Source organism: Dipteris shenzhenensis, chromosome 16 (assembly GCF_047967505.1).
Source record: "Dipteris shenzhenensis isolate YYH24624 ecotype China chromosome 16, Dip_SZ_1.0, whole genome shotgun sequence".
In the NCBI taxonomy this organism is placed as follows: domain Eukaryota; kingdom Viridiplantae; phylum Streptophyta; class Polypodiopsida; order Gleicheniales; family Dipteridaceae; genus Dipteris; species Dipteris shenzhenensis.
In genome coordinates this window covers 7,983,138-8,230,748 of record NC_141611.1, presented here as the reverse complement: position 1 = coordinate 8,230,748, position 247,611 = coordinate 7,983,138, and the positions used below count along the sequence as shown (strand labels likewise).

Sequence of the window (247,611 nt, the reverse complement as noted above, 5' to 3'; positions counted from 1 at the left end):
GGTGGCGGACTATACATCCAATGAATACCTCTCGTGATTAAAAATGCATGCAGCCCAAGCCTCGCAGAACACTCTTGCCTTTAAGCGGTCGCTCTAGAATTTGGAGTCCCACACTCTTAGATGGTGCGTAGGGTGTAAATAATATCTTGCTAGATGGTGACAAGAGTGGCTGTCGGGAAACCTAATGTCCTCCCATCACCAAATTGCAGCAGCCAACCCAAATGTTCCAAGCAGTGATGCAGGACATCGTCTCCCATGCACTATCCTCTCGTAAAGGCGCACGGTGTAAATGGGAGGAAGACATTGCATCTCAATCATAACCACATGATGGCTCTAGTTCCAATAGCTAGGGAGGCCAGATTAATCGAGAAAGCATGCCCCCCCTTTGTAAGCCACTTGACCATCCCCCATTTGAAATCTTGTTTGGATCCATTGCGTTCTGGTCACAATCTTGAAAGCTGTTGACCAAATCATTTGCGCTACTTTGGGACAGTGGGGTATTGTCTCTAGCACTCATTTTGTGCAGCTGCCATCCAAATGAATCTTCTCCAAAGAAGGGCTGATGGCAAGCCCGTCCTGAGCCACTGTCCATAAGAATTATGAGATCTTCCGTTGTCTCAAGCTAGTCCAAAGATGCAACCAAGAGAGAGAGAACCTCATAGGGGACCTCTTGCTCAACTGAATGACGCTCCCTCGAGGGCCAATGCGGGTTGTACAGGAGAAGAAGGGCACCTCCTCCACTCTGTCTATGTGCCCACACTCGATAGGCCAGAACCACTCACTAGGGTCCGGTCATCCCTCCCATAACCAAAGGCACCACCCTGCTCCCCCCTACTTTGATAGGACTATGTTTGGGTCAATTGTCCAAACATTGCCCAAGCGGCCCATTGTCCTGATCCTCTGCCACACTAGCCCATCCAAGACCTCCTCATCCCAACTGTCCCTCTCTGTCTCAGCCTGTAAGAGGCCCCCTCCCAATTGCACCCTATAGTATTTTCATAGCAAATAACCCCGTGACTACTGAAGGAACTGAATCCTAAGATGCACTCCTATCCTTGAGAATTGTCCAGACCAATGATGGGGGGTCTAGATGGTGGTGCTCAATCCCTCCCACCATGAGTTGGAAATCGCTGCGTCAATCTCTGCCATCCGTATGCCTGCCCCCCCTCAGATGTGAGAGTGTCTACATCCTTCCTCTGCATCCAGAGGGAGCCTCTCCAAATCCAAAGGACCTCGCTGGGCCATTGTCCCATTGTGCCTAGCCAATATGTGATTGTTGTCCTAGTACACTCGTTTCAGATCCTAAACCTCGAGATTCCAAATGATTGGTTGCTGCTCAAACTCCTCAGTGCATGTGGACCAGCCTAGATACATCCCCCAGACAAATGCTTCCAAACTCTAAAAAGGCTCCTCATTAGGGGGAGCCCTTCTCTGAGGGGGGCCTTCAAAAACATCCATCTATGAGACTCCTGTCACTTGGCCACCTGTACTACGAGGGGTATTCTTGAGAAGCCCTTACTGAAGCAAGAGCTTCTAGGGCTCAGAGACTGCATACCACTAACTCTGCTTTGCATCTCTGTCTCAATGATCCCAAGGCCTCCCTAGTGCTGTGGTAGAATCACCATCTGCCAAGCCACTTTGTCTCTAGTGTTCCATGTTCCATCCGATCCTGACCATAAGATGTGCACCAATTGCCTAAGCTAACCCATGCAACCCCTATGAAAGCACCAACACAAGCAGTGTACCAAGCTATGGCAAGGAGGAACTGGTTGGCCCCACTAAAGCCCTGCCTACTAAGGAGAGTTTGCCAGTAAAGAAGTTTGTGCCGCATACTCTCTAGTACCGAGGCAATCTATTGCTCTGTTGATACATCCATGCCCATCTAGCACCCAAGGTATCTCACTGTCTACCCCCACAAAATTCATTAAAACCAAGGGCAAACCCCCAATCTCGGACCTCCTCATTCGTTTTGTAAGAAAGCCAATTGATTTGGTCCATTTAATCCTAGCACCGGAGCCCTTGCAATATGTGGCTAGAGCCTCCCTGACCACCTCAAGGCTCTCTGCAGAACCCTCCCTCCACATAAAGTGCCACATCATCTACGAACTCTGAATCTAGCAACTCCTCTTGCTATCGGATTGGGACCCTCATCGTTGTGAGGCCCGTGGCCTGAGAACGCAAGAAGTATCCCAATGCCTTCACTATAGAAAGGAAGAGAAAGGGGAGCGAGGGGGCAGCCCTGCCGAATGAGAGAGAAGGCCTCGCCTATATATGACCACCAATAAGCATCTGACTAGAGCTCTCTGCATACGAGGCCGAGACCCATCCATCTATCTGCAAAGTCAAATCTCTACATGGTGTCTTGCAAGAAAGACCACTCCACCCTATCGTAAGCCTTCTCAAGATCCAAGAGAAGGACAGTGAGATGTTGGGACTCCTCATGGGCCCAATCTAGTGCCTCACAAAAGGTGAAGAGGTTGTCCAGGATGCTGCATCCCTAAACAAACCGTGTCTGCGTGTCATGAACGATATCCACTCAATGAGGCCAAGACAGCAAACTCAAGACCTTGTAGAGTAATCAGTCTCCATTACTATCGACCCACCTTAAAACCCCCCCTTCAGGATCAAACAAATCCACCATGACTCAGAAATGGTGGGAGAGATCCTAAGCGAGAATCTCCTGGAAAGCTAATCGAAGGAGAGTGTGGATGTGCTCCCAAAAGCACCTAAAGAAAGACAGTGTCAATACGTCCTCTCCAAGGCACTTCTACGATGGGAGGGTCTTGGGGGCCTCCAAAATCTCCTCATCCGTATGAAAGGCTCCTCTTACTACCTGCTCATGCTCTGAGATACCACTGCTCAGATGTGGGCTCAAACAAACTCCCAGGATGCATGTACGAGGGGGGACTCCTCCTTGAACTAAAACAAACTCTGATAGAATCTGTAATCCATAGAATCTCCTAAGAGTGTGAGTGCATATGACCACTCGCATCTCTCAGTCTCTGCAACTATCCCCCCTTATTGAGGCCCCGTGGTCTTCATTGTTCCCATAGACTTATGTCACGTTTAGCTTTGACATATTTGACGCACCAGCACACTCACACAATTATCCATGTAGTCATCTTTTGCTTGGCCAATCTTTGATCCAAGCGGACTTAATTATTTTTGTCATGCTTCTATCATCCCTTGGCCTATCCTTTAGGTTTTGCTCCCAAATTCAAAGAATAAACTATAGCTCAAGAGGTGGAAATAAATATCATGTATAGGATGTTATAAGTTGTATTAATCTGATTTTTTTGATTTTTGTTTCTCAGTTTGGTCACTATCATATGCACCAAACAAAATTCAAAAAAGATCTTGTACATTCACCCTCTACCTACCCAATGCAATTTAAAATGGGGTGTTAAGGATTATGTAAATAGCACCATACCATACAAGGAATAGGATCAATCCCTAAACCTAATCCTAAGGGGTTCATGTGTATATTCATGATTTATGTCAATAAATGTAGTGTATAGTGACCTACCTTGTGCACTCCACTCCCTGCCCCAATCCTCTAACATAAAATGGAGCATAACATGTCCTTGGACTCTGTTTCCACTAGCAAACTAGGTTACTAGATCACTCATCGAGGCACTACAACATTGATTCAGTTGTACCACATTGTATCACACTTGCATTCAATGATTACCACAACCTCTTATGATCAGCAAACTATTCCTCAACATGAGATCATTTGTGCATTAGTACAATCCTTCCCTAGTGTGGTGGAGATTATCAAATTTGGCTAGAGAGCAACCTAGGAAACCTCAATGTTTGAGCATGCAATTATGGTTGTAGTATATAGTCATAGATGCAAATTAGTGGTTATATCTAAGAATTACAAATTTTCCCAACAATAGCATTCGGTAGCCCACGTTCCTTAGGGACATCTAATGTTTTTGCAGTTATATTTCAAGCTTCTAGAACTTCTTATTATTAGCTCCTCCTTGATGAGACTACAATACAAGATGGCTCAGCATATAGGTTTGGCAAGCTACCATACTTGTTGATTTTTTGGGCCCCTTTAATAGAGCATAGTATCATCCTTTTGCACCTTCATCCATAGCTTTTATGGAGCTTTGGATCACTCTATCCATAGCAACTATATGGTCTTCTACAAACATGCATCATATGCTAGAGATACTCTACTATAGCATACCTCAGATAGTGCTATCAAATCTTTGGGTTGGTGACACTTTGTTTGTCACAACCTACAAATTATTTCTTCACAAAGTAGCTTCACATCTAGATTCTTGTACAGAGCAATTTTAGAATTTGTAGTGACTTATGACTTTGAAACATGCAAATATATATGCTTGCAAGTTGAAATTTAAGACAAAACTTCCAAGGTTTCAATTTTGCTTTCAATGAAATGGTTTCATTGTTACTATGGTTTTGTATCACATAGCTTGGCTTACTTTATTTGCATACAATCTTCCTTTAAGTGTCTTCATCAAAATAATAACTCCATTAACCATTCAAGTTGCAAACTTGCAAACTTGCAAAATTGCAAATGCTAATACAAGGAACATATGGCTTAAAGTTTAACCTTCCAAGATCTAAAACCACTAGCAAGACACCCATAGAAAGGATGGAAAAGCAATCACTACGAGAAAGACACCAAGTCATGCTTTACCTAGTCATTCCTATTCTACTTTGAACAAAATTAAAAATAGAAAAGTTTTTTTACCAGAGACCTTATGCATGTAGTATGAAATCAATATGAGCAATGTAAGAGTTGTTAAAATAAGTCAAAAAATAGGATGCTATTATTACTGTGAAAAGAATTAGAACCTCAAATTAAGTTATTCAAAGATGCTGCTCTTTAAGGGAGTTGGCTAGGGTGGGCCATGTGGATCACGTATGGCGAGAAGGGAAATTGTGAACTAACTATTTCCCTGGACATGCCTAGCATGGGTAGATTGTTGATTGGCCTGAAAATGGATGGTGCCCTTCCCTAGGCCTCTTCATAAGGCGCTTATTCGACCTTGTAGGCATCGGCTACTACTCGTTTGGGAGTAGCATACCACATGCTGTTACTTAGGTCCACAAGTTTGGTGTGGTAGAACTAATATCGCTCTTAAGGCGTTGTGTAGATTGGGACTACTCACCGTCGAAACCATTGGCCAAGGTGGGATGCTAAGAGCATTAGTTTGCATGACTATGGCTCTAGGAAGCTTTGTTCTCCTCCTCTCAACCCTCCCCATGAGCCAAATAGTATTGACTTGGAATATGCATGATTTTCACAGTCAAGTGTGTCAATAGCCCTAATGGTGGATCTTGAGAAGAGAGGATTTGCAACATACCCTTGTTGAATGCACCTTAGATGTTTTGATGTTCTCGAAGCAAATGTTCTTGTAGTAGCGGACATCAAGAAAGAAATCCCCTTGTTATTAGCATGCAGTCTTGAAATTTGGTCCCTAATAGTAGGACACAATGGCGGAGTATGGATCTCTAAGGGCCAGGCCCTGGTTTCAAACATTTTTTACTAGGGAGAACTGATAGGGGGCAACGTGATGTGAATGGGCATCTAGGTCAAGGATCTCGATACTGTGGTCCTCAATGTTTACGCACTGACGTGCCACTAGCAAAGGGGTCCTTTTTGTAAGCCTCATGGATTGTCTTCTTGAGGTGGACCTCTGGATTGTTGAAGAAGACAATCTAGAGTTTGAAGAGGACAAGCAACGTGGGGCTTCTTCTTTATCATGCCATGTGGCAACAATATATTTTCTCCATCGGTGGTTGAGATGCTTCGCAAGAGCTTGAGCTTACCTGGCTCCCAGATAAACTCTCTTCCTTTGGTCGGAGACATTGAGATGGTCTGCTGGAGCGAATGGACAAATTCTACATTGGAGGGTGGGCTATACATAGAGGAGGATCTATAGGCATCTTGGTGAGCATGATCATCTCCCACCATTCTCCCATTGTCATGCATTTGGAGCAGCCACCACGACCATATTTCCCCCAACATTAAGTGAGGATTCTAGATGTGCTCTTTAGGAGGAGGAGATTTGAGATGTCACAGCTCAAATTTGGATTATAGATGAGGCCAGTTTGTAGGAGTACTAAACCTGACTAAGGCCATTCAAAGGATCATTAAAGATATGCAAACCTAGGCTTTGAGGTGCAGACATGCTCTACACGTGTGTGAGAGGGCTCTTAGGAGACGCCTGGTATCCATATAGAGGTTGATGGATGAGTAGCCATAGTCCCCTTGGTTGGGTGATAGATATGAGAGCGCTTGATTGTCCCTCTAGGAGGCCGAGGTTAGATGAGTGGAGTATTTGTACCATTCCTTGTGTGAGCTCATTGGGTACAATGAAGGGATAGGATGACGGGCTGATTTTTTTAGACGGTGTTCAATCTAAGCAAAACTTCACTCAAATAGCCAGAAGATCATAGAGCTTTCCATCGCTTTCTATAGCTAGCATTTCAAGGCAAAGGACAAGACCCCATGGATGTGGGCCGTGAGGAGGACGTGTAAGTCTACATCCTTCAATGATCTTCTCCGTCTGTGAGGACGTAGTTGGAGACCCCCTCACAGATGAGGAGTGTTTGGAGGCCCTCAAGGCCATCCCAATATGGAAGTACCCAAGGGAAGATGGCCTCTACCCATCTTCTTCTATACCTTTTAGGAGCATGTGGACACCCATTGCAATTGGAATTTCAACATGGATTTGTCTGATCTTGAAGGAAGGTGAATGGGCCGATATTCTATAGTGGCCCCAGATTAATCTTCTAAACAACACATATAAGATCGATATTCTATGGTGGCCCTAGATTGCGGTTATGCCTACACCTCCTGGATATCATTCACAACATGTAGATAGGTTTTGTCCAAGAGGGGAGTCTTCAAAACATCATGTTCTAGGAAGCCACAGAGTGGGCGTGTCAAAGAGACTTTAAGAAGGCTTGCGAAAGGGTGGATTGGGCCTTTTTGGAGGGAACCATAAGGAGATGAGGCTTCTCAAAGTAGTCAGTATAGGGGGTCTTTGCCGTGTATGCAAATGGCTCCAGCTAGATGCTGACTGCTTGTCAAGCGAGGAAGGCTTTTTCCTTTTCCCATTGAGTGAGGCAAGGCTACCCTTTGGCTGCTTTATTGTTCTTATTTGTGGTGGATGCCTTGAGATATCTTTTGAAATGACACGAGTATGGAATGTGTTCATTGATCCATCAGAATGAGGAGCTCTCAGACTCAAAGTTCACAAACTACAAGGTCTGGTAGGTGGAGGGAATGGGTAATAGCCTAGAGAGAGTGGCATGTGACCTCCTAGAGGTCTATTGCAAGGCTTCAGGGGCCAAGTTCAAAAGGAATAAATGGGTGGGCTTCCTTATAGCATCCAAAGTAGCGCTCACTTGGGAGGTTGATCTTGGCTTCATATGGATACCCCATGGCCACAAGACATGCCATCCAGGATGCTAGATAGGATAGTCACCATCTTCCTACAAAGGTGAGCCGAGGTAGTGTTGGGCCACAAGACATGCTATCTAGGATGCTAGATAGGATTGGATGTTTCAATGGAGTAGCAAAATCCCTAGTTCTAAAAAGTGTGTAGGAAGCTACTATATTGGAGCTCCATCATCAAGCTTTCCCTTATAGGCAAGCTTTCCCTTATAGGCCGAGCAATTTTATTGAACTGGATTCTTTTGGCCATAGCCTAGTACGTTGCATGGCACTGAGCTTCCACAGGGGTTGTATGGGGCAACTTAGGAGGTTGGTTCGAAACTCCCTCTAGACAGGCTTGGATGGCACACAAACTATTAAGCATGAGTTGCCTAGTAGATGGCGATCCTCCAAGCATATCTGTACCCCTGATCGGTGCGCTCTTCAGGAGATATTCAACTTAGGATTGCTCCCACTATCCCTGAGTAGAAGACACCAAAGGGGGGTGATGGATCAAACTTGCGTCAGTGGAGGCTGATCAACTTGTTGGACACAACCTACAAGATCTTGGCCAAGCTCTTAAGGTTGCGTCTTGGGCCACATCTGGTGGACATCATTCACGACACTCAGAGAAGGTTTGTCCAAGAACCTAGCATGTTGGAGGGACAACATTTTCACTTTTGGGGAGGCTCTTGATTGGGTCCAGGAGGACTCCTAGCCTCTCGCTATCCTACTCTTGGATTTTGAGAAGGCATACGACATAATGGAGTGGCCCATTCTGAAGGGCACTATGCAACGGCTAGGTTTCTCAAACAGGTGGTTCAGAGGCATCTCGGCCTTGCATGCAGGCAACTCTAGCCAAATGCTTATTGGTGGTTACACAGGCGATGCCTTCTCTCTCTCCCGATCAGTGCGATAGGGCTACCCCCTTCCTTTTCCTTTGTGTGGTAGAGGGCTTGGGTTACTTTCTACGCTTGAAGGCGGGGGGCCTCATAGGAATGAGACTTCCAATCCGACAACATGAGGAGCTACTAGATTTGGAGTTTGCAGACGACACAACACTTTATGTGAGACCTTGGTAGAGAGCCTGGAGGTGTTCAAGAGGGCTCTAGTGACATATTGTTGCACGGCCTCGGGTGCTAGGATCAACTGGGCTAAATCCTAAATCAGTGGGCTTCCTTACTATCATTGAGGAGGCTCAGGAGATTTGAGCATGGGGGGCAACCCTGAGTTTTTGATGGATCCTAAGGGGTCAGACGGTGCTCTATCTCGAGTGCCAGGTGGGCATATATATTTTAGTGGAACAACAAATAGCCCCTGTCTTTGAGAGTGTGCAATGCAAGCTTCTGTATTGGAGCTTGGCCAAAATCTCTCTAGCAAGCAGGACTCTAGTGGTGAACTAGGTACTCCTTGCCACAGCCTGATGGTATATAGCTTCCTAAGGGTGCTTTCACAAGGGCTACATGGAGAAGGCACCTAGTGCGTAATTTCCTTTGGCAGGTTTGGACGGCACCCAAAATGCTTGAGCCAGAGTGGTGAGGCAAAAATGATTATGTCACAATCCCAAGGGGGCCTCGGCATCTTAAACCCTGAGATGCAGAGCCGAGCCCTCCCGGGCAAGCTGATAGTGCGAGGCTCACCCCAAGCCATGAGCCCTGGAAGCTCTTGATGCAGCGCGAGCCTCAGGAACACCCCCTGCACGAGTGGATACTGATAGTCATCATTCCGATAGATCTCACTTACGCCTCACAGGGAAGGGCTTCCCTTTGACAAGAAGTCTTTTTTGTGTTTGGAAGCGGTTGTCGCTTGGTCTTATTTGTGCCTACCTCACTTGTAGGGAGGAGTTTGACAAGCAGCCTTTGATGTGGCACCCAAAGGTTCGTGATCTTGAGGGGTGCATGCTTGGCTAGGGGACGCATTGTTGAAAGATTCATGGTTTAGAAACACTACCTAAGGTGAAAGGTGAGTGTATGCACATGGTTCACATGTAAAGGGTCACATGGAAGGTCATGGGCCTCATTGATGGTGTCACATGGAGCATGCCTATTGTACTATGTGGTGTTGGATGTAAACAACTATATGGAGGAGGATGTACACAAGTGTGTGGTATATAACCCAAATTGGGTGGAGCTCTTGGTCCTATTTGAAGGGACCCAAGAAAGTCTATCTTATGGACTGAAATACAAGGGGCCTAAACTTTGTATAGCTATAGTCTCATCACATGTGGTCTTTCTCTTTCATTTTCTCCATGCTCAAGTCTTCATAGTTCTCTCTCATGCTTTAGCTTCAATAGTTCTCCACATTCACTCTCTTTCTTAGAGCTCATAGATCCTAAAATCTTGACATGGTATGAGAGCCGATAGTGTAGCTCATTCTATTTTAGACTTTTGAGTGTGAGGTTTCTCCACAATACTTGTAAGGCTTGCTGAGTGTTTAAAAGGGTTGCGAATGGAGGTTTGTTTAGTTGTGGGTTGGAAAGAGTGCAAGCTTCGATAAAGAGCTTGTGTGAAGCCCAGCCTCTTCATAAAAGAAACTCAAAGAGTAGAGTTGGATGCCACAAGGCTTGGAGAAGCTTAGAAGAAAAGCTTGAGTGGCAAATAAAGGAGAAGCTGCCTGAGAGGTTCAACATAGAGAAGGTCCAGTTGCAGCAAGGATACGAGCTATATCAGCCAAAGATGCAGCCTAAGATAGCAAGGTCCATGGTGCTCTCTTGGATAAGAAGGCAGAATTTAGATGGAAGACTTGGAGACAGATAGGAGAGATTGTTGTCTCTCCAGCATTGATCACGAACTGATTAGCCAGAGTTGTGGAAAGCTCACCTGAATAAATGGAAAGGAGGACGCAGTTCAATATTCATCAATTGGAAGGGCAGGGAGAAGATGTTGCCAACTCTCGCTTTGAGCCCATTAATAAGGAGGTCATTGATACTCTCAATGCTAGATGGAGAAAGAAAGAGAGTCCTCGGTCCTTTGAATTTCAGACCATGTAGAGCAAAGAAATTTTAGAAAACTCGTGTGCTTCTTTGAATTTCAGACCATGTGGAACAAAGAAATTTTAGAAAAGATGGGTGTCCTTTGGTATGCTTACCATCGGGATCTATCAAAGAGTCCTCCCGTGTGGTCCTTTGAATTTCAGACCATGTGGAGCAAGGAGATTTCAAACCTTGTGGAGCAAGAAAATTTTAGAAAACATGGGCGTCCTTTGGATGCTTACCATCAGGATCTATCAACCAATGCAAGAGGTATGAAAATTGGATTGTCAGATGGTTGTTTCAAGTATTGCTCTAATAAAGGGAGGAAAATGTTTGAATCTCAATGATTGACAATTCAATTGAAGGGCACAGAGAAGCTGTTGTCAATTCCCATTTTGAGCCCAGTAGCAAGGAGGTGGAGAAAGAAAAAGAGTCCTCGTGTGTGGTCTTTTAAATTTCAGTCCAGGATTTTAGAAAACATGGGTGACCTTTAGCACGCTTATCATCAGGGTTTATCGACTAACGAGAGAGGTAGGAAAAAAAAGTTACAAGGTTGTTGCAAGCATTGCCCTAATAAAAGGAGAATTATTATCCTTCCCTCTTCGGTACCAAATCTCCATATGGAATCCCTGCATGCCCACCTCACTTGGCAGCCAATCAAGCTGCTTATAAAAATATTTCAGAGTAAAGATATGCATGTGGAATAGCGATTTATTGAGAGATTATATGTGTCACATGGAGATGAAAAAAGTAGTTGTTCAAATAATTGTGGAAAATTCTGTAGAGAAGATGCCACATAAGAAATCAATGCATGGAGAGCAAGACACTCGAATGGTCATCCTTATATGTATAAGAAAGCGGGAATATTTCATGAGGTAAATGCTACATTGGAAGGGCTAAAATATAAGACCTTATCAAAGTCTACATTTAGGGAAGTTATCGAATATTTTCTTTAAGCAAGCCAGTCTCTCAAAATCCAATACTTTCTCTAAATATAACACACGTACTGCAATCAAGATGAAACTTGAATCTACAAAGGTGCAAAGTGAGAGAGAGCATAGGCTACTAAAATGAAGGGCACATAGTTTACAACAAATGTCTTGTAGAATCTTAGATCACGCATGGCACTTATTTTTGCCGCTAGATAGTACCCAAATTTTTTGTATCATACATGAAAAGATGTACCAAGTGAATACATGCATTCTAAGGTTGCAAGTCATACTAAAATGTTTGAACCATGTTATGCAATTTCTTGCGCCATCGTCAAGAATTTTGAGTCACGGGCATGGAGAATTAGTGTATGGAATCTGCATTAAAATCCTGGAAGAGTAATCCCAATTTTACAATAGTTCCACTTGCTTTCTGCTTATGCAATATTAAGAGAAAGGATACCCATAGGTACAACAAGCTCTCTCACCAAGTACCTAAATTGCAAACAATATTTTGATCCTTGTTGGATAGAGATACATTGAATTGTCACATGCTTAGCAAAAAAGATAACAAACATGTATGATATTATGTCTTCCACAATGACATCATCTTAAGAAAGAAGCTTGGTGCAAAATCCAAGTAGAAGATGCTACAGGCACTTTTGTACATTTTTCTTCTCCAAGTTGACAATTGTGGAGCAAAGAACAAGAAAAGATGTGTTTCCCTACTTATCATTGCTTGTTGGGAATGGGATTTTTCAAATAATGCAACAAGGTTTCTTGATGGTTGGTCATACACATGAGGACATTGATGCATTTTTTAGTCAATTCTCTAAGACACTCAGGATGAATTTTGTATTTACATTGCCTCATTTGTTGCAAGCTTGTAGTGAAAGTGAATTTAGTCGGCTTGTACCATTTTCTATAGAAGAAGTTCTTAACTTCAAGAGGTTCATTTACGGGTACCTACATGATGGTAGTGGGTCACTCTAAACCATTTAACTTTTGTCTCTACCGCAATGATGGGATTCCAAAGTTCCAAAATATGATGCATCTGAAGTTGGTTCAATGGCTTCCAATTGGTGGTATAGAAATATGGAAATATGGCCAAGATGGTAAGCCAATGTTCCCAATAGGACAACCAAAATATATTCCATTATGTAAGTACTTAAATAAAAAGGTTGTTTAGCATCTAGATTGGGGAAGCATGTGGAGTATTGGAGGTCTTGGATTGACAAGGATAACAATGAAAGAGTAGATAAGTCATATAAATCATGTATCATTTTAGTAATTAGTTATTGCTGTGAAAAAGTGATCTCTTGCCTAAAAAGTCCTATCAGACAAGAAGGATTCGCCATCCATTTTGGCCAAGAGTCCATTATAAAAATAGTAGGCTGAATAATGGATAGAGGCACGGGATAATGTTGATGTCTTGGGCCTTTATTATCTTGAAATTCATCAAGGGATGATGTTGATGCCTTGGTCCTTCATGACCTTGAGGTTTAGAATGTTGAACCACCTTGTGATAAGCCAAAAGAAGGACTTGAGCCTTTAAAAGATGTAAAGAAGAATTCTCTGTCTTAGTAAGGTCTTGTGATTATGTATACCCCGTTTGGATAGGCATCACAATGAAAAATGTAGTGGGAAAAATCTCATCAAGAAACTAGAAAAAAGCAATCATATATAGTAATGGCCTCCTACAAATAAAAGGGATGCAATGATCTAGTTAGATACAAGAATTGTTGGCTGAATCAATGGTGATGCAACAAGGAAATTGACCCAATAAGATGGGAAGATGTGGATCCAATACTTTGGAGTTGGAGCACATCCAAACACCCCATTGAGAAGTGCAAGGATAGAATACCACAAATAGCTTGTGAGGGAGAAAAAGTAATTCTTTGATTGGAAAAAAATGTAGAAGATGAGAATGACTATGTCAATATAATGGTATCCTATAGATTTGATCTTGTAATGTTACCATTGCAATGAATAAGAAGAAGCTTTGATTCTATCCACTTTCATTGTCTCACTATATATCAATCATATTTTGGAAATTATTTTTAATGTTTTTTAATTTAAATTTATTACCTGAAATTTAATTTGTAAATAATTATTTTTTTCTTTGGAAGAAATCTAAACTTACTGATTTTGCATTTTGTCATTCTATTTTGCCTTGCATATATATGCACACGCAAGAGTAAATAAATCCTACAACCAATATGGGGAAGATGGTGGAAAGTAGCTTCATGCATTTGCTCAATTGCAAAGTTTACCCACCAAGAAGGAACACTTAACTAATATAATATATTTGAATTTAAAAATCACACTAAGTTGTGGAAGAGTGAGAAAAGTGGTAATGAGGGATTCAAGATAAACAAGCCAATGAAGATGCAATCCGAGCAAGAAAATGATGAGAAAAGATGATCTTGAATACTAAAACCATTGTCAAATCGCGCACAAAACATTTAATTTTAAGACACATGTTAGAATGTGAGGAGACTTATTAGTTGGCATTGTAAATGCTAGATTACGAATTTGAAACACCAAAGACAAGTTAATGGTGGACCCTACCATCCTCTCCCAACAAGATTGCAAGCATATAAAAAGAAAATATTGTAAGTTTGTCATGCACATGTATCAATTTTGATCACAATTTCAAGTTTGATAGCCTCAAAATCACCAGATTATGGGTACGTAATATGGGTACAGTTTAGACTTGTAAAATCCATAACTCTCAATCCAAAGCTCCGACGAGCATAACACTGCAACCAACATTTTTCTAAATACCATGAAAGGAACCTATTCAATTTAGAAGTTAAAATTTCACATTAATCGTTAATCAACCTTAAGCTAAGTGCAATACTTAGCAGTTAGATTAATAACTCAACTAACCTACCTAAAGTGAACTGAACAAATTGAATTCAAGTAACATTGTACACCTACCGTTGTTGTCACCACCACTATTGTTGAGAAGCCATACTCTCCCATACTGCCTGCTTGCTTCACTCCCACTACCATATTGTTCCACACCGCCCGCTGGCCTCATACATCCCACTTGTCAACATCTAGTGTTTGCCCATGCTCACTGCCTCCCCCTTGGCTGTTGAAGACACAAATGTTTCCCACTGGTGCCTCTTCTCCCTCACCTGCACTTAGCATCTCCCTTCAATCCCTATACTTGGCAAAAACTAGCCTCAAACTTTTCAATCTCATCGTCAGTATGGCAGCTAACCAAAAAATAAGGCAAGATATTCATAGAGAGCTATAGAATTGAGTGCAACAACCCACCCAACTATACTCGCGTTGGTCGTCAAAGCATCTCAGCATAGAAATGCCTTACCTTCATCAGATTAGTTTCTTTCCTCACTAGTAAACGATCAACTGACAAAAAGGGTCTACTTGCTTTGTCTTGCTTGCTTGACAAAATAGCACCTCCGAACAACTTGCAAACCTCGGTGATTAATAGAGCTAATCATAGCAAACACCAAATGAGGCAAGCTACAACTTTCCCAGCTAATCCCTTGTTGTTGCCAAGTTGAATACTTTTACTTCACAAAGCCCTCCATAAGAATTATTGGTGTACCATTGGTTGGCATGTTGGCCTACCCACAGACTAGTTTTTGTCTTAGACCATGCACAATTTATATTGAGGCAACACACATTGTAAGTCGTCTTTTTCAATATTTTCTTTCAAAACCTCTTGATGTTGGTCTTCAACTGTCATTTTTTTTCATTTAAGAGTTCTCTTGCCACTTGGCTCCTAAGGTTTCTCTTCTCACTTGGCTCATTTTTTTTCATTTAAGAGTTCTCTTGCCACTTGGCTCCTAAGGTTTCTCCTTACCCACTTCTATAGTTCGAACTGGAGTAGGTCCTCTTTTTCAAATACTTTCATTCACAACCTCTTGAGGTTGCTCCTCAGCTTAGACTTTGTCTTATTGGTTTTAATCTAGATGTTCTCTTGCCACTTGGCTCCTAAGGCTTTTCCTTATCCTCTTTTGCAATTCTAACTAAAGTAACTTGCTCAATGTCAAGCCAAATCACCATCGGGTGTCCACATGATGATTGAAGTCACGTGGGAGGCCAAATTGAAACTATACATCAAAAACTCAAAACCAGCAATCTAATCTATAAAGGAATCTATCCCACAAGGAAAATAACCTTCAACCTAACCTAACCTAAAGAAAACCACAACATAGGAAATAAAGGAAAAGTACGGCTCTCTCCCTCTCTCTCTCTCAACTCAACCTCTAACCTCACTTTTAGCAAATCGTTTCCCATGCTAACCACACACAATGTGTGGGCATCATCATGGGGGGGTGCTCCCATCCCCTAACCACACAAGCTCTAGCCATGCAAGCATCTATGGAATGGGGTAAATCAAGTCACTAGGAGGGGAAATTTGAGGTATGTCATCCACATGTAGCGCCACACATGAAGAACCTCTAAGACAAGAAGAAAGGAATGCCACTCTAGTGATGACACGACACTCTTCTACTTTAACCCACACACAAAAACTTATTGCATCATGATAGGATCCTCAACCAAGATTTGATGCATGCAAGCAACCTCAACTCTCTCACACTCAAATAAACTCACATACACAAGACTAATAAGAAGATGGAGACCAAGCACTTAAGGAAACACACATGAGTGGATTCCAAACTAGGGCCAAAGGAATGATAACTCCTCCCACCAGTGCTCTCAATATATAGATAGAAGAGGCTAACCCCTACACCATGTGTCATACAATGAGAGGCTAAATGGATTGCAACCAATAGGACGTGGAGGTGATCTAATCCTCCTACCCTATGGTACAAATCATATGATATATGCACACCTAAATGTAATACAAGATAGTGCAAAATGTGCACATGGGATGGCCAATGTGTTAACCCTGTGAATGGGTTAACATGCCCTCACCTCTAAAGTACATTCCGTCCTTGGAATGTGAATCCAAAAAGTACATCAATGCAAGCGCAAAAGTATAGGGAATAGAAAAATATGGCTCAAAGGGGAAAATGCTAGCTGATGAGGATATGGCGATGAATTGCACGATCCATATCGATGATGACCAAGATGAGGGAGGCTCCCCACCTCTAAAGTGCACACCATAATAGCTAGGTCCCAAATGAAAAAAGGGAAGTCAAATCGCTCCCCAAGTGAAGATACATGAAACCAAGTGGTCGCTGAAGGTGGTGTCGATGAAGCTAGTGTCGATGAAGCACAAGACGAACCTCTAGGGTGCATGCCTATATACCACATGTAGATGCTAAGTACTGATGCTCTAGCAATGGCCAGTGATGAGCATAAATCAAAGAATAAAAAGCCTAGAAGTGGGGGAAATGGAGCTAACACCTCTAGATCTGAGAGTGCAGTGTCCATGGAATCAAGAAGAGGCTCTCCCTCAAATGATGTAGCATTGAGAGAGGGAGGATTCTCTAAGACATCGAACATCAAAGGGGTGCTCTATGAAAAATGCAAGATGTCGATCGATGAAGGAAGAGGCAACTCCTCAAAATGATGTGACAATGAGAGGGGAAGAGCATATGAAAGTGAAGTGGTACTTGATGATGAAGCCAGGGTGTCAATGATTGATGAAGCATCATATAGGCTCAGAGGGGTGCTTGATGGTGAGGATAAATCATGGTGTGACTCATGGGGTAGATCAAAAGAAGGATCAAGCTGCATGACATCTCCAGACGAAAAGGACAAGATGATCCCGTAACAGTAGCACGAAGCGAGTCACACTCCTAGAGTGCCATCACAAACAATGACCATCGAAAGATACACTCATGATGCACCATCCCCATGGATCCTGAAGTGTGTCTCCAAGCTCATCGTACATGTACATTAACTCAAGAAATGGTATCGATGCCCACAAATCATCATACCTATGGATACAAGTCATGTAGCTAATGAGTGCATCATTGTGTGATGGAGGTGGAATGCGAAGGAATAAATCAATGATGGGAGATGGAAGGCAAAGGATATCATGTGCAAGGTGGTCCATCTCCATGCTCTATATGTGTAAAACTATACGTGATCAAGGACTGTGAGCTCCTATGAAACATATCATCGATCGCGTGGTGCTCATGTGAATGCCGATGACGTAAAGTGGAGGAAAGAACGAAGAAAAAAGGTGGATAAACAGGGAAAGAGAGAAATAATAAAAAAGTTAAGGGGGGTAATGGGTTTAGGGGGTGAAAATAATAAAAAAGAGAGGGGAACAGGGAAAGAGAGGAGCCCCTCCCTCCCGCCCCCCTTCCTTTCCCTCTCCAACCCCCCCCTTCCCCCCTCGGGGTGGAGGTGGAGAACGTGATGGGATAAGGGGAGGATAAGGGTGAGGGAGGATGTGAAGTGGCCGTGGGTCAGGGGATTCTGTGGAGTGGGTACAGGTGGAGTGAGGGGATTATGGTTAGGTTAAGAAGCCCAAAGTGGATTAGGGTTAGGTTAAGAAGCCCAAAGTGTTACCCTCCTACAGGCCCGGTTCCTTGCCACCTCCTTGTCTACTCGGTAAATTGTCTCTTGTACATGGCAATGCCTCACTCTCCTGCTACGTTCCTTCCTTGCCCGAGCTATGGTGCTCCAAACCTTCGAACTTTCTTCTTCATATGCTTTTCTCTCGATGGAATAGCTTGAGAGCTAAGTTAGGCTTAATCAAGTCTTAGTGTTAGATTAATGTGTCTAATTAATGCAAATTATCAAGTTGCTGATTAAGTTAGTTTTTTGTCATGGCATTTTTTTACACAAAAATAGAAAAATGTTGGCTTCGATAGTGGAGCTCTCGATTGAGAGCTATGGATTTAAGAAGAAACTCAACGCTAGGGAATTAGCACTATGGATTTAAGAAGAAGAGAGTTAGCGAGAAAGTTTTGGACTTGGAATCAAACTCGGCTCTTCATAAAAAACATTTTTCTCAACAAATCACAAAACTTGGGGTTTCGAATTGTTGAAGGTTTTTCTTGAGAATTTGCAGATTTTTAATCTAAAATATAACCAAATTGCCTAAAACTTTGCAATTGAGAAAATATTTGAATGACTAACAACACTCATTCACTGTTTTCTAAGCAATAAACCGGACATTTGTAATTATTTGATGTTGCCCGCTTTCAGTTGGTGCAGTACAAATTGTACAATGGCAAATCGATGATGCAGCTTCATGGAGACAGTTGAGAAGCTATCAGAACTCTTCAAAAGCAGTTGTTTAATCTTTTTCATGGCATGGGAGAAATAGAAGTACCCAGATTAGGATCCGAACAGGCATCTAGCACACTGTTCTCAGCTCGAACGGGCATAACAGTGCATTTCCTCTCGGCGCAGGACGCCAATCTGTATGTCGACAGAAAATGTTCCTGCTACAGCTTTTTCTCCATTCCTTGATTGAATTTCGGAAATGTTCCTGCTACAGCTTTTTCTCCATTCCTTGATTGAATTTCGGACGCCGGCACGTTCTGAAAGGCCAAAGTTGCCGCTTTACTGGATGTTGTTTGTTCATTGCTGTGACATTCATTATGCATCGTCAGAATCTTCTATCATTGAGCACGTGAAAATCTTATGCGTTGTGTGTGTGTGTGTGTGTGTGTGTGTTAGTTGGGGTTGGGGGGGGATGGGGGAAGAGAGAGAGAGAGAGAGAGAGAGAGAGAGAGAGGATAATGAAGGGAAGGACTGCTTTCTTGCCGTTTCAAATTTGAACACTTGGGCTGGTTTATCTGGTTTGAGGATTGCTAGTGACCACGCATTCCCTTCCCCCTGCACGGACAGTGCTCTATCTCCAAGGTTTGGACTTACTTTCAACTTACAGAGCGTGAGATATTGCTCTATAATCACAGCTATTGCGCTTATAGTCAGACGAAAATGTCCTATTTCTGTTTTTTCATGTGTTTGGCCCTCTCTTGGGTATTACTATGATTAGTCCTTATAGGGTGTTTGATTTCTCTTACATTTGCTGTTGCAGAGGTCTCCAAGCGTGGAGGCGCTCCATCTCTTTCTTGTGTTTGGCTTTGTCTCCTGCTAGGCGATGCAGAATCCCTTGAAGTTGGAGGAAGCTCTTCTTGGGACATGCCGAGGCTTATTCTACTGCCCTTAGGTGCAGTCATTCGTACCTGCTCTGCTCCCCGAGGTGTGAGAGCCCCTACTGAAGATCGCCTCTCTTTGTTTAGTATTATCAATTCTCCATCTGCACCTTTCAGAGTAATGGGGCCATCAGTGGAGGACCCATCTCCATTTAGAAGACTCAAGCCTTGTAGATTAAGGGTAGCGTCAAAGTCTTGATAGGAACTTCTGGCCTGATTTGGTGCTGCAGCTGTAGGTGTACTCATTGATACTCGGCGGCTACTGGGTTGGGATGAGATTCTTTGAGATCCGTGATACGAGGAAACTGTTTCATCCTCTGCTCGCTGTCTACCCTGCGCTCTGTTTGTAGAATCATGGCCTCTAACCGGGATAGAATCAGCATTACCATCATAGATGGAACTCGGGCCTTGCATGGCAGCCTCTTCTTGGACCAAGTCATATTCATGTTCATCTTTATCCTCGTCTCTTCTGTTTATCCTTGAAAGTCTGCTTACAAGCTTTGGAATGTCAGTCGCCTGAAATGTAGATCCAACACCTGCCGATGATTGGCCTTGTGATGAAGCAGAAGACCCAGAATTTTCTAAAGGTATGGATTGTTCAAGTTCGTTTTGTCTTCCATACACTTGAGAAAAGCTAGGGTCCTTCTGTAATATTGCATTTCCTTGTGGACCTACCTGGCTTTGTTGTCTGTTCAACATTAGCTTGCTTCTTCTTGTCTCATAATTATCATCACCCCTGTTCGTTGATCTTCTCTCTTCACCTTGGTTAGGTGGTAATGTCATGAGTGTCCCATCTGGATACAAGGAGCTTAGCTGTGACTTTCTGCTGTCATAGGAATCTGTTTTGACTTGGAATGCTGCATCTGGATTTTGAGTGGTGTGAGTTGGTCTCCTTGTTGGCTGAGCTACAGCATTGGAATTCTGACCGTTTTTTGAGTTCTGCAGATTACTTTTCCTTGGCAATTGATTTGGTCCTTCTGCAATGTGGCTTGCCATAGCGTCTATGTGATTACCGTCAGATCCATGGTAATCAGATGAACTTCTTCCTGAACTCTGATTGGAGTGCTCATCAGAATGTTCTCTCTCCTGATACGGGGCCGCCTGGCTGCGCCGCATGCTTGGTGCATAAAAAGCAAGGTTAGAACCTTGGCTGGGACGCACATGTGATACTGGTGTGGGTTCTGGTCTTCCTCGGAAGGTTGTCGTTTCTCCTGTGTCTGTACTCCTGCTCTCTTCTCTAAGGATGCTTGATGAAGTGAAATTAGGATCCATCTCCCTCATATTAGTGTATTGCCTCATAGACTGACACGGCTCTGCTGAGTTTGTCAGCAGTACATGGGATTTTCTGGATGGTGGGTACGCATTTATTTGCTGATAAGAGTCTCTGCCAGAAAGTTGTTCTTCTACTTGGCTTTGCCGTCTGTTGGATGTAATTTGAGATTGGTTGAGGGAGAATTGTTCTAGTCCCAGTGTGCTTTTCTGCTCAATAGCCTCCCTGGGAGAAAGGTAATCTGCTGAGGAGTGTCTACTGAGTCTGCGAGGTTGCTGCTCAGAAGCACTGTAGTCATATACATTGGAATACTTTCTGTACGATCCTTCTTCCGTCTCCCTGGTGCTGCTCTCTGGAAGTAAATCAGATTGCTGGGTCTGAAACCCATCATTTGACTGGTATATTACATCTGCTTGAGGTGAAAGTGCAAATTTAGAAACCCGTGATGCTAGGCCAAGGGGTTTCATTGTACTTTTCCGAGAGGTTGTGTGGATCTGATATGACCCTGATTCATTCGTGCTTTGGCCATCGTCCAGATAATTGTTAAAATCTCCAGTCACTAATCGGGTTGTATCATGCCAGTTGCCAGAGTGCCTGACCTCCTCCGGAGATTCTTCTTCATCTGATGATGTGATGCCATATAGTTGTGTGTCCATGAAGGTTGATCTCGGTTGCTCTGACAGAGTTATGGTCTCTCTGCCAGTTTTGTGAGGTGCAGAAACATTGGGTGTGGACGGACCTTCTGTTGTGGTGTACCTCCTGCTGGTTTGCTTTTTTATTTCAGGTATACTGCTGAATCTTTTTGAAAGTCTTTCTGCTACAGGCTCAGAGTGGGAACTTGAGGAGGGTCGCAGCATGGTTGAAGGTCGTGTGGGCATAGCTTGCAGCCCTCCATCCATAGCAGAGTTGTTCCCTACCTCTGGGCTGCTATTTCTCCGTTTTTGAACTTGGTCCTCTGTGGAGATGGGCCCTAGGCTGTTTGTGTTGTTGCTTGGTCGTCTTATGCTATTCCTTGGCAAATCTGTACCTGTATCTGGGACAGATAAACCCTCCCTTGAACTTTTGGGATGAAGAGAGGCTATTGACTGTTCTTGTATTCTTGATGCAAACTTAGGGTCTCTTCGACTGTTGTCTGTATCTGTCATTCTCTGCCCTTGCCGATTTCCTTCCACTTGTCTTGCTTGCTCCATCCAGGTAGGTGCATGAGGTTCTGATCTGAGTTTTCTGCCTGGTCTTCGTGTATCAAAAGCAACATCCTCCCATCCTGGCCTACCTCCTCCCTTCCAACTCTGCCCCGCTCCTCTCCAATCCAAATCGCTGTAGGAGCTTGGAAATGCAGAATCTATTATTCCTTTCTTCTTCATGTCAGGATTGAACTTTCGAGAGGCTGTTGGCTTCCTTTCAGCCCTGATATTTCCAATCAATAGCTGCATTTCTTCAAGTGCATTTTCAAGGCAGATCATTGCTCTTGATTGCTTTTTGAAATCCCCTGTGGAAAAAAAACCTCCTCTTGTGTCTCTGCTCTCCCTTTCCTCCGCCATAGATGATTTACTTAGTGGCAGGGAGTAGAATGCATCCTGAGGGGGATGGTTGATTTCCCTATCTGTTTTCTCCTCGTCTGTGATTTCATGTTGTACCACAGTTGGCCTGAGTTCCAGGTTGGGTTGGGTCTCTCTGTTTTGTATGAGCTCCACTTGTGTGCTGGGATCTTCACGTCCACTGCTTGGAAGCTGTATATCCTGATTAAGGTCACCAGTATCCCATTGTAGTTTTTGCACCTTGCTAGCTCTGCTTTTACGTTTCTTTTTTGCTGCAGTAGTTGCAAAGTCTGAACCTCTTGCTGCTTGCTTTGTATATTCAATTGAAGATCCAAGTGCTTCTACCCACGAGTTGAGATCTTCCTGCAGAGACATGACATGGTGAACAGGGTGCATTAGAAAGGGTTTAAAATGTTTAGCTGCATGAATTGGACACGCACAAGTACTTTCATGGTGAAATTTCGTTGAGCCACAAGATATCACATACCGGATTTGCTGGAACGATGGACATTGTTTTAGAGCTAGGTGCTAGAACTTGGAACTCCTGTTCTTTGGACAGCATCTGCCAAGTTGATATCAAATTCCAACATTAGTGTCTCTTAAATTAATCTAAAATTCTCTATTTTTCCCAGCCGCCCTTGTGCTACACACTCTTTTATGGTCTCTTGCTCAGGCTACGACATTCTAAGGCTATAGCCTTGAAATGTCTCCAGTATCTAGTGGAGGCCTGTGACTTTCCCCTTGACAAGAAAAGGGAGAACATGTAACAACATAGGAGGATGCTGTGCACACAAGTTCCCGTGTCGTGCATGTTGATGTCCAGAGTTGCACAGAGGGAATTCCAGATGTCAAGAGTGTTAAGTGTGTACATAGAAGCAGTTGGGATTCAATTTTTGTGTGGACACTCTTGTATGCATGGCTTGCAATGGTAAGTTTGCTCATTTGTGCATCTTCATGCATCACAAAAGAAAATAAGACAAGTCAATCAACTTGATACTTACTCGTACAGTTGCTCCAAGCAAAGATGTGACATAACGAACGTGCTTTCCTATAATATCAGGGTTCTGCAGCATTGCAAGTACTCGTCACATAATTTGTACTCATTTAAGTTTAAAAACTTTCTTGTTGGTTTGTTGTGTCGTTATAGGAGGGATGATCATTAACTCACCTCACTATTGGCTGTGTGAAGTTTTTATGTTTTCCTTGGGTATGTTTAGTCTCGTGTATAGTAGATACTGCAATTTGTGTGTTTTTTGCCATTTGTGCTACAATTTTCTTACTCTGATGGAGCACTGCTTATTAATCTGGGTACAACAGTTATTGAACAAAATTTGATCAAGCATGATTCCAATTAAGCGAACCTTGAAGACAAATAGCTTTCCAGGTACAAGGATGAGATAACGCTCATCTAATCTTTTCTGATTCACAGCCTTCCGATGGACTTGTCCATGTTTGATTATGCTTTTCTCCTACCACAGGAGACATTGAGATGTTGGAGTTACAATGTTGTGTTAAGTTTTGTTTCAGATCCACTGTTGTCGATTAGGTAGGTGATGTCAGGGCTATAAATGCCGAAGGAAAAAGAATGTTTGAAAAGCTGTGCGTTGACTTCCAGTCTGATGCATCTTAAGAATTTATTTCTTAAACATTCATTCTGTCACTTTGCAGCTTCTCTTACTCATCGTTGTGATATAAGTGTGAAAGAAAAGAGTATGTAGGCAGTAAGGAGTCCTTACAAGTCCAATGACACCCTTCTCAATTCCAATTTGTACAACATCTTCAGTTGAAGTGCCTTTCGCAATGCACTACAAACCATGAAAGCAGAATTATGTGGTAGTTCAGACACTCATCCAGTTTTGGCAGCTAGATGATTAATAATTTTCAATAGCATTCTGTTCCCAGTATCTTGCCTTCAATCTCATTTTGGGATGTGGGTGAAGTGCATCACGGTTTTTTGGAGTTATGCTTATGCAATGGATGCCCGTAAATTAAACAGTGGGTGCAAGAATATTCTTAAGTGCACTAAAACTTGGCTCTACTTACAAGTTTATAATTCATCTAGTAAGCCTTTGAGTACTTCACACTAAGCAAATATTTTAAGGATCTAGGAACAAGTTATATCTCATACTATGCGCTGAAATTGTTAGCATCCATGAGGTGAAAACAAAACATGCATCAGGACAAGGTAGCTTTATGACTCAAAGCCCTTTTTCATATCTTGGTTCTTTAATACATATCATGGAGTGTTGGAAGTCTAAACGAAATCGAAGTTCTTACTCAAGGACATTTAAGTACTTGTAAGATTAAAATAACATTAGCAACAGCAATTTGGGACAGTTTGACGGGGTCTATCAATTCTTAGAGTAATCATGAAATGATGTTTCAAAGATGGCAAAGATAAAAGCATGGTGTCTGCCCAGTTGCACAATCAGGGCCCATGGATATGAGTTGGTGGGTGTGCGCCGTCGGTGTGAGAGTATGTGCATGCATGCACGAGAGAGCGAGAGAGAGAGAGAGAGAACACCATACTCTGTCCATGCAGAAGGATCAATTCTATAACTTCTAGCGACTGACATGATGTAATTTGAAATCAGTACCTCTAAAAGATGTTGAATGCATGTCTTCTCCCCGATATTTTGTGCAACAATCTCCCATTGATCAGATCTGTGAACATCAAGTTACGGCTTAGATGTGTGGTCATGCTTATTGGGTTTTTCAAGGGTCTAGTATCCTCTTACAATTTTTTCGCTTGAAACTTCCATGAAATTTTTAATTACATGATTCATGATTTTCTTTGTTTTGGTTATCGGAATTGGAAAGTACTCGAATGTGATTGACACACTACAATCATCTGAATAGTCCGTGTCCACATGCTTCCTCAACGCTGAAAATGCTTGTGACTGTAAGCACAAATTGCAATTCTTGTAAGCATGGTAATTAACATTTGCCATGAATATAAAACCATATCAAGATGCTGAAATCCAGATTCTATTTATCCATCCCTTTGAAACATGATGCAATGATAAATAAAAAGGAGACGCCATAAGACGGTGAGTTAAAGAGACACAATTAAACAAAACAGAGAAATAAGAAGTCAGTAGGAACTGCATGGATTACACATGCTTAATGTAAAGGCAAAGTAGGTCATGGCAAGACAATGAAAACAGACGAATTCCAGGTGTTCTTTTACAACGCAAAGTCTACAGGAAAAATCGTTTTGATGTACACGGAAATTTTATTGCTACAGTAGTAACTGCGAAGCATTTGTTGCTTCTCATGGTTCTTTTTTGTTTCATTTTTCCTTTCCTGTCTGATCGCACTTGGATTTTGTCTCATTTTTTGGTATATTTTCAATCTAATTTTGAGTTGCCATTGCTCTTTTAATGTTGAAGGTTCCGTAAGTTTGATTATATTTCACAATGTACAAATTTGCATCCTAGATATCTAATGAGCTCAGACGATTCAAGCTAATAATGCTTTAAATGAAGAGCTATTCGTCCTAATGTTAAATCAATAAGATGAAAAGTAATCAACGACGAAATGTGGAGCTATATGAATGATGAGGAGACTATTAATGTGCCTCGAATGTGTAAATAATTGACACTGAATAAAATATTTTGTCTTAAACAGGTAAATTTTCTTCTTCCTTGGGAAAGCAAGATGTTTCTACAACGTTAAGCCGTGTTAGGTCGGGCAGATTATGCTAATAAATAAGATGAAGAGATCCTATTAGCTCGCTTAAAGAATGGGAACAAAAGGGAGAGGAGGGTAACAAGCTTAGAGCAACGTCTGGATATTCGATTACCCACCAGGAAAATCCTATCCCTGTCCTGTAGGAAAAATGTCTCCATATGGAAATCCACTTCTAAAATGCCACGTCTCCATTCCCCTTTCTGCGTCCAAGAAAATGTAAATTGCAGCTTTGATGAGATTAGCAAGCTCAAATTGGAACAAGTTATTCATTCGAAAACCTCACTCAAGCATATCCAGACATTTCCTTGTGCTGGGAGTTAATAGGTTCTTGCAAATAGTGGAACATATATATGAGCCCAGCCCAAAATTCAGGACTTGCCTTTGACCCTTCCGGAGAAATGGAGTTACGATGGTCGGAATTGCTCGTATATGATACTTGAAAGGAGAAAAGTTGTGGATAACTTAGAGCAGGTGGTTCTGCCGGCGTCTCCATTATTCAGGGGTCTGCCTTCTTTACTTACGCAGTCGTCCCACGCTTGCTAAATCGAAATCAATGTAGTCATGTTCCTGGAGTTGAACTGCCCAATGAGCGTTCTCTGGATACAGTTTTTCCGGGCAGGCCATCTATGTGATGGTAGAGCCAGAAGTCAGTTCATCCGCTGCCCTAGATTCTTGCTTTGGAGGGTATTGTATAATAAAGCAATTCAGAAGGTAGCCTGCCATAAAACGATTGCCGGAGCATTCTCTGACCGTGCACACTTCAGAGATTTTATTTATTTTTTAATCGGCGAGGAGATTTTCCCAAATATTGCGACCAAAACATGAGAGTGTCCTAATGAAGATGAATCAAGCCCAGCTCGAGAACCACTATCCCTCGATCGCAGTCACATGATCAGAATTTCCCGGCAGGAGATATCCCGTGAGACTATGCTTGCTTAATGCTGGCGAGGCGGTATTCACGGCCCTTCATTTTGGCCATGCAGCAGGTGAGGAGCTGTTACACTGTAAATCGAACGACAAGTCCACAATAATGGAGCAAGGCGCTCTATCAAACTCGGATTTACTCATCGAATGAATCGTCTCACGGGACGTTTTCCATGAGGGAGGTAGTGCTGAAGTGGTGGGATGGAATCCACGATCCTATGCTGAGCATTGTTGTATCAATTAATGGGCGAGCTTGATGAGAGCGGAGATCAGGTCGTCGGCCTCCGTTGCAACGAACCCATCTTCCACAAAATGTCATCCAATCTTCGTTCATCTCCCTGCATCTACGTACAGCGAGAAAATCGATCGATTTAATGGTCCTCCATCTACGTACAGTGAGAAGATCGACCGATTTAATCTAACAAACGAAGACGACGATGACGACGATGACGAACAGAATTGAGGTGGCAAACGCAGCCATGCTCAAAACTCAGCCACCCTCACGCAGTGGCGTTTTGTATCTCTTTACCTTTCATTAATCGCGCCCCTAATCACCTCCCTACCTCGTTTCAAAATTCCTAACGTTACCTTTCACCTTGTAAATTTTAATTGACCAATTTGGGCCTGTTTCCTTTCGACAGAAATGCCCCCACATAGGACCGTTACACACCAGCTCCCACATGCGAAGTTCGAGAGATATAGTGGTGACAATCGTTACATTCGGGTGGCGTTTTGAGCATTTTGTGAAATGGTGGACTCAATGTCGCACCCGAAACTTTGTAATTTGAAAATGATGTGCAAAGCGTACAACACCTACTCGCTCTCAAATTTTCTAGCTCCTCTATTGCAGAGTTTGCATTCCAGCATCACACTTCAGTTTTGCCCGTAGCCCCAAATGTTGGTGGCAGTCTAGCCATTGGGCGCCCATCTAGGCATCGCACTCCCCACCCGTGGAAACAAGCCCTTTGAGAATGCTCTTCATGCCCTAAACTCTCTCCCTCACAATTCTATTGTGGTATTTATTTTGCCTAGCTAATCATGAGTTGCCCCCATCAATTCATTGCTTGTTAAGTTTGAAATTTCGATCATGGTGTCAATTATAACATCATCTAAGAATATTATTTTTTAAGTGTGTGCAAGGCCTTGTTGTCACCATTACGAGAATACCCAACAATATTATGCCATAAGCCCATAGATTTCAACCAAAACATCTCATTTTAAATCCCTAGTCTATGTTCGCTCCCGTATTGAGCCTCCCACTTAGTCCTAACATCCCCACCCAAGGGCACCTTCATGTGCCCTCCACATGCTCAAAGAGCCATATTACTATCTGTGCTAAATCTTTATTCGAGCCACCTTCCAAATAAGGCCATGTTCAAAAATAGAAGATTGAGATGCTTTGTTGTAAATTAAAAAGTGAACCTCAAGACACTCCCCAACTTAAAGTGGTAGTTTAGTGGCGTGCTTTTTTTGTCTTTACACCTACCTCTCCTCTTCTTGAAAGGCCCCAACAAGAAGTGTTTTAAAGCTCTACTAGTCAAGTAATTCCTCCTCTTTCTCAATTCTTCTCTTTTTAAACCCATAAGACCTTGTTGCTCAATATAAGTTATGCAGACCCACTTCTAAAATGTTAGCTTTAAGGAGCACTACAAAAGGGTCATTTAATCTTGCTTCACGCACACGCATGCATGAACATGTGTGCACGCATGTGTTAACATTGTAACTTCTCATGTTCATATATGCGATCTTTCCCTTGGCAAGTGGCAATCATATACTTGGAGTAGGCACAGTAAATGCAAATTTATCAATAGCATATACACCAACCTGAGCACTACAAAAGGGTCATTTAATCTTGCTTCACGCACACGCATGCATGAACATGTGTGCACGCATGTTTTAACATTGTAACTTCTCATGTTCATATATGCGATCTTTCCCTTGGCAAGTGGCAATCATATACTTGGAGCAGGCATAGTAAATGCAAATTTATCAATAGCATATACACCAACCTCTCCACACTTTGTCCTTTGAGTTCATTTAGCAAATGTTATTTTTGCAAGCATTTAATACCCCTATTTTATACCTTAGCAACATGCAAGAATATTTTAGACTTTTTTGGTATCCTCTAGTTGTTTTTTAACTCGTAGCTATGGTCCTTATTTATAATTTGCATGCTTTTTTATATATCCTTAAACTTAGAGATCCACCTTATGAATGAGACACATAGAAGGGATGTGATCCTTACATCACTTCGTAAGAAGCTTGCCTACCATTAAGAGAGATATGGGCTGAACAAAGGCCTCATAGGAAAACAAAGAAAATAGGTAAACTTCTAATGCCGTTGTAAAGATGGAGTCTCATAGTCTCATAGGAAACGAAAAAAATGGGTAAACTCCTTGAATGTAGGAAAAATGTCGGTGTAAATATGGATTCCCATAGTCTTCAATGAGGTCTAGGGACAATTACATGGCTCAACTTTAGAACTTTTTAAGCCAAGTACAAGCCGCTTTGGATGGACAAGATGCTCAAATCGATTAGCCTTTCATATTTTATGAGAACTATTAGACCCTTAGTGTTATCCAATCAATGGCCCATGAATCACACCAATTCTAGAGATTTCCTTTCAAGTTGCTTTAATGTAGTGCTTCTTTTGGACTATCATGGGACTATTGCATGATCCAAAGGATCCCAACTCAGAAGGTGTACTCAATCCATCTCTATGGTGCCATTGCCTTGACTTGATGTTAAATAAGCATTCTCAATGCATGCAAGATTTGTTTGAAGTAAGTTAGCAACACCATCATAGCCCTTACATCATGCAGTCATTATCCAATGGCTTTGATTATGGGCGTCTTGGTCCCTGGCATGTTATAAATACGTAATGGGTCTCGAAGAAGTAACCCTAGCAAAAGCCATGCTCCACCCCTCTTCACGAGCTTATCAATTGCATCTTATGGCTAATAAATATAAGCCATCTCCCCTCATTGATTGGACCATATGACGTTTTTGGCCTATGGTTAAGCCACTAAAGGAAGGAGGGAGTAAAATAGGTGGAGTAAGAAAGGGATAAAATGAGGAAACACCACCTCTCCACAAATGAGGTGGAGATTTTGTTGACAATACCCCCAAAAAATTTAATGCAAAAGTCCTCCCAATTAGTGGTTCTTGATACCTTAGTGGGCATTACAATTAATACTCAATTAAATATGCCATTTTTACTTTCAAGCCTCCCTTGGTGGATCATCCACAAATGAAAATCCACCTCAAGCCCACCAATGTTTTGTGACAGTGATGTGTCCCTAACTAAGATTTAAGTTTTGCTCAATGAGAGAAACGTAAATGCAGCTACTATGGAATACATGTGATTGAGGAAGTTAATGCATGATCTGCATCATTCACAAAATGGTACGACCTTTCCCACTTACTATGACAAGCAAAGTTGCAAAAAATCATATCTTTCATACTCATATGAAGCACATTGAAAGTCATCATTATTACATTTGGGGTTGTATTGAGGAGGATGTGGTAGACATCTTAACCAAAATCCCTCCATAGATATATTTGTATGAATTTAGGAGGCTTGGGGATAAAATATATACAAAAATTATCAAGGGTAATTGTAAGTTTGGAATTTATACTCTCATACGTTGTCATATCCCTAGAGCATGAATTTGTGCAACCATGATATTTTAGACATATTAGGTCCAGTTGGATGTTCTAGAGTACTTTAGCCATACCATTGAGGGGGATTGTAGGCAAATATGCAATGGTATATACTCCCATACGTTGCTATATTGCTAGAGCATGAATTGATATTTTAGGCATACTAGGTACTACTGGATGTTCTGGTGTACTTTAGCCATACGATTGAGGAGGAAATTATAGTAACAAATGCAATGGTATGGTTACGTAGAGTAGTCATATAGTGTAATTAGCCTAGTTTAATTTGTTTATGTTGTATGAGTTTTATATGTAGCCCATCCTTTGTACTTTCACTAGACCTTAATTGAGTTGTTGTGGAATGCACGTTCAATTCTTTGCATCTCTCCACCCACATGTATTATGCCTTGCAGCACTCCACCCACATGTATTGCATGTATAATTTTATTTTACAACAAGAATTCCTTTTGGTTCTCATGGCACTAGTTCAATCAAATTTCAAGTGCTAGAACATGTTATCTAGAATTTTATACATACCGAATAGGGGCTCCAAGATTTTGATCATTTGATCCAGGTACAAGATGCACTTTATCATCCAATTTTTGCATTCATGATTGTTTGATTGAAAAATCCTAGTTTTACTAGTCCAAGCAGAGATTTATTACCATGTTTTGAGTTTTAGAATTAGTCGGTGACAAAATATGAAGAGGGGAGAGGAGAAGAGTGGAGATGAGGAGACAGGGCACATCTAGAGAGCACACCACAAATGACTAATTGTACACTAGATTTAGTTGAAATTGTAGAATATGCCCTAACCCTTTTTCTTTATAGCACTCTGTGTGTTAGTGCTATGCACAATATTAAACATATGATGTTGAGATGGTTTCTCAACACCTTCCCTCAAGATCAACATCATGAAGTAGGCCTTTCCTCAAAATCATGATTCTGGGAAATCGAAGAAGGACTGGGCATTACATTTTGTCACACCCCTGTAATGGGAATGTCCCTCCTCTACATCAAACCAACAGCTTGTCGTACTTCTCAAAAAGTTCTTTGCCAATTGGTTTGGTAAAGATGTCTACAACATTGTCTTTGCTATCACAATGCTATAGTGTGATGTCACCAAGTAACACTCTTTCTTTGATGAAGTCTCTCTGACATCAATGTGCTTTGTCATGGAAAGATATACTGGATTCTTGGCCAATGCTTGAGCCGATTGATTATCATAGTATATTGTTGCTGGCTTTGATTCATCAAAGTAATCTGTTTCTAACAATAGTATTCTAAGCCATATAGCCTCACATGCACCTGTAGTAGTGAGTGCCCTATATTCTGCTTCAATTAAAGACAAAGAAACAGTGGGTTGTTTGTTTGACCACCATAATATAGCACCCTGACCAAGGAAAAATGCATTTCCCTGTGTGGATAAACTGGTCTCATGATCTCCGATAGTCACTATCACAGTATCCATGCAACCTTGGATGACTTCCTCTGTATTCTATTCTAAACTGTCTTGTACCTTTGATGTATCTCAAGACTTTTTTGGCTGCATTTCAGTGAGACTGTTTTGGATTTGCCATAAACTGTGCTATTGAACTTACTACATAACAAATATCTAGCCATGTGATAGTCAGATATATAAGAGATCCAATCAGCTGCCAATAGTACCCATCATTGACTATGGGCTTTTCTAAATCTTTCGTAAGTTTCAAACTATGTTCCATGGGAGTGGCTACAATCTTGCAATCTGCCATATGAAACTTCTTCATGAGAATGTCAACATACTTTAGCTGACTCATGAAGGTCCCGTCTCAATCTCTCAAGAACTCAATTCCAAGACAATAGTGCATAAGTCCAAGATATTTCATGTCAAACTCTGCAGATAAGTCTTCTTTTAGCTTTTTTATGAAGCTATCATTACTTCCGGTCACAATTAGATCATCTACATACAAAAGTGCAATAGTAATGTCTCCCCTTGAGCTTTGTAGCAGAGAGTATGATCTACATTGGATTTCATGTATCCTAGATTAGAAAAATACTTGTTGATTCTGTTGTACCAACTTCAAGGTGCTTGCTTCAAGCCGTAGAGACTTTTCTTGAGATGGCAAACCTTATTCTCTTTCCCTGGTTCAACATAACCTGCTGGTGGCATATAGACTTCCTCATCTAGATAACCATCAAGAAAAGCATTCTTGACATCGAGCTGGTACACATTCCATCTACTTAGTGTCGCTAGTTATATCAAGAACCATATGGAATCCATCTTTGCTATTGGAGCATAAGTCTCATCATAGTCTTGACCATATTACTATGCAAATCCTTTTGCAACTAGTCTGGCTTTGTATCTTTTAATGCTTCCATCTGGATTGTACTTCACTTTGTATACCCATTTGTTTGCTATGGCCTTCTTTCCTGGTGGAAGTTCGCATAATTCCCAAGTGTTTTTGTACAAAGCATCCATTTCTTCATTCATAGCAGTTTGCTATTCTATCTTGTAAACTGTCCTCAAAGTACACTGGCTCTTCTGTAGCCATGATGGTAGTCATAAGAGCATAATTGGTGCTTTCAACTTGAATTGCTTTGCCTTTCTGAGCATATGTCAATCTCACTAGTGGTCTACTTTCCCTAGTAGACCGTCTGAGTTGTTGCTCTTCTTGGGGTGCTTTTGGCAATTCTTGCTCTTCTTCATCAACTTTTTCTGTAGGTGACTGAGTAATCGATGTGTCTATCTCCTATGTATTTGATGTTTTCCATTTTGATTCCTCATCAAAGATTACATCTCTGGAGATAATGACTTGTTGGTTGATGGGATCATACAACTTATATGTTTGCTTTCTTCACTATAGCCAACCATGATGCACTTCACATCTAATTTTCTGTAATGATCATCATATATTTGGCCATATGCTATGCAACCAAATATGCGGAGATGCCCAATGCATGGCTTGTGTCCAGTGAATGCTTCATAAGGTGTCATACCCTGAATTGGTTTGGTCGAAATCCGATTAAGCAAGTAGTTTGTAGTGGCTATTGCATCTGCCCAATAAGGATTCGGAAGATGCTTCCCACTGAGCATTGCTCTAGCACTGTCTACTAAAGTACCATTCTTCCTTTCAGCTCTTGCATTCTGATGAGGAGTATTTACACATGTGAATTGTCTTCGAATGCCATTACTTTTGTAAAAGCTCAAGAATACTGAAGACATGCATTCACCTCCGTTGTCTGATCTCATGACTTTGATCTTTCTACCTATTTGGTTTTTAACCATGGCTTTGAATTTTTGAAATCTGGAAAAGACTTCAGATTTCTCTTTCAGAAAGTAGACCCAACCATATATGTTGTAGTCGTCGATCAAAGTCAAGTAGTAAAGTGAACCATTGACGTTGTGGGTCTGGGCATAATCCCATACACCTGTGTGAATCAAATCAATAATGCCTTGTGCTCGAGAGGTGCTTCTGCTACTGAAATTGGTTCACTTTTGTTTACCGAAGCAGCATGCTTTGCAAACTTTTCCATGAAACTAAAGTTTTGGAATTCAAATTGCCATATTTTGATTTCTGAGCTCTATCAAGATTTTGAAATTGACATGTCCATATCTCTTGTGCCATTTTGCAGAAATTGGCATCAGTTGCGGTTGCACTGACATAGCATGCAAATCTGGTATTGCACTGACATAGCATTTTGAATAAGTGTCCTTCCTTGACTGCTTTTCCTACTAGCTGATATCCTCTAGATTTGTCTCTGATCATGCATTCATCTCCATTAAAGATGACTCAATAGAGGTGTTCCATCATTTGACCAACTGATAAAAGGTTCTTGTTGAGTTTTGGAACATAGAGTACATCTTTCACCAACCCTTTTGTACCTGAAATTGTTCATAGGGACCCTTGAGCTGGATTCGGTGTATTATTTATAGTGTAGACAACGTTCTTCTGTCCTTCTAATGGTTTCATCTCTGTAAATCATTCTTGATGCTTTGGCATGTGAGATGATGTACCATTTTCGATGTACCAAGGATCTTGATCTGCTTGGCTTGATAACGGCATTCCCCTTTTGAATTGTAATCGATGTCTAGATAGACTGTTTCAATCTTCTGCATATCCTTGCTTGCAAGGAACATATTCTCAGGCTCATTGGCATAATGACTGTGACTTGAATGTCCACTGTGATGATTTCCTCTTCCTCGAAAATTCCCTCGATTGTTGTTGGATTGACCACCTTGGTCATACTGCTTCTTGCAGCAATGTCTTTCATAGTGTCCAAACTTATGACAGTAATTGCACTGAATGCTTGACACGTAGGTGGATGCATTCGCTCGTCCTTGGAATCTTCCTCTATTGGAATGATTTCCTCTTTGATGATTATGATGTTGCTGAGGATGATGCTAATGTTGCTTCTGACTTTGATGTTGACTTTGTTGTTGATGATGACCACTTCGCTGAAACGATCTGCCTCTGCCTCTGCCTAAAGCTATGAATGCTTGATCATTGGAATGACCTTTGCGTGCATGAATGACTTGCGTCCTGAGTCCTTCACTAAGTAAAACTAAATGGAGCTCTTCCAGTGTCAGAATTTGTCGTTGAATGGCAATACTTTGGACTAGATTCTCGTATCCCTCTCCTAGTCCATTCAGGATGACTTGAACCATTTTTGTTGGATTCATAGTCTCTCCTGCTACTACAAGTTGATTGTTGTAATCCTTGATTCTGAGTACGTAAGCATGACCAGTTTCATTGCTGTTGCGAAAGTTCTAGTTTATCTTGTTTCTTAGTGTGAGAATCCTGGAAGTGTTCTTAGACTCGTAAAGAGCTGCAAACATATCCCATGCTTCTTTTGATGTCTTCACTGTGCTGAGTTGTCCTAGCATGACATCTTGCACATTTTTCTTGATCAGCTAATATGCATACTTGTCTTTCTTGTCCCATTCTGCCTGTGATGCTCAGGCAATGGCAGGATCTACTACTACAGGTGCGGTCACTGTTGGTGTAGCTGTAGATCCCTCTGTAGATCCAGCTGCTAGTGTTGTGGCAACAAGTGGAGTAGAGCTACTGCTGGCTGGATCGTCCAATGGTCTAGGTGTAGACCCATCGACATACTCCCATTTGTCTTGAAGTACAAAAATGGTCTCCATTTGATATTTCCATGTCCCATAATTGGAGTTTTCTAGCTTAGCAGATGCCTCCAAATTGAGGTTGCTAGTCACTGACATGGTGCAAGAAATGTACTCAAAGTGTCTGTGAAATCACTACTGCAATACAGTGTCTATATGAAGTGCAATCTGAACTATCGGTGAAGCTAGAACTGCAATATATAATCCAATCTATTACAAGGCTTGTGGCAAATGATGCCGGGAATAGCCAAGAGTCTTTACAAGGCTTGAATAAAGTGCACAATGCCTTAAAATAGCCAAATAGGCTTTACAATGATGGCATGTGTGTGAAAAATCAAATCATGTGCTATCTTCCCTCTAGTCAATTGGTCAATACATCTGAATACTTTGAAGTCTGCTCTCTGAACTGTGGAACGTCAGGTTTCAGGTAATGTAATGATGTGAAACCGCATGTGAGCAAAAGTATTAACTCCGAGTAGGAACTATTTAGGAATTTTTAAGCATGGCTTCGATTGGCTGCTTTGGAGTTCTCTCCGCTATGTATGATCTAATCTACTCTGAACTACATCTAGACCAATCATCGAGCGATGAAAAAGCAGGATATTTCTTTTTTTGTTCGTTTTAGGTGCTAGGTCAGATGTATCGATGTAGACGCTGATGTGCGTACAAGAAGTGGATTTGTCACCGAGGCTCAAAAGTGTGTGATATTTGTGTCAAAATGTGCACATGATGTGACGGGCACATAGAGCACAAAAAATCGAGCGTTTTTCCTTTTTGGAGTGCCCTCAAATTCTTCTTGGAGCAAGAGATCAAGCTTGATCTAGGTGGAGGAGAAAAAAGGGTGCAAAAATGATGATGTGGCAGTGAGGGTCACATGTAGAAATAGTTGTGCCAACAAAGCACTGGTGAGGTGGCAGCCTGGTTCACTTTCAGTGCCTAGTAAGAGATTATTGTGCCTGTGGAGCGGCTCTGTGTGCCACGTGGCATTGAGGACAAGTGACATGGCAAGCTGACTGGGATGCTGACATGGCACAAGGGTCAACTATGTTAACGTGGCAAACTGGAGTGATGTGGGAAGTGGCTCATGTGGGACTGCCATGTGTCACGATAAGGTGACGTGGTAGATAGCGTATGTGATGTGGCAAGTCGATTGTGATGCCACATGTCGCCGCACTAACTAGACCCCTCGTGATAAGGTTGCGGTGACCTGTGACTATAACGTGGCAGATTCTCTAGAATCTCACGAATTCCGACAATTCACTGACGAGTCGTCTTCTCCGGCCGTCGCCTCTGTTGATTTTGGCAAGCTTGTGGTTGCTTAGTCAACAGAGCTCCTGGGTCGCCGTCTTGTTGGCCGTTTTGTTGTGTCGCCAGAAGAGGTTGTCAATGACTTGGCGGTGTTTGACGTAGTCTGGAGGCGTAGGGAGCCGGGCGAGTAGGAGCGGGTTATCTGGGAGTTGCCTGGTTATCTAGGAGTCACCTTCGCCTTGCAGGCTGTGTGAGAAGCTAGGAGTTGCAGGCGGCCTGCGGATGTGCTTGTTGAGAGCTCGTTATAGAGTTGAGGTAGGCTGATTCGTGAAGGAGGCGCAGAACGGTTTTAGACCCCGCTGGAGACCCGTATGGAGAGCCTGCATCTCGTGTAAGAAGTCATCAGGAGCGGGCACGCAGAGGTCGTAGTGCCACAGGAGGCATTGATGGCAGCCTGTGGTTTTGTTGCCGTGCGGGATTAGAGCCCGACCGTCGTTTCAGCACCTTGGAGTGGAGAGGCAGAAGGACGAGCTGCTGTGGTCGGCTCACTGGAGATTGCCTTTGCAACCTGTCGCTGTGTTGTCAGGATGTAGATGGCGTAGATGCAGATGAAGGCTTTATTGAGGCTGGAGATCCATTGTAGAAGGCTGGAGCATGGCGATAGTTGATGGAGGTGCAGCTGAAGCCAATATGAGTAGGGAGCCAGCCAGTCGTTGTTGTAGAGGCAGAGGTGTGAGCTGTAGAAGCGGCTCTACAACTATTGGTGTAGAAGGATCTATGAGCGGGTCGCGAAGGAGGGCTGTCGAACAAGACAACTTTGCAGGTCTCAGATGATTGGCCTCAGTTGTTGCTGAGTCGCCAGGGTTGATAGGGCTTGAAGTAGAAGCTTTAGATAGTCGTAGAAGCTCTCGTTTTGATAGGGTGCCTTGTTACCTCTATGTCTCCCTCTTGTTCTCAAAGCAATCAATCTTTCTCTCTTTGACACAATCACTCAAAGGATTTATCTCTCTCTTCAACACGCAAAGAGATGAACCTTTTTCTCTCACAACTACAAAACTCTCAATGACAGAATTGAATGGAAATAATAGATGGAGTTCTATTGAGCAAATGGAAATTCTCTCAGTGGAAGAGAATCCTCACGAAGAACACTCAAGAACTCTAAATCTCTCAATCACTCTCTCTCTCTCAGGGATGGCGCCTCATCGGAAGGTGCAACCATGCTCTGATAGCATGACAAAATATGAAGAGGGGAGAGGAGAAGAGTGGAGATGAGGAGAGAGGGCACACCTAGAGAGTACATCAAAAATGATTAATTGTACAGTTGAAATTATAGAATATATACAAACCCTTTTAGGGTTAGGGTTAGGGCATCTAACCCTTTCCTTTATAGCACTCTATGTGTTAGTGGTATGCACAATATTAAACATATGATGTTGAGATGGTTTCTCAACAATCGGCACATGGTTTTGATCCAGTCATTGAGTGTCTACCTGAGCATTTGGGTTACCCGGGGGTTACCATCCCAAATACGCTGGGTCTAGTAGCATCAATTCTCGATTCCAATGTGAATTGGACTGGATTCTTAATTCCTGGACTTGTAGCTACTCACATACAAGGTTTTGGGGTTTGAAATCATTTGTACCTTGGTTTTGAGATTCGCTTTCATTCAATTTTTGGGTTCTAGGGTTGGCAAGAACTTGGTAACTTTAGTTTGTAATCACTCTAGGATCAAGGCTATATGTCTACACGGGCTAGGATCCAAGAGGTTACTAGGTATCATCTAGTGGTTGGAATAGTACCAAATTGATTAGCCATGGACGTTGAATCCTAGTAAGTTTTTGGTTCTAGGGTTGGCAAGAACTGGATCACTTTAGTTTGAAACTGCTCTAGGATCAAGACTAACCAGGTCTGGGGATAATATGTTTATATTAGCTAGGATTTGAGAGGTAACTAGACATGATTTAGAAGTTGGAATAGCACCAAGCTGATTAGCCTTGGACAAAGCATGCAAGATTTGTGAATTGGGAACACAACCTTGCCTCTATACCAATAAATGTTAAAAAGAAACTTCACACATTGTAGTTTGTACTGAAGTGGCACTATTAGGAGTATTAAGCATATTAATCTGAGTACCATTCGCCACAATATTGTAAGCATTTAGAGACAAGTTATATGCTAATAGCTTCAAAATACTAACAAGGAGTGCATAAGGTCATGGGGAAATCCTCTATTGGGTACAAAAAGAGAGGAACAATTCCTACAATTTTATTTTATTATGTTGGCCAAAGCAGGGAGCAATTAGCAAGATCATTGGGCTCCTACTTAGCTAATTTATGGAGCTAGAGAACAAGGGATCTACTATTAGATGAATTCTGTCTCTGTAATTTATAACTGTATTCTTATAGGTTGATGTGCATAATTTTATGAATCTTGGGAGGATTAGCTGAAAGAACTTTACTAGTGTATTAATGATTCTATCAATTGTTTGTTAAAAGCTCATATTATAGATGAAATATTAAAGGAAGTATTGGGGAATGGAACACTTGTCCCAATTTATATGTAGGATGATGCCACTTGGGACAACTTTTTAGTTTAAAGTTTGAAATAAGTAATGCCTTAAATGAACGAGAGTTTATTGCAGGTGATGGTGCATACTATGAAGATTCCAAAAAAGATATTCCACAAATTGGAGAGGTGAAGAGCACCTCATAATCCATAGGAGATATGTTCATTAAGGTGTTAGATATCGATGCTCCACTCTCATGTAACTATGCGGGAACCAGCTAACTCTACTTGTAAGCCCCCCATATGAGGAGAAGGCATTTGAGTAGCTCGGTTATCCGGTAGGTCTTGGTTTGGACACCAGATGGGGGCCATGTGTGGCCTGATGGCTGGACGGCTTCAGATAGAGTTGGCACATTGCCAACTAGGCTACATGCAAGTGCGGGAAGGCATCCCATGACTGACCACACTAAGGGTAGACAGAGCATTTCCCAGGCTACATGCAAGTGTGGGAAGGCATCCCATGACTGACCACACTAAGGGTAGACAGAGCATTTCCCCGGGCAGCCCACCACTCTCGAGTTGCGGTGCCCGTTTGGAGCCCCAGATGATCCCAGATGGCTCTGGGCCGAACGAATACCATAGGTGAGTTGCTCTATTTTGCACCACAGTTCTATCGTGTGGTCCGTGGCACTTCGACCCCTAGTCGATCGTTTTGGGCGGACTGGGTCGGTCACCCAATTCGGTCTAACTGACTACGAGTGGTGACTATATAAGAGCAAGCCCGTGAAGCCCATCATTATCACTAGCTACAGCAACCCTAATTCCTTCGCATCCAGCCCCCGTCCTCTACTGTTTCCAACATGCCATCGAAGCTTCTCACACAGGAGCGCACGGCTGGGAGGTAGCGCCATCTATTGTATCAATTTTATAGTAATCAAATTTTTGATTCTCCATACTATCTGCTTTTCTCTCTTGCATACGAGATCCTGTTATCTGTTGAGCACAAACGTTGTATTGTTTTCTTACATGGTATCAGAGCTTGGGCTCTAGCAAGAAGATTTGGTAGTGTGTTTTTATTTGCAAGCAAATTGTGAGAGATGGCCCAGCCTGCAAGACTACGAATCCCTCCATTCAACGAAAGCGAAAAGTTGGACGGCACTAACTATCCACTCTGGAAGTTCAAGATGAAGACCATCCTAAGCACATACGAGCTTTGGGATACTGCTACTGGGGTGGACGTGAAGCCGGTTGCGAGACCAGATCCAGCCAATGCAAGACAACAGATAGTACCAACTGCAGATGAGATTCTCGCGTGGACAAGAAGAAATGCAGATGCGTTGTGTTCTATTGTCTACAGTGTAAGTGATTCTGTCATGGCATTAATTCAACATGTCACCACAACGGAGGAGGCATGGACGGTCTTGAAAAATCAGTACGAGACCACGAATCAGACGCGGATTCAGAATCTGGAGACTCAACTCGCGAACGAGAAATTGTCTGAGTCTGAACCAGCAGAGAAGTTCATCACCAAGGTGAAGAATCTGCGCGATCAGATGACTGCAATTGGCACCACCATCACCAGTGAGAATCTAGCACGAAGGTGCATATGGATTCTCCCACCAAAGTACGACGGTCTTGTTACGACGCTGAATACGCAGAACAGAAATCCACCCCTCAACTTTAAGGATTTCAGCACGATGCTTCTAGAGGAGGAGATGCGTCAAAAGATGAGGACTGGAGAAGATTCGGATTTCTATGCTGGATCAAAGAAAGGTAAGGGTAAGGACTGTTGTAACCCATCTTCTTCTGATGATAAAAAGAGAAAGAAGAAGATCAAGTGCTTCTATTGCAACAAGGCAGGGCACAAGCAGAATGAGTGCCGGAAGAAAATTGCAAATGAGAAGAACGGAGTAAAGAAAGAGTCCAGCAACAGCGCACAAGCAGTACCAGTAGAGTTGTTCATAGCAATTGAGGAGATTTGCATAGAGGCAGTTCATGTACCTGCGGATGAACCTTGGATTATTGATAGTGGTGCATCATGCCACATGACCAGTCGGAAGGATTGGTATACCTCTCTACATCCGGTAGGGAATGACATCCTGGTAGCAGTCGGCAATGATGCAAAATGTCCAGTGAAAGAAAAACGTACGATTGCTCTCAAGTCAGATGGAGTTGTAAAATAGTTGTCCGATGTTCTTTATGTGCCAGATATCAAGAGGAACTTGTTGTCCGTTTCTGCGATCATGGATCGGGACCTCAAAGTTCACTTCAATAAGAATGGCGCACAGATTTTGGATCTTCAAGGGAAGGTCGTTGGTAAAGGTACACAGCGCAACAACATCTATGAACTCTCAATTTTCAGTGTTCGAGCCGATGTGAACAACACTAAGCTGTGGCATGAGAGGTTTGGTCATCTAAACCTTAGTTCTTTAAAGGAGATGCATAAAAGTGGAATGATTGCAGACCTACCAAAAATTACAGATCTGCCCGATGTATGTGAAGCTTGCATGATGGGCAAGCAGCATGGGCAGCCCTTTCCTAAAGAGGCCAGCAGGGCAAAGGCTCCTCTAGAGCTCGTTCACACGGACCTCTGCGAAAAGATGAAGATGGAAGCTTTGGGTGGTTCCTACTACTTCATGACGCTGATCGACAACTACAGTAGAAGGATATGGATATACTTCCTGAAGACTAAAGATGAGGCTTTTAGTAAGTTCAAAGTATGGTATGTAATGGTCGAGAAAGAAACACGGAGGAAGGTGAAGAAGTTGAGATCAGACAGAGGTGGAGAGTTCACATCAAGTGAATTCGAAAGTTACTGCAAAAGTCACGGGATCAAGAGGCAGAAACCCCTGCAACATACACCATAGCAAAATGGAGTAGCAAAGCGCAAGATGCGCGTCATCTACGAAATGGGCAGAAGTATGATGAAAGGGAAAGATTTACCAAAGACTTTCTGGGCTGAAGCATGTAACACGGCAGTTTACATTCTGAATCGTAGCTACATAAAGGCTGTGAACGAGATGACTCCACTGCAGGCCTTTTCTGGTAAGAAACCTTCAGCTGCACATTTTAGAGTTTTTGGATGTGATTGTTTTGTGCATGTCCCTGATGCCAACAGGACCAAATGGGAACCGAAGAGCCAAAAGTGTATTTTCTTGGGCTATAGTGAAGAGGCGAAGGGTTATAGTCTCTATAATCCTATTACCAAGAAGGTAATAGTAAGTCATGATGTGGTATTCTCAGAACAGCTGCATCAATTGGAGGAGGATGCTTCCTTCCCAGACAACTAGGACCAAGATATCCATCCCGTACAACCACCAACAGCAGATCGAACTCCCCCAATGGTGCTTGGGAATATTCAAGATAAAGAAGAGGAAGAAGAGCCTACAGAACCACAACGGCAATGGCCATTCCCGAAGTGGGTAAAGCAGCTTTTGGACGGCAGAGAACCTCCAGCCATTGAGGAGGAACCATCCGAACACCGCCGGTCCAAGAGATTAAAGGAGCAAAGAAGGGCATAGGAACACTTGGTCAACTACACTTTGATGACAGAGGTGATCCATGCTGAAGAACCCAAGTGCCTTGAAGAGGCACAAGGTGATGATAGGTGGATGGAGGCTATGCAGTCGGAGTATGGCTCCATAATGAAGAACAACACTTGGGACCTTGTGGATCGACCACCAAAATGCAAGGTCATTGGAACCAAGTGGGTGTACAAGACCAAGTACAAGTCCGCGACGACACGTTGGATAAGTACAAGGCTCGGCTCATGGCAAAAGGATTCACAAAGATACATGGTTTTGATTATCAAGATACTTTTGCTCCCACAGCTCGACTAACCACAATCCGCAATGTTTTGGCTTTAGCAGCACAGGAAAGTTGGCCGGTGTTTCAGATGGATGTAAAATCCACCTTTCTGAATGGAGATCTCAAGGAGGAGGTATACGTGGAACAACCACCAGGTTTTGTGATCCCTAGTTTAGAAGGTAAAGTCTGTAAACTAAAGAAGGCACTTTACGGGCTGAAACAAGCCCCACGAGCATGGTACCAGTGGATTGATGCCTACTTTCTACAAAACGGGTTCAAGAGGAGCCCATCTGATGCAAATTTGCATATCTTCAAAGAAGGAGGTAGGTGTATGATCGTGGTCCTTTATGTGGATGACCTTGTCCTAACAGGGAACCATGAAGAGAAGATCTCGCAGACAAAGCATTTGCTAGGAAGAGAGTTTGAAATGACAGACCTCGGACTGATGCATTTCTATTTGGGGATTCAAGTTTGGCAAGAGCCAAAATAGATCTTCATCTCACAGCTAAAGTATGCTGCTGGAGAGATACTGAAGGCATTTGGCATGGCTAAATGCAAGACAGTTGGCACCCCTATGGAGGTTGACATGAAGCTCTCAAATGAGGATTCATCACCACTGGTGGACGAAGCAAAGTATAGAAGGCTTGTGGGCAATTTGATTTACTTGTGCAACACGCGGCCGGACATCAGCTTTGTGACTGGTGTACTAAGCAAGTTTTCCAATAAGCCCCAGGAGAACCATTGGAGGGCAGGGATGCGGGTGCTAAAATACATCAAAGGCACACTTGATTATGGCATCACCTATACCAAGGGCAACATCTGGACCGGATTCTATGACTCGAATTGGGCAAGAAACGTGGACAGTAGGAGATCAATGACAAGTTACTATTTCTCACTTGGATCTGGAGCTGTGTCATGGGTCAGCAAGAAGCAACCTACAGTTGCTCTTTCTTCTACCGAGGTTGAGTACAAATCAGCATGTTTTGCTTCTTGTGAGGCAGTGTGGTTGAGGAGGACTTTAGGGGACATGGGTGCAATGCAGAACAAGCCTACGTAGTTATCATGTGACAATCAGAGTTGCATGGCGATTGCAAAGAACCCTGTGTTCCACGCTCGCACAAAACACATTGAGATTCAATATCACTTTGTACGCGAGCTCATCATGGATGGAGAGGTCGACTTGGTGTATTGTTCGACTATAGAGAATGCTGCGGACATCTTCACAAAGGGTCTTGGAAGAGACTTGCTGGAGAGACATCTTCATCGACTTGGCATTGGGCCGAAAAAGTAAGTTCACTTGAGGGTGGACATTGAGGGGGGGTGTTAGATATCAATGCTCCACTCTCGTGTAACTACACGGGAACCAGCTAACTCTACTTGTAAGCCCTCCATATGAGAAGAAGTCATTTGAGTAGCTTGGTTATCTGGTAGGTCTTGGTTTGGACACCAGATGGGGGCCATGTGTGGCCTAATGGCTGGACGGCTTCAAATAGAGTTGGCACACTGCCAACTAGGCTACATGCAAGTGCGGGAAGGCTTCCCATGACTGACCGCACTAAGGGTAGATGCAGCATTTCCCGAGGCAACCCACTCTCGGGTTGCGGGGCTCGTTTGGAGCCTCAAATGATCCCGGATGGGCTCTGGGCCAAATGGCTATCGTAGGTGAGTTGCTCTATTTTGTGCCACAGTTCTATCGTGTGGTCGGTGGCCTATTTTGAGATCCACCCCCAGTCGGCCGTTTTGGGCAGACTGGGTCAGTGGTCACCCAATTGGGTCTAACCGACTATGAGTGGTGGCTATATAAGTGTAAGCCCGTGAAGCCCATCATTATCACTAGCTATAGCAACCCTAATTCCTTAGCATCTAGCCTCCGTCCTCTACTGTTTCTAGCATGCCATCGAAGCTTCTCACACAGGAGCGCACGACTGGGAGGTAGCACCATCTATTGTATCAGTTTTATAGTAATCAAATTTTTGATTCTTCATACTATTTGCTTTTCTCTCTTGCATACGAGATCCTATTATCTATTGAGCACAGACGTTGTATTGTTTTCTTACAAAGGTGATGATTAGAAATTAATTTAATCAATTCATTTCTTGATGAGTAGGGGATATTGACTATAGAAAAAATGCTTGGATGAATTGAGGATGAATTCTAGGAGTTCCTTGCCTTTCTCTAGTCCATAACCTCCAATATGATCACCCAAGCTATGTAACCTCTAATATGATCACTCAATGGATTGGTTTATGAGTAGGGGAATTGGTTGGATGAATTCTAGGAGTTCCTTGCCTTTCTCTGGTCTATAACCTCCAACATGATCGCTCAAACTTTGTAACCTATAATATGATCTCTCAATGGATTGGATGTCGATTGTAGGGAAATTGCTTGGATGAATTCTATGAGCTCCTTGACTTTGCCTAATCTATAGCCTTTAATATGATCATTGAAACTTTGTAGGGAAATTTCTTGGATGAATTCTAGGATTACCTTGCCTTTCTCTAGTCTATAACCTCTAATTTGAGCTTCTCAAGATCATAATTTGCAAAGATAGATATATATATTGTTGCAAAAACACCCTTTTTTTAGTCTATTAGGTCAACTAAAACTTTGCATGGAAATTTCTTGGATGAATTCTAGGATTTCCTTGCCTTTCTCTAGTCTATAACCTCTAATATGATCACTTTAACTTTATATTTCTATTAAATAAGCTTATTTAGCCTTTATTCTTCTGAGATTTTAAGATTTTGATAAAGTGGTTAACAATTATAGATCTAAATTGAAGCCTTTTTTTCCCCAAATGACACTAGAAGTTTTAACCCAAGGGATTACGGGATGGCTATAGGTGATTCAATCTACTAGATCATGAGGATGGCATGGGAAGATGAATGCTTGGGAAGCTAAAACTAATTTTAAGCTTAGGCCTTATCTTAGGAATTATCTAGAATTAGTTTTATATGAGGGTATAATATGTTACAACTAACAGGATTCGCGCACACACACATACACACTTACTCACTCCCTCACTCACTCTTTCCATTACTTTTACTCCCCTCGATGGGGCTTATCAAGTAGTTATATGTCATAACAATGTCCCCCTAGTAGTCCATATCATTGTATGTAAATCAAACCTGACTATATTGGACTTGAATCTGGGAATGGACCCTTTAGAAACTTTGAAGTATACCCTATAGATTTTCATCCTAAGATGGACCAATAAATATTTTGCCATTCCCCTTCACTTCTCTTTGACCTTCTTTAAAAGGAGGGTTTACTTTCTTATAGATCATATGAAGGGATTTTTAATAATCAAATCATATAATATGACTTTATAGATTGAATTCACAAGGATGTATAATTTATGTTAGAGTAAATGATAAGAACCGGTGAGATTATATAGTGGTGTATATAGGACAAGAACTTTAGGTTAATAAAAATATGTAACATAACATGCCAAGAACTTTAGGTTACACTTCATATGCATATGGGTTTATAGAATATACCATTTAAGATTGTGGCACTATGAAAGTATTGATTTTATCCAAGAGATAGGGGAAGAGCTTTTGATATGAAACTCTTTATTGGAACATGGATATATAGATATTTTGAGTTGCCTCCCCCAAACAAGGAATAGGTGACCTTAACCATTGAATTACCCCCCTAGAGATGAAGACTCTAGGTTTAATGGATATTCATGAAAAATCCTTTAGGGGAATGCTTAAAATGAGAAGGGCAATACATGGGAAGACAAGATATACTTTACTTATAGGGATTATTTAGGAAAAATCCATGAGGAGGTAATGGAAAGAGACCCCCCTAAACTATGGCCTATATAGAAGAAAACTAAGGTCCTAATAGACTTCCATGAGAAGAACATTAAGATAAGGATACCAAGAACCCATTGAAGTCCCATGGGTGCGTGCATGAACCTAGTAGGTAATGGAGAGGTAATCCATTATATTATCCTATGGGGATATTATATAAGAAGAGATAAGGACTTTATAATCCAAGGGTTGTATACCCATTGGGTATAACTATAGCTGGATTTGAATCGTAAGAAGACCCTTAATACTTTCATGTGACCCACAAGAGCCACTAAAGTAGTGGGGATAGTTGGATATGGGCAGTCCCGAGAAAGGATTCCCTACCATCCAAACATTAGGGGCTAACATAGGACTAAAGGGGTAATGATATGGTGGGAAATTGGGAACGTGGGAAAAAGTAATATTTCCCACCATTTCTAGACTTTCCTATGATGTGGACATCTTTTCATGTCATAAGGAGTCAGCCCTCACTCTTTTCCCACAAATACACCAAGGTCAAGTGTTGGGGGGGAAGGTGGGAAATTACCATACATGCATGCATACATACATACATATGTAGATGCATGCATACATATGTATCATACATATATACATATGTATGTAAGATCATAATGATCATGGGAGCATGGGGGAGGTGAGCTTGATATGGATGTGGACATAGACATTGGGCATTGCATTATGCATGGTGTGAATGAGTGGATTGAGGCTCAATTCTTGGAACTAAAGTCCACAAATTATAGAAGAGCTTGCAATAAGCTTGACAATAGTTCATAGACACATGACAAGAATGCTTGGTGAGGGGAGAGGCAACCAATGAAAAACTGTACCATTGATGGTAGTTGAAGAAAAAATGCAAAGAAGAATGTCAATGTTGGTATTGCCTTGGAAAGTATATCATACTTGTGAAAAAGTAATGTGGTTCTTGCTACGATCCTCTATAGTTTAACACCTCAAAGCTTGTAATTTTGTGACAACAAGTTTGCATGCAAGGACTGTTGTATAGCAACACATCTTTCCTTGCTCCATCAGACCTCCAAATTTGTCAAATATGATAATGCACTTTGCAATTACAGCCACATATCATTAAGATATTGTGCCCATAAGTCATTGGAATGATTTTTTACATCTTGACTCTTAAGTAGAATTGCTAATAGTGGTTTTGATTTCTCAATCAAAGCACATATGTTTTAAATAAATCAAAGTCTAGAGAGAAAATTTTCTCAAGGATTAGACATAAGGGGTGGATGCTTTGTCATGTGAAATGTTATAGCTCCTAGTATAAGTGCTTATCTAGGTCTAAGAATGGCTAGATCATTAGTTGGGCCATGGGTCTAGCCATAATAAGGCTACTCAACTTAGGTGGTCTAGCTAGCTAGCTACAAGTTCCTCTATCAACCCACTTGTTATGGAGGCCTTGCCATGTGGCCCATAATGATGATCCATTCACACCAGTGTTATGGTAGGTGCTGCTCCACAACATGATGAAGTGGGAGGTAAGAGAATTCCATCAATTTATTTCATTAGCCTAGCATTGGAGACTTCCCCCCTTTTTAGAAGTCACTACCTTGATTATAGGGGGTCTCATAGACTTACCATAATTGGAGGCCACCTACCTCCAAATCGCACCATCAGAAATGGATGCTTTCTTAAATTGAAATGAAGCCTGTATTTCATTCTACATCCTCACTAGAGGGATTTGGCAGATGGCTCATGGATCTTTTGGAATCCACCAAACTCAAACACCTACAATTGAGGATCTTGAAGAGCCCATATTAGTGATCTCTCACTAAATAGAGAGGTTTAGAGAGAGTCCTAACTTTCTACTATATTGGATGGTTTATATTGGTGTACACTCTTCTTCTTCCTTCAGCTAGTTGATGCCATGGTGATGTCCTAACTTATTTGAGGGATTGCCCCCTCCTTCTATCTTTCTTGAGTGATGCAAGTGTCTTGTCTGGTCCACTCAAGGTCTGCTCAATTGTTTTGAGTTTGAGAGAGCTCCTTTGAGTGAGGTGTGTGGTTGGGATTGACATCGGGTGTGTGTGCATGTGCATGAACATGCACAAAGGCACATGTATGTGTGGTCGATGGGCATGGGGTGGGGTGTCTACACACGCACACTTACATGTGTGTGTATCTCTTTTGATCATCTTCAAGTGTTGACCAATGTCAAATAAAGTTGTTAGGGCTAGGCAAGGACACTTAAAGAGGAATCCTATTTACTAGGAGAAACCATAAGATCTATGTTTAGCACCTTGGAATAGAGCCAAAGGTACAGATTTGATGTGGTTATTCTTTTTCAAAACAACTATCTTGCCCCTCTTCTCAAATAAGGTAGTAAAGCCTTGATCAACAAGGTGGCATTAGAGAGATCAACCATTAATGGTCAACATTTTTTATATGGTCATGTCGATAATGCACATAAGTTTAATTGCAATCCATAGTAAAGAATAATATATGTGGGAACCTAATCATGGTTGCTCCTAAAAGAACCATTGAATCTAAAAGAAATTAATCTTGATTTAAGTCTTCTTTCAAATGTGGAGATTGAGCTATTAGGTGTTATGTGATGATGCTTGGGGGAATTTGTAAAGGCCAAGGTTTGAAAATTCATGTTTGTTGTATGCTATCTTGACATTAATTCCAACCTTAAGGGTGGTGTGCATTTTCCTTCAAGATTGTAAATCCATTTTTGCTTCACCTCATGACCTAGAAATATGCACATTTGCCGTCAAGGTTGATATTTAGTGAAATAATTTTCTAGAATGGAGGATTGTGTGGCATTGTTTTGAAGAATGCCAGATATGAAAATTTTAAAAATTGTCATTTTTTTCCAACTAACATAACAAAATGATGTTTTTGTGTTACTCTATTGAGGATCTGCATTCAAGAAAATAGTCCCATGTTAGTGTTTGAATGAACAAGAATTTATAGAAAAGTCCAACACAATATTTAATATCAAAACATTAAGATATCTCACACTTGACCATAGGTATTGTTAGAGCCCTTGATAGAACGAATAGGTTATTGATAATACTCACCATTAGGAAATGGTATTTTGTACAAAATGTAATGCATTCACACCTGCCTGCATGTGCTCCCCCCTCCAAACACACACACACACACACACACACACACACACTTATTGCCCTAGGGACCCTTGTAATATTCGAGTGTATCCATAGCCCTTAGTCACACTTCCCATGACCAAACATTGGGTTATCATTGATCTATTATTATAGATTCGCATTTCTTGGGTGGATATTAAATTTGCATTATTATAGATTCATATTTCTTAGGTGGATGTTAGATTATGAAACTTGGACACCATGTCTAGACTATGAAAACAATTCTATCATGCAAGAGTCACTTTACTATGCGAGTGTATACACAGCAACTTGATCTTGCATCTGAGAGCTAACCTCAATCACCCATTGTGTTTTTCTATTTGTTATTTGAATGTTAGTCCATTTTTCATATCCCCATAGTAGATCATGTTGCATTGTTGCGTAAGCACTAGAGAGGGATGACACTACACATCCCACCAAATTCCCCAAAAAAATCCTTTCAACATATGGGAAATACAATTTCCCACGAAACCCCTCCCATGTCATAAGGCCTTAAGAGGGAACCCAATGGTGGTCGCATTGGAAGGAAAAGCAACCTTTTGGAGTGCACTTTTTTCCCCCAACTAATGAGTGAATGGAAGGGTACAGAAGAAGGGCTCGAGGCCCTTAGTGGCAGTGCGAACTATATCACTGTATCACGAGGCATCTGCAAGGCATGAAGGAGTATGCAAGCTCATGCACCAGAGAGACGGGATAGCCATTTACCATGCCCACAAGACAAGGGATGGAGATCCCATAGGTAGCCTAAGGACAATGTATATGGCTTGCTCCATAAGGTGCTGCTTGCTTGACTTCCTCACGAGTCCCCTCTCTTGCCCCACCGCTGCTTACATCTAATGGGGCATGTAGGTCTACGAGTTGGACTACTTCCTAGCTGATTCAGTTCCCAATTGAGCCACTCTAGAGTACGCAAGTATGCGAGGATCAATGCCACTACACCAGGAGCAAAAGAAAAGGCAACAGGTTCGAGTAGAAATCATGATAAGCATTAGATTATCACCGTAGCTAAGTTACAATAGCATGTCTTAGTAGATGTTTGGTAACCTTATGTAAACTTCTTTCTACTGCAATTCACTTACATCCCATATGTAAACTTCTTTGTACTGGATTTGTAGATGTTTGGTAACCATATGTAAACTTTCCACTATGACACACTTACATCCCATATGTAAACTTCTTTCTATTGGATCTACAAACTTCTTTCTACTATGGATCTCTCTTAATTAGAGGCTCTACACTCTTTTGATACGTCCTAATCTCAAAAAACACCTTCATCCAGATTTTCTGCGATGCCTTTGTTTAAGGACTCCTCCACCTCCACCGCCATCACACCTCATCGACCGCTGCCTTTGCCTTTGCCTTTTGCTATTCTCTTCAACTTTGGCAAAGTTTTTCCACCCTATCTTGATCGTGGAAAGTCCTTAGTGGCATTACACCATGCTGTTGTTCTTGGTTCTCCATTCGTTGCCTTGCTTGTTGAGCTAGTTGAATCCTTATATGCCTTGCATCTTCTTGCACTTTGTCCCATTCTTCCAATCTGCATCTTTTGCACTCTTGTTCTTTTGGTCTGTTTTCTAGCTATTGAGGTGCCTTGAGCTGGTTCACCTCTTGTTTCTCCACCTCTGGTTGTCCCTGAGGGTTTGATTGTTCCCCATCATCTCCTTCTTCGTCGTTTGAGTGTTAATCTTTTTCTAACCTCTCCTACTGCTCCTGTCTCCTCTTTCGTCTTTCTTCGATCATTGCATTGTAAACATGGACTGAGATTAGGAGTCTTGTTCTTGTATCAACTGGCATTCCAGTCTGCTTTACTCTTGCCATATCCGTGATGGTGGGGCTATGGGAGATGAAGGTAGGAAGGAATGTGCTGGTACGAGAGAATACTATGGTACTGAGATAATGAGGGTATTTGTATATACATTGAGATACATTTATTTTGCACATCATTATTAATAACCCCTCCCTTCCCCCGCGTTGCCCCCCCCCCCTCCTTCTTGTCGGCAACCCCCCCCCTTTGTCTCATTCTCGTTGGCTGCCCTCTCAAATCTCAAACTTAAGCTCCCTTGTGCTTGTAACAATTATTTCTTAAATGTATTACAATATAAAAATTATTGCTTGAATGTGTTGGAATGTAAAAATTAAGTGTTGGGTCCACAAGTACAAAATTTAATGCTTCTTTAAAAAGAAAAATGAGCTAATTAATCAAATTTCCACAAGAAAGATTGAAGTGCACTTTTGATTAACATCAATGTAGATTTGGTTTAGCAACCCAACGCTTTCCAACACGACTTTTGGTTGCTATCCAACTTTTATGTTCTTGGGAAGCTTGCGAAGGTATCCATGAATGCCTTCTTTTACTCTTTTGAGTTCAACAAATTGCTTGGGCTAACTCCGTTTGCAAAGTTTATTCCACAAACTATACGCAATCTTCATCTGAACTCAATCTAAGTACAATTGTAATTTTGAGGCAAGAATTCCAAGCATACTCAATCAAGTGAGAGGAGCAGACTAAAGGGAGAGGGTAGAGGGATATGGTGGAAAGAAGGTTCAGCTATGGTGATTAATTTGTCTCAATTAACCTTTCGGCTGCCTTTTGAAGAGCCTTTCTCCTTCCAGTCTCCCCTCTCTCTCCATTCTACTCCTCTCCCTCTCCCACTCCCTCTCCCTCGAGTGTGTTCTCTCCCTTTCCCTGCACTCAGCTTGCTCCACTCCCTCCCCTTCTCCCTCTGGTCTCTCTCTCTCTCCATTCTCCCTCCCACTCACCCTCCCTCTCTGCTTCCCTCTCTTTATAGTTGCTATGGCACCCTCTGGAACGTTCGCGAGTCTCCAGAATCTTCATGCATGATTTTTTGCCTATGGCTTACCTTAATCACCTGTAGTAGGGCAAAAAACCTTAGCTTAATCACAAATGGATGCTCAAACTACTAGTTAATAACACAATTAAAACTCATCGTGGGGATGAACTCGTGACCATGCCATCTGTACGAAAAAAGGTGTGTGTGTGATATAGTATGCTAGCCGCAAAGTTGGAATAACAAGGAGGTGTAGTTGTCTGTATTGACGGCATACTCACCATCCACATCAATTCCTAATTGAATGCATGAGTTCAAGGAACAAGAACTAATAGATCCACCCTTTCTTTATTTTCTATGCAGTAACGTATAGTCTACATCTAGTGGTATGGTCTCCGCACAAACTATGGAATGTGCAGACTCTCCTAAGAATCTCGTATTTGCTTACCTTTTCCATACTACCCAACTACATTCTCATCATGTTCTCATTACTAGTGTAGTGAGAAGGTGGGCTATACAAGTTGGCTCGTCGAGTGCACACGTAAAATCATACTTAGTTATCATCTATTATACATATGCAGTGAGAAGGTGGGCTATAGCAGTTGGCTCATCGAGTGCGCACATAGCTATCATCTATTATACATATGGTCTCCCATGCCACAAGGTATACTCATTGTATTGTTTCAAGAGAAGAGATTGCCTCGATGATGGCAGACAGACACACATAATAGTTGCTTGTAGGTTTAAAGCAATTCCACATACCCATGGCAACAGGGCACCATCATTATGGTCAGTTCCTGAACTAGCAAGGAATGGGGGGCGTTATGCACCCACAGTGAGTTTCAGACTATATGTGCAATAGAGACATGGATTTCTTTAGCACAATTTAGTTTGATAGCAGAAGACAAGTCAAGTGACTAAAAACTACGTGAACTTTGGGTGATGCTTGCCCTACTATAATATGGTACCCTCTATTAGCACATGTTGCAGAAACCCCCATCAGATTAATAGTAGGAAAACTAGTCTTTTTCCACTTTCTCATCACTCAAGCCCGCGGCATGTCATCAATAATATAGATTCTAGTAAAATGTCTTAGGGCCGAAGGACTTTGATGCACTCGTAGGGGATTCTGATTGAATGCATAAACAGTGCATTACTTTCCTTACTTTCAAATCTTTTGAAGTGAAACTTTCAAGCTACTTGGCTATAATCAAAATTTTCAAATACTTATGAGTGACATTTCCATTTGTTAGCCTAGATATATAATTAGTTTCTTCAAGTACTAACATGAATGGATGCTACCATGATATAAAAAGTTGAGTTCAATTGATAGATGTACAAAGTAAAGCAACTATATGTCTTAACCCTTTGAAAGAGAAGGTGATTTAAGAAAGGATACATGTATGTCTAGTCTTAAGAAAGGACACATATATGTCTAGTTTTTACGAAAGGAATATGACCAAGACAATATATCTATTAGCAATTTTTCATTTACAGAGACCTTTTTACGTTGGGATTAGACTAAGATGAAGAATGAATAACTCACAAAACTATAGAGATGACTATTAATCCAAATTTTAATTAGGTAATCCTTTTGGTTAAATGGAGATCTCCATATGCCTTTTGCGAGATTATTAGTGACTCTAGTCTAATGGAATATTCATGAATTGTAGGAATCAAAATCACATGATTACTTTAGTTCATTAAGCCTTTGGAAGGAAGAACTTAAGATATAAATATGGTATTATCTCCGTAAGCCAAAATGGAAAACTCCCTCTTGAGGTTTTGCTTTAACATTATTAGAATAACACATCTTAACACTTTTTTGATCATTATGGATGATAGATTTCTGATTTTTCCAAGGAATCTCTATCAATATAATTTGAAAAAGAATAGGGTCCTATTAAAAAGGATTGTACGTCAATGTCTCAGTAATTATTGAAAATGGAATGCCAAATTCTATTATTTATATTAATCTAAGGTGGGTGACAAGGATAGCAACTGTGCACTACCAATGAAGCCTGGTTTACAAAATAAAAATGAATTGTTCTAACTATCTCTTTGTTACAATAGTGTGAGGTGAGTTGGTATGGCACCTTCTAGAAAATTTTCAAAATACTTATGAGTGGCATTTCCATTTGTTAGCCTAGATATATAATTAGTGTCTTCAAGTATTGACATGAATGGATGCTACCATGATATTAAAAGTTGAGTTCAATTGATAGATGTACAAAGTAAAGCATGGATTACTATATGTCTTAACGCTTTGAAAGAGAAGGTGATTTAAGAAAGGATACATGTATGTCTAGTCTTTAAGAAAGGAATATGACTAAGAGAATATATCTATTTGCAATTTTTCATTTACAAAGAGCTTTTTACGTTGGGATTAGACTAAGTTGGGATTAGACTAAGATGAAGAATGAATAACTCACAAAAGTATAGAGATGACTATTAATTTGAATTTTAATTAGGTAATCCTTTTGGTTAAATGGAAATCTCCATATTCCTTTTGTGGGATTAATAGTGACTCTAGTCTGATGGAATATTCATGAATTGTAGGAATCTAAACCACATGATTACTTTAGTTCATTAAGCCTTTGGAAGGAAGAACTTAGGATATAAATATGGCATTATCTCGTTAGGCCAAAATGGAAAATTCCCTCTTGAGGTTCTAATTTGAAATTATTAGAATAACACATCTTAACACTTTTTTTATCATTATGGATGACAGATTTTTTATTTTTCCAAGGAATCTCTATCATTCTAATTTGAAAAAGAATAGGGTCCTATTAAAAAGGATTGTAAGTCAACGTGTCAGTAATTATTAAAAATGGAATGCCAAATTTTATTATTTATATTAATCTAAGGTGGGTGATAAGGATAGCAAGTGTGCACTACCAAAATGAAGCCTGGTTTACACAACAAAAATGAATTGTTCTAACTATCTTTGTGTTGCATTAGTGTGGGGTGAGTTGGTGAACTTCTCAGCCAGGTTTGCAAATTAATATCTTTGGCATTGTGATTTTGGTGGGATGATTAATGTTGGGAACTAGATCTATTAAAAAATAAGCCAATATATTACATTGTCCAATATTTTATTACCTAAATTGTAGTAGACTTTTAAGGGTCTTTAAAGAGTTTGAAGTCAACTATATAAAGAGCCATAGCTATGAACATTGTGCTCACCTCCTAAACAAAACTTCTCCTTGCTCTTATCATCTTTCACACAAACTTCCAATGGCCACACCCCGTGAGGCATACCATGACCTTGTCACTTCTATTCGTTATTCGAGTAGACAGTCGAAGTTGTATGAGATTTTTGATCACGAGATAGATGTCATTGGCATAGTCCACAAACACCTAGATCTTTTGAGAGATGTGGTAGATTACATCAGAGAGAAAATTAAGCCTTACATGATCCGGCTAGACATAGATAGAGTAGAATGGGTTCCCATCAATCTCCTCATTGAATGTCACTAGGCTGATAGTGTTTTTAGGCATATGTAGTAGAGAATTTGTAAATCCCTTAGTCCAAAAAATTTTGGAAGAATTTCAAAGGATCAAGAGTTAGATGTACAAACGGGTCCTATAGGAACCTGTTTTGTATCCCATGAATTCGTATGGAAATGGAGTGCACCTCCATTCATCAAGGTAGAGCAACCTCTTCTAAACAAGACGTTGAAGTTGATTTGCCCCAAAACAATTAAAAAAAAATGTTGAAGTTGAAGAGAATCTCAATGTTGTTGTAGAAGCCACCCTTGCTCTAGAGTAGTATAGTGCAACATTGGACAAGGGAAAGAACACAGTAGAAGTGCAGCACACGGCAAAGTTGGTCGTGGTGAGGGGCACTCTTCGCTTGGGAGAGTAGTACCAACTGAGGCTACCTAGAAGAGAGGTTGGATAGGTTCACAGATTTGGCACCTGTAAACACTTTAGAGCATCTGATATTGACTGTGTGGGATGAAATGCATGACTCTAGTAATGTAACAATTACAGAGACGAAGCTTCGTGAGGTCCAAGAAAGTTTGGAGGTTGAGAGGGAGTAGAAATGCTAGAGAGTTGAGACCCCTGTGATGGCCTCATCATCAGCACCACCTCTAATAATTGATGAGATCAAAAGCTCCATCAATATTTCTCAATCCGGATATGATGAAAAGATGTTGCCCACATTGTAATTGCATGATATTTTGTCAATATGAATGATTTTATGTTCTTAGTTTGAGATTAAAAAAGATTATTGATGTTATCACAACTTTCAAGATGTCATTGAAGTTGATACTTTTGTGACACGACGTGCGAGTCGAGTCGCGGTGACAACATCGGCATGGATTCAACATTAGGACACTACATGGGAATGTTCCATCGCCATAGCCTAGTGTGCTTCCATCCTTCATTCTCTCCTTATGGGAAGGAGGAGATGATAAGGTGCATGGCACTTTCAAACCTAGTCTTCGTTGTGCCTTTACCCCCATCTGCATTTTGGTAAGATGGAATTTGACACTTTTCACTTTTGGAGAGAGACTAGCAGGAAGACATATTGTAGCTACTGCTTTGGGTGCCTCGAGACAAGTGTTTACGATGCCACGTAGCTTGTAGAAACATTCACAAAACCCAATGTCTTGTCATCTCAGAGAAGAGCAGCAATATTAGCTCAAACAAAGCAAGAAAATCTTTTGTAAAAAGTGAATTAGTTGGAGTATACAAGAAATATTGTATATACATATCAAATTTTAAATTTAATGTATACTTTTCTTTTTTCCTAGATGTTGGGTATTTTGCAATACCATTGAATTTGATTATGTCAAATTTGTGTTCTCATTGTAAAAAAATTTTGTGCTTCCCCCATCTAGTCCAAAATTGTGCATATGCCCTCTTCTGGGATCTTTTTCTTTAAAAAAATTTGGGGGAAGCATCCCCCATGGTGTATTAGGTAGTAATACACCAGGTAACTTTGGAACTACTGAGAAAGGTGCTAACAACAAAGGTACCCTCAATGGCAATGAGAAACTAAAAGAAATGAGGCTCATGTGTTTAAAACTCCACTACGGTGATTCTAGGAAAAAGGGAGTATGGAGGACCCAAAGTAATAATAAAATGACACATTAAAATAAAGCCATAAGGTATCATACCTTACAGATTACGAAATAATAGAAAGTTGAAAGTGACAAAGATCGGGGAAGAAGACTATTGTTTTGAAACACCACCAATTTATTCATTCACCAAGTTAGGCACAAAATCATGAATCATCTCCACTAGGGATTGTCAATCATTCGGTATTAAGTGTCTTCCATTAGAGGTCACCAAATGAACCAGGAGCAAGACTAAATTGATAGTGGGTAGCCTGAATGGAGAGGAATTGGTAAGTGAAAGATATGGATGGGAATCACATAATAATGGCAAATTGTTTTGGCAAATTATTTTTTCCCAAAAAATGCCCTCGAAGGGGGCATGTGCATGCAGGCACAAATTTGGACCAGACGAGGGCCCCTGTCTAGCCCAAATTCATCCTTGTGCACACACGCCCCCTCTAGGGCATGTTTTTAGGGGAAGCATTCACCCATAGTGTATTAGGTAGTAATGGGGGATGCTTCCCCCAAAAAAAAATTTCAAAACATGCCTCCAAAGGGGGTATGTGCATGCATGCGTGACTTTGGGACCCCCATCTAGCCCAAAGTCGTTCATGTGCGCACATACCCCCTCTAGAGTCATTTTTTGAAAAACAAATTGGGGGGAAGCATCCCCCATGGTTCACAAGCCCTAAATAATTGAGAGTATGGATCTTTTCATGCAAATCTTCATGCCTTTGAATGGGTCCTTTTTTTTAACTTTCTTTCATGTGCAAGTCTTAATTTCATTAAGAACATACTAATTTGCCCAAAAATATTATTAACAAATTTTAAAAAATTAGAGCAAAGATTAACTTATTGCACAAACACTTTGCGTAGATCAAAAATTTCAAAAAGAATTACAATGTATTACTAGAAAATATTTACAACCATCTTTGCACAAAATTTCTTCTAACAACAAAAAAACACTAAATGATACATCAAACTATCTATGGCCTAAGTAGTGGGTCGCCGCCTTGCCACCTACATGTCTTTTGTCATGATCGTAACCCTCTTAGCATGGATTGTGCACAAGTTCATGTCCTTAAGAAGGGATACTAGAGCCATTTCTACAGCCTCTTGTAAGGTAGCCAGTCCGATTGATTGAAAATGATAATCGTTCATGTAGGATTGCAGAATCTCTTTGACCAATCAAGCAAACGGATCTCTCTTGATTAGAGGCTCTACGCTCTTTTGATACTTCCTGATCTCAAAAAGTGCCTTCATCCAAATTTTCTATGGTGCCTTCATCTAGGGACTCCTCCACCTCACGTCCACCTCCGCCACCATCATCTATTATTCTAGGGACTCCTTATGGTTGTAACAATTATTTCTTAAATGTGTTAGAATATAAAAATTATTACTTGAATGTGTTGGAATGTAAAAATTAAGTGTTGGGTCCACAAGTACAAAATTTAATGCTTCTTTAAAAAGAAAAATGAGCCAATTAATCAAATTTCCACAAGAAATATTGACGTGCACTTTTGATTAACATCAATGTACATTTGGTTTAGCAATCCAATGCTTTCCAACATGACTCTTCGTTGCTATCCAACTTCTATGTTTTTGGGAAGCTTGCAAAGGTATCCATGAATGCCTTCTTTTACTCATTTGAGTTCAACAAATTGCTTGGCTTAACTCCGTTTGCAAAGCTTTATTCCACAAACTACACGTAATCTTCATCTGGAGTCAATCTGACTACAATTGTAATTTTGAGACAAAAATTCCAAGCATACTCAATTAGGTGAGAGGAGCATACTGAAGGGAGAGGATAGAGGGCTATGGCATAAAGAAGGTTCAGCTATGGTGATTAATTCATCTCAATTACGCTTTCGGCCACCTTCTGAAGAGCCTCTCTCCTTCCACTCTCCCCTCTCTCTCCATTTTGCTCCTCTCCCTCTCCCACTCCCTCTACCTCGAGTGTGTTCTCTCCCTCTCCCTCTCCCTCTCCCTCTCCCTCTCCCTATCCCTGTGCTCAGCTTGCTCCCACTCCCTGCCCTTCTCCCTCTGGTCTCTCTCTCTCTCCATGCTCTCCCTCCCACTCATCCTCCCTCTCTCCTTCCCTCTCTTTATAGTTGCTATGGCACCCTCTAGAACATCCGCGAGTCACCAGAATCTTCATGCATGATTTTTTGCCTATGGCTCACTTATAGTAGGGCAAAAAACCTTAGCTTAGTCACCCATGGATGCTCAAGCTACTAGTTAATAACACGATTAAAACTCATCCTGGGGATGAACTCTGACAATGCCATCTGTACGAAAAAAGGTGCGTGTGTGATATAGTATGCTAACCGCAACATTGGAATAACAAGGAGGTGTAGTTGGTTGTATTGATAGCAGATTCACCATCCACATCAATTCCTAATTGAACGCATGAGTTCAAGCAACAAGAACTAGTAGATCCACCTTTTCTTTATTTTCTATGCAGTAACGTATAGTCTACATCTAGTGGTATGGTCTCCGCACAAACTATGGAATGTGTCAGACTCTCCTGAGTAGCTTCTGGGAGATGTGAAGGTAGGAAGGAATGTGTTGGTACGAGAGAGTACTATGGTACTGAGATAATGAAGGTATTTGTATTTACATAGAGGTACATTTATTTTGCACGTCATTAGTAATAACCCCTCCCTCCCCCTACGTTGCCCCCCCTGCCTTCTCGTCGTCACCCCCCCCCCCCCTTCGTCTCATTCTCATTGGTTGCCCTCTCAAATCTCAAACTTAAGCTCCCTTGTGCTTGTAACAATTATTTCTTAAATGTGTTAGAATATATAAATTATTGCTTGAATGTGTTGGAATGTAAAAATTAAGTGTTGGGTCCACAAGTACAAAATTTAACGCTTCTTTAAAAAGAAAAATGAGCCAATTAATCAAATTTCTACAATAAATATTGAGGTGCACTTTTGATTAACATCAATGTACATTTGGTTTAGCAATCCAACACTTTCCAACATGACTTTTGGTTGCTATCCAACTTCTATGTTTTTGGGAAGCTTGCGAAGGTATCCACCATGAATGCCTTTTTTTACTCATTTGAGTTCAATAAATTGCTTGGGCTAAACTCCATTTGCAAAGCTTTATTCCACAAATTACACGCAATCTTCATTTGGAGTCAATCTAAGTACAATTGTAATTTTGAGACAAAAATTTCAAGCATACTCAATCAGGTGAGAGGAGCAGACTGAAGGGAGAGGGTAGAGGGCTATGGCGGAAAGAAGGTGTAGCTATGGTGATTAATTCGTCTCAATTAACCTTTCGGCCACCCTCCAAAGAGACTCTCTCCTTACACTCTCCCGTCTCTCTCCATTTTGCTCCTCTCCCTCTCCCACTCCCTCTCCCTTGAGTGTGTTCTCTCCCTCTCCCTCTCCCTCCCCCTCTCCCTCTCCCTGCGCTCAGCTTGCTCCACTCCCTCCCCTTCTCCCTTTGCTCTCTCTCTCTCTCCACTCTCTCCCTCCCACTCACCTTCCCTCTCTGCTTCCCTCTCTTTATAGTTGCTATGGCACCCTCTAGAACGTTCGTGAGTCTCCAGAATCTTCATGCATGATTTTTTGCCTATGGCTTACCTTAATCACTTGTAGTAGGGCAAAAAAACTTAGCTTAGTCACCCATGGATGCTCAAGCTACTAGTTAATAACACGATTAAAACTCATCGTGGGGATGAAATCATGACCATGCCATTTGTACAAAAAAAGGTGCGTGTGTGATATAGTGTGCTAGCCACAACATTGGAATAACAAGGAGGTGTAGTTGGTTGTATTGACAGCATACTCACCATCCATGTCAATTCCTAATTGAACGCATGAGTTCAAGCAACAAGAACTAGTAGATCCACCCTTTCTTTATTTTCTATGCAGTAATTATAGTCTACATCTAGTGGTATGGTCTCCGCACAAACTATGGAATGTTCAAACTCTCCTTTTCCATACTACCCGGCTACATTCTCATCATGTTCTCATTACTAGTGTAGTGAGAAGGTGGGCTATAGTAGTTGGTTTGTCGAGTGCACACGTAAAATCATACTTAGTTATCATCTATTATACATATGCAGTGAGAAGGTGGGCTATAGCAGTTGCTCGTCGAGTGCATACGTAGTTATCATCTATTATACATATGGTCTCCCCTGCCACAAGGTATACTCATTGTATTGTTTCAAGAGAAGAGACTGCCTCGATGATGACAGACAGACACACATAATAGTTTCTTGCAGGTTTGAAGTGACTCCATGTACCCATGGCAACATGGCACTATCATTCTGGCCAATTCCTGAACTAGCAAGGAATGGGGGGAGTTATGTACCCAAAGCGAGTTCCAAACTATATGTGCAACAAAGACATGGATTTCTTCAGCATAGTTTAGTTTGATTGCAGAAGACACGTTGAGTGACTATAAAACTGCATGAACTCAGGGTGATGCTTGCCCTACTATAAGATGGTACCCTCTACTAGCACATGTTGCAGAAACCCCCGTTAGAGCAATAGTAGGAAAACTAGTCTTTTTCCACTTTCTCGTAAATCAGGCCTCTGACATGTCATCCATAATATAGATCCAGATTTTCAAAAAGAATTACAAGGTATTACTAGAAAATATTTATAACCATCTTTGCACAAAATTGCTTCTAACAACAAAAAATCACTAAATGATACACCAAACTATCTATGGCCTAAGTAGTGGGTCGCCTCTAATCTGCCTTGCCAGCTGCATGTCTTTAGTCATGATCATAACCCTCTCGGCATGGATTGTGCACAAGTTCATTAAGAAGGGATACCATAGCCCTTTTTGTAGCCTCTTGTAAGGTATCCAATCCGATTGATTGAAAATGATAATCGTCCATGTAGGATTGCAGAATCTCTTTGACCAATCAAGCAAACAGATCTCTCTTGATTAGAGGCTCTACGCTCTTTTGATATTTCTTGATCTCAAAAAGTGCCTTCATCCAAGCTTTCTGTGGTGCCTTCATCTAGGGACTCCTCCACCTCCACCTCCACCTCCACCTCCACCTCCGCCTCCACCTCCACCACCTCCACCTCCACCTCCACCTCCACCACCATCACCACCTCATCGATCATTGCCTTTGCCTTTTGCTGTTCTCTTCAATTTTGGCAAAGTTTTTCCACCCTATCTAGATCGTGGAAAGTCCTGAGTGGCATTGGGCCATGCTGGTTGTTCTTTGTTCTCCATTCATTGCCTTGCTTATTGAGCTAGTTAAATCCTTATACGCCTTGCATCTTCTTGCACTTTGGCCCATTCTTCCAATTTGCGTCTTTTGTGCTCTTGTTCTTCTGGTCTACTTTCTGGCTGTTGAGGTGCCTCGAGCTGGTTCACCTCTTGTTGCTCCAACTCTGGCTGTCTCTTAGGGTTTGATTGTTCCCTATCAGCTGCTCCTTCATCGTCTAAGCTTTCTAACCTCTCCTCCCGCTCTTGTCTCCTCTTTCGTCTTTTGTCAAAACTTTCCATTATTGTTTCTCGTTTTCCTAATTTATTCCTACTACACCTATTTTTCCCTCAATTTCCCCTTTGCTTTCCACTAAATGTTCCCTTTTATTTCTCTTTTTCCTTCCTTTTTTTAAAATAAACTACCTCACTCCTAAGTTCTAATTTTCCCTAATTACCTCTAATTTTTTCTAATTTTTTCCTACATTAGTCCTAATTTACTCATTATTTCGTTCTAAATTCCTCCTCAACCTTGTCCTTGATAATTTAACTACCTTGCCTGTCCCTAACGACATGTTTTTTTAAAACCTAACTAACCCACTTCCCGCCCCCCCCAACCCCCTCGCTTCCCTGACTATCTCACTCCCTCTTCTCATCAAGTTCTCTACGCCAACTCCCCACACCCCCAACCCCCCTCATCGACTATCTCACTTTCCCGACTGCTTGACTCCCTTGCTTATTTAAAGCCTCACCTCCTACCATTTACTTCCACCTCCAAACAATCTGCTGTAATGTACTCCATTCGGTTACGCTAAATTTGCCTCAGTCTTCTTCTTAGTTCAGCTATTCCCCCTTCTCGTTCTCCGCTCTTTGCGCCCAATGCATCATTGTCTTTGTTAGCCATGCCCGCTATAATGTCCAAACTATCCAAACTCATCTCCCAACTATCGCCTCTCCTCAATGAGCTCTTTTGATCTCGCCTCCCCAACTTTCCTCACTGCTGGCCGTCTTCTCCATTTGTGGGCGGTTGCTCCCATACTGGTTTCGACTCACGAGGTGTCTTTCCCTTCTCCTAGTTCATTGTCTGCCTCCACTGGCATGCCATGGATCTGCCTCAGCTGCTGCAATATCGTTCTCTTCTACCCTCTCTCTCACCTCCTTCCATACTCTCTTACTCCCTCGACTTCCACACAATACCCTCTGTTTTTAGTACTCTCTGGTTCCCCTTTGCATCTTCCCTTTCATGCTAGCTCGTGTTGACGCCTCCACCAATTATTATGTTAGCCACCACAAACACGGGCTCTTTGTACTCCCTTTCCACCTACACGTAGCATCAACATTAGCTTCTTTAAAGTTCCCCTTCGACTGTGCAAGCATGGATTTTAGAGGTCTTTGGGGACTTCTTTTTTATTAACTGTTTACCTCCTCTTTATCTCATATCCTTCAATATATACAACCCTCCCCGCCCCTTCCCCCTTTTTATTTTTACATGTCTCTGTTTACCCCCTCTTTATACATTTCTTTCCATTCCCCCACTTTAAAATATTTATCTCTTGTTTCTACATACTTTACTAATCTTATTGTAGTTATTGATTGCTCACATAGGTTTCTTTTTTCCACATTATTTCTTCATTACTCTATATGTTGTAAAGTTTATTTCTTCATTTTCATTATGAGTATTCTTTCTTTTATTCAATTCCTTTCTATATGTATATGTATTGCCCACATAGGCTCATTATTTTTTATTTCTCTACATGTCATAAAGAATTTTTTATTTTGTTATCATTATTCTTTCTTTTATTTAATTATTCGAAAAGATTGATTCTTGCACCCCTTGTCCCTTTGTAAACCCCCCCCCTCCCTTCTTTTCATTTTCTTTACCTAATATTTTTTAACCCCTCTTCTATCATTCCTTGTACAATCTTTGTACTCAAACTTTTTTATCTAGCTTAATAAGTCTATGGTTAAGGGTTTATTCTTATTGTGACCTCGATAACAAGGGAGGGGCATTTATGACACCTGTCTTCCCAACTAAGGTTTAACTGGTTCTCACCATGGTTATCTTGTTGGATGGTGGCAGGTATGCAGACTCCCCTCTTCAATAAAAGTGATGCTTGCTAGGACTTATCCAAGCTTTGCTTTTATGCAGTTGTGCAAAATCATTTTTACATAACAAGATTTTAAAAGGTCAAATCATATGAAAAGAACACTTAATAAGAGCTTTTAAACATAAACCTTCCATAGGAACTCATAAGGCTCATGTCCATTCTTAGTGGGGGAGGGTAAACATTTTACTCACCTATTAAAAAAGCATGCCTGACATTGACCTTAAAAGTCTTATATAATTTTCATGACTGAATTCTCCCACAACATTAAAGGCATATCTTTTTCTTTCAAGAGCAATAGCAAAGAGCCAATAATGCTACCAAACCCAGATACAAATATAGTAATGTAAAGGGTTGAGAGGGAATAATGGATAACGTGATGTTGTTTTTGTACTTGCTGTTGGTAGGCTACTTTCATACATGTGAAGTATGCTAGTGCCACTTAGCAGTAATGAATCATGTGCATGATAACGTATGAGAGTCTACATAAATATGATAAGAAGGAGCTCTAAAAGGAATACGTCTTTTGCAAGTGAGGTGTCTCTTCCATCCATTAATGTGCAATTGAGGTGCAAGTGATGTGTCTTTTCCACCCATTGAAAACCACACATAAATAGGATTCTGTCCCCCAAATGCTCGGGGAAAAAAAGGAGAGACAGTGGAGGATTTTATGGACTTAACCTCATGAGGTGGCTATGTCCTTGTTTATTGTTCATAGACATGTTCTAATAAAAGCAAAGTCTACTAGTGCAAGTGAGAAAAAAAGAAACCCATTATACAAACATTGTAGCGAAGAAGACATGAAGGAAATCATAAGTGACTATTGCCACACCAATAAATTAAAACAATGTTGTAAAATAGGGAATCGATTAATTAGTACTAGACCTTGGGGGGGATGATTGTTAGGCCATAAGGTGAAGCATATTTACTTGTTTTTTTAAAGGTATCTTTTGTTATGTTTATTTTTAGGTATCTTGCAATGGATCTTAGTTGAAATTAGGAGTCCTAATTTTCTTACAAAAAATGGTAAAGGAGTGTATCAACTAGGACACTCCAACTGAAAATTATATAAATGTATTTTTTATAAAGCAATGGGTCTCCTTCATTCATTGGCACCATGATATCTATTGAGATCCTATCTATTGGGATGTCAAACCTTAGCAAAGGTAGATATCATATCAAAGGGAGATAGATGAATAGATGGACACTACTACCCAAAAAGCAATAGAATTATGCATTTGAATCTCTCCTCTTTTCACTTTATTTTAATAATATATTCTTTTCATTTATTTTAATAATATATTCTTTTCATTTATATTCTTTGAAGCTTCGACTCCACGCGTATTAGAGTGTTAGATAATTCCACATGTGCATCAATGGAAACCAAATATTAAAACGCGAAACATATCTCACAACTTCTTCTCTATCAACCTCTCCACACGTTGCTAACTGATTACTTTTTTGGATTCCTCCAGACCTTGTAACTAATTACTTTTTTTCTCAAAATACTATACCTCCTAATTGTTAGCTCTCTTGGAGTATGTCAAGTAATTTTGCTTGCTTCTTTTCTTTACATATTTCACAATTTCTCATTGAAGTGTGAAATGTTAAACTATTATAAGGGAATAAATAATAATAAAATTTTGTTTGATTGGAGTGTATGAAGAATTTCAAACTGAAATGATTTGTAAATCTTTTTGTACCCAATATAGTTAGTTCGCCTCCTTTATACCTACTAGTGGAACATTATATTTGGGAGAGAAAAAATATCCATACTAGATTTCTCTTTTGTCTCCGAAAGAGTCCTTCTATTTAGTGTTGATATTGACCTTCATTAAGAGCTAGGAAAACATGATATGAAATGTACAACGTTGCACGGAATGGTTAAGCAAACGTATGGTAGACACTATTGTCAAGTAAAAAGTATGTCTATACTAGTCAACAAGCAACCGATCTAGAGGAGAGTAAGAGCAGGTGTGATGCAAATTGTACATGACCAAACCCGCTTTTGTATAGTTGCCAAGGAGATGAGTATGGTTTTTCAAAGCAATACACCATTGTGCAATGGGACACTCCAATGAGGGCATGGCTTCATGTCATGTGGCCATACATAATGCCAAGTCATGCTATGCAGAGTCAAAAGTGTCAAGTTCCGAAAAGCGAAGCAATTATTTTTATTTTGTTGATCTTCTAGAGGCACAAGTTTGGGCATTCGTGCACATGAGCGGCCGCGTTTCTCGGTTTGTGCGCATGGGCCGGCCGGTCCCTGGGGAAGACCGAGAGGTTGCCAAGTGTAATATTGTCACGTAGTGTTGGCAAGTAACAGAGAATAGGTTGCCAAATGTAAGGAAGAAACTGTTCATCTCACATTTAGCTCTGTTGCAGTATACGCATCAAGTTTCTTCTTGCAATTGCCGAGTATCATGGCAACGGAGGCTCCATTGTCGATCAAATGCAACCACACCACGACCCTCTCAGTTGCCGACGCTACCAGTGTTGTCCTGTCAGTTGCAAAGCAGTTGACTCCCATATCTTTACCCATACATGAAGCTTTAGGATTACTTTTGGCGGAAGACCTGGCCGCTCCTGATCCTCTCCCTCCGTATCCAGCATCCGTCAAGGTAGATACCTAGCAACTTTGCTCCTGCAGTGTATCCTCATCAGCATCACTTATTGTTTGGATAATATGGATGCCTTTAGGGATGGCCCCCCTCCCCTCCCTCCCCCACCCTCCCTCTTTTTTGCCCTGGGAACCCGCCATCACATCATATTGCGCTCGGGTAACAATGGAAGGCTGAATCTTGGTGTGATCTGTAAAAGATAATTATAAATGTGAGCATTGCAATAGGTAGATTACAGGGGTATACGAGAACAGTATGCAGAGGAACTCCTCTGCTTTAGAAAGAGTACATAGAAGGTGGCTGTGTAGCAGGATGCCTATAATGACGGAAATGATGGGAGCTGGGCGATGTAAATGTAGTTCAGTGACTGTGGAATATTTATATAGAAGTACCAGGACTAGCAATGGAATGATAATGCTTGCGCCCTGGATTATATGGTGCACGACCAAAACTCGTCAGGGGCTGGACTAGCACAGAGATGACTGAAATGACAGGGCAGCTTCGCTTCAGCCTTACTACTGTGAACGCATGCCACCTATGCATATGTGGGATCATCCACGCCCCAGAAGGTCAAGGCAAATCAATGGTACAAAGCCTGATATCAGCTAACATTGCCTGAATTACAGACTCTTGAAATGCTACTCTGCGTACTATTGTCTTACCATATGACCTTTTATTGCCATGCTAATTTTGCTTTGCTGGATAGCCTACATAGGTTTAATCAAGCTTATTGAAGGTCTAAATGGGCTGCTGCCACCACTGAAGAATTTTAGCACCCAAAACTCATTATTCTCTAGAGGTACTTCTGCTTCCAAGCCACCTTCTAGCTGATGTTCTGAATTATCATGACAAAGACACATTCCTGCTGCTGTGCTTATTCCGGTGAAAACATGGCAAAATCTGTGTCTGTCCGACACAGTTATCACCTGGCCTCTGATAGACCAAGGTTTAAAAAAAAGGGGTGCTTCGACCGGTCAGTCCAGCTGCATCTTCTGCTGGAGGCAGAAATCTTGACAAGATATGTACTCAAATAAATATATATTGTCACAGCAAAACTGAGCCGACTTCAATCTTGCATCCAACTTGGCTATCTCTGCTGCTAATTCTGAATCTTTCCTTGTATTGGGAACATGCATCAAAAGAGAGGAATGTTGTAAGAATTTAGATCGAGGGACAGCTCAGGGGGGCAGATAGAGGGGGAGAGAGGACTACAAACTCTATAAAGGTGGTAACACCAAAGGAGTGCTTGGCTTAAATGGTATTTCCAAGGTAAGCTGACCGAAGCTGACCGATAGTGGCTTTTGAGACGAGCTAGAGGAATGTCTCAAATTGATGAGAAGAGTGGTGGCACCCAATGGCAACGAAAGTAGATCCTTCTCCCGGTTCTTCACTGCACATGCTGCTCTGTGCCATGGTCAGCCTAGAAGTACAAGATAGGAAGGTTCGTTGTCTGTCATACCCATCATGACAAAGTTAGCCAAGAAAGTAACTCCCCTAATTAGCAACAATGTTGCAGAAGCTATGGCTTCCATATGCATGACACTCCTTAACCCTGCCATTCTCACTTTAAATTGTACAATGTAGTCATCTTTAGACATGTTTTCAACATCAACATGGTGGCCTCAAGCATCATATTGACTGCCAAGCTAGTTGGGAGGGGCACCATTGTGTTGTACTATTAACATCAACATGGTGGCCTCAAGCATCATATTGATTGCTACACCCATGCCCATAAAAGCAAGCTAATTGGGAGGGACACCATTGTTTTGTACTCAAAAGTGTGAGTGGCTTCTCTCGAAGCTTACTAGCAACATGGGCATTCCCAGCTTGTACTTTATCTTGGACACCTTTGAAGATTCATCTTCAAAATAAAGTCCCGTAAGAGAGTCATACAGGTTTGAATAGATCTCAGTGACGTAAAGTTGATTCACATCACCAATTTTGCTCAAGGCATCAGCTATCATGTTGATAGATCCTTTTCAATCATGTCTCAAAGTCAGATTCCTCCATTAACTCCGACCATCGGGCTTTTCTTCCTCTTAGATCAATGGAGTTGTAGAAATATTTCATAGAAGAGTTATCAACTTAGACTACACAAGTAGAGCCATACAAATAATCTTTCTGCTTTTTCAACGCATGAATAATAGCATAGAGCTTCTTTTCATACGTTGGCCACTTATACTGTGGCTCGGTTAGCTTTTTAGGCTAAAAAGCTATTGGTCTTGTTGGTTCATAGAGAAAGCAATGAGGCACAATGATTAAATCTTTGTTCTTGAGTGGTTACATATATAGGCAACTGCCTCCATGTTGGTAGATCCCAGATCCACAATCATCTCCATGATTATCTCAATCAGTCACCTCCTATGATCACTCACACATCACACCAACCTGACATACCTAACTGCCAAGTCACTAGAACCTTCTAGCACACCTACACTCATACACTCCTTGCATAGGACTCCAAGCCCATAGACACACACACACATACATCAATTTGCCCTTCATTCCCTCCCCACAAATTGATGACCTCATCCCTCAGCAGTAGTATATGGGATGCTCCATGGCTTGCTCACCATCATGTGGCAACACTTCTTGGTTTACAACTGGGAGATAGATAATGACTATGTATGGAAAGCCCAATGCGTCCAACAAGGAAAAATCTCAAAAGACTAACAATCATTTAAGGATGGACTATCCATGGCAGAGAACCATTATTGACCTCACACACATAACTTAGAAAACATATGGATCCTCACCCTTGTCAGAATTGACTTGGGTGTTGTAAGCAGTGAGAGCTTTAACATTCTCTGGTTCTTCTTCTTCTTTAGTCTCTGCCTCTTCAACAAGGTTGGCTGAACATCTCTTCTTTGCATAACATTCCTTTTCAAAGTGTCCAGGTTTGCCACAAAAGTTGCACTTCATTTTGCTCTTTCCCTTGAAGTTGCTTTTGGCCAAATATGCCCCTTCTTTGAAGTCACTTCTTTGTTTGATCTTCCTTTCCTTTCCCAAGAGGGATGCTTCAATTTCCACCAGACTTATCTCTCTGGTATATTGGTGAGTGTGGTTACAATAGTGCCATATTCTTCAGTTAGACTTCTAAGTAAGATGGCAATTACAATATCTTTATCAAGATTAAACTTGATGCCAGATAACTGTGTCAAAATGCTCTTCATTGAATTTAGATGTGAAGAGATGGATTCTCTTCCACCCCGAACAACTCCGTACACGTCTGGAGGGGCCAGAAGTGTGCCTGCTCCACCTTTGCCTCCATCGGCAATCTGATAACTCCCGTCGCTAAATCACACACCGGCTCCTCGCACGTGAAGCTCAGCTGAAAGTTAACCTCCGCACCATGGGTGTATCAAAGATCTAGTCCCTGTGGTCCCATCCACCCGTCCATCATGAGCATAAGCTGATTACCCAAAATAGCATCAAACACCTCAGAGGACCACTTCTCCAACCCTGTGGAGGCAAATGGAAATCTTAAAACGGGGTGTGTCTGAGATCCCACTACACTGATCAAACCCCCCTTTCGGGGCTGAAGGTAGAGGGTATGAGTCCGGAATCTCCAGATAGTTCCAGGGTCCTAACCTCTAGAAGTCCCGCGGTAAGGGACGCCCAAGCTGGAGGTTGGGAGCTGTTGGCCGGGAGGACGAGCCTCGTCCCTCAGGATCCCTCTCTGAGCAAACCTACTGCTGCGATGAGGAAGCAGAGGGGGCGTCATCGTTCCCTTGCCTGATGGCAGGGGTGTCGAAGCAGAAGAAGTTGCTATTGAAGTGGAGAGGGGAGCGGCGGGAGAGGGAGAGGTCGGGACGCGGGGGATAGAGGGAGGGGGGCGGGTGGTGAGAGTGACCATCGGAGGGGGGGCTGAGGGGGCGGGGGGAACCCTGGAGGGGGAGGGGGAAGTGAAGAGGAGGAGGGGGAGGGGTCGGGGGGGGAGGGGGAGGAGGAGGGAAAAGGGCGACCTCAGGCCCCCCCTGCTGATCAGGCTTACCAGGGCTCTGGATCGGCTCCTCCATGGCCCTCGTCGGGCTAGCGATTGCGGCTTCCGCCAACGCCGGCTCTAGAGCTCTTGGGTGCGGAGGTTGGACTTCTGAAGCTGGAGGATCGGCTGGATGAGGCCCCCACTGCTGGGGGAGGCTCCTGCTATTCCTCTTTCGAGGCCTCTCGGTCAACCATGTCCCTCTCCTTGCGGTTGGCCCTCTGCCTGCGGAGTTTGCGGGCCTGCTTGCTTGTTTTCTTTTTCTTTTTAACTTGTGTCGAGTTCCCTTCCAAGGGGGTAACCCATGGGGTCTGAGACTCCTGCTGCTCCTGCCTGAGAGGGCGCTGAACTCGGGCATGCTGACTTTGCCTACTCTGTGGAGGAGGGGGAGGAGGCGCACGAGGGAGGCCACGGGGGCAATCTCTGGCGAGGTGACCCATCTGTCTGCATCGAAGACACTAGCCTAGTAACCCGGAGATCTCCCCTCTCTGGCGAAGTGCACCCCCTTCTAGGGTCTCGAGAAGGATCAACTCTGGGAGGGACTCCAGGCTCTCCACCACCAGTCTGATCCTGGGGACTCCATCATCCGCTAGAACGGAGGCGGTCATCTCTGGCGGGGACTCAAGCACCGTGCCAAATGCCCGACCAATGGAAGGGAGGATGGCTCGATACTCCTTGGGGAGCCCTGGGAAACAGAGTGTAACCGGAAACTGTGGAACATGGTGTGTCGTGTCCATGTCCTCCACTGTGAACCCATGATACCAAGGAAAGAGGTAGACAAGGTGCGGGCGAAGGAGTATGGGGCTCTGCTCCACAAGTGTCGAGGCGGTGTCAGGGGAGCTCAGCTGGATGAGGAAAACGCCTCGTCCATAGATGGTGACCTCCTGGATGTGGTCGCCCTCTAATGTCAAGCTCGCCTGGATCCACTCTCGCATCTGTCTCCGTGTAGGCGTGAGGCCCACAATTCTGCCCACAAGCGCCTTGTCTTGGAGGGATTGAACTGCCTGCTGTACCTGTTGCTTGTCAGCTGGGGAAAGAAGAACCTTGACAGCTGTGGGAGTCGAGGGTGCTGCCATAGAGCCCCTCTAGCCAGACCAAAGGTCGCCACCAAGATTTTCTTTCACCGTAACAAACACGAATGCTCCCGCTGCAGGGAGGCAAATGAAAAAGGAAAAGAAAGAACGACGAGGCGAGGCGGAAAAGCGGAGGAGAGAGAAGGAGAGGGCGGCAGGGAAAGTAGAGGGGAGGAGAGGAAGGAGGGAGAGGAGGAGGAAGGAATGAAGAGGAGGAAGGAGGGCGGGAGAGGCAAGAGAAGAGGAGAAGAAGAGGGAGGGGGGAGGTGGAGTGGCGAGGGGGGTGCACGGGCGGGAGGGAAGAAGGGTGGGAGGATGTGCGGGGTGGCAAGGAGGGGAGTGGGAGGCAAGGAAGCGGAAGGAGGGGTGGAGTTGGGGAGAAGGCAAGGCGGGGGGCGGAGCAAGGGGAGGCGGCGCAGGGGAGAAGGTAGGGCAGGGGGCGGAGCAAGGGGAGGCGGCGTGGGGCGGGAGAAGGCAAGGTGGGGGCGGAGGTGGAGCGGGGAGGGCAGGGCAGAGCGGAGAGGGAGGAGGGGTGAGGCGGAGCGAGGGCGAGGACGAGGGTGAGGCAGGGAGGAGGGGCGACGAGGAGGGGCAGCGGGCGGAGCAAACAGGAGCCGCAGGCAGCAGTGGGGAGCTCACCGAGCAGCTCCTCCATGTTTCAATACCTGCATCTTTGTATCTCATTGCTGGAATTACTAAAATAGTGATGTCATCAAGTCTTATATAATTTCCAAAATGAAGCATTTTTGTCTTAGGGAATGCTTGAGCCTTTTAAAGGGTGAGTTCTTTCTAATTACAAGAGGCAAAATTTGGTATGCAGGATGGATTTGCTGTGATTGCTGCTGATGGACCAGGTGACTATCCCATAATTGCAGCGGCGAGAGCAGGGGATGATGCTGCAGATGTAGAGGTTACCTCTGGCAACGTGGCCTACATAACTACTGGAGGTAAACCAGATCTTGACTACTCGAAAAATGACACCTTTATTTGGGCATGACTTTGTGTTGCAGTTCTCCATTTTATCATTCGGTTAGCATTAAGAAGCGGAAGTATCTGCAGCTGAAATATTTCTAGGGCAACAATTCATGCCTCCGTTCTTTACTCTCAATAAATGATTCTGCACTCGGTCTGAGCCTCCATATTTTTCTTCACCACAATAGGGACAATCCCACTTTCGTGCTCCTCCTTTTGACTTGTCATAGATGCATCCAGGTGTCACCTCCTTCCACCACTCGGATTTGTGGTCTTGGTTGAGGCCACGGGGAGGAGCCATTGAGAAGAGGGGGGGCAGAGAGAAATGGGCTAAGAGAAGATGGAGAGAGTGGAGAGAATGGGGGGCTGAGATAGTAGAAGGGAGTGGAGGGATGGGGGTTGAGGGAGTCGAGAAAGGTAGGAGGAGGGAGAGATGGAGGGCTGAAGCAAGGAGGGAGGGTGGAGTAAGGAGGTCGTGGAGGCTAGAGCAGCAAAGGGGGGCAGCGGGAATGGCACGAGAAGATGAGACAGGAGGAAGAGCCGTCGCGTGGCGCCCGTCGGGACTTTTAGCTAGGTCAAAACCCGAAACGTCGGGATTAGGGCTGGAACGCCACTGGAACGGCGTTCCTTGGTAACATGTCCCCAAGGGACGTTCCGGATGTTCCCTGGGTTTCTCCTTTCAAGAACGGCGTTTCGGAGGCCAGAATGCCGCTCCCTGGTAACTATGATTCAAACAGCTTGTTCAGCATTGATAATATTTGATGTACTCAAACAGCTTTCCACGACTAATTCTTGGTGGTGGCACAGAGTTGACAAACTGTAGATGGGATATTGCGTGTCTAGTGCAATTTCGTGGCATTTTGACCTTGCATTCTGATTGATTGACATAATTTGACAGCATGTCCATCTTTGCACTTAACTCGCTGTTTGACATTATTTGATAAGGTCTTCACTGCAATTTGATTCCAGACAGTCTCTGCACTTCAGTCACTTGTTATAGGTTGCTTGCACATCATTGGACTAGGTCGTCGCACATCTTCGTGGGATTTTGGCGTGCCATTTGTAGTCGTTGGTGATCGCAGGTCTTCCAGCATCTTTGATGCAATTATTAAGAGCTGCATTGGCAGAGCTCTGGTGCGATTGGCACGGCAGTAGCAGCAACTACTGTTGTGGCTTGTCTACAAAGGTTTGGGGGCAGGGGGAGCAGAGACGGGATTGGGGGCAGGGGCGGAGTGAGGGGTCGGGGGTTGTGGGCTGACAGAGAGAGAGAGAGAGAGAGAGAGAGAGAGAGAGAGAGGGAGAGATGTATTATCGTCCGCGGGAGGCCTCGCGGGCCTATGGGACATAGTGCACAGAAAAAGCGAATGGAAACCCGTTCTATTACATTGATACGGTATATTTAACATCATGAGACCATGTTCCTAATTTACTTAGACATTTAATAAGATTAAGAAATAATATCATGACACATTTCATAACATCATGGGAACCTGTTCTATTGCATTGAAAGTGTTTTTTCATTGCCACCTACATACTTTATAAGGATCATTATATTTTTGTGCATCAGTTGTGAGAGTGGGCCAAAGCCGTGTCCCTCTTGGAAGAGGCAGGGGTATCGTCCACGAAATTTATTGTAGATTGGGCAGGTGCATAGAAAATGCTCCTCTATCTCGACCTCACCCCACGTGCATAGCCTGCAGAGCCGCTGCTCCCTGGGTATCCTTGCCACCCTCCCTGCCTCAATCTTCAGCTTGGTGTGACGAGACCAGTATCTGCCCAATGGCGATCCTCAGTGCATGTGAGACTCCTCTATCCTCGAGGTACTAGGGTCTGATGATGAGTCCATCCTCCGATACTCTCAAAAAGTGGTCGCGGTAGAATTGGATCTTGGTGGGGAACTCCCCAAGTGTGAGACGTATGGAGCTGGAGAGAGAGAGAGAGAGAGAGAGAGAGACACACACACACACACACACACACACACACTCTTTTTTGTGAAACCAGTAGCTATAAAATTAACATCAAAAGAGAGCCTAATGGAAGAACTCAAAAACATTGAGAAAACACTTCAAGGCTAGTAGCATCCAAGTCCCTCGCAGCATAACTATCATATAAGGATTGCTTGAGGGACATTCTGAAGAAACCATATGCCTGAGGAAACTGTTGTCCCATCCTAAAATGCAATCTCTGTGTCCAGATGGTCCATAGTACCCAAAAATGAACCCAGTGAAAGAAAAGGAGGAATGGAGACATCTGAGATGAGAAGCATCCAAACATCCGGAAAAGTTTCCCAAATCTAATAGAGGGAAAGCAAAGTCGCAGCAAATGAGAGACATGAGTGATCAGTATCCAAGAGTGCGGGCAGGACCATAACAAATGGGGAACTATCTCGCTGTGATGAGAGCAACGGGGGCAGGAAGAGGAAGCAATACGACTTCACCCCAATGGAAAAAGCTCCCACTATACATCTCCAAAAGAAAAGCCTCTGTTTCAATGGCATTTTTGCTTTCCAAATGTTCCTGAGTTTTGATTGCCACCAAGATAAAGGCCTATCCAAATTCCAAAGAGTGTTGGCATGCTTATCAATCCATGGCGGTGGAAGAAGAAGTTTGTAGACCATCGAGGATGTCAAATTATGCATTGAAAGTGAAGAGGTAGCAGGAGACAAGAGACACACACACACACATACACACACACACACTTTTTTGGGGGTGAAATCTTTGATTGATTATATTATATGAGTAGCAACCTCAAAAAAAGGTGCTACAATTACATCAACTGAAAATTTCAGTATATGCCAAAAAAGCCTCATGATCTATGCAGCGGGTCTGCAAGCAATCAATGAAAGATTGCTGCAGAGAACGCCTAAAAAAGCCAAACAGAGAGAAAGTAGGATCACCAAAGACTTTACAATTCCTATATGTCCATAAAGTCCATAGTGTCCAGTAGCGAACCCAAACGAAGAAAAGATGAAACTCCGGTTTGGATGGATGAAACCCAAATAGCCAGAAGAACTTCCCAAATGGAACAGATGGGAATCTCGCTCGCAGGTGCTGTCGAAGCAGATAAAAACACTCACGAGAGCACGGACAATGCTAAAACAAGTGAGGCACAGTCTCCGAAGAAGCAGAACATCTATGGCAAAGTGCAGGAGCAATGTGTCGATGAGCTAATAGTTGTCCAGATGGAAACACTCCCAAAAGAACTCGCTAAAAGAAAACCTGTTGCTGAAGCGGTACTTTATAGGCCCAAAGTTGTTGTCATCTTTTCCTCCACCACTTGGCTGGGCGATGCATTCGCCAGGTGAAACCCAAGGTTGAGGCAAAAGGATTTTATACAATGTAGGTATAGTAATTTGAGATAGCCTCAAAGGACAAGAAGAGGACCCTGAAGAAGTCAAAGTCCAATCTTCTAGTCGGCGGTCCTGGAGTTCCAAAGGAGGAATCAGAACAAAGGGCGAAAGCATAGAAGTAATTTGTCGCCACAAAGGACGATAATGAGAGCCCAATCCATATGTAGTGGCTGCTAGAGAAAAGGGGAGCACAGTACCAGCATCATCTATAACATCAGCAACCGAGGTGATGCCTTTAAACGAGACAAAGTAGGAACGTCGAGGTTCTTCTAAAGCCAAGGGAGGCTGAAAGACTTTCGACCAGTGAATTCTTTCAGCTCTCAAAGAATTCCCAAGCAAAGATTGCCGTTCATTCCATTCCAGATGAGAAAGAACATGCTTTCAGTCAAGAAGCAAGCGGGAGACAAAAGGGCATCCAGGCAAAGTGCCATGAGTGCAGCCAAAAAAGAAATCCCAATGATCGAGTTGCCAATGACCAAACGCAGAAATACTGATATGAGTGACCAGAGTCCTAATCCTAAGAGCCCAAGGCTGATCACCTTGCAGAAATTGCAGCAACATTTTCCCCCTGTGGGCGAGAATATGCACATGGATATCCGTGATGTTCAATCCACCATGCATCTTGGGAGAACAAATGTGATGCATCGAAAGCAGCTTGAGACTTTTTCTGCCATATTTGGATCGCCAGAAGAGTTCCATAAAGATAGACATGAAAGATGTAAGATCTGCCTTAGTGAGCATGATCAATGGCGAGTAAAATTGAATATATGCCACAAGGATGGACTGCACTATTCGAAGACGAACGTGGAAAGGCCAGGTTGCCAGTTTCCAATACTCAAGCTTTTTCCGAAGCTTAGCCAAAACCCAATCAGTTTGTTGTCGGCGAGTGAGTTCCCACCCCAAAGGGTAACCAAGATGATGAACAAACTGAGTGGGTGGAATGATATCTCCGGGCCATAATAGACTATGCCAGTCTTTGGAATGCAAAGGGAGCAGCTTAGACTTCTGAAAATTAACATGAAGACCAGTTGCCAAACCATAAATAGAGAGGGCCTGCATCAAGGCACCAAGATCATGGGGCGTATTCTTCGGGGTAAAGAAAGAATCATCAGCATAAGCTTGAGCAACCATGCTGCGATTAGCATCCAATTCCAAGCCATGAAGTGATCCTGTAGCCACAAGATGATCAATATATTGCAGCATAGGATGAGTAGCAATGGCATACAGTAAAGCGCTGAGGGGGCATCCCCGGCGGACCGAACAACGAAGAGTCCACTCATCAGAGATATCCCCAGAAATAATGTAAGCCGCATTGCTATCTCTGTAAAGCCAGTAAATAACCTGCTGCATTTTTTGTCCAAACCCCAAAGCTCGCATAGTTTGCGAGATGAAATCCCATTGAATTGTGTCAAAGGCTTTTGCAATATTTACCTGCAAGAGTAGAACATCCTGCTGCGTGTATTTGGCATATTCAATCCCAATATCAGCATTGGCAATGTTATCTGTGATATGGCGACGTGGAACAAAGCCATATTGGGAGGGATGCAACCCATCATGCAAATAACCTTTAATCCGATCAACCACCATTTTGGCAATGATCTTGTAAATGACTGGCATGAGCGTGATTGGCCTCCAATCACCCAGTGAATCACATAGCTGCTTTTTTGGAATCAGCTTGAGAAGACCCTTTTTCCATGACAAAGGCATCTACTGATTTTGCCATGCTGTATTTACCATTTGCGCCTCCAATCACCCAGTGAATCACATAGCTGCTTTTTTGGAATCAGCTTGAGAAGACTCTTTTTCCATGGCAAAGGCATCTGCTGATTTTGCCATGCTGTATTTACCATTTGCAGCAAGGTGAATTTAAGAAGATCCCAGAATGCAAGAAAAAATTCAGCAGTGAGACCATCCCATCCTAGAGATTTCCATTTGCCACAGGATCTCAGTGCATCAGACAATTCCCTTTCAGTGAAGGGATGTTCAAGTTCCAAAGCCTGGGCATTAGACAAAATTGGATGAATATGCTGCAAAAGAAGCTGACGTGCAGACACGACCCGAGGAGAAAGAGTATCCAGATGCCCAAAATGAGTGGAGAAGTGCTGCACACATAAATCAGCAAGCTCTGAACGAGATGTTGACCAAGAACCATCAGGCATTTGGGGCAGAGAGAGAGAGAGAGAGAGACACACACACACACACAGACACACACAGATGTATTAACGTCTTCCGAAGGCCTTGCAAGCCTATGAGACAGAGTACAATGAAAAAGAGTAACCCATACAAGTCATTGTCGGCCAAGGCAAAGGGCTCGCTAGGCCCTTGCTGAGTGCTATGCTAAGCTAAGAAGCTTACAAGCTCAAACTCAATACTTAAAATTAGTACTCAAAATACAAAACCATGTGTCATGGTGGCTTTCTGGTGAGCTGCAAAGATATCTCATATATGTGTCCATCGAGTTGTCTCTCGTTGTGGTGGGGGGGTGTAGTCTCTGTGATCTTTGTATCCGGTGAGCCATATCAAGAGTGACACCTCACCTCAGACGGTCCCCTCTGAGAAGAGATGAGATAGGCTGGACAACCTTCATCATGTGTGCTCTGGTCAGCCTCTATATTATGCGTGGTCTATGGCTACGCAGCTCTGCGCTATCTCTTCCCACTGATCCAGTTTGCCCTCATGTCGGCTAGCTCCTCCTCCTCCACTCCACTATGTCCTGGAGCTGACTTAAATGCGTAGAAGTTCGCAACCTGCCGCTGTGCTCGGTCTACCATTGTCTCTTGAAGGACTATCATCTACTGCTGCCTGATCTATCTCAATAGGGTCTCTTTGTTCTGTCGGATCTTAATCAGGTAGAGGCCAACATAGGCCTAGTCATGGAAGTAGATCAGCCGAGAGAGTGGTCCCTCCTGAGGCAATGGTATCGTCTCTGGATCTCATAATAGACTGGGTAGGTACATAGGAAATGCTCCTCTGTTTGGGGTGTTAGAGACAGCAAGAGGGCCCCCAGCTATTCACAGGCTACCATGGAGTTCCCAAAGGTGAATACCTTTGTTGCAACCCCTATCAATAAACCCTCCTACTCCGACATCGCAGCAACACCCAACCCATACACATTGCATTACAAGCGGAGGGTTAGCTCAGATCCACGGGAGCAGATATATTTTCTACAGCAGGAAGTAAGGGAGCTCAGACTTATGGTTGCAGCTCTCCGGAAGAAAGTGAAGGAGATGGATAACAATGGCAAGCAAGCCATCATATAGAAAGTACTACAGATACACAGGGAAGCAGAACCTGCACCACAGTTGGTAACCAAAGTCCAGGACATGGTCACCAATGAGGTCAAATCGATCAAAGAGAAAATCTCAGCAACAATGGACAACAAAATCAACAAAAGTGAAGTATATGGAGAGGTACAAGAGCGGGAAAAAAGGGCTGCTAATGCTCGATGTCTACACATAGGAGGACTACCTGAAGATTGGCATGAAGGGAGCCTGGCAGAAAAATTTGATAGTATCATAGCAGTAACCCCTCAGATTGAGTGGGACTTAAAGGACATAACCATTGTGGCTTCTACTGGGACACAAGCCAAAGTGGTGCTCAATGACAGGAAAGCAAGAACCAAGATTCTCATGCGAACAAATAAGTTGAGAGGTACGAAGTATGGATATCAGAGGAGCTCACCCCAATTCAGCTCAAGATGAAGTCCACAGAGTTGAACAAAGTGAAGGACGCTCGCAAAGAAGGGAAATGGGCTGTCTATAGAGATGGAAAAGCACTTATTAAAGATTTTAAATCCAAACCCAAGGACTCTCAGTCTTAAACTGATGTAACACAAGCTGACTACCTAGTACAATGTAGCTAATCTATAATAACTTTGGGAGTGGTATGTGCATTCCCAAGAGACTCTCAATATGTAACTGATGTTTGTGTGTACCCTTTTTGATGTGTGCGCTTTGTCTCATAGTCCCGCGAGGGCTTTTGAAGACGTTAATATATCTTTCTTTCTTTCTTTCTTTCTCCACCTCATCCAACGTGCATAGTCTACAGATCCGTTGCTCTCTGGGTGCCCCTGCATCTCTCCCTCCCTCAATCCTCAGCTGATGGGCCTCTCTATAGTAAACCCGAGTTGGAAGATGCTGAAGCACCATAAGTGAGCCATAAATCTTCCTGTGTGCCGAGGAATAAGGTTTGGTGTTTGTTTCAGCAACTCTTTTTACAGTTTCTTGTACAGTTTTCTCAGCTCACTCACAGCTCTTATCACTCAGTTCTCAGTTCACATCTCAGCTCTCTCTTAGCTTCCATTACTCTCAGATTTCCGTCTTCCCTTCATCTCTCACAGTCATGCAGCTCCACTGCATGCCTGGGGATAGCACAAGCCTCTTCAATAGCCTTGCATAGTGGTCTACATCTTCCTTGTGGGCAGCGTGGTCTTGGTCGAGATTTGGTTTGCTTCTCAAGCATTCGTGGGTCAACTCTCCATATCGAAGGGTCATCCTCAGAGTTCTCTCGAGCTGTTTGTGTTATGCTCTAGCTGAGATAGCATGACCTCGGAAAGATCGGTGGGCATTTTCCCTTAGATGACCGACTTTTGTAATATTTTATGTGCGTAAATAAAATGGTCAAGGGAAGTAACTGCCAAGGTCCTAGGTGAGGGTGTATTGGCATCGACTAGGTGGTTTTGAGTGCTTAGGCCTAGGTGCACCTAAATGTGTAAGAATGCCAAGGGGCAAATGTTTTAATTGTACCCCAAGAGAGGGGTAAATGGTGTACCAAGCTAAAGGTCTAAAATGATGACATGTGGCAGGAGGGAACCATCTAGGGAATTGAGGGCTTGTGGATAGGCATGAAGAATAAGAATTACGTATCTTGTGTGCATGCAATCCATGAGATAGGCTGGGAGGAAAATCGGATGCTATCACCTGTGATTCGACGAAAAGAACGAAAGATTTGTATTGAGCGTTTCATTTGGTATTTGAGCGTAGAATGTTTGGGATGTGTGACGACGGACAGTACGGAGGTGATGGCGCAGCTTGATAGTCACGGACGTTATCGCAGGCGCGGGATTTCTTGGAGGGAGGACCTGGCTTCTCGGTAGAATCCATATACTGTTCGTGGGCTCAACAAAGTTGGTCAGGACTGTGCTACCATACCTGGCTTAATTCGCAGAATCAAGGGAGCTTTTTACAAGGCTGTAATCGGGAGGCACACGACGGGAAGTCCGACCGATAAGCGGACGTCGTTACAGCTGTACCACGTGGTGTTTTTAGAATTCCTTGGCGTCGCGGGTGTGCAAGCTGTGTCATAGTTGGGTAGATTGATGAGCAGCGCCGAAGATGCGTGGAAGAGTTGCGCATCTGGGATGTGGTCACGCAAATAGCCCGTGAGCGAGGTGATCGTCTGAGCGTGGGTACGGTTACGTGCGCAGTGCCTTGGTTGGTGGCAGCGAATCCTGAAGCTACTTGCCTTGGTTGGTGGTGGCGAATCCTGAAGCTACTGTATGGTCACGGGACTTGCTTCGTGATATTCCGTCAACTGCATGGGAATGGGTTCAAATAACATCTAGGAAGTTTGAGAGACGGAGGAGTGGCGCAGATTTTCGAGGCTTGCAAAGGCTTTGGCAGAAGAAATAAGTTCGGGACATCTCCATTACGTGGAGCTTCTAGGGAGCATCTTTTTTTTCCCTTCTATACAAATTTTCACTTTGTAGTCTATTATTCCTATACAACAAAGTGGAATTTGAAGTGAAAAAATAAAATAAAATCTATTTTCCCTTTTGAAAGAATGGAGGTAGAGGGACAAGATTCCAGGGTAAATCGTGGTGAATCTAGAGCACGATCTACGCAACAAGTGTCCCATCACACAACACCTACTCTGGTGGGTAGGATTTCTGTACTAGAAGATGCCTTACAACAAATCATGAACCAGCAGCTCCAAGTGAACGCTGGTCAAAATGAAATTAGAGAGATGGTCCAAGCCTTGTCAGCTAGACCATCTAGAAATGAAAAGGGCAAAGCTCCAGCAGAGCCAGAGCCCAATATACACTCGTCAGAACGTGCGAAGGTCAAGGTACCTAATATTGCCAACTATAGACCGAAAAAGTATGCTGGTTGGATGACTGAGCGCAGTTCTGATGTGATTGAGGTTTGGTTACACAAGTGGGAAGAAGCTTTCGCCATTTGTGAAATCAGATCTGATCTAAAGAAAATTTGTGAGACCACTCACCTGTTTATTGAGGCAGTGGATAGGTGGTGGATAAAACAACAGAAAGACCAGGTTGCCCCTACCACCTGGGAAGGGTTTAAGGCTGAATTTAAGAAACACTTTCTTCCACCTGACGAAGAGTCCCGAGCTTGGGATGCTTACAGAAACCTTCGCCAGAGGAATTTGTCAGTGGCAGAGTACACTGACAAGTTCAGGGAATGTGTTATGAAAATAACAGACCCTCTCCCTATGTCGGTTCAGTTGAAAGACTATATCTATGGACTGAACGACAGGATTAAAATGGAAGTTCGGGCTAAATATGTGACTACATTAGATGAATCTATTGCAGTAGCCCTGAACTATGAGGATGCCAGAGGCAGACCTAGTGGGTTTGTGCAGGCAGGGACTCAGCATGAGTACCCGAGAAAAGGGGGATTTCAGAGGAAATGGAATTCAAAGGCAAGTGTCTCACAGCCAAGTGGCCAAACCAAGCAGGTGAAGCCAGTTGAGGGACAAGCAAAGACAAGTACCATCGTTGGGGTGAAAAGAAAAGTAACTCCAATGGCAGCCCGGGCTTTGGTCGAAGTCCTCGTTGACCCCAGAGCAAAAAGAAAAAGCTAGAAAAGAAGGATTGTGCTTCAGCTGCCTTCAGCAACATCAGTGGAAAGATTGTCCACTAAACAAAGACCGTCGCACGACCAATATGATAATATCTGAATGCGACGCAGAAATGCAGGAGAGTCCAATGCGAAACATATGCAGATGCAATTGACGGGACCTTCTCAGAGGTTAGTACCTGTGTTGTTAAGTGTGTCTGTTACTAAGTTAGTAAGCGGTGCACGCGATAACATCCTTTCAAAGCCCGCAGCAACGGGGTATACGGTTTTCGATGAGTTCGAGTTGATTAAAATGAAAGGACAAGTAGCCAATCATGATGTGATTGTATTGTTTGACTCAGCATCAACGCACAATGTAATTAACTCGAAGCTTATTAAGAGGCTCAAGTTGAAATCTAGTTCGTCTGACTATGCTTATATGGTCAGGATGGCGGACGGAAGTTCAACTGAAGTATGGGACCAGACGGTTACCCAGTTGGAACTTCGAATTCAGGACTATGTTGAGAAGCTGGACTTTGAGTTGACCAGGCTTGCTCATGCAGATATAGCCCTAGGCATGACTTGGCATTTTTGGAAAAATCCAGCCATTGATTGGAAAAAGCACATTTACCAGTTCAAGATGAACGGGGTGGAATATGTTTTGCGAGGTGAAAAGGATTTACCTCGAGGACCATTGATTTCAGCCATGGAAATTTGGAAGACTCCGAAAGAGTTTCTGTGTCTGTGTATAGCATCGGTAGAGTCGATTGATGATGCATCGGCTAGCACTGAGGCTACCCAAGATGGGAAAATGGCCGAGTTAGCTAAAGAGATATCAAAGAAGTTCTCTGATTGTTTTAGGGATGAGTTACCTTATGGGTTACCTCCAGAGCGGAATGTTCAGCATAAAATTGAGCTTATCCCGGGGGTAGAACCTGTAAATAGACCTCCCTATAGATTAAGCTTTACAGAAGAAGCTGAGGTGTGAAGACAACTGGAAGAATACCTCAAGCTGGGGCAGATTCAACCCAGTTTTTCACCTTTTGCTTCGCCAGTGATATTAATGAAGAAGAAAGATGATACTTTTTGTCTCTGTATAGATTACAGAGCATTGAATAATATCACTATTAAGCACAGGTATCCGATGGCTCGGATCGATGATTTGCTAGATGCATTACATGGGGCCGTAATTTCCAGTAAGATTGATCTTAAGTGTGGCTACCATCAGATTCGTATTAGAGCCGAGGATGTGCATAAAACCGCTTTTAGAAGCAGGTTTGGACATTATGAGTTTTTGGTAATGCCCTTTGGACTTACCAATGCTCCAGTTACATTCGTCATGCTTATGAACGATTTACTACGTCCGTATATTGGAAAGTTTATAGTACATTTTATTGACGATATTCTGGTATTCAGTAAAAGTATTACTGAGCATCACGAAGACTTAAGAATAGTGTTTAGTACTTTGAGGAAAGCCAGTATTTATGTAAATAAAAAGAAAACTATACTGTGTATGGTAAGACTTGAATATTTAGGATTCATAATTACTCCTGAGGGGGTAGAAATGGATCCAAAGAAAGTGGCTGCGATACTGACTTGGCCAATCCCTCAGAGTTTGACCGCTTTGCGATCATTCTTGGGATTTGTCCAATTTTATCGAAGGCATATCAAAGGATATTCCGAAATAGTATCGCCATTGACTGATCTGACCTCAGATAAAGTACCTTTTATATGGGGACAGAATCAAGAAGAAAGTTTCTAGAAGTCCTCTACATCCGGGACCATAGAATTTCCCTACATCTTCAACCATATGGCCACCAATGAATGTATAATAAACACCATAAAACAATCTATGGTCTCAAGACAGGTGTTAAAAATAGTTGATCCCCAGCAACCGTTTTTCCTTGAAACCGATGCAAGTGGCATTGCAGTTGGAGCAGTTATCCTCCAAGAGGGAAGGCCAATAGCCTTTGAAAGCAAGAAGCTTTCTCCCTCTCAACGAAATTGGCCAACTCATGAATTAGAGTTGTATGCTGTTGTCCATGCTTTGAAAACATGTAGACATTATTTGTATGCATCAGAGTTTTATGTGGATGTTGATCATGATACTTTGAAACATTTTTGTAAACAACCTGACTTGAGAGGCCACCAAGCTAGGTGGGCAGAACTCATGCAGGAGTTTAACTTGACGATTCGGTACCGAAGAGGGAAGGATAATAAAGTTGCTGATGCGTTGTCACGCATTATGCATAACATGAGTTTCACGGTGTTAGAGAGTGCTCTAATGGCCGAGATTAGAGAAACTCAAAAGGTGGACGAGTTTGTCCAGAGCCTATGGTCTAAGACTCATGTGTTAAAACCTGGGGAAAAGGATGACCTGGCATCCAGAAAAGGCCAAACTTATGCAAGATATGCCATAAGGGATGGCATGCTGAAAAGGGATGGCAAGGTAGTAGTACCTAATGAGAATGATCTCAGGCAGAGAGTCATTCAACAATGCCATGATAGCCCATGTGCGGGACATCGAGGAGTCGAGAAGACATATGATCTCGTGAGACGAGATTTCTTTTGGCCAAAGATGAAAAAGCATATTCATGAATATGTGACACATTGTTTTTCGTGTCAGGTAAGTAAGGCAGAGCGGGTGAAGCCACCTGGACTTTTACAGCCCTTGGAGATAGCACTAAGTAAGTGGGAGAGCAATTACATGAACTTTATTGTAGGTTTGCCTATGACACAAGGTGGATATGATTCTATCCTTGTGGTGGTTGATCGTCTTACCAAGATGGCTCACTTCATTCCAACTAGAGAATCCGTTAGTGCCCCGCAAGTGGCGGATTTGTTTATTAGACATATATTTCGTCTGCATGGATTACCCAAATCCATAGTGTCAGACAGAGATGTCAAATTTACCAGTCATTTTTGGACTGTGGTGAGACACTAAGGACTGAGTTGGGAATGAGGAGTGGGGATCATCCAGAAACGGATGGTCAGACGGAAAGAATCAACCAAATTTTAGAGGATATGCTTAGAGCATATGTGTCATTGAGGCAACATACATGGGACAAGTGGTTGCCATTGTTAGAGTTTGCCTACAATGATAGAAAACATTCCTCTACAGGGTTGAGTCCGTTTGAATAGAACTATGGTTATAGGCCAGGGAATCCAACTATAGTTGGAATATCTCAGAAAGTGCCTAGTGCCGCGAACTTTGTGGTTTAGATGCGGGAGATGCTAGCACTTGCGAGAGCTAACATTCGCCAAGCTATGGATAGAGCTAAGGCGTATGCGGATGAACCGATCCGCTAGAGAATTTAAGGAAGGAGAAAAAGTTTTTCTCAGAGTTCCTTCGCACTCTTAGTCTTTGACTGCAGGAGAGTGTGCTAAGTTATCACCTCGATATTGTGGGCCATGGTTAATTCTAAAAAGAATAGGCAAGGTAGCCTATAAATTAGAATTGCCACAAGGTTGCAAGGTGCACCCAGTGTTTCATGTTTCTCGTTTAAAGAAATTTTTGCATATAGGTGACTCACTAATCAAAGGTGTTGTTTTGTTTCAGGAGATAGAGGATAATGCAAGACGCAAACCAACAGGAATCCTAATGCAAGACGCAAACCAACAGGAATCCTAGACCGAGGAACAATGCAAGTGCGCAATCGGAAGATACCCACGGTGTTGGTTGCATGGCATGGTCTACCTCTATCAGAAGCTACCTGGGAATCCGTATACCAGTTACAGAGAGTATTCCCAGATTTCATCATCGAGGACGCTGATGCTTGAAGAGAGAAGGAATGTTATGCTCTAGCCGAGATAGCATGACCTCGGAAAGATCGGTGGGCATTTTCCCTTAGATGACCGACTTTTGTAATATTTTATGTGCGTAAATAAAATGGTCAAGGGAAGTAACTGCCAAGGTCCTAGGTGAGGGTGTATTGGCATCGACTAGGTGGTTCTGAGTGCTTAGGCCTAGGTGCACCTAAATGTGTAAGAATGCCAAGGGGCAAATGTTTTAATTGTACCCCAAGAGAGGGGTAAATGGTGTACGCTAAAGGTCTAAAATGATGACATGTGGCAAGGGGGAACCATCTAGGGAATTGAGGGCTTGTGGATAGGCATGAAGAATAAGAATTACGTATCTTGTGTGCATGCAATCCATGAGATAGGCTGGGAGGAAAATCGGATGCTATCGCCTGTGATTTTGCCTGTGATTCGACGGAAAGAACGAGAGATTTGTATTGAGCGTTTCACCCAGCATCATGGGGCAGGCTGTAGCAAAGTGAAGAAGAGCAGAGCTTTGATTACCAAGAAGACAAAGAAAGTACACTTCTGCCAAGCACTTAAGAAATGGTAGAGAAGCTCATGGAACAGAACAGACGAAGCTTGAGGAAACTTCATGGCAGTTGGGCAAAAAAGACAAGCAGTTGGAGGAACTACAGAAACAACTTGAGAAATTTTTTTCATGGAGGAGGACAAACCTGAAGAAGGCAAGGGACTCTCAGAATTCGAAAAACTGCTCTTGCTGATGCGCGAGGAGCACAAACAAGAGGCGGCACTTTGGTGTGACGAGATGGCCGAAGCCAAGAAGCAGCACCGACTCAACCGGGAAGCTATGTTGCTCCAACACTAACAGATGTTTGCTACTATGCAAGCTAGCATGAGCACTGCTTCCACCTTGGGTTCGACCGCACCAAAGGTTACTCCACTCACTCGGTCCACTCCGAATTTCACGAATACTATGGTAAGTGCGATCACTCAGCCATTTTGTAGTTTATTCATCAATTTGTAGCTCATTTCCTGTTAGCTCGTATTCAGTACGAACAAGACGAAGTCCATCTAGCTGCCCCTCATCTAACTGGTGAAGCGGTGACTTGGTGGCAGCATTGGTCTAAATCCTATAAGGATCCGACCACTCATGTGACTAGTTTTAAGTAGGATACGTTTGTGACCGACCTCAAAGCTCGAGTTCTGCCGCCTCAGTACTTGTTGAACTTGGAAGCCGAGTTCTCTCATCTAGCCCAAAATGGTCTGCCGGTATTAACCTATAGTAATAAGGTTATTACCCTGGCCTAGCAGTTCGGCGTGTCTGAGACCATCAAACTCAAGGATTTCATTCGGGGGTTGGACTCTAACATTCGATTCCCTATCCGTAATTTCACCCCGCTCACTTAGTATCATGCCCTTATCTTGGCTCAGAATCAAGAAATGATGTTGAACGGGGGAAAGCCTAAACAGGTCCAACCAGGAGCCAAAGCCCCGCAACAATTCACAAACCCACTGGGTAAAGGCCCTCAGTCAAAGGACAATAGCTTTCAAAGGACAACCAGCAATCAGCTGGTCAGAAAATGAGTCTAAGCCCAAGATGATTCCAGATGAAAAAGCTAAGGTGGGCATTACGGGAGGATACTTTCAGCCCGATGAACAGAAGCGGTACCAAGCGGAGCACCGTTGTTTCCATTGCCACCACATCGCTGGACATTCGATTTTCCCAAATGGTTGGTAGAGAAGGCTGCGAAAGCGCGAACTTCTACCACACCACTGCTTTGGCACTCCGAGCTCCGCCTACCACAACCACAAACGCAGTGCTGCCTACTTTGAACGCTGTACCCTCGGCGGTCTTTGAAGGTAAGAAGGAGGGCATGCTTGACGAGCAAATAAAGCCCTCATCAGAGCCTATGGCACGGCTAAAGGACAACGGTTTGTTGTCTTAAAAAGACGTGATCTCCCCTCAGCTCGCCAAAAAAATGGGGTGCACTTTAGGGCCTCATGAGTTTGCGGTGGACGGGGTCACACTCGCTACGCACTCAGATCACACACAAGACCGAAAAGATTTCTTTCTCACTTCAGAAGGCCTCTTTTCAGTGTGACTTCATACTCACACCTCTGTTAGGTTGCGACATGATACTGGGTATCCAGTGGGTCTAATAATATTCACTTGTGCCCGATTGGTAGCAGGATTCCTTCACCATTCTTGAAGGACTACCTGAGCCAGCCATCATCCATGGGGACAGAAGCATTACTAGAATCCCACTGATCACCCACATCCAAGCAGCTCGTGCTATTCGTAAAGGCGCCCTATGCGCATTGGTGTATGTCCACTATCAGCTTAATTCAGTGCAGCCAGCTCCTCCTTTGGGGCCGGCCATGGCCGATCTAATCCATGAGTTCCAAGATATTATGCTTCGAGATGATCTTCCACCACATCTTCTGCCTCATAGACCCGAGGAGCATCGGAGTGAATTAGTCCCAGACTCAATACCTCCCAATAAGTTTTCTTACAGAATATCTAAGACTATGGAGGCAGAGTTAGAACAATAGCTCACACAGCTTTTACGCAGTGGGTTTATTCGGCCATCCTCATCACCTTTTGTGGCTCCTATTCTATTTGTCCAAAAGAAGTTGGCACGAGCATGTGTTGACTACAGGGCACTCAACAAAATCACCATCAACAATAAATCTCCCATGCTCTGCATAGAGTGTATCTTAGAACACTTAAAGGGTGCTAAGTATTTTTCCAAGATAGACCTTAGGAGCGGTTATCACCAGGTCCGCATATTTGATGTTGACATCCCAAAGACAACGTTCAGGACAGACAAGCTCATTACGAGTTCATAGTCATGCCGTTCGGTCTAAAAAATGCACCACGAACATTCAACAAGATGATGCTGCGGGTGTTCTCACACAGCTTTTACGCAGTGGGTTTATTCGGCCATCCTCATCACCTTTTGTGGCTCCTATTCTATTTGTCCAAAAGAAGTTGGCACGAGCATGTGTTGACTACAGGGCACTCAACAAAATCACCATCAACAATAAATCTCCCATGCTCTGCATAGAGTATATCTTAGAACGCTTAAAGGGTGCTAAGTATTTTTCCAAGATAGACCTTAGGAGCGGTTATCACCAGGTCCGCATATTTGATGTTGACATCCCAAAGACAACGTTCAGGACAGACAAGCTCATTACGAGTTCATAGTCATGCCGTTCGGTCTAAAAAATGCACCACGAACATTCAACAAGATGATGCTGCGGGTGTTCGCTGAGCATATAGGAGTGTGCCTGTTCATCTTTCTCGATGATATCTTAGTCTTTTCAGCCACAACGGAGCAGCATATACGGGATGCGAGGAAAGCTCTTCAGCTTTTGCGCGATAATCAATTATATCTCAACGCCAAGAAAAGTGAGTTCGGACTGATGGAAATCCAGTATTTGGGTTACATCATCAACGCCAATGGCATTTGCTTGGATTCAGAAAAAATTCAAGCTATCATCACCAGCTGGGCAGTCCCCATGACGGCCCAAGAGATCCTATCTTTAGTAGGGCTTTGCTAGGCCTACAGTTCACATATGTGCCAGATTCTCCACCACCTCAGCCTCCTTAACCGACTTATTAAAAGGAGTGAAGACTTGCCGACAAAAGATATCAAGAACTGGTGTAGCTTTGCAGACCTTCCATGACCTACAAACGGTTGGCCACAACAGCTCCAGTAATGAAAATCGCATCATGGGATGATCCATTCTTGGTTAGCAATGTAGCCATTAGGGTAGTCTTACAACAAGAAGAAAGACCCGTGGCATACTACAGCAGAAAGCTTAACCCTGCCGAAAAGAATTACTCAGTCTACGATAGAGAGTTACTCGGCGTTATCCAAGCATTAAAACATTGGAGCCGTTCCTCTATCGACGGATCTTCACAGTCAAGACAGACTACCAAGCCTTAAAGTCGTTACAGACAATGCCCAGCTCCGAGTGGAGCAATCGGCAATCCCGATTGAGTCAAATCTTCCAGCAGCTCGAAAACTTTGGCACCAAGCTCTAGATGTCTAGATGTCCAACGCATTTCATCCGCAAACCGAAGGGCAATCAGAGGTATACAATAAGACTTTCAATGTGCTAAAATCGTATTGTCATGATTTGCAGTCCAAGTGGGAGCAGTACCTTCCATTGATGCAGGCCATATTGAACGACGTCTACTCTTCAAGTATTGGGCATACCCTGTATGAAGCTGCTTTGAACAGGAGGTTCTCTTCACTCCTTACCAAGATGATATCACCATCCCTCCAAGCCAACAAAACTACAGAATCCATGGTCAAGATCACGGAGTCAGTTAAAGACCACCTCGCCAAAGCTTAAGCAACATACACGCGCCATGCCAATAAGTCCTGATGGGATGCCAATTGTAAAGAGGATTATTGGGTTTATCTAAAGATTATAGAAAGAAAGAAAGAAAGAAATTTTATTAGAGTCTGCGGCTGGTCAGACCAAGAAGTCGAAGAGAAGAGCCTTGGTCCGAGGGTCCTAGAAGTGGGAGTGAAAGCATTGTCTCTCTAGCCGAGCCAGTGAGGCATATCCCTTGCTCAGTCTGGCCTGCATCGCTGGTCTCATCGTGAAGATCGGGCCGGAGAAGATGACCCTGAAGTAAGTGTATGAGGACACGATCTCAATTGGTGACCCATCGAAAGTAAAAGTAACCTGCTTCCGTTGCATGTTTGCTCGAGAGGTGTTAAAGCTTGGTCTTGCCAAGGTTGACCTCCAAATCATGGGATAAACAAAAAGCCTGCAGTGCATCCAGGTGTCGTTGGAGCCCCTCGGGTGTGGACGACAAGAGTGCCACGTCATCTGCATAAAGAAGAATCCTGATGATGATCCTGGCAAGTGAGCAACCGGTCCCTCCGAATGTCCCCATAAAAGTCTCAAGCTCATCGATGTAGAGGCCAAACATGGTCGGTGATAAGGGACAACCCTGTTTGACCCCTATGGTACTTAGGATCTCATCTGTCCAACCTGCGCCTGTCCGAACTCGGCCTAAGACTCTCTCATAGAGTGCCATGACTGCCCAGATGATCTCTTGATCAAATCCGAGTATCTGTAGGCGTGTGATGAGACGAGCTCGAGGTACTGTGTCAAAGGGTTTGTGGAATTCCACAAAGCAACAATATACCCTCTCCTTCTGTGATCTGGCCTCCTCAATGACATGGTCTCGCCTGAAATCGGCTTGACCCTCTGCTCTGAGCCCTCTCATCTCTGCGAATAGGCTGACCGATGCATCCAAGACAGCTGCATAGATCTTGGACATCACATGTCCAATCATGATAGTCCTTTAGTTACTTGGGTCCATGGGATCCCCTGCCTTGTGGAGGGGGGTGATGGTGTTGAGTGTCTAGGTGCGGGGGAAGCCAAGGCAAACAGCGTCATTGAATAGCTTTGCTAGGATCGGGGCTAACGTGTCGATCCCATATGCGATAAACTCAATGCATAGCTCCTCGTGATCCTTCGCTCGGCCATTGTGCAGTTTCAATGTTGCGTCCTTGACTCCCCCTCTGGTGAACAATGTGCAAGTGGTGGGGCGAGGTGTGTGTATGAGATCTGGAGTGGGCTGGTGTGGGATGTCATAAAGATGGTGTGGATACGTGTGCCAGACTCTCGTGTCGTTGAGGGGTGATGGGCACCTACGCTCAAGGAATCTCCGCCAAAAACTCTTAGAGTTGCTGCTGTACAAGATGTGCAGCAGCAGCTCCTCATTTCGACGAAGAAATGCCTGCTTCTTCCGACGTATGAGACGTCGGTACTTGCGTACCATGTCTGGTGTGTTCGGGAGGTGACATCCGGTTTCAAATCGGAGCTGTCGGCGATAAGCCTTGCACTCCGTATCGTACCAATTGTTGCAGGGTACAGAACCAAGAGGTGGTGGTCTAGTGGACCGTGTGGTGTGGGGAAAGATTTGGAGGGCAGCCTCGTGGAGTGTGCGACTAATCAGGGCAGCACGGTCCTCTATGAGTGGTATGTGATTGATGTAGGTTAGGAGTCTGTTTAGGCATCTAGAGTAGGCTGGTGAGAGGCTGTGATCAAAGTGTGTGTGTCGTGGTAGGTGTCGTGCTTCCTATGTGGTGTGGCTAAGCATGGGGTGGCGATAGTGAAGAATAGGTATGTGTGATCAGCTCCTTGAGGGAGTGGTGCTACGGTGAAGTCGGTGATACATGAAGTGAAGGTAGGGGATCCCATGATGTAATCTACTACACTAGTGCCCCCCCCCCCCCCCCCCCCCCGTGTGGGAAGCAAGTAAAACCACCTGAGAAGGGCCATAGGTCGAGCCCGTTGTAGATGATGAGATCATGCATCCTGCCCAGATCAAGGAGCGCGTGTCCATACGGTGTAACAGGCCCGTGTTGGTCCGATGAGGTCCTGGTCATACCTTCTCTGTCTAGGTCCATGTCTGGTAGCATGATAGAGTCGTCTCGGAAGTCCAGGAGTGGTGCCTGGCGCGTGCTCGTCCTGGCGTTGAAGTCCCCAACGAGGAGAACTTTCCCACAGGGTGAAAGGTCAGGGATATCCTGATGTAGGAGTGCATATGGCGATGTCTCACCCTCCTCTCGTGCCACTGTGGCGAAGTGGGATGTGTTTGGCAAGAAGTAGCATATTGCTATGAAAAGGTCACAGGTGTCTGTGCGTCGGATCCGGATCCACATGAATCGGGAGTGTGCGTCCTTCCTCTCAATGGAGATGGCTCCAACGAGGGAAGACTTGTACAATACTACGACCCCGCCCGATCCTCCAACTCCTCCTGTATCCCTCGTCTCATCCCTGAAGGCTGACTCCCATGTGTAGCCACTGACTATCGGTAGTGGACGCTTTGGGCTCTGGTGTGTCTCCTTGTAAAAGACTATGTCTCGTCCTGTGTAAGACTCCGAGAAGTTCCCTGGGTGTGACCATAAGGTACCATTACAGTTCCAAATGTTGCAGTCTAGGGTCTCGAAAACGTGAGTCTCATAGGCCCCGTCCCCCTAGGAGGTACGGGTTGGAGCCCGACAGGTGCCGGTCAACAACCTACCATCTCGGACCACGACCCATTTTCCCTCCTTGCGGGCAACATCGTGATGCTGCAGAAGAACTCGTCGCTCCTCAATCTGTAGTGGTGTCAAATCCTCGTCCATGGACAGGGTGGGATGCTCTCGTAGAGAGGCTCGGCGTCGGAGTGTCGCTAGTCGAGCATGTGAATCTCTGAAGCGAATGACTAGGGGCTGCTCTCGGTTGGGATCTCTCCCAACACGCCATGCTCCCTCTATGCCATGGTCGGGGACTCCCATGGTGGTGGTCACAAAGGTGATCACCTCCTCCATGGGCGTCGTAATCGTGCTGGTGCTGTCTCGCATGATCCCTCGTACCCGGATGTTGAGGGCCTTCGAAGCCCTCTGCTGCTGCTCCTGTATGGCAGTTGAAACGGTTGCCTTTGTGGGCTCCCGTTTCGCCACGTCCACCCATCTAGTCGTCTCTGCTATAGCCGACTGTATCGTGGCTATCTGTGCCTCCATCTTTGTGACTGGGGTCCCTCCAGGCGCATGTCATAATCTCCTAGACGTTGATCTTCATGAACATCTAATGGTGGAAATCGTGTGGATTTTTTGCTTTTTTTTTTTGGCAAGACAAATTTGGCGTCACACAACAAGAATGGGTTTTGTTGAGCTTTTACGCTTTTTCCTTGTCAGTAGATGTGATGTCTTGTCTGAGTCCCTAGATAAGGGTGCCCTGCTTCTGTATAATGGGGGCCTGCTCCTGGGTGTAATGTGTCAGCTCTGCTTGATGGGCCCAGATGCTGTGTATCTCAGCCAATAGGGAGTCCCAAGCATCTGGCGGGGGCCTAAGATGTCGTGGGCCAGGTGGAGTGATATGTAGGAGTAGCGAGGCTGGACGAGGTGATGAAGGGTGGCTGACTGAGAGGTGGAGGTGATACGAGGGGAAAGTATTGTGGAGCTGTGGCTAGTGGGGCCAGTAGTGAGGCTACTGGAGAGGAGACCTGTGATGATGATGCAGGAAAGGGGGAGGAGAGAGGTCGTAGATGATGAGGCGGATGATGGTGGTGAAATACTGGTGGTAACCATAGAGGTCGAGGATGTGGTGAGCGGCATGGGCTTTGGGTGGGCCCCTTTCTTCTCGGCCGCGGTGCTGTCCACTGTCAAACCGCTCCGGTTGCTGCGTTTGTTGAAGTCCTCCAGACTGAGTTGCTTTTGTGTTTTCGCCTTGTCACCGTTCCCCTTCCCCATCTCCACGCGTATGCAAATTTGGATCGAAGGGTGTCCTCATCCGCCTGTTCCCTTCATTATGGGGGAAACAGTAGTGGGCAAAGAAGGGAGTGCAGGAGGTCAAAGCTGCTTCTCTTTTTTTTTCTTTAAAAAAAAAAAAAGTCGTTGCTGAGAGCAAAGGCTAAAACAGGTGTGCAAGCGATGCCCTAAGTTATCCTTCAGAAGTTTCGGACCATTCTCCATCATCAAGAAGATCAACGATGTCTCTATTAAGCTGCTGTTACTAGAAAGTTGGGCGATGCATAATGTCTTTCACGTGGCATGGACTTAGCGATATCTCTGATGAGCAACAGCCCGAGGTGATCAATGAGGCAGAAGTCATTGAGCCGATTCTCCTCCGGAAATGGAAGCATGGGTCAGGATGTCGGATCCTCGAACTCTACACAAAGTTTCGTTTGAGGAACCCATGAAGCGGTGTGGCTAGACGAAAGTTATTCCAGGAGTTCTCACAGATATTGGCGGACTACGTGGAGGCCATGCACCTACCGCCAAGTTAAGGAGGGGATGTCACATGCACCCCTGCACTTGAGTGCAAGGTGACAACTGGCTTCATCGACAAAGTGCAAATAGTTTCTATGATAGGATATTTTGTCGTTTGTTGTGACCCCATTCTGAGCCCTTGTCCAGGGACAGTCAGGCACAGCTATGTAGGTTAGTCACTCGGCCTTAGGTCAAGTCTGAAAGTCAGTCCTTGTTCACTAGTACCCACTAGAGAACAATAGATTAGTGTTTCCGTCTTAGGGTTCTAGGTAGGTCTAGATCTCAGCCTAGGATAGGAGCCCAGAAGGGGCCCCTCAGGGCTGGATCAATGAGCTCCCATCAAGGGAGAATGGGCTGGGGAAGGTCTGCCTTTATAGGCTGCCCTGTGCCTCTCCCTAGGCTGCCTTTTATGGGGCAAAGGGCCCAACCAGCCAGCCCAAACCAACTGACTAGAAAGTCGGACAGTTTGGGGCTGGTTGGCTCACCCCACAGCCCCCTTTATAAAGGGGGGGCTGCAGCCCTCAATCCTCACTCAGCTCCAGCCTTCAAAGAGCTCCACCAGCCCTCTAGTGCAGCCCGGTGCACCTTCAGAGATCCCCTGGACAGCAGCAAGAGCTAGCAGTGCAGATTAGCCTCTAAGGGAGGAGTACACACAGCACTACAGCCGGGGTTTGGACCGGCAAATGGAAGAAGGTTTGGTGTTTGTTTCAGCAGCTCTTTTTACAGTTTCTTTTACAGTTTCCTCAGCTCACTCACAGCTCTTATCACTCAGGTCTCAGCTCACATCTGAGCTCTCTCTAGCTTCCATTACTCTCAGATTTTCGTCTTCCCTTCATCTCTTCACAGTCACGCAGCTCCGCTGCATGCCCGTGGACAGCACAAGCCTCTTCAATAGCCTTGCACAGTGGTCCACATCTTCCTTGTGGGCAGCATGCTCTTGGTCGAGATTTGGGTTGCTTCTGAGGCATTTGTGGGCCAACTCTCCATATTGAATGGTCATCCTCAGAGTTGTCTCTCGAGCCCTCCGAAGGAGTGTTAGTTGTATTCTTTTGCAGTTCTCCAAGATATAAATCAAATTCTTGCCCATTTGGGGGAGGGGGGTGCTCAGTGGGTACAAGGACGCAATCTGGTGTCGTCTACATTCTCTGTCTAACCCTACTCTCTCTATCTCTTATGGTGCATACGCATATGCCTCGGACAAAGGTTTTAAAAAGGTCTTGATTCCCATTACACGATCACTCACCATTGCATGTTCCACTGTAAAACTAAGGTACCATGGGAAAAGGTAGACGAAGTGGGGGCTAAGGTAAGTAGGGCTCTGCTCCACAAGTGCCAGGGTGATATCTGGTGAGCTTACTAAGAAGAAGATTTCCTCTTCCATAGATGGTGAGCTTCTGCATACGGTCCCCTTCTAGTGCTAGGCTCGCTTGTAACAACCAATCCCAAGTTTGCTTCCTTGAGGGTGTGAGCCTCACAATTCTGCCCACCACTTCCTTATCCTTGAAAGATTGAATTGCTAACTTCACCTGCTGTTTGTCTTGGGGAGAAAGTAAACCTTGACGGTTGGGGGACTTGAAGGAGGTGCTACCATTAGAGCCCTTCTTGCCGGACAGTCACCGAACTTTCCTTTCACCAAGACTCAAACAAGAATCCCAACTCTGGGAGAAGAAGGAAAAGGGGACAGCCAATAGCTTAAGCAGGAGGCTGGTTTAAGCTTGAGGGGTTGGTGAAAAAACACCAAAAGAGAACCAAGAGAGGAGGCTGAGAGAAGCTGGCACACAGTCCCAAGCTCAAAAGCTGAGCAAGAGAGCAAGGTCCTAGGACTAGTGCATTACCTCAAGAACAGCCAAAGAAATGCTCTAGTCCGAGCATAAGACCAAGAGAGCGATCTGCAAAGGAGCTAGGGCTGGCATGGGATCCTGTACACTCCTGAAGATTGTCGAATCTGCTGAGAAAAGTACCGATAACCAGCTACAAACCAAGCTGAAGGAGATCTCTCGGAAGGGTGCAAAATGGTCCCCTACAGCTCTAGACAATGCCGTGACCAGAAGGGAATGTGCCAGCAGCTATATGAACTATCACGCCGCCTTTGTTGTGCAGAGGGCATGCTATCCCCCATTGCCTGCGAGGCTGCGTAGCTGCTTCGAGGATCTGGCTTACGTCTTTTCGGATAGTGGCCAGTACATGGCGGATGTAGAGAGACTTCACTTGGGGGATGATAGCATGGCTCACAAAGGGTGGGCACGCTTTTTCCATTGGCCCAATGTCGCCAACTTATAGGATCCATGGCCAGCAGGTCTCACGGATAGAGTCCTATGATGCTAGTATCGCCTTCCCGCTCATGCCCCTCTTTCTCACCAGAGGATAGTGTCTAGGAGACGGTGGCCAGCATTACCGCCTGGAACACTTGGGTTTCTTGTTGCAGTCAGGTGATGGGGGCATAGATGACGACTCCAACGGCCACCTTAGTGGCCATTTGGCAAGATATCATCTTCACGCTGCGCACTGCCTAGGAACATGGCACTCCAGGTTCGAGAGGGACGGCTGAAAGGCGGGACTGCTTCTGCAAGGCTTGGCTTGCAATGATTTTTGCACTTTCTCCGCCACGGGTGATATCCGCTGGATGTATAGACCACCTTCGTGGCTGTTAGCCCTTGTTCTTGAGGCAACATAGGCAGTGAGCCGGTGCCCTATGTACAGGTTGCTTTTTCTTTCCTAACAGCCTTTTCGCTGTATTTACCGTCTTCAGCCCCTTTATAGAGGCTAAAAGCACGGGTTTTTTAAAGCATTTAATAGAAGTTTTCTTTTTCTGGGAAAAATAAGAGGAACTATCACGCCTAGTTGGAAGGGTGCTTGGATCTGCAGAGAGTCTTTGAGGCTTCATGGCGGGCTGAACAGCTAGCTGGAGTGCCGTGAGCAGCGCGGGCTGCTCCAAGATGCCAACAAACCGAAGGCGCCACAAAAATGGGGTGGAAAAGTCAAAGGGGGAGGCACCAAGCGACGGAGTAAGGGGCACGAAGAAGAAAGGGGGGGCAGGAGCAAGGGGGGGGGGGGGGGCTCAGCGCATAGAGAGGGAGCAAGGAGCTCACCCTTGGGGAGCCTGTTTTCTAGGGCAGGTCTCCGTATAACACAATTTGCATTGCAAGTGCATCAAAGAGTATTGTCTACTTCTTGTATCACTTCTTTTGCGCATATTCTCAAGCTCATAGTATTTTCCCATCAGGCCTTCAATCTTCGGTTGATGCATTTGCTCCATCTATGGTTAGATGGGATGTTAACGCCCAAATATTTGAAAGTTCTTACCACTTCAATTGGCTGCTCTTTGTAAATGCTAATGGGCATAATCTGTGCCTGTATAGTCTTTATTATTATCAATTTTGTCTTGGAAACGTTTACGGTGAGGCCGTTGATTCTACAAAACTCATCCAAAATGTTTAATAAACGCTAGAGAGAGAGAGAGAGAGAGAGAGAGAGAGAGAGAGCAAAAGATCTGGACAAGGAGTCTCTTGATTAGGTGAATTGAATCTAAAAGTTTGCCATCTCTAACCACAACCCATCTCGATCAAGGTGCAACAAGGGCCGGGGCTTCTAGTGAAGCATTCTATCAATGGAGCTTGTTGATGGGAGACGCCACTTGGAAGTCTTTTTTGGCCTTTTCTTCTTCTCTTGCAAAGTGCCCAAATTGTCTGCAAATTTGACACTGTTCCCATTGGCTCACAATCTCAACTCTTGGTCAAAAGAGAGAGCAATCCAATCGTTGAAGTATAATGTGGTCATTGGAGATATTAGGGTCAACAACATTGCCTAGAAATATCAAGGGTTGGCTATGATACGAATGTATATGCCTCGGCCTCCAAGTACTAACATTGAGTAAGAATTTTGTGACTTGGCAAATCAAATCAACAACATGAGTTATTAGGTAAGAAGCCCCTTAGGGTTGAGTGAGCGACACAGTTACACTGAAACGCGTTTCAGAGCCCAGCCAGGCCTGAAACGCCGTTTCAGAGAAGCCCCGTTTCCTGAAACGCGTTTTAGAGTCTGAAACGTTTCAGGACCCTGAAACGGCTGGCTGAAACGTTTCAGCCAGTCTGAAACGCGTTTCAAAGTTCTGAAATGTGCCGTTTCAGACAACACAGGCTGCTAGGTCTCCAAAATCACATTTTTTGTCTTTTTGCTTTTGATTTTGGTCTCCAGGCTCCTTCCACTCCTTCAGCCTCATACTCTCTCCATCCTCAAGGTTTTCCAGCCCTCCTTCAGCCCCATTCACTCCATTTCCTCTCCTTTCTCTCCTGCAGCCTGCTTCAGCCCTCCATCATCATCTACTCCCCTCCCTTGCTGACGTGGCGTTTCCCCGTTTCAGCCCTCCCAAAAATCCCGAAACGTTTCCGTTTCCGTTTCCGTTCCCCGTTTCCCCGTTTCCGTTTCCCCTAACTATGGTGAGCGAGCTCACACCCATTCAGAGGTTTAGTGCATCAAATCACCCCCAAGCTTGACACCAAGAAAGCTAGTCCAATCGATGGTTAGGTCATGTGTCCCGTACCACAAGCCTCTTCCCCCAGCCTATTACTCCTTAGGACAATAGGTCCTATGTTCTTGGGGGAAGGCCATCTCCCAAGACCCTTGAACTAAGGCCTAGCTCCTATTTTTGTTAGCATCTGATTCTAGTTATAGATGTCATGCCCCAAATACCTTGCTTCTTCATAAGGCCCCTTTTTTCTTAGATTAACCTTACTTTCTCTTTTGTTTATTCGACGTATTTTAGTAAGCATTGGGTTTGCCCAAGAGACTCCGCGGGTCTCTATAAACCCAATATAGCTGCTTATGCTTGGGCACTGATGACGACATAAGTGTTGCTTTGCTTGCTAAGTATGTCTACCTTTTGTTAATTTAAAAAAAAAAAAACTCTTTTTTCTTTTCTCTTTTATTTCTTTGTAGATTTTTGGACTTTTGAACAACAAAAAATATAAATTGTATGATTGGATATATTCTAGCCTTAAAAAGGTATATAACCTTACTTTTCTTGGACTAGATTTGTCCATGGGATCTAAACCTCATCCATATTAGCTCTAGTCTCAATTTTAGGTTATTCCTAAGCCACGGCTAGACTGGTCCCTAACCCACCATTATCCAATCATGGTTAAAACTCCAGGTAATGTAACAAGAGGCTGATCTTCATGGTTACAATCATGCTCATGATCCACCTAGGGCCTAGTACATGATGTGGACACAGATTGGTGATTGGAACCATGAGCAATCTGTGTACGATAGTGGTGCCATGAGGCATTTAATGGGATTATGTGTGGGATCTTTTCCAGCAGGCTTCAGGCTTCGAATTATTACGGGTATTTTTTATGTGTAAAATCTGCCTAATTTTGATCTGCTGTTATGGTACTATGCTCATGTTGAAGATGTGAGGCGATTGCTCTGAGCTCATAGAGTATCTGGTTTTTGTTAGTTTGTTGCGAGGACTTGATTTTTGTCTTACTGTTTATTCAGCTAGGTACTTTGTTGTTGAATGGATGTGAAAGGATTATTTATATGTATGTATGTGTGCGTATGTATGCGCACGCACGCACACGTGCGCACACACACACATACACATACATGTGTGTGTGTGTGCGCCCGCGCACGTGCGCATGCGTGCATCTCTCTCTATATATCTATCTATCAATTTTGTTCCTGCTAAGCTCGATGGAAGCACCTCTCTTTGGATTGGAGCATGATAAGTATGCTTCCCTCCCCCTTGATGCAGGGCCTGTACCAAAGGGTGCAGATGCAGTTGTGCAAGTTGAGGACACAGAGTGCATTGAAGAAGGGTCAAGAGGTGTAAAAAGGGTTCGCATTTTGAAGAGCGTCTCTAAGGGACAGGATATTCGACCTGTGGTGTGATTTCTTTGACAAAAGCATTTGATATTCATGGTCTTCTTTTCCTGCTTACATTGCAAGTTCAGAACATTGTAGATGACTTGTTAACAGTCAGACTCCCGTGTTATCAAGCGATAGCAAGAGGGGGTTAGGACAAAAGTGGAGCATTGGATATAAGTAAGGCCTTGTAATATGTTTTTGAAATTTTAAAGTAACTCAGCAAAACAAATGACATTTGAGAGTGAAATTGCCTGACGAATGCATATAGATGCACTCAGTGATAGTCTCTTGTAAGATGTCCCATTTGATATCTGTTACATTATTATTTGCCAAAAGCCTCGTGTCTAGAACTGCTTGACAAATGCAACGTCTCTGATAAGCTATCACCTCCTGGGAAGTGTTTCACTTGCACCAGCTTCTAGAATCGAAGGATAAACTTAATTTTATTCTGAATGTTTTTTGGCACAAGGGTTAATACACTTTATCCTTGCGTGCATCACTTCATGTTTGGCAAATCTGTAGCATCTTTGACTGTCAATAGCAACATGCTTCATAAAGTCACTAGTCTTCTGCTAGTGCACCTAAGCTTATTCACAGTAACATGAGGGAGTAGCCCCTATGTGTCTTATTGTTGTGTATATAATAGTCTGGGTGTAAACTCATTTGACACCATTGTTTATATCCAACCTTTAGGATTGTATATCGTAGTCTGGGTGTAAACTCATAAAAAATCATTGTATATATCCAACCTTTAGGACAGCCCTGCTAGGCCACCATTGTAACTGACTCCTTTTGTTTGGGCATATCCTGTGTTTTTCAATCTAGTGTGGTCATGGTCTCAAAGTTTTGTAATTTAAGGCATCACATTTGACATAGCGCAAGGGGTAATGTTTGGAATGATATTTTTCCCTTTGTTGATCTTCTTACGGGCCATTCTTAGCTGATTTTCAGTATAGCCTGCAATTGCCTTACAATATTATGCTGTCTTCCTTGTTGATGCGATTTCTTGGGATGCGTCATCATCATTGTTACCACCACAAAAGTCTATTATCACACTCACTCGGTTCTGGGGGGTCAATGTATAGAAATACTCTGCACAACGTGGTTCAAATCCCTACTTACATACTTCTTTGATACAATCTTGATGTGATTGCTTGGGAAGGTTGTCATCGTTGTACGACCGCAAAAGTCTATTATCATCTTCACCCAGCTCGCGGGGGGTCGTTGTGTAGAAATACCTCGAATACAACGTGGTTCGAGGGGTGACTTATAAATCCCTGCTTACAGACAAATTTTCTAATCTTTTTGTTGAGAAAGCTTAAAAATATTTACCAAATTGAATAAATAAACCCCTTATATGTCTGTTTTCTATAAAAGGTGGCTTCAATAAAACCCCTCTTGTTGAGCTCACATTCTAGGGTTACATATTTTTGAGTGCTCCTCCTAGGCTTTGCTGCAATAGCATCCCTTGTTGATACAACATTTCTGGCCTGCACATCATCCAGAGTACCACTTTCTACTTCTTAAAAATCTCAAGGCTGTGCACACAAGGAGGAGGTGAGCAAAGATGGCGCAGATATTAGGAGCAAGAACTGGAACTGGAGATAGCCAAGATGGCTACCTGGAACAGGACTACAGATGGCGCAGGAATTTCGTGGAGAAGGAATTGGAGATGGCGTAGGGATTGCAAGGAATTGCTCCCATAGGGATTGCCTAGGAGTAGAGATGGCCCAAGGCATAGTGAGTGGTGCAGGGAGAGAAGATAGCGCAGGAAGAACTGGACGCAGCGCAGGGAGAGAAGATAGCGTAGGAAGAACTGGACGCAGGTGTGGGGGTAGAGAAAGAAGATGGCGCAGGGTGGGGAGGAAGAGGAAGAAGATGGCGCAGATTGTGGCGCAGTGAGGGGCTAGAGGGAGATGACACAATCCCAGATGGCGCCACTTAGGAGCAATCGTTGGGAGCAGATGGCAGATGCAGAGGGAGTGTTTGCGCTAGGAGAAGATGACGAGTTGTGGAGAGTTCAACGCAGCAAGCTGATGTAGAGTGTTCAACGCAGCAAGAAACGCAGACCTTATTTAGAGGGATGGCTAATAATAGCAGTTAAGCCACAAATAGCCTTTTGGAAGAAGAGCTATAAGTCCTACGTAGCTTTGGAAGGTGGAGGTGCCAAATGGATGCGAGATGGATGCCTGGAGTAGGGTGGCCAAGAGCTGCTGCCAAAAAAAGCAATGCCCTCACCAAAAATAGCTAGGTGGCAGGAAGCACTTGGCATGATTTTGCAAAATCCCACCAAGTTCAAAAATTAAAATTTACATGGACCACTCCAAAAGAGGGACAAAAGATGGAAGGATTTTTTTGGGGATTCTAGAGGTTGGTTGCGAGTTCTTGGTGGGTATTTTCAGCAGAGGTAGCTCCTCTCCTCAGGACAGCGCAAGCTGAGACAATGGAGGACACTAATGCCACTCCCGTCACCGCACCTGAGGAGATTGAAGTCACAGTTTCTTTTCCTCCTGACATTGTGCGGATGATTGAGGTAGCAGAGGAGGGTTTTCGTTTGACGCACATCATTGGCTTTCTACCTGGTAGAGGCCAACAGTTACGTGATTGGGTGTACACTAGCATGGCCTCATTGGGTGTCTCAGTTACGGTTTTCTAATTGCTTGGCAGAGGGTACTTTTCTTTTGGCCTTCAGTCTGCAGAGCAGGCTCAAAGAGTACGTATGAGCTCACCGATGCAGTTTCAGAGCAGAGTCATCCATTTGTCGCCTTGGCGGAAGCACTTCAATACTACTTCCCGGGACCGTGTCAGGTCTCTTTTTGGATGCTTTTCCCTGGACTTCCTGATGAGGTCAGCTCTTGTCGCAGAGCTATGGAGCATATGGCTAGCGTGGTAGGTATAGTCATCCCATCAGGTGCTAGACTTTCCTATGCTCAGTCACTTGCTGGTACAGGTGTTACGAGGGTCAAACTCACTTCAGAGTTCCCCCCTCCTCGACCTTTGCCTACTTTGATATTGTACTCTATGGGAGATGGGGTCTAGATGCAGCAGAGGGTTTTGTACGAGGGGCTTCCTGATCAGTGTCTTTTCTGTTGGAAGAGAGGTCACTTTATTAGGGATTGCCCTAGTTGTCGGCCTCGATCAGCAGAGACTCCGGATCCTTCTCATCCTGCGAGTGACCTAGAGCCTTCAGTTCAGCCTCCAGGGGTCTCCGAGCCTGCTTGGACTCATTCAGCAGAACGAGAGGAGACTCCTCTGGGGGAGCCTCCAGTGGAATTAGAGGACCTGGAGGTGCCTCCAGTGGAACAGCTTTCACGGAGAGCTCGGAGGAGACGGAGACAGAGGGAGAGCGAGCATTACAAGCAGCCCCAGGTACGAGCTCACAGATGGCAGAGAGTTGAGACATATGTGCAGGAGACCCTGGAAAGGGGAGATGCAGAGGACCATCCGCAGGCAGGTCTTGACACTGTGCAGGAGATGATATGTAAGAAGTGATCTCTGTAGAAGCTAAGCTTCACTGGGAGTTAACTCGGTTCCAACCAGGTCTGAAAAGTGTGTAGCTGTAGTAGATCCTCATGGATAACCTGGTTGACCTCGTGTGATAAGAGGGGAGAGAACGGAGCATCCATGCTATACTGGAAGGGAGGTAGTCTATCCATGTGGAGCCCCAGTCGCTCAAACCATCTCTCTGTACGTGCATACCAGCACCTCTGATCTCCTCCTGCTGCAAGTGCCATAGAAGAGGATAGAGCTATCCATGGTAGCCTGCTACGCCCCGAGGTATAATCCCCATATTCCCTAACTCGGTACAGATATGTGATGACCTGAAATGCAGCATCTAGCTGTAAAGGGGGTGACCCAAACTCAACCTGAATGATCTGGTGAGGAACGGATGACTTACCACGAATCATCCATGATAGCATGAGAACCTGTAGCTGCTCCACATGGGCCCACTTTGTATCCGACAAGTCTGGCCCCCAACAAGGACTGCCGTACATCCCCGTTGGGTGAGCCAAGGAGTCAAAAAGCAACCCCTTGGTGCGTGGATCCTGAAAGTGTGAGCGGAAGCACTGCCTCTCTAGCCTGGCCAATGAGGCATACCCTCTACTCAAGCGTGCCTGCATCGCAGGTCTCATAGTGAAGCTCGATCCGGAGAAGATAACCCTAAGATAAGTGTATGATGAAACTATCTCAACAGATGACCCCGCAAATGTGAACTGCTCCTGACATATGATGGCTCGAGATGTATTGAAGATCATGACCTTGGTTTTACCTAGGTTGACCTTCAAATCATGAGACTCACAAAAGGACTGTAGTGCGTCTAGGTGTCTCTGAAGCCCCTCTGCTGAGGAGGATAAGAGAGCCACGTCATCTGCATAGAGCAAAATATAGATCAGCGTGCCTGCAAGAGAGCAACCTACAACCCCCTGTGTCTGCATCACTGTCTCAAGCTCGTTAGTGTAGAGGCCAAACAAGGTAGGCGACAAAGGACAACCTTGTTTGACCCTGATGGTACTCATGATCTCGTCTGTCCACCCGGATCCTGCCCTAACTCTGCCAGACACTCTCTCGTAAAGTGCCATGACAGCCCAAATGATCTCCTGGTCATAACCCAAGTCCTGTAGGCGCCGTATGAGGCAGGCTCTCGGGACCGTGTCAAATGCCTTGTGAAAATCCACAAAGCAACATTAAACCCTCTGCTTCCGTGACCTCGCCTCCTCGATGATACATCCGAGCGTCAGAATGCGATCCATGGTTCCATGATCACGCCGGAATCTGGCCTGTCCTGCTGCTCTGAGTCCTCGATACTCTGCAAGTCTGCTAACCTTGGAGTCAAGTACTAATGCATAAATCTTGGACATAACATGTCCAATCATAATGGTCCTGTAGTTCTCCGGGCTCATGGGATCCCCTGCCTTGTGGATGGGTGCGATAGTGTTAATGGTCCAAGTGTGTGGAAATCCCAAACAAACCGCTTCATTAAAAAGCTTTGCTAAGATCGGGGCTAGGAGGTTAATCCCATATGCAATGAACTCAGTGCATAGTCCCTCATGATCCTTCGCTCGGCCATTATGAAGTTTCATTACAGCATCCTTTACCCCTCCTCTAGTGAAGAGGGTGCAGGATGTGGGACGAGGCATGTGTGAGAGGCTAGGGACTGGCTGATTTGGGATGTCATAAAGTGTGCGTGCATAATCTGGGTGTCAGGTTGTAATGAGCCTGCGAACGGAACGAGATCTAAGGATGTTCTAGCGCTCCTGCGAGCTTCCCCTCCCCCCCTCGCCGTTAGCCCCTACCTCCCCCCTCGCTCCCCCCCCCCCCCCCCCTCGCTGCGACCACCTCCACCCCTCCCGCTACCCCTCGCCTCACCTCCGCTCCAGCCGCCCCCTCGCTCCATCCCGCCCCCTCGCTCCATCCCGCCCCCTTGCCTCCGCTCCTTCCCGCCCCCTCGCTCCAACCCGCCCCTCGCCCCCTCGCTCCAATCCGCCCCCTCGCTCCAACCCGCCCCTCGCCCCTCCCCCCCTCGCTCCAACCCGCCCCCTCGCTCCATCCCGCCCCCTTACCTCCGCTCCATCCCGCCCCCTCGCTCCACCCCGCCCCTCGCCCCCGCTCTAACCCCCCCCCTCGCTGCCGCTATAACCGCCTCCGCTCTAACCCCCCCTCGCCGCCGCTCTAACCGCGCGCTCCATCCCGCTTCTTTTTTTTTTTTTTTTTTTTTTTTTTTTTTCAGCAGCCCGCCTCGCCCTCGCCCCGCCTCCGCCATTCCGCCCCTCGCTGCTCCCTCGCCATCCTCCCCGCTCCAACCCGCCCCCTCGCTGCTCCTTCACCCCTCGCTTCACCCGCCTCCGCCTCATTCCGCTCCCCTCGCCCCCCCGCTTCACCTCTCCACCCCCGCCATTCCAACTTCACCCCCCCCCCCCCCCCCCGCCCTCTCGCCCCTTCCGTACTCCCCGCACCCCGCAGCCTTCGCCCCGCCCTCAGCTTCGACCCCTCCGACCCTTCATTTCGCCTCGCCCGCCTCACCCCCAGGCTCCACCGCCGCTTCATCCCCTTCTTGGGTGGCAGCCTGTTTTTCTTCATCGGAAGCTTGCAGTTAGTCTTGGCGGTATGGCGGCCCCCAGCCCGGATCCGGAGGCCCAGTCGGACCCTCCCTCTCCAGATGCCTACCGCGTTATCCTGACAGAGCAACAATCATCCCGTGTTCAGGCGGTAGCCAGTGACTTTGCTCGTACCTCTGTTTACGGTAGAGTCATTGGACACTCCCCCTCCAGGTCTACCATCAGGGACTGGCTCCAGTCCACTCTCTTGCTAGAGGATGGCCACATTGAGGAGGTGGCCCTTATGGGAAGGGGCATCTTCTGGCTCAAACTCTCCAGTGAGAAAGCTGCGAGCAATCTGGTTGCCGGTTCCCCCACATCGGTGGATGGGAAGATCATCATGATAGTCCCGTGGTACCGTGGTTTCAGCGCAGCGGATTTCGATACTCGGTTCCGTATACCTCGCCACCCAGTGACACTCGTTTTTCCAGGGCTTGCTACTGAGCTGCGGCCGATTGTCAGGGACTTGGGCTCCCATTTTGGCTGGGTTATGCACGACACCTTTGCCGATGCGGTGACCACGGCAGGAGCTCCCCGAGTCCGTGTGGCTGTGGCGGATCCTGCGACTCTCCCTGCAGTGATCGAGATCGTTACAGGTGCCGACAGTATCACCCAGAGCATGATAGTCACCGGACAGCCAGGTCAGTGCCTGCGGTGCCATGGCTTTGGGCACTTGGCGGCTGCTTGTCCACGCTTTGCCAGCTCGTCTCGACCCTCCCCGCCCCCGCCCCCTCCGCCCCCACCTCCCCCCCCCGGACAGCCACGTCAGGAGGAGCCGAGGCAGTCGGAGCCTGGGCCAGAGGTAGTGGGCGGTTGGACCGAGGTTCGAAGGAAAAGAGGAAAGAATAAGAAGATTTCGGATAAAGGCAAGGAGGCAGAGGTCACCATTCCTGCAGCAGCACTCCACAGGCCTGACAGGCAGATGCCCCAGGGACCTGGGAGAGCCTCTTCTTCGACGGCAGCCCGCCCTCCACAGCCTCAGATCCTCCTCTCCCCCACCCCCCCGCCTTCTCCCCGGTTTCCCCAGTTTCCCCCCCCTTCGCCCGCCCCGCAGTTTCAGCCCCCGCCTCCTTTTCCTCAGTCCCCTCCCCCTCCCCCTCCCTCTCAGCCCCAGTTCCAGATGCATCCCCATCCCCCTCCCCCCCCTGCTCCCCTCGCCCCTCCTACAGAGTTAGCTGCACCGTCGCCTTCCCAGCCGAGTGCAGCCTCCGCTCCACCTCCTCCACCTTCTCCGCCAGTCGCCTCCGTGGAGCCCGAGTCGCCTATCCCGCAGCCTCCTCCCCTTCCTCCCCCGCTTGCAGGACACCTGGTGTCTGTACCACCAGTGGAGCAGGTTTCCCTTCCCGCTAGCCCCTCAGTGGCAGACTCAGCTGGGTCTCAGCTCCAGGAGAGAGAGCTCCCTCGAGACTTTTACAGATCTGGCCCCTGGGACTACCTGGATGTGGCCGACCTTGGGACCTTCCCGGCTTGTCTCGACATTAGTATCTTCATGCTCCGCAAAGGGGCGGATGGGAGGATTGGTGCCTTGGCTCCCAGGGATGGCCCTAGCTTCGCCTTCACGTTCCTCAGCGATGGCACCGAGACCTGGACAGACGACTCGGTGTGGGAGGCTCTCAGAGAGCAGACACACGCCCAGATTTGCTCCTGGATAGGCCCGTCCGGTGGGCAGCTCCTCGAGACTCAGTGGTCCGAGGGCGATGTGCGCTTGCGGTGGCGTTGCGCTGCCAAACGTTTCCGATTGATCGTGATCCTCAGACCCCCCCTGGAATGGCCTCTTCCCCAGGATGTCAGAGCTTGGTCCCAACAGAAACTCCGAACCTTCTACGGGATGACTGCTTCAGAGATCTCGAGCTGGCTCGAGAAAGCATTTGTTCATGGCACTAGGGGCCTCTCGCCTTTGCTGAAGGTTTTGAAGAACGGGCAGGACGACCCCGTCTCCCCCTCCAAACCTTCTCACAAGCGGCAGCGCCTCCACTCCGATCTGTCTGATTCTTCTTCGACTTCTTCTGCGAGCAGACAGCTGTTCGCAGCCCCCCATCCCTCTCCATGAGCCTACACCTCGTTTCCTGGAATGTGAACGGGTTTCACTCTTCGAGTACCCGTGGTCCCAGGAAGCTCATTTTGCGTCAGGAACTTCAGCCTGCAGTGATTGGTCGATTGGATGTACTGCTGCTCCAGGAGCACAAGCTTTCTGCGGCTCATGCCCGTAGCTGCGGGAAGGTTCTCCCTGGACGCTCCTACACTTATTGGGAGCCTTCGATCGGCGCACAGGGGAGGAGCGGGGGGGTCTGTACCTCCGTGTGCGAGCAGTTAGCTCAGTCAGTTTTCGGTCACGGCACGTTGATCCCAGGCCGAGCCCTTTGGGTAGGCCTGAATTTGGAGGGATCCAAGATAGGAATCCTCAACATTTATGCTCCCACAGACCTCAGATGCAGAGCCACCTTTTGGAGGACACTTACAGGGATTCTTCCAGACATGGATTCCTGGATTGTTGGAGGAGACTTCAACAACCTGGAGACCCTGGAGGACCAGCAGGGTAGAGATCCGGAGTTCACAGGTATGGCTCAGGCAGAGCAGTCAGCTTGGGACTCTTTCATCTTCGCGACAAGAGGGAGGGACAGTTGGAGAGACCCGTCCTTCCGGCGTTGGCACGGGAGCCTGGACTTCTCTTGGGGCTTCCGCAGGGAAGGAGGCAGACTCCTGGAGCGGCTTGATAGGTTTTATGTCAGTGATTGGGCCATCAGCAGAGGTGGCCAGGCGGGCATTGTTCCAGGGACGACACTATCCGACCATGCGCCTGTGCTCCTCTCATTAGATTCGGCAGCCCAGACTCTCCCCCCCCGATCATGCAGGATTCCCGATTCCATCTTCTCGAGGGTGGACGTCCGTAGCAGCATTTGCAGTCTTTGGGACAGAGACTGGGGGGAGGGCATGGATCTGGTAGACTCGGTCGCGCAGGCTCTGCAGGAGTCCAGCCAGATCTGCCAGCTCGCAGCCCTACAGGTTCGACAGGATTGGTGGGGCAGAGAGAGAGCTCTTCGGAGGGACCTCGCCTCCATTCAGCGACTTCAGCAGTCTTCCCCGGGCTCGGAGGAGCTTCGGATCCAGGCCCTTCGAGCCAGAGCCCTCTTGGAGGAGACCCTCCAGCGTCGCTCCGAGTTCTCCTATCACGCCTCTCTCTCCTTCTGGGCCCGGAAGGGTGACCGGATGTGCAGGGAGTTCTTCAGGACACACGGCCAGAGAGCTGCAGGTGATCAGCTACGGAGTCTCAGGACAGCGGATGGTCACATTGTTACGGACCCGGGGGAGGTCATGGGGTTGGCCACTGACTTCTACAGGACCCTCTTCCAGCAGGAGCCACTTGCCCCTCGTGCTAGTCGTGACCGTGAGGAGGTGTGGAGGCACATTCCATCCCTGGTCCAGCCCAGCATGCAGGCGTCTTTGTTGGCGCCGTTCACCGCGGAGGAGATGTTGGAGGCCTTGATGGCTATTGATGGGCAGAAATGCCCAGGTGAGGATGGGCTATCCCGAGCTTTCTTCACCTCCTTCTGGGACCAGATCCATCAGCCCCTCCTTGCAGCTCTGCAGGGGATTTTCAGCAGCGGTCAGATGCCAGAGAGCCTCTCCTCGGGACTGATTTGCCTCATCCCGAAGGGAGGAGATAGACAGGAGATCCGCCAGTGGCGTCCGATCACTCTCCTTACCACTGCCTACAAAATCCTCGCCAAGATGATCAGTGCCAGAGTTCGACCTCTACTCCCAGACCTCGTCCATGACACTCAGACAGGCTTTGTCCAGGACCGCAGTATCCTGGATAATGTCTTCACCTTTTCAGAGGCGGCGGAGTGGGCTCAGTACAGCGGTTCACACCTTGCCATTTTACTTCTCGACTTCGAGAAGGCCTACGATCGCGTGGATTGGTCCTTTTTGGAGGGGACTCTGGAGCGGCTAGGTTTCCCGGCAGGCTGGATTCAGGGTATCTCAGCTTTGTACAGGACAGCGTCTAGCAGAGTCATCATTGGAGGCAGGATGGGTGAGCGTTTCAGCTTGGAGAGATCAGTTCGTCAGGGTTGTCCCCTGGCTCCTTATCTGTTTCTCTTCTTCGCCGAGGCCATGACTTACTACCTTCGGGCGAGGTCCACAGGGCTCAGGGGTGTTCGCCTTCCACTCCGGGAGGACACGGAGCTTCTGGACTCAGAGTACGCAGATGATACAGCCCTTTATGTCCAGGACGATGAGAGGATGCTAGAGAGGGTGCGGATGGCCCTGGAGGTTTTCTGCTCGGCCGCTGGTGCGAAAATCAACTGGAACAAATCAGTTGGTTTTCTCACAGACCCGGGGGCGTGTTCTCAGTGGGGGCGATTCCTGGGCTTCAGATGGATTCCACGTGGTCAGACAGCTAGATACCTTGGCTTCCAGGTTGGCCTAGACATTACGCCAGCTCAGCAGTTTCTCCCGGTGCTAGATTCCATCCGACGGAAGCTGGCTTTCTGGAGCACTGCTAAGCTGTCCCTTGCAGGTCGTGCTTTAGTAGTTAACCAGGTCCTTCTAGCCACGGCTTGGTATGTGGCTTCCTGTTGGTGCTTCTCGAGATCCAGCGTGGCACAGCTCAGGAGGTTGGTTCGGAACTTTCTTTGGTCTGGGGAGGATGGGCAGAGAGATACCAGAGCCAGGGTTGCTTGGCAGACAGTCATTCTTCCGCAGGCGGAGGGGGGTCTGGGGGTCATTGATCCAGAGCTTCAGAGTCAGGCCTTGTTAGGCAAGCTTATCATCCGCGGTTTGACCCCAGGGGGGCAGACGTGGAAGATGTTACTCCAGCAGGGAGTCGGCTCTTGTGTCCCGCGCCGAGGTGGAGAGTGGCTACCGTCCTTCAGGTGGATCTTCACTTCCGCCCCGCTCACTCAGCCCCGCTCCCCACTCGTTCGTAGCCTCCTCATGGTTTGGAGGCGGCTCCGTCTCAGTCTCATTCAGTCCCAGCCCAGCTGTCAGGAGGAGATCGATCGCCAGCCGCTCGTCTGGAATGGGCAGGTCAGAGACGCCGAGGGCCTTCAGTTGGGGGAGAGATCACATATCAGGTGGGACGGCTGGATGAGGGGGCCAGCCCGGTCCCTTCGAGTTTGGAGGGATACGTACAGACATCTGGAGATGGCCGATCTGGCAGACGCAGCGGGAGGTGCACGCGGAGTCCAGGCGAGACGCACGGAGATCGACGGAGCGATCCCAGCCGCTTGGTTGGCTCCACCTGAGCCTCAGGTCCTCATGCCTGGAGACACCCACTGGCTGGGACAGTTCACCCCCCGTGGCATCCCACTGGTGGTCGCAGGACGTTTGGATGACTCCTCTATCGCCTTCTTCGCGGTTTCAGGGGACGGACGACTCAGGAGAGAGGATGCGCTCATTGACCTCCTACTACCGTGGCAGAGGGTTAGGGTCGTAGGCCTTCTGGGGAAGGTCTGGCATACCGACCCTAGTATCGAGCAGGACCAGTTGCAGCTTTGGCGTCTTTGGCTCTGGGAGGGGCGGGCCTTGTCAGAGCTTGAGTGGGACCCAGGAGAGTGGTGGTGGCCAGAGATTGTGACAGGACAGGGGCAGACTTCCTTCTTCGCTTACAGCACGACTCTGGGCAGGCGAATTCTCGGGAGGATGCAGAGCCGCCCCCCCACCCAGCGTCCTAGCTGGTACGCACAGGGTATCTCCAGGTTCTTTTTGCAGGCTTTCTGGAAGGCCTTGTGGGAGAGCTGGCGGCCGCGGAAGATCTCGTACTTCCTGTGGCTTCTTACCCACAAAGGTCTTCCAGTGGGGAGCTGGTTGAGGCAGATAGGCCAGGACGGTTGCTGTCAGATTTGCCATGCGGATGAGGAGTCACCAAAACACTGCCTGTGGAGCTGCATGCGCGCCCAGGAAGTGTGGAGGTGGACTTTCGGGCTTCTTACTCGTGCAGCACCAGAGCTAGGAGTGATCACTTGGGGCGCGTTCTGTTGGTGCAGCACCGCACCTGGTCTTCATCACTTGTTCGAGGCATGCCAGCAGGACCCCACTTTCCTTATCACACAGGGGACGTGGGGGCCGCTCGAGGGTATCCCACAGCACCTAGCAGAGGCTGATACAGGAGTTCGGGAGAGGCAGCCAGTCTGGGAGATTATCAGCAGCATTACAGGATGGCACATCTGGACCTCGCGCTGCGCGCAGATCCTCGGTGGCACCTCCTTATCGACTGCCCAGATCATGGCGGAGATTTGGAGTGAGATTATTCATACCCTCAGAGGCCAGTGGGACCAGATTCAGGGAGACTCCCGGGCTGGTCAGGAGAAGCGGAGACGCTTCCTCCAGGCTTGGGATTCACAGAGCCTCTTCTTCGAGCAGACTACGCAGGGCCTTCGGTGGCACTACTCACCACCCCGATGGCTGTTCATTCACACTCAGCATATTCCTCCGTGAGAGTATGATTTATTATGCTACCTTTTGGGCTGCGTCCGGTTTGTGTACGCAGCCCGTCAGCTATAAGCTGACCTCTTGTATCTTGTTCTCGAAGTAATATAATTAGAACTGTTTTTTCGGAAAAAAAAAAAAAAAAAAAAAAAAAAAATCTGGGTGTCAGTGAGTGGCGGAGGGGACCGTCCTTCTAGAAATTTTCGCCAGAAGTCCTTAGAGTTGTTACTAAACAAAATGTTTAGTAGCTCCTCCTCGTTTCGACGAACGAAGTCCAGTTTCTTCCTCCGTACCAGTCTACGGTATTCATGTAGCGTATCTGGTGCGCTCGGAAGACTGTTTTTGGTTTCGAATATGAGTTGACGGCGTAAGGCCTTACACTCATCATCGTACCAACTATTACAGGGTACGGTTCCAGGGGGTGGTGGGTGGGTGGAGCGGGTGGTGTGGGGAAAAGCGTGAATGGCAACCTCGTGTAGTGAGCGGGTGACAAGGGCCGCACGTGTTGGGGTAAAGGCTCTATGGCCACCCAAGTACAGTTAAGTACACTTATTTGTTAAGTACACTAAGTACACCGTACTTAGTGTTGTAACCTTATCCCTTTATATAAAAGCTTCACTGTGTGCTAGGGGAGGTACACACATACCTTTTATCCCCACACTCCTTGTTTTGCTAATCCTGCTTGTGTGTGTGTGTGCTCTAACACTCTCCCTTCCACAACTGGTATCAGAGCCCAAACGTGGGTCTTACCAACAGCCAAGGGGCACCGCCAGCCATCGCTAGGCAGCATCGACATCCTGCAAAAACTTGCCCCTTCCAGCCTCGTCGCCCAGCCATCACCAGGCCCAGCCATCGCTAGGCTTAGCTCCACGCCGTCAGCCAGCAGCCAACGGCACCTTCAGCTGCTAGCGCTGCGCTAGCAGCCCTTTAATACCGCGGCGCCAGCTAGGGCCAGCAGGTCACCGACGCCAGCGGCCAGCAAGCCACCGATGCCAGCGACCAGCGGCGCCAGCTAGGGCCAGCAGGCCACCGACGCGAGCGACCATCGGCGCCAGCCAGGGCTAGCAGGCCACCGACGCCAGCGGCCAGCAGGCCACCAGCAACCAACGGCGCCAGCCAGCGACGCCATCGGCTCACCAGCAGCCACCGGCGCTAGCCCGGGCCAAGGCCACCAGCAAATCCGTCGTTAGAGCCATACGCGGCCACATGTTCACGTTATCGCTGGAGAGCTGGAGAGCTCGGGGATAGGTTGTCTTTTGGTTCATGATTGTACAGAAGCCCGCTTCACCTTTTTTTTTTTTTTTTGGTACCTTCTGTTGTCAGTGAGGTAGATCTGCAGATCTACCCCCTCCAATGTGAGAGAAATTTTCATTTCTGAACTGTGGAATCAAGGGGCTTTTGCAGCCACAGCCAAGCATTGGCTTCTACACGCACATATTTGCGCATATCCTCCTGATTGGTGGAGTTGATTTGTGCAAGGATTTGATGCATTTTATGACTTACAGGACAGTGGCAGATGCATATGAATTGGGGCTTTTGACATTGTTATGCATATCAGTGTTTGGGGAAACACCTGGATGCTTTATGTGATCAGTGGAACTTTGGGAAAGCTGTGTATGCACTAAAATCTTTAAAATTGGCTTCTAGTCAAGGGGCTTTTGCCTCATTCAAGTTCTAAACTGTTTAACACAGTTAAAGAGGCAAGAGAGAGTCTAATTCTGACAGTTTTGGACAGTTATACAGTCAATTTCTGTTGCTGTACTAGAAAGTACAGTCGGGTACTGTCCGGAGTCAATTTTTTGGACTGTAAACAGTCACTTTACTGAAGTTTAAAGTGCATAAAACAGTGCTGTTTTCACTGTTACAGCAGGGACATACATTGTGTCAAATCAAGGTACTGCTGTACTGTACTACAGAGCCTCAATTAATGCATTAAGTATTACTTTTCTGGATCTGCAGCCAGCAGGAAACAAACAGTATTTACTGTTAAGTGGGAGAAAATTGCAGGAATTAACTTTTGAGCACAACTACAAGTGCATCTGTGCACTTAGTTTGCAGGGAGTCAGGCACCCAAGTGTGGGTTATATTTTTTGCTGATTGTAATGGCTTCATCCTCGGAATCTTCTCTTCTCAATATTAAAAAGTTGCAAGGTGCTGCTAACTACCCAATGTGGAAAAAGATGATCCTGAATGTGCTAATTCTCAGGCAGTTTCATGCTCCTATTATACACAAAGGTGTGAAGCCCACTGGCACATCTGATGATGCTTGGGCACTAGCTGATCTGTCAGCAAAGTCCATAATTGAATTGTCACTCCATGAGAGTGTTGTTTGGAATGTGGATGGTGAGAAAACAGCCTGGGGCGTGTGGAAAAAGCTACATGATACATATGAGCAGCAGAGTGTAGCTACAAAGATATATTGGCTGCACAAGTTCTTCAATCCGAAGATGAAGGAAGGGACCTCCATGGATGCACATCTCAATGAGTTTAATTCAATTGTCACTCAACTTGCAAATCAAAAATATGTGGTGGATGAGGAAACCAAGGGTATGGCACTCTTGATATCTCTTCCTGAAAGTTGGGATACATTCACCACAGCTGTAACAAATGCAAACACTTTCATAAGTTTTTCAGATATTACAGGGCTGATTTTGCAAGAAGAGCAGAAGCTGAAAGCTCAAGATGCAATAAAGCCTAATAATGCCTTAAATGCAAGGGGGAGAAGTCAGCAAAGAGGCAAATCTCAGGAAAGGGGAAAAGGGAGGAGTAAGTCCCGCTCCAACAAAGATGTTGAGTGCTACTACTGTGGCAAAAAGGGACATACTAAAAAGTAGTGCTTTAAACTGAAAAATGATAAGAGAGACAAAGCCAAAAATACTGATGCGTCAGATGCAAAAGCAATTGTACCAGTAAGCAATGGAAAGAGCAGTGTGAAGATTGAAGAGCTTCATTCTACACACGGTTATGACAGTGAGGGAGAGGTTCTATTTCTCTCTACTTTGGATGCTCATTCTCTCCATGCAGGAGATCTTGCAGACATGCACTCTTGGATCATTGACTCATGTGCCTCATTCCATGTTACACCTTACAAAGAATTGTTTGTAAGATATGCAGCAGGCAGTAATGGAGTCATTTTTCTAGGGGATAATCATGCATGCAGTATTGTTGGTATTGGAGATGTCAGGCTTGTATTTGCTGATGGTACTCAGCTTATGCTTCAAAATGTTAGGCATGTACCCGAAGTTAAGAAAAATCTGATTTCTACTGGCATGTTGGATGATGAAGGTTTTGTGACCAGCTTTGGTCATGGTTTCTGGAAGGTCACCAAAGGTGCCCTGGTTGTTGCCAGAGGCTCTAAGGTAGACACAATGTATACTCTTCATGCTAAAGTATGTAATCATGCTGATATTCATGCCACCGAGCTGCCGAATATTTCTATGTGGCATAGCCGGATGGGACATATGAGCATAAGTGGAATGGAGCAATTGGCTCGCCTTGGCTACTTACCGTCTCTTAAATTTTCTGATTTAAAGTTTTGTGAGCACTGCATATATGGTAGACAGTTACAGTGTCCTCATAAAAGGAGATTAGGACATAAAGATGCTCAACTTGAGCTTGTGCATACAGATGTGTGTGAGATGCCTAGTCCTTCACTTGGAGGTGCACGGTACTTTCACATTTATAGATGATTCCACAAGGAAGGTGTGGTTGTATCCTCTTCGATTGAAGAGTGATGTCCTTCCAGTGTTCCAGAAATGGCTTGCTATGGTTGAGAACCAAACAGGCAGAACACTGAAGGCTTTGCGGTCAGATAACGGTGGGGAGTATATGTCTAATGCATTCAATGCATTTTGTGATGCTAGAGGTATTAAAAGAGAACTCACTGCTCCCTACAGTCCAGCGCAAAATGGCACTGCAGAGCGTATGAATAGAACCATACAGGAAAAGTCTCGCTCTATGATGTCACATGCTGCTTTACCTCATGGATTTTGGGCTGAAGCTGTAAAAACAGCAGTACACCTCATCAACAGGTCACCAAATAAAAGACTAGATGGCAGAGTGCCAGAGGAGCTTTGGACAGGAAAACCTCCTTCCTATAAGCACTTGAGGGTCTTTGGCTGCACTGCGTACGTGCATATACGCAGAGAAAATCGCAGCAAGCTTGATCCTAAGTCTCTTAAATGCATTTTTCTTGGATATGGTGACAGTGGTGAGATGGGTTACCGCCTATGGGATCCTGTGAATAAGAAGCTAATACGCAGTAATGATGTCTTATTTGATGAGTCATGTATGTTTAAGACAGCAGATAAGCCTTCTGATGCTTCAGAGGTTGACATTGATGACTTGGGACATCCTGTACAGTTCAGGCAGGCTGCAAATCAGCCACAACAGCAGCGTAATCAGCCAATGCATGATGCTGCAGCAGGTCCAAATGGACAGCCCGCAGTGGCGGAAGATGTACTACGGGACATGCCACCTTTGGAAGACCTCCCAGGCATAATTCTGCAGCCTGATCTACTAGAACAGCAACCTGTTTTAGGTGAGCAGCAAGTTGGACAGCAAGACCAATGGGTCCGAAGGTCCACTAGACAAATGAAACCGCCAGACAGATTTGTTCCAGGAGTAGATTTTATTATGCTTACAGATTGTGGAGAACCTTCCTATTACAAGGAAGCCGTGCAAATGCATGACAAAAGGCTATGGGAACTAGCCATGAAGTCTGAAATATATAGTCTCCATAAAAATGGTACTTGGGAATTGGTGCAGTTGCCTAAGGGCATGAAAGTACTGCCATGCAAGTGGGTGTATAGATTGAAAGTCACACCTGGAGCTAAGCCAAGGTATAAAGCCAGGTTGGTTGCCAAGGGCTTTAAGCAGGAGTATGGTGTTGATTTTGATGAGATCTTTTCTCCAGTGGTTAAGATGACCACACTCAGGATTGTACTTGCTTTGGTTGCATGTGAGAATTTGGAATTATGCCAAATGGATGTGAAGACAGCCTTTCTTCATGGTGATCTTCATGAGGAGATCTACATGCAGCAGCCAGAAGGATTTGCAGTCAAGGGCAAGGAGTCACTTGTATGCAAGCTTAAAAAGAGCCTTTACGGGCTGAAACAGGCACCAAGGGAATGGTATAAGAAATTTGATACCTTCATGAAGTCCCAAGGCTTCAGGAGAAGTGATGACGATCACTGCTTATATACCAAAAGGGCTGCAAATGGCAGCTTAATCATTCTCATTTTATATGTGGATGACATGCTTATTGCTGGTACAGCTCGTAAGGAGCTTGATGACCTTAAGAAAAGACTGCATGAGGCCTTTGACATGAAGGATCTTGGTGATGCAAATCACATACTGGGAATGCGGATACGGAGAGACAGGGGACAGCGTTTGTTGTATCTGTCTCAGACCGAATATATTGGCAAAGTAATACACAGGTTTCATATGGAAGGGGAGAAAACCCTTAGTTCTCCATTGCCTCCGTATGTGAAACTCAGTGCAATGGACAGCCCACACTCAGATGCTGATAGGGCTGAAATGGCCAAGATTTCGTATGCTTCAGCTTGTGGCAGTCTCATGTATGCCATGGTTGCTACCAGACCTGATATTGCGTTTGCAGTGGGAGTAGTTAGCAGGTATATGGCAAATCCAGGCAAGAAGCATTGGAATGCAGTGAACGGTATCATGAGATACCTGAAGGGCACACAGGAGTTGTGCATATGCTTTGGCAAGCGAGATGCAAAGGTGCATGGTTATGTGGATTCAGATTTTGCTGGTCATCCCGATAACCGGAAATCTACTACCGGTTATGTTTATACATTCACTAGAGGTGCAGTGTCATGGATGTCAAGGATGCAGCAGTGCATAGCCTTGTCTACTACGGAAGCTGAATATATTGCAGCCACAGAGGCATGCAAAGAGGCCTTATGGTTATCTCGGCTAGTGGGAGATTTGGGCATTACAGGTGATATTCCATTGTTGCATTGTGACAGTCAGAGTGCTATTCAGTTGGCACACAATCCTGTCTTTCATGCAAAGACAAAGCACATTGATGTGAAGTATCACTTCATCAGGGAAGTGATAGATGATCCGAGTCCACTTCGGTTGTAACGTGTGTTCACACCGTCCAAATTCAGTTGTGTCGTTTGCTTTTTTTTTTTGTTGTTATTTTCGTCTTTCTTGGCTTTGTCCCCCATTCTCTTGGGGTGCAGGTGCAGATCTTAGTGTTAGTGTTCAGCTGGGAGTAGGAGCACCGGTTCCCCCCCCATAATGGGAGGCACGTCCAGTGCGAGGTCGTGGAGAGGTAGGGCAGAAGCTTGAAGTGGAGAGGCAGCCAAGAGGTGGAGAAGGAGGAGAGGCTAAGATGGCAAGGATTTAAAAAAAAGAAAAAAAAAAGGTGGTTGTGGTTTCTTTTTTTTTTTTCCCCACAAAAAAAAAAAAAGGGTGGCGAGGGGAGCAGAGAAGGCGGGGGGGCGGTAGATGAGCGGAAAAGGAGGGAGGGAGGTGGCTGAGTGAGGGGGTAGCGGGGAGCGAGGGGTGGCTGAGGGAAGCGAGGGGCTGAGCGGGGGGTAGCGGGGAGCGAGGGGTGGTTGAGGGGAGTGAGGGGTGGTTGAGGGGAGCGAGGAGCGAGGGGCTGAGCGGGAGCGAGGAGCGAGAAGGGGGGGTGCGGGTAGCGAGAAGGGGGGCTGAGCGGGAGCGAGCGAGCGAGGAGGAGGGGTGCGGGTAGCGAGAAGGGGGGCTGAGCGGGAGCGAGGGGCGGGGGGCTGAGCGGGAGCGAGCGAGCGAGGAGGAGGGGTGCGGGTAGCGAGAAGGGGGGCTGAGCGGGAGCGAGGGGCGGGGGGCTGAGCGGGCTGAGGGGAGCGAGGGGTGGTTGAGGGGAGCGGGGGGCTAAGAGAGAGAGTAGCGGGTGGAGGGTCTGCAGGCGGGGAGGCAGCAGCGGGCGAAGGAGCTACAGGGGGTGAGGGGTTGCAGGAGGGCGGAGTTGCAGGTGGGTGGGGGGAGCAACATTACACACAAGGAGCGAGGAGCGAGAAGGGGGGGTGCGGGTAGCGAGAAGGGGGGCTGAGCGGGAGCGAGGAGCGAGGGGTTGAGCGGGAGCGAGGAGCGAAAAGGGGGGGTGCGGGTAGCGAGAAGGGGGGCTGAGCGGGAGCGAGGGGCGGGGGGCTGAGAGGTGAACATGGGTGACAGAGAGGTGAACATGGGGAGGTGACATAGGAGTGAACAAGGGCGACCTAGGTGTGAACAGGGGTGACCTAGAGGTGAACATGGGTGACAGAGAAGTGAAGATGGGGAGGTGACATAGGAGTGAGCAGGGGTGACCTAGGAGTGAACAAGGGTGACCTAGAGGTGAACATGGGTGACAGAGAGGTGAACATAGGGAGGTGACATAGGAGTGAACAAGGGTGACCTAGGTGTGAACAGGGGTGACCTAGAGGTGAACATGGGTGACAGAGAAGTGAACATGGGGAGTTGACATAGGAGTGAGCAGGGGTGACCATGGAGTGAACAGGGGTGACCTAGAGGTGAACATGGGTGACAGAGAGGTGAACATGGGGAGGTGACATAGGAGTAAACAAGGGTGACCTAGGTGTGAACAGGGGTGACCTAGAGGTGAACATGGGTGATAGAGAGGTGAACATGGGGAGGTGACATAGGAGTGAACAAGGGTGACCTAGGTGTGAACAGGGGGTGACCTAGAGGTGAACATGGGTGACATAGAGGTGAACATGGGGAGGTGACATAGGAGTGAGCAGGGTTGACTCAGGAGTGAACAGGGGTGACCTAGAGGTGAACATGGGTGATAGAGAGGTGAACATGGGGAGGTGACATAGGAGTGAATAAGGGTGACCTAGGTGTGAACAAGGGTGACCTAGGAGTGAACAGGGGTGACCTAGAGGTGAACATGGGTAACAGAGAGGTGAACATGGGGAAACTGGAGGTGAACATGAGGTGAACATGGGTGAATAGAGGGTGAACATGGGTGACAGAGGGGTGAAGAGGATTAAGGAGAAGTGTGTGCCAGAGAAGGCAAGGGCTGTTTCCATCTTGCCAGAGAAGGAGAAAAGAGCACAACTTGGCAGAGAGTAGAACCTTGATAGGGTTAGGAAAAGGAATACATTGTTTTTTTTTTTTTTTTGAATGAATAAAAATTCAAATAATAGGAATGGAAATCCTTATCCAAAGAGAGAGAGTCAATGAGGATGATACTTCTTTACCTGTGAGCCATTTACGGGTGCTGGGAACTTCTTGCCCTCCAAGGTGGCCAAATAAACCCCTCCACTGGGAATAATCCTTGTGATAAAGAAGGGCCCTGTCTAGCCACTGACAAATTTGGGTTTATGCTTCAAGAACTTACTGGAATATAACAAGACCAAGTTGCCAACTTGGAATTCCCTCTTCTTGAGATTTTTGTCATGCCATGCTTTCTGCTTTCTTTGCTAGACTTCCTGAGCAAGGATTGCTTCACGATGATGTTCATCCAAGGCTTCAAGATCCCATAATCTCTCAAGTGTGCATGCCTCCAAGTTATCATCCATCTCTGCCATGACCCTAGTGGTCTTCATGTGGAACTCATAGGGCATAACCGCCTCCAAGCCATAAACTAGCTGGAATGGTGAATTTCCAGTGCTAGCCTTGTATGCTGTTCTGTAAGCAAAAAGAGCGGCTGGTAGTAGAATATCCCAATCTGCCAAGGAATGAAGGCATAACTGAGCCACAATATGAGACATGATCCGATTGGAGCTCTCGGCCAAACCATTGGCTCGAGGGTAGTATGAACGAGAGGTCTTGTGAACAATTTGCAGTTGGGTGATGAGGTCAGTAATAACATCATTGAGAAAGTGGGTACCTCTGTCACTCATCAATTCCACAGGACATCCAAACCTAGAAATGATTTGATCATACAAGAATGAGGCCACAACTTGAGCAGTGCAGGTCTTCGTGGCCTTCGCCTCCACCCATTTAGTGCCATAATCAGTAGCATGCTTGTTTCCTCTTCGAGTTGCAGGAGAGATGGGTCCAACAAAATCCAATCCCCATCTATAGAAGGGTGGTACAGGGCTGGATGGCTGAAGGGGAAGGTACTCCCGTCGGATAGGCTTCAGCCCCCCTCTTTGACAAGAGTCGCAGCGGCGCACATAAGCATAGCAGTCTTGGAATAGCTTTGGCCACCACAACCCAGAGCACATTATCTTTCTAGCAGTGGCCTCTGGTGCCATATGACCTCCCCCCATTCCTGAGTGAGCCTCCTGAAGGATGGCTTGTGTTTCATGAGGGAGCAGGTAACTCCTTAAAATGTGGTCCTTCCCCAACTTGTACAGCTGACCCGGGATTTTGTGCTGGAGTTAACCCTTTGGGGAACTCACCTGTAGACAACAGGTGTACAATGTTTGCATACCATGGGGGAAAGCAATCCATAGCAAACAGGCACTGTGACACCGACACGGAAGAGGCCCGCATCTGGAAGGTCATCATCAACTCCTATGGCTGCTTCACCTGAAGAGATTTTTGACAAGTGGTCTGCTGGTTGATGCAATCGGCCTGCTCTCACTAGGATGTCAAAGTCAAACTCTTGAAATAGAAGAATCCACTTGCTCAGTCTCCCCCCAAGCATTGGTTTGTTCAATAAGTATTTGAGAGTTTGATGATCAGTAATGATGACAAACTTACTGTCCAAGAGATAGTGCTGATACTTTGTCATGGCATAGACCATGCCCAAGCCCTTGCGTTCAGTGGTGCTATAGTTTCTTTCTGCTCTGTTGAGTTGTTTCCTTGCGAAGTACACAGGTAGTTCGAGTTTGTGCTCTTCATCTGGTTGGGCCAATATCGCCCCGATCGCCAGCCCACTTGCATGAAAAATGACATCCCATTGAGGTTGCCGCAAGATGGGTGCCTTTACTAGACGATCCTTGAGGTTGTCAAACGCCAATTGTTGAGGTGCCGACCAGTTGAAGGACTGCTCCTACCGAAGGAGTTCCGTCAACGCCACCGCTATGTCGGCATAGAGCCTGATGAATCTTCTATAATAACCCACATGTCCCAAAAAAGACTTGACTTCTCTGGGTGTGCAAGGAATAGACAAGGTCAATATCACTTCCACCTTTGCTGGGTCCGTGGTCATTCCCTCAGCTGAGATGATGTGGCCAAGGAGAACCCCTCGCAAGGCGAGGAAGAAACATTTGTCTGGATTCAAGTACAACCTTGCTTCTCTGCACTTATCAAAAACCCACCTCAACTTACTCATGTGATCAGTTTGAATAGCAGGTTCGAGGTGAGAAGCATTCTTACCATTGAACACAGAGAAATCATCCAAGAATACCTCAAGAAACTTTCCGATGTTCTCTTGGAAGAGTTTGTGACAAGACATTGAAACATGGCCAATGCATTGCATAGACCAAAAGGCATGATCCGGTAAGCATAAGTTCCCCATTGGGTGACGAAGGTAGTCTTTAATTGATCTTGCTCTCGCACCCGAACCTGGTTATACCCACTGTATCCATCCATGAAGGAGTAGAGAGCATGACCAGCTACGGTTTCGAGCACCTTGTCAGTGAAGGGGAGAGGAAACCTATCCCGACGTGTGGCGGTATTCAAACTCCTATAGTCGACACAAACTCGGAGTTTGCCAGTCTCTCTTTTGGGCACCACTACAATGCCGCTAAGCCATTCAGAATAGTCAACAGGGTAGATCAACCTTGCTTGCTCCATCTTTTGAATATCAGCATGGACAGCCTTGCCATAGTTAGGATTCATGCGATATGGTCCCCTGATCACCGGGTCTGCTTCCGGATATAGATCGATGCGATGTTCCATGAACTCAGCGGGTACTCCCTTTAAATCCTTATATGACCAGGCAAAGACATCGACATACTCTTGAAAAAAATCAGACAATGCAGCAAGGAGATAGTCATGTTCCCAGACCCAACTGGCTACCTTAAGATGTCGTGGTTGGTCCTCTGTCCCAATGTTAAGATACCTCCAATCCCTGGCATGGTCAACCTGAGGTATGCTTCCTGATGTGGAGTTGTTCGGTTCTTCTGCTCCCACTGCTGGGTGCGCAGGAGTATCATCCAGAGAAAAATCCCCCACTACTTCTTCCATCCAAGAGCTCGGATAGGACGGTTGGGTGTCTTCTGGAAATGGTTGAGATGTAGAGGCAGCACTTGGGCCCATTCTCTTTTTTCCTTTTTGTGCTTGCTTGAGCATTCCTCTGTATGGTAGTCCAACCACCTCGTATGTAGTTTCAGGAACCTCCTGTGTCGTTGGGGGGTCAGCATCTGACATGTATAAGTCGAGTAGAACAAGGTCCGCGACATCTTCTTCTCCGTGTATGCTGTGGGCTTGCCTTGCAGGTCTGAAGTTCCAGACTCCAGTGTGAATGTGGACTGTTCCTTAAAGTTGTCCAGTCTCTTGACTCCTCCTAGGTTGGTCAGGATGCACAATGGATTCAATAACCCTTCCAAGAGTCATTTTTGACACCACCTGCCTTTGAGTGACATCAGTAAGTAGGTGGTCATCCTCTTCTTCTTCATATCCATGTGTGTCTTCTCCAGTGCCATCATTGTGCTCAGCCAGTCCATCATCTATGTGGTCATCCTCTTCTTCCACAGATTCATGAGTGTCCTCTTCAGTACCATCACTATGCTCAGCCAGCTCATCATCTTCTTGTATAGCATCCTCTTCCTCCTCTGTTGTGACCCCATGGTCTTTTTCTTGGTGTGAGGCATCCATGTCGTGTGCTTCCATTGCTTCCATTGCTGCTTCATGGTCTTGTCTTTGAGTCACCCTGTTGGCCTCTCCACCACTTGGTCTGGTACTTGTGGTCATCATTCGCTGATACATGTGGGGATTATTAAGAAGACCAAAAGGCATCCGTTCATACATGAAGTCAGCCAAACCAGGTGGTGGAGAGGCTTCCTGGCTCACCTCTTGCGCATTCCGTGAAGTACGAAGATGGGCTTCAGGATCCTCTTCTGGACACAACTCCACCATGTTGATGGCTAAGGATCCCAGGGCCCCCATCCAATCCAAGATGACAGCTTCTTTCTCATCTGGTCCAGCATGTTCCAACAAGTACGTCAAGCTCTCACCATCATCTCGTGCTGCTGTTGCATAGGTTTCATCTTGGAAGGGTGAGTCCTTCACATAGGCCAGCTCTTCTTTTTGTAGGGGCCAATCCCCAAGTGCCCATCGCTCCTCTTCCACCCCTTCTTTTTCAAAATCCTCTTCCCCAAGTTCCACAGGTCGGTGACGAGCCCTTCCAGTAACCATGTCTATTTCTAGGGATGTGGATCCCAAAGGCAGTCGAACTTCATCACTTGACCAATCTTGAATGGCCCTTGCTGAGCGTAACCATGGTCTACCGAGAAGTAGAGGATAAGTCTGCTCACCCGCCGTCATATTAAGTACAATAAAATTGGACAGGAATGTAACTCCCCCAATCTTCATGTGAACACCTTTGACAGCCCCCATAGGCTTCACCTTGTGTTGATCTGCCATGCGCACTTGAAAATGTACGTCGGTTGTCAACTTCAAACCCAGTTGTTGAAAAGTACCTCTTGGCATGATGTTCACTACTGCCCCACCATCCAAGAACACATCTTTCAGCTCCACTCCGTTGATTTCCAGTGCGAGCTTGGGACTCTGTTCACATGTGAGGGCAGCATAGGCTGAGCAATTGTCTAGTGTTACTCCATCTTGAACTGTTACCGTCTCTGGTGTGGGCCTGCCCTGAATAGATCCCCTTTGGCGACCTCTTGGCATGCGATTCAAGAATGCAATAGTCTGATGCTCGATATGTGGAGACAATTGACATAGTTGTTGTAGGGTGATGTTGGGCCTAAAATCCATCAAGTCATCCATCAAAGAATAAGGCTGGACAGTAGTAGTAGCCTTTTGTGCCTTCATCTGCTGAGCTTCTAGCCGAGGGTCGAAGCTCACGCGAGGGAGACAAGGTGCCTCTGGATTCTCAATCAATGTTTTTTGTGGTGACTCTTCCATCACCCATTTCCCCTTTTCTTGGGCACTACTGGGCTTCACCCCTTTTTCCTTCTCTTTCTTCATTGTGCTTCCTGAGTGGAAAGTGGATGGGCCTGCCTGTGACTCCTCACGTTTTTGCCCTAAAGTTGTCACTTCCGTTGCAAACCTCACTATTCTGGACTTGCTGGAAGGGAACTGAGGTGTGACGCCTTCATCTTCAGAACTAGATTGAAGATCTTTGGTGACACTCCTGACCACCTCCTGGTACCTTGAAGGCATAGATTGCTCATTTGGAGTTGAGGTAGTTTTAGAGCTATTGATAGGTCTTCATGGCTGTGAAGCCCTTTGGGTTCTTTCTGATCCAGTCACAGGAGAGGACAAGGGTGATGCATTCCTGTGCCCATTGTCCACCTTGGAGGAAGGAGGTGGGGATGCTACTCTAGTGACTGAGCTGGTACTAGTTGGTGATGAGGCCTCCGATATTGATGTTGACTCATCCTTACTACTGTCACCCTTAGTTTGTGACCTTGTCACAGCTCCTAACACTGCACCAATCAAATGGGGTTTGTCACCCTCCCCCGCCACTACTACATCAACCATGTTGACTTGCAATGTTGATTCCCTTCTACCATTTGGACACTCTCTGGTGTAGTGGTCATTTGTGTTGCATTGTGTACAAGAAGGTCCCCCGAACGGTTGTGTACAGTCATCTTGGTAGTGGCGGTACTCCCCACATCTATAGCACATGATGGGACTGCGGAAGTTGGTACCCCTGCCTCCACCTCCACGTCCACCTCGGAACCCACCCTGTCGACCGCGGTTATAAGGGGATCCATATCCACCCCCTGACATAGGTGGTTGATACTGTGCATAGTAGGGTGGAGGATAGAAGTATGGAGCCCCAATCTCACTGGGAGTAGGATCTTGGAGCAAAGGAGGATTAGGAAGTAGTGGAGGTGGAATGATAGGATGGGTGGGTGGTTCAGGTGCCTTCATAGGGGCTGAAGCTAGGGGTACTGACCCCGAAGTTGTCGGTGCAGCTCTGTTGACTGTAGCCATCAGTGGTTCTCCAATTGGATACTCCGGTAGAAGCTTCCTCAACCCCTTAAGATACCTACACTCGGAGGCATCATGTCCATGAATTTCACAAAATGTGCAAAAGGAGGTCGGGGTGGGTACCTTACGCTTCGATGGACATTCCCAGTAGCCATGACCAGAACCCTTGCAGTCGGTGCACCAGAGACCACTTCTTATCTGAGCTTCAAAGGGTGACGGTCCATCCACCCTTGTTCTGTCTTTCAGACCTTCTTTGATTTCTTCTAATTCCTTCTTGAGTTGCTGCCATGCCTGTGAGCCCTCTTCTTTCGGAAGTTGGGTGTTCTGGGCGGGTGTTGAGGCGAAACTTAATTGGGACCGTTCCATCTTCACCGCTTCCCTTAGGAAGTCTTGTAGTGAGGCATGCTTAGGGAGTTTGTCAACCAGCCTTATAGCAATGGTTGAGGGTAAAGCCTTCAAAAACCATCCCTTCATGACGATGTCATTGGGTGGCACAGACATCTTCGCGGCCAGGACCCTCATCCTTGTGTACATCTCTGAGATACTTTCGCCAGGCTTCATGGTATCAGTGGATAACTCTTGGACAATCATGTGTTCAAAATTTTCCAACTTGAAAGTGCGTAAGAATTCCTCCCTTAGGTCTGTCCCCGTCTGGAAGTGGTCAGGGGGAAATTGACTGTACCATACATCGGTGGCATCCTCCAATGACGAGGGGAAGATGTGAAGGAACACATGCTCATTCTCCACACCTTTAGCTCTACATGCTGTGAGGAATTTCCTCACATGAGCTTCCGCATCCTCATGGAGGTGGCCTTTGAACTTTTGAGTCTTCACGTGGACCTTGTTGAGTAGCTCGAGAAGTCTAGCTTTGTTTGTAGGAGTGAGAACGGCCATCCCCACGCGAGAGGCTGAAGCAGATGCAAGAGTTGGAGGGAGTCCCGATGGAGCGGTAATGAGTGTGGGTGCTCCAGAGGAGGAGACCACACCGACAACACCTCCTGTGGAGGACCACAATGGGGAAGTCACTACTGATGTAGCCATAGAGGAAGTGTACACAGATGGTCCTACATACGTGGAGGGTCTTGGTGTTGCAGAGGGAAAGGGTGCTAACATAGAAGATGTGGGGGTTAAAGAGGATGGGAGAGCATTTGGGAAAGAGACGGACGTAGTTGAAGTCATGGATGAGTAGGCAGCAAGGAAGGAAGGGGGTGGTGGAAAAGGTAGTACCGGTGTGGATGGAAAGGGAGATTAAACCATCATGGCAGGTAAAGGCATGGCTGGAGTAAAAGTACCCCCAAGTGGGATAGATGTGGAAGAAAGATTAGCTAGGAGCCCAGAGCTATGCCTAACAGATGAGGTAGCAGCTTGTCCAGACGAGGCAGGAGCAGATGGAGCAGATGGAGTCACCACTCCGGCAGAAGAGGTGGTTGATGAAGACATCGTTGCAAGAGGAGGAGAGGGGCTGCCTTGACCTTGATGAGTCCCTGAGGAGCCCTCGTCCTTCGTAACCTCTTCTTTCACCTGTTCTCTGCTTTGCACTTCTTCTCCTCCGTAGTCCGGATTTGACCACTAGGGTTCCTGTTGATCCAAGTCAATGAGAGTGTCGATGAAGTTACTTGCTTTGGCGACTACTCCAATGGGCTCACTTTGTGCTCGAGTTGAGGACTTCGCAAACTTGCGTTGCACGTAATGCTTCTTGTACTGCATTTGGTCTGTCGGAAGTCTTTTCTCCACTCTCCTCAAGTACCTCCTAGTTCTCTCGCTAGCTCCTTCAAATGTTTCAGAACTACTCCGCATTAGAACTCTCTCTAGGACCCTAGATCACCACTTTACTTGTGCTACTCATCACCAGCAGTGTCCCACCGTGATCGCCAAAAACTGTCTAAGGGGGGGGGTCCTAACACTTCCGGAAGTATTATCGGAGGCCTAGGGCCACTGGTGTGAGAAGCAAGTAAGACATGACATAGGTGTCACTGATGGTACGTAGGCGAGTGCTAGTCTATGGTGTCAACTATGTGCAAGGGGTACAAGTGCTGAAGTGATGTGAGCAAGAAGAAGACCAAAGCGGAACAACATCATAAAAGCCAACCCTCGACATGAATGGAGAAGACATCCAATTTCCTGCTTTCAAAAGCAATTACCCCGTGTTCCTGTCTTAGCACAGCCCCTAATCCTTTGCCACTGGCATTTGCCTCCACAATGAAAGTACTTTAGAAATCAGGGCAAACCAACACAGGAGCATGAGTGAGGGCGAATTTCAGGTCTTCAAAGCTGCGCTGCGCATCTGTAGACCACATAAAAGCATCCTTCTTCAAAAGGTCTGTCAGAGGGGCTGCCCTCTTGGCAAACTTGCGAATAAAGCGCCTGTAGAAGGAAGCAAGACCTAGAAATCCCCTCAACTGAGTAGGTTTGCGTGGTTGCGGCCAATCCTCAATGCATTTCACCTTTGCAGAATCCACTCGAATGCCATCCTTGCTCACAATGTGACCAAGATACTCAACCTCTTGTGCCATAAAAGTGCATTTGCTCGCTTTAGCATAAAGCTGATGCAGCCTCAAAATTTCCAGCACTTGCTTGACATGTCTGATGTACTCCTGCTTATCCTTGCTGTAAATGAGGATGTCATAAAAAAATACCAGCACATATTTGAAAAGGAGAGGCTGCAAAATCTTGTTCATGAGTGCTTGGAAGGTAGCTGGTGCATTGGTCAATCCTAAAGGCATCACCTTGAACTCATACAGTCCCTCTCTGTGCGAAAGGCTATCTTGTGCTCATCCCCAGCTTTCATTCTAATCTGATGATAGCTGGACCTCAAATCAATCTTAGTGAAAAACTGAGCACCCTTGAGTTCATCCAACAGGTCATCTATCCTGGGAATTGGAAACCTATTTTTGATGGTGACCTTATTCAAGTCTCTGTAGTCAATGCACATACGGTAAGAACCATCCTTATTTTTTACCAGGAGCACAGGGGATGCAAAAGGAGAAGTGCTATGAGTGATGAAACTCTTCTGAAGTAAGTCCCTCACTTGAGTTGCCACTGTTTCCCGTTCTACCTTAGAGAGTCGGTATGGGGCCTTATTGATTGGCTTACTGCCAGGTTCCAGGACTATGGCATGATCTACATCTCTTGTCGGAGTCAATTGTGATGGCAAACCAGCAAACACATCTGCAAACTCTGAGAGCAATCTTTGCATATCACAATCATCAACACAGGGAGTGCCACCCTCTTTAGTTATTGACACATTTAATGCATATATGGCGCTGCCCTCTTGAGCTCTCTGGCCAAGTGCCTTGCTGAAATGACCTGCAATTTAGGAGCGGCAATACCATGCAATGTAACTGATCCATCCCTGTGGACAAAGCTGAGTGTTAAGGCATTGAAATCCATGCTGATTTTGCCCAGTGATTGCAACCAATCACAGCCCAGGACAACATCTATTGGGCCCATGTCAAGTGCCAAGAGATCACTTGCAAATGTATAGTCATCAGAGAACTTAATCCTTGCATCTTGGCAACAAGATCTACTGATCATATGCTGTCCATTGGCCACTTCTACTCTCAGCTCATGGTCAATCTCAGTAGCAATCAGTCCCACCCTCTGTAAGGTCTTGCAGGTAACAAAACAGTGGGTGCTACCGCAGTCCACGAACACATGCACAATCCTGCCAGTAATCATCCCTGCTAATCTGATAGTATCAACACTTCTGGCACCCATCAGGGCATGCATGGAAATAGTATAAAGTGTTGGCTGGGCATCCCAATAAACCTCATCCTCGTTCACAGGAGCATTACCACCTGCATCCTCACGTGCATAAGAAGGTATCGCATCGTGATGCTCCACAGAAAAGAGTGTTGGCCTACGGCCTCTCATGCCACCAGTGGGCAGAATCTCATACAAATGCGAAGCATCAATGTCATGCGCAATAGCACCACCCGAATCAAAAGGAAAGTCAGTGCTCTTCGTGGTTCCAGTGTCAGGAGCCTCATCTACATCATGTGTATTTGCCATCTCATCCTGAGACATATCCAAAGAACCTGGGGCATCAAACAATTCCTTGTCATCTGAGAGGTCAATGATCATGTTGAGCTTCGCAGTACCACTGTTGCGCATCTTGCACACATTCCTGTGCTCAGGAGTCCATTTCTCGCCACATTTAAAACATAAGTTGGCCTTCTTTCTGCTGTCCATTATTGCCCGTGTATGCTGTTTTATCTCAGCCTGCTCATTTCCAGCAGTAGGCTTGCCTCCAGGCTTGGCATCAGGATACCTGTAAGGCCTGGCATGCGGCATCTTACTACCCGAGACAGTAGGAAAGCGAGGAAATGGTGCTGCTGCAGATTTCTTGTCAGTCCACTCAACAAACTTAGGCTTTGACTCAGCGTCATACCCCGTAGCATGCTAGCTGCCCATGGCATTTCTATGCTTGCCAGCATATTTAGGCTTAAATACTTCTGCAAGTTGAGCTGCCCTCTCAATTGTTTGAGGGTTGTGTGCCTTCACATCTGTAGCGAGAGAAGAATTTAACCCATGGATGAAACGCAACAGCTTTTCTTTTTCAGATACGTCCTACACAAATTGGGAAAGCCTCCAAAAGTGCTGCAAGTACTCTTGGACTGTAGGTCTGTGACAAGGCATAAAATTCAGCCAAGTATTGATCCAATACAAGTGGAGATACAAACGTAGTGACCGTCAATTCTTTGAAACCCCTCCAAGTGGTTGGTTTCTGAGGCGAATCCCTCATGTATTGCCACCATGTGTGGGCATAGTCCTACATATGCATACCTACAAAAATGATGCGCTGCTCCTCAAACTTGGGGTAGAAGCGAAAATAGTCTTCCAGCTTTGTGAGCCACTCCTCCAACTCTTTGGGAGTGCGAGTGTCCCCTTTAAACTTATGCACTGTGAGTTTGTCCTTGATTCTTTGGCTGCATAATTCTTGTGTATGTAACCTCCAGAAGTGTGGGCATCATCATGCTTGAGATTCACATAATTGGAGAAGGGCATCTCAAGTTTGATGGCCTCAGGTAGGGCCCTGTATGAACGCAAAGAATCTGCCAACATGTCATCAAAAGTGGCTTGTTGCCCACCACCAACCCCCTGCTGCATAGAAGCCGCTACCATCTGATGCACTGGCTGCGTTTGGCTATATGTGCTCACTGGCGGAGCGATAGGTGCATGAATCCCGGGCTGGGTCTCTTTGCCAAATGCATCTCTCCGAAATGATGGCATACCAAAGGGCTGAGAAGAGGACTGACCTCTCTCCCAGGGGTGTGGGCTGCTACATAAACCCAAGCCAACTCCAGGCATACTCGCTAGTGCGGTGAAAGGAGCACTAGCCAGATGCACACCAACGGGTTGGCCCAAAAGAGACGGCTCAGCGTGCATAGATGCAGAAAGCTGAGAGCCAAAAGATGGCCTGACATCCTGCAAGAAGGTGTTGTGTGACATAGAAAATGCATCATCTATGTCCAGATAATCCCCAAGCTGGGGAACATGCAATGGTCCAGAAGACTAATGCTCATAGGCACGACGGGCATGTGCCATAAAACCCCTGCGTGGAGCAGACAAAACATCCTGATTGTCTGAATGGTCCCCTTGCTGGGGTGCGGGCTGCTTACCCTTATCCTGCATAGCAATGGCATATGTGATCTGCTGTCCCATTTGGACAAGAGCGGTATCTTGCATAGCCATGGCTGTGGTGAACTCCTATCCTATCTGATGGAAAGCACCCTGGAGCATAGAGGAAAGGGCATCCAGAAATTGTGTCTGTGCTGCCTGCACTTCTCGAGATGCAGGAGAGAGAGGCTGAGTGGAAGGAACCTCTGCACCACCAGTGGACGCAACCACTGTGGCAGGCACTTGCTCATACTGAGCAGCATCATCAATGTCATGTGATATATCCCGAGGGACACGCTTCGGTGCCATGGTGACTAGCCCTGGAGAGGAGCTCGAATGTAGGCAAGGAGATATGAATAACAATACCCTGCGTAATGAGCACCTGAGATAATGCATGGAAACACGAAAATGTCGATGGAGAGGCTCGGGAGAAAGGTCCTCGAAGAAGCTTCGAAAATGGGGTCCAAATGAGCCCAAATAAGGCTCTCGAAAGCCCCTAAAAGAGGCTGGAATTCTGAGTTTTTGCCTCCCTTTTTTTTTTTTTTTTGGGAGGAAAGGGGTCCTGAGTCACCTAGGACAGCTCTAACCTAGGACCTTTAGGACTGTTAAGACAGTGTCTTAGACCAATCTAACCCAACGTACCTTAGGTAGTACTAACCTAACCTAGAGCCAAAACTAACTAAACCTAACCTAACCCAATCTACTAACCTAACTCAATCCACTAACTAAACCTAACCAAACTAGCCAGACCTAACCTGTCCCAACTAACCCTGACTACTGAACCTTAGGACCCAACTAACCCTGACTACTAAACCCTAGGAAAGAAGAAAGGCTAAGGTTTTTTTGCAGGGTAAATGGCAACGGTGACGGGGCGGGGCGGGGTGTGGCGGGGCGACGTGTGTTAACCAGCAAGATCTTGCGGGGGATGGTGAGGGAGCTGGAGCAACGACGACAGGGAGCAGATTGCTGGAAGTAGGGACGACGGGGGAGCTGGAGTAGCGACGACAGGGGAGCTGGAGCAAAGCTGGAATACTACACAGACTGCTGAGGCTCAAACTTGCAACACAGGCTGCTGGGCAGCAATGTAGTCACGCGATATAGGCGCTTGTCTATGTTGCTCCTAGATTTCGTTGATGGCGCACATCGCCATGCTGTTTGCTTGCTGGCAGCCCACGCTTGTTTGCAATGGTCACGCTTTCCTTGACGTAGCTTGCCCGAGATGTGCTGGTATTTCCCTTCAGCCTGAAGCGCTGGCAAACCACGATTGATAGCAAACTCAGCGAGGGTGAGGTGCCAGGAGCTTGGGCTCTGATACCAATGAAGTGAAGGGGGGTAGGACAGATTTGGAGAAAGGGGGATAGAGGAGCAGAAGGGAGAGAGAAAGAAAGAAAGAAAGAAATTTTATTAAAGGTCCACGGAAGGCCATACATGGCCTATGGGACACAAAATCATCCGAAAGGAAAATACATCATCAACGATGCGCCAACTAGGTGGCCTCATCGTAATACCGCTAAGATGCCAAAAATGGCTACAAAAATCCTAGATACAAAATGAAATGAAATAGAGTACCAAAAATGCCTAGATACAAAATGTAAAATATGAAATATGAGGAACATCGTCTTCCCTAAGGGGTCTGTGATCCAAAGAAATGATGGAAGTCATGGCCATCGACCATGCCTCCTGCCATGAGTGTGAAGATCTGGGCAAGTGTCAAATGGGCTGCTAGCGGTGCCAAGTCTCCATGGAGCAATCTCCTCCGAAAATCTGCCATCATCCTCCGTCGTCTAGAAATAAAGCGACGGGTACGGCCTCTGTGTAAGATCATCCTGCGGTGCTGCCGGATCATGTCATATGTACATCCTCGGGGTGGAACCATCGGTGCTCTCTGGCAAGATGGGCTATCTCTGTGCTCATGGTCCTGCGCCTCGTCCTGCTCCTCATGAATAACCAGGTCTCTGGCAGGGATGCGACGGTGCTCTCTGAGGAATCTCTCTCTGTATCTGGTGATCTCCCTGATGAACAACGCTAAGCAATACTGATCCTCATACTCCATAATCCGAGAGAGAGGTCCAAATCCGTGCCCAAATAAACAGTGAAATCTGCCACGGATCTCATAATATAAAGGGCATCTGCAAACAAAGTGCTCCTCAGTCTCCACCTCCCCCATAGTGCAACAAGGGCATATCCTAGTCTCTCGCCTGGGTCTATGTCCGGTAGCTGTACGATGCATCCTGCCAGCCTCAACGTCTAATCTGTGGGAAGATACCCTGAGCTGGCCCAAGGCAATCCTGAGTGAGTGCGACATATGAACGCTGATATATCCTGGGGATATGATGAAGCCATCCTCTGAAATCCTGAGAAAATGGTCACGATATGTGGCCATCTTCGTAGGAAGCTCCGTGGGATGAACCCAAGTGCGAAATGTGTGTAGCTGCAACAAATCTGCCCTGATAACCTGGCTGAGCTCATGTCGAGTGAGAGGGAGGCGAGGGGCATCTATGCTGTATCGAAATGGTGGCAGCCTATCCATATCCAAGCCCAGCGAGGTGAGCCATGTGGAGAGTGTGTGGTACCAACAAAAAGTATGACCTCTCTCCGCTAACATCTGCGAGGATGTCAGTGCTAGCCACGGTAATCGTGCTCTGCCTGCTGCTGAGTCTCCGAGCGCCCTGATCCTATGCAAGTATGTAACTGACTGAAATGCTGCATCTAGCGCTAGGGGTGTAGCTCCGAACTCTGCGAACATAATCTGATGTGGTACCGTGGGCTTTGCTCTGATCAATCTGGAGAACATGATGATCTGTAACCTCTCTACTCGTCTCCAATCTGCAACACTGAGATCTCCTGCCCAAAAGGGGCTAGCATACATGACTGCAGGACTCACCAGCGTATCGAAAAGTAAGGACTTCGTGTCGGGATGCTGAAAATGTGACTGTGCACACTGCCTCTCGAGAAGAGCCAAGGCAGCATACCCTCTACTGATCCTATCTCGTGCTGCATGCGTCATGGTGAAGACTGGACCTCTAAATGTGGCACCCAAATATGTATACTCCCTGACTAGCTCCACCTCCTGCCCATCAAATGTGAAAGAGAACTCGCCTCTCCTATAAACCTGGTATGACGTGTTGAAGACCATGACTTTGGTCTTCCCAAGGTTTACAGACAACCCTCTGTCCTGACAAAAGCTGTGGAGTGCATGGAGATGTGCCTGTAAACCCTGCTGGGAGGAAGAAATAAGAACCACGTCATCTGCATAGAGGAGAATCGGTATCGTGGATCCTGCCAGTAAAGAACCTGTACCACCCATCGTCTGTATGTACATCTCTAACTCATCGATATAGAGACCAAAGAGTGTCGGAGACAAAGGACACCCCTGCTTCACCCCTATCGTACTGCGTACTTCCGCCGACAGCCCCGCCCGTGTCCTGACTCTACCTGTGACTCTCTCATACAAGGCCATGATCGCCCATTGAATCTCCCCATTGAATCCCAAGTCACGAAGTCGCTGGAAGAGTCTGAAACGCGGCACAGTGTCAAATGCCTTTCTGAAGTCCACGAAGCAACAATAGAGCCGTTGCTTACGTGACTTCGCCTCCTCAATCAAAGCCCTGAGTGTGAAGATATGATCTAGAGTCGAGTGCTCTGCACGAAATCCTGCCTGCCCTCTAGCTCTCATGCCTGTCGCCTCGACATGGTCATTTATATGTCCTTCTAGAATGGTCGCATAAATCTTGGCCATGACATGGCCAATCATAATGGTCCTGTAGTTCGACGCCTCCAAAGGATCCCCCGACTTGTGTATGGGTACTATAGTATTTTCTAGGTGGAAGACCTGTACAAATGGACTCGTTAAAAAGACGGGAGAGGACTATAGCTAAGGCATCAATCCCATGGATTACATACTCCGCTTGCAATCCATCATGGTCCTTAGCTCTCCCAGTCTTCAAACGATGAGCTGCTGCTCGGACACTATTGGATGAGAATAAGGCAGAGGAGGTGGGTCTAGGCACATGGGATAAGTCGATCTGTGGCTGGTCTGGAATATCATATAAAGTGGAAGTATAGGCAAGCCAAACCTGCGGGTCTGTAAGAGGAGTTTGAGATTTCAAGCGAAGGAATTTCTTCCAGAATTCCTTGGAATCACAGCTGAAAAGTAAACTTCTCAGCTCCTCCTCATTCCGGGCTAGAAATTGGCACTTTTTGCGTCGCACCAAACGCTTGTAACTCTTCTTGGTCTCAATGAGGAGGGGAGACTTATCCTGTGTCTCAAGGCGAAGCTTCCTGCGGAGTTCTTTACACTCCTCATCATACCATCCATTACAAGGCACAAGACCGACTGGTGGAGGACTGGATGTGTGGCAAGTGACGGGGAAGGACTTGTGGGCTGCCGAGATGATGGAGGTATGTACAAGGTCCCACCGATCCTGTGTGGCGGGTAGGGCATCGAGAAGGTGCGGACGGAGAAGACCACTTAGGTGCTGGCTATAAATATCATCGAGAGAGAGGGGAAGAGGGAGAGGAAAGGGTAGGAGAGAGAGAATGAGGCAGGAAAGAGAGGGAGAGATCAAGAGGGAGTAGGGAAGAGAGAGGGAGAGTGAGTGAGCGTAGGCAGGAAGGAGGAAGGGAGAGTAGATAGGATTAGATGTCACATCAAAAAGTACGTAGTAGGGGGTGGATGGAGACTTATATAGTCCCTCCACATTTCCCCCCTAAAGGGCCTCTAACTTGGCCTCTTTTTTCCCCTTCATTACAGCATGTCATCATCATTGTGGATGCTGGTGGATCCGGGGCTGCTGTCTTCATGAATCTATAAATACAAGCAGGCACACCAAAAGTGGGGAATACATATCAGCTGTGGAAGGGAAACCACTCTTTTGTCCAAGCATTTGAGGGTCTGGTGAGCCTGGGTGTCTGGATCTGCCTCAATGTCTGCATGCTGTCCTATCAGTGTGGGTTCTCTCTGGATGAAGCATATGATCCTCTACTATCAAGGCTCCTTTTTTGGTCACCTCTCTTGTAAGCCTGTCCCTATATGTAGTCCATTGCAGAAACAAAGAGGGCTGCAAAATGGGGAGAGAGAGAGAGAGAGAGAGAGAGAGAGAGAGAGAGAGAGAGAGAAGAGAAGGAGGTTTCTAGTGTCTTTTGTGATGTGTTTTTCATTTTAGGGGTTTGATATTGCACAAGGCCAGACAGTTTTGCAAGCTGGTGATATACTAAGTGCTGCAGAGATAGGACTTATGGCTACTATTGGCATCGTGACAGTAAAGGTACTCTTTTTCTAAACGCTGCAGAAACTTTGTTATATTATTTCCCATGTTTGATCTGACCATGAGTCCTTTTTCTATCTTACTTGATGGAAGGCTTTGTACAATATTTCTTGAAGGATTATTAACTTGATGAACAAATGCCTGCATTTAAAGTATGCTGAAGCAAAGTTTGGCGAAACTTGTGGCAAAACTTGTGGCGACAAGCAAATTGTCTTTACATTTTTTCTGTTTCTCAAAAGACTCTTTTTTAATCATGGCTATGGCAAATTCCACCTTCAGCCAGTGCATGGCATTGGTACTGGCATCACGGTTTGTTGAACGTGTCCAATGTTGTCTGCACTGTTCTGAAAAACTTGCATTACTCATGCTCTCAATGTCATTCGACTATATTGCTTTTGCAAAGGAAGTTGGCATCAAATGACATGCCATAATGCAAGTAGTGATATCCAGTGAGTGCAGAGAACCTCTGGTGCACATACCTTCTGATGCTTCAGTTTCATACAGAGGACCTCATTTAGACCAGTGGCTTACTGCTCAGTGATTAAATTGTGTACTGCTCAGTGATTAAATTGTGTCTCACAGGGAAGTCGATTGGATTGTACCAGCGGTAATGTTCTAGATGTAGCTATCGATGTAGGAAGCGAAGCTGCTGATGTTGGGATGAGAGCTGTAGGGCAACCTGAAGAAGTGTTGGAGTGAACTTAAAAATAGAGATGCTTTTACAAGAAATGTGATATTCTTTTGGGTTAAAACCTGGAGTTTAGCCTGCAGGACTGCTGTATTACTTTTACAATACAGAAATGTATTTGTGGCTGAAATGCAGAATGCTCAAGTCTCTGTCTGTTTCTGTAGGGGATTGATCATTTAGATGGAAAGAACTTTTAGAGATCCAGTATTAGTTTGGTTAAATTTTTCTGATTTTGTATCTGTCTACGTGAGCAATGTGATGTATTAAAGGAAAGTAAGTTGTACCCCATCGCTGCATCTTGAAAAGAAGGAAAGAATCTATCCTTGTTTGGCAGTATTTTCGCTGAGACAGGGCCATTGAGTAGCCATTTCATTTGGGGCCCTCTCATTGCAGCCTCACAGCAGAAGGACACCTCGTAAAACGACATTGGGTGAGTGCCTTTAGCAAGCTAGAGGGTGACAGAGGCAGATCCTGGACATCAGAGGCCTTAGATTTTGTATCTGTCTACGTGAGCAATGTGATGTATTAAAGGAAAGTAAGTTGTAGCCCGTCGCTGCATCTTGAAAAGAAGGAACGAATCTATCCTTGTCAGGCACTATTTTCACAGAGACGGCCATTGAGTAGCCATTTCATCTGGGGCCCCCTCATTGCAGCCTCACAACACAAGGACGCTTCGCAAAATGACCTTGGGTGAGTGCCTTTAGCAAGCTAGAGGGTGACAGAGGCAGATCCTGGACATCAGAGGCCTTAGAGTTCCTCGTCCAGACCACTCACATTCCAAACAAGAATATTATCATCTGTCCCATGGAAGGACAGGGTTTCATCACTCAAAATGAGGAGCAGTTACTAAACATTCTGTTTCGCAGTAAGTCCAAGGACTTTAGGCAGAAGCTTCTCAAATTGAAGGTCCTTGTCCCCTCTTACTGACCTAGCCATCAGGCTATCACCAACTTGCACATGCTTCTAACTATGACTTCATTTTGCATGCATTTCTTCTTGCCATCCCTTCATGTCATCATTCATTTGAGCATGTATGTTTGAAAGCACATCCTTCTTGTATTCTTCCAGTTTCTTTTGTAGGCATTCAATTTCAGCATCTTGTAGCTTACATACCTCCTTGATAGTAGATAGGCATGCTTTGACATTCCCATCCTCTACTTTCTGCCCTTTGGTCCAAATTACCCTGTATTTTCTGTCCTTGTCCCCTCTGGTTTTCAGATCGGGTGAGCTTAACATGTCCTCTTCTCTTTTTCTGATTTTTAGTGATTTTTTTTCTGCTCTTTGGACTGCCCATAGCAGTCTTTCTTGACTTAATTCTTGATTTTTGCCGGTCAGGAGCTGGTTGAAGCAGAGGTATGGGTCTGGAGTCGAGGCATGAGGGCTGTAAGGGCTGTGAACCCTGTTTTGGTGGCAGCCCCTTGACGTTGGTGGTGGAGCAGCTTGAGCTCAAGCACAAGGTACCGGGGGGGGGGGGGGGGGGCTAGTAGCCCGTGCGGCCTGCATTACTATATTTGACAGAAGTCGGGGGTGGTGCGATGAGGCATAGCAAATGGCGGGGGTGGTGCAACACAGAGAGAGAGAGAGAGAGGTTTATCAAAGTCTTCGGAAGACCGATGGGTCTGTGAGACTGTGAAAAACCTGATACAATGAGCTGTGGTAGTGGAGCTACTAAACGAGCATCCACACCAATGCAAAATGCAACAAATGCAAAATGGCAGTACTGAGTCCTAAGTACATGTCGATAGTCAACTATATATCACTCTCAGCATCATCATCAACATCATCAATAGCAAGACGTCAGGATGGATGAGGAAGTGGAGGCAAGCCCCCTCAAAGGTGCAGTCCTGGCATGTCTCCTGGTCGTAGCTCTACCTCTAACCAAGGCCACTATGACCCCCGTCGGTCGGGGCTCTGACTCTAAACAAGGAGGGGATGTCCCCCAGTATGATTTGTGTGTCAATCCGTTGTCTGAGCTATCGGGTCACCAGCTCCGGGTCACGGTCATGTCGAGGCCTCATCCCGCGGGGGTCTATGTGGTCTGGCTGAAAGAACTCCGTGATAGAGCTCTGAGTGGGATCAGCCGAGGAAGAAGTTTGATCCTGCCTTCGTGCTCGGAGTATCCTCTCGCGGTGTCTAAGTGTCTCATTAATGAAACCTGCCAAATATCGCTGGTCTGGGTAGGAGAGGAAACGGGCCAAAATCCCATAGCTATCTCTGAAGAGGCAGTATAAACGCCCTCGGATCTCATAGTAAATATGACATCTGAAGATGAAATGCTCCTTTGCCTCAACCTCCTACATGTCACACAATGTGCATATGCACCTCTCCTTGGGTAGTCGCTCTGCTCTGCTGCTCTCGATATGAAGTCTGTGTGAGGAGACCTAGAACTGCCGAAGTGAGGAGAGAGAGAGAGAGAGAGAGAGAGAGAGAGAGAGAGAGAGAGAGAAGTAGAATTTATTAGCGTCCTTGGGGGCCAAAAAATGACCCATGGGTCACGTCTCGATACAATGTAAAAAGAGTCTCCTCAAGGAGAGGGGTCATGAGTCTATGAGTTCCTGACGACAGGTAAAAAGACGAGTGACAAAAGATCCCAACGCTGCCGGAGAGGCAGTGAAGAGAACTGATGTCAACTGAGCGGAGTCCCCCTGTATCTACTGGTAGTCCTCCCTCATATGTGCATATCGGGGGCACTGTAGAGCTACATGTGCCTCCGTCTCAACTGTCTGCATGTCACAAAGGGTATAGACTCTAGCATGGCATGCAGAAGAGAGATAGAGAGAATTGTCATTTGTACAGCAAGAAGAGAGAGAGAGAGAGAGCGCTTATCGAAAGTCTTCGAAAGACCGAGAGAGAGAGCTTATTGAAAGTCTTTGAAAGACCATAGGGACTACTAGACTGAAAGAACCTGATATAGTGAGCTGAATGAGTGGAGTCTCTAAGTGGGCATCAACACCCAAGACGAATACAACATAGCCAAATCATAGAAACAACAATACATAAAAGAAATCGCTTAGCCATGGAGAGGATGGAAGTTGTGATGTGGTAGCATTGTGATGATCATCTGAAAGCTGGCAGAGGGATCAAGCATAAGAGGAAGCCTAGTGATGTACGAGGTTGCGGCGGCATAAAGCATGTGATAGAATGCTAGCGACGGTCAGTATGTCTGGTCCACTTTGGTCTCCTAACTATGGCCTTGGATTGGACAAGTGCCAATGTCACTCCCGTCAGCGAGTTCTCTGATCTGGTGAGCATGGAGGGAAGGTCTCCAAAGTGTGATCTGTGCCTCAATTTGCTAGCAAGTTTGCGGTATCTCTCGCATTGGTCCTCGGATCCGCCATCTCTCTCTAGGGCCTAATTCGGTGATCATGCTCTGAGTACACAAAAGAGAAACTCATACAAGCCTCAATGGGCTGGAGCAAAGGGCGTGCTAAGGCCCTTGCTGAGTACTAGTCTATATTAATTTTAATGAGCTCAGTCAAAGCAAACTGAGAGCTGGGACTTATGAAGCCAAAGCCTGGCACCGTGCTGGCTCTTCCGTGAGCTATGGAAATATCTTGGATCAGTGTCTGTCGGGTTGTTTCAAGTTGTGGCCAGGGGCACGGTCTCCTCGATCTATGAATCCTTTGAGCTATGTTAAAAGCGACCCCACGTCTCTAGCGGTCTCCACTGAGAAAAGTTGCCATAGGACGGACCTCAATAGAGTGTGCTCTAGCCACTCTCCATGTCCCAAGTGGTCTCTACGTCCCTCTCTTGGTGGCATCGTGTCGGCTCTCTCTGCTGATCCAGGTTGCCCTCATATCAACGAACTCCTCCTCTATCCCGCTATGCCCTGGAGCTGACTCAAATGCATAGAAGTCTGTGACGCATCGCTAAGCTTGGTAGCCTCTTTATCCAGTGGCCTGGTCGTCTCCTGCTGCTCTCTAATCGTGTCTCCTTGTGTCGGTGAATGCAGACTTGGTCATGGAAGTGGATCAGTTGTGAGAGTGGGCCGAAGCCGCTCCTCTCTTGGTAGAGACAATGGTATCATCCCCGGATCTCATAGTAGGCTGAGCAGGCACAAAGAAAATGCCCCTTTGTCTCAACCATCCCCAATGTGCATAACATACAGATCCATTGCTCTCTGGGGATACCTGTTGCTCTCCTCGCCTCAATCCTCAGCCGATGGGACGAAACCCGCTTCTGTTCAATGGCGATCCTCAATGCATGGAAATCTGAAACTCAAAAGCCAAAATCGGGCTTCGTGGTGGCTCTCCGGTGGGCTACAACAATGTCTCGGATCCGCCTCTGTTGAGGTGTCTCTCGCTGTGGCAGTGGATGGTCTCCTCGACCTTTGTATTCGATGGGCTATGTCAAGAGTGATGCCTCAGCTCTAACGGTCTCCTCTAAGGGAAGCTTAGATAGACCGGACCTCGATCGTGCATGTTCTGGTCACTCTCTTTGTGTCATCTATGGTCTCTGCGTCCCTCGCTTGACTGCATCGGTTGCAATACAAATTGTCTTGACAGGGAACTGCCCCCCCCCCCCCCCCCCTGCCCCCCAACAAGTCAGCGGATCATGAAAATGCACTTGAGAGCATTGCCTCTCGATTCGGGCCAAAGCTCCTTGTCCTCATGTGAATTGTGCCCTAGCTGCATGGTTCATCATGAAAACTAGCCCTGTGAAGACTGCCCCCCAAGTATGTGTAAGACTGCACTATCTCCACTGGCTCACCTTGGTAAGTGAAGCTATGTTGTTGGAGTCCTGCGCGTGAGGTGTTGAAGATCATCAATCTTTGTCTTCCCAAGGTTGACTGTCAAGTCTCTTCTTTTGCAAAACACCTCTAGGACCTCCAAATGTCTCTGCAGTCCCTCTACTGAAGATGATATGAGGACTATGCCATCCGAATAAAATAGTATCTATATCACCAAATCAGCCAGCAGTGATCCCTCACATCCTAGGCGGTCAATAAGGATAAGATCTCATCAACGTAGAGCCCAAAGAGAGTCGATGAAAGGGGGACATCCCTACTTCACTCCGACCATGCTCTCAACCCAATCTGATAGGCCTCTTGGGGCACGGAGTCTCCCTCTGACGCACTCGCATAGGCTCATCACCCCCAAATCATGACCTCTGGAATCTGAATCTCTTGATCATACGTGGGACAGTGTCGAAGGCATTCCGAAAGTCTACAAAGCAAGCGCAGACTTTCTAGGTTCTCGACTTCGCCTCCTCAATGATAGCCCGCAAGGTGAGGATGTGGTCTAGGGTGGAGTGTTGTTTTCGGAATCCTGCCTGCCCTAGAGCCCATCTCTGCTCGTGTGTCTCTATGCTCTCTAATATTGACTCGTATATCTTGGCCAGAGTAAATCATAAGAGTGTAGTAGTTCCCAGTGTCCATGGGATCCCCTGCTTTGTGTATCGGCACAATAGTGGTAGTACTCCATGCAAGTCGGAAGCCATGGCAAATGGTGTGGTTCAACATCTGTGCTAGAGCCAAAACCTCTTGCCCATGCGCGAAGTGCTCAGTAACCCCTCATTATCCTGAGCTCTCTAGTTATGGAGACGATTGAGTATAATCTAGACATTTTGTGCATTGAATAAATGACAAGTAGTGGGTCTAGGCAGAGAGGACATATCATGGTGATGCCTTCGAGATGTCATAGAGGAAGCTCGCATATGTGTGCGAGACACCTGGATCTATGATGGGAATAGGCGGCTTTCCCTAGGATAGAAGCTCCCACTCAATGGTAGGATCTCCTGCTCGAAATGATCAAGTCATCTCATCCATCTTGTGTATAAGGAAGGCCCACCTTTTGCGGTGTGTCAATCACCATGAGATCCGTTGTGCCTCAGATGTCATTAAATGGCCCAAGGCTTGCTCACGTGTGAGGTGAGATCCCATCTCTTTGCACTCGTCATCGAACCAAGAGTTTTGAGGCAACTTCCTAGCTGGAACATGTGTTACGAATTGAGAGAGAGAGAGAGGGGGGGGGGGGGCCAGGGGAGGGAGGGATGTATTAATGTCTTTTGGAGGTCTAGTAGACCTATGAGAGAAGGTATAGTCAACAAAAGTAATTGATACAAGCTACTATGGTTTGGCTTGCTAGGACCCTTGCTGAGTGCTATACTAAGAAACTCATTACTAGTACTCAAAACACAAAAGCTCAAAAAGCCGGAGATGGCAAGAGATGTGATCGAGTTTACAGTCGTGCTGCCATGGTAGCTCTCCGGTGGGACACGAAGATATCATGAACCTCTATCGAGTTGTCTCTCGTTGTGGTGGGGCGCATGTTCTCCATGATCTTTGTATCAGCAGGTGAGCCATCTTGAGAGTGACACCTCGACTTTGAGTTAAGCTGAGAAAGGTTGGACTTCCATCGTGCATGCTCTGGTCAACCTTTGCATCGTGTGTAGTCTCTAGTGTCTCTAGCTCCATAGCTCCACGTTGTCTTTTCCAGCTGTCACCTCCTACTATGTGATTTGCCTCAGTAGGGTCTCTTTGTGTCACGGCATCTCAATCAGATACAGACCAACACATAGTTGGTCATGAAGTGGATATCAGTAGAGAGTGTGGGGCAAAAAATGTGCCCCTCCTGCAAAAGGGCGAGATCATAGAAGTGTGTCAAAGGCCTTCCGAAAGTCTACAATGCAAGTGTAGAGACTTGCTAGAATTTCGATCTTGCCTTTGCGATGATGGCCCATAGAGTGAACATGTGATCAAGAGTAGACTGCTGCCTCTAAAACCCTGCAGCTTTTCTTTGTTCAACCAGTGATTTTGGTAGTTTTCATGCTAAACATCAAGTGGAAATTATAGGAACTCTTTGCCTTTTTAAAATGTACTTACATGTATTTGAGCTATAGGATTGCCATCTTTTGATATGTGCATGCTAATAGTTTCATTTTGCACTATTTTGCAGGTCTATCCACGACCCCTCGTTGCAGTCCTTTCAACTGGAGATGAGCTAGTTGATGCGAACATTGCATCCCTTGGCAAAGGACAGGTGAATATGGAAATGATTTTGCATTTGCATTGCCATTAAATTGAAGCATTCTCTTGTTTTAAATTATGGATGTTACAAGTGAGGTTCATAATTAATACACCTTAATAACTTTCTTGTGGTTCTGCATTGGACATCACATTGAATGTGTTCATGTCTTCATGTAATTTTCCATGAGACCACTTATCTAGGAACTTGATGGTTATTCTAGAAAAACCATCATATAGAAACGATTTCAATGTATATTGGTAAAAAATGCCTGTATAACCTCATCTTGGGAAGCCAAAGAGATCCTGCAATAGTGGGCATCCCACCATCCCATTCCGGAAACCCGAACTATATGTGGGGCTGAAGCCTAAACATTGGATGGGCAGCTTGGTCGTTGCAGAGGCTACGTTCCGAAAGGGCAGCACTATTGATGACTAGTATGCGTGGTTGCTTGCGATAACGGAGGGCTTGCATGAAGTACGTGAGTAAGCTTGAACGGGGCTCCAAGGACACGCATGATATCGTGGGCACACTCTCTTTCCCATGGACTCTGTTTTAAAAAAAAAAAAAAACATATGTGTCACATAGTCCTTTTGAATTCCTGAACCCTCCACACTCCACTAGACTTTTTTACTCCTTTCCCGTGATCCTCAACAAAATCTTCAAAAATAAGTGACCAACTAGCACCATAAATGTGTGTCATTTCCAATGTTGTCATGCAAACTAAAAGGCTGCCAAAATCCATCCATAGAGGAGAAATACCACAAAGGCTATGTGGCAATATATGTGAAATAAACCGTGGTCCCATTTTCTCATTAAAGAAGCTCTTCTGGCCACTGCAACACATGAGAAGCTCTAAATTTTGCCTCGAGTGGCCATGAGGGTGTGAATAATGTCCTACCAGATAACTGAGAGTGTTTGAGAGGTGAAAGTTTGAGTCCCATCTATAGCCTTTGCGCTTGTGGATCTCCATATGTGCCATGCAGTGAGACTACCAATAATCTCCTAGATTGAATCTATAGAAGGAGAATGAGCTCTATGCATAGATATTGAAATTGCATTAAGGTTGATGAGTCACGGAGTCTAGTGTAGGCATGTTTGAGCATTCATCTCATGCTCGGGAGAAGATGGGAGTCTAATGTGGGCATTTGTGAACATCCATCTTGTGCGAGGGAGGCAATCACTGCGTTTGTGGGACGTGCCTTGAATCTCTGAGTGTAGAAGTCCTTTTCAAGCTCTTTGTCAAGAAGGAGCCCTTTGATCACCAACTTTAGTCACTGCTTTTGTAGGACGTGCCTTGAATCTGCTGAGTCTAGAAGTCCTTTTCAAGCTCTTTGTCAAGGAGGAGCCCTTTTTTCACCAACTTACCAAGCAAGCATTTGTACTAGATCAAGGCCAATAATGTTGAGGCCTCCCTCATGTCAAGGTAAATCAGGGTGCTCCAAGCTACCTTGTTCCTCTTGTCATATGTGCCATTAGATCCAAGATAGCTCCTATCAATCTCTTGAGCTGACCAATGCATTGAGCGTGAGAAGCACCAAAAGGTTGTAATGTACCATGCAGAAGGCTAATAAAATCTGGTTCACGAATTGCTCGGATAGATTAGTATCTCTTTAAAATTGGGTCACTAGAGATGGGGGACATTGTAGACTCATCGGGTGGATAGGTGTGCACAGCTACTCCATTGCATGTCATTGGGCTCAGGTGGATAGCGGTGGAGACACCATGATCTTCACGATGCAGTCAGGAAGGTTTTGGTTAGATGATGAGGATGTTATTTTGGATGCACACTTGAGCTTGTCAGAGTCATGGGCTATGTGGAGCAATGCATTTGTGTTTTTTTAGGGTCAAGTCTCTTCTCGGACTTTCATGGCTTGGTAGCATCTTGTGGAGCTTTGTAGTCTTGACACTGTTCTTGCCTCTCAGTACAGACCTCCACCTGCAGTTGTGGACACATATTGGGAGATTGTTGCTAGCATTACGGCTTGACATATTGGGAGATCTAGAGGTACAAATACTTTAAACGGCATCCACATCCACCTTGATCATGCAATGATTAGTTTCTAGATAGATATATTGTAAACACCTTAGTGGCCATCTCGTCTAGGATGCAAGGATCTTCAAGATTTGCTGTGGCCAACAGAACACTTTTTCTTAGAGAGTGGAGAGGCAATGGGGTTGCTTTTTGCACTCCTTGGGAGTTGCCACGTGCCCTCCCTAAAGCAGATGTACTAGAGGGTTTCTTGCTGTCCCATAGATCTTTTGGTCTCCAGTGGACGTTAATAGCCTTTCTTTCTTTCTTTCTGAGTCTGTTACTAGCGTCGTGTGGCACTTTACCCACAATGTGCCAGAAGGATTTGGAAAGAATGAACTTTATGAAGAGTTTTCTTGCTATTGATTGTTACCGATGTTTCTCAAGTGGAAGAGAATATTACATCACCACTAATGATGGAGGACTCTGTAACCTGGTCATGTTTAGAAGACCAAGAAGCGTAGATGACAATGAATCAGATAGAGGGTGGCGACCGGCATGCGTTAGCAAGGATTGAAAGGAACCCCCTAATGTTAAAGGGTAGGGGCATAAGCTACCCTCATGTACAAGGAGAGCTGCTCTTGCCCCTAATTCATGAAGCTTCTCTAATATGGCAGTTGTACGGGTATCCCCAACCTTGGAGTGTCTATTTTATCATTATTCCAAATTGCTTGAACACAATGCATGGAGAAAATCTATAGTTTTGGGGAAGAGAGGAATTTTTTTTGGGGACAAGGATCATTTCAAAAATCGTTTTTCAAGACAAATTTTAAAATGGCACCTTCAAGATCAAGAAAACATTTTAATGCATTGTATTTGTTTGTTGTTTGTTTTTATCAAACTAAGGAATGTCAAAATAGTGCATTTGTTGCAATGCAAGTACCAACATTTTAGATTTTGGGAGTGGCATCATTCTTGGAATAGGCTGCAAGATATCGTCATTTAATTTCTTCTTTTATAGCAATGTTATGTTTTCACAAACTGTAAATTTTTCCTTGGGAGTCTTTACATAAGCTCACTTGAGTTATACTCTTGCTAAAACGATTGATTCATAGGGCTGTTTATACTGTGCCGTATTTAGCTGTACCATTTCGTTACTTCAGTGAACTCATGTGATGTCTCTGGATTTTCAACCATTAAGCTAAAATGGATTGATATGGGTATAGTCAAGGCTATTCTGTGTTTCCAGCCAACAGGGTGATAAAGGACCAAAATAAGACACACACTATTTACATATAGTAATCACTTTGGTGGGTAACATCATGTTTAAGGTTCTCTTCTTTGACTGTTTCTAAAACACGTAAGTATTGCATTGTCCGTGGAGGGTAATCATGCAGAGTTAAATACAAGAGAGTAGGAAGATGTGATGTGGCTCCATTTTGGTGTCAGATACGTGATTCAAACAGATCCATGTTACTAGCAGCAGCCGCACAACATCATTGCAATGTGCTGGACCTTGGCATTGTGAACGATGAGAAAGCTGATTTGGAGAGAGTATTTGACAAAGCTGTTGCAGCGGGAGCACACATACTTTTATCATCGGGTGGGGTTTCAATGGGTGACAAGGATTTTGTCAAACCAGTGCTACAAGAAAGAGGAAGGGTCTATTTTGGCAAGGTGAGGTTCATTCTTGCCTTGTTGTTGGGAGCAACTTCAATAATAAATTGAATTGTAAAGTGACAAGATTCATCTTATCTGCATAATACATTTGATGCTTTACTTTCAATTTCGACATCTATGAATAGCTGATATATATATATTTGACGCTTTGCTTTGAAAATGTCTTTGTTCTGCACATTTAAGGGCAGCTGATTTTAAACAGATTCCAAGGGGAGGGAGGGAGGGGAGGGGAGGGGAGAGGAGACCAAAAGGTCACGAGGTCTTTGCCTCAGGGAATGCTAGGACCTATTATGGGTACCCTGTATGATGCCTTTTACACATGCTATTTGCATCTGATTGTAAATGCCTTAAAGGTCTGTAGTGGACTGTTTGGCAGTGTGAACCTGTAACTTTTACAAATGGAAGGTGACTAGGTCCTGCGGCTTTCCTGAATGCTGGTGCTCCAACTCCTCATGACACCGAGGGCTGGCCCAAATGAGTCCCCTAGACAGACGCTACCAAACTCTATGTAGACTCCTCATCAACAGTGAGCCCTTACCGGTGAGGCGGTCCTCCAAGAAAAATCCACTGAGATGAGACTGTTGCCACTAGCCTCCTGTTAGTTTTAGCCCCCGGTATAGCCTTGTAGGCTAGTACTAGTTAGTTCTAGTCCTATTAGTTCATTAATAATCAAGTGAAGTCTCATAACATGGATTGCCCCAGGAGTTGACTAGTCTAGGGTTAGAGATAGCCTTATGAAGGCCTGTACTTTCACTTCAGTTTTCACTTTTACAGCAATAAAATTCGGTTCTTCTTCAGCTCTTGCTCCCTTGTACTCGCATTTTCACTCCCCTGCTTCGACACAACCCTACAGTAAGCAGCTTTCAGCCCTGCTTTGTGCTCTCCAAAGCTGTTTGGAGCAGTTCTGTTGCAAAAGTGTGAGGTGCAGCTTCACTTAGCCTGCTGTGCAGCAGCCGCCATCCTCAGCTTCCTTTCGGCACATAGGCGAGTTATTTTTGGTGCTGCAGGAGGTGCCTCTCTGTTTCTGGAGCATTCCTGAGCTCCAGGACCCTCCAATGATAGGTGAAGATTAGCAAATAAGCGGCGTAGCCACACACACTCAACTATTGTTGTGAAAGCTGCCCTGTACTCAGCTTCACATGAGGAAGTAGCCACAGTAGATTGTTTCTTATTGAGCCAAGAAGTGGAAGCATGTCCCAAAAAGAAACAATTACCACTTGTGGACTGCGTAGTGTCATAATCTCCAGCCCAATCAGAGTCGTTGTAAGCATGCATCTGCAAGTCACCCCCCTGGGAAACATCAAGCCATAAGACTTTGTGCCTTGCAAGTAATAGAAGATGCATTTTACAGCTTGCCAATGTGCTGTCTTTGGGCTGTGCATATCTCTGCTCACCTGAGATACTGCAAACTCAATATTGGGCCGTGTATTGCACAAATAAATGAGGCATCCAACAGCCTGGTTGTAGAGTGTGGATTAGACCAAAACATCAAAGACAAGTGTAACTTACATGCAAGGGATGCACAGCCCCGGAATCAAGCTCGAATGCATCAGAAATGATGAGGCCCAAGACTGAAGCTGCATCCTCTTCCTCATCCTCATCTTGACTATCATCAACACCCTCCTCCTCCTCATCCTTATCACTAGCTTCCTCATTTGCCTCGCCATGGGACTCCAAAGAGTGGAGCCACTTCAAGCTGCAGCACCACCCATCCTTCCTATAATAAGAGGGCTGAAATCTCCTCTTCTCCCTTGCAAAGCAAGAAGCCTCCCATCATCTTGCTGCTTGTTGATCATATCCAAGGTAACTTCTATCTTCTCAAATCCCCTTTTCTTGATTTTGGAGATGAGACGCAAATGAGTATGGATGTACACCGATTTCTTTGGAAGTGACCTATTTCTTCTCTTAATAAGAGAGAATGTGCTCCAATTCCTCTCACAAGGACAAGCACATGCTCCTTGCGAGAGCACTCGAAGACCCAACTGCTGCAATTTCGGTGTGTGGGCCCCAAATATCTCCCACCATTTCACTTGGTGCATTCTCTTTTCAGCTTTTACCCAACAAATATCCAACTCATCATATAAGATGCCTTGGCTTTCAACATCATACTTTGTGTATCGCTTTATAACATCCACTCACCCATCATGTACCTCCTTGCCACTATCTGCGCTTTTCTCTATCCAAATAGGATGGAGAACCAAACCTGTTGTATGCAATGGACAGTGCATCACATCCCACTTATCAACACACAAGGTTTTGATATCTACCAACTTTGATATTGATTAAATGTGCTTGGCACTGACTTATAGATATCCACCTCATCACATAAGAACTTCGTTTTCGACATCATACATTTTATATTACTCTATAGCATCCCTCCACCCATCTTGTACCTCTTTGTCACTATCTAGACTTTTCTCTATCCAGATAGGATGGAGAACCAAACCTGTTGTATGCAATGGAGAGTGCAGCATATCCCACCTATCAACACACAAGGCTTTGATGTCTGCCAACTTTGAGGAGTCAACCGCATCTACGGTTTGTATCTTCTCCACCATTCGATGAGTAAACTCATACACAAGCCCCATGCTAAATGCTCAAATTTTACCTGCAAAATCTGCCTGCAAGTAGACTGAGTGCAAAAAATTCTGCAAATGTCTCTACAGCAAAACTCTGGCCAACCTTAAATTTAAAGGCAAATGTCTGCTCAATTTTCTCAAATGTACCTGAAAATGAAATGCTCAATTTACAAGGGCCAATGCACACAAAAAAATGCTTAAAGCCCCAAATGTGACACAAATTTTAGGACAAATGCGGGCAAATTTTGCCAAGGAACATATTGAACTAAATGTGCAAGAAGAAAGGCAAAAGCCCCGATTTTAGAGAAAAGCCCCAAATTTGTGAAGTGAAATTGAAAAACGGAGGACAAATCCAAGAAAAGCCCCAAATGCAGCCATACCAGGCAATGTCTTTGCGATGTCCTAATCCTGACTGCAATTGTGAACCCAATGCTAACAAGCCAGCTGTTGCTAGAATTGGCAGATAGAGCTGGAAATCAGTTGTATGCTGCAGAGACGTGATTTGTACAGCATAACATATAGTGCAAACATTGAACAGAAGTAAAAATTTGTTGGTGAACTGAGAATTGGTTGTGTGGACAGGAGTTGGCAAAAGTCCGTACAGCTATACGAACGTCCAAAGGTGTCTAAAGACTTGTTGAAATGAGCTTGGAAGAAATTGCGACTATGTTTAGCAGTTGTTCGATTACACAAGACCTCTCAGTGTTGATGTTTTTGGGGTGTGTGTTTTTTTTGGTCCCATAGACCCATGAGATCTCCTGTGGATGTTAATATATCTTTCTTTCTTTCTTTCTTCAAGGGAGGAAAAATCACTAAGGTGTCGTCGCAACGACTGGCTGGCAAAGCTTCCAGTAGCTGTCTCCAGCTAGTGGAAGAGCAAGCGCTGGTCAGAACAGATGTTGGCACCATAGTAGCAGTGGCCACAGAATTGGCAAAGGCAAATGCAATTGAATGGCTTCTTGGGAAGCACTTACCAGTGGTCATGACTTTGTCGCGGCAAAGTCACGGCTATTTCCAGCTATAGGAGCAGCAGAACTGCTCGTTCAATGGCAGTGGGTTTGCACTAGGTAGAAGTGTTGAACTGTCGTGGGAGTGCACGAGTTTGGAGCTGTTGGCTGAGCAAATGAGTCAACTGCAGATGTAGACGAACTGAAGCTAAGATGCATGAGCAAGAGGGGGAGGCAAGTAGGAGCAAGAAATCCTGCTCTAATACAACTATTGGATGGGAGAAATGGAAGAAAGTTGAAATGCAAGGGAGCAGACGCAAGCTGAAAGCAATGGAGTGTATGGTAATGAGAAAGTACAAGATAGGAGCCATATGGGCCTAAGTGCACCCTAGTGTCCTAGGTGGACCAAGTGCCCTACCTAGATGTTCAAGGCGCCCTAATTGACCTAGCTGTCCTAACTGCCCTGCTAGGGCTAAAGTGGCAACAATCATGTCTAATTGAAGAAAAAAGGCTCAAGTTTTCATTTAGACATTTTGGACATAGGATTTCTTAGCTTGCATGAATAGAGCCTAACTATGAGATGTAGTTTATTGATAATTAAGAACGAGCTCAATTGTATGTTTTACTTGCTTTTTATGAGGAACTTTGTATGCCACCCCCTGCCCCGCCTCTCTGCTCAGCCTCCCCTCTGCTCAACCTCTCCACCTCTGGAGTCTACCCCCCTCTCTCCCCCTGCGCTACCCCCTGCTCTCTCCTTGTCCTACCCCATCCGCTAACCCCTCCGTACCCCCTCGCTACCTTTGCTACCCCCCGCTACCTCTGCTAACCCCCCCGCTACCCCCTCACTAACCCCCTCCGCTACCCCCCGCTACCCCCTCCGCTAACCCCCACGCTACCTCGCCACCCCCTGCTACCCTTCTCGCTAACCCTCCCGCTACCTCGCTACCCCCCCGCTCCTCTCACTAACCCCCCCGCTACCTCGCTACCCCCCCGCTACCTCACTTTACCCCCCCCCCCCCCCCCGCTACCCCTCTCTCTACCCCCTCTCGCTACCCCTCTCTACCCCCCGCTACTCCCTCCGCTAACCCCCCCGCTACCCCTCTCTACCCCCCGCTACCCCCTCCGCTAACCCCTCGCTAACCCCCCCTTCCCCCCCCGGTTATTTAAAAAAAAAAAAAAAGCAGCTTCGACCCCTGATAGTCCCACGGAAAGCACCCTTTACATCAAGAAGGATAGGTAAGATATTTTGGTCTTCATTCTTTATGTAGATGACATGCTGCTCACAAGGTCAAATGAGGAAATAATTGCAGATTTCAAGGCCGAATTAAAAGCTGAATTTGACATGACAGATTTGGGCATGTTAAATTTCTATTAGGGTTTTTTGGGGAGATCCAAGATTGTGAATTGAAGGAAAAAGAGGACTCCTGTGACCTTTGTGGACACACCATTTACTATTCCCAAGGGTTTAGCCCTTGAATTATCGGCAAGGCATATGTTGAAATTAGCTTTTTGCATTGGTGGGAGACCCCATTCTTCGTAGAGCTCCTTTGATTGGACATTTACACCTGCTCCACCATACTATGGCTTGGACTTCATTATATGCCTTATGAATCAAAGGCACAGTAATGTTGTGTATGTTGTCTCTCTCACCCATCTGCACAGGGATATCTTTGATGTCGTTCATAGGTGGAGGGGGATTTGCGAGTTCAATCCATCCTTTGAAACTCTCCCAGAGATTGGGACAATTCCGTAGGAGGATTCCGATGGGAATTGACACAGGGCAACTTAGGATGCTAGAGAGTGCGGCTCGATCCAATTCATACAAGACAAGCGTGGCATTCTTATGTCTCAATCCAAGTATGTGCAAAAGCTCTTGGATAGGTTCAACATGCAATATTGTAAGCCTATAGCCACTGCCATGGAGCCAGGTTTGAAGCTTACTATGTATGATGCACGTGAATCAGTGGATGCCACACTTTACAGCCAAGCTATTGGATGCCTCTTTTATTTGTACAATACAAGGCCCAATATTCAATATGCAATATCTCAGGTGAGCAGGTAGGCATATGCATAGCCGAAAGACAACACATTGGCAGGCTGTAAAACGCATCTTCCATTGTTTGCAAGGCACAAAGCCTTATGGCTTGATGTTTCCCAGGGGGGGTGACTTGCAGATGTATGCTTATAGTGACTTAGATTGGGCTAGAGACTATGACATTAGGCAGTCCACTAGTGGTAATTGTTTCTTTTTGGGCAAAGCTTGCATTTCTTGGCTGAGCAAGAAACAGTCTATTGTGGCTACTTCCTCATGTGAAGCTGAGTGTAGGGCAGCTTTCCCAGCAACAGTTGAATGTGTTTAGCTGCGTCATTTGTTTGCTGATCTTCATCTCTTATTGGAGGGTCTTTCTCCAATTCTCATTGATAGTGAGAGTGCTATAGTAGTGGCAAAGAATCCTGTGTTTTAAAAAAAAAGTGATATATTCCATTCAAAACGAATCATACAACAGGTGGTAGAGAAAGTACTCTATCCCTAGCCTCAACAATGTGGCAAAAAATCCATGGTGGTGGTCTAAAATGCCATGACATCCCAAAAGGGGTCAAATGAAAAAATAATGAGCAGTCCCATGTCCTCATGAAGGATAAAAGTCTCCCACGAGCTGCCAAAGAGGTGCCTGTACACCGCTCCCTCTGACTCCTGAGAGTGAAGATAATCTCCGCCCAAATGGAAGCGAGAGTGTTAGCCTCTGTGCATAAATGGCCCCCAAGGACAAAAGAACATCGCGAACACCATATCCGCCATAGGGCAATGCTGGAAATCACCTCCCAGGCTGACCCTGCAGGTGAAGTAGGCATGGAATCCTGACCTGGTACAGGTACCAAAAGTAAATCCTGCGGCTCCATGATGCTGACATCTGTGGGACCCCGTCTCTGGCGACGCTGCATGAAGAAACCGTGGTCTCCTGGCTCTGACTCAAAGAGAGCAAAGGCTCCAGATGCTCTCCCCCAAAGGGCAGCGCCCCATGTCATCAGAAAGGACTTGAATGTAACATATGAGAACAACCTGAAGATACCTGTCCATACCACTCTAGAGCTGGGGCAGCTCCATAAACAATGCTTACTAGATTCCTCTGCAAGCTGACAACGCATACACAAGGAGGGTCTACCCATCTGTTGAAGCCAAGTACCCACAGGTATACCCCTATGTATAGTGAGCCAAAGAAAGTAGGAGACTTTCCTGGCTCTACTGATGCCCCATCAGTGAGTCCAGTAGCTCAGCAAGAGCTCTGCAGTAAGTCCCTGTGCGTGCCAATGCTGTGAGGCAGATGGTAGGTGATGAGAGTCTCTCTGGTGAAGCCTGTAACCTGCCCTCGTCGAGTACTGGAAAAAAGAAAGAGGACGAACGCCTGCCACTGGAGCAGGCCATGCCCACTCACCTGGGTCCCAGTCGAGCTCCGCAAGAGGTCAACCTTGAAAAATCCAAAGTCTCCATCTAGGATCCTCTGCAATGGTCAATCTGGAAGGATCTGTGGCCCATTCCTTACCCAGGCAACCAATGACCTCGACTCTCTGCCAAAGGAGCTCTTGTCGATCCAGGGGCTGAGTGGGATACAATCTGTGAGAGGAGTCCGTCTCAAAATAAGTAAACGGTGCCGGTCCTAAACGAACTCTAATGCATAGCCCAGCCTCACTAAAACAACCTGACCAAGTAGAGATGGGATGAACATAGGCTGGATCTGTAAGCATATCCCTCCACTCCTGAGGAATAGCTCTCATGATCAGTAATCTGGTGGCAGCAATCTGTCCAAGTGGCCCGTGTCTATCTCTGATCTCCTCCTCTGACATCTCCACACCTCCTCTGAACCAATCTCTGACTGTCACAACCCCCTGAGCATGCCATCTGGCCAAGGGAGTCCTAAGTTCTGTACCAGGGGAAGATCCCTGATATCAAACCAGGGGGTTATGATAGAGTGGCTGTCGGGCAATTTCCTCTCTGGAGGAGGGCTCTGATGAGGTGTTGTCGAAAGTGATCCCATATCTGAATAAGCCTTTTCACAAGTGGTGAGGAAGGCTGAGAGTGCTGGTCCGCTTGGAAGATCCAACTGACTCTACCTGCCCATTGGCCTGCTGCTCTGGGGGTGCACTGGTGAATCCCATGCAGTAGGGACTGCTTCCACGGCTGATCTCCTAGAGTCAAACCTCTAACAAGAAGTTTGACTAAAAGGGCTCTGCTCTGCATCTCAGGATCAAGAACCCCAAGTCCTCCCTGCGAGGAGGGTAAAGTGATAGTATCCCATGAAACCCTGGCCCTAGTGTCCTCAGAATCGTCGCCACCACTCCACAGGAAGTTCCAGAGCAATCTCCTCACCTGACGGATCGAGTCAGCATGAAAGCACCAACATGACGCAACGTACCACATAGTCGCTAGTAGAACCTGGTTGAGTACCAGCGCTCTTCCGGCCAAAGAAAGTCTAGCCGTGCTCCAGTAGGCCAGCTTTCTCCGGATGCTCTCAAGAACTGGGGCAAACTGTTGTGTCGGGAACACCTCAATGCCAACCTGGAAGCCTAGATATCTCGTGGAGGTGCTCTGGGAATCCATACAAAGCCTCTGTCTCCTCCCCATGCTGGGGTATCCTGCTGAGCTCCTGTCCAGATGCCTTTTGATTTGTTCCAATTGACAAGTCCCCCTGAGGCTAGGCAGAACTTGTCAATTGAATCCGTAGCAGTAGCGAGACTATATGCATCTCCTCTGACTATCAGTGCCGTATCGTCAGCAAACTCAGTGTCCAGAGGCTCCTGCTCCTGCTGGATAGGCAGATGGAGACCCAAAGTGCCATGACTGGTAGCCTGCATAAAGTATCCCATAGCCTTCGCTACGAAAAGGAAAAGGTAAGGTGCAAGCGGGCATCCTTGTCGTACCAATCTGGATAGCTGAAAAGCCGGTCCTCTGCCTCCACAGACCACCATCCTGCTAGAAGAGTGGGAGTAAAGTGAGGAGACCCAAGGAATCCATCTATCACTGGAGCCTAGCCTCCTCATAGTGCCCTCCAAGAAACCCCAGTCCACCCTATCATAAGCCTTCTCAAAATCGAGAAGAAGAACTACAATCTCCTGCTGACTTTCCTTTGCCCAGTGAGTGGCCTCCGAAAAAGTGAAGATGTTATCCAAGATACTCCGATCTTGGACAAATCCTGTCTGAGTAGCTCTGATGATATCTGGCAGCATAGGCTTTAGGCGAAGAGCCAAGGTCTTCGCTAAGATCTTGTAGGCTGTCCCTAGAAGTGTAATGGGTCTCCAATTACGTAGGACTGTCTTGTCTCCCCCTTTCGGGATGAGACAAATCATACCTGTGCATAATGTCTCGCCCAAAGATCCTGTATCGAGAGCCTCTGAAAAGGCAGAGAGTAGATGAGGCCCAATCGTATCCCAAAGAGCTCTAAAAAGAAGTGGCGACAAACCGTCCTCCCCCGGGCATCTGTCTCTGGGCAGCTCATGTAATGCGTCCGTGATCTCCAGGAGTGATAGTGGGCTATCCAAAACATGACTCATCCTGTCTGAGACCATCAGGGGGACATGACTCCAAATCTCCTCTCTGGCTCTGATCATCTCCTCGGTGACTGGATCGGCGGTGTAAAGAGTGGAATAGAAATCAGAAGTGATCTCAACAAGACGGTGAGGGTCCGTCTGAAGAGACCCGGCCTCATCCACAAGTCTACGAAGACTATCCGAAGAGTATCTCTGACCCACTGCCCTGAAGAACTCTCTAGAGCATCTATCCCCCTCGTGAATCCAGAAAGTCTGCTAGGAGTAAAACTTGAACCGGGCCCTCCTGCCCTGAATCTCCTCTAGTATCTCCTGAGCCTCCGAAAGCTGCCCTCTGGTGAAAAGAGAATGAGGAAAACTCTGAATCAATCTCTGAAGTCTAGATACCTCCGCTCTTGCATTCCGATCTCTGATTCTGAGCTTTTCCTTCTCCTCTTTTGCCCTCAACTGGCAGGCCATGCTGACTCTAGCCAAAGCCCCCTCTACCCACATCAACCAGCCCTGATCCACAGGAGTGTCCACTGACAACCAAGTCTCTCCCAACCGTTCCACGAACTCTGTATCTTGAAAAACAAAGTCCGGAACTCTCACAGAGCCTGTGCTCTCTAATCAAGAGGTAGGAAGAATCTGTAATAGGACTGGAGTATGGTCAGATAAAACATAACCCGGGCGGGTCCCAATCTGTCCTCCTCTGGCCTGACCCCATTGGCCAATATAAAACCTGTCAAGTCTGACCAACGAAAGAGAGCCATGGAAAACCCCGGACCAAGAAAACTGAAGATTGTCAGCCAAGTGACGAAAGTCGTCCAATCGAGCTGCATCATGAAGTCCAGCATGCAAAACAAAACTATCCCACTCCACTCTCTCCCTATTAGAAAGGCCACCCTCTGTCTGACCTGACTTGTCTTCAGCGATTTCAACCATGTTGAAATCACCTCCAACAATCCAGGTGTCTGCTTGAGGAAGGGACTCTCTGAGCTGTCTCCAAAAAGCGCGTCTGTGGGCTGGGACCGTGGGAGCATACACATTGAGAACACCAACTGCTGTGCTCTTAATATGAAGAATAACATAGCATGCTCTGCTCTCCACTAGTGTACCCTCTTGGGTGATCTCTGAGGCCCACCTAGCTGAAACTGAAATGCAAACTCCTCCCCTCATGCCATCCGCTGGGCTCCAATATGTCCGGCTTTGTCCTCTGAGTAAGGATCTGCATCTGTCAATCCTGTCCTGGGAGAGCTTATGCTCCTGGATGAGCACAATGTCTGGAGGGGACCCTGAGGAAATAAACCGAAGGGAGTCCCTAAGCAACTGCAATCTAGGAACTCCCAATCTACGACCATCTGCATTTGAGGTAAATTTGTGGCTATTCAGTCCTCTCACATTCCAAGAAATGATGGACAACCTAGACATCGGATGGAAGTGAGGGTGTGTTACGCTCTAGCCGAGGTAGCATGACCTCGGAAGAATCAGTCGACATTTCCCTTAAGGATCTACATTTGTAATATATTTGTTTGCGCTTCATGTAAATGATCGGGAGGGAATTAATGTCAAGGTCCTAGGTGAGGGCTGATAGCACCAGACTAGGTGGATCTAAGGCCAAGGGCCTAATGCAAGCAATGTGCCTAGGGGCAAAGGAAATTAAAGTATCCCATGAGAGGGGTGAAAAGATGCATTAGGAAAGGCCCTATGATGATGACATGTGGCATCTAGATCCATCTAGGGAGATGGGGCTTGCTGGAGCTAGTGAGAGAAGGAGAATGGACCTTCACGTGATTTCGATTTCGATTTCTCTGAGAGCTCTCACACTCTAGCAAGGATTTGGCTGGGAGGATATTCTGTGGTGCTACTCCCGTGATCTGCTGTAGTAAGTAGAAAAATCGTCTCATTTGGTATCAGAGCCGAAGGTGAAAGTGAGTCTACCTAGGTGATATCTGAAGCTACTGCGCATGCTGGGCCTGACCTGATTGAGTTACGACGAATTGAAGTTGCAGCAATCGCTCGTGACGATATTTTTACTCAGCTACAGGAGTGCAGGATTTGTTCCTGATAGCTTCAGCGCCTGTTGTGAATGGGCGACGCGCAGGCAAAGAATATGGAGGATTGGGGAAGTGTGATAATAACCTGTGAGCGTGGTGTCGTCGTTAGAGACGTGGCTACGTATTGGACGCTCTGTTCTTCCGCTGGCTAATTCACAAGTGTGAATTAGAAAAAGATCGTTACGCGGGCTGACGAGCCTGAAGGTTGGGTGGGCTGATGAGCAGTAATGGGTTGGAGCGAAGGCCAAAGGCGTATTGGGCGCTGGTGAAGCTGTCTCGTTGCAAGGATGTGAGCGCAGAGAGCTACAGACAAGCAAAGATCTCCGCTTACTGTTCCAAGCGATATATCTGCGCTACGTGAAGACTCCAGGGGTTGCAGATTTTGCGAGTTTTGATATCCGGCGTCGTGATTTGGCACAGTATCAAATCGGGTGGCAGGAGCGAACAACCAGGGAGCTTTCTTTGGCTTTCGTCAATTCAGTGTTTTTTTTTCCGACCTTAGTCTTTGTTGAGGCTACGCTTGCATGAAGAGGTTCTCGTGAATATTTAGTCTACATGAAGGTTCGATGCCATAGCAGGATACATAGCAGACATGGGATTTTTTTGACTTCTTCAAATTCCTGTGGGCAATCTGGGAGATTATGCTTGTGCATATGCCTTTGTGATAAAGTCAGTTTGTTTGCAGGAATTTCCCTAGTATAGGGAAAGGCGGTATTTGGATATATGCCTGTGTCAATTACCTAGTCAGTATAGTTGTCAGATTGCAGGTATTCCCTAGTATAGGGAATTGTGTCGGTTTGTAAATACAATGTTCTAGCGGTGTTTATTTATTAAAAAAAAAAAAAAAGCAAAATACCCATTGACCTGAATGGAAGCAGAAGAAGGAGCTTCAAGGATGGACCCTGTAGAGTCAGGAGTCTGGCCGACCCAGCAGGTGTCGCGCCCAGTAGTTCACACCTTATCTGGCAGGATTGCATTACTTGAGGATGCCTTGCAGCAGTTATTAGCGCAACAGTTACAGGCAAATGCAGGGCAGTCTGAACTTAGAAGAGTGATACACAGTATGTCTGCCAGACCTTCTCGAGATGAGAAAGGAAAGGCTCCAATGGAACCGGAGTCTAGTGTCCATACGGTCGAGCCTAGGAAGGCTAAAGTACCTAATATTGCCAATTATAGGCCGAAAAAGTATTCTGGTCGAATGAATGACCGTAGTTCTGATGTCATTGAGACCTGGTTACACAAATGGGACGAGGCGTTCGCCATTTGTGAAATCAGAAATGATATCAGGAAAATCCGCGAGGCCACCCACATGTTTAGTGAGGCAGCGGATAGGTGGTGGATTAAGAAACAGAAAGATGGTATAGCATCCACTACCTGGGAGGGGTTTAAAAGAGAATTCAGAAAACACTTCTTACCTCCTGACAAAGCATCCCGAGCTTGGGATCAGTATAGAAACCTTCGTCGGAGAAATTTGTCAGTGGCAGAATACACTGATAAGTTTCGAGAGAGCGTAATGAAGGTTGATGAACCCCTACCTCAATCAATCCAAGTGAAAGATTTCATATTTGGATTGAATGATTGGATTAAAATGGAAGTTCGGGCTAAGTATGCGAACACGTTGGATGATGCAATAGCCATAGCCCTGAACTATGAAGATGCCAAGGGCAGCAGGCCAAGTGGGTTTGCGCAGGTCGGAACCTAGTATGGGTACCAGAAGAAATCTGGGTTTAAGAAGAAGTGGATTAGTAAAGGGAGTGGTTCTCAGCCGAGTGGTCAAGCCAAGCAGGCGAAACCAGCTGAAACTCCTAAATCAAGTACCACCATTGGAGTGAAGAGGAAAGTAACACCAATGGCAGCCCGGGCTTGGTCAAAGTCTCCCTTAAACCCAGAGCAAAGAGAAAAAGCGAGGAGAGAAGGCTTGTGTTTTGGTTGCCTTCAGCCTCATCAGTGGAAGGATTGTCCACGAAATAAGGATCGTCGGATGGCTGAGATGGTAGTCTCAGAATGCGACGTGGAAATGGAGGGAAGTCCCAGAGCGGAACAGATGCAGATTCAGCTAGCGGGATCTTCTCAGAGGTCAGTACCTTGTTTGTTATGTGTGTCTGTTGCTAAGCTAGTAACGAGTGCACCTGATAACATCCTATCTAGGCGCGCAGCAACGGGGTATACAGCCTTTAATGATACGGAGTTAATTAAGATGAAAGGGCAAGTGACCAATCATGATGTCATTGTGTTGTTTGACTCGGCGTCAACGCACAATGTGATTAACTCCAAGCTCGTGAAGAGGCTGAAGTTAAAGACTAGCCCATCTGACTATGCGTATACAGTCAGGATGGCAGATGGAAGTTCAACTGAAGTATGGGACCAAAGGGTTACCCAGTTGGAGCTTCGTATTTAGGATTATAATGAGAAGCTTGATTTTGAAATGACTAAGCTTGCTGGTGCAGATATAGCCCTGGGTATGGCGTGGCATTCTAGGAAGAATCCAGCCATTGATTGGAAAAAGCACGTATATCAATTCAAGATGAATGATGTGCTTTAGGTGTTACGAGGTGAAAAAGATATACCTCAGGGACCGTTGGTTTCCGTGATGGAAATCCGAAAAGCTCAAGAAGAGTTTTTATTCCTTTGTACGGCATCGGTAGAGCCAGTTGATGATTCTTCGGCTAGCATTGATGTTGTTCAAAGTGGTGAGATGGCCAAGTTAGCTAATCTAATAGCAGAGGAGTTCTCTGAATGTTTTAGGGATGAGTTACCTTATGGGCTACCTCCAGAGCGGAATGTTCAGCATAAGATCGAACTAATCCCGGGGCAGAACCGAAGAAGCGGAGGTGCGAAGGCAATTGGAAGAATACCTGAGGTTGGGGCACATTCAACCAAGTTTTGCACCTTTTGCTTCGCCAGTGATATTAAAGAGGAAGAAGGATGATACTTTTCGCCTCTGTATTGATTACAGAGCATTGAATAATATCACTGTTAAGCACAAGTATCCGATGGCTCGGATTGATGATTTGCTAGATGCATTACATGGAGCCGTGATTTTCAGCAAGATAGATCTTAAGTGTGGCTACCATCAGATCCGGATTAGAGCCGAGGATGTGCATAAAACCGCTTTCAGAAGCAGGTTTGGTCATTATGAGTTTTTGGTAATGCCCTTCGGACTTACCAATGCTCTAGCTACATTCATCATGCTTATGAACGATTTACTACGTCCGTATATCGAAAAGTTTGTAGTACATTTTATTGACGATATTCTAGTGTTCAGTAAAAGTATTACTGAGCATCGGGAACACTTAAGAATAGTGTTCAGTACTTTGAGGAAAGCCAGTCTTTATGTAAATAAAAAGAAAACTATACTGTGTATGGTTAGGCTTGAATATTTAGGATTCATAATTACTCAAGAGGGGGTAGAAATGGATCCAAAGAAAGTGGCTGCGATACTAACTTGGCCAATCCCTCAGAGTCTGATCGCTTTGCGATCATTCTTGGGATTTGTCCAATTTTATCGAAGGCATATCAAAGGATATTCCGAAATAGTATCGCCATTAACTGATCTGACCTCAGATAAAGTACCTTTTATATGGGGACGGAATCAACAAGAAAGTTTTAACACCATAAAACAAGCTGTGGTCACAGGACCGGTGTTAAAAATAGTTGATCCCCAGAAACCGTTGTTCCTGGAAACCGATGCAAGTGGCATTGCAGTAGGAGCAGTTCTCCTTGAAGAGGGAAGGCCAGTAGCCTTTGAAAGCAAGAAGCTTTTTGCCTCTCAGCGAAATTGGCCAACTCATGAATTGGAGTTGTATGCTGTTATCCATGCTTTAAAAACATGGAGGCATTGTTTGAATGGTTCAGAGTTTTATGTGGATGTGGATCATGATACTCTGAAACATTTTTGTAAACAGCCTGACTTGAGGGGCCGCCAAGCTAGGTGGGAAGAGCTCATGCAAGGGTTTAAGTTGACGATTCGGTACCGAAGAGGGAAGGATACTAAGGTTTTTGATGTGTTGTCTCGCATTATGCACAATATGAGTTTTACGGTATTAGAGAGTGCTCTAATGACCGAGATTAGAGAAACTCAAAAGGTGGACGAGTTTGTCCAGAGCTTATGGCCTAAAGCTCATGTGTTTAGACCCTGGGAAGAAAAGGATGACCTGGCATCCAGAGAAGGCCAAACATATGCAAGATATACCATAAGGGATGGTATGCTGAAAAGAAATGGCAAGGTTGTAGTACCTAGTCAGAATGATCTCAGGCAGAGAGTCATTCGACATCGCCATGATAGCCCATGTGCGGGACACCCAAGAGTCGAGAAGACATATGATCTCGTGAAGCGAGATTTCTTTTGGCAAAAAATGAAAAAGCATATTCATGAATATGTGACACGATGTTTTTCGTGTCAGGTAAGCAAGGCCGAGCGGGTGAAGCCACCCGGACTTTTACAGCCCTTGGAGATACCACTAAGTAAGTGGGAGAGCATTTCCATGGACTTTATTGTGGGGCTGCCTATGACACAAGGTGGATATGATTCTATCCTTGTGGTGGTTGATCGTCTAACCAAGATGGCTCACTTCATTCCGACTAGAGAGTCTGTTAGTGCCCCGCAAGTGGCGGATTTGTTTATTAGCTCTCGCAAGTGCTAGCATCTCCCGCATTTGAACCACAAAATTCGCGGCACTAGGCACTCTCTGAGGTATCCCAAGTGTAGTTGGATTTGCTGGTCTATAGCCATAATTCAATTCAAATGGACTAAACTCCGTAGAGGAATGTTTTCTATCATTATAGGCAAACTCTAACAATGGCAACCACTTGTCCCATGTATGTTGCCTCAATGACACATATGCCCTCAGCATATCCTCTAAAATCTGGTTGACTCTCTCCGTCTGACCATCCGTTTCAGGATGATCCCCACTACTCAATCCCAACTCAGTCCTTAGTGTCTCAAATACCGCTGTCCAAAAATGACCGGTAAATCTGACATCTCTGTCTGACACTATGGATCTAGGCAATCCATGTAGACGAAATATATGTCTAATATCTGCCAGGCTATGGATAGAGCTAAGGCGTATGCGGATGAAAACCGGTCTATAAGAGAATTTAAGGAAGGAGAAAAAGTTTTCTCGGAGTTCCTTCGCACTCGAAGTCATTTACTTCAGGAGAGTGCGCTAAGTTATCACCTCGATACTGTGGGCCGTGGTTAATTCTAAAGAGAATAGGCAAGGTAGCCTATAAATTAGAATAGCCACAGGGTTGTAAGGTGCACCCAGTGTTTCATGTTTCTCGTTTAAAGAAATTTTTGCATACTGGTGACTCACTAATCGAAGGTGTGGTTTTGTTTCAGGAGATAGAGGATAATGCAAGGCGCAAACCAACAAGAATCCTGGACCGAGGAACAATGCAAGTGTGCAATCGGAAGATACCCACGGTGTTGGTTGCATGGCACGGTTTGCCTCTATCGGTCTGCCTCTATCAGAAGCTACGTGGAAATCCGTATAGAGTGTTCCCGGACTTTATCATCGAGGACGCTGATGTCTAAAGAGGGAAGGAATGTTACGCTCTAGCCGAGGTAGCATGACCTCGGAAGAATCAGTCGACATTTCCCTTAAGGATCTACGTTTGTAATAAATTTGTTTGCGCTTCATGTAAATGATCGGGAGGGAATTAATGTCAAGGTCCTAGGTGAGGGCTGATAGCACCAGACTAGGTGGATTTAAGGCCAAGGGCCTAATGCAAGCAATGTGCCTACGGGCAAAGGAAATTAAAGTATCCCATGAGAGGGGTGAAAAGATGCATTAGGAAAGGCCCTATGATGATGACATGTGGCATCTAGATCCATCTAGGGAGATGGGGCTTGCTGGAGTTAGTGAGAGAAGGAGAATGGACCTTCACGTGATTTCGATTTCGATTTCTCTGAGAGCTCTCACGCTCTAGCAAGGATCTGGCTGGGAGGATATTCTATGATGCTACTCCCGTGATCTGCTGTAGTAAGTAGAAAAATCGTCTCAGGGTGTGCCAGTGGCAACGGCACAAAACTCTCTCTCTGACGGCGCAATCCAAAGTCGGTCTCTGATCAAACTCCAAATCTGCCCCAACTCATGTAAAATGGCTCCATCCAAGGGAATAGTACTCTGGTGCGAACCGAGGAGCTGAAAGTGAAACCAACCAGCACTCCTGGGCAAATTAAAGGCTCTTTGAATCTCAAAGAACAGAAACAGAAAGGCCTTGCCATTGAAGCCAAGTCGAAGAGTCCTAGGGCAAGAATGAATCTGCGAGCCGACAATACGGTGAACCGATGAAAACTGAGTCATGCTCATAAGCTGTCTAGCAATCTCGATGTCAAGTAACTCAGCTGACCAGCTTTCGCTTCCCCGAGATCGAAAGCTACCTGCGGAGAAACAAAGAACGTGCCCCTCTCTGGAGAGAGTAATAGATCCCAAGCACTCCTTTACCTCCTCTGATTGTCGGCAAAACACCGGTAGAAGTTCCAATCGAGTGAGGGAGTCTGTGATAACCCCTCGAGCCAAAAAGAACTCAACGGGCAGATCTCTGTCAACCATCCTGGGGTCAGGTCTAGGAGTCAGAAGAGCTGAAAAGGGCTGAGCCGTCCTGGCTCTGCTCCAAGAATAGGTGAGAGGGAGAGGAAGAATCTGCGACGAGGTGCCTGTCCGCATGGGTGACTGATACTCTCGCTCGATCTCGTCTACTAGGATCTCCCAAACCTCACGTCTGTCTGGGTACTGAGCAAAATCTGTGACCGCACTCGCAAAAGATCTGGATAAACCAGGAGTGAAAAGCTGCGAGGACGAGGCTGTACTGGGAGGGGTGTCTAAAAGGACGCTCCGCATAGCAACAAAGGAAGGTACTGTGCGACGGTGCTGTGAAAGGGGTCTCGAGGGAACCTCGTACAGGCGCATGAGATCCTGGGACGGGCTCTGACTCTTACGCTCTGACTCTTACCTGTGTCGTAAAATACCACTCTCTCAACGGACTGCTAGGGGGAGGCATCCATCCCTGTAACTGCAGCCTGAGCAGTCTTCTGCTGAATAACTATCTCCGTAACCAATATCTGAACCTCCGGGGTAGTAGTGTCTAGAGTCATAAAATCGTGAGCTACTGTCTCCTACAGAATGTGAAGACCTGCCTGTGGATGGTCCTCCACCTCTCCCCTTTCCGGGGTCTCCTGCACCTGTGTCTCGACTCTCTGAGCTACCGTCTCCTGCACAGTGTCTCCTGCACAGTGTCAAGACCTGCCTGCGGATGGTCCTCTGCATCTCCCCTTTCCGGGGTCTCTTGCACAAGTGACTCGACTCCCTGAGCTACCGTCTCCTGCACAGTGTCAAGACCTGCCTGCGGATGGTCCTCTGCATCTCCCCTTTCCGGGGTCTCCTGCCCATATGTCTCAACTCTCTGCCATCTGTGAGCTCGTACCTAGGGCTGCTCGTACTGCTGGCTCTCCCTCTGTCCCCGTCTCCTCCGAGCTCTCCGTGAAAGCTATTCCACTGGAGGCACCTCCAGATCCTCTGATTCCACTGGAGGCTCCCCCAGAGGAGTCTCCTCTCATTCTGTTGAATGAGTCGAAGCAAGCTCAGAGACCCCTGGAGGCTGAACTGAAAGCTTTAGGTCACTCATAGGATGAGAAGGATCCAGAGTCTCTGATCGAGGCCGACGACTAGGGCAATCCCGAATAAAGTGACCTCTCTTCCGACAGAAAAGACACTGATCAGGAAGCCCCTCGTACAAAATCCTCTGCTGCATCTGGACCCCATCTCCCGTAGAGTACGATATCAAAGTAGGCAAAGGTCGAGGAGGGGGGAGCTTTGAAGTGAGTTTGACCCTCGTAACACCTGTACCAGCAAGTGACTGAGCATAGGAAAGTCTAGCACCTGATGGGATGACTGTATCTGCCACGCTAGCCATATGCTCCAGAGCTCTGCGACAAGAGCTGACCTCATCAGGAAGTCCAGGGAAAAGCATCCAAAAAGAGACATGACGCGGTCTCAGGGAAGTAGTACTGAAGTGCTTCCGCCAAGGCCACAAATGGATGACTCTGCTCTGAAACTGAATCGGTGAGCTCATAAGTACTCTTTGAGCCTGCTCTGCATACTGAAGGCCAAAAGAAAAGTACCCTCTGCAAAGCAATCGAAAAACCGCAACTGAGACACCCAATGAGGCCATGCTGGTGTACACCCAATCACGTAACTGTTGGCCTCTACCGGGTAGAAAGCCAATGATGTGTGTCAAACGAAAACCCTCCTCTGCTACCTCAATCATCTGCACAATGTCAGGAGGAAAAGAAACTGTGACTTCAATCTCCTCAGGTTCGGCGATAGGAGTGGCATTAGTGTCCTCCATTGTCTCAGCTTGCGCTGTCCTGAGGGGAGGAGCGACCTCTGCTGAAAATACCCACCAAGAACTCGCAACCAACCTCTAGAATCCCAAAAAAAATCCTTCCATCTTTTCTCTCTCTTTTGGAGTGGGCCATGTAAATTTTAATTTTTGAACTTGGTTGGAAGCCCCTCGTACAAAACCCTCTGCTGCATCTGGACCCCATCTCCCGTAGAGTACAATATCAAAGTAGGCAAAGGTCGAGGAGGGGGGAACTCTGAAGTGAGTTTGACCCTCGTAACACCTGTACCAGCAAGTGACTGAGCATAGGAAAGTCTAGCACCTGATGGGATGACTGTACCTGCCACGCTAGCCATATGCTCCACAGCTCAGCAACAAGAGCTGACCTCATCAGGAAGTCCAGGGAAAAGCATCCAAAAAGATTCATGACGCGGTCTCGGGGAAGTAGTACTGAAGTGCTTCCGCCAAGGCCACAAATGGATCACTCTGCTCTGAAACTGAATCGGTGAGCTCATAAGTACTCTTTGAGCCTGCTCTGCAGACTGAAGGCCAAAAGAAAAGTACCCTCTGCCAAGCAATTGGAAAACCGTAACTGAGACACCCAATGAGGCCATGCTGGTGTGCAAAACACCCCAAGGGATGTGCCAGCAGCTCAAGCCCCAGCCATAGATCTTAGTATAAAGGATCACCCAATCACGTAACTGTTGGCCTCTACCGGGTAGAAAGCCAACGATGTGCGTCAAACGAAAACCCTCCTTTGCTACCTCAATCATCTGCACAATGTCGGGAGGAAAAGAAACTGTGACTTCAATCTTCTCAGGTTCGGCGATGGGAGTGGCATTAGTGTCCTCCATTGTCTCAGCTTGCGCTGTCCTGAGGGGAGGAGCTACCTCTGCTGAAAATACCCATCAAGAACTCGCAACCAACCTCTAGAATCCCCAAAAAACCCCTGGTTAAATAATGCCCCAAACTTCAGCCTGCGTGGAATGAAAACAGGCGGCTCAATGCAGAAGCAGAAAGCTCCGCCAATGCCTGGAAGCAGCCCAGGAACTCAGCTCCCTGGAACACGAGCAGAACTGTCCCGGAGAGGGCCCTGAAGCAACCCAGCCTGAAGCGCAAGGGAGGAGGCAGACAATAGGTACTGGCGGCCTAGATGGCAGCCTGAAGGGGCAAGGGGAGCTCGACCAGCAGGGCGTGACCAGCAGCAGCCAGTCAGGCTGAAGGGGGGGCGCAACGCGAGCGGGCTGAAGGGGGGGCTCGACCACCAGGGCACACCTGCAGCAGCCAGATGGGCTGAAGGGGCCGCGATGCGAGAGGGCAAGGGGGGGCGACCTGAGCAGGGGGCGCTGCCAAGGGAGCCTGCGCGGCCCAGGCAGCAGGGCGCTGCCAAGGGAGCAGGTCGCGGCCAAGGGGCAGGGCACTGCCAAGGGCTGGGTGATGGCGACGGACGGTGGTGGGGGGCAGCAGCAGACGGAGCTCCTCCGATGCAAGATTTTTTCCTTAGAATCATGTGTTTCATTCTCGCACAAAGCACATTGAGGTTCATTATCATTATGTCAAAGAGAAGTTGCATGCAGAGGAGATTAATATGATCTATGTGTCAACACATGACAATGTTGCAAACATCTTCACCAAAGCACTTCCACGTGAGAAGTTTAAGGCATTTCGTAGTGCCCTGAACTTATCTCCTTTTGGTGATCGATCACTTCCTTGTACCTCACATTGGCACTGCAAGGGGGTGTTAGAATTATTGGCATATTCTAGGCAGTGGCCAATGTAATCCATAAGTGAGTTAGGAGCACTTTTTCCTCCTTAGGAGGTTTTTTCCTCTAACCACAGTTAGTGGGTTAGTATGGTTTTGTCACTTGGACAAAACCATCTCCTGACTTGTACTCACCTTATCTTGTTTATTGCACACTACGTTTTGCTCTGCTCTCTTGCTTGCTTGCTTTCTTGCTCCCTCCATTCTCACATTCTCTCTATTCTTTCCTACGTTTGTTTTGCTAGATTTGTGCCCAGGCCTAGGCATAGTGGACATATCAGGTGGTGTTTGCATGGGGACGTCATAGAGAGAGCATGCATATGTGTGCCAAACATTTGGATCTATGATGGAATAGGCAGCTTCCCCTCCGATAGAAGCCCCCACAAAATGGAAGGATCTCCCCCTCAAAATGATCTGATCACCTCATCCATCCTATGTGTGAGGAAAGCCCACCTCTTACGATGTGTCAATTGTTGTGAGATACGCCGTTGTGCCTTAGGTGACGTTAGATGGCCCAAGGCTCGCTCACGTGTGAGGTGAGCTCTCATCTCTCTGCACTTGTCGTCAAACTAAGGGTTTTGAGGCAACTTCCCAGCTAGGACATGTGCGGATTGAGTCGTGGGGAAAAATCTAGTGGCATTGTCCTGTACCACTGAGACAAGGGTGTCCGAGGCGTGGGCAAGATCTACATCATCTCCAAGTAGGGTCGGAAGCTCCCGGGCTAGGTGGCTCACATAGACTGGATCAAGGGCACGATTAAAGTGGATCTGGACATGAGTGGGTGTGGGAAACAAGTGAACCCGTCGCCATCTCTAGAGACGGTTATATATAATCAAATCATGGACCCAAATCTAGTAAATGTCGCCCATACCCTATCACATGTGGTGCATCTGCTAAGTGCTTCACTATTCCAAGCCCTACTGCATCTAGCTCCGGTACTATGAGGGAATGAGATGCAAAGTCAAGCAAGCCTGCTTGTTTATTTCTTGTGCGTGTATTGATGTCACTAAGGAGTTTCTCTCTCTACCTTAGAGAACTCCGTGATGTCATCATGTATCGTCTTATATGGACCGTGTTCCTATGTAGTGACCTCTCATTCATAAGATGATGTATCTAGGGGGAAATAGGACACCGCAATGAAGATCGGTCGTGCATTGGGCAGTTGGACTCGTATCCACATACTCTCTCCGTACAATAGATATCAGTGGTCTCAGGTGTGATGTGAAAAGGATAGCTAGGCCCCAAAAGGCCCGTACCCCCTTGTCTCTCCTCATCTTCCTCGTATGGGCTGACTCCCATGTATGTCATGTCATTGTGGGCATTTCTTTCTCCAAGCTCTCATGTGTCTGAGTGTAGAAGATCACAACTCTATCGGTGTATGTTTCTGAGAACCCCCCCAAGTCAAACCAGAGTGGTTCTTAGACCCTGAACCCCAGCTACTCTCCACCGGGTCTTGGAGGCTCTGGCTCTATGGAGGAGTTCCCATCAGGTATTTACAGTGGGACCCCGGAGAGTGGGAGTGGATTGACGCGGGGCATCGAGAGAAGAGCATCCCCTTCTTTCGTTACATGGTCAGTAATGCCAGGAGATTTCAGCTCAGTAGTAGAGGTTGGAGACCCTTTAGAGTTCCTCATTGGGAGACTTTTGGTATTACTGCGGATCAGCAGAGGTACTTCTGGAGGAGGCTCTGGAAATCCCACAGGAATAGAAAGATCACTATCTTCTTTTGGCTTTCTATCCATGGAGGGATTGCAGTGAACCTTTGGAGGTCCAGATTCGGAGCCACCCTACTTGCCCTCGTTGCCTTTCTGCTTCGGAGTCTATTCAGCATTGCTTATGGGATGTAGACAGGCGAGATTGATTTGGATGGGGATAGCCAGGATCTTCAGTCACTTTGCCCATTCCCCACTTTTTATGACTTGGGGCTCGGTGGCTTGGCTTTCTCTTACAGGACCTCAGGTTTTCTATGAGGGAGTTGACTCCTCTCGGGCCATTTCGGTTCGACGTCATCGGGTTGAGTTCTGTTCGTTGGATGTGGTACCACACCGTCCTTTTACAGCTGTACATGCCTCTGTGGATACTTCTTGGGAGATTCTAGCGAGCATAGCAGCCTGGCATATCTGGAGAGCCAGATGCACAGAGGCTATGGAGGGTACTCAGGTTCATCCCTCGCACACATTGGCTAGTATCTGGACAGACATTGTACACACTCTGATGGCCGTATGGACGGGTATGCAGGGGGACTCCCGTGCAGCCTCAGCTAGGAGGGCTTCTTTCTTCAGGGAATGGAAGGATTCTCCTTTCTTCTCTGAATCTACTACAGGGTTGAGATGGCACTTTCAGCCTCAGCCTTGGCTTCTTTCCACCTCACTCTGAGGGGTTTTTTAATTTATCCTCATGATTTCATGATGTATTCCGCTTTGAGCTTGCTCTCGCGGGTTTTTGTTCTTACTTAATAGAAGTCTTTTTCATGGGAAAAAAAAAAAAAAACCAGAGGGCACCATTTCCATTCCACACTGCTGAGAGAGAGAGAGAGAGAGAGAGAAAGAAAGAAAGAAAGAAAGAAAGTTTATTAAAGTCTTCGGGAGACCGTGAAGGTCTATGAGACTAAAGATAACTGATACAATGAGCATAACGGTGGCGGTCTCAAAACGGGCCAGCCAACCGTTTCTACAAAAAAGAGGTTATGAAGGACGGTGTGTCTAGTCCTGATACAAAAAATATGTGTCTACCTCCAGATGATACAAAAAAGAAGGGGGGGCCACCAAAAATGGGGCAGAGGGGGGAGATACAATATATATGTGCAGGTGGTGATTGTCAGAGACCAATCATAGAGGGGCCATCAAATGGGAGGCCGGAAAAAACCCCTGCGATAGATGATTGGCCTCTGACCTCACGCGGCCTAGTCGAGCTCGGTCGTCGAGAGCGACGGGTGGCCTTGTGGATGAGGGCAACGGTAACCCCGATGGGGCGGGCAGAGAGCAGAGACGAGATGTCATAGATACGGATGTGTGAGTCTGTCCGCTGGCGCAGCTGTCGTGGCTCTGGCTCTCGCTTACGTCCGCGTCGTCGGCTAGACTGAGGAGAGGCATCCTGTGACTGGAAGAAATCAGTGATGGGCCGCTGGGTGTCCTCACGCTATGTGTTGCGCGTGTCGCCGTGCTCGGAGAGAGGTATCTCGGTGGCGAGTCAGCTCATGTAAGAAAGCGGCTAGGCATTGCTGATCCGGGAACTGCAGCATGTGTGGGAAGGGGCCGAATCCGTCGCGGAAGAGGCAGTGGTACCGGCCTCGAATGGCATAATAGATAGGACATCTGAAAGCAAAGTGCTCCTCCGACTCGATCTCCTGCAAGTCGCAAAGTGGGCAAAGGCGGCCCTCTCGTGGGATACCCTCTGTGCGTCCGCTCTCGATCTGTAATCGGTGTGACGAAACCCTAAACTGACCGAGGGAGATCCGGAGCGCATGTGGTAGATGAAGCTGTGTGTAACCCGGAGGTGTGATGAAGCCCTCCTGTGAGATCTGGAGGCAGTGTCGGTGGTAGAAGTCGAGCTTCACAGGAAGCGCGGGGTGAAGAAACCATGTCCGCCAAGTGTGGAGCTGGAGGAGATCCGCTCGAATGAGCCGGTTGACCTCCTGGTCAGTGGGGGAGAGGGGAGATGGTGGAGCGTCGAGGCTGTTCTGAAAAGGAGGCACCCGGTCTAAGTCGAGGCCCAGTCGGGTGAACCAACTAGAAAGACGACTATACCAGCATCGCTGGTCCCCATCAACGGATAAGGCCATAGAGGAGGATAGGGCTAGCCAAGGTAGGCGGAGGCGACCGTCGGAGGAGCTGAAATCCCTGACTCTGTGTAGATAAGTGATAGCCTGGAAAGCTGCATCGAGCTATAGGGGTGAAGCGCCGAACTCTGCTAGAATGATCTGGTGTGGTACCGATGGTTTGCTACGGATCATCCGAGCAAACATCAGTATCTGTAGGCGCTCGACTCGAGCCCACTCTGTGTCTGAAAGGTCGTGTCACCACAATGTAAATATCCTAAGTCAAAGTACAGTTGACCATTTATTTGATCATAATTAAAGTGTTTTATATGTGTTAATTATGGTCAAAGAGTTCTTTTAATGGTCAAGGGATTGACTATGGTCAAAGATACTTGATTCCAGTCAAGTAAACCTGACTTTGGTCAAGGAGACTTGGTTTATTACCAAGAGGGTTAACTGCGGTTAACCAGAGAACTACAGAGCTGACTACGGTCAGAGAGTGTTGACTTCGGTCAACAAGACTTGGCATGCGCCAAGAGGGTTAACCCCGGTTAACCAAGATGTGCCAACTTCGGTTGGAGAGACTTGGCTATAATTAAGGCGCCTCGACCCTTGGTCAAAGCTCCTTAATTATAATCAAGAGTGTTGACTCCGGTCAACCAGAGAATAAATATATTTTTTTATATTTGTTAGGTGTGCACATGTGTTCAGTGGGGACGCCCACCGTGACTAGAATTAGTCCACAGTGTGTTATTTGCATGCAAAGCGCTAACAATTAATGGGTGCCATGGTGGTGCGCTTTAATTAATTGTTGCAGGTACTAGGAAGAGTTATTTTTCCTAAGCGCTACGGGAGCCTGACAAGCATCTAGGAGGCGGTTCGTGTGACCAAGTGCTTTGAAGACTCCAGATTGGCCCTCAGTGGCATGTAATAGGACTTAGTTTAGATTTTAGACCAGTGGCATGTTGCCAATTTGAAATGAGCTTGAAGCTCTTGTAAAAAAAGGGGATTTTTTTTTCACGTTTTGAAAAGGAGAGAGGACCAGACAGCTCTACACTGAACTTTTGTAAAAGATTCTCTTCAAGTAATAAAATACCTTCGGGGGGGTCCAGCCCGACATGTTGTCCTGGGCCCTAGTGTCTCTGTAGAGAGAGAGAGAGAGAGAGAGAGGGAGAGCAGAAAAGAAAGTGTACTTGCTGGTTATTACGAAGGAAGTTTCGTTCACAATTATTGCTGTCTCTCATAGGAGCGAGATGGATTTCAAAGAGCGTGAGGGATTTGATAGGGATTATAGGTCGGCTCCCCACCACGGGCTACCGTACATGCCTGCTGGGTGGACCAAAGAATAAAAAAGGAGAGACTTGGTCCGCGGGTCCTGGAAGTGGGAGTGGTAGCACTGTCGCTTCAGCCTGGCAAGAGCGGCATAGCCCCGATCCTGGCCTGCATGGTCGGGCGCATCGTGAAGATCGGGCCTGAGAAGACAACGCCCAAGTATGTGTAAGTGTCAACTATCTCAACAGGGTCGCCGACGAAGAGGAACTGCTCTTGGTGCATAGCGGGTCTGGAAGTGTTGAAGATCATCACCTTGGTTTTCCCAAGGTTGACCTTCAAGTCATGTGTATCACAGAAGACCTAAAGTCCATCCAGGTGTCGCTGAAGACCAGTAGCAGAAGAGGATAGTAGTACTACATCGTCTGCGTATAGGAGAATCTGGATGACAGCCTCCGCAAGAGAGCAGCCTGCACCTCCGAGTGTCCTGATGGTGGTCTCGAGCTCGTCGATGTAGAGGCCAAATAGAGTCGGTGACAAGGGACATCCTTGTTTGACTCCGATAGTGCTCGTGATCTTTGGGGTCCAACTGGTGCCAATCCTGACCTAGCCCGTCACCAGCTCATAGAGAGCTACTACTGCCCAGATAACCTCCGAGTCGTAGCCTAACTCCTGCAGGCGTCTGACGAGTCGGGCGCGGGGAACGGTGCCGAATGCCTTGCGGAAATCCACAAAGCAACAATATACTCTCTGTCTCCTGTGTCTGGCCTCCGCAATGATCCCTCTAAGTGTAAAAATGTGATCGTAAGTTGAGTGATCCGTCCTGAAACCGCCGGCCTGTCCGGATGCCCTGAGCCCCTGTACCTCTGCACGAGCACTGACCTCACCATCTAACACTGATGCATAGATCTTGGACATAACATGTCCAATCATGATGGTCCTGTAATTCCCTGGATCCATGGGATCTCCTGCTTTGTGGATGGGTGTGATAGTGTTCAGGGTCCAGGCTCTGGGGAACCCGTGGCAGACAACTTCATTGAACAGCGTTGCCAGGATGGGGGCTAGAGTTTTGATGCCATAGGCAACAAACTCTGTGCATAGGCCCTCATGATCCTTAGCTCGGCCGTTGTGAAGCTTAAGCGCTGCGTGGGTGACTCCCTGGGTTGTGAAGGGGGTGGCTGAGAGGTCGGGAGGAGGCTGATCAGGGATATCATAGAGTGTACGTGCGTAGGAGTGCCAGAGGGAAGTGTCTATGAGGGGGGAGGGGGATCGGTGTTCTAGGAATTTCCTCCAGAAATCCTTGGGGTTGCTACTAAACAGAATGTTCAATAGCGTATCCTCATTCTGGCGTAGGAAGGCTAGCTTCTTGCGACGGACTAGTCGACGATAATCCCTGGTGAGATGTGGGTTGGCCCTAGCGTTTCGTTGGATCGTGAGTCGGAGTGTGCGGCGTAATGCTTTACACTCGTCATCATACCAGCTATTGCAAGGGGTGGAGCCAGCGGGTGGACTGAGTAGTGGAAGGAAAAATGTGGCAGGCTGCATTGTGAAGGGAGTGGGTGATAAGGGCGGCTCAGTGATCTAGAGAGGGTATGGTGTCTATGTGTCTGAGGAGGGAGGCTAGGTGGGCTGAGTAATCAAGTGAGAGGTTATGATCAAAGTGTATATCATGATAGGTAGTGTAGTGCGGGATGTGGCTGGGAGGGGCTCGAGGCGCAAGGATATGAAAGAACAGGTAAGTGTGGTCGGCTCCTGGGGGTAAGGGTGCAGTACGGAAGTCAGTGATCTGTGGGGCTAAAGCAGGAGATCCCAGAATGTAGTCGACGACACTGGCTCCTCCGCCATGTGGGAAACATGTGAAACCAGAGGAGGCAGGCCACCGGTCTAGTCCATTGTAGATGACCAAATCATGTATACGTCCAAGGTCCGGTGAAAAAAGCCCAGCACCTCGATCGAGGTATTGGCTTGGCTCGGTTGTCCTCGTGTGTGATTTTCATTGGAGATAATACCTCGATCGAGGTATTGCAGACCGAAGCAAAACCTTTGTATTTTCACTCGAGCGGGTGTCACACTCACCCGAAAGTGGTCCGGAAGTGGACACCCTTAGCTTGCTACCACCCTAAGTACTGCTACATAGTACTAATTACTACTAATACTACTAAGTACTAAACAGTACTAATGCTAATCCTAATACTGCTACATAATACTAAGTTCTAACTAAGGTCCAAGAGTGATGTCTGATGTGCACCTGTCCTTGCGTTGAAATCCCCAACTAGGAGGACCTCTCCGCGTCTGGAGAACTCCACAATGTCTGAGTAGAGATCTAAATAGGGGGAAACCCCCGTATCCTCACGTAGCATCCGTGCGAAATGTGACGTCTCAAGAGGAAAGTAGCAGACTGCAATAAAGAGGTCGCGTGTGGAGGGGTGTCGAAATCGGAGCCATAGGTAACGGGCATGGACATCCCGTCTAACCACGGATATCAAGCTCATGAGTGCTGAATGAAAGAGTACTGCAACTCCGCCTGATCCTCGGACCCCCCCAGTATATCTGGTCTCCTCACGGAATACTGACTCCCAGGTATAGCCACTGACCGAGGGGAGAGGGCGCTCGGGGCTCTGATGTGTCTCTGTATAGAAAACGATGTCGCGTCCAGTGTATGACTCTGAGAAGTTCCCAGGGTCAGACCATAGGGTACCATTACAGTTCCATATGGTGCATGCCAAGGGTACTGTGTGCTGAGTCTGAATCTCATAGACCATGTCTCCCTATTGGGGGGGGAGCCTGCTACCGTGTCTGGAGTACCTGGTGGGGCTCGACGGCGGGGGCCAACTAATAGGTGGCCATCTCGGACGACAGCCCACTTCCCCTCCTGACGGGCTACATCTTGTTGGTGAAGCAGGGTGCGCCGCTCTTCCACCTGCATAGGTGTGAGATCCTCATCCATGAAGATAGTAGGGTGGTCCCGTAGTGTAGCACGCTGCCTGAGTGCTGCAAGTCAAGCCTGAGTATCCCTGAATCGGATGACGAGTGGCTGTGGGTGCGTGGGGTCCCGTCCTATGCGCCATGCATGCTCGATCCCATGCTCGGCGAGTCCGAGGGTAGAGGTCACGAAAGCAGTCGCGTCCGCTAAGGGAGTGAGTGAATCTGCACAGGGGATACCTCGTACTCGGATGTTGAGAGCCTTACTGGCCCTCTGTTCTTGCTCGGCGATGGTGGCTGAGATTGCTGCTTTGGGTGCCCGTCTCACAACGTCCACCCATGTGGTAGTCTCCACAATAGCAGTCTGGATGGTAGCGATCCGCTCCTCCACCTCTGGTGTAGTGCGCGGGGCTGCTGTGACTGTAGCAGTGAGAGAGAACCTCGTGACGGAGGTGAGTGATCTTCTGGCGCATGCTCTGAATAAGCTGATCTTGTGCTACGGTATGATCCCGTAGTCGATGTAGCTCCATAAAGATGTAATCTATCGTCTCAGGTGGGACCCGGGGGGGTGCGAACTGGGACATGGCGTAGGGCTGGGGAGGCGTGGGAGATAGGCTGGCTGTATATGGCAAGGGAGTGGAGAAAGGCTGCTGGGTGAGGGGAAGGAGGGACATAAGAGTGGTGGAGACAACATGGAGCTGTGTGGGGGGTGAGAGAGTCTATTAATCCCCACAGGAGACCATCAAGTTAGGGACATCAAAAAACCCAATTAATGCATCCATTCAATTAGGGCACAAGGCAGCTCCCAAAAAACCCAGTTAATACATTTGTTCAGTGAGGGCACAATGCAGCTCCCAAGGAGTGCATAAAGGGACTCCAAATATTATAAGATACGTACATTGTAGTCTAAAAGTGAAGATAATAAGCGGCCATACATCCATTTAAGATTGGAGGTCTTTTTGTTTGGATTTGAATTCCTTGATATGGGTCACGTCCTCATGATATACCACCCATTTTCCATCTTTCCTAGCAGCCTTGACCTTGGCTAAATCCATTTCCTTTTGGTTCAGTTGAGCTTGTGTAAGTTCTTCGGCTATCATTATCTTGGTATCTTTCAGCTTGTGAGATTTGCGAAGAAGCTTGATTCGTATATCTTGTGGGCTAAGTGCAATTATGGCAAATCCTCTAGAGCCACGAATATTAGTTGTGGGAGCTGTCTCATCTTTGTCTTCTTCCAGCCATTCCATGCTATGGATGGCTGCTTTGATGTGTACTAGCGTCTCCTTGTATGTACCCTATCATTGAACTAAGCCTTTAGGAAGGCCACCTCTCCGGATCTTCAATTTGCATTGCTGCATTTGGCATGCTCCTTGATCTCAGCTTGAATGTCAATTTAATCTGCCTTTGTATCCACCTCTACGATCATTCTCTTGTTGATCGTTTGCAATTTTGTGGGAACAACATGTTTGACTGTTGAAACTAGTTGGGGAGGTAGGAGAAGATGCCTTGCAGGTCTAGCATTACCTCTGCAATTACTGCTTGTTTCCTGAGCCCTTCGAGGACCTGGATCCGGGCTACTAGAGCTGCCATCTGCAACCTTAGCTCTCGTACTTCTCTCTGCAATCTGCAGATGGAAATCTGCTCTTGGGGGCCAACGTTGGGCTGGTTAAGGCCCCTTTGTTGGTATGTCCTTGTATGGGGGGTTGGGGGGTGCTTGTTGGTGGCATTTAAAATATTATGCTTTGTTTTGACTTTTTTCATCACTAATAACCAATACAAAATATTGTCAAGCTTGATGTGTGGTAATAGCATTTGAATTGCTACTACTTTCTTGCATTTAACATTATATTCGCATGCATGTAGGTGATAATGAAACCAGGAAAGCCCTTGACATTTGCAACCATAGATTGCCCACGTGCAGCACTCACACAAGATCGGCAAATGCTAGTGTTCGGACTTCCGGGAAACCCTGTGAGCTGCATTGTGTGCTTTAATTTGATGGCTGTTCCTGCAATTCACAAGCTAGCTGGATGGGCCAATCCATATCTTTATAGGTATTGCACCTCTCCCTCTCTTCTTTTTCATGTGATATGTATGCATGTCTACATTTTAATGTAATGTACAATGCTTCCTCATTTTTGGACAATTCCGTTTGTTTCTCTTTGCATGTTACAATTTGTTCACTCCTTTAGTTCAATGTCCAATACCAAATGACCTAGCTCAGCTGTGTGTGCATAGGATATTTGTGCACATGCAGCAAAAGACGAAGTGTGTGTGCTAGCTCCAAAAGGCTAGCTAGATGGTTTATTCAATGTGAAGATTCCAACACTTGTCTTCATTATGGGAGCAGTACTAGAGAGACTTTTGGTAGTCCAATTCATTATGATCATATGCGTGTTACAATTTTTCCAAGAACAAAATAAATTTTGAATAATTCAAAGTTTTCTTTGATTTGAACCCTTTAATTCCACCTATCAACTTTGAAATCTTTGCATCTTCCTCTGATGCCTTGATTGACAATTTATCCATGTACAGCAGTTATGTGCTCATTTCTTCATTGACAGTTTGAGGACCGCTAAACCATTGCTGAACACTATTTATGAATGAATGATTTTCTTAGACTTAAATACTTATTTTCTAAATAATGTTTGGCTTTGTTGAGGGTACTTTGGCCTAGACCTTGGAGAAGGGACCTGTAAACAATGGAAGTTTACTTGATGGAAATTGAGGAACTGATTCTTTTAGATTTTTGAGTTTTTACAATGACAAAGATGGAATTTTCCAAGCCCATTCAAAGTTCAGCATGCTATAAGAAGCATAAGCAACATACTAGGATGAGTCAAGGCCCTGATCTCTGCTATGGCTATGGTTTTGGCCGCCCATGGCAGTGGTCGTGGCTGTGGCCCTGGTGGTGGATATGATAGTGAAGCTGCAACTATGACCAGATTTATGGTTGTGGTGGCGATGAAGCCATGTCTGTAACCCAGGGAGATTAAGGTGAAGTTGCAGCTATGACCCAGTATATCTTATGCGGAGGGCCATAATATAGGCCCCTATAGTGGGAGAGGGAAGGTGTGGGGCAGAGAAGGGAGGGGAGGCGAGTACGAGGGGGTGCATGGCGGGGAGTGAGCGGTAGGATGGGAAAGAGAGGACTGTATGGGGCAATACAGCCTGCCATAGAGTTCCATAGAGCGATGGGAGGTGCAGGGGGAAGGCATGGGTGGGTACAAGGGCAGCCAAGGGGGGGAAGATGGACAGGTGAGGGAAGGGACTGAATGTGCAGAGGTAGCAGGGAGCAGCAATAACGATGTTTTCACAGGTCTACCTTTCTTATTGCCACAATTGTTACTGTGACCTCCTTAGTTGCAACTGCCGCATCATTGTCAGAGTCACCCCACCCCACCTCCCGCCTCCCCTCTCCCACTGCAAGGGCCTTACAACCCTCCATACAGGTTATACAGCCTCCCCTCCTCACCTTCTCTCCTTCCCTCCTCTGTCCTCCCACTTCATCCCTCACTCGTAACCTCCATAGCTCTCCCTTTTCCTCTGGAATTTGCACCTATGGATACTATCAAGAGGACAACCTATGTCAATACCCGTGAATGAGCAGCTGCAACACAATAGCCTTGAACTCGAGTGATGCTCTAAAGGAGGTGGAATGACATCTAGTAGGTTGAGGATGGCCTCAGACCTACCGTAAGTAGTCCCTGAATGCCGCTAGAAAGTAGGGATGACTGAGTGTTAGGTTTGAGCTCATCGCTAGAAAGTAGATGAGTGAGTGTTAGGTTTGAGCTCATTGCATCTGCAGAATCACTTTGGTGAGGATGTAGTGCTTTATGTAAGTTTCATTGGACCAAATTTTCTCACGTTCCCAGTCTTCCCATAGAAAGGGTGAAGCCCTTAGGTAAGTCCTGTGGTAAATGTATCTTACATAAACTGAGGTAAGCTTGGGTAGATGGGGGTAGCTCAATTCATCATGGTGTCCATGTGGCAAAGTCTCTGAGTGGGACCTATCCTAAGGCTATCCTACTATCATTATGTACACGAGGTTTTCAGCCCTGGATATTAGAGAAGGATCATTATGCAATGACTTGATGTTTGATGCCTGTTGCAACACCCAAGTGATCTAATTCTAGCCTAATCCATATACTTCAATGCAATATGGTTCATTAAGCTGCTTGGTTGCACAACTAGGCTCCAACGATCATAGCAACCTAAGGTATTCATGCAAGAACTCAATGCATACTAAATGGACTAAATGCATGCTAATGCTATGCAATGTCAATTAATTGGAGTAGTAAAGTACTCACATGCTCACTTTGGGATGTGAACCACTTGACTCTCTCCTTTTCTAAGCTTAATGCATCCCACAACATTAATGAGATGAGGAAAGAAAGTGTAGGTATCTTACCTTTTCTGCCCACAAAGTAGAAATATCTTGACCTTGTTCTAGTGATCTTGACCTTATGGTCCAGCAAAGTATCTCTTTCAAGAGGGATCTAAAAGTCAGGAATAATGTCTAGGGGTAAAGAAGGCAGAAGAAAGCTGAAATTCTCTGAAAGAAGAGGAGGACAGTAAGAATGGAGAAACTTGACATGAAAATAGGATGAAGGGCCGGGTGGGAGATCCAAACGATAAGCATTCTCAAAGACATGCTCGAGGATGGTAAAGGGCCCATATCTTAAGGGATGAGAGGAATCCTTGGCATGAGAGGAATCCTTGAGATATGCTGGGAAGCCTTGGTAGCCTTGAAGGTGGAATCTTGCATGGTTAATTGCCATAGCAACTCTCAAAAGGACTCATCTGTAGAAGAGTGTGGAACTCGACCATAGGCATGTTAAATACTCATCCTAGAGCTTCGAAGACTCATGTTGGCAATTGATTCTGATTATTTGAACCAAAGTACGAGTTTACAACCTTAGTCTGGCCATTCATTTGAAGATAGAATGCTTGAGACAAGTGTCCATGGCCTGCTATAAAGTTGTCCAAAAAGATTAACAAAAATTTGGAATCTCTATTATGATGGATGAGGCCAGCCCAAATGCACCCACACATTGGTAAAGACAATGTTGGTTATTTGTGGAGCTGAACGTGTCTTATTAGTAGCAATAAAGATGGCCATTTTCAAAAATCTGTCAACCACTACCATAATGCAATCATGTTGCCTCCAAGTTGAGGGAAGGTCCAAGATGGCATCCATGCTAATGGACTCCCAAGGTCTTGAGGGTACTGGAAAAGGATGATATACCCAATTTGCCTCTTGAACGACTTGTTTTGTTGGCATGCTCCACAACCAAGAGTAAAGTTATGAACTTCATTCTTATGTGAGGTGAATGAAAGCACCTTCAAAGACATACGAGAGTTGTGTTGACTCCAAAATGACTAATTGTCAGGTTGGTATTATTCTGTTTAATAAGTTGTATTCTCCAAGGACCTTGGGGCACAAAAATCTTATTCGGTTTACAAAAATTTCCATTTTCAAGATAGTAATCAAGCCACTTGATTTTGTTATGATGCTGAGCAGGGGCCGCTACTACTGCTTCAAGAATATCTTGAAAATCTCTGTCCAAAACATAAAGAGAAGGCTAGAATAATCCCAATCATAGAGTGGAGAGGGGGCTACTTAAGCAATCAGCCTGCTTATTGGTGGCTCTGCCTGGCTTTACATAATTATCAAATATGAAACTGTTTCATGTAGGATCCCCACTTCACATGTATGAGATTGCCAATGCTCTATTGAGTTGCCAAATATATTGAAGAGGCTGGTGATTAGTATTGATGATGATGTGTGATCCAACAAATGATGTCTCCATTGCTTGAGAGATTGCACAAGGGAATAAAGTTCTTGTTATAAGTAGGATAGTTCACCATCGTATTTGCAAAGACTGCACTGGCTTGCAGCAACACACCACCTATAGCATGCTTACTTGCATCACATTTCAATGCCATGTTAAAAATCTAGTAATTGGAGTGTTGGAGCCTTTACAAACGCCATAAATTGGAAAAGGTCAAATGTTGTTGCCATTTCTCAGTCCACACAAAGGCATGTCTTTCTTTGTAGGAGTAAAAAGTGACAAGCAAATTTTTCATGAAGGTGAACATGTTTCCTATTAGCAACCAAGGAAACTCCTTAGCTCTGGATGTAAGCTGGAGCTTGCCAATCAAGGATACCCTTTGCAAAAACTTGCAGCCACCAAGTCATTTTTTATCTAAGCTAGCACTACGACCTGCTTTTTTCTGTTTTCAGCTGGTTTTTGGCTTCAAAACTGGTTTGCCTCTCTCCTCGAGCACATTTTCAGCAGGGCGACATGTTTTTTGCACCTGTGGAGCTGATTAGAAGCATTGCAACCTGTTTTTTGTGAGTTTTCCAACTGATTTTCAGTCACAGAATCTGTATTTGACCTTGGCACCTGTTTGGGGAGGGTTGGGCATGCATTTTGAGGTGCTTTTCAGGTTTATTTTGTTGTTTTTGAAGCTGTTCCATCACTTTTGGAACTATTTTGGGGCTTCTAGAGATTTCTCCTTGATGTTTTGAACCTGTTTCTTTTTTTTATAGAAAAAGGAAACTTCTATCAATGCTTGAGAAAACACGATACACATCAGCCTCTGAATTAAGAACGATCTAAGAAGCAGCCGAGCTCCTTTATCAGCTCGAACTATCAAGCAACTACCAAGAGCGGCTTCCACTCCTCCAGCGCAGGCCATCTCCAACAAAGCATTCCATCAACGACCCTGCAGCAAAAGACACATCCAACGCCCGCCCGCCTGCAAACTCCCTACAATGCTCCAGCTAGTCGCCGCCTACGACCTACAACAAAGGGGAGCACTCCAAGTGGCCTCTCAAGCCAGCCCGACCAGCCAGCAGTACAGCAAGCCTCACAAGCCAAGCGCCACGGCTCCTAACTAGTTTCCTCTCCAAACTCTAAGCTAGTATCGATCCTGACAACAGTGGGCCTCTATAGCCACTCTAACAGCGACCTTCTGCTAGCTTCAACCAGACCCTGGGTTAGTCATCCTGACCATGGTTAGGTCAGCATGACCCTGGGTTAGGTCAGCAGTGCCACCTCAGCTTTCCAGTCAGCACTGACCCCTGCAGGCACATTTACCTCTTCACAAGCACTTCATGTGAACACAGGTGCCCCCTCAGCACAGGGCTCCACAGGCACAGTCACTGCATGTGACTCCTTGACTACCACATCATCATTGAGCACATTTCCACTCCTTTTTGTCCCTCCACCTAGATCAAGCTGTATCTCTTGATCCAAGAAGAATTTGAGGGTGCTCCAGAAAGGAAAGTCGATCGATTTTTCGTGCTCTACGCGCTCGTCACATCATGCGCACATTTCGGCGTAAGTATCACTCACTTTTGAGCCTTGCTGACAAATCCACCTCCTACACGCACATCAGCCTCTACATCGACACATCTGACCCAGCACATAAAAAGAACCAAAGATTATTTGTTGTTCTTTCATCGATCGACGGTTGGCATAGATCTAGATGAGAGTAGACTAGATCACCATAGAGGGGACGTTTTTTTTTTTCCCCCAAAAAAGAGACTTCTATTAAGTAAGAAAGAAACCCGCTAGAGCAAGCTCTGTGCGGAAATACACCATGCTAAGCATGTAATAAAAACACCTCAGAGGAATGAGGTAGAAAGAAACCAAGGCTGAGGCTGAAAATGCCATCTCAACCCTGTAGAAGTCTCAGCAAAGAAGGGAGAGTCTCTCCAATCTCTGAGAAAAGTAACTCTCCTGGAGGAGGCTGCTCGAGATGATCCTTGCATGGTCGCCTAAATGGCCATCAGAGTGTGTATCGTATCTGTCCAAGTACTGGCCAAGATCTGAGAAGGGTGAACCTGAGAACCCTCCAAAGCCTCAGTGCACCTGGCTCTCCAAATGTGCCATGCTGCAATGCTAGCTAGGGTCTCCCATGGAGAGGCGACCGAGGAGTGAGCAGCCCTGGAAAGAGTGGCCGGAACATCCTCTAGAGAGGACGACTCCACAAGGTGTCGTCGAATGTGATGAGCCCAAGAGGAGTTAAATCTCTCAAAAAATACATGGGGCCCTGAAAGAGTCGGCCACTGATCCCCAGGTCATATAGAAAGGTCGGTGAACAAAAGTGCTGAAAAGTCTTGCAATCCCCTTCCATATGATTCTCGCCTGTCTGCAATCCCATAGGCAATGCTGTATTGTCTCCAAAGCAGAAAGGCAGCGAGGGCAAGAAGGGTCAGCTCCGAACTTGGATCTCCAATGGTTCACTGCTATCCCACCATGAATAAAAAGCCAAAAGAAGAGAGTGATTTTTCTATTTCAGTGGGATTTCCAGAGCCTCTGCCAAAAAATTCTCTGCAAGTCAGCAGAAATCTGAAAGTTCTTCCAATGAGGAGCTCTAGTAGGCTTCCAACCCCTAGAGCTGAACTGAAATTTCTTGGCAATACTGATCGTGTAACGAAAGAAGGGGATGCCCTTCTCTCGGTGCCCTTCATCTATCCATTCCCATTCCCCAGGGTCCCACTGCAAAAACTTAATTGGGACACCTCCATAGAGCCACAGCCTCCATGAGCCAAGGGCGAGGAGAAGCGGGTCAGGATCCAAGTACCACTGTGAAAGAGAGCCATGCTCCATGAAGCCCACTATCCTGACTAGCTGAAATGGTACCTCCAACAAGATATCGTCTGTGGATCTGGACAGCCTGCCCCCCGAAGAAACATCAAATACTAAGGCATCCTCATGTGGGTCAAGAAAAGCAATCACCTGTAAAGGAACTCCCAATCTGGAAAATGCCCCCATCCAGGTGGAGCAAGTAATAGGCATGTCATCTGTGTCCACCCAATCCAAGGGCAAGGCCGCATCAATCTGTTGGACTCTCCCTGCACTCTCTCTGAGATTAAGAACCATCTGGGCCTGTTGGTCTGCAGGAAGCTTCTTGAACGCTTTCCATGCTCCCACTGTAGATGTAGGGCCCCTCTCCCATCTTGGCCACTGCATGTAAGGAGAAGCTCCAAGTGATCTGCCAAGCTCATCCAAAATCCTGTCATTCCACATGATAGGCTGCCTTTCAATCTCTTCATGGGTGGATGGGGGAATCCTGCGAAGAGTACTCCTGAAGCTGGCCCATGCTTTCAGGATAGCAACCATAAGAGGGGAAGAGGGAGACCTAAGGTGGGCTGTGGTGAAAACCCATCTAGTACTATGTGTCCAATCCTCTCCTGAAGTGGGCGTGCGAGACTGTATGCATCTGATAAAAAAATCCTTCCAAGGCCTTTGTCCTGGCATAAGCCCTCTCACAATGAGCTTGCAGAGTAAAGCTCTGCACTGTAGATCTGGGTCGATGATATTCAAACCCCCTTCTCTTGTAGGAGGAATCAAGGTCTCCCAAGCCACCCTAGCTGTAACATCATTTGTGCCATCTAGACCACTCCATAAAAAGTTTCGTATAGGCCTCTTAAGCTGAGTGATACAATCCCTAGAGTGGCACCAACAAGAGCATACAAACCATGCTGTGGCTAGAAGAACCTGGTTAACCACCACCACCCTGGAGGCCAAGTCAAGTTTGGCTGAGCTCCAGATAAGGAGCTTTCTTCTGATGCTTTCCAACACCGGAGCAAACTGTTGTGAGGGAGAGATGCCCACCCCAACCTGGCAGCCCAAATATTTGACGGAGAAGCCCCTCTGTACCCAAGTGAAGCCAATATCATTACCCCAATCCGGGGTGTCATCCTCGCAAATCCAAAAACCACTGGATTTATGCCAATTAATGTGTGCACCTGCACCCGTGCAAAACAAATCCAAGGCTGTCCGGAAGGAAGTGAGTGTCCTGGGGGAGGCATCCAAAAAAACAGCCGTGTCATCTGCCAACTCACTATCCAGGAGCTCTTCTTCCCGGCGGATAGGAAGCCTCAGCCCATAAATATCAGCTTGAGATCTAATGTAGATACTCATAGCTTCCGCCACAAACAGAAAAAGAAACGGTGCAAGAGGACATCCTTGGCGGACGGATCTGGAAATCTGAAACCTGTCCCCTCTTACCCCCCCAATGAGCAACTGGCTATGGGCTGATCTGTAGAGAGAGGATACTCCTCTAATCCATGCATCTGAAAAACCAAAGCAAGATAGAGTACCCTCTAAGAAATCCCAGTCTACTCTATCGTAAGCTTTCTCAAAGTCCAAGAGTAGAATGGCCAATCTCTGGCGGCTCTGCATGGCCCATTCTGAGGCCTCCCAAAATGAGAAAATATTATCAAAAATACTTCTGCCATGCACAAACCCTGTCTGCGTGTCATGAATCAAATCTGGAAGAAAAACCTGTAGCCGCAGACTGATGGCTTTCGCCAGAATCTTGTAAAAAGTGCCCAAAAGAGTGATGGGTCTCCATTGAGACACAAGATTCCTATTACCCCCCTTTGGGATGAGATGAGTGAGACCATCTGTAAGTGAGTCCGGCATCTCACCAGAGTCCCACACGCCCTGCAGGCTGATGTAATGTGATCACCAATCTGCTCCCAAAAAGTGATAAAAAAGGAGGGGGTAAGTCCATCTGAACCTGGGCACTTGCCCTTGTGAAGGGCAAGTAATGAATTCTGCATTGGTGAAAGGTGCATCCAGAGAAACATACATCTCATCTTTCACCAATACAGGGATACACTGCCAAATAACCTCTCTGGCATCATCAATGGCCTATGTGCCTGGATCTGCAGTAAGAAGGGATGCAAAAAAATCTGAAGCTACACGCATGACAGCATCAGGATCTGACTGTAACACCCCGTCTAAGTCAACAAGCTGCGAAACACTCTCTCTACTATGTCTGGGCACATGAGTAGAGAAAAAGTGTTTGTTGACCGTGCCACCAATCTGAATCCAAAAGGATTCCCGTGCATGAAAGGCATACTCTACTCTCTGATCCAACAATGTCTGCAAATGAGCTCTTGCTGCAGCAAGGCGCTCCTCAATCCAAGCATCTGTGGGCCTCTTCTGCTCTTCTCTCTGAAGGGACGCTAACTGCTGGCGTATACCAATCTCACATCTGAGAATCTCACATCTCCTAGAATCAGCGACTGAATGATAATAGTCACTAATTCCGGATAAGGCTGCAGCTACCTGAGATGGATGGACAGCTCCACCCTGTATGTGAGAAACCCAAATCTGTAAAATATCCTCCATGAGGCTCTCCTCTGCATAAAAAGCATCCGGAATCCTGACACTGGCAGAGCGTCCTCTCCGATGAGGCTCAAGAATCTGCAACACCACTGGAAAATGATCTGAGGTGGAAACCCCAGTAGAAATGCATACAGATCCTCCTTTGTCAAGTGCCCAATCGTCTACATAAAATCTGTCAATCCGTGCATGAATGAGCATGTGTATTCTCTTGTTCGATGAAGCGTACAGGAGTGACTGTGGCATAATATGAAAGGCATCATCCAACCAAGTGTCTCTGTCACTGAACTGAAAGAGAAAGGCATCCCAGGCTGCCCTCTCCAAAGAATGAATTCCACCCTGTCTGCCTCCCTTTTTGTCTGAAGGCCACTCAACCATGTTGAAGTCGCCACCAATGATCCAAGAATCTGCAATGGGGGCCCAAGAGCGTAACTCCTTCCAAAAGGAGATCCGCTTCCCTCTGTTGTTGGGAGCATAAAGATTGAGAAGACCAATCTTACGCCCTCCAATCAAAATAATGATCCATTGACCTCTAGAAGGGGAGATAATACCATGACCAGCAACCAAGGGGAGAATAGAAAGAGAGACCGAAATGCAAGTACCTCCCCTTGCGCCCATAGCAGGCGACTAGAAGGTATGTCCTGAAAGCAGTTTGCCAGACTTAGAGCAATCACTGGCATCCAGCTTGTGTTCCTGGATAAGAAGGATATCAATAGCACCTCCAGTGACACCTGGATGAAGTTGGTTCCGGATTAGCTACCTACGGCGACGGCGTGGAACTTCGCCTAGGCCCTATATGTTCCAGCTGACTATCCTCATCGACAGGAGGATGCTGGATGGAAAGGCTTACCCGACCTAGTAGAGGAGACCAGCTTCCCCTGGGTCGAAACACTCCTGCTGAGGGCAGGAAACTCAACAGGTGAAAGGATCCCCACACCTGCTGAAAGGGAGGCCCTGTCAGAAGGAATCCCAATGACCAGGACCCCTAAGGTGTAGGGCACAAACTCCTCATCATCCATGAAAGTCACCGAATCTGCTAGTGCCGAAAAAGAATTCCTAAAAGCAAGTCTGGCCAAGCAGTGCGAAGAAGACCTGCACTCGTGGAAGATGGAGGAGAAGGACCTGCCAGGCCTCTATTAGCAGAACTGGAGCTGGGGGTTGAGGAGGCTTGTGGCTGGGGTGAAGAGGAATCAGGAGCCCTCATCTGCGCCTGCACTTTCTCGGTTGTCCTGACTGTGGCAGGAACAGTGTGCGGGGAAGAAGTACCTGTAGTCCCCTCGTGGTCAGAAACCAAGGGGTTAGAGACCAAAGTGACTGGGGCTGGTGGATCTAAAGGCCCCTCTTGATGTGGAACTGTAGTGTCTGGGGCTGCAGTAACATCCACCTCTGGAGTCTGGAAGGCGTCTGTCTGAATAGGATCAAAAGTCTCCTCCTGAGGTAGGGGAGCCGCTCTGATAGCTCTCCATCGTGGTATTGGGTGTGTTGCGGGCCTTGGGCACCCTATTGCCCCTGGTGGTCCTGGGGTGCGCGAAGCAGGGCGCTCTGCTACTCTTGGTGGTCCTGGAGTGCGTGGTACAGAGTGCTGGGGAGGTGCAGTCGTGGTAGTACGTGAAGGAGCCGCACCAGAAGACCTCTTGGGTCTTTTTCTCTTCCTTGGGCAGTCTCTAGCAAAGTTCCTAAGGGTCATGCAAATCCTGCACTGGTCCTGTCTACTTGAAATCTCGACTCTCTGTCGAAAGAGAGAGCCGTCTGGACGCTGAAGCATAATGTGGTCATCTGAGATGTTAGGGTCAGAGACAATGACCCTAACACGAGGCACCGCATTTGCACTGACTACCTCTGCCAAGGAAGAAGGCATGCCAGGAAGGGAGGGGATCTCCGTGACCACTCCGAATGTGGCTCCGATAGTGGCAAGCAGTCAATGGTAGACCTGAGGAAGACCAGGAAACCTAATGAACAGTGATGTGACCTACCTGTCCTCCTCGACCGGATCGAAGCCCAAGGTGTAGGGTTAAAGAAAGATCCTCCTCGAACCCAAAGCCAGGGGATTAGCTTTGAGAACAAGGGATGTGGACTCGTGGGAGTCGAAAACCACTCGAAAGAATCCACGTCCCAAAAGTCGAATATCCCTGAGGTGAGGGGCGAGGTCTCCTGGTAATGCCGCCAGCATCCAGTCTCTAGCCTGTGATCTGGAAGGGTGTGACCCAAAGATGCGGATGAGAAGTGATGTGGAGCCCTCTAATTCCACATCTTTCTTGAGCTGCTGCAGCTCGTCTTCTGAAAAAATGACGGTTCTCGCGGCCGGTGGAGGTGGACGGAGATTGGCTGAATGGGGATCCATTCGCCAATCGATGTGAAAAGGCCGATTCCAACACTGAAAAAGCTACGTCTGTGAAACTACTGCCCAGGATGCCCTGAACGCGGGCGCAGGAAGAAGGAGAAAGAGAGGGTAGGAGAGAGGGGAAGGGAAGGGAAAGAGAGGGGCAAGAAGAAGGAGAAAGAGAGGGGAGGAGAGAGGGGAGACAGAGGTAGGCTGAGGGGGAGGTGTGGGGAGCTGAGATAGGAAGGAAGGGGGCGGGGAGGGAGAGGGAGGAGGTTTTTTTCATTTTTTTTTAAAACACTTTTTTTTTTTTTTCCCAGGGGGGTCACCTTGGGGGGGAGAGCAGCGGGGGGGGGGAGAGCGTGGGGGAGGGAGGGGGGCGGGGGAGGAGAAGGGGGCGGGGGGGTTGGCGGGGGAGAGGGAGGGTGGAGGAGAAGGGGGCAGCGGGGAGGGGGAGAGCAGCGCGGGGGAGAGGGAGGGCAAGGGAGGGGGGCGGGGGAGGAGAAGGGGGCGGGGGCTGGCGGGGGAGAGAGAGGGCGGAGGAGAAGGGGGCAGCAGGGAGGGGGGCAGCGGGGGAGGGGAGAGGAGAAAGGGGCAGCGGGGAGGGGGGCAGCCGGGGGGGGGGGGGGGCTGGCGAGGGAGAGGGATGACGGGGGAGGGGACGGGGGAGGAGAAGGGGGGCGGGGGGGCTGACGGGTGGGGGAGAGGTTGGGCGGGGAGGGAGAGGTAGGGGGTAGCGGGGGGGGAGAGGGAGGGCGGGGAGGAGGAAGGGGACAGGGAGGGTGAGAGAGGAGGGAGAGGGGGCTGGCAAGAGGGGAGGGAGAGGAGGAGCAGCGAGGGGGGGAGAGGGGGGGGCAGCGAGGGAGAGGGAGAGAGGGAGAGGGAGAGGGGGGGGCAGTAGCTCATGGGGAGGAGCAGCAGCTCCCAACATGAACTAGAGGGGACGTTTTGAATCTCCTCAAGTTGCCAATCTAAGGCATGTCCGGAATTCCCGACTAGTACGTACTCGGAGTCAGTCCATACGCTCACATACGGTTTCACATCATCATATTACCTAAAACCTTACGTTCATCAATTCAGTGAGCAGACTTCAAAGTGTTCAGAGGCATTGCCAATTGTTCAGTGGACAGATAGCACATTATTTGACTTCACACACACATGCCACCATTGTAAATCCTATACAACTATTTCACGGCATTGTACACATCATTTCAGCCTTGTAAAGCCTCTTGGCTATTCCCGTTTCCGCAACAGCAGCGAAACCGGTCATGCTTACGTGCTCCACATCAAAGACTACAACAATCAACTCGCAGCAGCAGGAGAGACCATGAATCTAGTAGAAATGGTTCAACTCATCCTGAATGGACCAGGAGAGGGATACGAGAATCTAGTCGAGAGTATTGCCATTCAACGGCAAATTTCGACACCGGAAAACTTCAGGCAGTCTTACTTGGTGAAGAACTCAAGACGCAAGCCATTCATGCACGCAAAGGTCATTTTAACGATCATTCACAGCTTCAGACAGAAGTAGAGGCAGAGGCAGAGATAGAGGTAGATCATTCTAGAGAAGTGGTCATCATCAGCAACAAAATCATCATCAGCAAAGTCAGCATCAACATCAGCATCATCCTCAGCAACATCAGAATCAACAAAGAGGAAATCATTCCAATCGAGGAAGATTCCAAGGACGAGGGAATGCATCCACCAACGTGTCAAACATCCAGTGCAACTACTGTCATAAGTTTGGATACTATGAAAGAGCTTGCCGCAAGAAGTAGTACGACCAAGGCGGTCAAATCCAGCAGCAATCGAGGGAATTTTCGCGGAAGAGGAAATCATCGTGGTGGACATTCTAGTCATAGTCATTTTGCAAATGAACATGGGAATATGTTTCTTGCAAACGAGGAAATGCAACAGACTGATACAGTGTACCTAGACAGTGATTGCTATCCAAAAGAGAATTTCAGCTATCAAGTCGACCAAGCAGATCAGGATCCTTGGTACATCGATAGTGATGCATCATCTCACATGACAAATCATCAGGAATGGTTCACAGAGATGAAACCATTAGAAGGTCAAAAGAATGTCATCTACACAGCAGATAATACACCGAATCCGGTTCAAGGGACATGCATTATCCCTATGAACACTTTCGCTGGTACGAAAGGATTGGTAAAAGATGTACTCTACGTTCCGAAGCTCAGCAAGAACCTCTTGTCAGTAGGCCAAATGACGGAATACAACTATAGAGTCATCTTCGACAGAGATGAATGCACTATCAGAGACAAATCCAGAAGATGTCAGCTAGTAGGAAAAGGTGTCAAGAAGGACGCTTATACCGAATGCTAGCTACAGTACCGGATTTGCATGCCATGTTAGCTCAACCGTAACAGATGCCATTATCTGTAAAATGGCACAAGAGATATGGTCATGTCAATTTCAAGAGCTTGTTAGATCTCGGGAATCAAAATATGGCAATCTGGATTCCTAAGCTATAGTTTCTTGGAAAAGTTTGCGAAGCATGCTGCTTCGGTAAACAAAAGCGAACCAACTTTGGCAGAAGTACCTCTCGTGCGAGGTATTCTTGATTTGATACATACAGATGTATGGGGTTATGCCCAGACCCGCAACATCAATGGTTCACTTTACTACTTGACTTTCACCGACGACTACAACAGGTATTTGTTGGGTCTACTTTCTGAAAGAGAAATATGAAGTGTTTTGCAGATTTCAAGAATTCAAAGCCATGGTAGAAAACCAGACAGGCAGAAAGATCAAAGTCATGAGATTAGAGAGAATTCTCAGCAGAATGCAAGAGCAGAAAGGAAGAATGGTACTTTAGCTGACAGTGCTAGAGCAATACTTAGTGAGAAGCATCTTTCGAATCGTATTGGGCAGAAGCAATAGCTACTACAAACTATTTGCTTAATCGGCTTCCTATCGAACCGATTTAGGGTATGACACCTTATGAAGCATTTACTGGACATAAGCCACACATTGGGCTCTCCGCATATTTGGCTACATAGCATATGCCCACATACATGATGATCATCGCAAGAAATTGGATATGAAGTCACACAAATGCATCATGGTTGGCTACGATGAAAAAGCAAAGCATACAAGTTGTATGATCCCATCAACCGCAAGGTCATTATCTCCAGAGATGCAATCTTTGATTAGGAATCAGAATGGAAAACCTCAAACACACAGGAGATAGACGTACCGATTTCACAGTCATCTATAAAAAAGGTTGATGAAGAAGAGCAAGAATTGCCAATAACACCCCAAGCAAAGCTACAACAGCTTAGACGGTCTACTAGGGAAAGCAGACCACCAACCAGATTGACATATGCTGAGAAAGGCAAAGTAATTAAGGTTGAAACCACCAACTATGCTCTTATGACTACCATCATGGCTACAGAAGAGTCAGTGTACTTCGAAGACGCAGTAGACAAGCTAGAATGGCAAACTGCTATGAATGAAGAAATGAATGCTTTATATAAGAATAATACTTGGGAATTATACGACCTTCCACCAGGAAAGAAGGCCATAGCAAACAAATGGGTATACAAAGTGAAGTACAATCCCGATGGAAGTATTCAAAGATACAAAGCCAAACTAGTTGCAAAAGGATTTGCACAGCAATATGGTCAAGACTATGATGAGACTTATGCTCCAGTAGCAAAGATGGATTCCATACGGTTCTTAATATCCCTAGCGACACTCAGCAGATGGAATGTGTATCAGCTCGATATCAAGAATGTATTTCTCAATGGTTACCTAGACGAGGAAGTCTACATGCAACAACTAGCAGGTTATGTTGAACCAAGAAAGGAGAATAAGGTTTGCCATCTCAAGAAAAGTCTCTATGGCTTAAAGCAAGCATCCAGAAGTTGGTACAGCAGAATCGATAAGTATTTTGCTGATCTGGGATACATGAAGTCCAATGCAGATCATACTCTCTACTACAAAGTTAAAGGGGAAGACATTATTATTGCACTTTTGTACGTAGATGATCTGATTGTGACCAGAAGCAAGGATAGCTTCATCAAAATGCTAAGACAAGACTTATCTGCAGAGTTCGACATGAAAGATCTTGGACTTATGCACTATTGTCTTGGAATTGAGTTCTGGAGAGATTCAGATTGCACATTCATGAGTCAGCTCAAATATGTTGACAGTCTCCTGAAGAAGTTTCATATGGCAGATTGCAGGATTGCAGCCACTCCCATGAAACAGAGTTTGAAACTTACTATAGACTCAGGAAAGCCAACAGTCAATGACAGGTACTACAGGAAGCTCATCGGGTCTCTTATATATCTGACTATCACACCGCCAGATATTTGTTATGCAGTAAGTTCACTTGCACAGTTTATGGCAAATCCAAAACAATCTCATTGGAATATAGCCAAAAGAGTCTTGAGATACATCAGAGGTACAAGACAGTTTGGAATAGAATACAGAGGAAATCATCCACGGTTGCATGGATACTATGACAGTGACTATGCCGGAGATCATGAGACCAGGAGATCCATACAGGGATATGTATTTTTCCTTGGTCAAGGTGCTATATCATGGTTGTCAAACAAATAGTCAACTATTTCTTTGTCTTTGACTGAAGTAGAATATAGAGCACTCACTACAGGTGCATGTGAGGCTATATGGCTGCTTAGAAGACTATTATCAATAACAGATTACGTTGATGAGTCAAAGCCAACAACATTATACTATGATAACCAATCGGCTCAAGCATTGGCAAAAAATCCAGTATATCACTTTAAGACAAAGTACATTGATGTCAGAGAGCACTTCATCAGAGAAAGAGTGTTATTTGGTGACATCATACTGCACCATTGTGATAGCAAAGAGAATGTTGCAGACATCTTTACCAAACCACTCGGTAAAGAGCTTTTCGAGAAACACCGACTAGCTCTTGGTTTCACGCAGAGGAAGGACATTCCCATTAAAGGGGTGTGATGGAATGTAATGTTTAGTCCTTCTTCGATTCCCCAGAATCATTATCTTGAGGGAAGGCCTACTTCATGATGTTGATTTTGACGGAAGGTGTTGAGAGTTCACGCTCAACATCATGTGATCATATGTGCATAGCACTAACCCAATAGAGTGCTATAAAGGAAAGGGTTAGATGCCCTAACCCTAATCCTAAATGGGTTTGTATATATTCCACATTTTCAATTAAATCTAGTGTACAATTAGTCATTTGTGGTGTGCTCTCTAGCTGTGCCCTCTCTCCTCATCTCCACTCTTCTCCTCTCCCCTCTTCATATTTTGTCATGAGTTCACTCTTAATCCTAGATGCCGGGCTCCCAAATGGGGCGCAAAGTGAAGATAATGCTGTGCTAGATGGAGACCATGGTAGTTGTCTCAGAGGGACCTGCTGGCCGCCCATCACTGGCTGCACCAAGTGACCCATATATTCCAAGCAGTGATGTTAGACACCATCTCTCAAACACTATCCTCTTAATAGTAGAACCTTTTTTGTATTGTATCTTGTCCAGTTTGTGCATAGACGGAAATATATAGGAGTTGCACCTATATTGCCTTTGAGCACAATCTATTTGCTAGTCTGCACACACATGAATGGTTGTGAAGTACACACATGATTATGAAGCTTGATTCCATATTGAAACACTTCCGTGTGTACTTCCTAGGCTAATCTATTAGTCTTCCACTACAGGATACTCTCTTGTGGGATTTCATTTTCTAACAGTCCCGTGGGGGCTGGTGCAGCACAAGCAGGTGCTCAAGCCACCCCTACCAGCCCACTGGCTGGTAGATAGCTTGCCTTAGAGAAGGGCTGAAAAAGGGAGTGGGCAAAGAAGCGTCAGAGGGAGGAGGTGGCAGTGGGAAGAGCGAGCAAGTGGAAGGAGGCGAAGAGAGCACAGGCGAAGGGGAGAAGGTGGGGGGAAGCAGCAAGGGGAGCAAGCAAGAGCTCCGTTGAAATATCTTTGAATCTGTTTCAGGTGCTACTGTGCAAGGACAGCCATATTTTGCACTAGTGGGTGCATTTTCAGTCCAGTTGGTTGTGGTACTTGGTACTTGCTGATTTATGCAAAACAGTGATAAAAGTCAGCATTTGGGGGAGCTTCTATTGCATGGAAAACAATTTTCAGCTTGCTAGTCAGCTCTATTGGTGGCTCACTTTCTTTATCTATTATTTTTGGCCCCAAATCCAAGATTATTGGTTGAACAAAAGCCATTCTCACCCTTACTTCATCGTGCATTGGGTCAGCTCCCGTCTTCACCCGTCATGCGCTTACATCCTTTAGAGAACATTGGGCTCTGTAATTCATTGTTTGGTTCATAATAGTGGTGATTTTCAGAGGGTTTATGCCTTGTTAAGCTAAGCATTGGCTGATTTTTTGAGAGAGAATTCTGAGACTGCAATACATATCCCAACATGGGACCTTTTTGGTAGATTTAAGGGGCATTGGCTTTGGAAGTGATTTATATTGCTTGAGCAGAGCGTTGACAACATTTGAACTTTGCTAAGATTTCTTTGCCTCTTTTTGTTTGCTCAAATGGCATAGCATAATCCAAGCGATGTCTGCTTGCCCAGGATGATAGATTGGTTGGCACCAACTATTCTCTCTAGATTTTTATGGTATGGAATCCCTTATTGGTTTATGTCATAGGTGATGAAGCCCATCTTGAACAGACACACCTCCACAAGGGGGTTAAGACTCGCAGGGGTGGTGGTGGTGGTGCATGGGAGGTGCAGCAAGGGCAACAATAAGTTGCTCCAGTTGGTCAAGCGCAAGTACATACAACTATTACTCCTTAGCAAAGGAGGTGGAATACTTGTGATGCCCAAGCGTTATCTTTGATTTCACTGAATGTGAAGAGGTTCATTGTCCCTCATATCAGGTTTGTCTTGCCGGACTTCTAAAGCTGCCTAGGATATTTTGGAAAATATGTATCAAGCTCATAATGAGGCCAGAGTCTCATTTGTGCGCACAGAGCTTGATAGTGTGCAATGAGGGTGACTCTATGCTGGATCATGTCACGAGGATTCAAGATTTGCAAGAGCAACTCTTGAATATTGATGAGGTCATTTAAGACTCACAACTTGTTACCACTACTTTGAACTCTACTATGTGGGGGTTAAAGGTCACTGTGCCTTTACCTCGGTTATGTACAATACTCAAACACATATATAAATGAATGAAAAAGAAAATTAGGGTGGTTTTGCACCCACCAAAACTTTTGTGGCTCTCTGTTTCTCTCTCCCTCTTCCATTCTTGCTTTCGTTGAGGGCACTCTCAACTGGTATCAGAGCCCGGGTGATCTCGCTAAGCGTGCATGAATGCTTGAAGCTCAACAGCTCTGTGGGAGGAAGGAGAAGCTCTGTGGGAAGCTTTGTGGGTGACTTTACTTGCATTCGAGTGTGTAGAGACCTTGGAGGAACCTTTGGAAAAGTCACTTTGGTTTTGCGAAGTGGTTTTGAGAGCCTGTTAAGTGTTTTCAAAGAAAAAGTAGTTTTTTGAGCTTTTCTCTATTCCGTTCGCATGCAATGCCCAATTGAGGAAGTTTATGCACGGTCCAAAGATTTCACATTGGTAGGCTGTGAAGAATGTGTTTCGATATTTGCAGGGCACCCTGTCTTTTGGTTTGCTCTTTCGCAGGGGGGTGACTTTCACTTAATATTTACAGCGATTCTGATTGGGCTGGTGATTTTGATACTTGGTAGTCCACTAGTGGTAATTGTTTCTTTCTTGGGTTAAGCAAGAAATGGTCTACGGTGGGTACCTCATCATGTGAGGCTCAGTATAAGGCAGCCTTCACAACTGTAGTCGAGCGTATTGGTTGAGGCACTTGCTAGGTGATCTTCATGCATCATGGGAAGAGCCTCTACTCCAATTCTCATTGACAATTAAATTTCCATTTGTCTTTCATGCTTGTACGAAACACATTAAAATTCTTTACCATTATGTCAAGGAGTGGCTTCATGAAAGTGACATCTGCTTGGTCTTTTGCCTACACAGCAAAATGTGGCGGATCTCTTTACCAACGAATTACCTTGCCCCAAGTTTAAAGCTTTTTGCAAAGTTTTAGACTTACATCTGTTTGGTGATTGATGAAAGTTGGAGGATGTGCATGAACTACAAAAAGTTCCTAGGGCGGATGATTGATTGATAGCCTGTAGGGGGCTGCCTATTTTACGAAGATTGACCTTCGTACTGGCTACCGCGAAATACGCAAAGTTGAAGACAATGTTTATAAGATAGGATTCCGAACTATGTATGTGCATTATGAGTTCTCTTACTCCCTTTTAGAACTCATGAATGCTCCTGCGACCTCCAACAAATGATTAATGATATCTTTCGTGAATACCTGGGAAAATTGTAGGGGTATACATAGACGATATTATGGTATACAACAACTCTCTCAATGAGCATGTCAAGCATCTCCATATTGTGTTAGCGAGAATAAGGTGTGAGAAGCTGTATGCGAAGGAGTCTAAGAGCCAATTCTTCGGTAAAAACAGTCCTTTCTCCTTGAATGATCAACTTGAAGAGGCTTTCCAAACTTTCAAGTTTAAAGTGAATGAAGCTCCTATATTTGGCTCTTCTGGATCCCAGCCGACCATTCATGGGTCGAAGTAATTTCATCGTCGGTAGGTGCAGCTATGTTCCAGCAGGACCGACCCCTAGCTTTTGAGCTGAAAATGCTAGATGATACCCAGGTTCAGTGGACAACTTAGAAGAAGGAAATATATGCGGTCATCTATGCATTGAAAACTTGGAGATGGAGATATATGGTTTAAGTCTATGAGCCCCTGTAGCGTTACATTCATGCCATGCATCCCACTCAAAAGAAACAAGCTGCCTCAAATAAGTTTTCAGCTTAAAAAACTGCTTCAACATGAAGAAAGTGTAAGAAAAGCGGGTGTGGGAATACTTCATGAGATTTTTTGGGGATATCTATCCTGTGCCATGCAAGGAATGTGAGGGTACTTATCCTCAGGAGTCTTCCCTATTGTCCTGTTAGAGTATCACCATCAGAAATAAACTGATTGACATTGTTTGCACTTTCATCCATATGTTAGTCAATCTCTCGGTTGAGTTTCCCTCCTCTGAATTGTTGATAGCTTCAATGAAAAAGATAGCCCCTCTAGAGTGTGCAATGATGTCCTGAATAGAGCGGCTCCTAGCGTCACTCCATCCATCTCCCATTGGTTTGACACCACATCTCAGCAATGTGTCTTCGATGGGACTCAAAAGCCTACTCGATGCGATGGATTTCACTGTCTCCAAATTTGCGGTGCGCAAGGCCTTACATGAGGGAGGAGTGTATGAAGGTTCGAATGCTGCAATCTCCTTCACCATATCAGCGAAGTAAGGATTGTGGGCTTTCACCATGGGTGCATTTTCTCCATAAAGAAACAATGCCCTATGCCCTCCTACCAGGATGCCATGAGATCACCCTTCTAACTTTTATGGCTCTCAGGTATAGTCCCACTCATATATGCAAATGATGCTCTACTCCCAAACAATAGGTAGAGATAGATGGGAACAGAAACAAGTGTGCTACCACACATGGAAGAACCTGTTGCACGTGGAGTTGGCGATGCTCGACTGCAAGGATTAGGAATCACAGGTCGTGTTGCAATACTATCCAACCTCTCTGCAAGTGCCTTTAAATGTGCAAGGTCTGCTACTGGCATTGAAGGGCAAGGGGAGACACCTTGCTCCCTCATTCCCAATAAATGAGCCCACACTTGGTCTATGCATCCACTCTTTTTTGCTTTGCGAAAACAGCAATTCCACTTGCATGCTTCTCCTTTCACTTGTCGTACTTGGCAAGGGAACCAACTTCCAACTCCCAAGGAGGCTTATGGTCTGTCTTAATGCCACCAAGGAGGAGCCATTGAGGAAGTATAAGGTGAGGATGAAAGAGGGAGAGGGAATAGGGAGCTCCAAAAAAAAAACAACAAAAGGGAAGAGAGGGGCTGGAAAATTTGCAGCAAAGCAAGGGCGAGAGGGAGAGAAATATGAAGAGAAAAGGGAGAGGAGGGGCTGAGCCTTGAGAGGAGCTCTCAGCTGCGAGCAGGAGGCTGAGGAGTGAGAAGAGGGAACGAGGGCTGAGAGGAAGGGTTGAAGCATACTGCCTCAGAGCCTAGAGGGCTGAGGGTAGAGGAGGAACTGAGAGGACTCAGGAGGGGATGAGAGAGGACTGAGAAAGGACCAGGCTGAGAGAGGGCTCAAATGAGAGGAGGCAACAGGAAACAGTGAGATTGGCACAGTTTCGGGATTGTGGCAGGAGCCGGAATACCATGAACAGCATTCCAGGAGTGCCACAAACAGTGTGAAACCGGCACTGTTTGGGGTTTTTTCCCCCTCCGTGCGATGGTTCCATGCAGCAGAAGCCGGAATGTTATGAACAACGTTCTGGGAGTGCCACAGGGTGTTCCCTGGAATTCCGGACAGGTGGACATTTTGGGAACAGTCCAGGACACCTCACCTTCCTAGAATGCCCATCCCCTGTTCCAGATGGGGGAAGGCTGTTCCCTGGTACTATATTCCACGTACTGCCATCAATTTGAAGTTCATGGAATGTGACTTGGATGTTTTAGCTTTGGGTTTGTTGTCAATACAATTGCAGCATCCAATCTCTTTCAAAGTAGTGCAGTGCATGTGAAGGCTTCCCTCATGCTCTTTGAATGGTATGGATTATATGGGCAGGTCTCTCTTAAACAAATACCTTTTTTGTAATAAATCCATCTTTAACAACAATTAGGCTTTTGTTCGTCTTGGATTTTTACTTGTTTCTCAGCGCTCATCCCTTGCTGTATTTGGTCAATGATTTTTTTCCTTGAAACTAAGTCTTTTTAAAGGGTAACATTAACAATCAATTTTTTTAAATTTGTTTCGAAAACTTTACTTTTGAAGCATTTCACACTCAAGGTCTGTTGTATTTGAGATTTTTAATTTCTTTTTGTGTCCATTATGTACTATACATATCTGTTGACCTTCATGGACAGAGTTCACGTTAGAGTTGAAGAGGCATTGAAGTTGGATCCAGAAAGACCTGAATATCATCGCGCACTGATCCACTGGGATGGAAGCAACATATCTGGCCCTCCTTGGTTCAGTACATCTTTCACATTTATCTATTTGAAATTAATTAGCCTAGCTTGGAGATGGAAGATCTTTTGAATTGTCTTGTCCATTATAAGGAATATTTGAGCATGATTATTTCGCGCTTTTCGTAGATATCTTTCCCATTAACGCAACTATTACTTCGGAAAGTGACCTATTTTGACTAGGTTGTGAAAAAACTTTTAGTGACTTTCTCAACTTCTTTATGGAAAATGGATACATGTTTCTCTTGTGTATCAGCTTTGTTGCCAGAAGCACGGGTAAACAAGTTAGCAGCCGATTGCTGAGCATGAGGTCAGCAAATGCATTATTAGAGCTTCCTAAAGGACAGGGCTTTATTGCTCCTGGTAGTCTGGTTACAGCACTCCTCATCGCAGATTTCTACAACATGCCTACAAAGTTGCTCACTGACTGTGAGGCACAAAAGGGTTCACTGAAGCAAGAAGACAATGAAGAAAAAGAAAGATCCTTGGTGGTTGGGCCTTTTGGTGAAAACAGAAGAATGGTAGATAAAGATGCTGTGCATGGAGTGACGGTGGGTATTTTGACAGTGAGTGACACTGTGGCATCAGGCCGTGGACCAGACCGCAGGTGAGTTACTTGGTGTTTAACAAGAAATTTTATAACTCCTAAAGATGTTATAAACTTAATCTTAGGTTCATTCAAATTCTGATATGATACATGTTAGTTTCATCCCCACGTCTTCATCTCACTCCCCTAATGTCTTATTACCATTGAGGCATGTTAAAGCCTCAGATTGAATTTGAAGGAATCTTTGCTTGGTTGGCATTTACATCACATGAGATTGCAACATATATCCCAGTACGAGATTTTTCTAGCAGATTTGAGGTGCATCCTCAAGGGTTCTGAGTTAATGCCTTCCTGGCAGCATGTCGTGGTAAACCTAACCATTTCAGGATTCTGAATTCGTTACTTGAAACACACTTGCCTGAATATCACTCTTGACAAGGATAATACTCTTCTCCAGATAAATCTCTTTGCTTGGAGTTGTCAAGTTATAACCTTGATAACAATTAACTATGAGCTAGCCTTATGTTGTTGACTTCAGCCTGCCTTCATCCCATAAACTCATAGATTAAAATTTCTTTTCTAATAAGATTGCGGGCCTTTTTATTGGTATTTTGTTATTCTCATACCAGCTCAAATGGAGTTATAGCAAATCACTCAAACATCTATGAAGTAAAATTTCATGTTTCTACCAAGGGCTGATTACCTGCAGAGAATGATGCAGACCTCCAAGATTGAGAGCAACCGCCGAAAAGCGGGAGCATTTCTGCAAGGCTTGGCCTACATGCATTTTCTACGCTTTTACTGAGCGAGGCATTCGCTGGTTATATAGACCCCCATTTTGGCTGTTAGGCCTTGTTGTGGAGATTCCCTAGGCATTGAGCTGTCTACGAAAACAGGCTGGTTTCAGGAATTAAGAGAGTTATTTTCTTTGAAAAACTTTGAAAAAGGACATCAATAGGGTTAGTGGGCTGATTATAGCATGGGACTAAGGCTATGAGACTCACAATCTGGGCCACGAGTGATCATTGAGCCTAGACATACTCCATTAGCCCTTAAGACTTTTGAGGGGTGTCTTAGGGGTGTGAGACACCCAAGCATCTACTCTGCTTGGGTGAGACCCTAGACTTTGCAATTGGCTCCACGGTTCAGTATTGAGTCAGATTTCTCCCTCCTTTCGTTTTGACTCCCTTTCCCTTTCCCTTTCCTTTCATGGCAGCAAGCAGAAGGCAGCCGTGGGCATCCCGTGCCTTTGTAGGTTCTAAGTAAGACTCTTAGATTTGTGATGCCCTCAAGTGGATGGCACCCTTCCCAAGGCCTCACTGGTGAGGAGGCACCTATTGACCCTTACAAGCAATTGTCAAAGTCATGCTTTAGCGGAAGCGTGTTTCTGATTGTAATGAAAAAAAGGGAGAAGAAAAGCCTACACAATAGTATTGCTATCCAAGTCTGAATGATTTAGGCTTGTCATACATTCCGGGAGGCAATGCCAAATAGACTCATCAGCTGAAGCACAGAGGACAAGATGGGTCAGCTCCAAAAGTGCTCGTCCACCAATTCTCTACAATCTATCCATGAATAGAAAGCCAAAAGAAGAGAGTAACTTCTCTACTCCTGAGGGATTTTGAGCAAAAATATCTCCGAATCTCCAAGAAATTTTCTGGCATTACTTACTATGAAGTCAAAGAAAGGACGGCCCTCTATGTGGTTTCCTGCTACAATCCACTCCCACTCGTCTAGATCCCAATTTGATGGGGATGCCCTTGAAAGAACAAGGCCTCCAAATACCAAGAGGGATCCTCTAGACAAGGGTCTATGTACAAGCTAGAAGTAAAACAACACTCCTCAACAAAGCCAACTACTCTAACTAGCTCCAACTGCTCATCAAAAGCCACATCAAGATCAAAAGATCTAACCAATCTATGTCTACATTGCACATTGAAAACCAAAGTGTTCTCACCTTTATCCCATAAGAGATATGGCTTGAAGAGGGATGCTTCTTCCTAATAAAACGCCCATCTAGTTGATACATCTATGGTTGTCCCAATTGTAGAGGCCCACTCCAAACAATAGTTGCATCTATCTAAGTAATCCTCCCACCATTCCCTCTTAGGTGGCCTGTCCATTGAAATATGTGTTCATCCCAAAAAGATGCCAAATACTTGGTAGTTTTGAATATGCTTTGAAATCTCTCCTTGGATATAATGAAATGATCTATACCTAACATGGCTTCTTCATCAATTTAACAATGTCGGTTTGGTTTCAAATTGATTGTTTGCATCATGATTTAGTGTTTCGTGATAAGTATAACATGTACTCCTAGGTGTTATATCTATTTTTTGTGAGACCTCTTTACTCGTCATGAATACCAATACTCGCCAAAGGTTGAATAGTACAGTGGCAATTCCCAATTGTTCACACTAGCTCACTACTAACATCTTACAAATTCCCCTTGTAGTGATAGTGTGAACATGTACAAGGTGATAGATCACTCACCAAATGGAAGTAAGCCTAAAGCTTTGTGGTACACCTGAAACTTTCATGTGGGTAAATCCTTGGTAAAAACATCTACAACAATCCGGTGTGTAGGACAGTATAGATGAAGGTTCTCTCTTGCATGCAATCTCTCTTTGACATAGTGATAATGTATCTCAGTGTGTTTTGTGCAGACATGAAACCCTGGATTATATGCCACTACAATAGCATTGTGATTGTCAACGAGAATAGTAATGGACCTTCCATCAATCTCCTGAGCCATACACATTCTACCGTAGTTGTGAAAGCTTCTCTTTGCTCGGCTTCACATGATGAAGTAGCCACAGTGGATTGTTTCTTGCTCAACTAAGAAATGCATGAATTGCCAATAAGGAAACAATTGCTTCTAGTGGAGTGTCTGGTGTCATAATCAACAGTTCAATCTAAATCAATGAAAGCATGCAACTCAAAATCACCCCCCTTTAGCGTAGACTAAACCAAGAAAGTGAGTACGCTACAAATGTCTGAAAACGCGCTTTACAGCATTCCAATGCTGTGTCTTTGGTCTATGCATAAACCTGCTCAATTGGGATACACTAAACTATATATCTGGATTAGGTATTACAGAGGTATATAAGGCATACAACAGCCTGACTATATGTAACAGCATCAAATGGTTCACTTGCATCATACATGGACAGCCTCAGCCCAAGCTTCACTATTGGAGTAGAATGCGGGCGTGAAAATTAAACCTTTGTAACAGTTCTTGTATATGCTTGGACTGTTTGAGAACAATGCCCTCATCTAATTGCATAAACTGAATGCCCACATAGTAACAGGCCTAGATTAGACATTTCAAATGAAGCTTCAAGATTATTCTTGGAATCTGCCATTTTCTCCAGCTGTGCCTGTGAGAAAATTCCTTTTGTCCTTCTTCACATAAAGGGTACTTTCAATTGCACTATTCTATAGACCCTGATTGAAGTGTATAAATCTTCTCATGCCAAGCCGATTGGGCCTGTTTGAGCCCATAGAGTGCCTTATGCAGTTTGCCTAGTTTGTCTTCTTGTCCAAGCACCTGAAAACCAACAGGCTGACTTAATACACTTCTTCATGCAAGTCCCCATTGAGAAAGCCTGTTTTGATGTCCAATTGATGTACCCTCCACCCAGAATGAGCGGCCAATGAAACAACACATCTGCTGGTGTTCATCATGGAACTGGGGGCAAAGGTGTCATCATAGTCTATCCCCATTTGTTGAGAATACCCTTTGGCGACTAACTAAGCTAACCTTGTACTTGTCAATGGTATCGTCAGATTTTCTTTTTATCTTGTACACCCATCTGGTCCCAATAGCTTTCTTTCCATTGGGCAAATCCACCAGATCGTATGTATGTTTTTCCTCAATACCAACTCTGACTTCATGGCTCTCATCCAATGCTAACTGTCTTGAGCAGCCTCAAAGTTGTTAGGTTCTTCTGTATCACACAGTGAACTCATCCAAAGTTGTATCAGCATCTAGTGTGCTACTTTGTCCCTCTTGAACCAGCCCTTGTTCTACTGGAGAAAGGGGCTGAAAGTTTGCTGTCCTGTAGAATTTGAAGCAGCCACCAAGGAACTATTCTAGCTTCCTATGAAGCAGCTCTTTCCTCTCTGGCAATCTCTTCAGCATCATCGTGTGTGAGAGGCTGATTGTGGACCTGATTTGGAGCATCCAGAGGCTGCTGTGCATGTGCAAGCTGTAATTACTGATCTTAGATTATCTGTTGTGAAGTGCGCTCAACAGCCAGTGGAAGCAACCCTTCAAAAACCTGTATGCAGCTGTCTATCAAACTCAATCATAGACTGATATAAGTTTAAACTACATCTCTACTGACAAAAATTGTCTCAGTGTGAGGATTAATTAGGTGGTAAGCTTTACTTTCACTGTCGCAGGCAACAAAATGCAACTAATGGCCTTAAACATCTAGCTTGCTTCTCACTTGTTGAGGCACATGCATAGGCTGCACAGCCAAACACCCTGAGGTAGTCAACCTAGGGTTTCCTGTCATACCAAGCGTCAAAAGCAATAATGGGTTGGACATCTGTTCAAAATGTGTGTTGCACACATTATTGCCTCCATCTAGAATCTTTGTGGTGGTCTTTTTCCCTTAGTCATGCATTTGGCTATTTTCATTAGATACCTTTTATTCCTCTCAGCAACACCATTTTGCTAAGATATGTATGGAGCTGTACATTGATGCTTAATGCCTCTCTCCTTCAAGAAATCTTTGAAGGAATATGAGATATACCCCCCCCCCCCCCCCCCCTCTCTATCTATTCTCAAAATTGGTACTTTTTACTTCTCAACGATAGCCACAAATTGCTTGAAGCATTGGAAGACATCTGATTTTTCTTTTAAGGGATAAACTCATGCGAATCTGGAAAAATCTTCTATGAAGGTCACAACATATAAATGCTGTCCCCAAGATGGTGTCCTCATGGGACCACACACATCATTGCATGTGAGCTGTAATTTCCTTTCAGCTCTAACAGATCCATCCCCTGGAAATACATTCTTGTGCATTTTTCCCAAAATGCATCAGACGTGTCTTGGAGGAGTCTCCAAAGAGGACATATTCAGTTCCATTTCATGTCTCTGCAATAATTATAAACTTCCATAGCTCACATGACAAATCTAGCATCCTTTTCTCTATCCCTGATTATGCACTTATCATCCTATAGGATATCCTCTTCTCTCAAAAGGGGAAACTGAAAGTAAGGTCTTTTGGATCCTTGGCACATCCCATTAATGATGGCAGCAAAATCTTTCCAGCTGACCTCACAGGGTATGAAGAATTGTTGGCACAAGACATTCTCTTGCTAACTGGAGCACATTGTAAATCAGCAAGTAAATTCTTGAGAGAAGTGATGTGCTTGGAAGCCCCATTATCAAAATACCAATCTGCAGCTGAAGCATCACTCAAGTAACCTCTCGATTGGCATCATATCTGGCACCATAACCACTAGCCAGGACGGACCAATCTTGAGCCACAATTGTTGAAGTATGTCCCTTGTTTGCATTTGATGTGTTGGAATCTAAGACTGTCATTCCAGCTTCCTTGTCTTTCATTTCTTCCCCCAACCTCTTCCTTGCACTCACTGATATAGTGTCCAGGATTCTTACAATAATGGCACTTATCCTTCATTTTGGGCTGAGTTGCATTATCTGAATTGTTCTTAGATGGCTATGCCAAATCAGCCTTGGATTGATGGCCACCAAAATGAGGCTTGCCTTGCCTTTTGCCAACAAGGCTTAATCCCTACCATGCACATTAACAGACATGTTCTTTCTTTTCATAAGACATGCAAAGAGTTAGTGTGGTGGACACAAGTTGGCTGTCAAATATTACCTCATCAATGTGTGGTGGACACAAGTTGGCTGTCAAATATTACCTCACCAATATTCAACAACTGCTCTCTAAGATCTTGGATCTTCTTCAAGCAATCTGACATTGAATCACTCTTTGCATCTTGATTCTCTCAAGAACTTTTGAGGAAATTCGGTAGGACTTGCAACTCTAGGAATCCCTACAAATTCACTTGTAACTTGGACTGTAGAACCTGCAGATTCGACAATACCTGCAAATCTGAGAAAATCCAAAAGAGTGTGTTGAGATGGATTGCGACCTAAGCTGCCAAGTGTCTTTCCACATGTCAACTTCCGATGGTGACCTTATCTTTGATGATGTGGCGAGTTAGCCTACCACATGTCTAGTGTACAATGGTTTTTTGTGGAGAGGCTAGGGTATGTTAGAATTATTGCCATATTCTAGGCAGTGACCAATGTAAATAATAAGTGGGTTAAGGGCACTTTTTCCTCTTTAGAGGTTTTTTCCCTTGTCACTTAGACAAAACCTTCTCTCTTTTGTAAGTTGTACTCACTCACTCTATTCAACTTACGTTTTGCTCTAGCTCTCTTGCTTCCTACATTTCCTTCAATTGGTATCAATCAGAGCAAGTTTTGCTTCAGCCTGTACACCTTCATCGTTCTGCCGTATAGCTCCATATTGCATGTATGAAACATAGCCGTACAATCATACTATGGCTGTTAATGCTACAAATGTTTGCCAACTAAAAGATTGCGTACCATAAAACTCCATAAGGAGTAATTGGTACCATCCAACTTATCCTCCTGTGTGAGGATGCCAAACACTTCATTGGGATTGTTCTGAGCCATAGCTGCCAAAGAAAACAAAATGCAGCAAATGTGACAAGAAATATCCCTTCCTGGGATTTCAGACGCACAACCCAAATCTGCAAAAATCTGTCAACACTGTAAAAATGGAAATTGTCTACAATGTCACTCAATCTGAGTCCAAAACTGCCTCCAAAGATGCCCAACAGCTTGTACACAACAAAATTGCATCCGAATGCCAAAAGCCCCAAATTCTTGCGAGAAATTGCAACTGAAAGAGGTAGATTGACTAAAAGCCCCAAATTCCTCTGCAAAAATTGCAAGTAAAACCAAAAGCCCCAAATGCAATTTGCAATTGCCATTTGCAATTGCCATCTGGAAATGTCACCTACAAATGTAACTTGCAAATAGCACGGGCTGCACAGTATGAAATCGGTACAAATGTACGGATTGTACGGAGCACGGAGAGGCGGGATGTACGACTGTACGATGTATGGTCGTGCAGGAAGTGATGATACCAAGGGGTGTACGAAAGTACAACAATGACGCACAGTAGTATGGGTTGTGGTGGTACAGTGCCGGTACAGTACGGGATGTGGCACGGTATGGTGCGGTGCGGTGCAGGTACGACTGATGACGCAGGTACAATACAATTGACGGCGTGGGTACAGTACAGTGTGTACGGACGGTCGAGCAGTTGAGTGTACGGACGGGCTTACATATGGCATACATGAGGAGCAAGAGAATCAAGGAGGATCAAAGCACATAAGAATCACCACCATGAGAGAGACATAAGGTAGGCAAGACTCAAATGCATTTCCATATGTCATTGTCAATAATATGGCCGCATGAGTATGTGTCTCACTACCAAATATGCTAGTAGGTGAAGGTATCCCATGGAAAGTTGCTAGATCTTCTTCAGCCCCTTTAGATTTCGGATCAGCCTTTTGAATTGATCAGCATGGACTTTGTCACAAGCTTTCTACCTGCCACTGGTTCCAGGAAGACCATGTGTCTGACCATTGTGGACATGTTCAGTAAGTTTGTCATGCTCATTCCATGCAAGGGTACCATTGATGCACAAGATACAGCTCGACTCTTCTTCAGATGGTGGTATCTGATGGGTGGTATGCCACGTATCATTTGTGTCTGATAGGGATTCCAAGTTCACTAATCAGTTTTGGAGAGCCCTTTTCGACAACTTTGGTACAAAGCTCAGCTTTTCCAGCAGCTTTCATCCTCAATCCGATGGCCAAACAGAGATCTACAACGAGTCGGCCTTCAATGTTCTGAAATGCCTTTTTGCGAATGCATAGTCCCGATGGGACCTGTATTTACCATTGGTTTAGGGGATCGTGAATGGCACCCATTCCACCATTGTGTCCCTATGAAGAAGCCTTCGGCAAGAAGTTCAAGTCCCTTCTCAACAAGTCCGATCACATCACAAAATCATATGAGGAGATCATGGGGTCCATGAAAGATCTCATTGCCAAAGCACAGGAGGGCTATCAGACGCAAGTTGGCTATAAAGCAAGGCAGTGGGCTTATCTTCGGATCATGAAGAAGCGGCTTAAGCAGGTTCAAAGGAAGTGCTTGAAGCTCTCATAGCTTGGTCTCTTTCCAATCATTCAAGTTATCAATGATGTGGCCATGATGTTACAGTTACCTACGACATGGACCATGCATCCAGTATTTTATGCGTTGTGGCTCAAGCCAGCATTGACAGTGGTTCTAGATGTGGAGCAGCCTGAGGTCGTTGATGAGGCATATGTGGTCGAGCCCAAACAGATTTTGCTTCATCGGTTCAAGCAAGGTAAAGGCAAGCGTCAGCGCTTGTGCGGAGCCAAGTTTAAGCACAGGGGCTCCCACAACGTACCATGGGTCGAAGAGGATTTTTTCACAGATTATGTCCACTTCCTTTCACAGCTCCATACGGGATACACCATGCAATGCATGAAAAGATCAAGAGCCAAAAAGAAAGAATTGGGGCTAATAGTGCCATCTCAATTCAGTAGAAACCTCCGAGAAAAATGGAGAACCCTTCCAAACTCAAAGAAAAACAATCCTTCTAGAGACTGCCCGTGAAGGGCGCTGCATGCTAGCCCAAATGGCTATCAAAGTGTGAACCGTGTTAGTCCAAATACCCGATGATAGGACAAAATCTGTATCAAGTTTTTTAGCAGTGTATATAGCTGTGGGTAGGCACATAGTTGTACACATCTAGGGTAGGTGTGGGCTTTTGGCATTTGTGGATTTTTCTTTCACAAGTATGATGGACTGATGTATATTTTTTTGAGATAATAAAGTATGTTTTGCAGGGACTTCATGGGAAATGATGAAATGCAATGTGGTTGTACCAGACTTCTAGAGCAAGGGTGTCTAGTGTGTGGTCAAATGGAATGTTTTTAGAGTCATGTAAAGTCAAGTCATGAAGGGTTTTTTTATGTTTTCCTGAGTCAATGTGCACTTGCATGTTATAGGAATGTCCATGTCAAAGGGCTTTTCATGTGTGTGTACGGGGTTGCATGCAAACTTTAATGTGCATGCTAATGTGTGTGGGAATTGTGTGACTTAAGGTCCAAAATGTGTATTTAACGTGATTTGGGGGAAATGTCTTGAGAGTGGTAAAATGTCATTGATGAGGTGGCAAATTAGGCTGAGGTGGCTGGACTGATTAGGAAGACATCCTGCTCATGCAACGGTCGCTACATGATGGATGAAGGGATGCTTCTAGTCGACGAGCTGGATGTAGATGAAGGTGACGGCTTGCAGGAGAATTCGAGAAGGAGATCGTGGGCACCTGGAGGATGATCGCGCAAAAAGGACCAGCTTCAAGAGTTCTAGAGGAGGAGCACGGGTCTTGACGACAGTGTGGGCAAGGAGAGGCCTTGGGCTGGCAGGAGCATTGGAGAGGTGATCATGGGTTCACAGAGAAGGTGAAGGGAGTTCAGAGGCAGCGAGGGGAGGAGAACCGTGAAGGCCAGAGGTCTGTGTGTACTCCGTGGTGAGTAGGAGAGGCAGTGAGGAAGAAGTGGATAGGTTTGAGGTTATCGAGGATTTAATGCAGCCCAAATGTTCTCAAGAATCAACCCAGGTGTTGATTGAGCAATCATTGAATCCTGATCTCAATGTTGAGGAGAAAGAAGAATATTTGAAGATGTTGTAGAAAAACCCCAATTTGTTTATCACTTCTTATGAGGAGATCAGGGGATTTAAAGGGAAGCCTTTGAGGATTGAGTTGAAGGAAGGTGCCAAACCTGTTTTTCAGAAAATAAGAAGATTAAGCCCGGAACAGAGAGATGTGCTGAAGGAAGAGGTGGATAAGCTTCTCAAGGCAGGAATAATTTATCCTGTAGTTCACTCTGATTGGATAAGTCATGTGGTCATAGTGCCAAAAGGTGTAGACAAATGGAGAGTCTGTGTTGATTACAAACCTCTGAATGCAGTGACAAAGAGAAACCACTATCCTCTGCCTTTTCTGGATGATATTCTTGATAAAGTGGCGGGTCATGAAATGTACAGCTTGTGTGACGGATATTCAGGGTACTTCCAGATAGCCATAGCCGAGGAAGATCAAATCAAGACTACCTTCATTACCCCCTGGGGCTGTTTTTGTTACAGGAAATGCCTTTTGGAGTTACCAACGGCCCCTCGCACTATCAAGAGAATTCAGATCTGATTTTATCACCCTTCTTGGATAAATTTTGTAAAGTGTTTATTGATGACATCTATGTGTACAGTGGAAGAAGGGAGCACTGTGGAAAGCTGGATCAGGTATTCTATGAGATTGATAATAATGGTGGTCAATTGAAAACTCAGTTAGCTCGGACCAGCATTAAAATATTGGGGCATATTGTATCTGAGAATGAGCCGGATTCAGGTAAAGTAAAAGCTTTAGTTATGCTGTCCTCTCCTGAGAATACCAAGCAGTTGCATACCTTTCTCCAGAAGGTGAAGTATCTGTCGAGATTTATTCATATGTTATCTCAGATTTTGTATCCCCTTCAGCAGGTGGTAAAATGTGAGCCTCTGAAATGGACGACAGAGAGTCAAGAGGTGTTTGAGGCAGTTAAGGAATCCTTGACTCATATTTCAAGTGTAAAGCCACCAGATTATTCCAGGACTTTTTATGTGAATCCGTCTGTGGGACGAGATGCTATTGGTGCTATTCTTTTGCAACAGGGAGAGGGTTCCAGATATATGAGGCCAATCTACTATGCCAGTAGGGTGAAGAGTGAAGTAGAAAGAAAGTATTCAGCGGCTGAATTGGTCCTGGCTAGCCTCTTGTATGCCTGTAGGAGATTTCGGTCTTATCTACTGTCCAGGCCTTTTGTGGTTCTCACCTCATGTTCACTACTGCCTCATATGTTGAATAGTACAAACATCTCCAGGAGCATGATTAAATGGATAGTAGAGTTACAGGAGTACTCTTTTACCTTCTTGGTTGAGAACTCTACCAGAGCTTCCTTGGCTGATCTCCTCACCTATAAGGAAGGACCTATTTTAGTTGAAGATGTGGAGAAGAATACTGACATGAATGAAGAAAAAGTACTAGAGGATGCATTTGTTTTACACTTTGATGGATCTTACAAAAAAAATTTTAATAAAAGTACAGGAGGAAGTGTCATTTATGATCCTGGAGAAAATGAGATTCGGAAAATGGGAATTCAGCTTGAAGCCAACAGTAATAATGAAGCTGAATATGCAGCCCTCTTCGAAGGTTTGAAAGTATGCATTAGTCTGGGTATTAAGAGACTCGTGATTAAGGGAGATGCTCTGTTGGTTGTGAAGCAAATTTTAGGTGTCTAGAAGGTTAAGCATGTTCATCTGAAGAGATGGATTAAGTGCGGGTGAAGAAACTGTTAAATCAATTGGATGCCTGGACACTCCAGCATATTGAAAGAGGTAAGAATGTAAATGCACATGATGCTGCGCAGGAAATTACAGCAGCTTATGTTGATGCAGTAGGAGTGCAGGAGCCCTTATACAAAGGAAGGGAGACATTAGCTTGTGAGGAAAGCTTCCTGTTAACTGGTAAAGTGCCTGAAGAAGTTCCAAAACAAAGGAAATACAGATTTATTAAAAGCTGTACTTCTTATTGTCTGATAGATGATGTTCTTTACATGAAAGGGGCTGATATGGTGCTCAGAAGAATTCCCTGGCATGAGGAAGTTTTTCATATTCTACAAGCTAATCATGAGGGAGTATGTGGAGGACATTTTGCTTTCAAAATCATGCTAAGGAAAATACTTACAGAAGGATATGTGTGGCCATCCCTCCAAAGAGACATAAGACATTGGTACAAGTCATGCCTACAGTGTCAGCAAATGAGTAAGAGGATCTTACATCCAGGATTCAGAAATATCATACTTGCTTATAATATTTTCGAGAAATGGGGAATAGATGCCATCGGTCCTCTACCCATGACAGCCAGGGGAAATTGTTATATGCTGACAGCTGTGGATTATTTGACGAGATGGGCTGAAGCACGAGCAGTACGGGCTGTCAATGCAAAATCTGTATGTAAGTTTGTGTATGAGGATATCTGCTGTAGATTTGGTGTACCACTGGAGTTGCTTTCTGATAGAGGTCCAGGTTTCAGGAGTGAACTGATGGATTTATTATGTGGTAAGCTGAAGATTAAACATAGATATGCAAGTCCGTATTATCCTCAATGTAATGGGATGAATGAAAAATTTAATGGTTTGTGTACTAATATCATGGGAAAGATCATGAGAACCTATGAGAAGGAGTGGGATCTTGCTTTGCATTGGGCTTTATGGGCTTACAGAGTTGCAGTAAAAGAAGGCACCCAGTTTTCACCATTTCATCTTGTTTATGGGAAAGAAGCTCTGTTGCCCTTGGAAGTAGAAATTCTTGCATTACAGATGTTAATGAAGATAAATGAGGATTCAAATTCTACTTTCCAGAACCGGTTATTGGATTTGCAGGAAGTACAACTAGATAGACAAAAGGCGGTGGAACATTATGCTTTAGTTCAAGAGGAGAATCAGAAGAGAGCAAACAGGAAATTCAGGGATAAGAAAATCAAGGAGGGTGATCTAGTTTTGAGATACAACAGTAGTCTGGATTCTACCTCTAAGAAGAAATTTGTGACCAAATGGGATGGACCTTTTTTGTGTGACGAAGAAATTCAAAAATGGATCATATCATCTTGAGGATTTGGATGGTCAACAGCATAAGAATAGAGTTAATGGCTTCAAACTAAAGAAATACTTTCACGAGATCATGAGTGTGGGCGGCTGTGGACCTGCTGTGATGAAACCAGATAAGCCGGAAGACCTCATGGATGAGGATATCTCTGAAGAAATGCAAATCTTATACACCTCTATCTCCAAGACATGAATGTCTGCAGCCTTGGGGATGGGCAAAATGATAGGACAAAATCTGTATCAAGTTTTTTAGCAATGTATATAGCTGTGGGTAGGCACATAGTTGTACACATCTAGGGTAGGTGTGGGCTTTTGGCATTTGTGGATTTTTCTTTCACAAGTATGATGGACTGATGTATATTTTTTTGAGATAATAAAGTATGTTTTGCAGGGACTTCATGGGAAATGATGAAATGCAATGTGGTTGTACCAGACTTCCAGAGTAAGGGTGTCTAGTGTGTGGTCAAATGGAATGTTTTTAGAGTCATGTAAAGTCAAGTCATGAAGGGTTTTTTTATGTTTTCCTGAGTCAATGTGCACTTGCATGTTACAGGAATGTCCATGTCAAAGGGCTTTTCATGTGTGTGTACGGGGTTGCATGCAAGCTTTAATGTGCATGCTAATGTGTGTGGGAATTGTGTGACTAAAGGTCCAAAATGTGTATTTAACGTGATTTGGGGGAAATGTCTTGAGAGTGGTAAAATGTCATTGATGAGGTGGCAAATTAGGCTGAGGTGGCTGGACTGATTAGGAAGGCATCCTGCTCATGCAACAGTCGCTACGTGATGGATGAAGGGATGCTTCTAGTCGACGAGCTGGACGTAGATGAAGGTGACGGCTTGCAGAGGAGAATTCGAGAAGGAGATCGTGGGCACCTGGAGGATGATCGCGCAAAAAGGACCAGCTTCAAGAGTTCTAGAGGAGGAGGAGCACGGGTCTTGACGACAGTGTGGGCAAGGAGAGGCCTTGGGCTGGCAGGAGCATTGGAGAGGTGATCATGGGTTCACAGAGAAGGTGAAGGGAGCTCAGAGTCAGCGAGGGGAGGAGAACCATGAAGGCCAGAGGTCCGTGTGTACTCCGTGGTGAGCAGGAGAGGCTCGTAGTGCGAGGGGTCGCCACTATACGAGCTGAAGGACCACAGGAAGGAGGAAGGAGCAGAGAAGAAGGATGGTGCAGGGACAAGGAGACGGGGGAACTCGGTGAGCAAGGGAGGCTCGTGTTGAAGGGGAGAGCTTCTGAAGTTCGGGGGTCGTGAAGATGAGTGTTTGGAGGAGGATGGGCGTCGCTATGACTATTTTCGTGAAGTTTTGGAGGACCATGGCGATGCAGGTGTGTTGTGAGAAAAGGAGAGGTGGGTTGATCATAATACAGAAGCTCATGGAGGACTGAGTATGCACGGGGTCGTCGATTGCACTGATGTGGAGTTTCGGGACTTGGCTGGGATCCTCCATAAGTATTGCGGTCCTTTTTGAATCATTCAGAAAATCAATGATGCATGTTGTAAGCTACAACTCCCATCCAATGCTAGGGTTCATCTTGCTTTCCATGTGAGCAGAATCAAGGAGAAACTAGGAGATGCTAAAGAGCCAATAGAGTTAGAGGATTTGACCTATATTCCACATGAACCAAATAGAAACAACTTAGGAATAGAATTATTACTGAGTATTATATGAAATGGAAAGATAGGCCAGATGAAGATTCAACGTGGGAGAGTTTTGTTGACTCAAAGGAAAGCTTCCCTAGCTTGATTTCCGAGGATGTAAATACTTGAAGGGGGGGAAGAATGTTACATCCCTAGCTAACCCCGGTTAGCTAGTGACTCAAATATGGGTTGAGGGAGACCCGGGTGGGTGGAGTCAGAGGAGGCTAGAATGAGTAATCCTAACTATAGTGATATACCCAGATGGAGGTCTAGAAGGGAATGGGGCCTATATATTAATTATAGCCGTGTGGCTATATATTGGCATAGGGGGCTCAATGTTTGGGAGTCTAATCAGTACCTAGATAGTGATTCCTGCTAGAGGCATGGCAGTTCCTAGTGAGCCAGGTCGATGCACCCTTGTGGATGGGGCTTCTGTGATATGGGATGTGAAGGTTTATGATTTAGGGTCAGGCCATTTGTCTTCCCTATGACCTCCGGTGCTTAGGGGTGGATTGAGTTCAGTGAAGATGATCTTGGTAGCAGACTCAGCATAGGAGTTGTTTCACTCCAAATCTATCATGTCAAACCATGCCACCTCTCTATGGATGCTCTTGGACAGCCCACTCAAAAACTTAAGAGACTGCTCGATGAAAGCTCTAGAAGCTGCAAGCTGTAAAAACTCGACACGTGGATACGGGGACGTTATGGATGTGTGAAACTTCCCAATCTCATAAGGCATCCTGGCAGGAGGAGGGTGATCCGGTAAATAAAATAGCACCAAGTTCTACAGACTTGGACGACCCAACCTATGGATTGTATAATAACTCCATGTGATGCGGAGTCCACCTCATGCTCTAGCTTTCAACACTGTGTCACATAATGTGATTGGCTGTACACTCTAAAGAGTATCGGTTGCAGCTACCCTCACGAAAGGTGCCACCTACATAGTAAGTTGGTGTAGTCTCATGGTGTAAAAACCATGGAAAGCGTGAAATAACTGATACTGTACCTAACCAATGCATTGGATTTGAGTAGAGAACCAGCTGGGTGTTTGAAATCTTGCAACGAAAACTTGCACAAAACGCTCACACATGTGATCAGTAAACATGTGCACCAAATATAAAATAAATAATCAACTGAAAATGAAATGTTATGGATTAAATATCTAGGTGTGTCAATGGAAAAAGTGAATGGCTGTTACATTGTTGTGGCTACCGACTGTGCATCTCATATCCAGATTTGTTGACTTGGGCTCACAGATTTGGAGTATTGTTTGTGGTGTCCCTCTCAAAGCATCAAATTGACTGAAATTATTTGCCTCAAAACCATCGGCCAAGACCAGCCACTTAGAGCTTTCATCAGAGGCTTCCAACTCCGGGAGGCTGTTGTTGTCCACCCTCACTGCATCCCCATGCATTGTAGTAGTGAATCAGCCGCCTGCTCTCGCGGGCCAAGGTATGGTCCTCAGAGAAATGGAGTGGAGTCTGCATTTCTATTGGGCAAGCCCTTGCTAAGGAATTCTTTGATGCGGGGGAGCTGATTGGTGGCCGGGCGACGTGGATGGGCATCGGGCTTGGGATATCTGGCTTAGGGTCCTCAATATTTATACACTAGCATGCTGGCAGCTGTCTCCCTTCTGACAACTCACTAACTGTCTACTGGATGTGGATTCATGGATTGTTGGAGGAGATTTCAACAGTCTCGAGTTTCAGGAGGACAAGTTGGCCAGGGCTTCCTTTTTGTCCATGACCTCAGCAAAGAGAGGTACGTGGGAGCAGCTCATGTTTTCTGTTCAAGGTCGGGATTCTTGGCAAGGGAAAGATGACCTCTCTCCACTGTTTTTCTGCAAATTTTTTTCTCCTCACCTTTATACTTCAAAAGTCTGCTTAGGGTTGGACTATCCAGTCAAAGTTGTAGCATGAGTGACCTTGTGGTTTGGATCTCTGTGTGGATGTGTTATTTAAGTCTTTCAATAAGAGTCTCATTGGACCACCATGTGCCTGTAGAGGCATGGTGCCAAGTCAGTGGCTCCAAACTCATACTGTAAAGCTGTTATATTTGCCCTTCAGGCCATCTCATGGTTGTCCTCTGTCATGTTTGTCGGTGTCCTCTGATTGGTTGTCCTCATCCTCTCTACAAATTTCCTCCGCCTCACCACCATCCTCATCACTGCATGTTCTCCTGACGTGGTGGATTTTACAAAAATCTTCTAGCCTTCCTCATGACTGATTTTGCTTTTGTTCCCAAGAGAAGTGATAACCCCAGGATGCACTTGTGAGAGTACTAGATTCAGAACTTCCATATGTGTGTTTCTTAACAGTTTATGTCATTTTTATCTCCATTGTTCTAGTCTCTTATCGAGGCAATGTTCTATCGTGCAGTGGTCCAAGGGCAGTACAGACAATCAATCATTACTCTGAAAGTCTTGGTGGAGCTCATGTGGTTGCTACAGCTGTAGCACATGATGAGATTCTTGAAATTCAACATGTCCTGAAGAATTGGAGTGATCATGACAGGGTTCAACTCATCCTAACAACTGGTTTGTATGAGTAGTAACTTGACTTCAAAACCTGGTAATAAATGCAGAGGCTGTTTTCTCTTAATTTACGTTTGCTTCAAGCAGAATCTGTTTTTGGCATCAAGTCATGTATCAGTAGTAAACCATGTTTTCTGTACAGGTGGAACAGGGTTTTCTCCACGGGATGTTACTCCTGAGGCAACAAAACCATTATTGCAAAAGGAAGCACCTGGTCTTGTGCAAGTAATGCTATTAGAAAGCTTAAAGGTTTGATCATGTTTCCTGTATCCCTCGATGTATTATCAGAATAGAGCTTTCTATGGGTTGTCTGATGGAGTATGAGACCAACAGCAAGACTAAGGAAACCAAGAGCAAGGGCAATCAGGCGTTCTCCAGTCATATTCAGGGGGGGAAATGAAAAAATAGCTCCGCAAAGTAGTGCCGGTTCAGCAAATCATTCTCCAGTAAATCTGTTGACCACTTGTATGCCTTATTGTCTAGAGCGAGACTTGTTTGGAGAAAGACTAGCTTATCATTCTCCAGTAAATACGTTGACCACTTGTATGCCTTACTGTCTAGGGACAGACTTGTTTGGAGAAAGACTAGCTTCAATCACTAGAAACTCAAGTGAGCAGTTTCCTTAACTTAAGCAGAGGTTTCCTAAGAGGGGCGTTTTTTGAAGGTTTTATAAACATTTATTCAAAGAAAGCAAAGGCAAAGAGAAGGTCCAATCAAAATGCGAGAGCTGGTGTTGAATGCCAGAAGAGGCATAAGCCAAGAAATGTGCTGCCAAAAAAGATTTCTCCTATTAATATTCATCAATGTACACATGTATGTACCATCTCAATTTTAGTTAACTATATCATGATAATGATAGTTACGTCCTCCTCCTTATCAGACGTATTAAGATCTTACTCTCAAGCATCCTGTATAGCCCCTGAGGCACGAGTTCTTTCTAACTTCTCTCCTGTTTCTTAAATGATCAAGTACTTATATTTTTCAGGAAACTAAAGCTCAAAGGGTACAGTAAGTAATTGCAATTTCCATTCACGGTGCATGAAATGCTGCAAGGTCTCAGAATTGCATTGAATGATGTATTCATTTTTCAACTAATGAAAGTATATACTCCCTTATTGCTACCTGACTTCTATGTGTGGTAAACGTAGGTGACACCAACTGCGATGTTATCACGGGCCACAGCAGGCATTCGCGGGTCTACATTGGTAAGCATGAGTGGCTTGGTATTTGAACGGTATCTTCTTGAAAGTATTATACATTTCTTTAAAGAGGGAATGCACATATTCTTTAAACATATAATGCCTCTTTGAGGTGCAAATTAGAATAGAGTTTCCTATTGCTGTAGAGATTCAGTGGATCATCAAAAGCATGAATGATTTGTATAGCCAAGGGTCATTTATTGGTTATGCAATCCTTCTGATGCCACCTTGGTTCAATGAAATTCGGAGAGGTCAAGTTTGTGATCCTCACTCTCAAGTGTTGTAAAAGTAGTGTATTGCTTCATACAAAGAAGGATATGGATTCATGGTTGAACGCAAGAGCTCTTCTAAATTTGACATGAGCTCCTTCCTCATTATGTTTGCAGATAATTAATATGCCAGGAAACCCCAATGCTGTAGCAGAGTGTCTAGAGGCACTGATGCCAGCTTTACCTCATGCACTGAAGCAGCTGCGAGGTGACAAGAGAGAAAAACACCCTCAACATCTGCCGCATGCTGGGTTGGACGTTTTGGATGCTTGGGGTGCTAGCCACAGAGCAGCATTGCAAGGCCTACATGAAGAAAGGGTATCATCAGTGGAGAGAGGTTGTTCATGTTCACATTAGACTGCTGGTTTGTTTACAATTCTGTGTGTCTTAATCTCTAACTTGGGAGAAGTCTTACTTGTAATCCTTTTCTCATTCTTTATTCTTACATTTTAAACTGAATCTGGTGATCGCATCTTTGTCTACAAAAAAGCATCGTCACAATTGTTGGGTGTGTGTATGCTTGACCTCAATTTGTGCATACATGTTTGTGCATTTGAATGTGCAAATGTAGGAACACTCAAAGAGTAGAACCCAGATGTGAACACTTCCCCAGCCCCACCATCCCCGGGCTTTTCTGATGACCAAAGTTCATTTCCTAGTCAAATACTCACACACTTTGCGAAGGATCCGGCCAGTTTGGAGAGAGGGGTGTGGCTTGCATTTTGAAAAGAGGACATGCTAGATAGGGACCGGTAAGGCTTGTTTGCAGAACTTGAAATTGTGAACCCCATTTCCATTTCCTCATTCATTATTCGGATAAACATATGTCCTTGACGGAGTGTGTACAGGTGCCATGTGCATGCTCATAATGTGCTTATGGACTTGTGTGTGTGCATGTGAATGTACTCATGCATGTGTGTATGTGAACACCCTCATTATAGAGATTTTGTCACCCTCCTTCACCCATTTACAATTGCTGCTTTTTGGGTTGAGATTGCCCTTGAGACAAGAGCAGGAGCTTCTTGACTATGAGTTGGTTGATGACACTGCTATTTTTATTGAGGCCTCTTCGCAGTCACTTGATTCTTTCCGGACAGCCTTGAATATTTTTTGCTCAGCTACAGGGACACACATTAACTGGCATAAATCCTTCGGCTTTTGGATCAGTGATGAGGAAACTCCAGACTGGGGAGTCGACCTTGTGGATTCAAAGGGGTGTTTCTGTCAGATATCTGGGATGCCAGGTAGGGTTGGGCATCTTTTGCCCCAGTACTAGAAAGTATTAGGAAAAAGCCACTTTTTTGGAGCTCAACCTAACTCAACCTTGCCTCTAGAGTTGTGGTAGTGAACCAGGTTCTTTTGGCCACCGCCTGGTTTGTGTGCTCTTGCTGGTGCCGGTCTAGGGATTGCATCACTCAGCTCATTAGACCAATCAAGAATTTTTTATGGAGTGGACTTGATGGCACACCAGATGTTGCAGCGAGGGGGTATTGCTTTGTAAGGTGGTGGTGAGGGGACTCATGCTTGGGCAGGAACCTTGGAAGGATTTCTTTTTTGGACGCATTCAGGCTTGCACACCAACCTTGGGAGATGATTGGATGGACAGCCCAAGATGGATTTTTACTTCAGTCCCTCTCAGATCTCCTGCCTCTCCTCTCATGTCTGCCATTCTGAAAGCTTGGGGGAGCTTCAGGAACACTCTTCGAAGGGTCTCGCCCTCTACCCTGGAAGAGATTGATAGGTAGCCGGTCATTTGGAATGATAGTATACTTAATGAGCATGGCAAACCACTGGGCACTTCCCATTACATGCAGTGGTCTAGATGGGAGAGAGGCCCCGCCTACACAGTAGGTACTTGGAAGGCATTTATCAGGCTACATGAGGATCAGAGACTGTAGTTCGTGAGTCACCTCAGAGGGGTAGCACGCAGGGTTCAGCAAATAGATGCAGCCATCCCAGTGGAATGGGCAGTTGAGTTGCCTATTACTTCCACCACTTGGATGGGAGCTTCTTCAAGGACAGGTGATCGTTCTTCGAGGTCTCGGAGAAGATGCACTGGTCTTTGACGTTGGGGATGGAGGTATACTCTCTAGATCCACGGGTGATATTCTTCTAGAGGTTGCCTTTCAGCCTGTCAGGATTGCTGGTTTTGTGGACCATGGAGTGGGCTTGGAGTGGTACTTAGACCCCGACCCTCTGCTTTTGGCCTTGGGATCTTGGAGGTTGTGGTTGTATGGAGGTGCACCTATCATGTGCTTGCAGTGGGACCCAGGAGAGTGGGAGTGGATAGATCATGGGCACCGAGAGAGGGGAATCTCCTTTTTTCATTTCACTGTTGGTAATGCCAGGAGATTTCAGCTGAACAGTAAGGGTTGGGTTCCCTCCAGAGCCCCCCATTGTGACAACTTCTTCATCACTGCAGATTTGCGTAGGAATTTCTGGAGGAGGCTCTGGAAATCCCTCAGAAATAGAAAGATCACTCTTTTCTTTTGGCTTTCTATTCATGGAGGGATTGCAGTGAACCTGTGGAGATCACATTTTGGGGCTGATCCCACTTGCCCTCGCTGTCATTCTGCAGAGGAGTCAGTGCGACATTGCCTTTGGGACTGGAGTCAGGCGAGGACTATTTGGAAAGGGGTTGCGAGGATACTCAGCATTTTTCATACTTCCCCTTTCTTCATGACTTGGGGCTCGGTCGCATGGTTATCCCTTACTGGGCCCCAGGTGTTTTATGAGGTGAGCCTTCTTCTTGGGCACTCTCGGTCCGCCGGCAGGTGATAGAGCCCTGCTCTCTTCAGGATGTATCACTTACTCCCTTCAGGGCTTCTCATGCTTCAGTGGACACCTCTTGGGAGATCTTGGCTAGCATTTCCTCTTGGCACATTTGGAGAGCCAGATGTACAGAGGCCTTGGATGGCAGCGAGATACACCCTTCACAGGTGTTCACGGATATTTGGATTGACACGGTTCACACTTTGATAGCCATTTGGGCTAGCATGCAGGGCCCTTCACGGGCAGCCTCTTCTAGAAGGACTGTTTTTCTTCGAGTTTGGAAGGGTTCTCCCTTTTTCTCGGAGGTTTCTACTGGATTGAGATGGCACTATCAGCCCCAATTCTTTCTTTTTGGCTCTTGAGCTTTTCATGCATTGCATGGTGTATCCCGTATGGAGCTTGCTCTAACAGTTTTCTTTAATACTTAATAGAAGTCTGTTTTTGGAAAAAAAAGAAACAGAACAAAGAATAGAGAGTACACAGCAAACTGGAGAGGAACAAAATTTGCCTTCAATATTGATGTAGTACAGATGATGGCTCCCTCCTCCTGTGCGCTCCCATAGTGGAGCTTAGATGGCGATCTAGACAGATACTAGGTGAAGAGCTACTAGCTAGAAGATCTGATCTGTTCTGATACAATGGACTAGGAGGGTTGCCTCTTTATAGGTATGAGGGCGGTAGTCGGATCAATGTAGTCGGTGAAGCTGACCAGTCAACCGACTAGGTGGAACTAAAAGCCGCTATGGGCTGAAGCAAAGGGCTCACTAAGGCCCTTGCTGAAAGCTAAAGTGCTAAACTAGTGAGCAAAATAGCAAAATAGTATCAAGTCCTCAAAGCTAACGCTCCTAGTACACGCACAGGCTTCATATATCCAGGTACCCTGTGGATCTCTAATGGGTTGTGAGGAGCTCTCGTATCTGTGTCTATCGAGCTGTCTCTCGAGGCGGCGAAGGGTCTGTCTCCTCAATCGCTGTATCTGATGGGCTATGTCAAGGGTGACGCCTCGTCTCTGGCGGTCTCCTTTGAGGAGGGCTGAAATAGACCGGACCTCAATCATGCGTGCTTTGGTATCACACACACTTTTTTTTTTGTGAGAAGAAATATTTTATTGCTGTGAAATAATAACATTCATAGTTACTCCAAAAGCGGAGTAACTACTACTAAACCGAAAATCTCAGTATAAGCCATATATACATCATGATCAATCAAATGAGTCTGAAAGCAGTCATAAAATGATTGCCTCACAAATAGTTTGAAAAAAACGAAAGATGAAAAAGTAGGATCACCAAAGACTCTATGATTTCTGTCCATCCATAGAGTCCAAGTGCCCAGTGGCGCACCCAAACAAAAAATAAATCAAAACCGTGTCTAGTGGGATGAAAACCAAATAACCAGAAGAACCTGCTAAAAGTAACAGCAGAAAATCTCGCTCGAAGCCCTTGACGAATAAGAGCGAGGAAATCACAAGTATGTCGACAGTGCCAGAAAATGTGAGGCATAGATTCAGCAGGATGTAGACATTTGTGGCAAGCAGCCGGGGCAATATGTCTATGCGTGAGTAACTGCCCAGATGGAAAAATGCCAAGTAGGACTCGCCAGAAGAAAAGCTGTTGCCGAAGAGAGACTTTATAATGCCAAAGGAGATGCAGCCGCTTTCTCCACCGCTTCGATAGGTGATCCATATGCCAAACAGAATCGGCTCTGTCAGAAACCCAAGACGGAGGTAACAACTCTCTTTAAACAGAGAAGGCACTGTGATATGTGACAACTTCAAAGGACGGGTTGAAGAAGAGGAAGAATGGAGAGTCCAATCCTCAAGCCTATCATGAAGTTCCAAATGAGGTACCGGCAAGAAAGGTTGAAGCATTTCTGAAATTTTGTGCCATAAAGGACGATAATGAGCTCCCAAACCATACTTGCTAGCAGCCACATAAAAAGATAAAAGAGTGCCATCATCTTGAAGTACATCCGCCATAGAAGCAATACCTTTGAAAGATATAAAATAGGAACGCCTAGGTTCTTGTATAGCCAAAGAAGGGTGTAATACTTTGGACCAATAAATATTCTCAGCCCTCAATGAATTTCCCAACAAAGAATCCCTACCATTCCATTCCAAGTGGGATAAAATTTGCTTCCAATCAAGAAGCAAACGAGAGACAAAAGGGCAGCCTCTGATCTTTCCTTGAATAGAGCCAAATAGAAAATCCCACTGTGTAGGCTACCAATGCCCAAAAGCAGAAATATCAATATGCAACAAAAGAGAGCGGAACATGAAAGCCCAAGGCTGGATCCCCTTGCATAAACTGCAACATCATTTTCCCCCTTTGAGCAAATATATGCATTTGAATATTGAGTATGTTAAAACCCCCGTGCATCTTTGGAGAACAGTAACAATGCAGAGAGAGTAATCTGAGACTTTTCTTGTCATTTTTTATATGCCAAAAAATCTCCATGATAGTAGACATAAAGGAAACCAGATCTGCCTTAGTAAACATGATGAGGGGCAAATAGAATTATATGCATGCTATCAAAATGGATTGCGTTATTCGCAAACGAACATATAATGGCCAAGTTGCAAGCTTCCAATATTCGAGTTTTTTCCTTAGCTTTGTGAGCACCTAATCAATTTGTTGAGAACGAGTGAGCCCCCAACCTAGAGGATAGCCAAGATGTCGAATCAATCGAGAAGGTGGAACAATTTCCCCAGGCCACAAAAGACTATGCCAGTCTTTAGCATGCAACGGCAATAGCTTGGATTTCTGAAAATTCACGTGAAAACCAGCAGCTAAGCCATATGTGGAAAGGGCCTGCATAATCAAGGAGAAATTGCTCTGAGTATTTTTCGGGGTAAAGAAAGAATCATCAGCATATGCTTGAGCGATCATGCTACGGCTGCCAGGAATTTCCAATCCATGCAACATGCCAGTGTCCAAAAGGTGGTCCATATATTGAAGCATTGGATGAGTGGCTATGGCAAATAGTAAAGCATTGAGGAGACAGCCTTGCCGAACAAAACAACCAAGAGTCCAAGTTGTAGAAATATCCTGTGAAAGTTTGCAAGCAGCTTTACTATCTTGATAAAGCCAATTGATAACTTGCTGCATTGATATTCTTTTTATCCAGGAACACAAGTTGGATGCTAGTGATTGCTCTAAGTCTGGCAAAGTGTTTTCTGGTCATACTTTTTGGTTGCCGGCCTTGGGCACCAGGGGGGGCACTTCTATTTCAGTTTCGCAGTCGGTTCTCCCCTTGGTTATTGGACACGGAGTCATTATTCCCTCTAGAGTTCAGTAGATTATTCTCTTGATTGGAGGGTGTAAGGTTGGTTTCTTTAACCTGTATGCCTCCAACATTAGAGGGGAACGTGTCTTTATGTGGAAGGATTTGCTCTCCTGGGCCCCCATTGCGGATTCATTGGTGATTGGAGGTGACTTTAACATGGTTGAGTTACCGTCAGACAAAAAAGGGGGTAGAGAAGGAGGACTTCACTCTTTGGAGAGAGCAGCTTGGGATGCCTTCCTTTTTCACTACTATGGGAGAGATACTTGGTTGGACGATGCCTTTCTTACTCAGCCACAATCCCTCCTGTTCTCTTGGTCGAACAGGAGGCAGCAGATGCCTATTCATGCACGTATTGACAGATTCTATGTAGATGATTGGGCACTTGACAGAGGTGGATCGGTATGCATTGCTGGCAGCTGCTGGGGTTTCCACTTCAGACCACTTTCCTGTTGTGCTGGCTATCTCAGAGCCTCACTTGAGAGGCCGATCTGCCAGCATCAGGATTCCAGATGCCTTGTACACAGAGGAGGACCTTACAGAGGCAGCCCTGCAGATATGGGTTTCTCATGTCCATTGCCATTGCCATCACAGGTAGCTGCTGCCCTTTCTGGTATTAGCGACTTCTATCTCTCAGTTGCTCGTACCAAGTGACGAGATATTCTCATATGTGAGATTGGTGTTTGCCAGCAGTTGGCAGCTTTGCAGAGGGAAGAGCAGAAACGGCCTTCACATGCTTGGATTCAGGAGCACCTTGCTGCAGCAAGGGCTCATCAGCAGGTATTGCTTGATTAGAGAGCAGAGTATGCCTTTCATGCACGGGAGTCCTTCTGGATTCAGATGGGTTGGCAGAGTCAATAAACACTTTTTCTCTACTCTTGGCCCTAGACATAGTAGTAGAGAGAGTGTATCCCAAGTTATTGACTCACATGGGGTTTTACAGACAGATCCTGATGATGTCTTGTGCATAGCTTCAGATTTTTATGCCGCCCTTCTTACTGCTGATCCTAAGACACGGGATAGAGAGGATGCTAGATAGGTTATTTGGCAGAGCATCCCTTTGTTGGTGAAACCGGATATGCATGTTTTGCTTGATGCACCTTTCACCAACACAGAGTTCAAGACTGCACTTTCAGCCCTTCACAAGGGGGTAAGTGCCCAGGTTCGGATGGCCTTACCCCCTCTTTTTTCATTGCATTCTGGGATATGATTGGAGACTACATTGCTTCAGCCCTGCAGGGCATTTGGGACTCTGGTGAGATGCTTGGGTCGCTTACAGAAGGTCTCATCCACCTTATCCCAAAAGGAGGTTGCAGAAATGTAGTGTCCCAGTGGAGGCCTATCACACTTCTGGGGACTTGTTACAAGATTCTGGCCAAGGCAATCAACCTCCAATTGCAGCCCCTTCTCCCAGATCTTATTCATGACACTCAGACAGGATTTGTGCATGGCAGAAGCATTTTTTATAACATTTTCTCTTTCTGGGAAGCCTCAGAGTGGACTATGTAGAGCGGCCAAAATCTAGCCATTCTACTTTTGGATTTTGAGAAAGCTTATGACAGAGTAGATTGGGGTTTTTGCTCCTTTCCTTTTTTTGTTTGTGGCCGAAGCTATGAGTATCTATGTTAGATCTCAAGCTGACATCTTTGGGCTGAGACTTCCCATCAGAAGGGAAGAGGAGTTACTTGACAGTGAGTTGGCAGATGACACAGCAGTTTACTTGGATGCTACTCCACAGACGCTCACTTCTTTCAGGATAGCATTGGATTTATTTTGCTTGGCGGGGGGCACAGATAAATTGGCATAAATCCAATGGCTTTTGGATCAGTGATGAGGACACTCCAGTTTGGGGGCTTGACATAGGATTCACTTGGGTTCATAGGGGTGTGCCTGTTAGGTATTTGGGCTGCCAGGTTGGCTTGGATATTTCTTCCATGCAGCAGTTTGCTCCCGTGTTGGAGAGCATCAGGAGGAAGCTCCTTTTTTGGAGCTTAGCCAAGCTGGATCTTGCCTTTAGAGTTGTGGTGGTCAACCAGGTCCTCTTGGCCACAGCCTGGTTTGTTTGTTCTTGCTGGTGCTATTCTAGGGACTGCATCACTCAGCTCAGGAGACCGATCAGAAATTTTCTTTGGAGTGGGCTTGATGGCACATTAGATACCTTAGCCAGGGTGGCTTGGGAGACCCTCATCCTCCTACACAGGAAGGGGGTCTCAATATTATCGATCCAGATTTATAGTGCAGAGCTTTACTATGCAAGATGGTGGTGCGGGGACTTATGCTAGGGCAGGAACGGTGGGATCTTCACCACAGCACACCTCAGATCACCTTCGTTCCCTCTCATGGTTGCCATTCTGAAAGCATGGGCTAGTTTTAGGAGCACTCTTCGGAGGATTCCTCCTTCCTCTCGTGAAGAGATTGATAGGCAACCCATCATGTGGAATGACAGTATTTTAGATGATCATGGCAGACCACTTGGTGCCTCACTCTACATGCAGTGGTTCGGGTGGGAGAGGGGACCTGCATCATCTTTGGGGTCTTGGAAAGCTTTCCGCAGGCTTCCAGAGGAGACCAAGTCTTAGTTGACAGGACATCTCAGAGGGAGTACAAGAAGGATCTTGCAGATTCAGGCAGCTCTTCTAGAGGATTGGGTAGACAGAGATGATATGCCACTCACTTGCTCCACTTGGGAAGGCACTTTTACGAGAGGTGGTGTTCCCCCGTTTTGGCCTTTCGAGATGCACAAGAGGATGCTTTAGTTTCTAGTGTGCAAGATGGTGGCAGATTGCTCAGATCCACAGAGGACATCTTGCTTGAGTCTGCTTTTCAGCCTATCAAGGCTGTAGGTCTTTTGGTGCAGGGATCAGATTCAGAGTGGTTCCTCGACCCAGATCCCCGACTACTCTCCACTGGGTCTTGGAGGCTTTGGCTCTACGGGGGAGTTCCCATTAGGTATTTGCAGTGGGACCCTGGAGAGTGGAAGTGGATTGATGCAGGGCATTGAGAGAAGAGCATCCCCTTCTTTCGTTACACGGTCAGTAATGTCAAGAGATTTCAGCTCAGTAGTAGAGATTGGAGACCTTCCGGAGTTCCTCATTGGGAGACACTTGATATCACTGCAGATCTGCAGAGATGCTTCTGGAGGAGACTGTGGGAATCTCACAGGAATAGAAAGATCACTCTCTTCTTTTGGCTTTCTATCCATAGTGGGATTGCAGTGAACCTTTGGAGATCCAGGTTCGGAGCCGACCTTACTTACCCTCGTTGCCTCTGTGCTTTGGAGACTATTCAGCATTGTTTATGGGATTGCAGACAGGCAAGGATGATTTGGATGGGGGTAGCCAGGATTTTCAGTCACTTTGCCCACTCCCCATTCTTTATGACATGGGGCTTAGTGGCTTGGCTTTCTCTTACAGGGCCTCAGGTATTCTATGAGAGACTTGACGTCATTAGATTGAGTCCTGTTCGTTGGATGTGGTACCACACCTTCCTTTTACAGATGTACATGCCTCTGTGGATACTTCTTGGGAGATTTTAGCCAGCATAGCATCCTGGCATATCTGGAGAGCCAGATGCACAGAGGCTATGGAGGGTACTTAGGTTCATCCCTCGCACACTTTGGCTAGTATCTGGAGAGACACCGTACATACTTTGATGGCCGTATGGATGAGTATGTAGGGAGACTCCCGTGCAGCCTCAGCTAGGAGGGCTTCTTTCTTCGAGGAATGGAAGGATTCTGCTTTCTTCTCTGAGACTCCTACAGGGTTGAGGTGGCACTTTCAGCCTCAACCTTGGTTGTTTTCCACCTCACTTTGAGGGGGTTTTATTTATCCTCATGATTTCATGATGTATTCCGCTTTGAGCTTACTCTCGCGGGTTTTTTCTCCTACTTAATAGATGTTTATTTCGGGAAAAAAAAAATAACTTGCTACATTTTTGTACCAAATCCCAAGGCCTGCATTGTTTGTGAAATAAAGTCCCACTGAACAGTATCAAAAGCTTTGGCAATATCAACTTGCAATAGCAAAACATCGTGTTGCATATATTTGGCATATTCTATTCCAACATAGGCATTAGCAATGTTGTCTGTGATATGCCTACGAGGAACAAAACCATATTGGGCAGGATGCATCCCATCATGCAAATAGCCTTTTATCCGATCAACAATCATTTTGGTAGTAAATTTGTAGATGACTGGCATAAGCGTGATAGGTCTCCAATCAGCCAAAAATTCAGAGATTTGCTTTTTTGGAAGGAGTTTAACAAGACCTCTCTTCCATGTGTCCGGCATTTTTTGATTTTGCCAAGGAGAATTCACCATATGTAGCAAAGTATGCTTTAAAAGAGGCCAATATTCTTAAAAAAACTTAACTGTAAGACCATCCCATCCTGGAGATTTCCATCTACCACAAGATTTGATTGCATCAGACAATTCCCTTTCAGTAAAAGGTTCCTCCAATTCCAAAGCTTGAGTAGTGGAGATAATAGGAGAAACATGCTGTAAAAGTAAGTTTCTTGCAGACAAAACCTGCTGTGAGGGAGGATCTGCATAACCAAACTGCTGAGAGAAATGATGTACACAGACAGAAGCAAGCTGTGACCGTGATGTAGTCCATGAACCATCAGGCATAAGCACCCTGCAAATGTTTGTTTTTAATCTCTTCTGATGCAAGCATTTAAAATTTTGTTTGGAAGAACAGCCTTTATCTGTGAAAGCCCTTTGTCTTGCTCTGGTCTCCTATTTAGCAAGTTTCCTGTGATCATTGATTTGGATACAATGTTTAGCTTGGCATAGTGTTGTTTGCTCATGCAAAGACAAAGGACGAAGGTGACTGAGTTCAGTGATGTCTTAGCAATTCAATTTAGCCTCAGCAACAGTTTCCCTCAGAGTCTTCATGTAAGACTTGCCATAACCTCTAATTACAACTTGCATTTTGGAAACAAAAGAATCCCATGCATTATCAATATCAAAGTGCATCTGAGAAGACACAGATTGATAGGCTTCAGTAACCATTGCCTTGAAAGCAACATGCTGTAAATAGCTATTGTTCACAATCAGATGTCGCCTTTGAGGCAGTCTATCATCTGGCATATCATGAAAAGATAGCCTCAACCATAACGGTGCATGATCTGAAGGCACAAAGGCATAGTCAACCCACATTTTGCTTGTAAAGTCATCATTTTATTGCGGAGCTACACTATACCAGCGATCTAGACGTGCCTGATAAGAAGAAAGGGCATTATGTTGAAAAGTGTATCCAGGTGACAAAGGCTGCAATTCCTTCCAAAGATCAACCAAATCAAGATGAATCAGTAATTGAGACCATGCATGCCTTTCAGAGGTTAACATATGGGTATTTCCTGATGTATTGTCACCCTGTTGCGGAGCATTATTGAAATCCCCAGGTGCATATACAGAAGCAAATTCAAACACCTCGCCTTGAATGATGATGCATTGAAGAATAATCCATCTACCTTGATTGTCATTTAAAGCAATAACTGGCTGAAGCTCATGCTTAATCAAAATGACTACACCTGAGAAAGAGTGTTCCCCAGCATAAAAGATATCATAGCCGCAGTAATGACCTGTCTTTCCTGCATAGACATGTTGATTGTGTTCTTGTGATGCCGCTATATCAGGCTGAAATTGATTGATATACAGCCACACAGATTTCCATTTCCTACTGTCGCACATCCCCTGAACATTTAAGGTAAGGCATTTGATATGAGCAAGCATATTTACAGATATTTATAGGCAAACAACAGTTATGTACAGCAGCAACCTTCAGGATGTCAACCTTGCATTTCTACCTCAGGGTCAGGGCCTCTTCCCTAAGAAGAAACATCCGCCTGAGGATTAGACAACAATGCAGCAATCTCTTCTTCAGGGAAGAGGGTTCTGCTAGCTGTCACTGCAGCCCATGTGATTCCAATTCTTGAGTTGACCTCTGGAGAGTTTCCACTAGAAGATGCACCATTCCAAGTGCGAGGGGGTGGAGGTCGTCGAACATAAATAACTTTTCTTGGACTTTGCCATCCATCAATTGGAGTTTTTGGTTCTTTTGCTGAGGGTTGAATAGCAGGAAGCAAAGGGGAAGAAGCACTCCCATTTGAAACAACTGGGGCTTTGCCTTTATCCTGATTCACCAAAAACTGTCTATTACCTTTACTTTTATTCCCAATAGAGGCATGAACATCCTTATTGGGCATCTGAGCAGGCAAAGTAGCAAGAGGCATTTTATGCTGACTCATTGGACACTGCGAAGCCATGTGCCCAAATTTTTTACATTCAAAGGAAGCCCCTGCAACTAATTCCCATTTCAATTTATAAAATGCACTTTCCATGTCAACATTATTCATCATGACTGAATAAGACTCCGGTGTGGGATTATCAGTATCCCAGAGAATGCAAAATCGATTAGAGTTGCCGTTAGGCCACGGTGGGCAAACCACTTTGCCTAAAGTTGCTGCAATTTTAGGCAAGAGTGAAGCCATGCATTGCGGGAAGTCTACAACTTCAACCCAGACCGGACATCGATGTCGAATCAGAGCCTAATAATCCCTTGTGGGGGACCATGGCAAAACATGCACCATTTGCTGCCCAAAAAAGAGTGGCGAATGTTCCAAAAGCATTCGCCTGTGAATCTCATCTACTATAATGACCTCAAAAAAGCCTCTGGCTGCATAGTGTACCTTACGAACAAACGAGCCAGCCAGTGTGCAGGTCAACCAGTTGCCTACCTCTGCAGCAAGTGGCATCTGACCGGGGAAAAATAAAATGACTGCATTTTTGGCATATTCTCTAACTGGATCCACAATTTCATCCACTTCAACCATGAGACCAACCGATGGAACATAGTCTTTCCACTCTTTCCTTGTGTCTGCAAATCCTTCATGCATGACATCATAAACCAGTTGTGCTTCAAAGGAATCATGCACGGGGTTATGCTGACCCTTAGCCTGCTTTTGCTTTTTGCATTGAACCGATCGATCTTTTTGAAAAGTTTTTTCATAAGAGTATTCAGCCATGTTTTCTGAAGAAGATGGAACCAAAAAAAGGGGGGTACCTGTAAAGTGATAAAAAAGAAAAAACAGTCCCGAAAAAACAGCCCACAAAGAAAAGGAAATAGTGTATTTGCAAGGAGAAGAAGGTTAAAGAGATATTTAGGAATTTAGAGAGAAGAAAATACAAGTTCTGGAGAAGGAAAAGAGAAAAAACCAGGAAAAGATCCGAGATGAACTATAAATCAGAGAAAAAAGAGAGGTTCTGGCGATGGAAAGAGTACACAAGACCCAGGAACCAAAAAGTAGAGAAAGGGGGAAGAGAGAACCCTCAAAACGAGCGTGTAGAAGTAACCCATAAGCAAACCCAGTACAAACAGCAACCTAGGAGCAGGGAATCAGCCAGCAGCAGCAGCCTGAGCAGGGCAGAAAAGGCCATACAGGTCTGTACACTTGTACGGAAATGTACAGAGCTATGGTGAGGCTGTACGGCAAGTATTTAAGACCCAGACACCTGGTTTTTGGAGGCTGAATTGGAGCAGCAGGTAGCTGAGGGAGATGGGCTTATCTGGGAGGGCTGGAGCAAGGGCTGCAGGTCCTCTCTCTCTCTCTCACACACACCATCACTCTCCACACACTCTTTTTTTTTAGTAAAATCCAGTGCAGTATATTTATATTCTCATAAATTTACAAGATGGGAAGTCTCCAAAATGGAGAGTATCCCAAAGATCAGAAACATAAAAAGAAAAGCTCTATGCAAGAAGCATGTATATCCCCCTCATGGTAGGCATCATATAAGGATTGCCGCAATGAGGCTCGGAAAGATTCATATGACTTGTGAATCTGCCGACCCAAGTATGCCAAATTATGTTCACTCCACACACACACACACAGAGGTACACACCACTCTGGTATCACACACACACTTTTTTTGTGAGAAGAAATATTTTATTGCTATAAAATAATTACATTCATAGTTACTTCAAAAGTGGAGTAACTACTACTCAATTGAAAATCTCAATATAAGCTATATATACATCATGGTCAATCAAATGAGTCTGAAAGCAATCATAGGACGATTGCTGCAGAGATCGTTTGAAAAAAAGAAAAGATGGAAAAGTAGGATCACCAAAAACTCTATGATTTCTATCCATCCATGAAGTCCACAGTGCCCAGTAGCACACCCAAACAAAAAACAAATCAAAACAATGTCTAGCTGGATGAAGATCAAATAACCAGAAGAACCTGCCAAAAGTAACAGTAGGAAATCTCACTCGAAGCCCCTGTCGGATGAGAGCGAGGAAATCACAAGTGTATGGACAGTGCTAGAAGATGTGAAGCACAGATTCACAGCCGAATGTAGACATCTGTGGCAAGCAGCTAGAGCAATATCTCTATGCGCGAGTAAGTGCCCAGATGGGAAAATGCCAAGTAGGACTCGCCAAAGGAAAAGTTGTTTCGAAGAGGTACTTTATAATGCCAAAGGAGACGCAGCCGCTTTCGCCACCACTTTAGTGGGCGATCCATACGCCAAACAAAATTTGCTCTGTCAGAAATCCAAGGCGGAAGTAATAACACTTTATATAAAGAAGGCACTGTGATATGTGAGAGCTTCAAAGGACGGTCTGAAGAGGAAGAAGAATGCAGAGTCCAATCCTCAAGCCTATTCTGAAGTTCCAAACGAGGTACCGGCAAGAACGGTTGAAGCATTTCTGAAATTTGATGCCATAAAGGAAGGTAATGAGCTCCCAAACCATATTTGCTAGCAACCATAGAAAAAGATAAAAGAGTGCCATCATCCTGAAGTACATCCGCCCCAGAAGAAATGCCTTTGAAAGATAGAAAATAAGAACGCCTGGGTTCTTGTATAGCCAAAGGAGGGTGGAATACTTTGGATCAATAAATATTCTCAGTCCTCAAGGAATTTCCCGACAAAGAATCTCTGCCATTCCATTCCAAGTGGGATACAATATGCTTCCAATCAAGAAGCAAATGAGAGACAAAAGGGCAGACTCTGATCTTACCTTAAATAGAGCCAAATAGGAAATCCCATTGTGTAGGCTGCCAATGCTCAAAAGCAGAAGTATCAATATGCAACAAAAGAGAGCGGATCATGAAAGCCCAAGGCTGATCCCCTTGCATAAATTGCAACATCATTTTTCCCTGTGAGCAAGTATATGCATTTGAATATTGAGTATGTTCAGACCCCCGTGCATCTTTGGAGAGCAGAGACGATGCATAGAGAGTAATCTGAGACTTGTCTTACCATTTTTCGAACACCAGAAAATCTCCATGATAGCAGACATAAAGGAAACTAGATCTGCCTTAGTGAACATGATGAGAGGCAGATAGAATTGTATGTATGCTATCAAAATGGATTGCGTTAATCGCAAATGAACATGTAATGGCCAAGTTGCAAGCTTCCAATATTCAAGTTTCGCCCTCAACTTTGTGAGCACCCAATCAGTTTGTTGAGAACGAGTGAGCCCCCAACCTAGAGGATAGCCAAGATGTCGAATCAATTGAGAAGTTGCAACAATTTCCCAAGGCCACAAAATACTATGCCAGTCTTTAGCATGCAACGGCAAAAATTTTGATTTCTGAAAATTAACACGAAGACAGCAGCCTGCATAATCATGGAGAGATCGCTCCGAGTATTTTTCGGAGTAAAGAAAGAATCATCAGCATATGCTTGAGCGATCATGCTACGACTGCCAGGAATTTCCAATCCGTGCAACATGCCAGTGTCCAAGAGGTGGTCCATATATTGAAGCATTGGATGAGTGGCTATGGCAAAAAGTAAAGCACTGAGGGGACATCCTTGCCGAACAGAACAACCAAGAGTCCAGGTTGTAGAAATATCCCCTGAAAGTATTCAAGCAGCTTTACCATCTTGATATAGCCAATTGATAACTTGCTACATTTTTGTGCCAAATCCCAAGGCCTGCATAGTGGATGAAATAAAGTCTCACTTTACAGTATCAAAAGCTTTGGCAATATCAACTTGCAATAGCAAAACATCCTGCTGTATATATTTGGCATATTTGATTCCAACATAAGCATTAGCAATGTTATGTGTGATATGCCTACGAGGAACAAAACCATATTGCACAAGATGCAACCCATCATGTAAATAACCTTTTAGCCGATCAACAATCATTTTGGTACTAACTTTGTAAATGACTGGCATAAGTGTGATAGGTCTCCAATCAGCCAAAGATTCACAATTTGCTTTTTTGGAAGGAGTTTAACAAGACCTCTCTTCCATGTGTCTGGCATTTTCTAATTTTGCCAAGCAGAGTTCACCATATGCAGCAATGTATGCTTCAAAAGAGGTCAATATTCTAGAAAAAAACTCAACTGTAAGACCATCCCATCCTGGAGATTTCCATCTACCACAGGATTTGATTGCATCTGACAATTCCCTCTCAGTAAAGGGTTCCTCCAATTCCAAAGCTTGAGTAGTGGAAATAATAGGAGAAACATGCTGTAAAAGTAAATTTCTTGCAGACAAAACCTGCTGCGAGGGAGGATCTGCATAACCAAACTACTGAGAGAAATGATGTACACAAACAGAAGCAAGTTGTGACCGTGATGTAGTCCATGAACCATCAGGTAGTAGCACCCTGCAAATGTTTGTTTTTAATCGCTTCTGATGCAAGCTTTTAAAAATTTGTTTGGAAGAGCAGCCTTTATCTGTAAAAGCTCTTTGTCTTGCTCTAGTCTCCCATTTAGCAAGTTTCTTGTGATCATTGATTTGAAGACAATGTCTAGCTTGGCATAGTGTTGTTTACTCATGCAAGGACAATGGACGAAGATGACTGAGTTCAGTGAGGTCTTGACAAGTCAATTTGGCCTGAGCAATAGTTTCCCTCGGAGTCATCATGTAAGACTTGCCATAACCTCTAATTACAACTTGCATGTTGGAAACAAAAGAATCCCATGCATTATTAATATCAAAGTGGCTCTGAGAAGACAGAGAATGAGATGCTTCAGTAACCATGGCCTTGAAAACAACATGCTGTAAATAACTATTGTTCACAATCAGATGTCGCCTTTGAGGCAGTCTATCATCTGGTATATCATAAAAAGATAATCTCAACCATAAAGGTGCATGATCTGAATGCACAAAGGCATAGTCAATCCACATTTTGCATATAAAATCATCATTTTGTTGTGGAGCTACACTATATCAGCGATCCAGACGTGCCTGATAAGAAGAAAGGGCATTATGTTGGAAAGTGTATACTGGTGACAAAGGTTGCAATTCCTTCCAAAGATCAACCAAATGAAGATGCATCAGTAATTGAGACCATGCATGCCTTTCAGGGGTTAACATATGATTATTTCCTGGTGTATTGTCACCCTGTTGCGGAGCATTATTGAAATCCCCACATATAAAGGCATGATATCTCCATGGATATCGCTGCATGGCATCCCAAATTACAGTTCTATCCTGAGAAGATTGAGGTGCATAGACAGAAGCAAATTCAAACACCTCGCCTTGAATGATGCATTGAAGAATAATCCATCTGCCTTGATTGTGATTTAAAGCAATAACTGGCTGAAGCTCATGCTTGATCAGAAAGACTACACCTGAGAAAGAGTGCTCCCTAGCATAGAATATATCATATCCACAGTAATGACCTGTCTTTCCTGCCTAGACATGTTGATTGTGTTCTTGTAATGCCACAATGTAAGGCTGAAATCTATTGATATACAGCCACACAGATTTCCATTTCCTACTGTCACACATCCCCTGAACATTAAGTGTAAAGCATTTGACATGAGTAGTCATATTTACAGATATTTATAGGAGAAAAACAGCTATGTACAGCAGAAGCCTTCAAGATGTCAACCCTGCATTTCTACCTCAGGGTCAGGGCCTCTTCCCTGAGAAGAAACATCCGCCTAAGGAGTGGACAGCAAAGCAGCAACCTCTTCTTCAAGGAAGAGGATTCTGCTGGCTGTCAATGCAGCCCATGTGATCCCTAATCCTGAATTGACCTCTGGAGAGTTTCCACTAGAAGATGCACCATTCCAAGTGCGAGGAGGTGGAGGTCATCGAACATAAATAACTTTTCTTGGACTTTGCCATGCATCAGTTGAGGTTTCGGTCCTTTTGCTAAGGGTTGAATAGCAGGAAGCGAAGGGGAAGAAGCAGTCCCATTTGAAACCATTGGAGCTTTGCCTTTATCCTGATTCACAAAAGACTGTCTATTACCTCTATTTTTATTCCCAATAGAGGCAAGAGCATCTGAACAGGCAAAGTGGCAGGAGGCATTTTATGCTAACTCATTGGACACTATGAAGCCATGTGCCCAAATTTTTTACAGTCAAAGTAAGCCCCTGCAAATAATTCCCATTTCAATTTATAAAAAGCACTGTCAACATTGTTCGGCGTGACTGAATAAGACTCTGGTGTGGGATTGTCAGTATCCCAGAGAAAGCAAAAGCGATTTGAGTTGCCATTAGGCCGTGGTGGGTAAACCACTTTGCCTAAAGTCGCTCCAATTTTAGGCAAGAGTGAAGCCATGCATTGTGGGAAGTCTACAACTTCAACCCAGACCGAACATCGGTGTCGGATCAAAGCGTGAAAATCCCTTGTGGGAGATCATGGCAAAACGTGCACCATTTGCTGTCGAAAAAAAGGGGCGAATGTTCCAAAAGCATTTGCCTGTGAATCTCATCTACCATAATGACCTCAAAAAACCTCTGGCTGCATAGTGTACCTTCCGAACAAATGAACCAGCCAGTGTGCGGGTCAACCAGTTGCCTACCTTTGCAGCAGGTGGCATCCGACCAGGGAAAAATAAAATAACTGCATTTTTGGCATATTCTCTAATTGGATCCACAATTTCATCGACTTCAACCATGAGACCAAGCGAGGGAACAGTGTCTTTCCACTCTTTCCTTGTGTCTACAAATCCTTCATGCATGACATCATAAACCAATTGTGCTTCAATAGAATCATGCACTGGGTCATGCTGACCCTTGACCCTTAGCCTGCTTTTGCTTTTTCTATTGAACTGATTGATCCTTTTGAAAAGTTTTTTCATAAGAGTATTTAGCCATGTTTTCGGAAGAGGATGGAACCCAAAAAGGAGGTACCTATAATGTGATAATAGAGAAAAAACAGTCCCAAAAAGAAAAAACAGCCCACAGAAAAGAAGAAAATAGTGTATTTGCAAGGAGAAGAAGGGGAAAGAGAGATGTAGGGATTTAGAGAGAAAAATAGACAAGTTCTGTAGAAGAAAAGACAAGTTCTGTAGAAGAAAAAGAGAAAAAACCAGTAAAAGTTCCCAGATGAACTATTTTTCAAAAAAAGGGGAGATTCTGGCGATGAAAAGAGTACACGGGACCCAGAAAACCAAGATGAGAGAAAGGGGAATAGAGAGCCCTCAAAATCAGCGTATAGATGCAATCCATGAGCAAAACCCTGCGTAAAAAACGACCCAAGAGCAGGGAATAAACTGGCAGCAGCAGCTTGAGCAGGGCGAGACAGGCCGTACAGGTCTGTACACCTGTACGGAAATTGTATGGAATGATGGCGGGCTGTAGAATGCTCCCAAATGCCATTTTTTGAGTCTGATGTGGCGCAGCAGGTGGCTGAAGCAAACTCTCTCTCACACCACACACACACTTTTTTTTTTGGGGTAATATCCAGTGCATATATTTATATGATCATGAATTTACATGATGGGAGGTCTCCGAAATGGAGAGTATCCCAAAGATCAGAAACATAAAAAGAAAAGCTCTATGCAAGAAGCATCCATATCACCCTCATGGCAGGCATCATATAAGGATTGCCGCAATGAGGCTCGGAAAGATTCATATGACTTGTGAATCTGCCGACCCAAGTATGCCAAATTATGCTCACTCGAGATTGTCCAAAGAGCCAAATATCGCACCCAAGAGAGAAATAGTGAGTATTAAAACAAAGACTTCATAAATCTGCCAAAGAGCCAGAAATGTTTCCCAAATCTGTGACTCGGGAAACGGATCCAAAGATAATCTGAAATTCTCCTGAGGAGGATCTTAGTACACGGGCAGTGCCAAAGCAAATGAATAACAGTCTCTGAAGGAGCCTGACATCTTAAACATGTGGATGGTGCAATGCGACGTTTAGCAAGTGTGACCCCCACTGACAATGTACTTGTCATACATCTCCAAAGAAAAAGTCTTTGTCTCAATGGCATTTTACACTTCCATAACATCCTGAGATTCTTCCGCCACCATGAGAGGGGCTTCCTTATATGCCACAGAGAATTAGCATATTGCTGAATCCATGGAGCAAGCTGAAGAAGCCTATAGGCTTTGATGGACGTTAAGGCAGGAAGAGGAATAGGATGAGTGCATGTAGCAGAGGGTTGCAATTGCCAATCTGTAAGCCTGTCTGTGTCAGCCACAGGAGGAACAGGTAGAAAAGGATGTAATAAATCAGCAATTTTCTTCCATATAGACCTATGATGCATTCCCAATGCATAGGAAGCAGTGGCCTGAGGAAAAGATAAGACATATCCTTGATCATCTACCACATCATGTATGTATCTAATTCCCAATTTCATGAGATTGTATGCCCCAACAAGTTCCTGTAGAGCGAGCAGAATGTCAAAGATGGCACTCCAATGAATACTTTCTTGCCTCATTGAGTTTGTTCCCGAGTAATTATCAGGAGCCCATTTGACCTTAGAAAGTACTTGTTTCCAGTCACGTATCAGAGTAGTAGAGAAAGGACAGCCATTTATCTTCCCTACAAATCTGCCAATGACAACCTCCCAATGATCAGTAGTCCAATGACCATAAGCACAAGTCCTCATGTTGACACACATGGATGCTAGCATACAAGTCCATGGCTGTTGTTGGCGGAAAAAGTATGCAGCATAGTTGCCTTCCTTGCAAGCACATGATATCTTATATTGAGGACATTAAGTCCACCATGCATCCTAGGAAAGCACACCATTTCCATCTTCATGAGTCTCAATGCTTTCACAGTAGTTTTTGTCCTCCATAACATCTCCATAGCTTGAGACATAAAGGCTGAAATATTCCTAGAGGACCAATGCACACACACACTATCACACCACACACACACACACTATCACACACACACACACACACAGAGCATCTTTGCTTGCCCCTGAAAAGAGATGAACCTTATGAAGTACAGGGTTGTGCCGAAGGTAGAACGGCTCAATCCTGCCGAAGGTGCAACGGCTTGTGCAAGACCTAATTGAAAATTGTTTAAAAGAAGAGGGCCCACAAGATCTTCAATTGGCTGTAAAAATAGTTGATGGCATTTCGCCTGGTGCATGGTGTGCTCATGCATAGACTATGTACTGATAGCTTCATCCAAAAGGCAGAGGGAGTGCCCCCTGTTTATTGGACTGCCCCTCAAGGATCTATATTTTGATCGCAATAAGTGTAACTAGAGTAGCTGATATCTACCATTGCTATCTTAGGTGTTGCCTCATAGTCTCCTTAAAGAATCTACCTCTGAATCCACTCACATGCTCCACTCACATTGTAGATGCAGTTTTTTCTGTTTTACCTGTATAGTTGCAACTTCACTATTAAATGTAGCTTGCACAAGGTTGTTATCTCATCATTTTCATTACACAAGGAATGGAACCATGAATCTACTTTTTCGATACTCACACCTTGTTAAAATCTCTCTTTGCCAGGCACAAACACCTTTTGAAAGGGTGTTAAAAGCTCAAATACATTATGAGAAACTCTTAACTACTCAGTTCAATGGATCCCTGTTGGACTCCTACTTTGATTCTTAAAACTTTTGTCTAGAACCTAGTCATGGGATTCTAGTATTCATGACAACTTACTTACAATTTTTTATACTATCATATTTTAAGAAACATAGATTTTCCTTTTGCCACTCAGCTGGAGATGCAAAAGGCGAGTAGTTGTATTTGAACTTCTCCCATTGGCTTGATGAAGAAGACATTCCAAGGGGTATTTCCTATAAGCTTACAATGTCTTTTAGATGCCTCTTGTGTTTGAGGCTATTCCTTAGCTTCTGTAATGAGCTTCTGTCAATCTTATCCCTTTTTCTATTGACCCCTCAACTTCCAATGTTTGCAAAGCTATATTTTTTTTTTTGCAAAAAGAATGGACACCTGTGATGGGTGTATCTGGGTGCCATCCAAGGCCTCAGTACATCTGGCTCTCCAAATGTGCGAAGAGGAAATGCTAGCCAAAATCTCCCAAGAGGTGTCCACTGAAACATGAGAAGCTGTGAAGGGAGTAAGTGGTACATCCTGAAGAGAGCAGGGCTCTATCACCTGCCGGCGGACCGAGAGTGCCCAAGAAGAAGGCTCACCCTCATAAAACACCTAGGGCCCGGTAAGGGATAACCATGTGACCGAGCCCCAAGTCATGAAGAAAGGGGAAGTGTGAAAGATGCTGAGTATCCGAGCAACCCCTTTCCAAACAGTCCTCGCCTGACTGCAGTCCCAAAGGCAATGTCGCACTGACTCCTCTGCAGAATGACATCGAGGACAAGTGGGATCAGCCCCAAATCGTGATCTCGACAGGTTCACTGCAATCCCTCCATGAATAGAAAGCCAAAAGAAAAGAGTGATCTTTCTATTTCTGAGGGATTTCCAGAGCCTCCTCTAGAAATTTCTACGCAAATCTGTGGTGATGAAGAAGCTTTCCCAATGGGGGGCTCTGGAGGGAATCCAACCCCTACTATTCAACTGAAATCTCCTGGCATTACCAATCGTGAAACGAAAGAAGGAAATCCCCCTCTCTCGGTGCCCATGATCTATCCACTCCCACTCTCCTCGGTCCCACTGCAAGCACCTGATAGGTGGACCTCCATATAACCACAACCTCCAGGATCCCAAGGCCAAGAGCAGAGGGTTGGGGTCTAAGTACCACTGCAAGCCTGCTCCATGGTCCACAAAACCAGAAATCCTAACGGGCTGAAAGGCAACCTCAAGAAGAATGCCATCCTTGGATGGAGAGAGTAAACCTCCATCCCCAACGTCAAAGACCAGTGCGTCTTCCCCGAGACCTTGGAGAGCGATCACCTGTAAAGGAACTGATGTCCTCAAAAAAGCCCCCATCCAAGTGGTGGAAGTAATAGGCAACTCAACTGTCCATTCCACCGGAATGGCTGCACCTATCTGCTGAATCCTGCGTGCTACCCCTCTGAGGTGACTCACGGAGTGCAGTCTCTGATCCTCAGGTAGCCTGATAAAAGCTTTCCAAGTGTCTACTGTGTAGGCGGGGCTTCTCTCCCATTTAGACCACTGCATGTAATGGGAAGTGCCCAGTGGTCTGGCATGCTCGTCAAGAATACTATCATTCCAAATGATTGGCTACCTATCAATCTCTTCGATGGTAGAAGGTGGAATCCTTCGAAGAGTGTTCCTGAAGCTCCCCCAAGCTTTCAGGATGGCAGTCATGAGAGGAGAGGAAGGCGATCTGAGAGGGGCGGAAGTGAAAATCCAGCGAGGGCTGTCCACCCACCAATCATCTCCCAAGGTTGGTGTGCAAGCCTGAATGCGTCCAAAAAAGAAATCCTTCCAAGGTTCCTGCCCAGCACCTTACAAGGTCCCCTCACCACCACCTTAC

At 45.4% G+C, this 247,611-nt stretch overlaps 2 protein-coding genes across 2 annotated transcripts; one reads left to right on the top strand and one right to left on the bottom strand.

Moving 5' to 3' along the window:
• Positions 1–18,681: 18,681 nt before the first annotated feature.
• On the bottom strand, positions 18,682–26,392 carry LOC147892498 (uncharacterized). The gene is made up of 11 exons (XM_087387414.1): positions 26,279–26,392; positions 26,016–26,099; positions 25,030–25,106; positions 24,804–24,870; positions 23,943–24,011; positions 23,568–23,675; positions 23,208–23,270; positions 22,694–22,768; positions 19,267–22,569; positions 18,993–19,120; positions 18,682–18,823 (listed from the first exon to the last, which is right to left on the bottom strand). Exons 1-11 carry the CDS (start codon positions 26,390–26,392, stop codon positions 18,682–18,684), a joined length of 4,230 nt encoding a protein of 1,409 aa, XP_087243540.1.
• Positions 26,393–67,456: 41,064 nt separating this feature from the next.
• B73 (molybdopterin biosynthesis CNX1 protein / molybdenum cofactor biosynthesis enzyme CNX1 (CNX1)) lies at positions 67,457–224,422 on the top strand. Its single transcript, XM_087387585.1, has 14 exons — positions 67,457–67,532; positions 67,635–67,870; positions 73,746–73,872; positions 102,347–102,477; positions 139,802–139,903; positions 147,488–147,571; positions 150,978–151,205; positions 182,231–182,421; positions 204,846–204,950; positions 205,204–205,554; positions 222,340–222,497; positions 222,637–222,743; positions 223,643–223,699; positions 224,080–224,422. Exons 2-14 carry the CDS (start codon positions 67,673–67,675, stop codon positions 224,317–224,319), a joined length of 2,079 nt encoding a protein of 692 aa, XP_087243711.1. The 5' UTR covers positions 67,457–67,532; positions 67,635–67,672; the 3' UTR covers positions 224,320–224,422.
• Positions 224,423–247,611: the final 23,189 nt, after the last annotated feature.

Excerpts from the sequence above, each read along its gene's own strand:
- B73 (XM_087387585.1), top strand. The coding sequence starts at position 67,673 with ATGGCAACGGAGGCTCCATTGTCGATCAAATGCAACCACACCACGACC. Across the intron at positions 73,873-102,346 it reads GGCCTACATAACTACTGGAG|GGCCTGTACCAAAGGGTGCA; the intron begins GTAAACCAGATC and ends CCCTTGATGCAG. Across the intron at positions 222,498-222,636 it reads TCAACTCATCCTAACAACTG|GTGGAACAGGGTTTTCTCCA; the intron begins GTTTGTATGAGT and ends TTTTCTGTACAG.
- LOC147892498 (XM_087387414.1), bottom strand. The coding sequence starts at position 26,392 with ATGGAGACGCCGGCAGAACCACCTGCTCTAAGTTATCCACAACTTTTC. Across the intron at positions 23,271-23,567 it reads GAAAGCTATTTGTCTTCAAG|AACCCTGATATTATAGGAAA; the intron begins GTTCGCTTAATT and ends GCAATGCTGCAG. Across the intron at positions 22,769-23,207 it reads TGCTTGGAGCAACTGTACGA|ATGCTGTCCAAAGAACAGGA; the intron begins GTAAGTATCAAG and ends TCAACTTGGCAG.